At 39.4% G+C, this 256,056-nt stretch overlaps 23 protein-coding genes and 2 long non-coding RNA genes across 31 annotated transcripts; 9 read left to right on the top strand and 16 right to left on the bottom strand.

Annotated features, from left to right (window-relative positions):
* Nucleotides 1–324: 324 nt before the first annotated feature.
* On the bottom strand, nt 325–17,677 carry kmt5c (lysine methyltransferase 5C). Of its 2 annotated transcripts, none has more exons than XM_037793233.1 (9): nt 17,313–17,677; nt 15,983–16,115; nt 14,282–14,447; nt 13,966–14,075; nt 13,680–13,843; nt 11,605–11,624; nt 11,211–11,347; nt 10,904–11,064; nt 325–7,225 (listed from the first exon to the last, which is right to left on the bottom strand). In XM_037793233.1, the coding sequence occupies exons 2-9, from the start codon at nt 16,093–16,095 to the stop codon at nt 1,875–1,877; spliced, it is 6,222 nt and encodes a 2,073-aa protein (XP_037649161.1). In that variant the 5' UTR covers nt 16,096–16,115; nt 17,313–17,677; the 3' UTR covers nt 325–1,874. The 2 variants fall into 2 exon arrangements, with proteins under 2 accessions (XP_037649161.1, XP_037649159.1); XM_037793231.1 differs by having other exon boundaries at nt 10,892–11,064.
* A 4,363-nt stretch (nt 17,678–22,040) lies between these two features.
* Nucleotides 22,041–38,684, bottom strand: ppp1caa (protein phosphatase 1, catalytic subunit, alpha isozyme a). The gene is made up of 8 exons (XM_037792123.1): nt 38,521–38,684; nt 38,171–38,288; nt 28,806–28,937; nt 28,334–28,564; nt 28,136–28,240; nt 27,831–28,054; nt 26,683–26,817; nt 22,041–25,727 (listed from the first exon to the last, which is right to left on the bottom strand). Exons 2-8 carry the CDS (start codon nt 38,223–38,225, stop codon nt 25,611–25,613), a joined length of 999 nt encoding a protein of 332 aa, XP_037648051.1. The 5' UTR covers nt 38,226–38,288; nt 38,521–38,684; the 3' UTR covers nt 22,041–25,610.
* A 3,915-nt stretch (nt 38,685–42,599) lies between these two features.
* cldni (claudin i) lies at nt 42,600–46,031 on the top strand. Its single transcript, XM_037791946.1, has 3 exons — nt 42,600–42,743; nt 44,300–44,432; nt 44,738–46,031. Exons 2-3 carry the CDS (start codon nt 44,301–44,303, stop codon nt 45,236–45,238), a joined length of 633 nt encoding a protein of 210 aa, XP_037647874.1. The 5' UTR covers nt 42,600–42,743; nt 44,300; the 3' UTR covers nt 45,239–46,031.
* A 44-nt stretch (nt 46,032–46,075) lies between these two features.
* Nucleotides 46,076–55,410, bottom strand: coro1a (coronin, actin binding protein, 1A). Its single transcript, XM_037791943.1, has 11 exons — nt 55,257–55,410; nt 53,817–54,020; nt 52,143–52,265; nt 51,884–52,013; nt 50,325–50,506; nt 49,471–49,590; nt 48,224–48,328; nt 47,992–48,137; nt 47,310–47,367; nt 46,998–47,213; nt 46,076–46,412 (listed from the first exon to the last, which is right to left on the bottom strand). The coding sequence occupies exons 2-11, from the start codon at nt 54,012–54,014 to the stop codon at nt 46,320–46,322; spliced, it is 1,371 nt and encodes a 456-aa protein (XP_037647871.1). The 5' UTR covers nt 54,015–54,020; nt 55,257–55,410; the 3' UTR covers nt 46,076–46,319.
* Nucleotides 46,721–67,238, top strand: LOC119501526. Its single transcript, XR_005209848.1, has 3 exons — nt 46,721–46,845; nt 48,146–48,150; nt 66,993–67,238. It is a non-coding gene; the product is annotated as an uncharacterized LOC119501526 (long non-coding RNA).
* On the bottom strand, nt 57,005–70,001 carry paqr4a (progestin and adipoQ receptor family member IVa). Of its 2 annotated transcripts, XM_037791945.1 has the most exons (4): nt 69,882–70,001; nt 68,901–69,043; nt 63,335–63,553; nt 57,005–61,706 (listed from the first exon to the last, which is right to left on the bottom strand). In XM_037791945.1, exons 1-4 carry the CDS (start codon nt 69,911–69,913, stop codon nt 61,273–61,275), a joined length of 828 nt encoding a protein of 275 aa, XP_037647873.1. In that variant the 5' UTR covers nt 69,914–70,001; the 3' UTR covers nt 57,005–61,272. The 2 variants fall into 2 exon arrangements, with proteins under 2 accessions (XP_037647873.1, XP_037647872.1); XM_037791944.1 differs by having other exon boundaries at nt 68,901–69,992.
* Nucleotides 70,002–74,057: 4,056 nt separating this feature from the next.
* LOC119501142 (perforin-1-like) lies at nt 74,058–79,247 on the top strand. Its single transcript, XM_037791279.1, has 5 exons — nt 74,058–74,113; nt 76,774–77,349; nt 77,498–77,636; nt 77,747–77,958; nt 78,194–79,247. The coding sequence occupies exons 2-5, from the start codon at nt 76,817–76,819 to the stop codon at nt 79,071–79,073; spliced, it is 1,764 nt and encodes a 587-aa protein (XP_037647207.1). The 5' UTR covers nt 74,058–74,113; nt 76,774–76,816; the 3' UTR covers nt 79,074–79,247.
* A 2,284-nt stretch (nt 79,248–81,531) lies between these two features.
* Nucleotides 81,532–86,557, top strand: LOC119502278 (perforin-1-like). Its single transcript, XM_037793142.1, has 5 exons — nt 81,532–81,587; nt 84,253–84,828; nt 84,977–85,115; nt 85,231–85,442; nt 85,678–86,557. The coding sequence occupies exons 2-5, from the start codon at nt 84,296–84,298 to the stop codon at nt 86,555–86,557; spliced, it is 1,764 nt and encodes a 587-aa protein (XP_037649070.1). The 5' UTR covers nt 81,532–81,587; nt 84,253–84,295.
* A 1,808-nt stretch (nt 86,558–88,365) lies between these two features.
* Nucleotides 88,366–93,051, top strand: LOC119502279 (perforin-1-like). The gene is made up of 5 exons (XM_037793143.1): nt 88,366–88,486; nt 90,145–90,720; nt 90,848–90,986; nt 91,077–91,288; nt 91,401–93,051. Exons 2-5 carry the CDS (start codon nt 90,188–90,190, stop codon nt 92,278–92,280), a joined length of 1,764 nt encoding a protein of 587 aa, XP_037649071.1. The 5' UTR covers nt 88,366–88,486; nt 90,145–90,187; the 3' UTR covers nt 92,281–93,051.
* A 193-nt stretch (nt 93,052–93,244) lies between these two features.
* On the bottom strand, nt 93,245–114,080 carry LOC119502276 (glycine-rich protein DOT1). 4 transcript variants are annotated; one of them, XM_037793138.1, is made up of 28 exons: nt 113,931–114,080; nt 111,241–111,300; nt 110,902–111,044; nt 109,297–109,398; nt 107,722–107,769; nt 107,481–107,507; nt 106,491–106,550; nt 106,369–106,401; nt 105,910–105,987; nt 105,669–105,752; nt 104,948–104,977; nt 104,607–104,651; nt 104,182–104,232; nt 102,294–103,184; nt 99,735–99,797; nt 98,905–98,952; nt 98,727–98,783; nt 97,219–97,272; nt 96,714–96,749; nt 96,554–96,613; nt 96,209–96,253; nt 95,730–95,771; nt 95,472–95,531; nt 94,971–95,045; nt 94,612–94,644; nt 94,268–94,306; nt 93,720–93,776; nt 93,245–93,612 (listed from the first exon to the last, which is right to left on the bottom strand). In XM_037793138.1, the coding sequence occupies exons 4-28, from the start codon at nt 109,361–109,363 to the stop codon at nt 93,608–93,610; spliced, it is 2,088 nt and encodes a 695-aa protein (XP_037649066.1). In that variant the 5' UTR covers nt 109,364–109,398; nt 110,902–111,044; nt 111,241–111,300; nt 113,931–114,080; the 3' UTR covers nt 93,245–93,607. The 4 variants fall into 4 exon arrangements, with proteins under 4 accessions (XP_037649066.1, XP_037649068.1, XP_037649069.1 ...); XM_037793140.1 differs by lacking the exon at nt 102,294–103,184 and having other exon boundaries at nt 113,931–114,079; XM_037793141.1 differs by lacking the exons at nt 102,294–103,184; nt 104,182–104,232 and having other exon boundaries at nt 113,931–114,079.
* Nucleotides 114,081–118,820: 4,740 nt separating this feature from the next.
* LOC119501442 (cytochrome c oxidase subunit 6A, mitochondrial) lies at nt 118,821–120,167 on the top strand. The gene is made up of 4 exons (XM_037791802.1): nt 118,821–118,983; nt 119,320–119,395; nt 119,710–119,852; nt 119,940–120,167. The coding sequence occupies exons 2-4, from the start codon at nt 119,320–119,322 to the stop codon at nt 120,027–120,029; spliced, it is 309 nt and encodes a 102-aa protein (XP_037647730.1). The 5' UTR covers nt 118,821–118,983; the 3' UTR covers nt 120,030–120,167.
* Nucleotides 120,168–120,650: 483 nt separating this feature from the next.
* Nucleotides 120,651–128,438, bottom strand: armc5 (armadillo repeat containing 5). The gene is made up of 7 exons (XM_037791799.1): nt 127,200–128,438; nt 127,088–127,118; nt 126,860–126,970; nt 125,248–126,145; nt 124,217–125,016; nt 123,529–123,661; nt 120,651–122,665 (listed from the first exon to the last, which is right to left on the bottom strand). The coding sequence occupies exons 1-7, from the start codon at nt 127,596–127,598 to the stop codon at nt 121,192–121,194; spliced, it is 3,846 nt and encodes a 1,281-aa protein (XP_037647727.1). The 5' UTR covers nt 127,599–128,438; the 3' UTR covers nt 120,651–121,191.
* Nucleotides 128,439–128,502: 64 nt separating this feature from the next.
* On the top strand, nt 128,503–131,187 carry si:dkey-66i24.7. The gene is made up of 2 exons (XM_037791800.1): nt 128,503–129,056; nt 129,912–131,187. The coding sequence occupies exons 1-2, from the start codon at nt 128,969–128,971 to the stop codon at nt 130,514–130,516; spliced, it is 693 nt and encodes a 230-aa protein (XP_037647728.1). The 5' UTR covers nt 128,503–128,968; the 3' UTR covers nt 130,517–131,187.
* Nucleotides 131,188–132,989: 1,802 nt separating this feature from the next.
* On the bottom strand, nt 132,990–136,068 carry LOC119502568. The gene is made up of 3 exons (XM_037793632.1): nt 135,503–136,068; nt 134,023–134,254; nt 132,990–133,908 (listed from the first exon to the last, which is right to left on the bottom strand). Exons 1-3 carry the CDS (start codon nt 135,815–135,817, stop codon nt 133,190–133,192), a joined length of 1,266 nt encoding a protein of 421 aa, XP_037649560.1. The 5' UTR covers nt 135,818–136,068; the 3' UTR covers nt 132,990–133,189.
* A 2,119-nt stretch (nt 136,069–138,187) lies between these two features.
* Nucleotides 138,188–143,487, bottom strand: elob (elongin B). Its single transcript, XM_037791935.1, has 4 exons — nt 143,345–143,487; nt 140,835–140,969; nt 139,858–139,966; nt 138,188–139,680 (listed from the first exon to the last, which is right to left on the bottom strand). Exons 1-4 carry the CDS (start codon nt 143,345–143,347, stop codon nt 139,568–139,570), a joined length of 360 nt encoding a protein of 119 aa, XP_037647863.1. The 5' UTR covers nt 143,348–143,487; the 3' UTR covers nt 138,188–139,567.
* A 1,353-nt stretch (nt 143,488–144,840) lies between these two features.
* Nucleotides 144,841–151,544, bottom strand: zgc:153292 (uncharacterized protein LOC100003014 homolog). The gene is made up of 12 exons (XM_037791934.1): nt 151,216–151,544; nt 149,889–150,090; nt 149,665–149,697; nt 149,294–149,415; nt 148,279–148,390; nt 148,003–148,035; nt 147,867–147,899; nt 147,547–147,780; nt 146,709–146,812; nt 146,245–146,410; nt 146,092–146,150; nt 144,841–145,336 (listed from the first exon to the last, which is right to left on the bottom strand). The coding sequence occupies exons 1-11, from the start codon at nt 151,278–151,280 to the stop codon at nt 146,106–146,108; spliced, it is 1,149 nt and encodes a 382-aa protein (XP_037647862.1). The 5' UTR covers nt 151,281–151,544; the 3' UTR covers nt 144,841–145,336; nt 146,092–146,105.
* A 553-nt stretch (nt 151,545–152,097) lies between these two features.
* rusf1 (RUS family member 1) lies at nt 152,098–156,510 on the bottom strand. Its single transcript, XM_037791933.1, has 14 exons — nt 156,168–156,510; nt 155,461–155,538; nt 155,184–155,298; nt 155,050–155,095; nt 154,885–154,917; nt 154,678–154,783; nt 153,783–153,884; nt 153,607–153,677; nt 153,326–153,510; nt 152,884–152,941; nt 152,732–152,796; nt 152,509–152,631; nt 152,360–152,425; nt 152,098–152,270 (listed from the first exon to the last, which is right to left on the bottom strand). Exons 1-14 carry the CDS (start codon nt 156,315–156,317, stop codon nt 152,185–152,187), a joined length of 1,284 nt encoding a protein of 427 aa, XP_037647861.1. The 5' UTR covers nt 156,318–156,510; the 3' UTR covers nt 152,098–152,184.
* Nucleotides 156,511–163,809: 7,299 nt separating this feature from the next.
* Nucleotides 163,810–178,152, bottom strand: prr14 (proline rich 14). Its single transcript, XM_037791976.1, has 11 exons — nt 177,985–178,152; nt 176,451–176,479; nt 176,173–176,352; nt 174,108–174,270; nt 173,964–174,029; nt 172,848–172,888; nt 169,603–172,356; nt 169,380–169,521; nt 168,612–168,721; nt 167,215–167,283; nt 163,810–165,974 (listed from the first exon to the last, which is right to left on the bottom strand). Exons 3-11 carry the CDS (start codon nt 176,313–176,315, stop codon nt 165,683–165,685), a joined length of 3,780 nt encoding a protein of 1,259 aa, XP_037647904.1. The 5' UTR covers nt 176,316–176,352; nt 176,451–176,479; nt 177,985–178,152; the 3' UTR covers nt 163,810–165,682.
* A 2,713-nt stretch (nt 178,153–180,865) lies between these two features.
* cd2bp2 (CD2 (cytoplasmic tail) binding protein 2) lies at nt 180,866–185,681 on the bottom strand. Its single transcript, XM_037793307.1, has 7 exons — nt 185,507–185,681; nt 185,157–185,235; nt 183,945–184,077; nt 182,700–182,857; nt 182,030–182,615; nt 181,861–181,946; nt 180,866–181,156 (listed from the first exon to the last, which is right to left on the bottom strand). Exons 2-7 carry the CDS (start codon nt 185,229–185,231, stop codon nt 181,046–181,048), a joined length of 1,149 nt encoding a protein of 382 aa, XP_037649235.1. The 5' UTR covers nt 185,232–185,235; nt 185,507–185,681; the 3' UTR covers nt 180,866–181,045.
* A 2,615-nt stretch (nt 185,682–188,296) lies between these two features.
* Nucleotides 188,297–191,997, top strand: zgc:153733 (uncharacterized protein LOC556313 homolog). Its single transcript, XM_037793610.1, has 4 exons — nt 188,297–188,432; nt 189,173–189,261; nt 189,364–189,667; nt 190,594–191,997. Exons 2-4 carry the CDS (start codon nt 189,181–189,183, stop codon nt 191,004–191,006), a joined length of 798 nt encoding a protein of 265 aa, XP_037649538.1. The 5' UTR covers nt 188,297–188,432; nt 189,173–189,180; the 3' UTR covers nt 191,007–191,997.
* A 6,356-nt stretch (nt 191,998–198,353) lies between these two features.
* Nucleotides 198,354–203,996, top strand: mylpfa (myosin light chain, phosphorylatable, fast skeletal muscle a). The gene is made up of 7 exons (XM_037791984.1): nt 198,354–198,510; nt 199,227–199,325; nt 200,480–200,555; nt 200,665–200,769; nt 202,020–202,098; nt 202,187–202,235; nt 203,144–203,996. The coding sequence occupies exons 1-7, from the start codon at nt 198,508–198,510 to the stop codon at nt 203,243–203,245; spliced, it is 513 nt and encodes a 170-aa protein (XP_037647912.1). The 5' UTR covers nt 198,354–198,507; the 3' UTR covers nt 203,246–203,996.
* Nucleotides 199,090–202,097, bottom strand: LOC119501555. The gene is made up of 2 exons (XR_005209856.1): nt 201,998–202,097; nt 199,090–199,755 (listed from the first exon to the last, which is right to left on the bottom strand). It is a non-coding gene; the product is annotated as an uncharacterized LOC119501555 (long non-coding RNA).
* Nucleotides 203,997–205,925: 1,929 nt separating the features above from the next.
* LOC119501548 (TBC1 domain family member 10B-like) lies at nt 205,926–221,673 on the bottom strand. 2 transcript variants are annotated; one of them, XM_037791975.1, is made up of 10 exons: nt 221,447–221,673; nt 218,310–219,437; nt 216,713–216,812; nt 216,504–216,611; nt 214,344–214,450; nt 213,754–213,868; nt 211,483–211,548; nt 211,212–211,401; nt 210,494–210,648; nt 205,926–210,355 (listed from the first exon to the last, which is right to left on the bottom strand). In XM_037791975.1, the coding sequence occupies exons 2-10, from the start codon at nt 219,416–219,418 to the stop codon at nt 209,420–209,422; spliced, it is 2,886 nt and encodes a 961-aa protein (XP_037647903.1). In that variant the 5' UTR covers nt 219,419–219,437; nt 221,447–221,673; the 3' UTR covers nt 205,926–209,419. The 2 variants fall into 2 exon arrangements, with proteins under 2 accessions (XP_037647903.1, XP_037647902.1); XM_037791974.1 differs by having other exon boundaries at nt 221,153–221,673.
* Nucleotides 221,674–228,259: 6,586 nt separating this feature from the next.
* On the bottom strand, nt 228,260–234,951 carry LOC119502305 (3 beta-hydroxysteroid dehydrogenase type 7-like). Its single transcript, XM_037793187.1, has 2 exons — nt 234,817–234,951; nt 228,260–229,137 (listed from the first exon to the last, which is right to left on the bottom strand). Exon 2 carries the CDS (start codon nt 229,121–229,123, stop codon nt 228,719–228,721), a length of 405 nt encoding a protein of 134 aa, XP_037649115.1. The 5' UTR covers nt 229,124–229,137; nt 234,817–234,951; the 3' UTR covers nt 228,260–228,718.
* A 1,327-nt stretch (nt 234,952–236,278) lies between these two features.
* Nucleotides 236,279–249,668, bottom strand: LOC119502304 (3 beta-hydroxysteroid dehydrogenase type 7-like). The gene is given in 7 exon segments (XM_037793186.1): nt 236,279–236,805; nt 236,807–237,081; nt 238,254–238,416; nt 239,631–239,730; nt 241,198–241,306; nt 245,720–245,875; nt 249,391–249,668. Coding segments are annotated over 7 exon segments (1,089 nt in total). The 5' UTR covers nt 249,539–249,668; the 3' UTR covers nt 236,279–236,667.
* Between the last annotated feature and the right edge of the window lie 6,388 nt (nt 249,669–256,056).

Here is a 256,056-nt window from a genome sequence, read left to right on the forward strand (position 1 = left end):
TACGATTAGGAAGCCCAAATCTGAATACAATGACGACAAGAGTAAATTGTGTGATTATGAGGGACTCGATTAAATACTATAGAAAGGTATGTCATTAGATATGGGCAGACACATAATAATAATATAATATAAATAACATAGGAATTACATAATATGGTCCAGCCTTAGGAATGGATGTCTTCACCAATCCAATAACTGATTACATCGACGATCAATCAAATCAACAAGCTGTATAATATTGCAAAATTGTTCATTGTTACATTATGTCTGCACATTGTGTGGTCTCTTGAAATTACGCATAAAAAGAGAGTCATAGACAGAAAATACAAAAAAGAATTAAGTGTCTTTAATGATATAGGCTACATTTGTACATTTCTACAGCAGACTTTCAGCAAGACTAACTGCCAATTAGAAAAAAGACAGAAGGTTTCACCTGTAACAACTGAAACATTGGATAAGATGTCAAAGGCTGTGAAATTAAATACTTGATGTAAATATTCAGTTCAGTATTTTGTCCCGTTAAATAATAATAAAAACATTTAATAGTTTGAACAATCAATGTGAAATATAAATTACATTAAAGCACCATTTCAAGGATGAGGATATTAAAATAAATAATTGGCCTTTCCATTTCAAGACAGTACATTTTCATAGTAATGAAAGGCTATGCAGTCACACTGAACACTCCTGCCCGCTGATGTCAAATGGGTTCAACATACAGTACATCGTGACATGAAGGAAACGCTCGCGTGACTTCCACAATCTACAGCAAATAACTCTGCTAACATTTTTTATAAACACCTATAAATGTGGAACTGCATCAGCGACAACAAAACAACAGGAACTATTGCAGGTGATGCATAACTTATCCTTCTGTTCTTTCTGTTTGAAAAAGTAAAAACCGAATAAAAGGACAAAAGTGAGCTACTCTGTGAGAAAATTGTCACTTTTCTTGAGTAATATCTAAATGTTTCCAACTGGGAGAACTCCCATTACAAAGCCACTGTACTATCGATGTCTCCCACTCACTCACCCACTTAAGGACTCAAAAGAGCAGCTGTGAAAAGCTGCAGTTCATGTCACACATGTCTTCACCCAGTAGAGTTGTCCTTGAATATATATCGTTTGATTTTACTGTACATCGTTCATGCACAAGCCTTTCATTGATGCACTAATGACTAATGATCTTACTAAAATCTGCAGAGCAACAGTAGCACGATCGGCTACGACAACACACCGTACTTTGATCCCTCAAGACCTGCCTGCCAAATGCATGCACACACTCGTTCACGCACACGCACACACACACACAAAGTGAGAAAGGATCTTACTGTGAGTATAAAAAACGAGGGTGGACTGTTCCAACAGGTGCTTCAAAAAGTCACAAAAACATATCAAAGACTGAGGCACAAAGCTGCCTTTTTAAAACCAACCGATACAAGTACCAGCAACCGATGACGGCGCTCCTGTCTCTACTGCCATACGGTATAGAAAAAGTCATACAGCTATGTTACAGTAAGAGGGCTTTCAATGTTTACATGGCCTGTAAGTTCACAAATATATTTAATGCTTTGTTTTCTTTATGCATTTTTAATTTGGTATTCTCAGCAAATTGTAGTGGATATTTAATTTTCTTTAAAAATCATACAGTAGTTAAAACACGCTAATACGCCCGCTTTACATAAAACTCTGTACAAGCCATTCACACATTAACAGTCCATCAAAATAATGATTTAGAAAAGTGTCAATCAGTCAGCGGGCTTTAATTACTGGTAGACTATGAATTACAGTGTTTACAAAAACATCTTGTGGCAGATACTGTATAATCCCCGTTCCAAATGTATTGTGGGATCCAGTGACTCTGAGGGTAGAAATCAATCCGAGTACTGGAGATCTAAGTCCACTGTACCGTCCGTCACCACTAACCTCACCCTCTTGGGTTTTGTGGGACCCATAGAGTGAGACGACGTAACAGGTTGTCCATAGTGTTGTGCGCCTTGGTGTTCCCCAGGCGGGCACTGTTGCTGCATATCCTTCCTGCAATGTTCGTCCTGACCTTTGAGCCCTGAAAATCCACCCAAGGAAAAAGACGCTGGGTTGGACAGCTGGGGTCCACAGGGCTCGAGGACCAGTCGCCCTTGGGTGCCTGAAGGTTCCATCAGACAATGGTAGGTGTAATTTGTCGAGCCTAATCCTGGGTAACCCTCAGGCCCATCCCTGAGCCCCAGGGTCAATGAATGATCTCCACTGAAGTTCAGTACGTAAGGAGGACCTTGATAGCCGTAAGGGAAAGAGGCTGAGGAGGCTGAGGACTGACTCCTGTTTGCTGGTGCTGGCGTACCAGGAGGCGTACTGTGGGCCAAGTGGGGGTTGTTGTGCTGAGGCATGGGCGAAAGAGACGAGCCGAAGCTAAAATCAAAAGGGTCTTGCTGAGTGTAACATGGCTGGTGCTTGTCTGTGGTCGACGGAGTGGATTTCCTGTCTTCTGGTGAATAAGCATCAGACACTTTGCTAGGAAAGAAGAAAGGTCTTGGCAGCGCTGAAAGGTTTCTGTATGCCATGTTGGTTTCACCACTTTCATGTTTGTCAGATGGCATCTTACTTTTAATAAAAGACTGAGGTAAACAGGAGTTGGGTTTGCTGAAATGTGGGTTGGACCTGCTGGGGATGCTGGAGGAACCAAGATGGCCAACATCTTTTCCAAACCCTTGAACAGAAATGTTTCCTTTATGATGACCGTCTGTACCAACACCTAGTTTCTGACTCTGCTGGGTCTTCTCAATAGCACCTGATTTTGCACCGACAATTCTGGATGTGACGACCGGGCTGCCAGCAGCCATGGTGTCTTTACAAGGTGCACTATATAAGTTCTGACTCTGGTTGCCCCCCTGATACTTGAGCACCCTGTGAATAACCGTAGAGGTTTTCTCGTGGAATTTGAATGGATTGTCAGGTGGATTGGGATTTTTCACAGAGAAGAGTTGAGGAGGGAGGAATTTGTTGGACATTTGAGGTGGCGGGACGGATTTAGTCAAGCAACTCTGGGGCACTCCTCTGACTGTGTTTGGCTGACTACTTGGAAAAGGCTGGGATTTACTGGGAATGGTCATACGATGGAAGGGGCCCTGGGCTTTAAAGTTCGATTGGGCTTTTGATTGACTGGTGCTCGCCTTGACGTTGATGGGGGGTTGGGTTACAGTAACAGGAGCGTGAGCGTGAGGTGTAACAGACGATTGTGTTGCACCAAACACCCGAGGCTTGCTGACTGCAGGATAGGACTGATTTCTGAAGTCTTCTCTGGACAGCCTCATTCCTGGAATTTTACTTAAAATTCGATCCTTAGCGGTGAAGTCAGAGTTGCCGAGAGCTGAAAAACTGAAACTGGGGTTGGGTGGGTTTCTGCCTTTGGAGGTATCCTTCGCTTCACATTCCAGAGGAACAGCGTCGCTTTTGGAAGAAATCAGACCTGGAAAAAACTGCAGATCCTCACTGGTGAAGTTATTTCCTGGACTGGGAGGGCCAAGGTACGGCGTCTCAGTGGCCCATGTATCAGACGGGCTGTGAGAGAGGGGACTGCTGAAAGGATCTGTGGGTGGATCCAGTGAGCACAGATCTGACGGGGAAGATGGAAGTATGTTCTGTGGCTGATAATACCCCTCAAAGTTGAGACACTGAAAGTCCAGAATATCATCACAGCAGTTTGTGAAGTTGGGCTCACCGGAAAGCATGTTATCTGCAGTTGTGAATGGAGGAGACTGGGACGGGGGCTGGATGACAGAATTAGAAGCACTGGAACACGCTGTTGGCTTTTCCAACGTCTGAGATGAACACAAGCCCTCGGAGAGCCTGGAGAGACTGTTGTCAATTTGTTGGAGAGTGTGACTAAGACAAGTGGTGGGTGTTTCAACAGGCCCACACTTCCGTGGTCTCTCCATTTTGTGCCTCTGTTTCCTTCCTCCGCTGTTCATCTCTGGCCTTTCAGTGATTGCATCTGCAGCCGAGGATATCACTTCAGTTTTATTGTCGTTAAGAGGGGAAGACAGAGACAGCGGTGACAGAGACAAGGAAAATGGTGGCGGTTCTTTTTTCAGAAGGGCTGTGTTGCTGTTCTGTCTCTGCGAAGGGAACTCTTCTTTGAGCTTGCTAACATCAAAACATCCTTTCTTTTGTTTCCCTAAAATCTGACCCTTCACCTCTTTCTTAACGTTGGGCTCTACTTTCAGTTCAGTTTGTATGAGCCCCTCTTTGCTGTCCACCTCCCAAATGTCCTCCATCTTTCTGCGTAATTTAATGACTGGTAACAGAAAACCATTTGAATCCAATTCAGGCTGCAGTTGTGACTCAGTTTCAAACAAGCAGCAATTCTTTACAAAACGATCCTCAATTTTTGTTTCTTGCCCTACAGCTGACGTATCACTGTCATTTTTACCACTCTTGATTTTTTCTGGCAGCAGTTTGACTCCATCTAGAATTTCCTTATCAAGCTTCTCTTTAATTTCTACTTTGGGCGTTTCACTGGGAACACATATACTTTCAACATGTTCAGAGTCTTTGTCTGATTTTGCGTCTGCGGGAGCAGTTGTGGTCTTTCTTTCACTCAGCCTCTCGCCTCTTCTTTTCAAACGATGCAATCTGCTCTTTGACTTCTTACTAGCGTGCACATGTGCCTGAGCTGCCTCCATCTCCATGTTTAAAATGGATACAGAATCCATGATGGCTTTAAAAGGGTCGCATGTCACCAACTCGTCTCCCTTTTCCGTTTTTAATGCCATATTTTTCATTCCTGCACTTTGCATCTCCCACACTCTCCCTCTCCTCCTCTTAAAACGAATCTTTAAATCGATGCCCGGCTTTGTGTCCTCCAAATCACTTTCCTGGAGTAACGTTTCCACCTCATCTTTCTTTTGAGATTTATTTGGAGTTGGATTTTTACCACACTGCTCTTGGATTTTAGCAGGACGCTCAGCCTGTTTGTCTTCTGCAAGCTTATCACACTCTGCTGCCTGAGCCTCGTCGGTGTCATCCTCATCTGGCCTCTCCAATTTACACATTTGAACTTCCCTCAATGATTGGCTTCGCTGAACTTCATTAGGTCGGGTACGAAGCACTCGCTTTAAAGAGTTTTGTTTTATGATCCTTTGGGGGTTTAACCTCTGGACTTCTGTTCTCCTATTTCTAACTTTAACATGTCTTATCACTTTGCTACTCTCCCTTGAACATGTGACAATGCCCTGCCCCAGCTCTGAAGATGAATTTAGCTCAGTGGCTTCTTTAGAGGCTTGATCTGAAGCAGGATTCAAACCTTGTTCAGACTCTATTGCCGCAGAACTGCGAAATGTACGTTTCTTCAGAGGTATGTTGGACTGTATGTGTGCCTGTGGATTGGTATCTGGATGCAGATTAGTCGTAGCTTTTGCTGAAATTGGTGACTTATGAGGTAGTGGGTTGAGGCAGGTGGCCGGTGGGACATTATGCCTCTGTGGTGACTGAAGCTCACGCGACTCAGTCTGCACTGTAAATGGGACTTCTTTGCTCAAGTGTCCCTTGGTGCTTTGCTTAGCTTCTGCTTTTGTTTTCGCTGCTCTAGGCCTCATCGTTCGTCGTCTTATAATCCTCCCCTGCATTGAACAATAGTAGCTGCCTCCATTTATTTCTGCTTCTTCCTCCTCAGCACTTTGCAGTTCTTTAGAGGTCAAGGTAGAAAACCCTCTTCCTACAATATCTCCGTGTAATCTCTTATCTATTAAGGGTCTATCTTTTCTTAAAATATCAGATAGCAGAACCTTCGCCTGCTTTATGACAACATCATCTTCATGCCTCGTTACTGGCTGTTTCCTCACACTCGTAGCCATTTGTTCTGGTAATTTAACAACTCCCTCCTCCACTTTATTTTTAACACACTCTATGTTATTCTGTCCTCTAGCTTTTTCACTGGGCACTACTTTACATTCTGACTCTTTCACTTCTTCCTGGGTCTTGCTAGTTTTACGTTCCACAATTGCAGATGCAGCATTTCTCTTTTCTTTCTGCCCTTCAATTTTGCTTTTTACAATCTCCTGCTGCTCCTTCTGTATATCATCTTTTTCCTCTGACACTGGTTGTATTTCGATGACCTTATCTTTCCCCCCTTTCTCGCTGTGGGATAAATCACCTATAGAGTCGCTTGCTTGTAGCTTCCCTAAATTTTCTTTATCGATGGCCTTGAAAAACATTTCCCTCACCCCTCTGTTGCCTTCAGCTGTGGAGATCTCTGAACTTCCTGCCTGCCGCTGCTGAGATCGGGACATTCTTTTTTCTGACTGTACAGTCAGGGGCGCTGGTCTGGGACACTGGCTCGGCCTGGCCCTTCCTCTTAACGTTACTCCTTTACTAACTTCAGGGGGCTTTTCTGCTTCTACACTTAGTGGCACTGATAACCTTGTTAGGCTGACTGTAAGGTATTGCTTCAGTGATACTGGTGGATTGTCTCCAGCTTTCTTCGTTCCATCAGTGACTTCTAGCATGGACGACGCTCTGGTGGTCCTGTGCGCCCTTGGCTCAGCAGCTGGCTTAGGAGCCGGGTTGATGATGCAGGATTCAATGCTGCTGCAGTTGTTGCTTTGACTCTCTGTGTTTGCTTTTTCAACCTTGTCTTGTTTTATTGCACTGCAGGTGTTGTCATTTTGGACAGGGTGAATAACCGTTGTAGTGTTGGTTGTGTTACTGGACCCTGTTTGATGCGTGAGCGTAGTTTGACCCATGCTTCTTGTTCTCGAGGAGAACCTCTGGGGAACAGCCGGGCTATCCACCACTTTGACAGATTTCCCATTAAGGCCTGCGCTGCTGGCTGCAGGTCCACTTTTCTGACGAACTGACATGGAGGAATTTAGAGTGAAAGGCTTCAAGTTTACCTCACTGCTGTTATTTTCTTCACCAGTCAAATTCAGTTCACTCAGCCTGTTATCTTTTGGCTTCACTTCCTCCAGTTGTTGAAGCAAAGCCCTTTCTTTGCTTTTTGGATCCTTACACTTGAGCAAGAAATCCACTGAGTGACGCCGTACTCTGATTGTAAGGTCCCTCTGAGCAAATTGGGACAAAAGTGTCCAACACTGTTTAGAGGAGTTCAATGGGTGCTTTCCTGACCGTCTGTGCTTATCTCGTCTCCACTTCTTTGTCTGACCAAATTTTCTGTTCTTCAGTGCATTTCTCCTCATCTGCTGGGTGAAGGAATTCCTTGAGGGGATGGCTATGAAGGAAAGACAACAACAAAGAAGCAGTTTAACTTGAAGCATCTCTTGCAAATGTGTATGTTTAAGCAGTGCATTAAAATCATGTTCATTAAACAATGAAATTTCTACAGTATTCAATGATCAAAAAACTCTAATAAAGTGTTGCAGGAATGAATCCTAAAATCTGGAAATGAGTTAGCATTTTTTCACTGTGGCGGTTCCCTCGCCACAGAGCTTATTTTCTGCAATAATCCAAAACCCAACGGAAAAAAATGACATTGGCTTTATGTTTAGGGAACCAGGGTGATGCCAACTTCCTGTTTGGCCTATAGAAATATGTCATCCCTGCAGCACTCTTGACACTAACAACTTCTGTTTGATAAAAATAAATACCTAGCCATAGGTATGATTTGAGTGACAGAACCCAGAACCCCAGCAAAGATGCGACTTTGGAAAAAAAATGTGATTTAACTGACCAATTTATTAAATTGTTCTCATTAATTTTCTATCTAGTGAGCTATTTACTGCACAGCAGATGCCAAGATAGCCTGTGGTACTAGCAACGCATGTGATGATCGGAAAGGTGTGGGACAAAAGTGTTCAGGGTGTAGAAAGACGACACGTACTGTGAATTATAATGAGCCGGTTTTAGCATATTTTCTTTTTACAAGGAAGCAACCAATTATATCTATTGGCCCAAAACATATCACAGAAACAGTGGGACATATTACAAATGGTACGATTCTCACATATTTTGTGTCGCAGTGACATAAGAGCATACAGACACCCAATGTGAGTAAAAAAACAAGAGAAAACATAACAGAAACTTTCAATTATCAATTCATATACAACCTAAAGTGGCATTACAACTCCTTGCAAACTTACAGTATGTGGAGTTTGTAGCAAAGGGAATGCTGCTTCTTGCAAATAAAATGTCCAACAACCACGGGGACAGGTCTCATGCTTGAAAAGATCCACGCAATTGCTCCTCAAAAGATGCAGGGATCGCTTGCAACTAAGATGGGCTAAACCAAATCTCTTTGTATGTGGTCTCAATCGTTAATGTTTAGTGTGTTCCCTGTTTGTTTCCAAGGGAGATGTCATCAAACTATTTTATATCCTTCATGGTTACTTGGTGGTACATGGTTTTGTTTTGCTATGGTTATACACATGCTACCTATAGTGCTGAAGTTTTCTGTTGTCTTAACCAAACTAATAAAAACAAAAGAAAACAGAGGTGCTTCAGGATTATTTAACAATTAAGTAAGATATGTAAGTAAACATGTTTGAGGATTCCATGTTACATTGATTCATTATGTCATGAAGAAGCAACACAATGTGCAGAATATATTTCAAACGTGTTTTAACAGGCTGTGGATGACTACATCCAAAGTAATTACAGAGCTGTTCATCCCTCCCTATTTCCAAAACAATACATTTGGAAAAACTGAACAGCAATGTCTCTTTACAGAAATCATGACCCAGTTACTCAAGATAATCCACAGACCTTGTTGTGAGCAGTTTCATGTAGGAACTATTTTTCTTTCTACCGAACCACACCTGTCAACCGTATCACCGCGCATGGTCGAGAGGCTTGTGAAAGGACGAGATGAAACATTAATGGCATCCTCCTCGACTGAGCTGTAACGTTAGCAAGCTCAGTGGTTCTAGGTGAGCTAGCAGTATATAGTATAGATGCACGCTTCCTTCTGCGCGGTGATACTTTTGGCGGTTGTAGTTCCGTAGAGAGAAACTAGTTTCTATATGAAACTGCTCACAACAAGAGCTGTGGATTATCTTGAGTAACCGGGTCATAATTTCTGGAAAGAGACATTGCTGTTGAGTTTTTCAAATGTATTTTTTTGGCGCTTTGAGCACCACAAGCCAAGTGCCATCAAGTTCCATTATACTAGAGAGAAGGCAGACAACTATACAGTCGATATCTCCAAAACTCGGCTACTCACACCAAAACAATCTAGATTGATTAAAAGCACTACAGGTAATTTTTCAACATGAATTCTATCATTATTGACATAGAAAAAACCTGCCGTTTTGCAACGTTACTATCATCATAGCATTGCAATTTTAGTATGTGAAAAAATTATTAAAGCTGCCCTATAATTGTTTGCACACTGTCTCCATAGAAAATCAGTCAGGTGACATTTTTGGAAACAAACACAACAAAGTCAAAATAGAAAAACATTTGTACTATTAATTCCAAATCATAGTTAAAGTGTAACTTCACCCCCCGGTCTCAGCCTTACTCCATGGGGCAGGTTTATGCTCGCCGTAGTGTCCCTGCCGCGAGTGTGCGCAAGACAAAAATTACATCATCACGTATTGTACGTAAAGCACAAAGGCTCGGCAAGTTGTTGCAGCATTTGGTCGTGAACCTCTGAATTTGTATAACTAGGTGCCCGCTGTGCACGTGGGGGCTTTTCAGACATGTCACAGTAAGATAAAAGAAAATAACTTAAATTAAAAAGTAAAATAATGAATTAGAAAGACGACCAATTCGTTTTTAAATGCTTTAAAAGCAGGAGATCTCTATTTTGCCAGCCGAATAAAGTTGTTTACAGGATAATAAATCTTTTAACCTTCGTTTCATTCCAACACATTTAATACTTAAGACTCCTTTCTTTACAGGGATCGTATAAAGGCGATAAAGTATGTCCATGAATATGAGATATGAGTTTACAGTTAATTAAAATTCCTCCCCGGCACTGAGGAGTTTGGTTTATGCCCTTTTGCCGGTAACACTCGTTGACTTCTTGCTTCTTCACAGAATATTTTGTTTATGTTGTTTATATGCCTGCTGGCATTTCGGAGAATACTGCAACTAACAACGCATTGAGCATAAACGCCTTTGTGCATGCACATATTGCACGCATCATCTGTGGAGGCCCGCGCCACGGTGCCTCGCACCAGTATAAACAAAGCGTTTCGTGACATAGATTAGTCCCAACAGGTCAACTCTGTCAGGATTGGCCTTGCAAGATAAGGGCTGATTTAAAACAGTAGTTGGCGTGTTGAGCCATTTTCAACCCATGAAATGCCTATATTTATAAATTTAAAAAATGTCAATATCAACACTAGCATTGATGTGTTTCATCACAGTTCAGTCATATCATTTAATTTACAGCTCAATAAACATGTTCAAGTGTGCAGAACCTCCTAAATATTCTTAGATCTGCAAACAGAGGTCACTTAACAATCATTTTGATAATGTGAGTTATGGGTCTCATAAGGTAATAAAGCAGGCAAGTGCTGAAATTTGACTCTTACTAAGATATATTCAACATATAATAAATAGCTGGTTTTAAAACTGGAATTCCAGCCAGGTTTGTACAAATATTGAGCAGAGTGGACCTTAATGAATGAGAAGTGTTGGTTGTCCTTAAGGCTTTCAATTTGATGGTGAATTTAACAATCACTGAAGTGATGAGCAGACTGTCAGGCTTTTAGTATTATAAGCTGTTATTCTTGACATATTGCTGTATAATTGCATTGTACAGCTATTATTCCTGTTAGTTGGTTTCGAGCCACTTCTGTGGTGCTAAGAGGCTTTTAGGAAGCCAGCGATGCTAATTTTCTGTTTGAATTAGCTGACTGACAATATGTATTATGTCACTTTCATTTTAATAGTACTTAAAATGTTAATTTGAGATCATTTAAGCAGTTACCTTTAAAGATACCTGAGTGTATTCCTGGTATTGTCGGCCTCGCAGGAAAGTGACCCTTCTCTCTGTGATGACGAAGATATCTCTCTCTCAGGCGGTACTTTTGCCCCACGGGGTCCTTTGTTTCTTCACATTCAGGCTGCTTCCCTCTGTGTTTGAAGTGACCCTCTCCGTTCCTAAAGAACAGTTAAAATTACAAAATGAAATTCAAGTTAAAAAGTGTACAAGTATTTTTTTTTTTATATCAGATAAACAAAACCTTCAGTTTTCCGCAAAAACCAAGCAACAATAAAGACAATGTCTGATCAAATGATGGACACACCTCTCACAGGTGCAGCATTCACACATTTCATTGCCTTCCCCAAAAAAGCTGGCACCATAGTAACACGTGATCTCCTCCCCAGGTGAGATGGGTCGAATCGCTTCAACACATGCGATATTCTTCTCCCCGGGGACGAACTGGGCGGGTGAACAGGGGAAAGAAAAAAACAGCAAAAGACAAAGACAAAGGTTGGTTGGCCCACGGGATACATTAAAACAGAGCAGATAGAAAACAGAAGGAAAGCGTACTAATACACCAAAAATACAATTTTAAATATGTAATATTATTATTAGATTATGCAAATAGGCTGTAAGCATCTGTCAGAGTAAAACATCAATGATTTCGATTTGTCAAATCTCTTTAGTGCACGTGATAAATAAATATAGCTGTTTACCTTGCAGTTTGGTTTGCAGTCTTCAACACAGAAGGACAAACAAAGAGAAAAACACAGAGACAAAAGATTTCAAGTTATTAATTCAATCCCAGCAATGAGTAAAGGACTCGATATTTTGTTGATGAGCTACTGAATTAATTTAGCAAAAGGTTCAAAGGCTAAGATGATTAACTCTCAAACATTATTAAAAGATCTTGTCAGAGATTGCCCTCTGAGTGGACGGAAGAATTAACTCAAATTTCACGGGACCTCTCATGCACATTACAATTCAGTTCAAACACTAGGCTGACACGAGGTCTGTGAAGTGCAAACTGATTGTGTTTTCCTGTAATGACTTCTAAGGTTGACAAAATGTTCATGTAATAAAATTATGAATTTAAAAATAAAACTTTCACTTGGTCTATAAAATGTCAATAAGTAGTGAAAAATGTCACGATTTCCCACAGCTCAAGTTGACTCAATTAAATGTTTTGTTTTATTAGACAGTCCAAAACCTAAAAATATTAAATTCATTATAGGAGACTATGAAAAAATGTGAACACTTTCTGTTTATCAAATTGTTGTTGACAAATTTTCTGTTGATCAACAAATGAATTAATCAATAATTCCTTTCAGCTCTACACTGAGCCGCTGATTTGTGACAATATTTATGATGCAGATACAGTCGTGGCTACAAAAAACATTCACCACTACCCTTGAATTAATGCACATTTTCTCTGTGGTGCAAAATTAGTTTATGATAAATCTGTGTTTTAGGTTTAAACTACACAAAACAATTGTTGCTACTACTAATATGTACGAATTCATAAAAAAAAATTCATCATAAAATAAAAGCAAATTGGTGAACTGCACAAGTCTTGATTACATAAAGACAAGTTAGTTTGATGATGTAAGATAATGGCATACACATTTGAATAATTTTAGAAAATTTTCTTTTCTGGAATTTAAAACTTAAATTTCATAATTCAGTAAATTCAGTTTGAGAAATAAAAGTAATTTGCTGAGATATTAAACAAAAGCAGAACATACTGTACAAAATAGGTTGCTCATACTGAGAGGTGTAATGCTCATGAAACACGCAGACATTAAGCATCCAAGGACAAAAGGACAATTTGTCAAAGATGCAATAACTAAACAAGATGGTAGTATTTAATGTTTAGTCGGGATTATGATTAATGCAGGAACACAAGAACAGAATCACTTGTTATAGGATCAACAAATTCCTCTTTCCCAATGAGTATGCAGTGCTTACATGACATATAAAGTAGTTTTGACTATAAAATTGCAAAAATATTTAGATATACAACTGATTTCACATGAATAATATGCATTTTGTGAGAAAAGTATCATGATTGAAACTATAGGCCTTTCAGTATGTATTGTCAGCAATTAAACATTATTAGAAAACAAATTACTTAATAGTTGTGTAGTAATAAAAGACCTGCCAATCAGTTTGAGAGTGATGGCAGCTTCAAATCTTGTGTTTTGAATGTTGATATTTGGTTTTCAACCTTTGGTTGCCATTTGGATCACAGACGGTAAGTACTGTATTGTCATTTTTTTTTACATTCAAAGCTTCAATTGATGTTTTCGTATGAAGCTTTGAATGTCTGTTGTCATATTTTATGACATCACCCTTCAAAGAATAAAAGAAAAAAAGGTGTTTTGTTATCGTGGTTATATAACCATGTGGTTATATTAGATTCCACCAATGGAATCTAATTCTACAAATAGCATAATACTAATAATATTAGAGTAGCCTGATCTTTATCTGCAACTGTGCACAAATACTGGGTAAACAGAAAGCAGTTTGAATAGACATGCAAAAAAAATAAAAATCTCCATAGCATTAAAATGTTGATTTAGAATTCTAATGTCAACGTTATGAATGAAGCTTCGAACTATTCGGCACCCTACAGACTGTGCCTTTAAAAATGTAATCCTGGCAGGTGAAAATGTTCTTCTGATGAAAATCACGGGCAAGTGCTCCAATTATATATAAAAATGTTGAATTGGTAAATCTATGTTTGCGTGTATGCTGGGAAAGAATGAGTCATGAATGTAAACAAACTCACCATGGTTAATAAAAGCTGCAGGCCCGAGCCACAGCTGAGTGCAGCGCTTGCGTGTGGAATACATCACACTGAAGTCATTGACTCCTGCCCTCAGCACAGCACCATCAGCGGGGCTCAGCTCTGCTATGCAGCCCAGCAGGACCTCCACTCGCTCTCCTGCAAACCTGCGGAGCAACAATGCAAGCTTCTCATATCTACAATTTAAAAAGAAACACAGTCCAGGAAATGCAGCAGCTATTGTTCAGCTATATGCTGCCTTGACAAAATTCAATGTGTGAGTGATTACCATTGCCTCGTGGAGGTTATCTTTGCTCCATTGGTCTCTGAGGAGTATCTGTCACAGGACTCTATCTTGACACCGCTATCCAACAGGAAGGCACCGAGGTAGCGATACACCTGCAGACATCATAGATGGTTTCGATCGTGTTCTCACAGTCAAGTCACAAATTTAGGAATCAATGGTTGTTTTCTATGAACCTAACACAGAAACTAAAAGAGGGATACTTCCAAACACAAATGTTATAATACAAATTTTAATGCATCTTGTCTAATTTAATTAGTGATTATTTTTAAATGATTTGTAAGCCTAAACATCATCTTACATGTTGTCTCAGCAGTTCCTGTCGATGGCTTCCCAAAGCATCAAAGTAGTCACCAGCCGGTTCGCCCACTGTCAGCGCCTCGAACGTAGCATTGAAGTCATGCGTACGCTGAAAGCGCAACAGGGTCTCTTTGAGGTTACCCCAACGCCGGATCGCTGGTGGGGGACTAAAGAGGAGAGAAAAGCAAATGACGGCATATAAGAAGAGCAGAAACAATCACAGGACAAATTATAATCACAGTCCGTGTTAGTCTAAGGCGTGTCTTGTGAGTGTTGCTAAAATAACATAGAGTATATATTAATTGATGTGCTTGGAGAACATAAGATCACAAAAACACCAAAATCAGTCACCAGTTAAACTTACAACGGAGTAGGGCTAAATGATAATCACAATTATGTTGTTGAGATAATGATCACTAATTATTTGTGCATCTTTCCCAGTACAATTAGTTTACTTGTATTTAAGTATTCTAATTTAACAACTTTCATACTGTATTTAATAAACTTATAAATAAAAGCTGCTTCAAATAAACACATCTTTTAATAAAAATGACTAATAATCCATTATCATCATTAATATCATCAAATAGTAGATTTTTCCCTCCAGTAACATCCCACTTGCAGGTAGCCGGCAGCCACGATGCATTGGAGGCAGAATGTGTCAATAATCACGGCATGATCAAAACTTATATGATTGGTCAGACAGCTTATACTGTATGTGAATAGGGAGCGCTTAGATGAGCATCTTCTCCATTTACCCAGATGTCAAAGTTTGAAAAGCTATTACACTAAGTGTACTCCAGAGCTGAAACGAGAGGTCAATTAATTGATTTGTCGATCAACAGAAAAATAAAAGGCAACTTCTTTGATAATCGAGTAATCGTTTCAGTCATTTTTCAAGCAGAAACAGTTAAACAATTACAATGGTCGAACAAACCAAGACAATTGAAGGTGTGAAGTTTGGCTCTGTGTAGTTGTGATGGGACATTTTTTGGACCATATTGATGATTTGGAGTTGACAGTGTGCAGGAACTGTGTTGAACTGCAGATCTGTCTTTTGAACAGACACAGGACAGTAAACCGCTGCTATTTGATTCCACACACTATAATTTTCTGATTAAAGACATGTTTAATTTATGTGTCTGTATATAGACACCTTAACAACAGGTCAGGGTATCATGACATGCTCATGCATGGCCCAGTAAAAACGAAAAACAACAAATAGTCAGGATAGAAAAAAAACAATAATAATAATGTTTTAATGTGGCAAATGGAGTTTTGGTCGTACAAAACAAGACATTTGAAGATGTCAAGTTTGGCTCCGCGTAGTTGCTTTGGACATTTTTTGACCATATTGATGATTTGGAGTGGACAGTGTACGGGAACTGTGTTGAACTGCAGATCTGTCTTTTGAACAGACCGCTGCTATTTGATATTAAAGACATGTTTAATTTATGTGTCTGTGTAAAGACACCTTAAGAAGGGGTCAGGGTATCATGACATGCTCATACATGGCCCAGTAAACAAAAAAACAACAAATAGTCAGGATAGAAAAAAAATAAAATAATAATACTGTTTTGATGTGGCAACCCAAAAGAAATAATTAATTGTATGTATACACTGATGTGCTCAGATGTTAAATTAGCCTCTAGGATTTGTGACATTATTTTGAATTGAACATGTCTTTTGAGTGTCAGCTTACCTGATGTTCATTTTGTGGGTGCTGAAGCCCAGAAGAGGGTCCAGCACCAAACCGGTGGCCAGGTCATCTGTCTCACACAGCTCCTTCACACTCATTCTAGTGCATCCGTCCATTGCCTCCCACCATCAGCATGCTGCAGTCACAAAGGGGGTCAAAGTAACTGCTATGACGACAACAACAACAACAACAACAACAACAACAACAACCATAAAGAGTTGTGCACATCTCATCACAATCCAGTCGTTCAAAATGACATAACATTAGCATAACATTAGCTCCTTGCTCACTTGCATCAAACAGGATCACAACAAACAGTCATGCAATGGACTGTTTATCTGTATTATATATGTCAAAGTAACTGCTATGACAACAACAACAACAATCATCTAAGAGTTGTGCACATCCATCCAGTCGTGCAAAATGACATAACATTAGCATAGCATTAGCTCCTTGCTCACTTGGCTCACAACCCATGTCATGCAATCAACTGTTTAACTGTATTATATATGTCAAAGTAACTGCTATGACAACAACAAAAACAACAATCATCTAAGAGTTGTGCACATCTCAGCACAATCCAGTCATGCAAAATGACATAACATTAGCTCCCTTGCTCACTTGTCTCCAGCAGGCTCACAATATGTCATGCAATAAGGTGTTAATCTGTATTATACATGCTGTGTTTGCAATACCTAGTAAATGAAGCTACGTGCAGGTTAGGAATGTGATTGAGTGCAGATTAGCATAACATTAGCTGTTGCTCACTTGCCTTTAAGCAGGCTCACAACAAACAGTCATGCAATCAACTGTTTATCTGTATTATATATGTCAAAGTAACTGCTATGACAACAACAACAACAATCATCTAAGAGTTGTGCAAAATGACATTACATTAGCATAACATTAGCTCCTTGCTCACTTGTCTCCAGCAGGCTCACAATATGTCATGCAATAAGGTGTTTATCTATACTGTACATGCTGTGTTTGCAATGTGAAATGGTGCAGCTGCGTGCAGGTTAGGAATGTGATTGAGTGCAGATTAGCATAACATTAGCTGTCGCTCACTTGCATGGCTCACAACAAACACTCATGCAACTCAAGTGTTTATCTGTGTTACACATGCTATGTTTGCAATACCAAGTATATGAAGCTACGTGCAGGTTAGGAATGTGGACCGAGCTGCAGATTAGCTCCCATAGCACGTTAGCTTAGCATGGAAATATGCGGGTTATCAGCTGAGGAAGCTAACGTGATGGTAGCACTAGCAGCTAAACATGAAGCTGCCGAGCTGTGAAGCAAATGTGCTCCAAACTGTGATGCATAAACATACCTGGGAGTCTTGTGTAGGCAACGAAAGTCTCGTCAGACAGACAGGTTTATCGCAGAGATGCCTGGTTGCTATAGAGCAGAGGAAAGTTAGCCTAGCAACAACAACCACAGCTAGCTCGCTGTGCTAGCCCGGACAGCTAGCCGCGTATGAAAAATGGAGTCTCCCTCGTCACTTCAGGAATTTGTTGGTTTAGTTGACGACAGTTAATCCCACAAATTGAATTTACAAAAGGGCAGAAACACACAACCGTAAACTAGCTTTAAAGGTGGAGATGTTATGTAGCTTAGCTAACTAGCTTTTTCTGCAACAACGCTTCGTCTCTTAGTAGCAAAAGTTGATGGGCAACGTTCGGTGCAACCAAACTATCGTTTAGCCACGCCCACAAGAGACGTGATTCGCTCAGGTCAAGGTCAATTTTACAAATGAGCTCTGTGATTGGTCAGGGGTGTTTTTGTGGGCGGGGCCATTTGGGTTACTGTTGATACAGTGCACAGAGCAGAGGTGAATATTTACCTCCAGTGATATGTACCTTTCTCACACTTCACACACTAAAGAGGAGGGGTATACCACACTGGACTCACATATTATACAACACAGATATGAAGTGTCTTGAAAGCCTTTTTGTTAGTCGAATGAGAAAGTAGTTCACTCATTGCTCAACATCTTCTAGGAAAATAACAAAAAAAACATTTATGAATAAAAAATGCCAACAAAATTATTAAATTCATTATAAAAAAATTCTTCTTTTCTTGTGTTTTTGAAAAAAAAAAACATTTTCCAACAATAATGTTAAGTATTTAAAGATATGATCAATGACAGATCTGCAAAGTATGTCTCACTTTCCACTACATCCCCCAAAATAACACTAGTTGATGCTGTCTGTATACCATGTGTCATGGCATGGCATATTGGAATCGGGTTGTAAATGATATATATAAATTGGAAGAAGGTCTGGAAGCTTCCTCTTAAATACAGAGTAGTGAATGAGGTTAAAAGGAGGTGTCCTTCAAAATGATTCATAAATATTAATACTCTGCCATTCACTATTCAATTCAATTCAATTTGCTTTATTGGCATGACTGTCAGGTGAACAATATTGCCAAAGCGTCATTTCAATAATAAATTAAAATAAAAAAACAAACAAAATAAAAACAAAAACATATATATACATATATACAATTCATTAAGAAAATTACAATATATTGATATTTAAAAAGAACATGCAGGTAAATGGAAGAAAACAATAAAGAAGTAATTCATGTTTGTTGTGTCAATAAAACAAACAAACAAATAAAAAACAATTAATAACAATATATTGCAATATCAAAGGATAAATGTAAAAAAAAATAAAAAAAACATGAAGTAGAGGAGTAAATAAACGGCAGAGTGTGAGTTACATCTATTATGTGTTTTTGTTGTGGTTGTCTCTTAGGCTGTGACATGCACTGACGTATCCTGCAGCTTCTATGGCGATGACACTATTTTCTCCAAGTAGATGTTGTATTTTATTTTGGTCAAAGAGGGAATCAAAATTTACGAGTTTACATTTAATTATTGTAAATAATTCTTTCCTAATTTCTTCATATGTGCTATATTTTGGCAGGAAATGTTACTGCACTACATGCACTACATGCAGACATTTAAAAAAGATATAAAGACGAACTTCTCTTTCTGTGATGAGTATTCAGAAACAGTTTTACACATATTTTTGCAGAGACCTTTGCAGATCTGTCATTGATCATATCTTGAAATATTTAACATTATTGTGGGAAAATGTGGTATTTGTTTTATTTATTTTTTTAAACACAAGAAAAGAAGAAACATATTTTTTTATTGAATTTAATAATTATGCTGGCATTTTTTATTCATAAATGTTTTTTATTGTGGGAAAATGTGTTTTTTGTTTTTTCAAAAACACAAGAAAAGAAGCAATGAGTGAACTACTTTCTTATTCGACTAACAAAAGGCTATCACGACACTTCATATCTGTGTTGTATAATATTTTAGTCTAGTCTGATATGCCCCTGCTCTTTAGTTATTTGTATTATCCCCTGCATACTGAATCTGTATTATGCTCTTTTGTTTAATTAAAACAAAAGAGCATAGAGCCAGTACAGTGGCCTCTCTTTGTCTGCTGCAAAGCATCTAACATAATCACTTACACAAACAGATAACCAGTATAGAGTAGAGATGCTGTCACCCGGAGCACTACCACAACCTGCCTGCTACTAGAAACATATTTACCATCTGTAATGTCAAGATGTCTAAGGATGAGATTGTTAAGAACAGTTATTATTTGCATAAATGTGTAATTAGGTTACTCAATATCTTATCTTCGGTGAGGTACAGTTTAATTTTGAATGGACAATTTATAACAATTTACAGACTGTAATTAAGAATGAGCCTTAATAATAAGCCAGTTGTAATGAGGAATGCAACATGCATAGCTGAAACCAGTATTTTGTTTTTGGCCATAAAAATTGCTCACAAATGATGGATTAGAAATGCATCATTTTATGCATTTCTCAACTTCATCATAGTGTAAAATACAAGTCTGTTTACTGTGTTTGCAGACCCATAGCATTTACATAAATGACAGACTGAGTTGTTGTCTAGTATTAGTAGGCTATATTTATTAAATGGCATGTCAATCAATTTGAAAGTGATGTTCCAATCTTCTGGTCCGAGTTTGGGGTTTTATTTACATTTGGATCAATGATTGTGTGTTTAAAGGTTCAAAGTTAACGTTCAAAGACCACGTTATCTTTCCGTTTGAAATGTGCATATCTTTGATGCCTGATGCACACCTTCCTTCCTTCCTTCCTTGAATAACAAATTAACCTTTGGAATCCAGGCTGTCAAAGTCCAGGTCGATAGACCTTGACTCCTGTTTGAAAACAGACATAAAAATGGTTTCTTTAAAGAATTAGCTTTAATATGTAGCTATGTATTTACCTAAGAGACATTGTTTTGCATTACTGCCCTGAAGCCTGTCAACAGTTTCAGGATCTGTTCTTTCCTACATTTTTGCGAATCTATTTTAAGATGTACATTCATTTTACAATGAAACTATTCAAATTGCTCCACCTCCGAGGAACATTTTTACCCAGAGCTGCCAAGTAGGGAGAAGTTGGAAAAATGGAATTTCCCCAACAACTCGTCTTGAGTGTTGAAATGTATTGGAAACCAAGAAGCCCAACTGGAAAACAACCCAGAGTGGTGCTACTGCATATTTTAAAAGGCATTTAAGCTCCCACAGACAACAATCGGCAAGTGAAAAGCAAACCTCACTCTGTCATCACAAAGGCTCAACTGAGGTATTTCATGTGGCTGAGGTCACCCATCACAGATTATGGTCCAGTTTTACACAGTTATCAATGAGTCTATCCTCCACCTCCTCAGTGCAGAAGGTAATTCATTGCACCTTTCACTAGTAGGAAGTATTTTTACCTGTTCAAATATTTATATAGTCTGTTCACACAACCTAAGCTCACATGTACAGATTTTAATTTTGTTTCTCCTGTGAGAACACTGCACACACAAGACTTGGTGTTGCTGTCTGGTGAAGACTTGTCTGATTCATAAATCAACAAGAAGATTTACGAGCTGGCAGGAGGTGACTTCACTGTAGAGAAAGTCAGGCTGCACCGTCATAAATCTGCAGGAACATCACAAAGAACATGTAAATGTTGCAGGAACAGGATGTTTCCCTCCAGCAGGTGTGTCATCACAAACTGCTGCTGTTTGATGTTTTCTATGTATTTGTTACTGCTAGTGCTTTCTTTCACTATACATACTCATACATAAATATACTACAGTATATGCACTGTATTGTATTACATGCTTATGAACAAGATCTTTTTCATCCTATTTCCATTTGTAATTTTCAAACTTTATTTTGTCATATTAACATACTTAAACATAAACTTTATTAGATTTGTCATATACATACAGGTACATACATGAAATTTGACGTCTGCATTTAACTTATCCTTAGGAGCAGTGGGCTGCTGTAAAGTGCACAGGGAGAAACTTTAATTTACCTTGCGGTTAAATGACAACCCGCTACAGCTGCCCCATAACACATTAAACAGATTCAGAATTTTGCTTTTGACGGCCTGCATGAAATAAAAGATTTTCCAGAGAATTTCTGGCTGTATTTCAGTTTAAAGCAAAAATCTGTGATCTGATTTAGAGTATCTTACATGTTTTAATGCAGCTGCTTTGGTTCATTGTCTCTGAGACTTTCTTATAAGCATTCGCAGCATGTTTCACACTTTACAAGATAAGAAAAGGGGAAAAGATAAAAAACTGCAAGGACAGACACAGAGAAGGAAGCAAACCATGCTGTCAACCCCCAGCCCCATTGATAAAACAGAAGAGAAAGGAAGAGGCTGGCAACATAAAGATTGAGAAAGATTGTGTTATCTGTTTATTTCTTCTTCTTTTTTTTCATAAAACAGCCAACGCTTAACATGGTTGATTTGGTGAAGTGTCTCTGCCGCCTGAGCCAGGTGACATCTAATAAATAAATAAATAAATAAGTAAATGCACACACCCTACTGACTCATGCACAACTGTTTGACAGTAGAGGCAGATTAATTAACTCCCTTGCCAATGTATGAGCCTTTTCTAACAGCTGATGCTACTTTAACTCTTCATGTGGTTGTCAAATATTCAGATTTAATATGTCAGAAACATTTGGAAAGAAAACCAGACACAAATATACAAATTCTAAGTTTTATTTCTACCTTGTAACAGAGACAACTTGTGATTGATTTGAAAACAAATGAAATACAAATAAAAAATACTGTTAATTTCTGTTGTTTCTTTTCCTTAATTGTAATAATCTAATAATTTCTTATCTACCCAGCGACAGTGCATGGTGCAAAACATCCCTGATTGATTAAAAAATCCTAATAAGCTTGCAGTATCTAGCGTTAAATTTATCAGTAAAAACAATGTGAACAAAGAAGTAATTCTTAGAGGTAATAACAACAGTAAATATAGAGTAACAAAAATGTTATAAGCAGAGGTTTGTACAGCTGTGAAAATGGGAATGAAAGTGGTCTTTATTGGACCATTTATTCAGAAGACAGAGATCTACAAGTTCCATAATGTTTCAGCACTATAATATTATCTCTAACAGGAGCCACTTCATTGTTTTGCATTGTTGAAGACACAATCTCTCCACTGGAGATGGTTTCCACAACATCATAACTTTCTGCTATCCTCAAAGACTTTAATACCTTACATTTCTGTACAGATCTTTCTACATCAACTGTATCCACAAAAGGTGGGCCTGTCTCATTAACAAATCAAAATGACCTTCAAATCAACAGATCGCTCTGAACATTACCACGGTTCACGGTCAACTCATTTCAATATATCACCTTAAAACGGGAACAGAAACTGCAAGTCATCTGACTTGTGAATATCCTCTAATAATGGTGCTTATTGGTGTATTTGTCTTACTATATGAATGAATATAAATATGATGTCCTCATACCATTTGTTTTAGTTTAAATTTCACTTCCTGAGTTGATCTTACTGGATGTGAATTGAACATGAGAGCACACAATGAGGTCCAATGCTATTTATTATTTCACCTCTCCTACACGATATCTGATGCAGTTAGTTGCACTGTACGCAGATTGTTAGAAAGCCACGCAGGATTCTGAATAAAGCTTACTTACATTGATTTGATTTTTAAAAAACATTTATTTGCTGAGGTACCGAGTTGAAAACCTCTTGCAGGAGGGGGGCAACGATAGGGCAGGATGACAGCTGAATTCCAGCTTCCTCGCCCTCTGCTCAAGTATGTGCTCACGCTCTGCACTAGACTTGCTCAATATTTACTGCTGCCGTTGCAATCTGGAGAGCTGCATGCGGTCACATGTGTTCATACTTGGACAGAGGGCAGAGGGATGAGGACAGACAGCAGACAAATAAAACCAGACACACCAGTTATGCAATGGGGAGGGGAACTGTGTTTTGGTTATTAGAAATGGGCAGTGAGATACCCTGAAATACTGTAGAAAGAAACATTTTTCACCAGTTGCAACAGCCTGTGCTGAACTATGGGCTGTTTTCACTGGGGACACCCTGTATGCCAACTTAATGCACAACAGAAGGGATGAAGAATTTGTGACATTATGTGGTAAGAGATAGTTTAAAAAAAAAAAAAAAAAAAAAAGCCTGTATGAACAAGCAAAAAGTGCCTTTTTGAATCTGAATTCAGTCGGGGTGACTGTTGTTTTGGGGTTCACAGTTGTCACGGGATCCACTTGGATAATTTTTTGAAAATGATTTGATTCTCTCCGTCTATGGCTCTTTAATGCTTATTTAACAGAAAGCTGCTAAAAGAAAGCAACTCAGGATGATGACTGCTGTCACAAACAATGCAAGCACTTCCATATCTTTGCTAATATTTACACAGCACAATCTAAGAAGCATAGAAAATGTACTAACTGGTATACAGTGGTAGCTGTTCGCCTGGGAGTCACCTGATGTTGCAAAACTTTAAGCTAGAGTCCGTGGGAATTTGCTGTACATGATTACCGTGAGTATATTATCATGTTTACAGTAAAACAATGATTTTGTGCTCAGATTCCTCATCAAGTTTAAAAGGACTGTATGTCAGAAATGTGGTCTGTTACTTCCATCCAAACACGGTCTTTAGTGCTCATGTTCCTAGTTGCTTGCATGCAACCCTCATTCAATGTGGGTTTAGATTAAAATAAACCCACTTTGTTTTTTTTATGGCGGATTCAACTGAAGTGGTCTTAACTAGAGCACTTCGAACTGGAAAGGTCAGAGCAATGATTCACCATCTCATCTCCCTTTGATAGTTTTCACCTTTGATCACAGAAAAATATGGAAAAACCTTCAAGTCTTTTTTGTCCTCAGTAGGCATCTGGTCTTGAGTATGCTGTGTTAATGTTTAATAGAGATAAATAGTGGTGTGTATCTACTAGTGGAACATATCAACAGCACATGGTGATACTGTATTGTAAGGTGAGGATTATTGAGCGTTGTGAGGCATTGAGCAACAGAGGACATTTACTTCCTGTTCCTGTAAGTCTTCCTGCTGAAGTTCATTAACTTGTTGTACTTCACAGTCATCCAACGATCATTAGAAAAAATAGACATTTTGCATTGAAGAGCTTCCTAATTAAATATCTATTTGTTTGTGATAAAAACAGGCAACATCTGGCTGTGAGGCCAGCTTTGAGCTGTCCTCTCCTACAGTCATCTTTGGCTAAATCACACTGAAGCAACTTGTGAAATGCCCCTTTGTTTGAAGTATAAACTGGGCCAAAATGACACTTTCCAGCATCTATATTTTGTTTAGTCTCCTTCATTAGACATCTCTTCAAGCTGCTGTATTGTCAATTCAAGCTACCACACTCTAAAAGACAAGCGCAGCCACTCAGCATGGCAAAGGCTGCTGACAAACGTGACGAAGCAATGGCAAACACAAAGTGATCAGCGTGATGGCATAATTCAAATAAATGGTGTTTTTATTCATCTTCAACTTTCAGTGAACTAAAAACAAGAAAGAAATCAAACCATGTCGGTTTCATGTATCTACAAAAAAAAAGAAAGAAAACAAAGAAGCAAAACTATTTCACATCCATGACTGCGTTCTCAAATCATTGGTTTTTGAAAGGGAAGAGAAAAAAAAAAATATTATCTCATTGTGAATCCATTTCATTCAAGGATTCAGCTGCACATATATCCACCTGTGCGCCCAGTGTGTGTGGTATGTGCCGTTACCGTTTGACCGTGCAACTTGATCCCACCACCCCTCCCCACCCATCACACAGACATACACACAGACCTCTGAAACAGGATGTACAAAAGCTTGTGTTTAGCATTAAACAGTGCAGGGCCTTAACATAAACAGCTAAGGCTCCTCTTCCTCCCCCTTCTCCTCCACCCCTGCACCCAGGTTTGAAATTACATCACAGATGGGCAAGAAGCCATCTCTACAAAAAGACAGGAAAACAGAACACAGGGTACAGGTAAAAGAAAAAAAACATACATACAGAATACAGCAATTCCCTCTGTATCATTCTCACTTTTTTACACTCTCACACACAAAAAAGTGCACGCAAACAGCCAAACAAACAGTTAAAAATTGTTTTAGAGAGAAAAAACATGATTGAACCCTGGACACTTGTCTGCTTTGTAGCCATTTGGTGACGAGGGAGAAACAAGTTTGGGAGGTAGAGGAAAAAAGAGTGTTGGGCGGACAGAGGGGTGGCAGGTTGCGGGAGGGGGATCCAGCGGCTGTTATTTCTTGGCCTTGGCGGCCTTGGCTGAATTTCGCGGCGGGGTGACCGGTCTCCCAGATCCCATTCCTCCCCCTCCGCCATAAGGATACAATTTCTTATCTGCTGGCTTCAGAATCTGTGAGAGAGACAACGAAATTCTCATTTAGTTTGTTAGACATACACACTCACCTACGTAATGGTTGACAGTAGAAACCAATCTGACTTTTAGTATCTATTAGGGTTGTCAATCAATTAAAATACTTAATCCCGATTAATCGCATGATTGTCCATAGTTAATCGCGATTAACTGCAAATGAATTGCAATATTTTTATCTGTTCAAAATGTACCTTATAGGGTGATTTGTCAAGTATTTTAATACTCTTATCAACACGGGGGTGGTCAAATATGCTGCTTTATGCAAATGTATGTATATATTTATTATTGGAAATCAATTAACAACATAAAACACAGACAAATATTGTCCAGAAACCCTCACAGGTACTGCATTTAGCATAAAAAAGATGCTCAAATCATAACATGGCAAACTCAAGCCCAACAGGCAACAACAGCTGTCAGTGTGTCAGTGTGCTGACTTGACTATGTGACTTGCCCCAAACTGCATGTGATTATCATGAAGTGGGCATGTCTGTAAAGGGGAGACTTGTGGGTACCCATTTTCATTCACATATCTTGGTCAGAGGTTAAGGAACTCCTTTGTAAATGGTCGTGCCAAAATTTTGCGCAAGTTTGGAGCATTATTTAGACAAGCTAGTATGACACGGTTGCTACCAATGTATTCCTTAGATTTCTTCCAGTTTCATATGATGCCATCCTCTCTAGCTTTAAAACTGATCCGGCTACAATCTAAAAATCACAAGTTGCGTTAAAACTAATTTGTGTTAACGCATTATTATCACTTTAACAGCCCTAATATCTATATTTCATAATATAGGTAAACAAGTTTTTTTTTAAAAGGAAAAATACATTCATTAGATTTCGTTAATGATCCATACTGTATAATCTTGGTTTGACACTGATGAACAGAATACATGCAGTAGATGAAGTACAAACACGGCTCCGTTTTACACACCTGGAAGGAGCACATGAGTGTCTCATCCACACTCATCATGGCACCGGCGTTGTCGAACTCTCCGCAGTAGTTGGGAGCAGAGAATAAGGTGACGAGTTGCCTCTTTGCGAAAAACTCATAACCGTCTTCCACCACCTGAGGACAAAAATGAGACAACAACACAGACGATAAAACACAAGCCAAAAATTAACAGGTCAGTCGGTGACTCGCTTGTTGGTACCGTTTGAGTCCGGTTGGTTGAGTGAAGCAACACAGGCTCAGACTTTCAACTAAACAGGAGTACAGGAGCACTAAATGTTACTATACGTCTTGTTGACATGGATGGTAATAAAGAATATTACATATTGGCATATTTGAAGTAATCACCTGCATTTCTTGTATATTTATAGTGAAATGAATCTAAAACAATTCACATTTACATATTTTTAGCTTAAAGCATTACTTCCCACACAAAATTACCAGTTACTCGCCTCATGTTACCTTGAATTCCTGAAGAAAACTGTTTTTCTCTCATGTCTCCACAGTGAACTAAGAATCAAAAACCAGAGAAAAGTCTTGATGAATTGAAGTAAATGGGGGCTGCGTTTAAAAAAAAAATATATATATATCAAAACATCCGTTTACAAACTCTCCCACAACTCGTGCAGAATAATCCAAGTCTCATTTATCCAGTCATATGCTCACTACTTCCCAAACACATGCAACTTCAGGCAAAACACTTATGCCTAAACAGTCTCACGCTTGCTGCGCTACTCGTCCGTGTGAGTCCAAAGTGTTAAAAATAGTAAATGAGACTTGGATTATATTGCAGGAGTTGTGTGCGAGTTTGTAAACCAATGTTCGGATATGGTTTTGCTGTTGTTAAAACGCAGCCCTCGTTTACTTCTATTCAGACTTTTCTCCCTTTTTTTGAATTTTCATTCACCGAGAGGCATCAGAGAAAAAATACATTTCTTAATTAATCCAAGGTAACAGGGGGTGAGTACTTCATATAGAGAAGGTCATTTTGGGGGTATAAAGTATTCCTTTAAATATGTTGAACTGAAATAAAATCCCAACAACGGTACACCCCTATTTCTTTCAGAGGACAAATGACAACCCCAGAGCTTCAGTTGGCAGGGGCACAAGGCCTCCTGGCTAAACATTACCTGATGTGCCCTGCATATTAGGTCCATGTCGTGTTTGTGCAAAAATTTGGCCACCACATCTGCCCCGAATGTGAAGGAGACGCCACGGTCGTTTTCACCCCAGCCCAGCACATCTTTGTCTGGATCGGCCCACAGCAGGTCACACAACAGACCCTGGTCAGGCACGTCTGTGGGTCGCATTACTCTGCGGATCTGCTCCATGGACTGAAGATCAGGAGAGAGGCCTGGAGAGAGATCATACACCCATCTTAGTTTCGGTCTTATCGCTTATCATCCTCGTGACATGTTATATTAAGGATGCCTACCTCCATGACAGCAGAAGATTTTCTCATCTACAATGGCAGCCACAGGTAAACAGTTGAAGCAGTCTGTGAAGGTCTTCCACAGCTTAATGTTATACCGTCGCTTACCTACCAACAAAAGAGGAAAGGTGAGAAGTTAGTGCAACATTCAAGAGAGCAGATTTGACATTTTTCTCGGTTACAAAAGTACTCTGCACTTACACTCGTCATAAAAGCCATAGATTCGATTAATAGAGGCGCATTCGTGGTTTCCGCGCAGCAGGAAAAAATTCTCTGGATATTTGATCTTGTAGGCGAGAAGCAGGCAGATCGTCTCCAGTGACTGCTTCCCTCTGTCTACGTAGTCACCCAGGAACAGGTAGTTGCTTTCTGGGGGGAAGCCTCCATATTCAAACAGCCGGAGCAGATCATAGTACTGACCATGGACATCACCTGTAGAGGGCAGCAGAGGAGCACAATCTGAGCACCATACTCTCACTGCTACTGGGAGTAGCTGCTGATCAGCTGATACAACTAGCAATTACAGATGAGCAAACTGTCTAGTAATTCATGAACAAAACCTCAGGTAATCATCCTCTCTTGCGTCAGAGTCAGTTGTAACCTATTTATGACTTCATGGTATTTCACACTTGACGCATTATTGAAACTCACAAACCACTACATTGAAACTCACCACAGATTTTGAGGGGAGCCTCTAGTTCAAGCAGGATTGGCTGGCTCAGGAAAATTTCACGGGACTTTAGGCAAAGGCCTCGGATCTCACTCTCTGACAGCTGGACATTCTTTCCTGGTCGAGAGCCCTTGACTGAAAGAAAGGGAGGTAAAGGGACAGACGTTTAATGGGAGATACACCACAAAGACACACCTTTGCTCAGAGCTGTAAGAACGTGTGATTCAAGAAGGACATAAGGAAGAACAATGAAACGTGATCCTCAGATTTTCAGCCAGACAACTAGACTGGGAAGTAAACACCTCCCACCAGCCAAATGCTGGCAAATTCTGTTAGCGGTCTAGTCTAACAGCCACTTCAGCAGGTAACCACATTATTATTTAGAGGTTATATTATACAGTATGTGTACCCTAAGTTTTGGAAATCATAAGTTACTAAAACAAAATTCATCTTTATCAAACCACAACACAACAAGATGAGTCGGTGCACAGGGATGCAGCATCTGAGAAAACCTGATCCGTGCAAACTAGCCTGACGTTGTCAGCCTCAAAGACTCATCTTTTTGCTTAGGTGGCGGTTCAAACCAAAGCTAGGACAAAGACGTGAAACCCACTTCCTCTTCTAGGCGATTTAGCTGCTGCAAAGACGCTGCAAATACGCAAGAAGGATTCTCTTAATATGCACTGTTAAGAAACAAAGAATAACACTACTTAAAATAAAAAATAAGGCCAAGAAACAGGTTGTAACATAAAATTAAATCAAATATAAACTGTATTTATCTTGTAATAAAGAAGATTACATTCTGTTCCTGGCATCCAGCTCCTTTCACTGACGCTATCTGAAGAATTCAGCAGGTTTGTCAAGTCTCTCATTGTCATGCTTTTTCACACTTACCACACACTCTGAATGGAGCCAAACACAAATCATGATGAAGACTTGAACAAGGAACCCAGTTTATTTTCCAGACAGATGATTAGCCTTAAAATCACAAGTGTTGTCATGGCTCAAGTGCTAGAAAAGGTAGGAGTGTGATGCGAATAACAGCAACAGAAAAATACCCCTTTAAAAAAAAGAGTTGGTAGTCCCTCAGGCATTCTTAAATTATTTAATATCAAAGTATCACTACTGCTCATAATAGAGATCAAAATATTTGCACACTGACATGCCAACCGTAGGGTGCTTACGTGAGGCCATGCGACTACTTCTCAGCGACTGTGTGTCTACTGTGGCCTTATGCAAGACTGCCCCTGATGGAGTTTGGAATCTGGTTTGTTTGTATCACTGACAGAATCAATCAGACCCCCATTCCTATATGAGCTGCTTGATGCCAAAGCAGATCCCAACACAAACTGAACAATCCCACTAATGAGGAGTCTCATTCCCACCAGACAAATTCTATCACAGCATACAGAACAGGTTATGTACCTATAGAAGAGACAGACAGGAATCCAAATGTCTCAGTGACAATTACTTTTATGTTGGGTGTGAACAGAGCTCTCTCCAATATGTTTATGGGGATCGATTAATAAGCAGTTGTTGTTAGGGTTTCACCAGTTAACATACAAATAAACAGACTGCAGCTTTCACCTTTAAATGCCAAACAATTAAAGTGAAGCAGATCAAGGGTGAATAATAACAGAAGAACTAGGGAGGCCGATACTCAAATAGCTGGATTGGGTGTTGGTGACAATGGGGCCGATCTATTCAATTCAATTCTATGTTTATATACTATATACGTTATATACTGTGATTTTAATTTCTGTTTCAGTTTTGACGGATTTGTTGCAGCATTAAAAAGGTTTACACTCGAATTATAATTCCTGTTAATTTTGAAGATTTTGACTGCAAAGAGGTTGCTGATGTAAGATTTATTATTTTAATAATAAATAACAATTCAGTAAATGTATATCTGGGTATTTATTTGTTACATTTTGTTTTACAATGTTAGGAAAGCAATGTTTAAGTCAAGACTGATGTCACCTTACACATAAAAGAATAATCCCAGTCACTATTATTTATTATTTACTTAATATTTAAACACTGGTACCGGATCGATACTCGGTACCGGCTGATACCCAAAGCCCAGGTATTGTTATTGGCATCCGGACTGAAAGATGGATCGGTGCATCCCTAAGCAGAACTATAGTTATTTTCAAACCAGGGTTATTTTAATAAACTAAAACAAAAATAAGCAGTGAAAAATATTGTTAGTGAACTGAAACTAAATCAAAATGATATCCTTTAAGAAAAACTAAACTGAAAGAACATGGCTTGGTTAAAAAAAAAACTAATAAAATAAAAACTAATTGAAAATTCAAAAGTGTTATAACCTTGATTCAAACTATTTGTTTCACAACATGAATTCTGTAAGCGTACTTCCTACTACTGGCAAAGCTACACACGTATGTCTGAAATGATAGCTGCTTGGTCAATACTGAAATCACAATTACTCATGATAGTTCTCCATCCCATAAACAAGATAATCCAGTTGAACATTTACAAAAAACTACCACCACTTTCACACGGTAACTATTAAGCCCTTACTTATAAAACTTGTTTCAAATGAACCGTACTTCCTTCACAAAAAAAGTGTTTAACCTCATAAACCAACATTTAAATAAAATGACTATACTAATGCCACCAGAGCAAACAAATAAGGATTCATATCTCTATATACAACATGCCGTTTCATTAAACTTGCAGGATTGCTTTGTGGTGAAAATGCTTTTGTCTCTGATGACGACTCTGTAGCAGAGAGCCAACAATAACAGGGTGCACGATGGAAACATTTGTGACTGATCAGACGGTTTTCCACTGATTGGTCATCAAGCAGTTTCCATGTGAATACTCTCTGGATTTCATGTACCAGTGATAGTACTTCAACACAAAACGCCAATATCACAAGTGATCAGATTAACTTGTGGTATCTAAAATCATGATCTAATTTATTACAGTTATTATTAGGGCTGTCCCGAATACCATTTTCTGGGCATCAAAGCTTTGGTGAGAAATATTCGAAGGTATTCAAAGCTTCGGGACAGCGCCGTTGCTGCACTACTGTACACACACGCAACTCTACACATACACAGTGATCTGTCTGAGAATAACTAATAATTCATGTTGAATATGAATAATGTTGTGGAATTATTCTTTATTTCATGGGCTACTTTGGGTTTTATACATTATTATAACATACTTCTATGTATAAAAAATACTGATTTGGAGGTCGATTTCAATGGCAACGGTCGAAGCTTCGAAGCGTTTGGGTCAGCCCTAGTTATTATCCAATTAATGACAAAACGTCATTGAGACATAGGAGGATTAAATTACATGTAAACTATTTGGCAATCAAAATCTCACAACTTGCTGCAGGTTAACTCGATAAACTTTGATAAAATAAGAAAAATAATTGCTGTGATGATTGCCAAACTAACATGTGCTTGTATACATATGGAAACAGAGGCACAGATAATGTTTTTAGTCCAAGTGACGAACCATAACTTGAGGAAATCACAGATGTTCTTCACTCCTTGTGATTTGTTGTTACAAGCAGAGAACCTGGCACTTAATTACAGACCATCCCTCAGTAAAACAGATCCAGTTTTAATTGTGCTCGCAAAGCACTTGGAGAGGGAGGGGAAGAGCAGAAATCAACAAATGGATGCAAAATAATGGCACTATCCTGAAGCGGAAACTAAAAGCAACAGTGAAAAGTAGTTATAAATACTGCAGTGCTGCTTGTCACTTTAAACCTGGATTACAGAAGGCTAAGCCCTGACAGAGCTTACTCCAAAGTTAGCCACATAGCCAGTGGGCAACAGTGAGCTTATCATGAGGGGTACGGACAAAAGGCTTTCCACTACACTGATCAGGGGACAGAAAACAAAGAGCTGGACCAGCACAACGGAAAAGCCATTGGGGTACCAGGAGTGCTGGAATCAACAGTTGGTTTGGTCCAGCAGTCCTGACTCAGTGCTGGGTGTTCTGGTTGAGCTTATGTGATGTCATGCTCTCCGGACATGCTATTAGCAACACACACTCCCAGAATTACTTAGCCCCAGATCTACTCAAGTAATCCAATTGAAACTGCTCATTATCCAAACACATTTAATTGGTTCGGTCTCGAAACACAGTCAGCAAGCACGAGGGTTACCTTGTTGTCCCCATAGGAGACTGAGCTGCTGTGGAATGTAATTTATCAATCTTCTGATGCAGCACCTGCAGAGGCAAGTATTCTTCACTAGTCTTGAAGAGAGTAGACCCACACAACAGTAATAATAACTGCAGAGTTGTTATTCTCAGCAATAAAACCACAAATGCTGACAAAAAAGGTCAAGTGAGTTACATAAGAGGATATAAATACTGCCACTATCAGGCTTGTTTGTCTTCCCCTGCGTTTTGGCAGACAACCTTATCACGGCCCAAGTATAACAATCCATGTACAAAACACAGCACAGCAGGCAGGGTCCACAGTCAAAGTCAAACACTCAGACTCAGGAAGCACTATGACTGCACATATGCATATTTGTGAATAATCCAAATCACCTCCACCAGCTCAGCTTAGGCCGATCGTGAAGGGCCTTTATTTAAGAAGATAAATAAACAGAGGGCTACGGTCAAAGTTATTAACAGCGTTAGGCCTGGGAAAATGTTCTGTACCCAACATCCACATCCAAAATATCTTTGGATACTATGACTAACGCAATTTTTATGAATCACATTTTGTGGAAGTCATAAGACCCCTAACCAACATACGTGACGTTGCTCCTGTGAAAGTCACATAAAGTCTGTATACAGTTCCATTGGGGAAACACGTTAGTGTACGTGTGAAGCAGGCATCATTTCCGTGTCCAGAGCACTTGTCGCGCAAGGACAACTATAGAGGTCACAACCTTATTTCTTGTGCTCTTTAGATGAACTGTACAGTCGGGTCTGAAGAGATTTATGCTTCTGTTTGATGTCCTCAGGGCTGCTGTTACACAATCATCATGTGGATGTGAAGATAAAACAGTCCTGTGTTCCTTCACACACGAGCAACTCTCCAACCAAAACAAATCTGTCTCCACATATTGTATACACTGGGCATTGGAGCTACGGTTCGTGTCAGATTTGTAGAGCCAATACAGATTACAAATCACTCCTTATCTGCTTAAGGAACGTCTCATGTGTCAAGTTTCTTTTTTTGCAAAACCATTCTAGAGCACTTTTCACAACTGTAAATCATACGCACAAGATGTTTTACAGTTACAAGATAAAAAATACTTTTAGAACTATCCTAATATGTATGCGCTTACTGAAATGATATTTTGCATGGGGAGCACATAAGATGAAAAAGTAATGATGCAAGCAGTCCATATATATTGCTTCAAAAACAGCAGTGGAGAAGTCGAGAAGTCCAAGCTGCAGTTTCACACAGTATCACGGTGAGCATGTACCAATCAAAGCATCTTTGTTTGTACACCTCATTAACAAGTCACTCTGGGGAAGGCTGTGGCTGCAAACTGTAATCAGACTCAACTGCAAAACAGAAAGTACAACAACAGTCTACCCATGTAAATGAGAATCTCTGGTGGGAAATGGGGCTACAAATGGGGGTCGAAAAAAAACTATGATTACAAGACTGTTCTTACAGTAAGCCAGAGGCAAAGAATATAAACATCTACAAGTCAAAGTAATCCCTCGCTGCCATACTGCAAATAGCAATTCTCAAATCTCAAACTAATAACAGTAATTATTCAGACAGGACATTTCTCTTATTCTGAGCTGAAATACCAATCATCACCTCCTTGATGGAAAAAAAAAACAAATGCATCAATCAAAAACTATAAATCCTAAGCCAGTAATGTATGGGTGTCTTGAAAGGCGCCTATAAATAATATAAATGTATTATGAGAAGGTGTAATTTTGCTCCTTTTTCGTGCAATGTCACACTGTAACGCCACCTATTTCACCCTCGATTTGCAGACTACATGTATTATCGCTAATGAAAACAAGACATGGAAAGCTATGATTGAAAAAATTACCTCTCCAATCAAATAACGTTAGCTAAACAATCTCTAAAGAGCAGAGAAGTTGATGGGGCGACAACCTTTCATCCGAACCCGAGAGCATCTTTAAGTAGGCTACTACAAACACACCATGTCTATCTTTAACTTTAACCGATTTATCTGCTTATATAAAACACACATTCCTCTACCATCAATAATCTAAATTAAGTGCATTGCTACACAGTGAGTTTAAACCTACTTTACCAATTAAAAACTATAAATCCTAAACCAGTTATGTATGGGTGTCTTGACAGGCGCCTATAAATAAAAAATAGTATTATGAGAAGGTGTAATTTTGAGTAAAATGTGTGTGATGTTTTCGTGCCACCTATTTCACCCTTGATTTGCAGATAACACGGTAACATGTATTTATCTATAATGAAAACAGAGCAAGGATAAAAAATGACCTCTCCAATCAAATAACGTTAGCTAAACAATCTGTAAAGAGCAGAGAGGTTGATGTGGCTACAACCTTTCATCCAAAGCCTGAGAGCATCTTTAAGTAGGTTACTACAAACATACAGTGTCTATCTTTTACCTGCTTATATAAAACACACATTTGCTCTACCATCAATAATCTAAATGAAGTGCATTGCTACACAATGAGTTTAAATCATCCTTACCTTCTAAGAGACTATAAATAACTATAAATCCTAAGCCTGTAATGTATGGGTTGTCTTAAAAAGGTGCTTATGAATAAAAAAAATATATTATGAGAAGGTGAAATTTTGCGTTTGTGATGTTGCTACTTCACACTGTAACGTAAACCTATTTCATCCTCGATACAACACGGTAACATGTATTACAGAGATGGAAAGCTATGACAAAAAATGACCTCTATAATCAAATAACGTTAGCTAAACAATCAGTAAAGAGCAGAAAGGTTGATGTGGTTACAACCTTTCATGCTCGCCTGAGAGCATCTTTAAATAGGCTAACTACAAACATACCGTGTCTATCTTTAACCGATTTACCTGCTTATATAAAATTTCTCTACCATCAATAATCTAAATTAAGTACATTGCTACACAGTGAGTTTAAACCTACCTTACCAATCAAAAACTATAAATCCTAAACCAGTAATGTATGGGTGTCTTGAAAGGCGCCTATAAATAAAAAATGTATTATAAGAAGGTGTAATTTTGAGTAAAATGTGTGTTTTCATGCCACTTCACACTGTAACGCCACCTATTTCACCCTCGATTTGCAGACAACATGTATTACAGAGATGGAAAGCTATGATATAAAAATGACCTCTCCAATCACATAGCTAAACAATCTGTAAAGAGCAGAGAGGTTGATGTGAACCTTTCATCCGAGCCTGAGAGCATCTTTAAGTAGGCTACTACCATGTCTATCTTTAACTTTAACTGATTTACCTGCTTATATAAAATTTCTCTACCATCAATAATCTAAATTAAGTACATTGCTACACAGTGAGTTTAAACCTACCTTACCAATCAAAAACTATAAATCCTAAGCCAGTAATGTATGGGTGTCTTGAAAGGCGCCTATAAATAAAAAATGTATTATAAGAAGGTGTAATTTTGAGTAAAATGTGTGTGATGCTGCTCCTTTTTCGTGCCACTTCACACTGTAACGCCACCTATTTCACCCTCGATTTGCAACTGGGTAACATGTATTACAGAGATGGAAAGCTATGATATAAAAATGACCTCTCCAATCACATAGCTAAACAATCTGTAAAGAGCAGAGAGGTTGATGTGAACCTTTCATCCGAGCCTGAGAGCATCTTTAAGTAGGCTACTACCATGTCTATCTTTAACTTTAACCGATTTACCTGCTTATATAAAATTTCTCTACCATCAATAATCTAAATTAAGTACATTGCTACACAGTGAGTTTAAACCTACCTTATCAATCAAAAACTATAAATCCTAAGCCAGTAATGTATGGGTGTCTTGAAAGGCGCCTATAAATAAAAAATGTATTATAAGAAGGTGTAATTTTGAGTAAAATGTGTGTTTTCATGCCACTTCACACTGTAACGCCACCTATTTCACCCTCGATTTGCAACTGGGTAACATGTATTACAGAGATGGAAAGCTATGATATAAAAATGACCTCTCCAATCACATAGCTAAACAATCTGTAAAGAGCAGAGAGGTTGATGTGAACCTTTCATCCGAGCCTGAGAGCATCTTTAAGTAGGCTACTACCATGTCTATCTTTAACTTTAACTGATTTACCTGCTTATATAAAATTTCTCTACCATCAATAATCTAAATTAAGTACATTGCTACACAGTGAGTTTAAACCTACCTTACCAATCAAAAACTATAAATCCTAAGCCAGTAATGTATGGGTGTCTTGAAAGGCGCCTATAAATAAAAAATGTATTATAAGAAGGTGTAATTTTGAGTAAAATGTGTGTGATGCTGCTCCTTTTTCGTGCCACTTCACACTGTAACGCCACCTATTTCACCCTCGATTTGCAACTGGGTAACATGTATTACAGAGATGGAAAGCTATGATATAAAAATGACCTCTCCAATCACATAGCTAAACAATCTGTAAAGAGCAGAGAGGTTGATGTGAACCTTTCATCCGAGCCTGAGAGCATCTTTAAGTAGGCTACTACCATGTCTATCTTTAACTTTAACCGATTTACCTGCTTATATAAAATTTCTCTACCATCAATAATCTAAATTAAGTACATTGCTACACAGTGAGTTTAAACCTACCTTATCAATCAAAAACTATAAATCCTAAGCCAGTAATGTATGGGTGTCTTGAAAGGCGCCTATAAATAAAAAATGTATTATAAGAAGGTGTAATTTTGAGTAAAATGTGTGTTTTCATGCCACTTCACACTGTAACGCCACCTATTTCACCCTCGATTTGCAACTGGGTAACATGTATTACAGAGATGGAAAGCTATGATATAAAAATGACCTCTCCAATCACATAGCTAAACAATCTGTAAAGAGCAGAGAGGTTGATGTGAACCTTTCATCCGAGCCTGAGAGCATCTTTAAATAGGCTACTACCATGTCTATCTTTAACTGTAACCGATTTACCTGCTTATATAAAACACACATTTACTCTACCCATGAATAATCTCAATTAAGATAAGATAAGATAAGATATCCCTTGATTAGTCCCGCAGTGGGGACATGTGCAGAGTACAGCAGCAAAGGAGTGCAACAAACAAGATGCATCAGCTAACACAGTACAAAAAGAGCTAAACAAAATATGAACCATTTAAATAGAAGGAAGTATAAAAATAGGAGCGGTATATATACATGTATTAACAATAAACAGAATACAGTACACAGGGAGAGTTTAACCCATCCGTACCTTCCAAGAGACGCTGAATTATAGAGTCGATGTTTAATTTGTCTGGCTCCGCCATTTTCTTTATTTTCTGACGTTCTCGGGCAGTCAAGACCTTGGTCGGTTTCTCCTTTAATGCAACCTTAGATTGAACAAATCAGAGGGGGAAAAGACACGTTAATCAAGTTAATCGTAACATACGTAACAAGAGTGCATTGCACTAGCTATTAGAGCAATGTTTAGCCGAGTAAAAACAATGAATGAGCTTATGCGAGCTGAGCTAACCGAGCTAGGTTGCTAGGCAGCCGCTAGTTAAGCTACCACATATAAACTCAACGTTATCGCTGTAATATAAGTATGCAATGTCGTCTAACCTTGTTCTCGGTTTGACGGTGGTCCTCCCGGAGTGAATAAATGTGTAATATGTATCCTCCGAGGTCAATATCGGCCCCTTTCCTTCGGTTTGTCCGGGTGCCTTCACTCTTCCCCCAGGCAGGAACTTTAAAAGAGGGCCGTGTCCACCGAAGTGTCTACGGTAACGTAGGGGGCGGGATCAAACCATCAAACCGAGTACGTCACGCGTTTCTGAGACGCTGATTGGTCCAGCCTGTTATTTAGAATACGAATACTGGCATTTGATTGGCTGCCCGCTGGGTCCGTCATTTAACTGCCTCCCCTAGCCAGTTTACAACAGCATCAATGGAGAGAAGTCAGAGCTCAACCTGTGCGACACTCAGTGTTTACACATGGAACTGCAGGGTGAAACCTAAAAAACACCATCTACAGCAGCTATTCTCAACCACTGGGCCGGGGATTAACCGCTATTCTGTATTTCAGAGGTTATAGCGGGTTCACTTTTAAAGCTATGTATCACATGAAACTAGAAAACCTAAAGAATCCATCGGTACCAACCATGTCATGTTAGCTTGTCGGGTAGGAGGTTAAATAACGCTCCAAAGTTATGCAAAATTTTGGTGAGGAAAAACTGTCATGTCCATTTTCTTAAAGGGGTCCCTTGACCTCTGACCTCAATATATGTGAATGAAAATGGGTTCCCACGAGTCTCCCCTTTACAGACACATAGGTCACAGATGCAGTGACACAAAATCGAGCAATTTTTGGGAAGGTGGTCCTCGAAAAAATTGTAACAATCGGAAGTGGGCCTGGAGTTACAAAAGGTTGAGAACCCCTGATCTACAGTCTACAGCAGGACACAGAGCAACACCTGTACAGTCAAAAGGAATGTTAACATAAAAGCTCTGTCAAATCACCTTTGGGAGGCTCATAGTTTTCAGATTTAGTGAGACACAAAATAGGCTTTGCTTAAAGGGGACATATCATGCTCATTTTATTTTATTTTTTTAACTTAGTTTTTATTGCAGTTTCAGCAACTTATACAATCATCATCACATTCTTTACCAATGTATTTTCATTTTACAGCTTTCTCTTTGTTTTTACACAAAATTTCACAACTTAAAACATGGGGGGAGAGAGAAAACACAAAAATACAAAACAAGACTTCATCTTAAACTGTAATTTCAATTGAATTCAGAGAAAAAGGGAGGACACATACTTAAACAATCCAAAGAATTAAAATAAAGTAAAATAAATAAATTAATTAATTAATTAATTAACTAATCTAAATAAAAATAAATGTGGTGAAGGGTCGGAGGTCAGGGAGGGGAAGTGTCTGGAAGGGTATGTGTTGTATGGGTGTGTGTATGTGCTTAGAGAGATGACCTGGGTCAGGAAGACAAAGATACAAATATGATCCATGATATATACAAATATTCAGATCACCAATCACTAGTAGTATAATCATGGCAGGGTTCCACTATATTATGCTAATTTTAAGGTTCATGTTTGTATTTTGTGTTTCTACTAGAACATGTTTACTTGCTTTAATGTTCAAAAAACACATTATTTTCCTCAACCTGTCTGTCTAAATATACCTGTATTCATGCTCTGTCTGAAACGCTCCGTTTTAGCGCATTTCAACGGAATGGCAACGGAATTGCGTTGCTAGGAAACAGCTTTAGTCCCTGTTCACTTCCTGTCAGCTGATGTCATTCACATACACTGCAACAGGAAATAAACTGGGATACATTTAGTATGTTTACGTTTAAAACTGTGAAATGGTCTAAATATTGTAGATTTGTGACATCACAAATGGACAGAAATTCTAACGGCTTGTTTCAAATGCACAGTTTCTGAATACGGGCTGTGTGTATTTCTCTTTCTCTCTTATATTGAGTGTTTTGATACTTTCACATTATTAATATAGCACTTAAACCTGCTTTATAAAATAAAAGGCATGAAAATCTCACTTTTTACAATGTGGGACCTTTAAAATCTATAAAAAAAAACTATGGGCCATAGTTCCTGATAGAACAGATGGGGGGAAAAAACTTGCTTGTCATGTTCAGTTATGTTTAGTTCAACTGTTAAATTACAAGCACAATCATAAGACATAATGGAAAAATGGAACACCCTGATAAGCTATCTGTAGCTTGAGAATAGGGCCCCAGACACTAAGCAGGTATTTAAATATATTTTTTAGACTACTAACGCATTGTCTGGATTTGAAAAAGTGCATGTAATATATAGAAACATTTACAACCTACAAAACACCTAAGATTAACCAAAGACCCTAAATTACTACCCTAACCATAACTATTTAATGTTCATAATTTTAAAGACATTTTCCTGTACTTAGCTGGCATCACTAGGATCCTGACTAAAAGTTAACCTGTAAAGTTAAACTATAAAGTTTTGTGGGTTTGAAAGGTGACATTTGAGTTTGTGTTGATGGACCCCACCAAAGTATCTGTGGGATTGATAGTTCAATTTCAACAAAACAAGTGAATTAAATTATTTCTGGGCGTGGTACCATATCTGCTAGTCATTAAATAAATATGACAGAAAACAAGAAAGCAATGACCAATCTTACATTTGTTTTAATAAAATCTAGGTATGACTATAGGTATATTTATTCAAGTATACTTAAGTATTAATTTGAGATACCTTACTTCAGAATTTCCATGTCATGCTACTAGGGGGAAATATGATACTTTCTACTCAACTACATTCATCTGACAGCTTTTATTACAGTAACAAGCCGAGATACTTTTACAGATTAGGATTTTACATGCACACCGTATGATAAGATAATAAAATGTGAAGCCTTTTTCACTGATTAAACTACCCAAAAGTATATGAAATAGTTAAAATTATCTTCATCTCTACCAATTATAGCAGTAAAACACATGTATCAATGATAATAATTATCCAATAATGTAATATATGGTAGTATAAATATGTATGCATTATAAGTATTTTGATTTTTTATTTAATTTAATTTTGCTATAACAATTCAGTACTATTACTTCACTAACATTTTCAATGCAGGACTTTTACTTTTAATTGAGCTTACTGAGTTACTTTTACTTATCATTAAAGTAAAAATTGACTTGGTGAGCTACAAAAGTGTAGTACAAAGGAGTAGCAGAAATAGATCCTCGGTGTTGCTGAGAATATGGGATCATTATTATTATTATGAAATTACAATTAAGTACAAACCTTGTAGAACACATTACAGTTGATGTAACATCTCAAATACAGTTAATATTATGTAAAAATTAAAATACATGTGTGAGTTTGTGTTGCCTTGAATATTGTTATATAGAGAAAAAACACTCTGTGTTCCTCTCCATCACTGAAACTAAAATCTGAGTTGGTCTGTATATTATGCAAACCAAAACTACGTGTGTCACTCTGTCTGCTTGTTTCTGAATGTGTTAATAACGGCTACACTTATTGGCATCACAACATTCCTTTTATATTTCCTAATTTTCTGTCCTTCCCATGATCCATGAAACCACATTTAAAATGTTGCGTAAAACTCCAAAACCCACTCTGTCTCGATTTCCTAAATTAGCCTCCTTACATTCGTCATCACAGTTTCGACAGAGGCAAGTGTGTGTGTGTGTGTGTGTGTGTGTGTGTATGTGTGTGTGTGTGTGTGTGTGTGTGTGTGTGTGTGTGTGTGTGTGTGTGTGTGTGTGTGTGTGCGTGCGTGCGTGTGTGTGTGTGTGTGCGTGTGTGTGGGGGATGTGCAGGTATGGTAGGCGGTCTCTATTTGTTTGGACTGGAAAAAACATCGGCAGTCTTCCAGAATGACTCAATTATCCTTTTTCTGGCATCCCGTGATGGTTACAACCAAAATGAGTCAATCAGCTTGATCACTGTAGTTACAACAACTTCTATTTACTACTGATGCTGAGACATTTTAATTTCCCTGTAAGTTTATACACAGCGGTGTGCTCAGTAAGAACTCCTCTGAGGTGGAAAAAGAGAGGGAAACATATATGTATGTATGCAGGACAAGTCCAGTCTGGTTCTGAGGTCCTTCCCTCCTGTGTGCACTCCCCCGTTGGAGCACAACCCCACCCTACACCTTACATTCCTTACAAATACCCCATCTTGTCACACCGTCTCTGCACAACACTTGTACATCACAAAAGAGCATCTTCAAAAACAGGCAGGAAGAAAGGAAGAATCAATTTTCCCATCAGGTTCAGAGAACACAGAATAAAAGGTATGCATCTTTTTTATCCACTTTTTATTCAGATGGACAGCCTGAGATTTGTAAAGAGATGTGATTCTGCAAAAGCTTGAAATGAAAGAGGATGAAAGGATTAGGTAAATACCTTTTTATGGGCACCAGAAAAATCATGGAAAGTGCAATTCAACAGCTGTGAGAAATGAAAAGAACAAAAAGGTACGAAAGGCTCAGCAGCATGTTTGTAATATAACGCTCAGTAGTTTTGAGGAAATTATGATTTTCAGGAATATGAACAAAAACATCCGATTCTAAATCCACTGACCCACATTAGATGAGTTTCAGTGTTCAATCTGCTCTGAAAGTTTGTGATCTGGGTCACACACGCTTAAAAGTGAGATATTTTTGTCCTGGTCTAAATTCAGCCAGTTACCCTGTCCAACCCTGACTGGGTTATTAGCTCTCCTTTAGATTTATGGGGAAGGAAGGTTTAATGGTCATCTGAGACATCCTGTTATTGAAGTTTGCAACACAATGCAGCAAAATGAGCTCTTCTGGGTGTTTTCAGATGGTAAAAGATAGTTTGAATTGTCTGTATGGATGGAGAACAAAGGGAAGGGCTCGGCCTCATGAAAATAAGGTTATACATATACAGTATAAAAATATGTCTAAAGAGAATATTTAAGCATGTGTTTCATTTATTTAGTTTAGTTAATTCAGTTTTAGCACCTCCATTTATGGCACATTTTCTTTGAATTTTGTTTTTATTTTTCCGATATCAAAACATTCAGCATTCATTAAAATAAATCACCGGCAATCAAACTGTTAAAACATTTAATCTAAAATTAATTAAAGATCCTCGTGATTGAAAGTACTTCCTTAAACTGCATCACTTCGTGCAAAGAATTTGCATTGTTCTTCATTGTTAACCTGCCAGGTGTGGGTCCATTTTCTTTCCCTTTTTTTACTCAAACTTTAATTTTCACCTTCTATGAAGTTGAATCATAAAGTGACCCTAAAATAAATAAGTAAGGCAGATTTTGAGACGTTTTGAGGAAGTGGTTCAACCAATGCTGGGTGGAGATCCAGGAGGCCATGGCCTGTCGGGACATGCATGTGTTTTAAAATGTAGCCCGAAGCCACATAATCTTGTGAAGGCCTGTCAGAGGGGACGGGCGTTTGTCTGAGTGGGTGTTCAGCTATGTGATCACAAAACCCCCACAGATCAACAGTAACACCACAGTAACAACAGATAAATGGCTCTTACATCTTGGATCAGTGCAGGAGATTCAACAACTCCTCCTCTCAGAGGAGTTTTATTCAAATAGCACTGAAGTTAATATGACCAATGAAACAGAAATAAACAAGGTATTAAATCCTGGGAGAGACAATTAAAAAAGGCATCACCCTGTTTAGACGGTTGATACAAAGTTTTTGAGAGAAAAAGGTAATTACAAAAAAATAAACAGAAACATTAAGATTAAGCTGAAGGCTAAAGAAAATGTAAAGATTGCACAGAGTGCTGAAAAGTAGAAGCTGTAATTATCACAAACCATTCCTCTGATTCCTCTCTCCTTCTTGTTCTACTACAGGATGGGATCTGTTGGAGTCCAGATTGTGTGTGTGGGCCTCGGGCTCCTCGGCCTGATCGGGACCATCGTATGCTGCGCCATCCCGCGCTGGAAAGTGTCCGCCTTCGCAGGAGACACCATCGTGATTGCACAGGTAACGAAAAGCTTCAGCCTTTTTCAACCAACATACAGTGTAAAATAATAATGTTTGTTTTACTTTTAACTGCTGCTTTATTTAACGTAATAGAGAAGATTTTAAACCAAGTTTTCAGGGCGTTTAAACTATAACAGTGCATCATTTTTTATGAGCAGAGTAAAAAATTCAATATTTCCCTCTGAATTGAAGTTGAACTGGAAATAGCACATGTAGGCTACTGAGTTACATCCCACCACTGGGCATGAATGATGTATGAAGTAACTGACCTCTCTTTTTCTCTGTGTGTGTGTGTGTGTGAGTAGAGCACTCAGGAGGGCCTGTGGACGAACTGTGTGGTGCAGAGTACCGGCCAGCAGCAGTGCAAGAACTACGACTCCCTGCTGGTGTTGCCCTCTGACCTGCAGGCCGCCCGAGCCCTGACCATCATCAGCTGCATGCTGTGCTGCCTCAGCCTCCTCATCCTGTTCTGCGGGGCCGACTTCACCACCTGCATACAGAACGAAGACGCCAAGCCCAAGATGAGCCTGGTGGCCGGGGTGGGCATGCTGCTGTCCGGCATCTTGGTGATCATCGCCGTCAGCTGGTCTGCTCACAATACTGTGCAAAACTTCCATAACCCCCTGGTGGCTTCTTCGCTGAAGAGGGAGCTGGGAGCGAGCATCTTTTTGGGTTGGGCCGCCGGCGTGCTGCTCATTCTGGGTGGAGGTCTGCTGTGCTGCTTCAGCAGGCCCGGATCTGGCTCCGGCGGGACCGCCAAGTACTACAGCAACAGCGCCGGCGGCGCCAACAAAAACTACGTGTAGTGTCTTTATGAGAGGGGACTGGTGTTTGACAGAAAGGAGGGGAAGGGGGTTTAGTTGGTGAAAGACTGGGGAGCAACAAAGTAGATGACACCAGGGGTTGTTTTGGGAAAAACAGAAAAAATCTGTAAATACTGAATCCTGATAATAACTGTCTCTTTCATATTCATAGTTATACTGGTGATGATTTAAATCTTAACGCTGTAGTACTGTTAGGTGCTGGGTTATTCATATGCGATTTGAAAATAAATGGAAAGCAGATGTTGTAAATGACACACATTTTGTAATCTTCAAATTAAACAGTTTTAACAGATAAACTCTGATTTTGTAGCTGCAAAACTGTTACATTCTCTTTATGTTCCTTGAAATGTTTGACTTCTAAAGTGTCTTTAAAAGAACAACACAAGTTTAAAGTAAAATTCAAGATTATGAAAATGTGACAGGCATATTTGTGGGAAGAAAAATGATAATCTAAGCTTTAAACTCAACCTTTAAGTATAAAGGAGAGACACCACTAGTACCTCATATTTTACATATAATTTGGATCAACCATTCTGTCTGTATTGCATGTTTCATCACTTATATTCCATCTTTGCTGTTTTTCTATTATTATTCAGACTAGTCTTAAACCAAAAGCACCTCAGGAGGCCTCAGGAAGCATCTGTGTGCACTTGTTTTCTCTAAACCTTTACATGACATTGAAAATATTTTATACATTTCTTATCGCTCATTTTGTTTCTGTATATCATTTTGTATGATGATGAGTATAAATGATTAAAATTTGGTGTAAGTCAAATGTGTGTTTCATGTGTATTTCATTTCACAAAAAAGTCAGAACAGTATTTTGAAAATACAGAGGATTTTATTTCAAACTAAAAGCATATATTAAAATAGGAATTTTTAAAATTGATCAGACAAACCAAATAAACAAATTCAAGCTTCAATCCAAAGAAAAGTTTCATAACAACTGTAGGTTTCTATCTCTCCCTTTGTCTCACTACTATCAGATTTACAACAGCCCGTTTTTCTCTGCTCCACTGTTTCTCTCTTGACTTTTGCTTTTCATTTATTTTTCTTCTCTAGTTTAATCTTTGCTCTCCAGGTCCTTCACACGCCTGGTCAGCTCCTCTATCGCTGCGTTGAGCTCTTTCACCTCCTTTCTCAAGGACTGAACCTCCTGACAGACAGACAGACAGACAGACAGACAGATTGTGTTATGATCGAGTATGATTGATTATACATATACATTACATGTAGTATGCAGCATTCAGATTCTTTACTTCGATACCAAAGTGTAAAAATACTTGGGTACAAGCAAAAGTACTGCACCCAAAACTGTCCCAGACTTTAAAAGTACAGAAGCACTATCAGTAAAATGTATTTAAAGTATCAAAAGTTAAAACACCATCATGCATTTTATATTATTATATATGCAGTTATTTAATCATTATTAATGATTATTACATTAGTGACGCTTTGGTGTGTAAGTATAGTGTGGAGCTAGTTTTAATTACTTTATATGCAGTACTAATGCACCATATTTTATATTTAAGATGAAATTAAGTTGATCTGTAAACAAAGTAACTGGTGACTAAAGCTGTGAAATAAATGTAGTGGAGTAGAAGTATAAAGGAGCATAAAATGGAATTAAGTCCAGGTAAAATTTCTTAATTACGATACTTGAGTAAATGTACTTTACATTCCACCACTGCAACGATTGAAACAGTTATTGTAACGTGATATTTAGCTTTAAATGTCTCACCCCGCTGTTCTCCTGTTGATTCCCGGCAGAAGCACAAGTGGTCTTCAGGAGAGTCTTGTGAACTTTGAACTCCTTGGCTTTGGTGGTTGTTGCAAAGCCTTCCTTTAGAGAGATCAGAATCGGCTTGCCTTCTTTTCCTTGAAACCACTCGTCGGCTTCGACTGAAGGCTCAGGACCGACAGTGTCTGGATACAGATCCTCCTGGAACAGATCCGACTGCACAGGCACAGGAGGAAATAGTGAGTTAAAGGCACAAATGAATCTAAACCCACAAACACAAAAAGTACATATAGTGTATATTGAATATTGTACCTTGCGTGGCACCGTCATGACTATGGGCTCACATTTCCTCTCATGGAGTTTGTAGAACCTGAAGGTAGAAATATTCATATTTTAGGTTGTTGTGCCAGCCTAGCTTAAGATAATAAGCTTCCTTTGGAGGAAGTAGACACATTAACACAGATAAATATATATATAAACAAGACTAAGAGTCTACAGGCATGTTGGTAGCTCTGTGAGGCTGCACTGAGGCACAGTGCGAGCGTAGCTAGAAACACATTAGTCATTTTTCACATTATAGTCTTTCATATCCTTTATGTCTGACATTTGGGGATTTCTCTGATAAACTGAAGGATGAAGTGTTCTCACAGGACAGCAACACTATACAAACATATCATGATCTTATAGCATATGATGTAGTGATGTAGATTAAACTAGCCAACAGTATATAAAGGAGTTAAAAAAAACATCTACAGCAGTAAAATGCAACATACACATTAATGCAGCAGTAATATTAATCCAGAAACATCATATATAATAGTAAAACACTGACAGGGAACATTTTACTGCACAATGAGTACTTTTTTATACTTTAAGTACATTTATCTGATAATACTTACATACTTTTACTTACTTATTTATTTACTTTGACTTTTAATGGAGTATTCTCACAGTGTGGTATTAGTACTTTTACTGAAGTACAGAATGTCTTTACCTGGTGATTTCACACTTGTTGACCTCCAGGCCCCTCTTGGGCATGTATCCCATCCCCTTCTGGCTCTCCTTGCTGCCGTACGTGGACAGGAAGTGGACATAAGGAGCTTCATCCGTCACCTCAAAGTAACGGAAACTGCTGTCCCCCTGAGAAGAAGATGTGAGAGAGTCAGCTGTATGTGTCCGTGTGTGGGCTGGAGAGAGAGGCAGTTATTTCAACATCTAAATCTCACCTTGCCACAGAGGTAGACGATTCCAGTGTCTGGGTCAAAAAATGGCAGAAGGACGCCGCTACTGGTGTCCAGTTCCTGAAGGGTGAGCGCCTCTCCGAAGTTCTTCTGTTAGAAGAGATTCACACACAAAGAGTTTGATTATATTCAATGCAACAATCTGTATGAAAAATGCTCCTGGAGCAGACTGCAGGTAAGCCAAGGACTTATCTAACGGAGCTTGATGTGGGATATTGCAGAGCAGCACCGCCCTTAGCGCGGTAAGCTGGTAGTTGTGAAACAGCAGTGTTGTAAATACAGTAAATAACAGATTAGTAACATTTTAAAGTACCACAAAAGTTGAACTGTCAAGGTTTTCACATAATGTTTGAAATTTAAAGTACCCCTTCAATCTAAAAATATTTTATTCTTCTTTTTGTTATTTATGAGCTTTATGTGCAGGATGATGTGTGAGTTTTCACATTTATCTGCTGAAATTATGTAATTTAACAAACACATTTTTCACTTTTATAGAAAACCCATATCAGACACAAATTATTATTCAAAGCACAGTATTTTTACATGTCTTGAAACACATCTGGAGGGGATCTTGACCTATTTTCTTAAAATGAGTAATAATATAAACACACACTTTTCTGCCAAAGTTGGAATTGTTTTAGATATCAAGTCATATGAGAGAGGAAAAACAAAATGTCATGAATATCATCACTACTGCTGCGTTTTGTATTGTTCTTACCTTTATTTCATATTAATCTAACAGTTTATTTAACTACCAGTTTTATGTCAAACATTAGCACTTTGTATGAGTGGGTATGAGCATTTTAAATGGTTTTTATTTATTTTTTATGTGTGTAAAAATCTTCATTAAAAATATGGTTTTAAAAAAAAAAAGATATGAGAGTTTTTCTTTATTTTGTGCTCTTCTAACTAGTTTAAAGTGGGCAGGACCCAGCTGGAAACATGTGATGACATTTCTGGGTTGTTGCTGGTGTTGCCAGGCAACAGATGAGACCACACACACAGTCCTGATGAGTTTTTGAGTGCTAAACTTTTAATAAATAATACCTAACTTACTTGCTAACTTTTCCTGCTGTACAGCCAGTAACGAATATTTAATGTTGTAGAGAAAGATTTGAAAACATGTTTTTTAAGAATAAGAATCATGAATGTGAGTAAAGTTCAACCAGAGACAGAAGAGACTGTAAAAGACAAAAGACTTGAAGTTGAACATGGAGGTTGTTGACACTCACCGGGTCCCACAGCGCCACCTGTCTCTCACTCATGCGACTGAAGCCGGTAGTGAGGATCTTCCCGTCGGCCACGAACACAGCCCTGACCGGCCTGAAGCCCTCATGAGGCTTCTCCTTCTCCTGCAGGCAATGAGAGGCCGAGCAGTGTTAGAGCTGTTACAGACAGAGCTATGGACTTATAATAGATGATCTCAAAGAAGCATTGACTCTATTATTCATATCAGACCAGACCTACGTTCTGGGTGGACATAGAATAACTCATTATTAGTAGAAAAATAATATAATATTCATATATTTTACATAGTAAATTTTCAAATGATTTAAAACTATGAAAATATCAAAAACAATTATCTTATTCTACTTGTTAAAATAAAAACTTAAAATTATTATTATTATTATTATTATTATTATCATTATTATTATTATTATTATTATTATCATGTGCTAGAGCAAAAATCATAATAGGATAAATGAAAAACCTCACACTCAGATATTAAATATAACATTTCTAGAGTTTTGCACTGAAATTCACCAAAGAAGAAAACATTAACTTAAATCTCTCTCACATATTATAGAAACGATTAGTCAATTAACCAATTAGACAGACAATTACAGCAATTTATATTTTTTTCAAGCAAACATTTTCAGCCTCTCAAATGTGAGACATTTTAGTAAAGTGAATATCTTTAGGTGTTTGTCAGACAAAAAAAGCAATTTGATTTGGTCTCTGGTAAATTGTGATGGGTATCTTTCATTATTTTCTGACCTTTTATGGATGAAATTATTAATTAATTAATGAAATATAATTTAAGACTTCTGTAAAGCAGCAGTGTGGCTTTAAGTAAAAAACCTACGATGAGGACGGTGCCCTTGCGTGGGTCCAGCACCCGCAAGGTCTTGTCCTTGCAGGCGGTGAGAATCTTGGAGCCGTCCTGGTTCCAGCAGGCGCTGTAGATGAGGTCGGTGTGAACCGTGTCGATCCTCACCACCGCCTCCCCACGAGCCACGTTCCACAGGATCACCACGTTATCACAGCCTGCACGGACACAACAGGGACACAAGTGGTAAATGAAAAGAGGCATCACCGTGGGTTACTAGAAGGGCATACATACATACAAACATACATGTATTGCAAGTCTTTATTACTGACTGGCATGAAAGATTCAGCCTCTATGGAAAGCTTTCACATTGAGTCCCTAACCAGTCAGAGTTTCTGTATTATTTCCTGGATAAAAATCCTCTGATACACATGAATTGACATGTTTGACATTTCTAGTGTGTTTGGTGAGAGTTATCATGGCTACACAGAAAAGAAAAGAGCACCACAAATATAACCCAGAACATTATTTATTTAATCAAATACTTGATAGCGCTGGATTCACAGTTTGACCTCACCTAAAGTACCACCTTTATCCCAGACTTAAAAGCTGGATTATCAATAAATCAAAGGTTTGTACTGTGTATTAGCAGCAGTTAGAGCTGGTCGATAATTCAATTATTGTTTATCTACTATTAATATCATGATATTATCAATTTTAACCACATTGCCCAGTCCTAGTAGCTCTGAGCTGTTGGTATTGAGCAGGAGTCTGCTATCTAACACAGACAAATTGAGTGATTTAAGGAGTCCTGATAATGCCAGTGGTGGCAGAAGTACTCAGATATTTTACTTAAGTAAAAGTAGCAATACTACAGTGTAAAAATACTTTGTTACAATTAAAAGTCCTGCATTCAAAATCTTACTTAAGTAAAAGTAAAAAAGTATTAGCATCAAAATATACTTACCAAAAGTAAAAGCACACATTATGCAGAATGGGCAATTTCAAAATAATATATTCTTAACAATATATTATTATTAATTATATTTTTGGATTATAGTTATTGATGCATTGATGTGTTCAGCACTTTAATGTTGTAAATGGTAAAGGTGGAGCTCATTTTAATTGCTTTATATAATGCTGGGTAGCTTAACTTATAATATTACATCATATTTTATTAGTTAATTTATTATTATTATTATTATTATATAATCTAAATCTGCATAGTAACTAAAGCTATCCAGTAAACATAGTGGAGTAAAAAACACAATATTTGTATTTAGATGTATAAAGTAGCATAAAATTGAAATATTCAAGTAAAGTACAAGTACTAAAAATTGTACTTAAGTGCAGTACTTGAGTAAATGTACTTAGTTACATTCCATCACTGGGTAATGCTGTGAACTTAAGTAATAGAGCTGATCGGTGTTCAGAATGAACAAAGTGGAAGGCTGTGAGAACTTCCTGTTCAACACAGGCGTTTGCGTCACACTCAACAAAACATCAAAGTCATAGCACCCTGGTTCCTCTAATATACGAGCAGATGGTCAGATCATGCAAACGCAATAATAACAATGAAAGAAATTTTATAATACCTGCAGTCATCAGCACATTGTGGGCGGTGGGGTGCCAGCTCAGGATGCCGACACGTTTGGAGTGGCCGTCCAGCTTGACAACAGGTTCTGTGAGTGGCGTGATCAGCCCGCCATCCGGGATCTCCCAGATCTATTTACCAAGGAATACACACATTACCGTATAACATTACAATACAACGTCATGTCATGCTTTAGTGAAAACTGAAATGCACGAAAGATCCAACAGAAAAGGTTCTGTTTACAACCTAGTGATGCCTACCATGACGCTGCAGTCCTCAGAGCCACTGGCAATGATGTTGTCATTGTGAGGACAAAACTCGATGTCCAGGACCGGTCCCGTGTGGCCACACACAGTGGGGTAGGACATGTCGATACGTCCTGTCTGCAGAGACACAAACATCAAGAAGGATGGTGAATACTACTCTCAGAAAACTCATCCATAGTGTGAAAAGTGCTCAAGGGACTGAAGCGTTACACACAACTGTGATGGAGTAAAGTTTAGTCAAGGTGGGAGGAGGAAGTTGATAATCAGCTGTAACAAATTCCACAACTATGCCTTCAATTAGTCCTAATGTCTAGTAACTGGGTTAGAGAGCAGATCAGGGTTCCAAACTTCATGACCCAGGGCATCATGATGATTCATTTTATGTTTCACCTGTTTGAAAGAAAAATTCTGAATAGACATTTTTTCAGCATGTATCAATCACGCCTGGCTCCACTGAGTGTATTTAAGGACCTTAAAGCAAGATGAGACAAACATGATAGCACCAATATTCATTTGAAAAAAACAGGATGAGTATTTCCAAGTCTCCGCAGTACATTTCTCTGCAATTTCACGCCCACTGATCCCTTAACTAATTTTTTTCCCTTGAGAACAGTATAGTACACGAGAGACAAGACCGTGAATAATGTGGATTCGGCAGGGTTCACCAAGCTGAATTTAAGACTTCGCATAGAGAGCAAATTAATACCTTTTTCACAGACATACAGGCCTAAATAGGATAGCATGATGGAAAACTAGTTGGCCTAGAATGATTTTTTTATTATTATATCACATTTTTGTCAGTACTTCCCAGCAGTGTGTAACAATATATCCTAATGATATAATTGATTAAATTAACATGACCTGGACTCAGATGAGCAGAATAAAAGGGATGGATGGATTACAGCAATGAACAATGTCTTTCGACAGCCTGCAATCACATACAGAAACATCTTATACCTAAAATTACTTATCAAATGGGGTCTGTGACCTAATGCACATCACTCTAGGGGTCCTTGACACAAGAAAAGGTTGAGAACCACTGGCCTACAGCATACAAGAGAAGATATTGTTTTGTAAAAGAAATGTAAAACTTTTGAATGCCTTTGTTCTTTTTGAGGAAACTGAAATCAATGATTTTTAAGACTTTTCAAGACCTGCAGATACCCTATATGTATATACAATTCACAAGCCTGAGGGAACATGTAGGACATCCAAAGCAAAGCTTCACTTAGTTCACATACTTTGACAAATTCAGATGTTCAGGTGGACATCAACAAGGTTTGCAATTTTCCACTTTTTCAGGAAATGCAATAAAGGAGTTTCAAGCCACCTAACATGCTTCACAAGTGACTGCAGAATAACAGTGTTGAAGCCACATCCTGCCCTCGCTGAGCAACGAACTCCTAATATGGTGAAAACTTCTCAACAGCAGAGCGAGTGACGTGTAGAAAGACTCAAAGTCGGCATCAAACTTCCTTATTCAGCTGAATGTATGATGATGACACGGAGTATTCACGTTTTTAAATGCAAGCATGGTGTTGAAATAAAGAAACCCAATGTTCATATGAAATGATCTACACTTCCAAACATGGTATTATGAGAAGTAGAGGAACACATAGAGGCAAGCAGCACATATGTTCTTCTTGATGTGTTTCCTGTTTGACCCACCTTGCTCAGGGGCAACACCATGAAGGCTCCTCCGCCACTGGCGTCCACAATCATGGCCACAAACTTGGGGTTAACGGAGCAGAAGTTGCTGTCCCATGTCATCTGGGAGATTCGGATGTCATCGTAGCATTGGTCAGCTTTCAGACCCTGGCCAAAGACGTGACGGAACTTACTGGTCCTCACAACCTTCCTAGACATGGTGAACTGGAGAGAAAGCAAGAGTTAATATGAGGAAAGGCTCAGAATGAAATGATGTGCAGGAAGCCTGTAGTACAAATAGTCTCTAATAAACAGATCTATTACTGTGCATTTTAAAAGCACACTAAATGTCATTATTTGAATAAGACTAATCATGGCAAAGAGTTACCTGTAGTAATTAACCTTTATGTTTATGCTTGTAGATTTCATGTGGAAATAAACTAACAGACACAAAGCTGACGACACAGATGAAGAACACGACAGAGGAAAGCTACAAAAAAAAGAGGAAGCAAAAGCTTTCACAACTGCTTCCTCTAGTCTGTCTGTGACTGCTACTCTGTCCTTCTCATCTCTCTTTAATTTGGGTTTCTGTGTGTAACTTAAATAACTTAAATAATTGTGCATGCTGAAGACAATTGTACAAGAAAGCAGAATGAAGATATAATGCTATTTACTATCAGTTGAGCTGCACATGCTGTATGGCGAAGAAGGCATATTAGTTACTCAAAGTGGCAGTTACACCACATCCTTCACAGTGAGCAACAAAACCACCAACCTCTCTTTTTTGCTAAATTTCATGTTCACACTCTCGTGCTCTCATTGATTTTCCCACAGGCGTACATACTTGCAAATACATATTTTAACGAGTCACAAGTTAAATAACATACAACGAACGCATCCTTTACCAAAGCAGATTTATGTTAAACCTCAAATCCTGCATAAGTTCAGTCAATACCAGCTGCAAAATAATCAAACCTTGCACTATTTATCAACAATACCCCCAATTAAATACACTCAATATTGTGCTTTACCTCCATTTGTAGATTTTACTTCCTGAAATCTGCAGCCGCGCCTAAGCTCAGACTCACAAGAGTACAACAGCTTTGCTGCATGTGCATCACAAGACCTCTCTGCTGCTCTGCACCTAATTTAATAATCCTTTATAGAGTGAGCCGTAATTTTATCAGGAACCTAAATGCATGTCAATAATCTCTCTCTGCCGCTGCCTCTCTGTTGTGATGGAAAACATCGAATGGTACAAAGGAAACAATTCACTAAGTTGAAACAGGAGAACTCAAGCCATGAGGATAAGATGCTAGATTCAAATCAATGATCTTCTATTATCTGTATCTCTTATTTACCCATTATATAATAAATGTATTCTATTATAGATAATAAAATGATATCTTCACAGATGTTTTGTGGGTGTAAATGAACTGCAGAGAGATGTTTCAGGCCTACCTGGGAGTCTTGTGGCGGCGATTCAACTTGAGGAGTTTCGGCGGAGCATCCAACACCCTGCCGTCAGAATGAGGACTTAGAGGAGACAGTAGTTTAAAGTACATTACAAAACGACATGGAGGAAGTGAGACTTTCAAATGAACGTGGAAGTGGGAGGTGTCTAGTGTGACATTTCAGGGTTGAACAATTGAAGAAGGCAACATGAAGGGGAAGATGGTGCGTGTTTGATGAGATCTTTTGTTAGATTATATCAAGATTAAAATATTAGGACAATGCACACCAGATTTCTGAAAAGTGCAGTGATCATTAAAAGCATCATTACCAAGTCCCAGAAGCTCCAGACTAAAGTGATGCATTGAGATGCTCAGTTGAGGGCTGAAGGTGCAGTTTACACTGAAACCTGAGAGGAAACGTTTTGATGAGACAGCTGGAAAACTGTAAAAATGCTTCACGATTACTTATTCTTGATTATCTGTACTCTGATTTCAAACAAAATTATATATTGGGGGTCTATTATGGAAAAAGCAGACACTATATTTGACCTTTCTTGATTTCTCTTCAGTTTTTTACAGTATTTGTGAGGATCTACTTTAACCAATATTACACTTGTTCTAATACTGAACCCAATTTTAAAAGGTGCTCTACACGAGATTGTGAGCATTTCTATCGTCTCTGCACAACTCTCAACATGGCGACGGCTGAGCCGGCGCCTCGAACAGTGTTAACCTGTGGGGAAACGAAGGGTGGGTGCTACTGTACGCTTCTGCGACGACATTATCAGCTGTAACTGCCGTATGATAGCTGTGCAAAGTGGCGGCCGTGAGCGAGCAAGTAGGGCACGCTCACATGCATGAACATGCACTACATGCATGCATGGCCAGCCCGGCGATGGCAACAAAGTGAGGAGAAACCCGGATAACAACACACACAGAGGGAGAGTGACTTCATTCTCTGCACAGGTAGACATTACTCTTCTATATCTTTACATAACAAATAGTTGTTTGGTGCTATATAAATGCTCTGGATATCGTATAGAGCACCTTTAACTTAAAGAAGCAATCAATTTCAGGAGATCAATAAAATCCGACTGAATAAAACCGTTTTAGCCTAGTTGTAATAAACTCGGCACCATCCATCCCAATGATAGCTCTATAGGTTGACATTTTTTCGAGAATCATGTGGGATTCCCGCGGGATGGGAGTCAGTTTCACTATTCTACACGTGACTGAGACAGAACAGGAAAAAAACTCATAATAATTGCTCAGTTTTTATATATAAATATGCAGTTCTAATATGAATAAACACGGTAACGGGACGGGACAGGAGTGTTTTTGTAGGAGTGAGATGGGACGGGAGTGAAAGTCCACTCCTGTGTTAACCTCTACTCTATACTAATTAAAAAAAGAGGAGGGCCCGTTTGATTGGAATATAGCTTAACCTTTCGGTGGGAAAATCCTGCCCAAATGATCACAACCCCACCAAAAGCATTTTTACCCGTGCAATCAGATAAAAAGCTGCTCAATTGTGCAGAAAATCCCCCAGTCTGGAAACACTGCCCTAGCTAACCATTACAACTACATGCATAACATCAACCTTTAACATAATTCTAACTTCCCTGAAACAAAGTCTGGTGAGGACCAACCAAAATGTCCTCACTTTCCACTCCTTAAACTCAAATTGTTCCTCACAAACGCACATGCACATCTCAATAAAAGAAACATGAAAAGAAGAGATGGCCTGTAGGCAGCTTTAAAAATATAGACTTCAGTTTATTGCACAATCGTTGCTGGAGACTGAGGAGTGTGAGAGCCTGTCTGTTACACAGGACACTAAGGTTGGACAGATGTGTGAACTACAGCACAGGAACAAACTGTGTGTCTGCGTTCGTGCACATTAATTTGCAAGCACACAGACTGGATAATGAGGCACTCTCTGGGGATGCAGTCAGCGCCCCGTCAGTGCAAAAAGGGACAAAGCAAATTTGACAACATACAGATTTCATGCCTGTATGGGTTCTACAGGAGAGCTCATACACACATGTCAACATACATAGTCTGGAAATATAAATAAAAAGAACTGCAAACCAGCGCGGACAGCATCACAAGCTGTCAGTTATTTTCATTTGCCTGCAGTATGGCTACAGTAATGCCTGCATCAGTGCACATGAAGGTCCACTAGGTGGAGCCACACTCGCTCCGTTGTCAGTTTAAAAATGCCGTGACATTGCAGATATGAAGAGACGATAACAGACAGACCCTCCAGAAAGCTCCCTTCATTCTAAAAGAAAGGGCTTGTCTCATTATCTGTACACATAGACCAGTGTCATCATTAGGGTCCACACAATAACAGTAATCATAGTAATCAGTATATAACAATACAGGTAGTCCATTATAAACAGGTCATTAAACAGGCTATCCGGCACCTGTGTTATATTAAAAAATGAATTTTGTTTTGTTAGAGATGTGTTCATACATCATGTCTTTTTTTTTATTATTTAACATACAGACAAAAGGACAATTTTTCTGGCCAGGTTTCACTCCTGTAACATGGTTTTCAGAGAAATACTCCCTTTCCACCTTCTGTCTCCCATCTGTCCAACCTGTTACCCAGTTCATAGCATGAACAGACTGGACAAAGAGGACAGGTGGAGGTAGATGAAAGTCTCGCAGCCATGTTTCAGACAGCAGAGGTCAGGCCTTGGATGTTACAGCTACTGTTATGGCACCCTGAGAAGTGGGAGACCCAGGATGTTGGAGCGAAGCCCTCCGTTACAGCGGATCAGAGAGCTGTTTCGAACGAACGCGAATCGACTTCACTGTTACGTATCCTTCGGCTGATAATGCATAGATAGACCAGTGGTAGTCACGAGGTATTCACATGCCCGCCAATATTTAAATTCCCACGTGTCTAAAAAAAGTGGTTACATTTAAATGATCAAAAGCATTCTTAGTTAGGGTCACAAAAGGTCAAACAACTCTACATTAGCACTGAAACCAACTTCAGTATTTTTTTCTCTGTGTTGTTCACGTACATATGGACACAGCTAAGCAAACGCACGTCTTTGATATTAATCTGAAGCACCGCACCGAGCCGCGTCTGCTTCCATCGCTCATAATTTGCTTTGGCTGTGAAAGAGAGCAGCAGTTAATCCCATTTCTTCTTATCCTATATTTTCTTCCCTTAACATATTGTGTTTGTATCAAAAATGAATCAGGGTATATTGTTTGCACTGTATGTATATATAATCTACATACAGGTATTTACATTATTTATATGGACTTTAAATATGTTTCAGAATTGTAATTTACTTTAATCCAAAGCCCTTTTGAGAACGATGAACAGTGCAGTTTATTTGATAGTGAAGTAATGCCTCTGATCTGATCCGATCAATCACCGCACCCCCGCCCCCCCCCCCGCCCTCCCGTGACATGGTCTGTGGATTATCTACGGTGAACAAACGCTTAGCTAACACTATGAGACATCAGGTTTTGTTTTTAGAGCTACTTTCATGCATTTTTTCAGTTTCATTCAATGGCCAACAATACATTAGTTTCAGCTTTTACATTGTACCACGGTCATAGACGGTAATAATCATTGTGTCAGAGTGAGACTAGCAGACACAAGTATCTGACTCCTTATCGAGGAGAGGGGAGGGGTGGGGGGGACGCAGTCTGAGGCTAGCGTACGTGATTAAGACTGTGGGAAATCCTTCTTCATCTATGAGTCAGTGTTAGCACAGGAAGCAGAGCATGTGTGCTACACCTCAGACGCGGCTAATTTGGCAAGATGAAGTGGGTCTGACGGGATTGGCAACGAGTCAGTGGGCGGCTGTGACTGTTGGCATGGGGAAACAAGTGCAGTGTCATTAAGAAAGTAAAGTGTGCCTGTGGAAAAGAAATGGCACTTCAACCACTAGTCTTGAGCATGAAGGAACAGAGCAACAGTTTCTTTAACTCAAGAGTAGTGACTGAAATACCACAGAGGAACATAGTGGCAAATCAATCATGGACATTCGCACAGAACTTATACAGTACATGACAGGAGGGCACAAGGGTTCATTCCTGTTTGGTTTGGCCAGCTTGATAAAATACTACTACATTTTAAACGTCTATCCATGTTATAAAAAAGGTGCTACTCACAGAACACAAAGTCCAGCTGCAGAGCAAAAGCGCCGCATTTAAATAAGAAAGCGTAAACAATGGCAATAATGTGCAAATACAGTAAAACCATTTTCATTCAAGCCCAAGGAAAATTGACATAAATAATAAATAATATATCTTTAGAAGAAGGCTGCACAAGTTTTAAATGTCACATAACAATGTTATTTTTCTTGCTGATTATTGGGAACGTTATGTGACCGATGTTTTTCTACAACATTACTGTGTGACTGAGGAGTCAAAACTCGCTGGGAAAAAAAGTGTGTGGGGAGAATATGAGGAGCTAATCCTCTGGATTTGCACGGTTTGAATAAAACAAAAGATTTTCTCTGACCTCTAACTTGATCTGTCAGCCTGTGATCCTGCACAGCAACAACGTAAACTGTTTTAACAGCTGGCAGAAACATGATGTTACGTGCATCAGCAAATAAATACAACTGAATAAATATTACATGTTTCATTACAGTATTTGTGCATATTGTGCCAATACACAGGTCTTTTTTAACTGTAGTGTTGTAATTGTTTAGTAACTTACAATGAAGGTACCTTGAAAATTGGCAATTATAAAGTGGCAACCCCTTAACTTTCAGTGCATCTTGCTGCCACATGTACATCACAATCTAATGTACGCATGATGGCATTTCAGTGAAAAACATATTATCATCAGAGTGCTAGTTCATGTCTGCTCTGTCATTTTAAAATGCACATTAGAGGGCTTTTGTGCAGAACAAAACTCAGCACTCAGTTTATAACTTAACAATTATAAAACCTAAGGAAAAGGAAATAGTGGCGACAATCTCCGTTACAATTGGAGGTTATCATATATGTGCAAGAATAAATAACGACGACTTTGCTTTGTTCCCATCAGCAAAAGTTCGGCGAACAGTAATGCCACCGAGCAACACAGTTTGTAAACGTGTGCACTTTCTTTTTACAGTACGTCATTGGCACTGAGCTCAGGTGCAAACGAAACACATAACACTGCACAATTGATTGTAATGTGTCATCCAAGCCACCTGAAGTAAGTAATCCAACATGCCAGCACACTCAGGAATAAACCCCCTTGCCCTTCTTCACTTCCTCGTCATCTTTTGGACAAATCAGACAGACACACACATAAATAAAGAGGCAGTGGCATAAAACAGGGAAACACGGACAGAACAACCAGTCCAGTAAAACTCACTCAGTTGGACGTAGTGAAAACTCTATGGGTGCTTTGTGCAGCACTGACAGTATGTGCATGTAGTATAAAAATATAGGTGTGAGGGTGTCTGAGTGTGTGTGTGATGTGCATGAGTTGAGATATGGATGTGCTGCATAGGTAGCAACAGTGACATCTGAGAGGAATTGAGCATGTGATGTCTTTAGCCACAGACTGTCTTAGCCAACCACATCGACTAATGCTCAGGTAAAACTTCTATTATTAAGTAAAGGCTTGAAACTCAGCAGTAACCTTTTACTAGAGCCTTTACTTAAGACTTTATAGTGTTCAATACTCAGTCATGAAATTTAGTGTTTGAAATATTTCCATTTTGCTGTGTGTGTGTGTGTGTGTGTGTGTGTATGTGTCTGTATACACCTGTGTGTCCATGTTTACGGAGAGTGACAGAGTCAAAATGCTTGTGCGTGTTACTTGACATACTTTCTCTTGCATTCGCACAAAGTACCAAGATGGACGTAGATATGAACATTCGGAGTTTGAGCGCACGAGGTGAACACATGCACGGAGAACATATTGTCTCACCTCACTGCATCAGTTCCCCCTGATTCCTCCCCCCTTCCCTCTGCAGAGAACCCCCTCCCCTCAGAGGTCCTTACGTTCCATTGCTCCTTGTGAGGGGCGAGGGCTGCAGGGGGCGTCAGTCTGAGGGGCAGTTGTAGCTGTTGATCCACAGCAGGTCGTCCAGCACCCCCCAGTGCAGGTAAAGGATGGAGCCTACCACCAGTACATGCATGATCTGGTGGCTGTTGCACCAGTAGTCAAAGAGGCCCGGGCGGAAGCGCTCCGGGATGCGTGTGATGTTGATGACCCCGCCCAGCACGGCCAGCGCATCCATCATGAGGAAGTGGCGTAACGAGGTGGGGCTGCCGCCACCCAAGCCCGCCCAGCGCAGCAGGAAGAAGGAAAAGCGGAACAGCACCTGCCAGGCGAAGGAGCGCAGCCGGCGAACGCTGCTCCGAGCCGTGACGGCGCAGTAGATGGCGTGGCTGGACAGCAGGATGTAGACTAACAGGGCCACGGTGCGAATGAACGGGTAGCACAGTAGCGTGCTGTAGACAATGGGCAGTGCCCCTGAGACAAGAAAACACACAAAGGAGAGTCAGCATCGAGAAGGAGCCCGACTCAGCAGCAATGTAACGCCTGGTGCAAGCCACAGCGCACAGAGGTCAAATTGTTTGAACCTTGTGTGACACTCTGCTCTTTCAGAGTGTGGTGATCAGCATTCAGATCCTCTGCTGTTTAGTCGCTGCCTGACTGTGTTAAATGGAGCACGAGCATTCATGTGGGAGTCATGTGGAAGCTCCTCAGGAAACTAAGCTTTTTTTGGATGTGGAAGCTTTGATGAAATAAAAAAAACTTCTCACCAGCAGAAAAATGAAAATTTGCTGAAATGCGGAAAAAAAATCATCAAGTCCATGCGGAGCAGAGGACTTTATGTTTAACAAAGGAGACTTAACTTTGTAGACTGAAAAGAGTTTGGTTTTATTAGACTCATCTGGAGCTCAGACGATTAGTCAACTATTCCATCAGCCGATTGACAGACAACTAACTCAACTCATCTCAACAACTCGTTCTTAGGCAAAAATTCCAAAAATTGTCCGACTCCAGCTTCTCAAATGTGACGATAAATTGAATATCTTTGGGTTTTGGAGTGTTTTTTTGGACAAAGTGAATAATTTGAAGATGTCAACTTGGGCTCTGGGGAATTGTGACGGGTCTTTTTATTCTATTTTCTGACAATTTAAAACAAAGCGAGGGCTGGGTGATACGGCCAAAATCTTCTATCACATTATAGGTCATTTCATATCTCAATAACTATATCTATATAACGATAGAGCATGTTTTCTAGTAATTCAATAAATATGTATGAAATAACCACATGGTAAAGCCTTTTTTCGTGTGGATTAAATACAAAAGTACAGAGTATTTTCTAATTTTAAGAACCTGAGTGTAAAATGAACGCAACAATTTTAAGTGAAATTATAGAGGAAAAATAAATAAATATAGACCTAGCCTTTATCGCGATAGAAACGATATAGAAAAGTATATATGATAGACATTTTTATATCGTTTTGACGATATATATCGTCATATTAACGAGCCCTAGACAAAGAAAATAACAAATTGTTAGTTGCAGCCCGAGACCTAGGGTCTTCCTTAGGACCTCATCCTGCCAGAATAGTCTTTATGATTACCTATTCACTAAGTTTCAAAGAAAAGAAAGGCCAAATCTTCAAGCCTAGATGCTAGAGTCAAACAACACTGACATAAATAATATCAACATTTTTTGGGAGTCAGTATCTATTATATGATTCTATACAGTATTAAATTTAAACTAGGGGTGGTTAATATTGTCTCTAAGGAAAAAAAATACTAGTACAAATATTACCCTTTAAGTTGTATGTTGATATTATAAAACATAGAAATCCAGTCTCATGTCAAAATATGAATTACTACATATTGGTTTTAATAGGCTAATACAGGCAGCATGGTCAGATCAATAGTCATTTTAGAACTTGGATCATTGCTTACATTGGCCAAATGACTCAGTAGTCAAATATGTTCTGACAAGTCAGTGCTGGTGCAGCTCCAAGCAAAATATTTGCATGGTAAATCATAGAAGATCAATAAAGAAAAGTTCCACCCTCAAAGTAAATAGAGCAGCAATAACAGAAGGCCGGCTGAAGAGAAAGGCTCACCCAATGTGTTGATCATGCAGATTCCACACACGTCCAGTTTGAGGAGGGTGTGGTAGACGGGCTCGCCTCCCTCGTGGTTCATGAAGAGGTGGTAGAGCACCGAGCCCAGCTGGGGCGACAGGCAAGCCAGGAAGTGCACAACGCCCAACCATGTTACGCTGATCTGAGACCAGGGGATGTTGAGAGGCAGCAGCACCAGGAAGCAAACCAAAGGGATGCCTGGAAGGAGGAAGGGCAGAGAGACAGAGACAGTACAGGTTGTTAGAGTAGGTTTTACCTGAACTGTAATTAAAGATCCTACCAACGCTCAACACAAACAAACCTGAAACACTTTCAGGTAAAAATGAGAATACCTTTGTTGCACTCAGTGTCGTGTACTTTTTGTGCAATCATTATGCAATGTCTTCTGTTCCTAATTACATATTTTCACACTAATATTTGTAAAGCATATTTTGAAGGATTATATACTGTTAGAAGTGTTCTTCTTCTTTCTTCATCAAAGCCTGAGGTAATGTGCACACTGATAAGAAAACCACCAGTTCAAGCATGATAAAACAAAACGGAAACTTTGACAAAACCAAATCGAGGTGTCATGTTTATTGTGATGGATTATCTGGCTCAGGACTTTCAAAGACATGTTGACGTTATTTTTTAAACTGTACAAGAATGAGTGGCCGTGAAGGGCTTCCCACTGTGCTGAGTGTGTGCAGACACCAGCAAGAATAATGTGGAGCATGGCAGAAAGCTACATGATTGGCACAAACGTATCAGTACAGTGTTATCCTTTGAGGGAAAGCTAACACTAAATTCTTATTTTGATGCAGCAAAGGGCCATATCTCAAATAGCTACATAGCTCCAATGTAAGTTTCTCTATTGGGCGAGGTGTTCACTGCTATGTGAGCAAAAACCCAGACCTTGAAATTTGATCCACATATAGTTGTTACGATCATTTATCACTCTACGACACACATATTGCACTGTCTTCCCTTTTTTTTTGCTCACTCTGCCTTTCCCAATGTCAAGGCATTTGTCCCGGCCAGGTGATACTGGCAATGCCTTCTACTGTAACACATCTATTTTAAGTGTGTTATCTCTGCTCCTCCCCCCGCTCGTCCTGAGCCGACCGGCCGTACTCAGTCTCACTCAGGGTTGAATACAGTAGAGAGGACCTCCTCTGAAGGCATGAACTCGGTGAAATGTCTGAGAGCTGAGCTGCGGGCAGGATGTTTTCAGTTTATATGCAAAACAAACCGGCTCATGAAACTTAACCTGAAATGTTACAGCAAAACAACAATGTTCCACCTGAGTTAAAAACACAGCTCTGTGCATCTTTGCTTCTAAATTTGGAGAATTGGACAAAAGCTCATTGGATTAAACATCGCTGCCTTATTATAAAGTGCTACAGGAATGAGTCCTAAAACCCGGAAATGAGCTATAGCACTTCTGGTTCCCTCATCTGGAAGTCAATGTTTTTTTTGAATGTTTTTTCTTTTTTAAGATGCATAAAATAAGGTCTGTGGTAAACACAAGCTTAAGAGATTATAATGTTTTGTTCTACGACATAAAATACATCAGTAAATACTCCACTGTGGAATATTTGAGCTTTTATATGTCTTAAAAAAGGCACAGCTAACAAGTGGCTAAATGAGACTACTAAACATCATCACGCCGACTCGTCCACCTTTACAGCCTCATTGTGTATACTCGCGTTGATGTGACTGTGAAGCAGTTTTTACTTCTGACGATTGCATTCACACACTTCAAAAATCATAAAAGTGGTGTTCATTTGTGGAGATTATCTTGCTGGACAAAACTTGTAAGTAAGTATCATAAACTTGTGTTTGCCACAAAGCTTATTTTCTGCAATAATCCAAATGGCCAATGAAAAAATCCCATTGGCTTTTTGTCAAGGGAACCAGGGCGATGCTAACTTCCTGGACGGCCTGAAAAAATACGTCATCCCTAAGGCACTCTATTGGCAATGATGTTATGGGTGTGTGTGTGTGTGAGGTTACATGCTCAGCTGACGTCACTGGAGTGTAATGAACATGGATGTATAAAGAGAACTGGATACAGTGCTGGAGGCGGGGCCCCGTACATTCCTATGAAAGTTGTTCAGTGGCGCATGATGCCAAAATGGCTCGACTTCCGAGTGAAAAAGAACCCGAATCTTCCGCATCCATTCGGCCCATGGAGCGGGCGCAGTAGGGTCCGCTCGGTCACAGGGCTCGGTCACGGGGTCACAACATCAACGCTGTCGTCACGGCTTGATAACTCGGCCTCCCAGCCCTCGCTCCAGCCTCGATGTGGGTCTCATTCACATGAACGGAGGACGGGGAAATAACTCTGGATTCAGCTATTAGTGCATTTTACAACTTTCAGGACCTAATGATTTAAATAAGGGATATTTAAGTGTTCGTACTGAGGAGTTGATTCACCTCCAAAAAAAATTATCCACCGAGTTACAGATGTCTCTTTCCCAATGTAAGTCTATGGGAAAAAGTATTTTTGGGCCCAATGGCATCACGTGACAGACAGGGAGGTGGAGTACCACCTTTTGGTCACTACAGAAATTGGGATCAGCGACCGGCGCTCTTCCTGGGGGCTTGATAATGAAGACTTCCAGGGCCACTTCCCTCTTGATCACTACTGCAGTTTATTCTGTGACTGCTGGCAGGTGGAAATGAAGTGATGACCTTCATAATGAGGAAGTTGTCTCAGAAGCCTGTGAACACACTGATGATGTACTGCACTCTCTACGACTCTAGGATGTATTTTACTGTATTTTACGCTAGTAACAGGTAAAAAAAAGACCGAAAACAGAAGAACACCATGCAGATTGCTAACAAGCCGACACATCAGTCTCACCTCTGTCTGTACAGATTAACACATTACTGCAATTAATTTTGGCCTGCGCCAACCTATTAAAAGAATGGCGTATTGTTGTGTAACCATGGATCAGATGAAAAAGCCACTCCGGGCAATTCCTGTTATGTGCAGTTCAGTTGAATAGAAACATTTTTGTCAAACTTCCGCTTGTTAGCGGAGAGACAAAGCTGGCTTGAAACCTGTTTATAGTTAATGGAATTATTAATCAAAATTCACTCTTCAGTTTGGCACCATACAATATACAATTGAATGCATGGAGCAGATATCGGGCCAACACTGACTCATACAACTGGATCGGGTATCGGTGACAATGGGGCCGATCTATTCAATTCACTTCTATGTTTATATTTATATTTTCTAAGTACTATGTTTATAACTATTCAGATCTTTTACTAAAGTAAAAAATAGCAATAAAACTGTGTAAAAATACTCCATTACAAGTAAAAGTACTGCTCTCAAAATCTTATTTTAGTAAAAGTACTTGTTACGCAGACAAACAGCCCAACAGTTGTTCTTCATAATAGTGTGATTGGGAATATTTCCCACTATTCTTATGTTTCATAGACTAAAAGGCATTGATTATTCCAAAAAATATGCTGAAAATAACCGTTAGTTGCAGCCTTTCCACAGTATACACTGTTGGGTAGTTTAATCTTTAACAATGTGTAACATTTTATAAGTTGAACATGTGTTTTTTTATGTAAAATCATAATCTAAACTAGTGACTACAGCTGTCTAATACATTTAGTGGATTAAAAGTACAATTAGTTCCCTCTAAAATGTAGTGGAGTAGAAATATAAAGTAGCATAGCTACTGAAGTTAAGTGCAAGAGCCTCAAAATTGTACAGTGCATCGCCTGAGTAAATGTAATTAGTCACCAAAACCAACCTATCACTCTCAAATTAATTGTCCATGTATTAAAGGTCCCATATCGTGCTCATTTTCAGGTTCATACTTGTATTTTGTGTTTCTACTAGAACATGTTTACATGCTGTAATGTTCAAAAAACTTTATTTTCCTCACACTGTCTGCCTGAATATACCTGTATTTACCCTCTGCCTGAAAAGCTCAGTTTTAGCTCATTTCAACGGAATTGCATTGCTAGGCAACAGTTTGGGTCCATGTTTACTTCCTGTCAGCTGAGGTTATTTACATACACTGCAACAGGAAATAAACTGAGACACATTTAGAATGTTTATGTTTAAAACCGTGTAATGATCTATATATTGTATATTTGTGACATCACAAATGGCCGGAAATCCTAACAGCTTGTTTCAAACGCACAATTTCTGAATACGGACTGTGTTTATTTCTCCATATATTGAGCGTTTTAATCGTTTAACGGTATGTATATAGCACTTAAACCTGCTTTTATAATGTAAAAGACATGAAAATCTCACTTTTTACAATATGGGACCTGTAAAGGGACTGTTTGTAACTTCTTACACGTATAAATCACCCAAGTCGGTGTCCAATGTGCGCTCGCATATGCGCGCTCGTGTGTGGCTACGCTGTTCAGACAAGACTCCAACTCAAACTAAACGGAAGCACCTAAACCGCAAATTTATATCTAGTGAAGCCCGTCTTGCAAAACAGTGTTGGCCGCGGTCGGAGGACGCGGGGGAGACCGTAGCTTTGGTCTCCGGGACCGGAGTCTCTGCTGTACTCTGCTCCTCTGCCTGCTTGTCTTCACTCAGCTCGCTCCACCTCACGTGCATGCGCGCACACTACACACTGCAGAAGACTTCGTAGCTCTGAGAATATCTAGTAAATGTACAGTGGACGTTTGTGCAGAAATAAATGCTGCAGCTCCTCCAGAACAACAGAGGTATTCCATGTCTTGTGAAGTGACGGGGCTCCGTGAAGTGACACAGCGGTGTCTCCCCTGTTCCCTCCGGCCGCGGTCGGGAGGCTGAAGCAGGAAAAGCCAACACTAGGATCAGCATTGATTCATGGAGAGACCTCCGTCTGGTCAGCTAACATTACTGCCAAGCAGGTGAAATATAGAGTGATATTGTGGTTTTAGCTGACGTGTGTCGCCTCACTGTTTTGAGCAATGCTCGTTCATGTCTATTTAGAGCGTGCACAAGCGCGAGCCCGACGCTGACTTTCGTTGACTTAACGGCCACAGGTGTCGCTGTAAACAAGCCATTCTGAATCTTACAAACAGTCCCTTTAAACCTGCTTTATAATATGAAAGACTTGAAAATCGCACTTTTTACAATATGGGACCTTTAATATACCTGTCAAACACTATGCAACAAATACATATTTAGTTTTTTGTTTTTTTTAATGATTCTCTTCAATAGTTTTTAAACCTGAACAGGCTTATATTTTCAAATATTCTTAGTTGGAAAAAAAAAATGTGGTCATGTGAGCAAATCCTCTAGGCTTTAGTGCAAAGTCTGGCTTTGCATCCTTCAGCAGGTACAATATCTGTACTGTGAATTAAAGGTCCCATGCTCATTTTAATATATATACTTTCACAGTATTTATATTAGACTTTAGCCTGCTTTATAATAAAAAAAACATGAAAATCTCACTTTTTTATAATATGGGACCTTTAAGTGCAACATCTGGCTTGGCATCCTTCACCAGGTACAACATCTGTACTGTGATTAAGAAATCTCACCTGCTCACTAAGCAGCAGTTCATTGCAGGATTGTTGTACTCACCGTGAGTGTATATGTTTCCAAGTTCATTGTGCAGGTAAAACAGGCTCCTGATGCAGTCTTGCACAGAGGAGATCGGCCGGTATCCCGTCAGGACGTATTTGTTGAACTGAAGATGTGGAGGTGAACTCGCCCAGTCCAGCAGCCTGGGTCCATTCAAAAACGCCATAGCAAACAGGACCGTTAAAATGACTCCTCCGAATAAGTAAAAAACAGACTGTACACCTATATACACATTTAATAAGATTATTGCGACGAAAACCTTATGGGATACCATTGGTGTTTGTTTTAGGGGGGTTGTTCCTATAATTGTGCTGTTATAGCCTCCAATAGCTTCAAGTCTCTCACAGCAACCAACCAACCACCAACACCCCGGCAACGGTTGCTTAGCGCCGCCGCTGGTCGCTGTGAACCGCCGGTACCTGTGTGAGTGTCATCCGCAGGGCTGGAGACAGACACGGCCAGCCACATACATGATGGTGTGAGCTCAGGACGGTCATTTACATGTGGCATCTACAACAACAACATGACTGTGGAGAAGCAGCAGTAGTAGCAGACTGGTCCTCGTCATGATGGAGACACTTCCTCCTCAGTTAGTTAGCTAGATAGATAGTTAGTATTCCGGTGCGGCGGTTGGGATGCTGCTGCTGCTGCTGCTGCTGCTGCTGAGCAACGCGTCCATCCAACACCTCCAGATGATGCTAGCTTAGATCCTAGCGGTCAGATGTGAGGACTAGCAGGGTCATACCTTTACTTTAATGAGAGCAAACTGGGGTCAGATCCGTTTGGCTAGCTTTCGTAACGCTATTTTTTTTAAAAAAGATCCGTGATTGTGGAGCAGAGATTTGTGGCTAGCAAGCCGGGTGAGTCGGCTACTACCGATGATGATGTCCTGTGACTGTGACTGGAGAAGCAGCAGCAGATATCTGAGTAGGGTGGCTCCAAACACACGAGGTCCGGTCCGCAAAGCTTTCATTCACTTACTTCAACATCTGTTTTATCCATTTGTTTCCCATAATAGTGTCTGTGCTGGCTGTATTCACTTGAAATGAGGGAGTCTTCTTCTCCTGGCGGCCTTTAAGTCCCCTGCATCGCCGCTTCACACCGAACGTCAAGTTACATAGCAACAACAATGACGACACTTCCATTCACCCGATTTCAAAATAAAACAAACTGCATATATATGAACGTGCCATATTTATATACCAGCTACAACTTGCAAACATTGAAATACTTTGCTTTGAATTTATTGTCCACCTTAGTGGAAATTTGTCTTTGGCTTCTCTGTGGCTCAGAGGGTAGAGCAGGTTGTCCACCAATCGGAAGGTCGGTGGTTTGATCCCCGGCTCCTCCGGATCAAATGTCGATGTGTCCTTGAGCAAGACACTTAACCCCAAATTGCTCCCGAAGGCATAGCCATTGATGTGTGAATGAGTAATTGAGATCAGATCCGGATGGGCAAAGTTGGCACCTTAGCAGCCTCTGCTATCAGTGTATGAATGTGTGTGTAAATGCTGACATGTAGTGTAAAGCGCTTTGAGTGGTCGGAAGACTAGAAAAGCGCTATATAAATGCAAGTCCATCCATTACCATTAGTACATGAAAGATAAATTTAAACATGACATAAAATTCCAACATTTTGTAAAATAGTAAGTAGTAATAATAATACTATCTAACCCCAGGTTTTCTTAGATTAAATACAACTTTATTAGAATATGCACAATGAGAGAACAACATGCACTAAAAATAAATAAATGCATGCAGAGATCATCCAGCGGAGCAGAGGAGCAGAGTACAGCAGAGACTCTGGCCCTGGAGACCAAAGCTACGGTCTCCCCCGCATACTACGACCGCCGCCAACACTGTTTTGCAAGACGGGCTTCACTAGGTATAACTTTGTGGTTTTGGTGCTTCCGTGTAGTTTGTGTTGGAGTCTGAGTCTGAACAGCGTAGCCACAAGCGAGCGCATATGCGAGCGCGCATGTGAAACTGACCCGGTAGATTTATACGTGTAAAAAGTTACAAACAGTCCCTTTAACTGAATTTTATTTAAAGATAACATTTTATTTTGAAGGGGAACACCTTTAACTTCCGGTCTTATTCTACTTTACTGGGTGTAGTTCCATGCTGCTTGGCGGCACTTGGCTCTGTAGCATAAAATGCCAACACTGACTGAGCTACAGCTGCGTTCAATACAGCCGGAAATATTGCAGTTACCACCTGAGCTCACATGATAAACAGAAAGAACTTTTTTAAAATTATTTATCAGTTATTATTAAAGCAAAAATTAGTATTTTCCTTCTGTAGTGATATTATAATTAAGTGTCTAAAAGCCTAGATGTGTAATTTTCTGAATACTATGATTATACCAAAGAAACAAAATTATATTTATTAGTATAGGACAGGGGTCAGCAACCTTTACTATCCATTTTAGGCAAAAAAAAAAAGAAAATAAATCTGTCTGGAGCCGCAAAACATTTGAGCATTGTGATGAAGGTAGTCTAAGTCTAAGTATAGAGTATATAAGTCTAATGCAGTGAGGATCATAAAGTCATAACATAACGAGAAAAAAAGAAAATGACACGTGAAATTATTACTTTATAATATTATGACTTTATTCTCATAATATTATGACTTTATTCTCGAAATCTCAGATTTATTTTTTTCCCTCAATGTGGCCCTAATAACCCGTTGTACCGTCGTACCATAGACCTACATCAATGATAAATAAAAATGAAAATATAAACAAAAAACAGTTATTCATTTCCATTTTCAAAAAATCCACAGGGAGCCACTGGAGAGGGGCTGAAGAGAGTGGCTCCAGAGAGGCAGGTTGCTGACCCCTGGTATAGGATATGCATAAATGAGTCACTATCCAGGCAGTTTCAGTGCAGTGCTCAAATCTCATAGAAGTAACATGTTGCTTGACTTCTATATTACAACAACAACAAAAATACTGTCATTTATAGTGTCTTTATTACTGCACAAAAGCAAAAGATGCAAGTGGATTTAAAGATTTCCGAGGAGCACTTGAAGGCAGCAGGTGACGCGCTGTAATCCTCTAATAGGAGAGAAGTGTTGAAGATGTGGATGAATCACACCACCTCCACCTCTCACCCCTCTCTGCTGCCTGGACCGGACTGTATATGACATGTAGCCGCCTACAACCACACCTCTGTGGGACTGTGACGAACAAGACCCCCCTTCACGAATCTGGACAACCCACATGTCACATGTTGATTAGATGTGGTTAATATTACAATCAATTAATCCCAATTCTGCAGAAAGTGGTGGAGAGTTGTGGATAATAAAAAATATATATATATGTTTTTTTCATAATGCCTTCATATTATACATGTTTGCTCTTACAACTCAAACATATTTGTACTGCTGTCCACACTGTAGATATCTCACCTCTATTGTATTCCTATTTATTCATACTACTGGCTACTTATACCTCTGCACTATATATTTTGCCTGAGCAATAATCATTAGATTTACTTTTGTTTAGTATGTACACATAAATAATATTTTTTAATATTTTATAATCTATGAATCAGCCTATCATAATAACATCTTAAGGCTGGCTAACACCATCGTTTCTGACCCCAACCATGTTTTGAACAGTGAATATCAATTGTTACCATCAAATCGAAGATACAGGGTTCCACCATTTAATAAGGTTAGACTGAAGCACTCTTTTGTAAACCAGTCAATCCTAAAACTAAATATGGAGCCTAATCCCAGATCAAATGTACGTTGAAGGGCCCTGAATATCGTCTTCTGTGATTGTAATGTTTAAATGTACGTATCCTTGTTTCTTGTCTTTGTCCTTTCTGTGATGTTGCAAATGGAGCTGCTGTTATGCAAAACAAATCTCAGACCTGTCTGACAATAAAGTATTATCGTATCGTACTTGCTGCACATATTAGTACTGTTTTCTTACTGTATATATCATATCTACACCTTGCTTGTTTATTATTTACATTTACCTCTATACCAGTGGTTCTCAACCTGGGGGTCGGAACCCCTAAGGGGGTCGTAAGACAATTTCCAGGGGTCGCCAAATGGTTGTGGAGAGAAAAATAAAATAAAATATTAAAAACAAAATAACATATTTTAGACTGGGGAATGGTTTGTACAAGGGCTGGCTAAGTTTAAGTGATAATGCATTTACGCAAATTCGTTTTAACGCCACTGATTTCTTTAACACATTAACACAAGTTGTGTTTTTTAGGTTGTAGCAGGCTCAGTTTTAAAACTAGATTCATCATATTAAACTAGAAAACCTAAGGAATGCATTAATACCAAGCATACCATAATAGCTTGTCGCAAAGGAGGCTAAATAACGCTCCAACCTTGCGCTAAATTTTGGCGAGGAAAAAACTGGCATGGCCATTTTCAAAGGGGTCCCTTGACCTCTGACCTCAAGATCTGTGAATGAAAATGGGTTCTATCGATACCCACGAGTTTTGGGAAAGTCATAGTCAAGTCAGCACACTGACTGTTGGGCTTGAGTTTGCCATGTTATGATTTGAGCATATTTTCTATGCTAAATATAGTATCTGTGAGGGTTTCTCGACAATATTTGACGTTGTTTTGTGTTGTTAATTGATCGGTCGCGAACCGAAAAAGGTTGAAAACCACTGCTTTATACATGTGTAAAGAACTCTGTACTGCTTTATGCAAAGCTGATTAGATGCTAAACTGCATTTTATTGTCTCACTGTGCAATGACAAAGCATCTAATCTAATCTAAAAATGAACGGTTTCTTCTCCCTCAATTAGAGATATATACATTTCCCCATATTAGATTTACTTTATTTTAGAATGTATACATAAATAATATTTTTTAATATGTTATAATGGTCAGATGTGGCTATATTTTGTTTGTCTATTTTAATGTAGATTAATTTTCTTCTCAGTGTCAGTATTTGCTGCTGAAACACCCCGTTTTTCTCAAAGTGACTGACTAAAATTTGATCTCAGCGCATCATATACAACTGATGAATAGTCACCTCTCTTCTCACCTAGTAGTTTGGTCATCCTGTCAAACCATTTTCACGCTCTTCTGTTCTCTCAAAGAACCCTCCCACACCTCCACACCTCCACACCCCCATGCCACCCATGTCCTGCTTCCTTGCCTTTAAAAGCACAAAGTACTGATATAGATGCTCACAGTCCGATTCCAACATTCAGTGAACACGCAAGACAAAGGTGAGTCTATGCTGATTAGCTTGTATTGAAATACTTTCAAACTTTACTTCTGTGGGCTACTGAATATAATTATCATGATAATAATGATAATAATAGTAATAATAATAGTAATAATAATAATAATAGCACTAATAATAAAACAAATAACCTTTTTTCATATGGCAGTCTTCATGTTTGTCCCAAGCTTTAGAGATGGGTCTAAAATGACTTAAAACAGGGATCCAGAGATGGTTTCAAGATGGGGTAAACAGTGGCATGTTTAAAATTGGAAGGGGGAGATATTGGTAGACAGCGAGTAATTAATAATGGCTAAAATATCTGGACCAACCGTCTGAAATACTGCTTTTAAAAACCAAGTGGGAATAGTCGGAAGGACGGGTGCAACAGTGATGGAAAGATTTCACTGAAGTGACTGGTGTTATTCAGCAAGTGTAATTCTCAAGCTTATGAACTTGGGAACTTTTCTACATACAAGTGAGGCAGTGATATTCACCAGAAAGTGCTGGAAAATAATCATTTTTGAGAATAATTTGTCAAGCGGACAGTCTCAACATTTAATTCTACTGGAAATGTTTACCCTGTAAAATCATATTCTATACATCAGAAGGACAGATTCAGAAAACTTTTAAATAATGTTTCATTAATTATATTTTTTCACCAATTTTAAAAAGTTAGGACGAACAGTTCACTAATTATTTGACAAAAAAACGACTTGAACACTGTATTGATAAATTACAGCACCCTCGTTCTCGACCTCCCCTCCCCTGTGTCGTGCGTCGGCTCGTCCAGATGCTCCCCACATCATTTTTATGTTCATACGGTTTACACCTCTTCCTAACACACAGCGACCGAGCGAACTCTACCAAATAGAGCGCGAAAAACTGTCCAGATACTATGAACGATGTCACTATTACATAGAGAGAGTGACGTTGATTAATTGTCAGTTGTCAGCGTTGATTTTGACCAGGGAAAATTGGTTGGATGAGCGTTTTTTCAAACAAGCAACACGTCGCTCAGCCTGTTCGCTGGAGCAAGTTAAGACATCTTCATTAGGAAAAACTGAAACAATCTGATGTCCGCTCGTTCGCATTGTGTCCAGTTAGGAAGAGGTGTTATGAGGCGTGGCGCAAATATGCTGGTGCCATTCTGAGTCTCCCAGAGAACCTGATATGGAGAGGGCAGAGAAGAGTACCGGCAGCTTGTGAGAAGTTCCAGTACGCAATAAAAAGTCCCGGTACACCAAGGAGTTGAATGTAGAAGTGCGGGTACTGCGTACTGGTGAGTACCGGTCCACTTCGAGCACTGGATGGAGGTGATATTTTAAAATAGAACGGAAGCAAGCCGCAGAATCTTATTTTGTTACCTTCCCCTTTGTTTCTAGATACTCCCTGCCAGATATCATACTTGTATTTCAGTCAGGACCACTTTAGTCAAAAACACTTATCCCATTTGCAGTAATATATACATTATATTTGGCGGTATGGCTCTGTTCTGGGACCTCCCTGCCCATCCACGCGCATGCGTGGATCCACGAGCCTACGTGGTAACATGAGGCAAGGAGAGCACTCCTCCCTGCCCTTCCATGTGCAGACATGGAAAGCCAAAGGCAGGGAGAGCAGCAGCAAAGACCCCCCTGGGTGCAGAACAGAGCCGGCATCAATGACAACAGAATTGACATTGATTAAGTCATAAACAGTTAGGGGTGGGCGACATATCGAATATAGTCGATGTATCGCGGCTTGTCCCCCCGCGGTACAGAAAACGACTACATCGCGAACATCGAACACAAATTGTCATGTAATGTTTCCAAGCCATCCCTTTTTGTATGAAAGATTAAAATTGTTCCAAAGAACCACTAATGAATATCAACAGAAGGTTTTAATGCAGACATATGCTGCAGGGACTACAAGATCATAATATTAGTGTGATTGTATGCATCAAAGGGTTAAATTGAGCATTTATGAAGTACTTAGAGGATATTTGAAAATATTGCGATATATATCGTGTATTGCGATATAGCTTAAAATATCGCGATATTATCCTAGGCCATACCGCCCAGCCCTAGAAACAGTATTAAAAGGAGGTGGTGGGGTGGAGGTGGGTTGCGAGCAGCTTGTAGAGGAAGCAGCAACGGTAGGCCGGCTGAAGCAGCTTAAATAAGGCGCCCTGTATGAAATTGACCAATGAATGCATAGAGAGGAATCAGCTGATCCGTCAGCTGATGCATCAGCTGATTGGGCTGGCTTAAGATCAGCTGTTATCAGCTGATAGCCATTGTATGAGCAGAGCTTGACATCATGGCCTGCCTGAACTAACGCTACGCTCGATGACTATTTATGCAATTGTAGTACTTTAATATTTGCTTTTCAATCATTTTGTCAGAAACGTCGCAAAAAAGGGGACAGCCAAACGGCCCAGTGTTGGGAGTGCTCGTTACAACTTGTGACTGCCCAAGGTATAAGCTAAAAGGAAATGAAAGGTTGCAGAAAACATCCTGAGGGGCGTACCTGGCTCCCAGCATATTCATTTTAAGTTATTTAGCAAAATTGTTCATAACTACAGTTAGTGTGGAATTCTATACTAGTTTAGTCCGACCAGCAGCTTGTAGTGGTGAAGTAATAAACGGCTTCACATGCTCATGAATCATGTTTCTTTTTCAGGATAAACCATCAGTTTGCATCCATCATCCAACTCAACAGCAACATGTTTCTGTTGAATATTGGCATCTATGCCAGCCTCATACTGTCCCTCCCTCAGTGTACGTATCAATCCTGCACAGAGGGGACACCCAGTCAGTGCGAAGGAGCAGAGTTTGCTCCAGGTACCGATTTGGCCGGAGAAGGCTTTGATATCACCAAATTGGAGCGTAAGGGAGCCTTTGTGCTCGACATGAATCAGTGGAAACACAAGGACAAAACATGCACTCTGTGCAGCAACCCCTATCTGGAGAACAAAAAGCAAAAGCTCCCGTTGTCAGTGGTGGACTGGAGACCAAAGCAGCCCTGCAGTATGAAAGTGGCCAGTGCAGTCCACCGATCCAGTGAGTCTCTGGTCACCTCCAGCTCCTCTTCTGTGAATAACAACTGGCAGGTCAATCTAGATCTTAAAGTAGGACGTAAAGGTGCCTCACTGATGCTAGCTGGTACTCATTCTAAAATGGCTGATTACTCCATGGAAAAAACTAAGAATGACAAGTACAGCTTCACAAGCCAAAGCATGTCCTGTGAGTACTACAGGTAAGAAGACTTTTCTCTACCCACTCCCCTACACACAACGATAAATGCAATGGACAAACTGAATGAACTTTAATGCTCAAATGCTATACTGGTTGTATACCTGTTTCATATTGGTCTGTCTCTCTTTGTCTGGTCTCACTGTGAACAGCTACCGAGTGTCCAACACTCCCAAGTTGCACAGAGAATTTCAAACAGCAGTCAAACAGCTCCCCACAATCTACAGCCCTGAAAACAAGCAACGATTTTACAAACTGATTGATGACTTCGGCACCCACTACGTCACCAAGGTGAACCAAAATGATGGCAAATAAATGTCATTAACAAATTCAAGCATTACAGAAATTATAGAAAGTAATACATTTGCTTATGCGGTATGTGTTTAAATATATCTCTCCAGGTGAAGTTGGGAGGAAGTATTCAATCTGTGACCAGCGTCAGGCAGTGCCAGGCCAGCCTGCAGGGCCTCAGTGTGGAGGAGGTGAACATGTGCCTGGAAGCCGAGGCGTCGGACAGCATCAAGGCTACAATAAAAACTCAAACAAAACACTGCAAGAAGGACATCAAGAAGACAGACAGCAAGTCAGCCTTCTCCAGCCTCTTCAACGACAGGTATAGAACATCTTTGTCATACATTTTGTCACATCTTCTATTCTTTTGCACTTTTAAGTTACTATCTTATACACTGGAAATGCCAAACTGTGGTTGACTTAGATGCCAGAAATATCAGAGTTCAAAAGCTCCCTCTTAATCCAAGACCCACTTTCTGTATCTAAAAGCCGTTGGCTTCTCTAGTGTTCAAATGTATGCACTGGTTCAGTTCTTGAAGCAACTCTCTCCTCTACAGGTTCACAGAAATAAAGGGGGGCCATACCACGGAGCCAGACCTTCTCTTCTCTGCTGATAAAGATCCATCAGCCTACAAAGAATGGCTGAACACAATCCCACAGAACCCAGACATTGTCTCATATTCCCTGGACTCGCTTCACGAGTTACTGCCGACTAACACCACTGTCCGGAAGAACCTGCACTCGGCCATTAGTCATTACATCCTGGAGAAAGCCCTGTGGAAGAACTGTAGTGAGCGCTGTCAGGCCGGCCGCAAGAGCGATCCGAGGGATACCTGCGTTTGCCAATGCCACCACGACCGCGCTGTAAACCAAGACTGCTGTCCGACCCGTAAGGGCATGGCGCGGGTTATCATAACGGTACAACGGGCTGCTGGTCTTTGGGGAGACCACACTACAGCCACAGACGGCTACGTCAGGGTGTTTTTCAACATACGGAAGGAATTGCGTTCTCCTGTCATTTACAACAACAACAACCCCCACTGGGCCATGGTCATCGACCTAGGCTCCCAGGATTTGTCCTCAGGAATTAAAGTGAGATTTGAAGTGTGGGATGAAGACAACAAATGGGACGACGACCTGTTGGGAAAATGTGAGCATGTTCTGACTGCTGGAGTCAAGGAGGATCTCTGTAACATGCATCATGGCCAGCTGTTCTACAAACTGGATGTGAAATGTGCTCCGAGTCTGAGCGGAGATACATGCACGGACTATAAGGCCTCGCCTATGAGTCAAAGCCTGAAGAGGCTGTATGTGTCCCGCCATGCTCATCCTGTTCCAAAGGCCATCCTGTTAGAGATGGGTGTGTTTGTGGATGAAACAAGCTCACAGAGAAACCAGAGTCTTACTGCCGAGACTCCAGAGTTGGATGTGATATAACATGTCTGGCTTTACTGATGCTTATATCCAAGGTATTAGCAACATATTCTCACGGCAGTTCGTGAAATAGTCACAAAATGTAATCTATTTGATTTGTGTACACAGACACACTTTTTCATGACGCTCAGCACGACTTTTAATAAAAACACATTTTTTGTGCATTTACCTACAAATGTCCAGCATGTTCCGCTCCAGTCTTTTCAAAATAATACTACTTCGTTAGGTTTAGGAAAAGATCGTCTTGGTTAGGTTTAGGCAACAAAACAAATTATTTAGGTTTAGGAAAAGATCGTGATTTGGGTTTAAATAACTCCGGAAGTGCCGTAACTTAAGTACGGAAGTTACGTGACAAATCAACTTTGACTTCTGATTTCACACGGGACACAAACGCCGGTGTCCTGGGCAAAAGTCCTGTGTTTTTTGACCCACCCATCCGACCTACTCCCTACGCTGTGTTCGCCGCTCTTTATACTTCCCGGTTCACAGTTACGTGGATTACATACAAATTGATTTTGTGAGGGAAAAAAAGTGAAATTCATGTCTATGTACAAGAATCAGTACATTCAATTTTGTGACTATTTCACGAACTGCTGTGCGACTGGGCAGTTTGATACAGTTAATCTAAATTAAGCAAAAGGCACAACAGTTGGGGAAGAATTAACAAACTGTTGACAAAGTGGCTGCGACTCAATATCAGGAAAATGCCCTCTATATTTTGCGTTCAGTTTTTATTTCAGTTTAATCTACATTGAGGTCTTCTGGTAGTAAAAGTAAAATGAGATTTGTGTTTGACAAAAGACTATTGTCATTAGAGGCTAGATAGAAAAGACAGCGTCAATATTTTCATGTATCTTCATATTTGCATCAGATAGTGCTCATTAGACACTGGCCTCTTTTGTTCCTGCAGTTGTTGAAATGTGAGTTTGATTCAATGCTGCTTTTACTTTCAACCTTATCTTTGCCTTATTTTGCATTTTTAAAGCATTGTATTGTTTTTTTATGGGCATTTATAACATGTACTAGTGTGTTTCATATATTTTAATCACATTATTGCCTTGTTGATTTTTTTACATGATGTTTGACTCCCATTTCTAAAGAGAGAAGTGAAGGATAGAACAATAAAGCTTTATGTTTAGATCACACATGTAGAGTTCATTACACATGTAATGTCATCATATTAGAAATGTTTTATATATTTTACAGTCAGTTTCTCTCCTAGTTGCACTCTTTTTTTCTACATCTCATGCATTTATCAGTTTTCATTGATGTTTTTTCTTGTTATCTTATCTGTAATACCCTTTTTGGTCATTTCAAAAATGTTAATTTCTCCATCTTGGATTTACTTTTCAGTATTCTTAATAAATGGCTTTTACATATGCTAAAACGGTTCTAACTCATACTTGTATGGCTATATGTTGTTTGTGTATTTCAATTTAGACTCATTTACTTTGCTGCTGAAACAGACAGATTCTATCACGGGGCTCAGTAAAACTTTTATCCCAGTTTATCATATATAAATATTAAGTTACTTTGTGCTTTTGATGAACTTAAGATTTTGATCATTAGAGTGTGACAGTCTCCTAATCTTACTAAGTACGGCCACAGCCCACCACCACTTCAGAGAAATGATAGGTCTGTAGTATCTGGTTCGTTATTGACTGGAAAGCCAACCATACTTTCTGTTGTCACTATCCGTTTGAGTTTATCTACAGACCTCCAGCTCCTCCCTCTCAGTACTGGGGCTGCTCAACATCTATGAAACTGTCGAACCACTTCATAGTCAAGTCAGCAGACTGACTGTTGGGCTTGAGTTTGCCATGTTATGATTTTAGCATATTTTCTATGCTAAATATAGTATCTGTGAGGGTTTCTCGACAATATTTGTCGTTGTTTTGTGTTGTTAATTGATCGGTCGCGAACCGAAAAAGGTTGAAAACCACTGCTTTATACATGTGTAAAGAACTCTGTACTGCTTTATGCAAAGCTGATTAGATGCTAAACTGCATTTCATTGTCTCACTGTGCAATGACAAAGCATCTAATCTAATCTAAAAATGAACGGTTTCTTCTCCCTCAATTAGAGATACAGTATATACATTTCCCCATATTAGATTTACTTTTGTTTAGTATGTATACATAAATAATATTTTTTAATATGTTATAATGGTCAGATGTGGCTATATTTTGTTTGTCTATTTTAATGTAGATTCATTTTCTTCTCAGTGTCAGTATTTGCTGCTGAAACACCCCGTTTTTCTCAAAGTGGCAAACTAAAATTTGATCTCAGCGCATCATATACAACTGATGAATAGTCATCTCTGTTCTCACCTAGTAGTTTGGTCATCCTGTCAAACCATTTTCACGCTCTTCTGTTCTCTCAAAGAACCCTCCCACACCCCCACACCTCCACACCCCCATGCTACCCATGTCCTGCTTCCTTGCCTTTAAAAGCACAAAGTACTAATATAGATGCTCACAGTCCGATTCCAACATTCAGTGAACACGCAAGACAAAGGTGAGTCTATGCTGATTAGCTTGTATTGAAATACTCTCAAACTTTACTTCTGTGGGCTACTGAATATAATTATCATGATAATAATGATAATAATAGTAATAATAATAATAATAGCACTAATAATAAAACAAATAACCTTTTTTCATATGGCAGTCTTCATGTTTGTCCCAAGCTTTAGAGATGGGTCTAAAATGACTTAAAACAGGGATCCAGAGATGGTTTCAAGATGGGGTAAACAGTGGCGTGTTTAAAATTGGAAGGGGGAGATATTGGTAGACAGAGAGCAATTAATAATGGCTAAAATATCTGGACCAACCGTCTGAAATACTGCTTTTAAAAACCAAGTGGGAATAGTCGGAAGGACGGGTGCATGATTTTGAAAGTGCAACAGTGATGGAAAGATTTCACTGAAGTGACTGGTGTTATTCAGCAAGTGTAATTCTCAAGCTTATGAACTTGGGAACTTTTCTACATACAAGTGAGGCAGTGATATTCACCAGAAAGTGCTGGAAAATAATCATTTTTGAGAATAATTTGTCAAGCGGACAGTCTCAACATTTAATTCTACTGGAAATGTTTACCCTGTAAAATCATATTCTATACATCAGAAGGACAGATTCAGAAAACTTTTAAATAATGTTTCATTAATTATATTTTTTCACCAATTTTAAAAAGTTAGGACGAACAGTTCACTAATTATTTGACAAAAAAAACGACTTGAACACTGTATTGATAAATTACAGCACCCTCGTTCTCGACCTCCCCTCCCCTGTGTCGTGCGTCGGCTCGTCCAGATGCTCCCCACATCATTTTTATGTTCATACGGTTTACACCTCTTCCTAACACACAGCGATCGAGCGAACTCTACCAAATAGAGCGCGAAAAACTGTCCAGATACTATGAACGATGTCACTATTACATAGAGAGAGTGACGTTGATTAATTGTCAGTTGTCAGCGTTGATTTTGACCAGGGAAAATTGGTTGGATGAGCGTTTTTTCAAACAAGCGACACGTCGCTCAGCCTGTTCGCTGGAGCAAGTTAAGACATCTTCATTAGGAAAAACTGAAACAATCTGATGTCCGCTCGTTCGCATTGTGTCCAGTTAGGAAGAGGTGTTATGAGGCGTGGCGCAAATATGCTGGTGCCATTCTGAGTCTCCCAGAGAACCTGATATGGAGAGGGCAGAGAAGAGTACCGGCAGCTTGTGAGAAGTTCCAGTACGCAATAAAAAGTCCCGGTACGCCAAGGAGTTGAATGTAGAAGTGCGGGTACTGCGTACTGGTGAGTACCGGTCCACTTCGAGCACTGGATGGAGGTGATATTTTAAAATAGAACGGAAGCAAGCCGCAGAATCTTATTTTGTTACCTTCCCCTTTGTTTCTAGATACTCCCTGCCAGATTTCATACTTGTATTTCAGTCAGGACCACTTTAGTCAAAAACACTTATCCCATTTGCAGTAATATATACATTATATTTGGCGGTATGGCTCTGTTCTGGGACCTCCCTGCCCATCCACGCGCATGCGTGGATCCACGAGCCTACGTGGTAGCATGAGGCAAGGAGAGCACTCCTCCCTGCCCTTCCATGTGCAGACATGGAAAGCCAAAGGCAGGGAGAGCAGCAGCAAAGACCCCCCTGGGTGCAGAACAGAGCCGGCATCAATGACAACAGAATTGACATTGATTAAGTCATAAACAGTTAGGGGTGGGCGACATATCGAATATAGTCGATGTATCGCGGCTTGTCCCCCCGCGGTACAGAAAACGACTACATCGCGAACATCGAACACAAATTGTCATGTAATGTTTCCAAGCCATCCCTTTTTGTATGAAAGATTAAAATTGTTCCAAAGAACCACTAATGAATATCAACAGAAGGTTTTAATGCAGACATATGCTGCAGGGACTAGAAGATCATAATATTAGTGTGATTGTATGCATCAAAGGGTTAAATTGAGCATTTATGAAGTACTTAGAGGATATTTGAAAATATTGCGATATATATCGTGTATTGCGATATAGCCTAAAATATCGCGATATTATCCTAGGCCATACCGCCCAGCCCTAGAAACAGTATTAAAAGGAGGTGGTGGGGTGGAGGTGGGTTGCGAGCAGCTTGTAGAGGAAGCAGCAACGGTAGGCCGGCTGAAGCAGCTTAAATAAGGCGCCCTGTATGAAATTGACCAATGAATGCATAGAGAGGAATCAGCTGATCCGTCAGCTGATGCATCAGCTGATTGGGCTGGCTTAAGATCAGCTGTTATCAGCTGATAGCCATTGTATGAGCAGAGCTTGACATCATGGCCTGCCTGAACTAACGCTACGCTCGATGACTATTTATGCAATTGTAGTACTTTAATATTTGCTTTTCAATCATTTTGTCAGAAACGTCGCAAAAAAGGGGACGGCCAAACGGCCCAGTGTTGGGAGTGCTCGTTACAACTTGTGACTGCCCAAGGTATAAGCTAAAAGGAAACGAAAGGTTGCAGAAAACATCCTGAGGGGCGTACCTGGCTCCCAGCATATTCATTTTAAGTTATTTAGCAAAATTGTTCATAACTACAGTTAGTGTGGAATTCTATACTAGTTTAGTCCGACCAGCAGCTTGTAGTGGTGAAGTAATAAACAGCTTCACATGCTCATGAATCATGTTTCTTTTTCAGGATAAACCATCAGCTTGCATCCATCATCCAACTCAACAGCAACATGTTTCTGTTGAATATTGGCATCTATGCCAGCCTCATACTGTCCCTCCCTCAGTGTACCCATCAATCCTGCACAGAGGGGACACCCAGTCAGTGCAAAGAAGCAGAGTTTGCTCCAGGTACCGATTTGGCCGGAGAAGGCTTTGATATCACCAAATTGGAGCGTAAGGGAGCCTTTGTGATCAACATGAATCAGTGGGAACACAAGGACAAAACATGCACTCTGTGCAGCAACCCCTATCTGGAGAACAAAAAGCAAAAGCTCCCGTTGTCAGTGGTGGACTGGAGACCAAAGCAGTCCTGCAGCATGAAAGTGGCCAGTGCAGTCCACCGATCCAGTGAGTCTCTGGTCACCTCCAGCTCCTCTTCTGTGAATAACAACTGGCAGGTCAATCTAGATCTTAAAGTAGGACGTAAAGGTGCCTCACTGATGCTAGCTGGTACTCATTCTAAAATGGCTGATTACTCCATGGAAAAAACTAAGAATGACAAGTACAGCTTCACAAGCCAAAGCATGTCCTGTGAGTACTACAGGTAAGAAGACTTTTCTCTACCCACTCCCCTACACGCAACAATAAATGCAATGGACAAACTGAATGAACTTTAATGCTCAAATGCTATACTGGTTGTATACCTGTTTCATATTGGTCTATCTTTCTTTGTCTGGTCTCACTGTGAACAGCTACCGAGTGTCCAACACTCCCAAGTTGCACAGAGAATTTCAAACAGCAGTCAAACAGCTCCCCACAATCTACAGCCCTGAAAACAAGCAACGATTTTACAAACTGATTGATGACTTCGGCACCCACTACGTCACCAAGGTGAACCAAAATGATGGCAAATAAATGCAATGTCATTAACAAATTCAAGCATTACAGAAATTATAGAAAGTAATACATTTGCTTATGCGGTATGTGTTTAAATATATCTCTCCAGGTGAAGTTGGGAGGAAGTATTCAATCTGTGACCAGCGTCAGGCAGTGCCAGGCCAGCCTGCAGGGCCTCAGTGTGGAGGAGGTAAACATGTGCCTGGAAGCCGAGGCGTCGGCCAGCATCAAGGCTACAATAAAAACTCAAACAAAACACTGCAAGAAGGACATCGAGAAGACAGACAGCAAGTCAGCCTTCTCCAGCCTCTTCAACGACAGGTATAGAACATCTTTGTCATACATTTTGTCACATCTTCTATTCTTTTGCACTTTTAAGTTACTATCTTATACACTGGAAATGCCAAACTGTGGTTGACTTAGATGCCAGAAATATCAGAGTTCAAAAGCTCCCTCTTAATCCAAGACCCACTTTCTGTATCTAAAAGCCGTTGGCTTCTCTAGTGTTCAAATGTATGCACTGGTTCAGTTCTTGAAGCAACTCTCTCCTCTACAGGTTCACAGAAATAAAGGGGGGCCATACCACGGAGCCAGACCTTCTCTTCTCTGCTGATAAAGATCCATCAGCCTACAAAGAATGGCTGAACACAATCCCACAGAACCCAGACATTGTCTCATATTCCCTGGACTCGCTTCACGAGTTACTGCCGACTAACACCACTGTCCGGAAGAACCTGCGCTCGGCCATTAGTCATTACATCCTGGAGAAAGCCCTGTGGAAGAACTGTAGTGAGCGCTGTCAGGCCGGCCGCAAGAGCGATCCGAGGGATACCTGCGTTTGCCAATGCCACCACGACCGCGCTGTAAACCAAGACTGCTGTCCGACCCGTAAGGGCATGGCGCGGGTCATCATAACGGTACAACGGGCTGCTGGTCTTTGGGGAGACCACACTACAGCCACAGACGGCTACGTCAGGGTGTTTTTCAACATACGGAAGGAATTGCGTTCTCCTGTCATTTACAACAACAACAACCCCCACTGGGCCATGGTCATCGACCTAGGCTCCCAGGATTTGTCCTCAGGAATTAAAGTGAGATTTGAAGTGTGGGATGAAGACAACAGCTGGGATGACAACCTGTTGGGAAAATGTGAGCATGTTCTGACTGCTGGAGTCAAGGAGGATCTCTGTAACATGCATCATGGCCAGCTGTTCTACAAACTGGATGTGAAATGTGCTCCGAGTCTGAGCGGAGATACATGCACGGACTATAAGGCCTCGCCTATGAGTCAAAGCCTGAAGAGGCTGTATGTGTCCCGCCATGCTCATCCTGTTCCAAAGGCCATCCTGTTAGAGATGGGTGTGTTTGTGGATGAAACAAGCTCACAGAGAAACCAGAGTCTTACTGCCGAGACTCCAGAGTTGGATGTGATATAACATGTCTGGCTTTACTGATGCTTATATCCAAGGTATTAGCAACATATTCTCACGGCAGTTCGTGAAATAGTCACAAAATGTAATCTATTTGATTTGTGTACACAGACACACTTTTTCATGACGCTCAGCACGGCTTTTAATAAAAACACATTTTTTGTGCATTTACCTACGAATGTCCAGCATGTTCCGCTCCAGTCTTTTCAAAATAATACTACTTCGTTAGGTTTAGGAAAAGATCGTCTTGGTTAGGTTTAGGCAACAAAACAAATTATTTAGGTTTAGGAAAAGATCGTGATTTGGGTTTAAATAACTCCGGAAGTGCCGTAACTTAAGTACGGAAGTTACGTGACAAATCAACTTTGACTTCTGATTTCACACGGGACACAAACGCCGGTGTCCTGGGCAAAAGTCCTGTGTTTTTTGACCCACCCATCCGACCTACTCCCTACGCTGTGTTCGCCGCTCTTTATACTTCCCGGTTCCCAGTTACGTGGATTACATACAAATTGATTTTGTGAGGGAAAAAAAGTGAAATTCATGCCTATGTACAAGAATCAGTACATTCAATTTTGTGACTATTTCACGAACTGCTGTGCGACTGGGCAGTTTGATACAGTTAATCTAAATTAAGCAAAAGGCACAACAGTTGGGGAAGAATTAACAAACTGTTGACAAAGTGGCTGCGACTCAATATCAGGAAAATGCCCTCTATATTTTGCGTTCAGTTTTTATTTCAGTTTAATCTACATCGAGGTCTTCTGGTAGTAAAAGTAAAATGAGATTTGTGTTTGACAAAAGACTATTGTCATTAGAGGCTAGATAGAAAAGACAGCGTCAATATTTTCATGTATCTTCATATTTGCATCAGATAGTGCTCATTAGACACTGGCCTCTTTTGTTCCTGCAGTTGTTGAAATGTGAGTTTGATTCAATGCTGCTTTTACTTTCAACCTTATCTTTGCCTTATTTTGCATTTTTAAAGCATTGTATTGTTTCTTTATGTGCATTTATAACATGTACTAGTGTGTTTCATATATTTTAATCACATTATTGCCTTGTTGATTTTTTTACATGATGTTTGACTCCCATTTCTAAAGAGAGAAGTGAAGGATAGAACAATAAAGCTTTATGTTTAGATCACACATGTAGAGTTCATTACACATGTAATGTCATCATGTTAGAAATGTTTTATATATTTTACAGTCAGTTTCTCTCCTAGTTGCACTCTTTTTTTCTACATCTCCTCATGCATTTATCAGTTTTCATTGATGTTTTTTCTTGTTATCTTATCTGTAATACCCTTTTTGGTCATTTCAAAAATGTTAATTTCTCCATCTTGGATTTACCTTTCAGTATTCTTAATAAATGGCTTTTACATATGCTAAAACGGTTCTAACTCATACTTGTATGGCTATATGTTGTTTGTGTATTTCAATTTAGACTCATTTACTTTGCTGCTGAAACAGACAGATTCTATCACGGGGCTCGGTAAAACTTTTATCCCAGTTTATCATATATAAATATTAAGTTACTTTGTGCTTTTGATGAACTTAAGACTTTGATCATTATAGTGTGACAGTCTCCTGCTCTCACTAAGTACGGCCACAGCCCACCACCACTTCAGAGAAATGATAGGTCTGTGGTATCTGGTTCGTTATTGACTGGAAAGCCAACCATACTTTCTGTTGTCACTATCCGCTTGAGTTTATCTACAGACCTCCAGCTCCTCCCTCTCAGTACTGGGGCTGCTCAACATCTATGAAACTGTCGAACCACTTCTCCCCCCCCCCCCCGTCTCTCATAAAGACCACCGTCACCTCACCCCCTCACCACCTCCCGCCCTGCTTTTTTGACATTTAAAAGTGCAAAGCGCTGATATTCATGCTCACAGTCAGTTTCACAAGTACAGCGTGAACAGGCAAGGCGAAGGTGAGTCTAAGCTGATTCTGAAATATTCTTTCACTTTATTCGAACATATGTAACCGTCTGTGGGTTATTTAATATTGTGTTAAGTTATTAAGCATCCGGTAAACTGTTAATTGCTGGATCATTGAGTAATTCTATAGTATAGTTCAGTCCTGTCACATCTGTGAGAGTTTAAAATATTCAATGAGCTATTTTACTGTAAGACAAGTCCACTGATGTATAGAGCAACTGTTGACCAAAGCAATCGTGTGGTCGTGACAGTTGTGGAGATTCAAATGCAGTTGTAAAAACATTGGTCTTAAGAGAGGATTTTAAAAATGGCGATAGACTAGAAAGGCCTGACAGTAAGGGCTAAAATGTTCCACAGTCTGAGAGGCAACAATGGAAAATGTTTGATCACCTTTGAATTTTGACTAAGAATGTAGAATAGTAAAGAGTAACTGATCAGAACGTTTAAGAAGTCTAGAGCTGGAGTAGATGCTTAAGAGATCCGAGATATAAATTTGTGCCGATTTATACAGAGCTTAAAGGCAATAAAATAATCTTTAAATCAATTCTATATTTCATTGGTCTCTATTCTTGGTGCCAGTGAGGAAATTCTTGACAAACAGCAGGCAAGACAAGGATGACTGACTGACGCACATAAAGAAAGTTACAGCCGTTAAGATGCGGAATATGAAACATGTAAAACAGTCTCCTGATCCCTAGAAGACAGATAAGACTTTATAATCGCAAGGCGGAAAAAGCTACTACTAATGACACTGCTTGTCAAATTTTACGGTACATTCAAAAGTGACATATAGACCTTTGCATGTTGAGGGACATTTGTCTTTATCTCATTTAGCTGAAGAACATTTTTGAACGTCCAGTGCTTGACACCATTGTGGCAAATGAGAAGCAACTTAAAGGTGCCCCGCTGAGTTTTCTTGTAAAGAAACAAAAGTTATGATTACCTCACGTGTTTCTCACCAAAACGCAGTGTGCTTATCCTTGAGGTATAATAAACGGCGTTGAATGCATTTCCTTCCTCATCACATTTTCACAAATAAACTTGGGATGTCATGTTTCCTCGAAGCAAACCCAAGTGAAAGCATAATAACAGAGGTCCTAAAATAGAGCCTTGAGGTACACCACAAGAAGAAGAATCAAAGGAAAATTAAGAGTTATCACTCGTAAGTGAAACTGATCTAGAGTATTGTGCAGACGAGACTCAAACCACGAGGCCTTATCTTGTATATGAACTTTGAGACGGCCTTAAAGAACAGAATGGCAAACTTTATCAAAAGCAGCAGATGGATCAAATACAATTTAAATAACATAATTTCAACAGACATTTGTCCAAAATGTTGTTGTGGTCTACAAAGGAGAGAAGCTAAGACAGCTTTAACCAAGACCTTAGGTAAAGATAACATTTATGAGATTGTCCTTAAGTTATTAAGTACGATCAGATATAGAGTAGGGTTTTTTTTAAGAAAGATGTATCACTGTATGTTTAAAGGAGGATTGGACACAAACTAAAGAGGTGTTAATTAAGGATAAAATATTGGCCCAAAAAATGTCAAACACAGAATTACTATATGTCCAACGTCAAAGTAGTAGTGGTGCACTAACAAACTGCTTCACTTGCTCATGTTTGTTCAACTATAATGTTTCTTTTTCAGGATAAACCATCAGCTTGCATCCATCATCCGACTCAACAGCAACATGTTTCTGTTGAATATTGGCATCTATGCCAGCCTCATACTGTCCCTCCCTCAGTGTACCCATCAATCCTGCACAGAGGGGACACCCAGTCAGTGCAAAGAAGCAGAGTTTGCTCCAGGTACCAATTTGGCCGGTGAAGGCTTTGATATCACCAAAATGGAGCGTAAGGGAGCCTTTGTGCTCGACATGAATCAGTGGAAACACAAGGACAAAACATGTACCCTGTGCAGCAACCCCTATCTGGAGAACAAAAAGCAAAAGCTCCCGTTGTCAGTGGTGGACTGGAGACCAAAGCAGTCCTGCAGCATGAAAGTGGCCAGTGCAGTCCACCGATCCAGTGAGTCTCTGGTCACCTCCAGCTCCTCTTCTGTGGATAACACCTGGCAGGCCAATCTAGACGTTGATGCGGGTAAAAAAGGCGGTTCAGTAATGCTAGCTGGAGCTCATTCTAAACTGGCTGAGTACTCTATGGAAAAAACTAAGAGTGACAAGTTCAGCTTCACAAGCCAAAGCATGTCCTGTGAGTACTACAGGTAAGAAGACGAGGACTGGGATGAAACTTTTCATACTCACACACTCCCCTAGCTCTGTCAATGCATACAATAATTTTATACATCTGTTTCATATTGGTCTTTCTTTGTCTGATCTCACGGTGAACAGCTACCGAGTGTCCAGCACTGCCAAGTTGCACAGAGAATTTCGAAAAGCAGTGAAACAGCTCCCCACAATCTACAGCCCTGAAAACAAGCAACGATTTTACAAACTGATTGACAACTTCGGCACCCACTACGTCACCAAGGTGAACCAACATTATGAAAACAATTTTTAAAAATTAACAACAAAGCAGCAGATTTGCTTATGCGGTATGTGTTTAAATATATCACTCCAGGTGAAGTTGGGAGGAAGTGTTCAATCTGTGACCAGCGTCAGGCAGTGCCAGGCCAGCCTGCAGGGCCTCAGTATGGAGGAGGTGAACATGTGCCTGGAAGCCGAGGCGTCCGCCAGCATCAAGGCTACAATCAAAACTCAATCAAAACACTGCAACAAGGACATCGACAAGATGGAAGGCAAGACATCCTTCTCCAGCCTCTTCAACGACAGGTATTTTCTCAAATATTTTGTCACGTTTTCTATTTATTAACATACTTTGACTATTTTCAGCACCAAAAAAGCCAAATTGGCACAGTTCTTGAAGCAACTCTCTCCTCTACAGGTTCACAGAAATAAAGGGGGGCCATACCACAGAGCCAGACCTTCTCTTCTCTGCTGACAAAAATCCATCAGCCTACAAAGAATGGCTGAACACAATCCCACAGAACCCAGACATTGTCTCATATTCCCTGGACGCGCTTCACGAGTTACTGCCGACTAACACCGCTGTCCGGAAGAACCTGCGCTCGGCCATTAGTCATTACATCCTGGAGAAAGGCTTGTGGAAGAACTGTAGTGAGCGCTGTCAGGCCGGCATCAAGAGCGACCCGAGGGATACCTGCGTCTGCCAATGCCACAACGACCCCGGTGTTAACCAAGACTGCTGTCCGACCCGTAAGGGCATAGCGCGGGTCATCATAACTGTACAACGGGCTGCTGGTCTTTGGGGAGACCACACCACAGCCACAGACGGCTACGTCAAGGTGTCCTTTAACGGGATGATGTTCCAGCGTTCTCATGTCATTTACAACAACAACTACCCCCACTGGGCCATGGTCGTCGACCTGGGGCCACAGGATTTGTCCTCAGGAAATAAAGTGAGATTTGAAGTGTGGGATGAAGACAACAAATGGGACGACGACCTGTTGGGCGCATGTGAGCAAGTTCTGACTGCTGGAGTCAAGGAGGATCTCTGTAACCTGCAACATGGCCAGCTGTTCTACAAACTGGAGGTGAAATGTGCTCCGAGTCTGAGCGGAGATACATGCACGGACTATAAGGCCTCGCCTATGAGTCAAAGTCTGAAGAAGCTGTATGTGTCCCGCCATGCTCATCCTATTCCAAAGGCCATCCTGTTAGAGATGGGTGTCTTTGTGGATGAAACAAGCTCACAGAGAAACCAGAGTCTTACTGTCGAGACTCCAAAGTTGGATGTGATATAACATGATTGGCTTTACTGATGCTTACATTACATAGCAACATTACTCTTTTTATTAGGTGTATCGATGAGGTTAATTGAAGCAAAATGATTTATCCATAACTGACATCCCTAAATCTCTACTGATCATAAAGAATGAGAAGTCTGTTGGGGAAGAATATTTTATGTATTGACAAAAAGGCTGCAAATCAATTATGGAAAATGTTCCTAATATTTGGTATTTTCAGTTTTTGTTCAGTTTAATGTAAATTTAAGTCTGCAGTTTACAGTTTCTGTATACATGTTTGACAGAAGAGTATTGTTAAACAAAGCTCTCAGAAATCAACATCAGCAAAAGATCGAAATGACTGAAATGTATTGCTAAAATGTTTAAAATATATTCAAAATGTGAACAACAGCATAAGCAGAGATGATACTTCTATTGTTTTTATATACTGTATCTGTGTATTTGTATCATATAGTACCCATTATACTGGACTTGTCTTTCACAGCATATGCAGTAAATCATCAAAAAGTTCTTGCAGCTGTCAAAATGTGAATTTGATTCAATACAGCATTTACTTCTAAACTTATTTATACCTTATGTTTGACATGCTTTTATATAAAAAAGAATGTTTGCAGATTGTGCAATTTTTGTGTAGCATTTTAATATATATACAAACATTTATATCATGTACCAGTGTGTTTTATGTATTTTAATCACGTCATGAATTTGTGTGTTTTTATTTACATATTGTTTGTTTTTCAAGAATAAAAGCATAATATTTGAACTGCTCGTAGTATCTGATGTTTCATCTCATTACTTTTGGTTTGAGAGTTCGTGTTGCGTTTATCTTCGGCGGTGTTGCCCAATATCAGAAAGGAAGTGGTAAAACTTCCTGTGCACGGATGAGGCTTCGCTGACATTATTACACAGAACTATGCATGCAGGTAAACAATATGTAAAGGTTTTTACTTAGAAGCTTCTATTCAGCATCATTTGACATAATTTATTGGATTAAAACAGTAAAATCATCATTTTAATATGTATTTTAAAACATTGAGGCACATTTCTTGCATTTAACACAGATATTTATGTTCATCAATCACCACCAATTTTTTTTAAGTGTTGACAGAATAAGACTGGTGGGGCACTGCAGGTTTTGGAGCAACAACACAAATGTCCACTTACAGAGAAAGACAAGACAAGGAGGTTAAGAAGAATTAGGCAGAAGACAAAACAGACAACACAACAGGACAAAATAGAGTGAAACACACAAAAAGCTTTAGAAACACATTACACCGAACACATTATGGAAGAGATCCACTTGAAGAAGTCCAGGTCATTTGAATTAGCCTGGTTAAAGACAGAGACAAACAGGACAGGAATGAATCAGGAAACACTGATGGATTTGATTGGTTGATGATGTCATGCACCGATTGTAAACCTTCCTTCATTCTCACCTTTGTATCCATTTCCAAGGGCACCGTTCGCGCCGCCATATTTGCCAGCCTGGTCTCCTGTGAAAGGATCAACCAGTTCAATGTTAGAAATGTGCTCAGAAGGAAACTGCAGCAGCAAGAAAAAGAGGTTTGACAGCTAGGTTAAACCTTGCAAAATGGGCTTGGACTTGGCCAACTCACTATGCAGGCTCCATACTCTAGAGTGGAAAAATAATCCATAATGCATGCAGTTGTGCTTTTGTCGTGACAGCAGTTTAAGTAAAAGTACATGTTCAGAGCATGTAAAAAGAACAATTGTGAGTACAGAGTTCATTTTCTAAAAATAGCTATTTATTTCACTCAGGAAAATAATGTGTATGTTTGAAAGTACAGTAATATTTAGACGCATGCAAAACAGCACAATAATAAGATACGCAAGCTATTTTGTAGCACAGCTGCACACTCACAGCCATTGTAATATTATGCAAGAAGACATGACTAATAAGGTCACCAGAAACAGTGAGTGGAAGTTGATCGTAAATGAGGAAGTCTGGGGGTTTATTGCTTACCCAAGGCATCTTGAGTTGCTCCTAGCTGTGCACCGTAACCTTGTCAAACACAAGCAAAGAATTTACCTTTTTAAAACAGACAAAATACATTTATGTTATGATTTTTGGATTTCAAGAGTAGCTGGAGAAATGTGCGCAGCTGAAGGGTGTACTTAAAAATTAAAATCTCAATTATGCAAGACATACCGATACTAAAAATACTTATTACTGTCATGCTCATGCAGCCACCCCTGTGAATTGCAATGTTACGTGCTGATGTGACAAAAAACACACAGTAGGGGTCTTGTGCATTGTGTGGAAGTGTGTGTATGTTTCTTTTGGTGACAGAGTGCATGCAAATTCACCTGTTTGCTGAGCTCCATATCCTGCTGCAGCTCCTGAAACAACAACACATGTAGATATTTGGACTTAAATCGGGGAAACAATGATGAGTTAATATAATAGACAGAAATATTGTGCATATAGAGACACAAACACACTCAGCACAGCCTCATAGCACAGTCTTATATCAGATCACAAAACAACTCCTTTGCTTATTGTGTGTGTTCTTAATTAATCGGCATTGTTATCTGTTTTTTTATTATCTGTTTGACTGAAGTTTCCAACCTCAACTTCACACCTCGCTGCTTTAGACCAACGGTACTTTTTCCATCAAACAGTTTCTCACACTTACTTCCTCACACATACACTCAGTCATTCTCACCATATTTGTTGGCGGTTTTGGCACCTTCAGCCCCAAGGTTGAGCTGCTGAGCTGGATACGGGTAGCCACCATCACCTTAGGAGGTGACAAATCCGTTAAGTATTCAACTGTGCTGGTAAACATTATGGGTGATTGTAACAAAATGAGAATGATGTTTTCATTTCATTGTTGGAGTTTATTTCTTTTAATGAGGGCCCAGGTGTTGATTTAATTTTTGGTATTGTATTGTACAGCATTTTGAGGCCCTTAAAACTGAGACTGAAGACTACATCAATAAGCTAAATGATACACGTCAAAGTGTCCTGATATGCAAAAAATAACAAATGAGGTGCAGGCGAGAAAGGCGAGCCAATCAGAAATGAGTATTTTCAATGGTCATGGTAGAATTTCTTATCATGCACATAAGTTTGATATAACTTACTATGATGCGTACTGTAATACAATTGTACTGTATTTTAGATTATGGTTGCAATTGAAGTTGCAAACACATGCAGCTCTTACCCTCCAGTCCAGAAGGAATCACTGGAGCGTTACCGTAAGGAACCTGAGCAGCTCCACCTCCTGCACGGAAACAAATCAGATGGACAAACTTATTCATGTCTCTTTTCTCTATTCACCCTTTCACCCTTTCACACGCTGTAATCCAGCTCTGTGCTATCCACTAGTTCATAACTGACTCATGCATGGAAAGCCACTTCGACAGAAAGCCTGACTAATAGTGTGTCAGAAGGATGAGGTCATCGTGTCAGCGCTGCTCACCAAATTTGCCACCAGTTGAGTCGAGTCCTGCACCAAGTGCTCCTGAAAGAAGACAAGAGGGGCTTCAGTGACAAACATCACGGAAAATATATTCATACAGAGCTCTTATTGGTGAACTGTAGGAGGTTATTTCCCTCCAGCTTGATACAACATTTTCTCAAAAAGTAATAGATTTGACTGAAATGTGGTCGGCAGATATTTTTATTTTTTATATTATATTTGTGCTCTGATCTGAACCATGCTGCTATGTATTATATAATCAACTCCTAAGTTACTATGAACTTAAACTATTACAGAGCCTGCAGCTTTACGTGCTGGTTAGTGTTGGTACATATCATCTTTTCCACTAGTTTCATTTTCATTTTTTATAAATTGGATTGTGCAGCCTTACTGGAAGTCATTCACACTTCTAGTATTTCCGTGAGTTTATTCGTAAAAGTGTCAGTGCACCCAGAGGAACATACAGTGTAATCTCTTACCATACGCCCCCTGGACTTGTCCAGCGTAGCCTCCTGTACCGAGGGCTGGAAAAATCAGAAAAAAAACATGCAGGTGAGACACAGTTCATTCATTAACTGATTCACACCTTTAAATTAAACTGTGTGAAAAGCATCTACAGGAGCAGGAAGTCAGAAAACCACCAGATCGAACTGGTCAGTTTCTATAAATCAGAGACAATAGCTACACCCAGTGGATAAAACACCACACTGGACATGTGTGTTTTCTGGTCGGCCTCTTGTTATTCAGCTCTAAAATGTCGCAGGTTAAAGCATCTACGGGTTAGTGCCATCTCCTGTTATGGGTTTAGGTTATAACTGTGTTACCTTCACGCTTCCCTGCTTTGTGGTCAGCACCATCAGATAACTCTGAAGGGTAACCAAGCCCTGAAACATAGTTCTAATTAGCATCATGATTATGTCTGTGAGCTAATGACTCTTTAAGTTCTCCTTAACCTCAAGTCTTTTTTCTTTAAATGACACTCACCAGCCCCAAGACCATCGCCGTAACCATTCCCATAACCTGCCGAGAGAAGGAGCGATATGTTAACACATTTAAAACGAATATTTACCTTTTAAAAAATAATTCAAAGCAAATCTTTTCAATTATAATTGACATTTCTGACTGTATCCAGAACCAAAAGGAATGGATATCCTCAATAGAGTCCTCTCTGCATGCATGTGTGATACCTGTAGATAATGCTTTTGCACCAGAATCTCATAGAAGGAACAAAGAAAGTCACTAAACACAAAGGATCAGCCTGTCTTAGCTGAATATCATCACTCCTGTCAGTGACGGCTGAGATGCAGATTCTCTCTGACACCAAACAGAGTGAAGAGTGATCCTCAGTCATTGCAGGCAGACAATTCACGTTTCAAGGATATGGGTTTGAATTTTATATTTATATTGTCTTCTATGTTGCCTTCTGTAACTCACAGAGTGCACAATTTGACTGATAGGATTTTAATTTCTCTGATGAGATGCCACTTACCATAGCCATTGCCTGCCATGGCACCCAGGTATCCTGTTGCTCCATCACCATAGCCTGTAATAACACACAATCAAAACATATTGTATTGTACGAGACACAAACACTTCTGCATTCGTATAAAAGACATCAATATTTCATATTTTGATGCTCTGACTTCCATGCATACAGAAGAAGAGGAAAAGGCATCTAAAGGAGTACAATTTGGAGACGACTGAAATGGTTTGTGAGTGATTTTTAAAAAACACTATCAATTATTCACCAGAAAGGAAAACAAGACACTGAAGCAGCTTCTCTTGTGACCTTTAAAGAGAGGTGAAGATGAACTCAAACGCGGCTTACTTTTTTTCTAGAAAGACCCACAAGCAAATGATCGGTTTACAAGGCAAAGTAGGAGTAACAGCTGATTTTCGTCTGTGTGACACATGATCTACTGTGCGTCTGCGGCTCCACTCTGATTCTGAACATTGAGGCTACGTTCACATTACAGGGTTTAAAGCTCAATTCCAATTTTTGCCCAGATCCGATCTCTCTGCCTGGACTGTTCACATTCATGTTTGAAGTGACCCATATTTGACATCAGTGTGAACGGATCCCTGCGCGAAAAGCCTCACATGCAAACAATAACATCACACACACACGGGACTGCCGTAGGCCGCATTGTTTCAAAGATACACACTGGAGTTGTGTTGGAGTCCAGTAACTGCCAGACTACATTGATATATTGCTAAATTTAACAGATCTGAGTTCTCAGTTACACAGATGATACTCCTAAATCATAATTTATGACCTTGTATGACTCCTAAAGAAAGACGTTTCATTTCAGCTGATATTTTACTTTAACAGCTCTTTTGTGAACTAAGTTAAATAAACTAAAGTAAGATGTGAAACGTTACTGTTTGACATCCCGAAACACCGCCAGTCAGCACGTCCACGCAATTTTTATAACGTGATTTTCATTAAATCAGATTCTGCTTTGTGAAACATGATGAATTTTATTAGAAGACCTGAGTGAAATGTGAAAAGTCTGTTTGATAAGTTAATTTACATTTTAAATGACTGAGGAGGCAAATAAAGTCTTCAACTGTTTCCTACTGTCAGAGCAAAACCTCTGTTGACATATTGTTAAATTTAACGTATGGTGAGTGATCAGTGAAGTATAATGTGGAAAAACATACACGAATTTCAATATGACCGTTCTCACAGTGGTCGAACTGCCAGTGATCGGATATTTATCGGATATATGACCATATATTAAAGTGGCCCAGATCTGATTGGACAAAAATCTGATTTCTGTGTCATATGAGAACAAAACATGTTTTGCTTGTAATGTGAACGTGGCCTAAAATTCAGGTGGAGAAAAATCTGAATTCTCTTAGGTCTGTGTTTTCAGACAAGTTTCTACATTGGAATAATGTCATTAGGTTTGTGGAGGAGTGGAGAAGAGTACAAACTGAGATTGAAAAGGCTTCAAAAAGGAGACAGATAGTTAAATTATTCCACAGCCTTACCAGGTGACATCCCTGCACCACCTTGAGGATACCCCCCATGTCCAAGAGCAGCAGCAGCTGGAATATATTTGAGAGAGAAAGAGAAAAGAGTTAAGAGTTAGGACATGGCACAAAAGTAAAAAATGTGATCATAAATCCTAAATTAAACCACAGAAAGGAAAAACGAATGAACAATTACCTCCATGTTTGCCAGCTGCACCACCCAAGTATCCTCCCTGTCCCAAACCTGTAGGCAGTGAGTGGGAATCATTTATCACAGGTAGTGTAAATCTTAGGGCTGTCAAAGTTAACGCGTTTACACACATTTGTTTTAACACCACTAATTTCTTTAACAAATTAACGCAATTAATTCTTTCGGCGGTTATAGCGGGCTCAATCATGTCATACTAGCTCGTCGCAAAAGAAGTTAAATAACGCTCCAAACTTGCGCAAAATTTTGGCGAGGAAAAACTGTCAGCCATTTTCAAAGGGGTCCCTTGACCTCTGACCTCAAGATATGTGAATGAAAATTATATGGGTACCCACGAGTCTCCCCTTTACAGACATGTAAACTTATGATATTCACATGCAGTTTGGGGCAAGTCATAGTCAAGTCAGCACACTGACACACTGACAGCTGTTTCACACTGCAGTTTGCCATGTTGTGATTTGAGCATATTTTTTATGCTACATGCAGTACCTGTGAGGGTTTCTGGACAATATTTGTCATTGTGTTGTGTTGTTAACTGATTTCCAATAATAACTATATACATACATTTACATAAAGCAAGCCTATTTGTCCACTCCCATGTTGATAAGAGTATTAACTACTTGACAAATCTCCCTTTAAGGTACATTTTGAACAGATCAAAAATGTGATTAATTTGTGATTAATCGCGATTAACTATGGACAATCATGCGTTTAATCAGGATTAAATATTTTAATTGATTGACAGCCCTAGTAAATCTACATCAGCATCTCCATCTGCTTGCTAGAGCTGTTTTCTGTGTGTCAGTGTCCAACATTACCTTGCCCGTAGCCCCCGGCGCCCAGGTTTGCTCCCAGATAGTTTCCTGGTCCACCGATATAACCTGTGGAGGAAGTTAATACAAGCTCAGCAAAATTACTTGTGATCTTCTGTAGGCTGGAGAGACATGAATGCTGATGTGTTTCTTTATAAAACACTAGTGACAACATTTAAAGTTTTGATCGCTCAGTCCTGCATTTGGTTGAAAGTCAGGTTTAAATCAAAATCACATTTTAAACACAGGATAAAACTGAGACATAATATCCCGTCTCATTCACTTGTTTCCATATACAGAAGACACAGCGGCTGCTGTTATTAATGGAGTGTTGGACATGTGCAGCTGACAGCGGAACAAAAAACAAAACACACACACACAATAGATTTCAACATGTTTGCCAGGGTTGGATGGTTTTTTGCACCCTCTCCACTGGACACTTTCCTGGACTGAATCCCAAAAACCACAACACCAGATGCTGAATCTTCTTTCAGCATCTCTTTATAACATCTGTGGATCAAACTCTTATTTCTCCGTGTTTTACATACTGTCTTCTCTGTCTCTAATATCTCCCTCTTTTCCTTTCAAAACCACCTGTAAAGCACTTTGAAACGTCTGTTCTGAAAAGTGCTATATACCTAATGTGTGCTTGCTTCAAATAACAGTATGTGGCAACCTGAAACACACTAGATACATACATTACCAGAAAGACACACAAGTAGACACAGAGATGTTGATGGAGGTATTACGTTTTTACCATTGCTTACAGCAGAACTAAGAGCTACAGCATCAGGACCACTTTCTAGAAAACGGCACCAAGTGTAGGCTACCTGTTATACCTGTAGATATAGCTTAACATGCACCAACCATCATAAAATAAATACTGTGATGTGAAGATAAAGAGATTAACCAACACTGACTTTAAGAACCATGATCTAAACCTCTGTCTTGTCAAACTAGATCAGAGATTAAGAGACCATCACCTGCATCAACCATAAGTAAATATGAGCCTTTTAATGCACAGCCCAAGGTATTAACGAATACTACAAAACCCTTAACAAACAAATGTTCCAAGGACTTTGAGCTCTTGAAGAAGGATCCAACCTTTGTAACGACAGAAGACTTTCCTAATTTTAGAAAATCCTTTCAAATTAGGAGTGTATGACTGTATACCACACATGAAACTGTGCTATAAATAAGCAAAAATGCATGGCACTGCGGATATGAAAGTTTACTAAAGTATGTTTTTGATATAAATGTCTCTCAGTCAGGACTAAGTTTGATAAGCAGACAGAGATAGAGAGAATTGTCCTAAGAGACTAGCAGGTGTCCACCATTACTGCTAGCAGCTGAAGACCCTGAACTACCTGGACTGTAACACAGTGACCAAATTATTCAATAATAATCTATTTTATGTCTATATTCAGGAAGGTTTTTCAGCATGCTCAATCCTGTGATGTTACAGGCATGTCAGATTTCTGACTTTATGCCAAATAATGTTATACACACACTAGTACAGACCAGCCTGTTCTCAATCCCAGGGCGTCAAATACTGACGTTTTGTCACCCTCGGCGTGTGATACCGACGCACAAGGCACCCTTTAGCGTCTGCGTCTAAAGCAGCATAAACATGAATCCTGAAGACTACAACAATAGTTATTGACTGGCTCAGACACAGTTATCAGTTATGTGTCACTGATCACAGCTAACAAACTCTTCCAAATACAGACAAAGATAATACATACATTCTAGCTTCAAGCTGTATACTGAATACACACTGTGAAAGGGTTAAAGATGTTAGACGAAAACACGGACAACATCCAGAGCAGACAACGCCGTGGTAGCGACCTGTCAATCACAAGGTAGCCACATCCTAAAACATCCCCTGCTTTATGGTCTATCCGACTCTAAATGGGACCATAATTTACTAAATGAACATCATGCTGTATTGAAGAAAACTTGAAACTAGCGATTGAGACCATAAACTCATGTTTACAATGTTTACTGAGGTAATAAATCAAGTGAGAAGTAGGGTCATTTTCTCATAGACTTCTATACAATCAGACCTCTTTTTGCAACCAGAGGAGTCGCCCCCTGCTGGCTATTAGAAATAATGCAAATTTACGGCACTTCAGCATTGACTTCACGTCTCAGAGCCGGGAAAGACCACTGGCTGCATTTATGCTTAAATCAGATTATTACCCAATAATCCCAAAACGCAGGAAGTGACTACATGTAAAAGGGTTGATTATTAAGATAGCTGCCATCCTGCAGAAGACTCATCTCTCAGCAGTGTGGAAGAAGTCTAATAAAACAGGGCTAACACTTCAGAAGAGATAAACTTGTAGAGACTTTCCTAACACAACAGGCACCTGAAAAAGGGCGTTACTTAGTAAATTAAGAGTGAAATTCAAACAAAGGTGGGGAAACATAGAAGCAAATGAAAAATTATTTCATTTTGATAATTGATAGAAAGTGGAATTTTGGGGGAAAATAGAGAAGATCTGAAGAATGCACAAAATGATGACATTATGATGGTGTATAAAGACAAAGCTTTGCTCTTACTTGTTGCCTGGTCAGTCTGTCCTGGGATACTGAGACGTTCAGCATGGGAAAGGTGTTTTACCTTCTGACCATCAGCAGTAAAGCCTTTGGTTTTCTGCCCTTCTACTGAGGGAATGCCTAAACTTTGGGATCCACCTGCACCTGGGATCACTGGTCCATAGCTACCCCCTCTTTGTGCTTGAACATCTAGAGAACCATGACTATGATTTTCTACAGAAACGGTCCCATGGATTCTTGGCCCATTTTTGTCTTTAGCCACAAGGTCTCTGACGCCCTGCCCGTCTGCTACAGCAGGTAAATAGTCTCTGGATCCCTGACCTTGTGGAAGAGAGAATACATTGCTTCTGCCATCTTGAGTTTGTAAAAGAGGCCGTTGATAGGTTCTCTCTCCTTGTGCTTGTGGAGTTGCATGTCCAAGATGTTTGTCGTCCTTACCAACGTGACGCGGGAGCACTAAACCTTTAGTCTTCTGTGTTTCTGAGCCCAAAAGCTCATGGCGGTTGATACCTAGCACATTTGACAAATGACGAGTGGGTCCACAGTTTGGGTTTCGCTGATTTTGTTGGACAGATGAATCATAGTCTCTTGCACTCTGTACCTGAGAGGAAGCAAAACCCAGACTTCTGATGGTGTCTTCATCAAGAGGCAGTTGCTGTCTTACACCTCCAGCCGCCAGTGAGGCTCCATGGCTTGCTGTGCCCCTTCTTTCTAATAACGTAGGCTCGTAACTCTCTCTTCCGTGTGCTTGTGAAACAGCCAGACCAAGACCTTTATTCGGTTTATCAAGCGGTGTCATAGGTCCAAGTGCTCTGCTCTTTTCTCTCTTCAGATCTTGAACAGCTTGGCCCATATTGGCCATCTGAGGTCCACCCAAATCTGCTGCAGAAACACCTGGCAGAGAAATATCATCATGCATTCACGTCGTCTTGGTGGTTCAGAGACAACAGTGTTTCTTTGAGGGTCAGCAGCACACTGCAGAGGCCAGTGGCAAAAATATCTGCATTTCAATTGATGTGTGTATCAAAGCATTCAATGCAATACAACACATCATCCATAGAGTAATCAGTACTCAAATGGAGGTAACTCGAGGCCAAACGGAGACGAGACAAAATCCATTATGGTCTGAAATAAGTCCAGTTTCAAAGGACAGAATCATCACCATAATTAGGGACTGAGACAACACACAACTGAAGCCACACTTTGGAAGGACACTCACAGTGCTTCTCATTGAGTCAGAGCAATGACATCAACACATAACGCATGACATGACAACAAAATGTTGCAATCCCAAATTGTTGAAATGCCATAAAACACACCAATGTTACAGACAAGACAAAGACACCACCTGACTCATCAGTGTGTGACGAAGACAACTGATAAATAAAGCTTAGTAGAACACTGACGACGGGGCACGTAGGCAGACATCTAGGCAAGACTCTAGCAACATACAGCTTTCACAATATCAGAGTCACCTTAATCTTATTTTAAATCGAGTTGTTAGTATTTAGTTTGCATAACCTTTTTTCCAGCAGTCCCTTCAGCTCTTGTAAACCACAGCACCAAGAAGTCCACATACATCAACTCCCAGACTTTAAACTGTGGCAATAAGAGCTGGGGAACTCATGCAACATGCAACACAGATGAAACACTGACAGACAAACACAATCAGCTCTGCTGTGCACACAAAATAACAACAGAGGAGCTGCTGATGATAATAGTACAGTAGATAGATGTGATTTCATGCAAACAAGAGCCAGCATGAACTCAACGTCAGTGAATCACAAAGAAACCAGTTCCACAGGAGGTTACAGACAAATACGACACAGAGTAAAGACAGACACAGACTGACAAACACAAACACCCCAGGTTGCTGTGGTGAAGGTTTTACCAGGTTTATGTTCCTTAGCCTTCTGTCCAGTGGGATAGCCAAGTCCAATTCCTGATGATAGCAGACAGGGGAACTGTGAATGATTTCACTCAACATGCTAACTGACAGAGAGACCCGGGCCAACACTACGACCAGACAAGCCTACAGTCTTTAGGCTTGTTTGCAAAGACGAGCATCTCTGTAACGGTGGATAAAAAGGCCCTCAGTTCAGTGGAACAGGAGGACGCATGGTTATATTAAAGAAAGACGTTGGTTTTGCGAGACTACTCAGCTGCCTTTGAATGTGATAATAAACCTGATTTTATCCATAACTGACGGCATAAGTGCGTGTTTGTGTCAGGAGCGGTGGTAAATAAGAAAATACGCTCCAGCATATGAATGGAAGAAGTAATGGGTTCTGAGGTAAGACCTGATTCATCACTTACCTGGTCGGGCTCCAGGATAGCCAATACCGCCTAAAGCCCCATATCCTGGCAAGAAAACAAAAAGCCAAGTTCAGAGGACGTGGAGCGAATCTGTAACTCTGACAAGCACTCTGATTACATCACTAGTGCCCTGGTTTTTTTTCTGTGTTTTACAGACAGATAATTTATTTGCTGAGATGCAATCTGCTCCTTATATCATGTTCACAGACAATGACAGAGTGCCACTTAGTGGAGATTTATCAAACAAACAAGCAGAGGGTTTACAGAGAGTGCAATTCACTGTGTATACTCTCATTTAGGCAAACGACGCAAGGAAATCATGGTACTATATAATTACTCACCTGGCACAGTCCCAAGGCCAGCACCATAAACTGGAAAGTGACAAAAACACAAAGTTTTATTTGTTTACATTTGTCTTCATTACACAGACTGCTTCAGAGTAATGCCAATAAAAAAATCAGAATAAACTCTTGTCAGGTTTGAAAAAAGGTGATGATAAAGACACACAAACAGGAGGACATGCATACTTAAAGAAGAAATAAACTGTGACATAAGTTTCACGTCTCTCTCTCATTGGCTCAACACCTTTCATATATCTTGTTTCATTTTAGCCTCGACAGTTTTCTACCAAAATCTACATAAAACACAGAACAGATTACAGCTGCTAGAGGTGAACACATCTGATGGAGGACTACTCTGGGTTGCTTAAAGCCCAAGAAAACTTTAATTCTTAAGTATTTCTCTACAACATCAATATTCAGTATTAAATAAATGTCTGTTGAGTCACTGAATGAGGTAGCACAATGGTGATTGAGCCGATGATGAAAGCCCTTGGCCAGTAAGTGAAATCTTCTTTTTTAAGCTTACAGTGTGTTTTATAAATTTGAACATGCATGAATAAACAATTTAACTGGAGAGCTGTGCTGCTTGTGTTTTTTCTTTTTTTTTGCTTTTAAGGATCCAACACCCATCTACACATACTGGAGTTAAGCTTGCTGATTCATTTTCAATATCTTTATAAAATAACAACGTTTATATTTCCTTTATATATGTCAGTCTTACCACGTTTTCCTCCATGGCCCATGCCCATTCCCAGTCCATTTGGAAGTCCAGTCCCTAATCCCATTCCTGTACCAAGAGCGGCACCTGCAAACACAAGATATTATGTCAAAAATGTGCAATATGTCAATAAACTAGTTTCATTATCTACATGGAGCTAATCAGTAATCTGCAACAGAAGTCAAGAGAAGATAATAAAAGCAAGTTGACTGTGAGAGTCTGTAAAGTGGTTATATTGACGTACCATATCCTCCCTGATGGGCTCCATATCCACCTTGCTTCAGGCCTGCTCTACCTCCTAATCCCAGAGATCTGTAACTACCTGTGAAAACAATCAAAGGAACATATTTTACATTGTTGTTGAGCAGCGGAGTCTGCCAAAAAGTATCATCATTCAGACTTTAGATACACGGATTTCTTCTCTGCATCAGGACTGGAGGGACGGGGTTTTTTCACTTTGTAATTTACCTAAAAGGATAATAAAAAAAACTCGCACACTTTAATGGTTTAATGGTTCATTCATGAAAAAAGTCCTTTATATTTTGTATTTTGATTGAACATCCCCCTTTGCCAGTTGGCAAACCTGTCCTCTGTAAAACTTTTTAGGGGTGTAACTTTATGTTCCTGCCTTTGAGAACTGTATTTCAGGTTTACTGATGCTGCACCCTGCATTATATAAAGATTTATTCTTAAGACAACTTACCAACACCAAGCTGAGCCCCTGGATAACGGCCAACTAAGATTTAAAAAAGATAAATTACAAACATTACTTATCTGAAGTGAAAGTAATATAAAACAATGCAGAGTGCAGAAAGTGAAACGTACTTCCAGCCTTCATTGCTTTGGTGCCATATCGGCTCCCCAGTGCTCCAAGGGCACCTGCAGCTGAGGAAGAAGTACAAAAAGAAACAGTCGATGATTTTATTACACCATGTCTGTTACCTGTGTATTAGTTCTAAATTGAAGCAAAAAATATGCCTTCCCTTTACATTAATTATATAGGTTATTATATGTCATGTGTCCATCTAAAGTGATAACTACCATTTGATTTGACACTGGACATATTTTAAAATATTTCTAATACATAACTAGTTTCACATGTTACAACATACAGGTACATGTTACAGAAATCAGAATCAGAAACTCTTTATTGATCTGCGGGGTAAAATTGTGGCGTTACAGTTGCTCTTGTATAAACATAAGAAATATAAGAAAATAGAAATAAAGGAGTATGGAACATGTAAATTATGTAAATAATACTACAATATAAACAAAATATTTGTACAGAAATATAAGAACTAAAATAAAAAAATGAGAATGTAAAAAATATATACAAATATTTGCATTAAGATGTGCAATATATAACAAATAACTACAGTGCACATAAGTAAATACAGAATACTGAGAAGTAAAGTGGGATCTACTCAGTGTGTTAAATATACTGTAAATGTAAATGCCAGAATGGTATAAATAAGGAATGAATACAAGTATTTCTTGAATGTACTGTATGAATGCAGTATTACTGACAGTATTGCACAGTACCTAACGTCACAGTACATTTGTACAGTATATGATGATATGCTAACACACTACAAATAATATTATTATATGTGGACATGTACTCTTCATGTGTTCTCCTGACCTATCTGTAAACCTAAAGACCTGCACAGCTAAAAATGCACACTTAGCATCCACAAACCTATAAATCATTGAGTTACACATTTTTTTTATTAATATATATATTATAATGACACATATTTGTACTTCAGCCTTAAGTGACAGTGTTGGTTAATGCATGCTAAGAAAACCACTGACCTCCAGGTTTTACTCCAATGCCAACACCTGATGAAAAACAAAACACAGACACCAAAAAGGAGAGACACTTGAGCAAATTTATCATTGAAGAAAAAAGGAGTTAATAAATTATCTATACGTCTTGGTTTGGGTATTGTGCTAGAAGGGAGCCCGCAAACTGGGGAATCTCTTGCGAGATTGTTAGGGTTAGGCATTAGGATAGTTAAAAATGTTAAAAACATTTAAAAACTTTGTGACTTACCTCTAGCTGGCAGCACTCTCCCCCAAGATACACTTTGAGGTCTAACCCCTAAAAACACAAAAGAAACAATAATCATCATTGTTCAATTGCTGGCAAATTGTTCTTTAAATTTATAAAGACCAAAAATTATATAAAATGATTCAAGAGGATGGCAAATACAGTCAACAATAGACCAAAAGACCTGTTTGCAAAAAAATTATAATAATTTAATTAAATAGAAAATACATAAAAAAAACATTTAGGCTAAAACAAAAATGACAAACTAGATACATATTACACATATTAGTACAAGTATATGTTAAATATATGCATCCACTGTATGGAAACGATGATAATAATGCATACAATTAAGCATGCATGATGCAGTGTGAACAAACAATGTGCGCAAAATTGAAAAAAAAATTTGGAGAAAAGAATTTCTAAACGCTGGTGTGAACAGGTCTTTTACATTCATAGTTATTTGCCTTCAAAAATAATAGATTTTTGCAGCAGGAGTTATGTAAAAGTAATTCATTTATCTTTTTAGTAAAGCTACCTGTTTGCTGGTTTAATACTTTTCTATATAACTGACGTGGAGTGTCAGTAATTACATTTTTTGGATTACTTTCAGGCTTTCGCCTCCTTTAACACTATCCCCAATAAGGTACTTTAAGAGACATAAAGATGACAATACTTCAAAGCAATGAGTATAACAAATGCCACCATAGTGTCTTAATGTGAATACTGCCACCTGACCTGGCAACCCACAGGGGAGGAGAGAGGAACAGATATCCATTGATGGAAACAGAGGATGAGACTGTGTGGAGTCTGTTTGTTCTCCTCACGATTGGTCGTCAAATTTTACCTGCCTCTGCCACCTTTTCATCGCATGCTTTGATTCAAAGATATTAAACAATATAAACCACAGTGACTCACTGCTGGTGGAGCCCATGTAGTGCGGTCGTTTTAGTCTCTACCACAATCTCACAGACATGATATCTAACAAGTGAGTGAGAGTGAGTCACCGGAGATCCATCAGAGCTTTCAAGCTGACATTGTACTGCTTTTGACATATAGGCTCTTTGATAGAGTGAATCTGTCACCCAGAACAACAGCCACAACTTAGAAATACTAACTGTATAAATGCAATGAAGATTTTCTTAAAATATTACAAGTTTATGCAGAAATAACCACACTATGCTTTACATTATTTATAAAGTTAAAGTGTTGTCATTTTTGTTTAACTTCAACAAATATTTTAAATTTTCAATATTATCTTTTTTAACCTGATGATTCTCAACCAAATAAACTAAATTGAATATTATTACACGAAGGTGAATAGTATACACAATAATCTGAAAACTCCAATTAAATCAGATACATCTGATCATTTTAAGTGATTATACATAATAGTTGTACTACATGAGAGGCCAGTAGAGGAATTAATCAGGTATTAGATGTTTGAGAAATAACCAAATCTGTTAAAATAATCATCTCAAGTTTGACAAAACTGCAGGAAAATAGTTAATCAAACTGTGATGTTAGTATACAACCAGAGTTTTGTCTTTACTTGTGAAATCTCTGAGTTTTTCTTACCGCCTTGCAGAGTTAGCTGAGCCAGCCAGAGAACCAGCGAAGTCTGGAGCAGAGCTCGAACCATCATGATGGAGGAGATCGGGCACAAAAAACTGAGAAGCACTGAAGGAGAGCAGAGAGACCAAGGGATGGACAGATGAATGAATCGATGGATACTTAAAGCACGACTACCAACTGGTGTCTTATATATGGTATTCTCTCTGATACACTCCCACTGCCAGTCCTGCCCTCTGCACACACTCACTGGTGTGATTGGGCAAAGCCAAAAGGCCCATTTTGGTCCATTTCCACTCGCTGAGAATGAACACACACACACACACACACACACAAGGGAACAGAGATTTTCTCCTGCACCAGATAATTCACATATCACCTTAACCATCTATGCTCTGAATGCTGCACCCAGAATATATGAAATTAAGATTAATATGAGAGTAGATTGCATTTGAGCTCAGGGTTTATTGTAGCATCATTCACATGTTTCTGAATGTCTGTCTTTGTTTTACTGGGTGGAGATCAAATACATTCTGCCACAATAACAAGTGTAGGGAAGGAAATAGACGACAAAAACAACAAAGCAACTGGGTTAAAAAATCCCTTCAGAGGATTTAAGAGCCAGAAAGGAAATGTTTCACTGTGAAGACGCCGGCGCTAAAGAGCAAACACCCAGCGTGTCTGTCTGACTTCTCTGCCACTTGCTGCACTGTTAACAGGCTTTCAATACACGCAAAGACTCAAGGATTCAACGGTTTATTTGCCACATACACAAGTAATATGTGTGGTGAAGTGCAGTGAAATGAAAAAGAAATGTAAGGATAACACTTTTTAGTAAATTTCAAATATGCAATGTGCAGGGCAGAGCAACGGATTCAATGAGGACAATGTGCTAGATATGACAGAGGATGCACATCAGGTCAGTGGACAAAGTTCACCATCCTGTTGGCGTGAGTTATACTACCATACTATCTAGTATACCAGAAAAAGATTTAATGTGTCCCAATACATAGTGGCTATGTTCCAAATCGCATACTTTTCCTTTTTACTTTTAGTACATACTGCAGATAGAAGAGCAAGAGGGTCAAAGTTCAAGGCGGCGAAGTAGTATGTCCCAATTGTATGCATACTGCATGCAACAGAAAGTACGTACTTTGTAAGAGCAGCTGCAGTACGTACTAAAAGTAAAAAGAAAAAGTATGGGATTTGGTACATAGCCTTAGTCTCTCTGTGTGAAGCTGGTGGTCTGTGGCTTCATAATCTAACTAGCGCTGGTTCTGCACTTTTTGGTGTACAACTCCTGCACCGGATCAGCAGTATTGATCCGATGGTACGCTCTGCTGAGCGCATATGGTCTAGTGTTTCCCAAACTTTTTTTCTGGGGACACATTTTTTAAAATTGACAAACCATCGTGATCCAATTCACAAAAGGCCTTCTCTATAAATCATGAGAAGAGCGAATCTGTGCATAAATGAATGTTCCTGACTATTTTTTACACATGATAAATACTAGCTCAAAGGTGTACTGCAAATATAAAAGTTAAACAAAAGACGATGGAAGAAATTCTGCAAATTTAATTGGCGACCCTAATAAAATCTCCTCTGACCCACCTGTGGGTCCCGACCCTGTCTTTGGGAATCGCTGGTGTAGCGGAGCAGTTCCCAGACCAGTTGGTGATGCCCTCCATTAGGATGCTTTCCACAGGAGAAAGTCTTTAAAACACATGCAACAGTGTTTTCTCCATAATTGCACTCTTGTCAGGATGGAAACAGGAACAGCAGTTAGCAGCTCAATAAGGAAAGATGACATAAACACTCAGACATAAATGATCACTGAACAGCCTCACAGACATAGTCATAATGCAAACACGTTTCCTTCCCCAGTAATAAACATGAAGACAGTAGAAAAATTAGGTTTTGACAGATGTGTTGAACTCCAAACAAACTCACCTGCGTCAAAGACGGTTAAACAACAGCGCTGATTTGTTAATAGAGTAAACATTACACCTCCTATAAACAAGAAGGGGAAAAGAATGAGAGAAAGCAAACAGAAGAGAAAATATCCTGGTGAAATGTGTACACTGGAAATTGCAAATTAAACATTACATCATTTTTGTGCTTGTGTGTGTGTCTGGTGTTTTGTTAGTGAAAAACACGCAACAATAAACAAACACACACATAATACCGCTGTAGAAAAAGCCCTCAAGGCTGCCACCTCAATTAAAACACCATTTTCAAGGAGTTTTCTACAGAAGAGCTTTGTAATCTCACTTAAAACAGGCTGTCAGCTCTTTGGGGCAACATAGTGTGTAACTCCAGTCTGCTGAGACTGTGTGCAAGAAGCATTAGTCCATGGTGGCATCATGAAGGATCATCCTCATATCCTATAGTGTGGGAGGTCCCCAGCCGTTTCTTAATCTAATGTTTAAGTTTATGTCTTAACCTCAGGCACGGCAGCAATGCAAACGTCTGACTGGAGAACCACATACAATGGTTATGTTTTTGTTCGTTGTTTTTATGCCACCTGAGGAAAATTGAAGTCACAGGTGCGGACCACCTCATCATCTTCTCTGGTGGTACTGAGCATAAGACAATAACATAACCCACGTCTGACTCACGACTCCCTCAACCATGATTCACCTCTAAACATTTATCTGTCTGCATGTTTGAGTCAGATCCATAAGGAGAGGGGCAATTTTTCAAGAGGAGATGTCAAAGCTTTGAAAAGAAGAGCTGGTTGGTTGTTGCAGACAGTGTTGGCTCATTTAGCCAGAGAGCAGTATGAGAACAGGGTGTTCAGTGTCTGTGGAGACACATCTGGATGGCAGTTTCACTGTGGTCTGTCCTATTAGAAACACTGTGTGCCCAAATATATACATACAAATTACATTCTGTGTGTTTGTCTGCTGTCCTTATGTGTCCCTTGAGGTCGAAAGAGGAGAACAAATCTCCTAGGTAAGGAGAGTTGCTGGTTAAAGGTAGGCTTTTGTTTAGGAACATCAGATTTATCCAACAGGATAAAACATTTTTCTGAGGTTGGTTTTACAGAAATAACTTTATATGGTTTCATAAAGAAGACCACCTCAGTAGGCCTATGATGTTTTCATCAACTGTACCCACTCATGCCGCAATGTCACTTAAAGGGACTGTTTGTAACTTTCTAAGCCTATAAATGTACCGGGTCGGGACACATGCACGCTCGCATGTGCGCGCTCGCGTGTGGCCGGAGCCTCTCCTCCTCCGCCTGCTTGCCTTCACTCACACAGCGCGCGCATTCTCGCTGTCTCGCTCCACCTCCAGACGTCAACGCGCGCTCACTACACACTGCAGAAGAGTTAGTAGCTCTGAGAATATCTAGTGAATATACAGTGGGCGTTAAAAAAACGTTGCAGAAATAACTGCTGCAGCTCCTCCAGATCAACAGAGGTTTTCCGTGTCTTGTGAAGTGACGGGGGTCTGCAGCGAGAAACGTTAGCGTGTCCGACGGGGAAGACACCATCCGGAGGGGATAACGTTTCTCTTCCTGCTTCAGCACTGGCACCGACCCGCTTTTCCTGCTCCAGCAACACTAGGATCAGATCTAAATCATGTTCATGGAGAGACCTTCATCTGGTCAGCTAACATTACTGCCAAGCAGGTGAAATATAGAGTGATATTGTGGTTTTAGCTGACGTGTGTCGCCTCACTGTTTTGAGCGATGCTCGTTCATGTCTCTGTAGAGCGAGCCCGACGCTGACTTTCATTGACTTAACAGTCACAGGTGTCGCTGTTAACAAGCAGTTCTGAAAGTTACAAATAGTCCCTTTAATATTGTGATTCTCCTCCTGACCCCCCGTGGCCCATTTACATGTAGTGACTTACAATGGATGCTGATAGGCCTACATTTGATCAACCTTCATGTTTAAATACAATCTCTAGCAAATATGCAAATTGACTCTAGTATAGTGGTGCTACATGCTAGGCATGGAGAGTATCCCCCCGAAAGTATATATTTTGTGTAATATATTTCAGATATTTTATGCAAATCTGCATACAAGATTGTATGGTAAATCAGATTTCCACTACACAATTATCGTGGCCAAAAGAATTCCCGATAATGATATTATCGCGATATCTATAGAACATTTTGGAAAAGATAACAAATTCATCTTTAACTGTGTTTATTGTGCGTTTGTCTCTTTTTTGTCATTGAATTACACTCAAAACACGAGTGTCAGGAGGTGGAGAGTCTATAACCAGAACTGTACAGATCTGCAATAGTATCATATGTGTATTATTAACATCACTATTTTATTTTCAAATATCACGGTTATCGTCATTACCAGTATATTACAACACCCCTATGCCGAGCAGTGGATCCTGGTTTTAGAAATATAAAGGGAAGGTGTGCAGGATGAAACCTGCAGATCTATATTGTAAAAACTGTCAGTACGGGCCTTTTGTATATTGTAAAGAAAGTTTATGCTAAAGTGTAAGTTAAGAGTACTGGAGCCACCAAGTGGATGATTTTGGTCTCTGTAGTGGCCACTGATTATCTGCTATTCTGCAAGATTTAGTTATTATGCATGCTTCCTATAAAATACCCAGGGTCTCCATCATCAACAAAAGCCAGATTTATCATACAGCTCAATAACACTCACCAGTTGCTGTTAGTCCTCTGTTTAATTTTCTCTTAACATAAACCAAAATTGTTCCACAGAAAGTGCAAAACCACAAATATGGGAATAAACACAGACTGTGACATGGTCCAAATGTCTGTGCCTGACTAACAAAGCAGCAACACCTGCACCTGATGACATGAACCTCCTCAATAAAGCCTATCAATCATCTCAAAATGCACCCGGCGCCACTTAGTGGTGGGAGGTGTAAACACCAATAATCTCAGTTGAGTCTCCAGACTTGAACACTTTCATGAACAGCTTCTCATTGGTCTTGAATTTGAAGATTTTGTTTTTTTTCTTCTTAGCCTTAGCAGTTGTGTTTATTAGTGGTTTTATGCTCTTCTTCTTCCAGCTTGTAAGCCACTGCTGGCCACCTCCAGGGGGCTTAATATTAGTGTTCAGCTCCGTGTAGCGTTCACACACATTAAGGGGAGAACACAAAGACCTACAGAGTGATGGTGCTGGCTCACTCTACATCCAGGTCTTGCAGCTGAACCTGCATCTGGCTGAGCAGGTTTGTCCTCAGAGTGGAGGACAAAACAATAAAAATATGTTATTATTATTATTCAAAATATCCTCTTAGCCAGAACTTAAAATTGGCTCTTTTGTGTGAGGGAGTGTCAAGGGGTGAACTTGTGTCAGACTGTAAGTAAACATCCATATTGCAAATAATAAGACACTGAACTCTCTTTCTTCTCGTTCTGTCTGCACGGGACCTGCTGAAGTGATGGCCAGCGGATGGAAGTTTCCACTGTAGAGTAATGTCGGCGCTCACATCGCTTCAAATCACCAGCTGTCTCAGTCAGACTGGGACAATATTGATGATGGATCTGACTCCTCATGGTTTCATGTCCATAACCAGAGTTACAGGCAAGTCCCAGTCTCAATCAATCACATTAGAGACATCATTCCAGTGTATATAAGCACAGAAACTTTGCAGTATTGTGCAGTCCTACGTTGCAGAAACAAGAATTAGAGAGCAGCAAACCAGTTTAAAATCACTAGAAGTGAAAATGCAAGGCAACGGTCAGCATTAAAATACTTTTTTTCTGCCTCAATTGTATTTTCAAAACTACGCAAACTTCCTGGAATCTGCTGCATGAAAAGCATATAAAAGGTCTCCAAGTTCAACAAAGAGTTTAGATGTGAGCTGCTCTGAACTGAACGCAGGAATATGGTAGCTAAGTGTCCAGAAAAGAGAGAGAGACACATAGATTTACAAGGCAAAGATGGGACAGACTGTTACACCTGGCAGTGGCTGCTTTCACCTCCGTCCAACATCACACACACTTACTGCATTGCACACAATCCACAGTCATCTTTCACTCAGCATGAATGCACACAGACAGGGGTTGTGTGGGTGTTGAGGGATGCTGTGGAGGGTAAACTCATCTGAACTCAGTTTACAGCACCTTTACCCAGGATTTAAATCCCTTATACTGTAAATGAAGTGGTGTCAAACTGATCATAAGAGGATGCAGTCGGGAAATATAATCTGTCATACTTCTGGAAAATATATATTTTTTATTTACACATCATTATGTGTGTGCGTCTGCTGTGTTGAGTCTACAGTGTTTCCTCCGACTGCTGTGTGTGTATAAACTCCACACCCACTGATGGAAATGATGTACTTCATCAGGTTCACGTAGAAAACCTGTTGAATCGGTGGAGTCTGTATGAGGCTGTCCATCATCCTGGCAATAAAAAAGCTGCTGTGTTACAGGAGAGAAACAATTAAATAAATGTATTCATGTATTTTTATATTTTAATCTATGAGTCAAAACTATTAAATTCAAAACTAATTAAAACAAACACTTCAAAACATAAAACATCTAATTTGTCATATCTAATTGAATACTTGCTTAAAGATAAGCTACATGTTAAAGTTAAAGGTCCCACATTTTGTTCATTTTCAGCTGCATACTTGTATTTTGGGTTTCTTCTTAATGTCTTAAGTGCAAAAACCCTCTGTCTGAAATTGCAACGGAATTGCGTTGCTAGGCGACAGCTTGGGTCCATGTTTACTTCCTGTTAGCTGATTTCATTCGTATATGCCGCCTTCAAATGAAACTCATGAGCTTGTGAGCAACACGGGAAGTCGTGTACACAATATGCTTGGCGTTCAAGTGGTTAAGTCGTGAGAACACGTAATTAAGCAACGACAATATTAACATTACTGTCGCCATCTAGAAGCCACAAGCTAGCAAGTGGGTAACATAATTCAGGAAATGCAAAGGCATAATGACAGAGGAAAAGGATGAGGCTGTTGGGAATATCAACATTTTCCTCAGACCTATTATAAAATTACGAAGACAAACAATATACGACTAAAATTACAATATATCCACTTATTATGTACCGATAAATTAACTTCTACGGCCTCCAACATTTCTGACAACGTCAAAAAACACGTCACAACTCGTGAACTCTGAGCTTTCAGAAACTTTCCAATTACAAGGTCGTGAATACGACAAGAGGGGGGCGTTCACATGCACTCTTCTTGTGAACACGATAAACACGACCCCATTTGTAGGCACAGATTCACTGTAACAGGAAGTAAACGGACACATTAAGAGTGTTTATGTTTAAAACTGTGAAACAGTCTAAATATTGTTTATTTGTGACATCACAAATGCAGAAATCCTGACGGCTCATTTAAAGGCACAGTTTCTGAATACGAGCTGTGTGTAATTGAGCGGATTGAGCTTTTCAATACTTTAATAAAAATCACACTTTTTATAATATGGGACCCTTCAGTTCCACCTTATAGACTATGCATATATAATCTTAATAACATGTGTGCAGGTTGGAGTGACTGGAGTCCAGCTACACACCTGCAGACCTGCGTGTGTCTATACCTGCCAGTACACGTCTGTGCGTGGAGTCTTGAAGCTGAGATGGTGTTTAAACTATGCCCACAATAACACGAGTGCGAGACGTTCAGACTGGCTGCTTGCATGACTGGCTGACATCACTGCTGGCTCCAGCTGCTGTTTGCACTGCAGCCTGAAGCCGCCCAGACAGAGACCATAGAGGCTTCACTAATATCAAGAATTAACACTCAACGGAGAAATAATGAATTCAAACTTGAAACAGAGTCTTTGTCTGAAGATATTAAAGAAGTACTCAGATCTTTTAGTTAAGTAAAGTAGAAATACCATAATCTAAAAATACTCCATGACACGTAAGTACAAGTATCCCTTCACAGTGTTATATTATTATAGTATATTATATTATTGTTTTTATCACCATGTAAGGGCATTTTCATATTGTAGTTCGTCAATAACAATGTGGAGATACTTTATATACTACTGGGTATATTAGTAGTACAGTACTGTATCATATTATATAAGCATATTTTTAATGTAAAAAGTAACTGTCAGATTAATGTAGTGGAGTAAAAAGTACAATGTTCTCTGCCAATGTAGTGGAGTAGAAGTAGAAAATAGCATTATACAGTATAATTGAGTAAATGCACTCACATTCCACCAACGGTGATAATAAAAACCTACTTTTTATATCTCATTTCATTTTGTTTGACCTTTTGTTGTAAAATTGACTTTGCTCTCTGCTCATCATACAGACTCTGTTCTGGTAAATCAGCTAAAATCCACATGTATGACACAACTTTTATGTTAAAGGTCATACAGAGTCACCTCAGTCCAGACTGGAGAACTCTAACCGAGAGGAGGGAAGCCCACCGCAGAGGTGAACCTGTATAACACCGACAACAACAACCAAAGGAGTCTGAAGGAGCGTCTAAGGACAGTGTGCTCATAGCAACACTGCTCCATCTGGTGGACAGTCTATCTTAATGTAAACAAATTATTATTAGAACGATACATACAGTCTCTTCTACGTGTTCTTCTTTCACATAAAGGTCACACTTCTGATTACCAAACAAACACAAAGGTTGAGTGGACCAAACCAAGTGTGAAGTAATTAAAAGACTGCAACTATAGTGTATTATATATTATATATATAGTATTGTATGATTTAATATCTTGTACACATGCAAGCTTTTCCTTTTCACACTGAACTGCCAAATGAAAGCTCATGGACCTGAAACAATGTGTTTATATACTGTTTTACTTTAGATCTAGGTCTACAAATGTGCACATACAGTAATTCACATTCATTATGGCTCAGCACAGCCACTTTAAGAAAATAAATAAGATTTTCTACTGAACTTTTCATTATTTTTCTCAATATACTTACATATATTATAATGTTATGAAATATTTTATTCCTTTGTGAAGAGTGACAATAAACTTTCCTGTTAAAACAAAATATACCAAAAGAAATTGTTAACTTTAACAAGATAACAACTTGGTATATTACGTTATTATGTGTGTGAAAACTGTCAGATATTGTTACATATGACAGCCAGAGGCCTGTACACTATATTTAGAATAATAACTTTTATTGCACAGGAGGTGTAAATCCTACAGGACTTTCATCAGAGGTGAGATATGAGACTTCAGGATATCAGTGTTCATCTAATCTCGAGACAAGACTGACCAAAAAGGACTTATAATACTAGGTGATTAATAAGTTAATAAATGTAAATAAACTGGATAAACATTCTGCACCTGTAGCCCACCACTGAGCCACAGGGGCTTTCATACGGCTCTCGAACTGAAACTAAAAGTGAAGCAAACACACTGTTTATGTCCTGATAAGACTTCTCATTTAATGAGGATTATTTAGTCCTCTGTTCTTATTCCAGTCTTTGTAATGCAGACTGAATCTCCTCTGCAGCACCAACAACACACACCTCCTCCCCTAACACCCTCCTCCTCCTCCTCCTCCTCTTCCTCTTCCTCACATATCAGCTAGCCTTTGCAGTTGCCCAAATATAAACTTTAGTTTCTTGGCGCATGGACAGATTGTAATGGGGAGGAGTCTGACACAGTGAGTTCAGTTCAGGACAGACTGAAGGACAAACAAGCAGGAAGGAGTATAAAATACGACTTCGACAGAAAAACAAGAGGATAATAAAACATATTGAACACTGCCTGCCTGAAGAACAGTAAGTTTTTACTTGATTTTCTTGTATTTTGATTACAGTAGGCTTACCACCACCTCTTAATACACAGCAACAGGAGCAGGCCCAGCCTCAACTGCTTGTTGTTTGTTTGTTTTGTAGAGGGCTATATGACTTACTAATTCTGCAAATTACTGTATATATGAGAAATATATGATTTTAAATGGCTCTCTAGTTATTGTCATTATTGCAACATTGTTCTGTTGTGTGTTTTGGCTCAGTGTAAAGCTCATAAAGGCTCCTTAAATAGAAGAATAAACGTGGGTTAATAACATTAAAAATGTACTGCAGAGCTTTCTCAATCTTTCTCCACCTCTGCAGATGTCTGTGCCTCCAGTTGCTTTGGCTGCTCGACGGGTGATTGCTGCTGCGTCACATTCAAGCCATGAAGGAGGAGGTAAGTGTGTATTTACTGTCTCTCTAACAACAACAAACAAAACAGAAATGCATCAACGCCTCCAGATTCAGAGCATCTGCATGCAACCACACCTAAGAGTTGTGTACAGTTGAAGCCTTTTGTTGATCATTAACTGAAATGTCTGCAGAGCTGGCAGGCAGCCACTCACACAGACCTCTTGGCAAATGATAAGGAAATATATTTTATATTGACATGGACTCTGTATACTAGAGAGGACAGCTGCTATAATGTCATTTTTTTACCTTATTTAGTGTACTTCAGTCATGTACTTTCACTGGTTGTGTTTTCCACAGCGAGGACCTGGAAGATACTGAGCTTTGTTTTGGCCATTCCTGGTGTTGCCGTCTGCATGGTCAACGCGTACATGAAGATGCAGGCGACCTCGCATGAGCAGCCAGAATTTGTGCCATATCCTCACCTGCGTATCCGCACCAAGGTGAGTCTCAAACTGCCTGCACTGGGATTTATATAACACCACGGAATATCACTGGTTTACTTCTTACGTTTCTGTGTCTCCTTGCAGAGATTCCCCTGGGGCGATGGAAACCACTCTCTGATCCACAACGCTCACACCAACGCTCTGCCCGATGGCTACGAGGAATCCCATCACTGAGAGGATCAGTCACATTTCTCAGCTGTGTTTTGCTGCTTATTTAAAACTCCAGTCTGCAGTGTACTTGGCTTAATTATACTGACCGAGGGGCCAAGCAGCATGATGAAATAAAACCACTTCGTGCTGTATTAAAATGAGTGCCATGTGTTTTTGTTTAATTCAGAGTAGTGCTCAATTTAATCAACCCGCAAGACCTCTATCAAAATGTGTTTTTACATCTCATTATCTAGACCATGTTCTACTATTTCAAGAGTTACAGCAGAATGCACCACTATTTCATTTTATGTATAAACACCATGTTCAAATCCTGCACATACAGGCTTTAAAAGATTAAAATAAGGTTGGTGATATTATAGATTTTTCATGATTAGCATGCCAAGTTTTGGACGAGTCGATTGTTTGATTTGTAGGTGGCACTAAATGAAAAGTCATCAAGATCCATCCTCTGGAGACGGAGATGAATTTCTACCAAATTTGATGGCAGTTCAACCAATAGCTGTTTGACTCTCTGTGGTGTAATTTAAATGATATAACTGACCGATATTCCCTAAATCCACTCGTTCAGATTACTGTGGTCATACTGTATAATCACACTCCAACAACAAGAAACAGAAAGCAAAGTGATGTTCCAACAATATATTCAGTGGCATAAATTTATATGGGACAGTTTGAATCTATACACTGTATATCTACTAATCCATATTATCTCTATGTACAAAATAAACAACTGGCTTCTAGACCAACCCTGATAATTCCAGTACTTCCAGCTAAATGACATTTATCAAATGCACTGCGGACATTTTCTTAGACTTTTCTCCAAAAAAATAAAAGGGAAAAAAATAAATCACAATACAAATGTCGTTAGTAAATTATAATACATGTGTCATGCTGGGACGGGCTACAGTTTATATCAGGTACATAAAAACTAAATTGAAATTTATGCTTCCAGTTTATGAAAATAAATCAACAGTCAGTTCTGTAAGCGCTCAAGAAATTCATACAGCAGGTTGTTCAGGTAACCGTGCCGTTGTTGTAACCTGCACTTGTACTTTCCAGATAAAATTAATACAATGGCAACTTTTCTAGAAGCTTACAACAAGCCACACAGTCGTAATCTGTGCCCTCTGAGTTCATGCCACCAACTCAATATTTCCCTCCTTGCTCAGCTCAGAGCTGCTGTGGCCAGACTTAGTAGATCCTCTTTCAGAGTGTCTGTACAGTCGGCCTCTCTGGCAAGTCTGCGAAGGCAATCACCAGCGAGGGAGGAGAATGAGAAGGGCCGAGGACAGTCCTGACAGCCCAGCAGCAGAGACAGGCAGGCCCGCCCCAGTGCTGGGTAGCTGTACCGCTGGGAGAACCAGTAGACCTGGGGGAGGAGGGCAGCTAGGGGTCCACCTCGTGCACTGGCAGCTGAGGAAGAAAGCGAGTCCTGAGCTGCTGATTTCAGACGCTGTGCCGAGCTTTTCAAGTTCTTTGGTCTTAACCTCAACTCTTCTGGATCAAGTGATTTGTCCACCAATGACGCACAGCTTGATTTGGACACTGGAGTGGAACTTTTGATTGTCTTATGGTCTGAAGTTGTATTGAGTCCTCTGCTCGCCTTTTGAACTGCCCCAGCGCAAGAGGTTTTACTGTCTGTCTGGTTTGTTTTCTTCGTCTGTCCTGGTAGGTTTTCAGTTTGCACCTCAACACCAGTCAACTCTAACTCAGATGTTCGGTTAGCCAGGTTCTCCTCGGCAGACTCGATGCATTCTAGGACCATTTTAGATGCAGCCTTGTCCACTTTGGGAGCTGACGCAGCTCGACTGGTAGCCTTGGTGGAGCAGGACAGGAGAAAAGACACACAGAGATCCTCCAACTCTCTCTGCAGCTCAGTCACCAAAAACCTGCACGCTCCGATCATCATCTCGCCTAAAGCTGTTTTCTGGAAAGCGAAGTCTTCTGTTGAGTGATCCTCTGTCTCTTTTTGATAGATCCCCAGTCCATCAAGGACCAATTTATCCAAGATCTGACACTGTCCTCTCCCCTCTACTTCATCACTTTCCCTGGTCGTTTCTGTGTCCTTGCTGAGGCGACATCCATGCAGGTAATGCAGCACTGGTAGCAGCATACCTGTGCTGACATCTTTGATGCGGATGGCTTCTTCCACATTACCCTGAGCTTCTCCAAATCCACCTCTCAACAGACCCCAGAAGTATTCAGAGCCGACCTCGTCTGTCCCCTCCACCCCGGCCACGGCCTCCCTGTTGGCTCGGACCTGAGTCTCGTCGTCCAGCTGCAAGAGGAGGTCAAAGTTCGAGGCTCCATAGGGACAGGTGTCAGCCAGGCGAGGCCGTTTTGATGGAGGGGGTGAAACTTTATCAATTTTACTGACTGTCTGTTTTGTAACTTTTTTGTCAAGCTCCATTTTAATGCCACCAGTCAGGGTAGACAGGCATCCAATCAGGAGGGAGGAGAACAGCGAGTGGAGCTGAGAAGTCAGGCCTGAGAGCGGCGAATTAAACCAATCAGAAAGCAACTTCCCGCATTCAGCGGGGTGGTCTTCATCCACATCATCGTCATCGCAACCAAGTGGCTGCAGAGCCAAGAGCAGCCCACCGCTGTCCAGAAGAAGTTTCTTCAACAGGGACTTGTTGCTGTTGGAGAAAAAGAAGGTTTGTAATGTTCATATGCGGTCATTTAAAGCTGTTTCTCACCAGTGCAATGCGAAAATGAGGTGCAGGAATGCAGAAAATCTGCATTTGAATTTTCCGCTTTGACAACTGTACACACCGGGACTGGTGCGAATTACCCACGTTGCTGTGCTCCAATTTCGTCAATGAGCCCTAATACGTTTCCTCCTAAATAGTGCCGTGTCCACTCCACACAACGAAAACCTATCAAGACAGATAATGTCTAAGAAGCTAGAAATAAACTACACTACACATAAACTAATCGGACCCAAAATTTGATGCTAACGCTAGCTGTTGTGGCTAGCCCTGTTCCATGACCAACAACGTTATCAAGTGCATATCAGCTACATCGTCATCGTATCCCAGCTGCTGGGCGACCTCAAGCCATATATTGTCCTTTACTTGGTTGTTTAGGTAGTTGTCTCGCCGTTTGTCATACATTATTGGTTGTTGAGAAAGGGACAGCCCATTATTATTCCGAAACACCAACAGTCCAAAAAATTTCCCATTTGACCGAAAAAGCCATAGCCATGTGCTTCTGTTTGTGGCATGGAGAATCCATGCCACAAACAGAAGCACATGGCTAATTATTATGCAGAATGACTGCACATTTTTTTATGACATCAGTTGGAAAAAAGGATTTCTTTGGTCAAACATATGTTTCCACAGGGGAAATCAGCTGAAATTGAGGTCCGTTCATAAGAACCCACAAAAACAGTTTTCAAGACATTTTCGTGCAAATTTTTCAGATGAAAATCCATGCTTGGATTAATATGTACAGATTCTTGTGACTACTGAGCTCATATCCATATAGATCTACCACTCACCTGCTGATTAACGGCAGAGACAGCGCACAGTTCATCTTGTCGGACTCAGAGCCTGACAGCATCACATGGGCAACGACCCCAGAGCCGAATCCAGACTCACACTGGACGCGCAGGTTATTAAGAAGAGTAAAACCTGCAGAGACAGTCAGCGCACAATTATTAACTTCTGTTGTGTGAAATAAAAAAATATCCAATATTGTGTTTCATTATAGAAAAGCTGGTTTTTGAGTATTATTCATGTCAGATGTAGGAACGCACCGATCCGATACGCCACATCTGTATCAGCCCAGATACTGACTTCATTAAGAGCATTGAGGATCCCTGCTCTCACATAAAATATATTCCAATCTTCCACACAGTCAGATAAACAAGTTTTAAATTTGGGAAATAGAGAGCACTAATATCAGACCTGCAGTTGTTTATGGCCAGATACCAGTTGTTAAGCTGAGGTATCTGGACCTAGAAAGTTTGATAGGTGGCTCCCTAGTCAAAATAATTAATGATTTAAACAATAATCTACTAATAATACAAGATAAATAAAATGTGAATTATCTACACCTTTTACAAGGCGAATGAGCGATTGTAGGTTGTGCTATCATCACTATTTTAAAACAGCAACAAGGGGCAAAATAATACCTCTTAGCTGTTCTAAAGTTACTGTGTTGCAGATAAAAGATCTTTATCTTACCAAGTTGTTTAACTTTGTATTTCACTCGGTCCGTCTGCCTCTCCTCTCCCTCAAATCCTCCCCCTCTCTGGCAGAGATGGTGACGAATCAGCGCGACCGAGCCGGTTCGGACCAGCGCCTGCAGACAGTTTGGGTTGCAGCTCAGCCGGCAGAGCATACGGAAGCACCTGCTGCTGGGGTCCTGGTGCTGGGTGAGGTAGTAGAGCAAGCCGGACATGACGCCTGAGCTGATGAGAGCAGCACTTGGGTCGGTGGAGTGGGAGAAGCGCGACAGCAGTAGAAGGATGGGCGACTCGGGTGTCCAGGGTTCAGGGTGGTAGGGGTGTTGGTAGGCCGCCGTGCGGGGCACAGAGGGAGGGGTATCAAGAGTGACTTTAGTCAAACAAGCTGCTGAGTGAGTGCGCTGCCTCCTCCTGTGAGGGGATGAGAACTTTGATGGAGAGACTGGTGTTTTAGTGGGAGAGGAGATAGTGGAGGAACTGGGCTGGGTTTGGGGTGTTAGCGCACTGGATGGTTGAGGACTAGAGGGAGGCGGATCAGTGATTTTACTTGAGGATGACTGTTGGGGCTGGGCTGAAGAGGACACGGGGGAAGGCTGAGCAGCTTTTTTAGCAGTGGAGGAGGCAGTCGGGTTTGATGGAGAAGAGTGTTTAAGAGAGGAAAGGGAATCAGGGTTTGGAGAGGAGGTGTGAGGGGATGACGACGGTGGGATCTGAAGGCTCCCCCATTCCCCTTCAACACCAGAGGAATCCAGCAGGTCCCCCTCTGAAGAGATCAATCCCTCAGACACCAACCAGGACCTGAAGAGAGAGCATGGAGACAAACAATGGAAATTAGTAGAATAATAAAATAATAGCAGATGATACCATTGTGTTTTTATCAGATCTTGTAAAGTCAATGCCATCCCTCTTAGAGTTGATCAGTCAATTTAGTAGCATAAAATCAATAAATATATGTTTAAAAATAAAAAAAGAATAATAAAATAATTCACAGGGAAAAATAGATAAACCTGTGCTTTTCGTTTTCCATACCTGAGACTTAAAAAGCTTGATGAACAAAGACCTTGCTCCTTTCCAGCTTCCTCCTTCTTGCATCCCTCAGGAGGAGGAGGAAAGTCGAAGGAGTCAAAACATGAGGGGGGCAGGAGCTCAGAGGGAGACATGCTGGAGGAGATGCTCACATCCATCTTCTCAGCAGACTGCTCCTCGCCTCTGGTGAGCTCAACCAGTCGTGCAACCAGCAGAGGGACAAGCCCTAACTCCTGCAGCTGCTCCATAGCAGACTCATCGAAAACAAAGTCCACACAGGCCAGAATGGCTAGACGGGAGAGGGGGTGACTCTGATGGGCAGCCAGAAAGCCAATTAAGACCTCCAATCCACCACTCTCCTTCACCTTGGCCCGGTTCACCGCCTCCTTGCAGCACAAGCACAGCGCCTTGAGGAAGACTCCAGACTTCAGTGGGTCCCTCTTGACCTCCTCAGTGAACTTCTGAATGACCCCCAGTGACCCCACGAGAGGGCGCAGGCAGCCTTGGGAGCACATGTTGGCCAGCGTTTTCAGCGCCAGCTCCTCAAACGGTTTACCGGACTCCCCCGACGCCATGACACCAAGCTGAGCGAGGACTCCAGAGCGGGACACCTCCCTGGCACATTCAACGCCACAGCCCCGGGTCAGTTCGTGGAGGGTCCTGAGCGCCGCCCGCCTCAGCGCCTGGGGATACTCTGGAGCGAGGAGAGGGGCGAGAGAAGATAAGGTCCCCTGGGTGAGCAGCGACATGCGGTTAGAGGGCGTGTCGGAGAGGTAGAGGAGAGCCCGAGCAGCCGACTGGGCGCATTCCAGTTTAGGACAGGGCTCTTTGGGTGGAGCAGCAGTGGGGGAGGACGGGCCAGAAGACAGAGACACACACAAGAGGAGAAGAGGAACACCACCTGCAAAAAACGTAAAAAAGAGGATAGTTTTTAATCTGAGGACAAATAATACATCTCGACAAAAACATTTCACAGATCACATTAACAGTTTCTGCAAACATTTTTAAATGTGAATATATATTTCCTATTTTAGGCACAAGTCTGGACTTAAATCTAAATCAACATATTTGGACCTGTTGACATGTTTCTATACATATATTCAGTCTATCCACCGATAATGAAAGGTAATGATTAGAGCTGAAACGATACATCGATCTGGATCAATATATCAATTCAATGATCAAAATGATCCCAACATGACATCCTCAAATGTCTTCTTTTGTCCACAACTCAAAGATATTCAGTTAACTGTCATAGAGAAGTAGAGAAACCAGAAAATATATACCAAACTTTTGTTCTTAGAAAATTAACATATTATCTAAATAATTGGTGATTAATTTAATAGTTGACAACTAATCGATTAATCGTTGCAGCTCTATGAGCAATTAACCAATTGAAAGAGAATCTGTAACACAGTGTGATCTGTTCATGCTGGTATATCTTTGAGTGTAAAAGCGTAAATATCGTACCACAAATATTAATAAACCCGTCCATTAGTCCATACGTGATTATTCTTTCAAACAAAAAGGTGATCAACATTAGAACAATTACTACTATTCTGCTGCTACTGCAAAAGTATAATTTTAGTGAGACTTGCTGACATTTCAGACTCACCAGCAGAGTGGATGAGAGCAGAGCTCTCTGGATCCATGGCCAAGTTTCCCAAAGCCCGGGCTGCTCGGTTCTGGACGGTCTCCAGGGCCATATTTTCCTTCAGGATCTCCACTGAAACAGTCAAGAATTGTTTTCACCATTACATGTCATAAAAAAATTACTGCAAAAGTTTAAAAAAGTCATCATTCAAAGATTAAATCCCTCATAAGAATATAAATGACCACTTACCCACAATGTTTATTCCATCCAGCTTACGGACCTGTAGTGGAAGACATTTAAAATGTGAGCAGTTTTAATGAATAGAGCTCAATAATACCTTTCTCTATTCCTTCTATCTCACCTCTATGCGGGTCTGCAGCTCAGTGCAGCAGTTTCCCAGGATGCTCAGAGCCAGGTCCAGGGTTTTCCTGGAGCACTCTGGGTGTTTGAGCAGGTCCAGCAGGGGCCGGAGACCACCTTGAGTTCTGAATCTGGCAATGCCAGCCTTGTCCCCCTTGATGTGCTGCGTCCGGATGGCAACCAGGGCTCGCCACTGAGATGCTCTGGACCTCTTGTCCCCATCTCCTCTGCCTCCACCTGAGTCAGCCTTGCCATGCCCCTGATGTTCAGCAGCCCCTGATCCAGGTTTGGAGAGGTGAGCCAAGCACCAGGTCAAAGAGGACTCTGGTGATGATGGGTGCCCTTCTCTGGAGGGTGCACGAGATTGTTTCCAGTCACCTTGCACAGGTGATGCAGCCATTGTCCCTCTTGCCTGGCAATTATCTTCAGTTTCCTCCTCTCAGTTGAGACAGATATTATACCCACTATGGAGCATCACTGGATGCTTCCAGTGAATTACTGAGTAATTAAATAACATGTCCTTTCACTTAAATTGTTAGCTTGTTTACTCAAAAGTTAAATATGTGCTCTTAACGACTTCTTCAAAGTTTCCACAAAAAATAACATTATGGTGTAGTCAGAAAACTACAGATACCATGAAAAAGATAAAGTTGTACCACCTGACGCCGCAGTGGCTGCTGGGAGATGGAGTTCCAACAGCTTCGGTCCACTCCCTAAAAACAGGCCTACATCGTGAGTAAGGCCGAACCAGCGTTATTCTACGTGATAGACGTGTGTTGTCTCACTATAACATATTTTTACACATCAAATGGCGGATTAAAGAATCTAATTGATCAATGTTTTGTTACCACTGTGCCGAAAATTTTTGTGAAACAAAATGCAATCGCCTGTGTTAGCCGCTAACGCCATCTTTAGCCAAACAACAAAACAGGGGCGGTCGAGGGAGGGAGCAGGGAGTGAAGAGGTGGGCCGGTTACATATACGCTGGGATTTGTAGTTCTAAGATTCGATGCCGTTCACCTCCATAAATGCTTTCTTCCCTTTAAAAACTACATTTCCCGTAGCAGTGATAAAAAGAGGCTTATATTGAATAAATCGCACCGTTAAGGGATTGTAGTTCAGCTAGTACACCAGAGAACTCAAAAGCCCGTTTGTATTAACTAAAACGGACTACAAGTCCCAAGCTGCTAAGTGACGTTGTTATAGTCATCGTTTTACTGAGATGTTGTTAAATAGAAAGCTACACACACAACTAATAAAAAAATTTACTTTGAGTAATGTTTTAACATCATGGAGGTAATCGAGACAATTGTGATACAAGTAACTGAAGTCGAAACGTTTTTGTGAAACAAAATGCAATCGCCTGTGTTAGCCGCTAACTGCCATCTTTAGCCAAACATCAAAACAGGGGCGGTTGAGGGAGTGAGCAGGGAGTGAAGAGGTGGGATTTGTAGTTCTAAATTATCTTGCCTTTCACCTCCCCTAGTGCATTTCCTCCCTTTAAAAACTACATTTCCCATGGCAGTAATAAAAGAGAGGCTTATAGTGAATAATTCGCAGGCGTTAAGGGATTGTAGTTTATCTGGTACAACAGACAACTCAAAAGCCGGTTGGTTTCAACTAAAACGGACTACAAGTCCCAAACTGCTAAGTGACGTTGTTATAGTCATCGTTTTACTCGATGCGAGAAGACGCATCGGTGCCTCTGAGATGTTGTTAAATTCCACGAAAGCTAATAAAAAATCACACTTTGAGTAATGTTTTAACATCATGGAGGTAATCGAGACAATTGTGATACAAAGTACTGAAGTGGAAGGAAAGGAAACGGTCGTGTCCAGCGTGGATAAAAGCAGAGCAGGTTAGTAGCTCCTGAAGTTAAGCAGGTTTCATCCAGTCAGCGCATGAAGCGAGGAGGGCCTGATGAGTGCGCTGTCTCACTGATTACACTCATAAACCCTGACTCATATCATGTCAGATATGTGGTCTGGTAACTTATTACCTCAAATAGGTGTATCAATCAGACAACTGCAAAACTCCTGCAAACACTACAATAAATGGATAAGATGTTGAGATTGTTGAATTTTACAAGTATTTGGGTATCATAATTGACAATAAATTGACCTCTGAGAGGAACACAGACATGCTGTGTAAGAAAAGCCAGCAGCTTCTCTTTTGTTTGAGGAAGTTAGCCAAGTTCCAGGTTGAGAAATCCCCGATGACACTGTTTTATAAATCTTTTATTGAGTCAGTTTACATTTTTGCTTTTATTTGCTGGTATGCATCCCTTAACCTCAAACAGAAAAACTCATTAACAAGGGTGATAAGAATCAGCAGCAAAATCATCGACAACTCAGCAGAAATGTCTGTCTGAACTTCTCTTCCATACCCTCGGCCATTTCACTGCTCAACTCTCTAAAGTATAGGTAGTATCAGCACATCCACCCATGCCTGTTCTTCTGTTCTTGTCATTATCTTAATATTGTAACTCTTTTAATTTTTGGTACTTCAAGGTTTAACCTTTTTTCAGTGTTTTAGTATGTGGGAATGTACAGTATGTGTATATTGTCTTATTGTGATGAGATGTTGTTGTTTGATACTGCGGCAAAACCAATTTCCCCTCAGGGACAAATAAAGGTCTTGAACTTGAACTGTGTCAAATATATTTAATAAACTTAAAAAAAAAAAATTAGCAACCATTTGTTTTCCTTTCTAGAGTTTATATGGACACTGCAGGCGACATGGCACCTTGTCAACACCAGACTAGAAATGGACCAGGCTTTTGATCAGCCAGTATGCAAGAAGAAGAAACTGTGGGAGATGGTGGCGGAGAAAGTGAACGCCAAACTGAGGGAGTCAGAGGTCACCGATGTCACCGTGAAGGCGTACGAGTGTGACCTCAAGTGGAGAAACATGCTTGCCACGTACAGGAAGAACGCCGAGAGGGCCAAGAGGCTGGGGGCGGCCAGCGTCCACTGGGAGTTCTTCAAGGCCATGCACGAGGTCCTGGGTAAGAGCCGGGAGGAGATGGAAGCCCAGCAGAGGGCCAAGCTCAGCGGGACGAGAGTGGGCAAGGCCATAGCCAGCAAGAGGTTCACCCCGATCCTCCCGACACCTCCCGCGACAGCTGCTGCCTGCGCTGCCCGGCCTCCGCAGGACGTCCTACAGCTGTACATGGAGCTGCAGGAGAGGAAGATGAACATGTGGGCCCAGCAGAAAGCCCTGGAGGAGAGGAAGATAGAGGCTATTAACAACCTGGCCCAGGCCATCTCCAGCCTGGCTCAGAAGAACAGCACAGAGATGGCAAAGGATGGACATTAGACTGAACACTTTTATGATACTGCACAAGGAAAACGGTTTGTTATGAATGTTTTTAGATTGGTCATGTTTGCACATTTTTTTACTGTTACATTTTTAAGAATAGTTTGGCCAGTCTGAACTGTGTAGGGCTGAACTTGACACAGAAAATGGGACGTATGGGACACAGACTCACATATCACACCCTAGGCAGCTTTAGTTTGTACTGCAAACTGATGAGATGCCTCCTCAAAGTTTCTGTTGATGGATGTAAACATCACGTTTTTTTTGTTTTTTTTTACCAAAAGAGAAGAGTGAATTATGGATAGCAAATGTTGGAGAGTAAAAAAAACTAAAATATTACTCACAAAGATTATACACAGATATCCTACCACCACTATGCAAGAGTAGAACATGTGACAAACTGAAACAGAAATGATCACGACATGATTGTGATCATTGTTCAAGGGAAGTCACAGTTAGACTAAAACACACTTAAGTGAAAATATGTATGCTGATTCCTAAGAGGTATCAATAACAGTATTCATAGACACGCTTGTACCGTTAATGTATTACTAATATACACTCTGTTATCAGACAGTATGAATAACTTCCCCATGTATTCCAATAAACAGTCCTGCAATAAATACTACTCTGTCCACACCCAGGCGGTGGACAGAATATTAGGAACACTATCTCTTTTGACTGTTTTATTGTGAAACTTTTACTGGCTATATTGTTATTATGGTATTGTGTCCAGACTGTGTGTAGAACTATTAAATTAGTCGCCAACTGTTTTGATAATTGATTAATTGTTTAAGTAATTTTTTAAGAAAACAAAGCTTCCAGCTTCTTAAAATGTGAATATTTTCTGGTTTCTTTTTATTTCTCTATGATAGTAAACTGAATATCTTTGAGTTGTGGACAAAACAAGACATTTGAGGACGTCATCTTGAGCTTTGGGAAACACTGATCAACATTTTTCACCATTTTCTGAACCAAAAAACTCATCGATTAATCGAGAAAAAAAATCAACAGATTAATCGTCGATGAAAATAATCGTTAGTTGCAACCGTAATTGTGTCTGTCTCGACGCTGAAGACTAGCTGTTTGGACGGTTAACTTGAGTGTATTTAGAGTAATGAGACTTCACTCCTCTCCAGTGGTCACAGTGAGAAACTGCAACATTACGTTTTTGTGGCTAACGGTTTTAATATCAGTATAATCAATATTAATATCTATGTACAACTCATAATTAGTGTGATTATTACAGATAACGTAACATCAGTACTGCTTATAACGGTATTAACAGACAGTTTTTATTGGTCTGGAGATTAGTTTAACCTGGAAATGGTCATACTTCTGGTCATCACTTTCAAAATATTTTGAGTGATCAAACTGAATACAGAAAAAAATAACTATTCATTGCCCTTTCACTTACTTATTTTCTCACAATTTGTCATATGTTCCTTTCAGCATCCCATAGTTTCCACGAGCCTGGAAATGATCTCACTAATCATAAATTACAACTCTTTTCAGTGGATATTATTTACGTTCCTTACCCATATGCTTTAATATGTTATATTAAAGACACAAAGGTTTTATTGGCAGTTATGTACTTCCAATCTGATGAAGAGGAACACTAGAAATACACTGTCATTTACATAAATCTACAGTCCTAGAGTCTATTTGGTATGATTACATTTTTATTATCTATTTGTAAACGGGGTGAAACTGTTCTGCAAAAACGTAAACTCTTCCTCCAGTATCATCATTTGTCATCTCCATTATGGTAAACCACAGTATTAATTATGCATTACCAGAATTTAAGGAGGAAAACTGTTAATTGCCACAATGTAAATGCTTTAACAGCAAACATATCCCTGTTTCCTGATAGTCATTATGTTATCTGTGCAGACAGATCCAGACAGTAGAGATTCTGTTAAAATAAACCTTTATATTAAAGAACTGTTCATTTACATCTATGAACACGAGTTTCCCACCAGACATCATCACATCATTAGGGGTGTAAATCACAAGTTTCATCACGATACGTTATATTGATTTTTCGGACAACGATGGAATATGTAAGGGATAATGTATAGCATCGCCCTATCTGGGTTTATTTCACAACAATGACCCGCTAGCTGTACATTATCCTGCTTATTACACGGCTACTTACTTAAGAAATCAATAATTTGACACAAAAACGGTCTGCCAGAGTCCGACATCAGAACTGTGCCCATAGCAACGGTCTGTTATACATAGCAACGGTCTGCTATAAAGAAATAACAGACCGTAGAACGCCGTGATTGGCCAATCAGAATTGTGTATTCATAAAGCCGAGTAATAATTGCTGATATCACAAAGTCTGCCACGATACGATTTTGATTTAATCCAATTTAGTGGCCTGCGATCGATATGAGATGATATCATATGTCCATTTAACACAATCATTTTACATTCATATCAACTCACAAAAAGCAACTAAAACATAAGTTGATCATTTTAATACTGGGCTCTGTAGGAGGGAGGTGTGCTTGGACGGAAATGGTGGCACAGACCTGCCATGGGAATTTCAAAATAAAGGCGTGTCTGAAAGATGATGATGTATCGATGTTGTCACTTTGCATTGATGATATTAGTTTGTTGATCATTGAATCGATATATCGATCAGATTGATGCATCGTTACATCCCTATGTGTTTTCAGAATCAAAGTTTTTAAACAACAAATCTGAGATGGCGTCACGTCTGTGTACACCTTCGTCATCTACCTCCCCCTCTCCCTCTCGGGTTATGGCTTCCTCCTTCTCGACGTCTCCTTGAACCACTTGTCCCATGTCCAAGTACACATTGTGCAACACACAGGCGGTCAGCACAACAGCTCTGGCTCGATCATAGTTTCCGATATCCAGATACCTGAGCCTTTGAAACCTGGCTCTCAGGCTGGCGACAGCCTGATCCAGGATGTGAAAATGCTCCTCCAGCATCTTGTTGAAGAGCTCCTCCCTTGGTCCGTGACTTCCTGAGTATGGAGTTAAAATCTGAGCAGTAAGCAGGTAGCCGGCTCTGGCCACGAGGCAGCAGCCAGAGGGCATCATTTCAGGATGCTGTTTGATTTTGTCTCTCAGAGCGCCGCCTCTGTCCACGTCTGATCCTTTAGTGATGCTGCAGTGTAGGAAGCTGCCTTTACGGTCGCATATGAGCTGCAGGTTTAGCCAGGAGTCGGGATGGGCCTCCTTCTTCATCCTCTTCACCTCAGGCACAGTGCTCTCCACATCATGTTTCCCTATTGGCAGGCGGATTGGGATGCGGATATGTCCCAACACTCCCAGGACCCGAGGGACACCTTGCTGCTCCTCCTGCTCCTTCTCTGGACTGCAAAGTGGGAATAGGGCTTCTTCAGCCTCCTTGCCTGGAGAATAGAGAGGAAATGCCCCACCATTATCATTTTCAAACAGCTTTTTTTTTACACTTGAATCATTGACAACATTGTACTGATGTCCCACAAACACTAAAGTTAACCCACCGACTGGCCACCTGATTAGCCTCTCCTCCAGCGTGTTGACGCGCTCGCAGAAAGAAAAGAAGATCCTGTGAATATTTCCTTTCTCCAGGTGGAATCGGCGGGATACCGAGCGGTAGCTGACGCGCTCAGACAGCAGAGTGAGGGACAGCAGGACAGTGTGGGACAGGGACAAGCGAGCCCGTCCGGCCATTCGAGCCCTGGATTTGGTGCTTTGAAGCAGGTCTGTGATGTACTGATGGGAACAAAAAGTCAGTCAGTAAATTCAACAGGTATTTCAGGTGAAATTGATCATATGTAATCACAAACCATTCAACATTTGAGAATATCCTACAACGACGTGTTCAAGTGCACTGCGAATAAGTGACTTTATATTACCAACTTTGACAGGTTTGTAAATTTACTCACAGGGGTCAGCAACCTTTACTATCAAAAGAGCCATTTTAGGCAAATATATATAAAAAAATCTGTCTGGAGCCACAAAACATTTGAGCATTGTGATGAAGGTAACACAGTTTATAGTCTAAGTATATAGTATATAAATCGAATGCAGTGAGGGCCAAAGAGCAAATGTACTACGGAGTATTAGGACCACATTGAGGGGAAAAAACATCTGAGATTTCGAGAAAAAAGTCGTAATATTACAAGAATAAAGTCATAACTTTCCGTGGAAAAAAAAGTCGTAATATTACGAGAATAAAGTCATAACTTTACAAGAAAAAAGTCATAATATTACGAGAAATAAGTCAGAAGTTTACAAGAATAAATTCAGAATTTTTACGAGAAAAAAAGTTGTAATATTACAATAAAAAAGTCAGAAGTTTACGAGAATAAATTCTGAATTTTATGAGAATAAAAGTCGTAATATTACGAGAATAAAGTCATAAGTTTACGTGAAAAAAAAGTCGAAATATTACAATAAAAAAGTCAGAAGTTTACGAGAATAAATTCTGAATTTTATGAGAATAAAAGTCGTAATACTACGAGAATAAAGTTTAACTTTACGTGATAAAAGTCGTAATATTACAATAAAAAAGTCAGAAGTTTACGAGAATGAAGTTGGAATTTTACGAGAAAAAAAGTCGTAATATTACAAGAATAAAGTCTTACCTTACGAGAAAAAAATTGTGATATTACGAGAATAAAGTCATAACTTTACGAGAAAAAAATAACAAGTAAAATTACTACTTTATAATATTATGACTTTATTCTCATAATATTACTACCTTATTCTCGAAATCTCAGATTCATTTTATTTTCCTCAATGTGGCCCTAATACTCTTTCGTACCATAGACCTACAACAATGATAAATAAAACTGAAAATGTAAACAAAAAAACAGTTATTAATTTCCACTAATCTTTTTTAAAACATCCACAGGGAGCCACTGGAGCGGAGCTGAAGAGCCGCAGGTTGCAGACCCCTGCTTTAGTTCCAGTGACAGTCTCAGTTAGTAGGTCAGATCATCACGGACAGACTGATACCTTCACTGCAGCACCGTCAACAGTCTCCATCGGTTCTCCGGGATGTGGCTCCTCTTCCTCCGGCTGGATGCTGCTGGACGTTGTCGTCTGTAAAACTTGTGGCTGCACATTAGCTTGACTCTGCAGTAGCTGAACGTATATAGTAGGAGGAGGAGGCTGAGTGTTGAGTTTAGCTATCAGCTCAGCCTCCAGGATCTCCTCCACCGCCTGATCCAGCCGCTGCTCCAGCTCACCCGGAGACAGAGGCTGCCACTCCCGCTCCACCAGGTCCAGCACGGCTCTACCCGCCGACAACACACACTCACTGACGTCCATCTGGAGCCGGCTATGTGTTAAAGTCAGGGGTCACCAGTTCTTCATACATGGAGCACAACAGTGGAGCTAACTAGCAAAGTTATTTGTAGCTGCATAGGCAGGAATCGTTGCTAGCAAATGCTAGCCAGCTAGAGATGTGTGGGTCACGAACGAGCCGGTTTAAAGAGCCGGCTCCCGTCCGAGAGACGTTTTTTTCTTTTCTTTTTTCTTTAATTAAAGGGACTGTTTGTAACTTTAAGTGTATAAATGTACCGGGTCAGGACACATGTGCGCTCGCGTGTTGCCAGAGCCTCTCCTCCGCTGCCTGCTAGCCTTCACTGACACAGCGGACGCATTCTCGCTGTCTCGCTCCACCTCTAAACGTGAACGAGCGCTCACTCCACACTGCAGAAGAGTTTGTTTAGCTCTGAGAATATCTAGTGAATGTACAGTGGACGTTTGTGCAGAAATAAATGCTGCAGCTCCTCCAGACCAAGAGGTTTCCCGTGTCTTGTGAAGTGACGGGGCTCCGCAGCGAGAAATGTTACCGTCTCCGACCGGGTGCCGGTGTCTTCCCTGCTCTCTCCGGCTGCGGTCGGACACGATAGCGTTACTCGCTGCGGAGCCCTGCTGCTTCCCGGAGGCTAGTGCAGGAAAAAGCCAACACAGTATCAGCAGTGATTCATGGAGAGACCTTCGTCTGGTCAGCTAACATTACTGCCAAGCAGCTGAAATATAGAGTGATATTGTGGTTTTAGCTGACGTGTGTCGCCTCACTGTTTTAAGCGATGCTCGTTCATGTCTATATTTAGAACGAGCAAGCTCGAGCCCAACTATGACTTTCGTTGACTTAACGGCCACAGGTGTCGCTGTTAACAAGCATTTCTGAAAGTTACAAATAGTCCCTTTAATTCAAGGCAAAATGAGTGGATGATCTTCATCGCGCCACGGGCACACCATGCACTGACTGCGACTGAATGTTGTGGTATTGACGTCCCATCAAACGGGGAGGGGCGGGGGTGCATGGCGCGCTGACGGTCGACAGGTACAGAGCAGGAGGAAGAGGAGGAGAGAAAGAGAGAGAAGACTGGTGCGCAAATAGCAGACCACACTCAAAATACCTTTACTAGCTGCAACATTAAAGTAATGAACACAGAAAATATCCCAAAATAGCAAAAAAAATATTAGTAAAGTATCCGACAAAACTTTGTAAAATTTCAGTAAAACATCCTTAAAAAAAACATGTAAAATATCCACAAATATTTGTAGCAAATCAATTTAAAAAAAATGTTGTAAGCGTTTCGAGATAACTTATGTTATGATTTGAGGCTATATAAAAATAAATTGAATTGAATTGAAGATGAGTGACAGTCGGAAATGAAGCAGCATGTAAAATTACAATATTCTGGAAATTATAAGGTTTAGTATAATTATATTAAATAATGTAAGTGATATATGTTGAATTATAAAAAGGTAGAAGTGGTAAAATGAAGAGCCGTTTGGGAGCCGAAAGAGCCGGCTCTTCTTGGTGAGCTGAGCCAAATGGTCTGGCTCACTAAAAAGAGCCGAAATTCCCATCACTATAGCCGGCTAGCTAACGAACGCTGCCTTCAAGTGCTGTCGGAAAGTTCGAAACTTTTAGGAACGACGAGCACTACTCACTGCGTCAACGTTTGAAAAGTGGTTTTGTGAAAGATGTATTGATTTTTTTCACTATATAAATATTAAGCTTAGAGCTGAAACATTTCGTCGATTAGTTAATTACTCGACCGACAGAAAATTTGTAATTTATCGAGCAAAAGTGCCAAACATCCTCTGGTTTCCAGCATGCCAAATTGAATTTGAAAGCGTCAACTTGGGTGCTGGGATATTGTGATGGGCATTTATCACTATTTTATGACCAAATATCACTATATTTTATTGACCAAACGATTAATTAATTAATAAAACAATCAACAAATTAATCTTTAATTAATATCTTTGGTTGCAGCACATATTGCTGGCTATTTTTTACTAGTTCTCCACATATAAGCTGATAAACACTAGCAGAACAACCAGTTTTGAAAGGTCCCCACACCACAGAGATAATAAAAGCCAATAATAAAATAGGATTGGCTGCAATTATGTTTTAATTCATTGCTGCTCTCCTCATCAGTCTGCCATGAACTTCTGCGCTAGCTTGTTATTGTATATGGTAGTGACTCTTAATTAGCACTTTAAGAAAACACTAAACTCTATGAGATATCTGCTGCTGTTAACAAATGCAATGCAAAATCAATTATTATTATCAATCATTCTCCAACTGTGTCTCGAGCGTGCACAAAAATAATACAATATTGTGATAATGCATTTAACTTTGACTACATACAAAAACACCACAGTGCACAGGGGTGAAAAACAGTTGTTTTAATGTTAAATCAGTTACAAGTGCAACTTTGATCATGTCCCACTGTTTAACAGCCTCAATTTGCAAATGTTAACGTCAACAATTTCATTCAACACCCCCAGGTCGGAATATACTTTCCTGTTGTAACTAATGGAGGGTTTTAGTTTTTAAACTGTAGTTTTCTAGATCAAGAGACCCAGTGTTATACTTTAGTTTGTTTTGATGTGCAGAGGAGTTGATTTTGAATTCACCTTTAGGAAAAGAATGTGTATTAAGGTATTAATGGGGTATAATAAAACACAAGTTGCAGCATGAACTAAACCTAAATGGGCAGTGATTCTGGGACAAAGGAGAGTCAAATGTGCAGCCCACTACTCTCATCACATGACAAACTACCTGTTTAACTTAAAACGGTTTACTATAAACAATTAGCCCCACTGATTCAAGTCAAGAAGATCTCCAAGATGTCAACGGCTACAATCAAACATTGGAGAGGAGAGTTGGTTAGTCCTCACCTTTGTTAGTAAGGTAAAAAATAATCAGTAACCACTTAATCACTTTTGATTGCTGCTCTGCCTGTCGGACATTTCATTTTCAACACCAGGTCCACGCCAGCGTTACATGTGTTGTAGATACCCACGACTGAGTGCATTCAGTCTCAGTAACTTCTGTGAGCAGCTACAGTAGGAAAACTACAACTACTGATAGGTAAAGTACCAAGAAATGTTCATCTTAATGCCAGATCTCCTGCCAAAAAGTGAATCTATTTTATTTCAGATCCATATTGTTCAAAAGTTTTTGAAATACAGATAGTAACTTAGAAATTCACAAACTCCTAGCTATTGTCGCAACACATATCCAGGCCAAAGACCAAAAAACATGTTAAATCCTAGTAATAGTTTAATAAAGAAACACACAAACATAAAAGCCTAAAAATGTCACACCTTATCAACTCCCACGTTTAAGCCAGCAAAATAAAAAACACAAGTAAGGCAGCAAGAACCTTACCCCAAATAAAGACTAGAATTAATTAAATACGAGGTACAATTTTTTATGTTCAGCCGTTACCAATCCCATGGATGACTGACAGTGTCGTGACAAGTCCGTCAGGTATCTCTGAAGGGTCTTGTGTGAAATTATCAATTTATCTAGCATGCGTTCACCGATTTCAGGACAAATGAACCACTTTGAAGCACCCGCCCTCACATTTACAACAAGGGGAATCCGTGTTTGTAATTGTTTGTGCCCAGCTGAAGATCTGTTGTTGTCGGCAAGGTAAAACTCACCCGCGGAGGCATCACATCCCAAAGACTCAACCCCTCCCTCCCCCCGTGCATCCTCCCTCCGACCCCCTGTGCGTCCCTCTCGTTCCCCTGGCCCCTCCCTCACTGTACAGCCTGCTCGTTGGCTGTGCTGCCCGAGTCCTGGGGCTTCATGACGTCAGGGAGCTCTGGGGGAGTGGAGAAAGGCTCGACCCTCAGCTGCTCAAATGAATCATCTGGAAGTGACAACAGTGAAAAGACGGAGAGAGATGAAACATAACAGAGTAAATCAGAGCAGAAAATCAAAGCTACTACCGTTTAAAACAAGCTGATCAGCTCAGACTAGACTACACGACTACAACACTAACTGAAAATGGTCTAATATGGAGTTGATTCAAGGGTGAACTACTTACCACTCAGACGGAAAGCTAATCCCACCGTGGCTGGGGCCTGAGGTCGGGCTGTTTGATTTGTAAAGCCACAATTTCCAAGAGTTTGACCGTCATTTAGCATCACATCATCCTGGTGAAAAAATGTAAAGACATAAAAGTAGGAAAGAGCACATTGTTCATTCATTAAATTTTTATCTTCCACGATACACAGTGCACATTTTCAGCCTTTTAAGACTTGGTGTTCAAGGCATCTGAAGAGATTTAGGAGACCAAGTTGCCAGAGCAGTGAAATGCGTTGACGACTCATCAATTTCACACAACGCTCTCTGTTGTGAAAATGACTTGTGTTCCTCTGAGCCAGAAAGTTTGTATTCAGTGGCGGTTAAGTTTTAAGATGGAAGAATTCTCTGACTGTTGGGTAAATTAAATGATGCAGTTGGCTTTTTAACACTCAGATAGAGGTGGGTGATACGGTTTTATGTTTCAACATTAGGGCCGTCAAACGATTAAAATATTAAATCGTGATTAATCGCATGATTGTCCATAGTTAATCGTGATTAATATCAAATTAATCACATTTTTTATCTGTTCTTTGTTCTTGTTTTGTCCGTCCAAAAGTCAGAAACCTTAATATATTCAATATTATTGTAGCTTGAAAAATTACTGAAACTATTAATTTATCATCAATAGTTGCCGATTTATTTTCTGCTGACCGACTAATCTTTGCAGCTTTAAACGGTAAAGCTAATTCTTACAACATAGACAAATTAATATCGTTTCACAGTATATATTTTCATATAGCGCCCACCCTTTCACTCACCTCAATCAGACAGTGCTAAAGCATGAATGTAAATTCTAATATTGCTCTAAAGATTGCTCAGGTGGGTATGAGCAACAATAAAAACAAATCAAAAAGCTGTGGTCACCACATACCACATGGACCACATAGCTGTGTGTTCTATGTAGTCCACTAACTGGGCATTTCACTAAGAACTTACCTTGTAAAGTTTCTGATCTTCTGGTGGCCTCTTTAAAATGCCCTCTACAATGCGCTTCAGTTCATAGACTGTGGTAGACTCTTTGGCATCAGTAAAGATGGTCGTCTTGTGACGTCGGATCATTAGAAACACATCCTGAAGTGAGATCAAGTGACAGAAGACATAGTGGAAATGAGACACTGATGACTCACAAGAATTTTTACATCAGAAAAACATCATCATTGACCTTGTAAATGCTGTTTTCTCAAACAGGATGCTGTAAATCTCTGGAGGCACATTTCACCCTGAAACAACTCATTCATGTTGTGGTGTTTTAATGAAGTTCTCAAGCTAGAAAAACAACCAAGAGTTAAGTAAAATATGCTGCATCTATAATAACATACCGTTGTCTATTTCAAATTCATTAGCCCCATTAAGAAATAAAGCTCATTTGGGTGTTTAAGACAAGTAATTCATAATCAACTCATTACTGGTTGTCTGTCTCTATGATAAAACCTCCAGAAAGTGTCTGTTGCCATCAGCAGAGAGAAGCTTTAACATTTGCAAATATTAACCAATTGAAACAAAAGCAACTTATTGTTAGGGATGCACCGTTACTGTATCAGATATCAAGCAGATACTGACTCAAATAGCTGGATTGGATATCTGTGACAGTGGGGCCGATCTATTAAAATCAATTCTATGTTTATTACTATATACATTATAGACTGGCATTTTAATTGCTGTTGAGGTTTTGACCAATATGTTGCAGCATTAAAAAGGTTTACACCTGAATTGTAATTCCTGTTAATTTTGAAGATTTGTTTTATTTAAGTTGTTGGTGTACATTTTATCTTTAGAATAATAAACAACAATTCAATAAATGTATGTTATGTATCTATGTATTTATTTGTTACATGACGTTCAAGTTGGGAAAGCAATGTTTAAGTCAAGCCTGATGTTATCTTACACAAAAGAATGGTCCCAGTCACTTCCACACAGTGAGGCATACAGCTTATCAATTAAACACTGGTATCAGATCGGTACTCGGTATCGGTTGATACCCAAAGTTATCGCTATCGGCATTGACACTGAAAACGTTGGATCTGTGCATCCCTACCTATTGTGGGTGGGTTTTGATCAAAACACCTTCAGTATACTGAACCGCTGTACAAAAACATACCCAAGTAAAGCCCTGACACAAAGTTATTCATACGTTTGAATATCTCATGATCATGCAAATGAACAATATGACAGATGTAAAGTCAACTCAAACACCAAGGTAGATAAATATATAGTTTAAAAATAAAGTGCAGTGATAACCACTGCTGGCAAAAACAACTGTGTGTACTAGCCAGGTGACAGGTTATTAAATCAAATCAAACCTTTGTTACAGACTCCAGATAAAACACAATATAAAATAAATTATAAACAAAAGCCCAATGAGAATTTATGGTTTAAAAAGAATATAAATTAGTGTCCTACAAAGAGACAACTCAACCAATGTTTCCACAGCTGGAGTACTAAACTTTGTTTGATACGTCCAAGATGACAAAGTTATTACAAATAACTTTAATTATAAGATTTCTTAGAACAGTTTGTTTGCTTGTGTATACATCATGCCTATAATCATTGCCTATAAATATCTTCATCTGTCATTTGTTCTGTAATAAAAGATATTATACCTTATTACACACACTAACTCTACTGTGTCAGACTGTGTGGCACTACAGCAGTGGTGAAGCTGGCAGTGACAGTTTGGTGAGTTAGTTGATAAGCTTGTTTATATGAACAAATCAACATCTCTTCTCCATAACGTCACACCAATCTCTCTACACCGAGGCGTTTTAGGACACACGGTGCGGCAGCTGCCAGCTAGCCTTATAACGAGCTAACGTTAGCTTAGCAGATGTAGCTAGTCGTTAGCTTAGCTGATGCTACCAAGGTAGCTTCCTCTAACTATGGAAATCATGCCGCCTCTTCCAAGCTACCTCTAATTAAACACACTATGTGTTGCCTAACATTAAACATTTAACTGTTAACGCAAAGTGTTTTAAATATATATATTGTTAGATGCTAACATTAGCTACAGACAACTTCAGCTAGCTAGTTAGCTTCTCCACGGCTAGCTAGTTAGCTTCCTCACTGCTAGTTAGCCATTTCAACAAAAGCAAAGTTAGTCGGTGGAGCTGTCACTTATCCACAACACTGTGAATGTATATCCTCTTTCATGTGGACTCTTCTCTGTTAACATTGGTATCGACTCCAGCATTATAAAGCTGTATGTGTCCGGCTAGCTTGAGCTACAGTGTTGACGTGAAACCAGCCATCAGGAAGCTAACACCATGCTAGCATCGGTTAGCTAAACAAAGACCTCATCTTCTGGATGATGGTTTTGTGAGAGCAGCTCTGTTCAGCTACTGACAGCACACATATCAACACCTAGAGGGTGACTTACTGACTCCTTAAAGTCAGGTTTCACTAGTCAACAGGCCATCACATTTTGAGCTGTATCTGTTTTCCTCACTCACCATTTCTTGCGGTTGGTTGCACACAGAAAAAAAAAACGCCTCCAACCGCACAGCGACAAACTGAGAGAGATCAGAGCAGCATCAGTCAGCCTGCAGCCCCGACACCAGCCAGCAGGAGGCGCCATGAGGGTACAGGCACTTCCTTCTTCTCCTACTGTAACCGGCCGAGCAGCCATACATTTAATAATATTAAAATATATATAATAATAATAAAATATAATATATAATAATAATATATAAAATATATATATATATATAAATAATATAAATATAATATATATATATATAAATAATATATATATATATATATAAATACATTATATATATATATATATATATATATAAATAAATAATATATATATATAAATTATATATATATATATATATATAAATTATATATATATATATATATATATATATATATATGTGTAAATTAATTATATATATAAACAATAATAATTAAAATAAAAATAGTTTTATAACTATGGGAGCATTGTTGAGACTCATTCACATATCTTGAGGTCCGAGGTCAAGGGACCCCTTTGAAAATGGCCATGACAGTTTTTCCTCCCAAAAATTTAGCGCAAGTTGGGAGCGTTATTTAACCCCCTTCGTGACAAACTAGCATGACATCGTTGGTATCAATGGATTCCTTAGTTTTCTTTTAGTTTCATATGATACCAGCATCTTCACTCTAGCTTTAAAAATTGCAAAATCGAGAAATGTGTATTTCTCTTTTTTTTTGTGAAAACAGTCAGAATAAAGCTTGAATCTGAAATTCACTAATTATGATACGTGGGTTAGAGAGTACAAAATCTCAGAGTTTTACAAGCCAGTTCAATATATCAGCACAATTCAACAAAATAATGTGTTTGTTATAGTACGAGCTTCATTTTCCCTATGAACTCAGCAGTATTACATCTCTGTAGAATGAACAAACTGAACGGAGCTTCATCATCAGACCAATCATAATCATTCCTTCAACATGGTGAAACAAACAGGTGTTTCTTTTCAATGGTTGGTTCTTCTACGGTATGTGGGAGGACTTAACAGTTGTCACCGCAGTGAGTGGGACAGCTGAACTGAGAGCAGCTGAGAAAAACAAACCAAGCCAGGTGCCACAAGCTGTGAAAGATCAGGGTTTGTTTTTCCTCTTATGATGTTTATGACATTGTGGCTCGGTTGGCTGTTCAGCAGTAAATTCATATGATACAGAAAAAGATAAAAACATATAAAAACGTACACCTTTCTAAATAATAATAAAAAAAATAATTCTAAACGTACCAAAACTGTCCATTTAGGAGGTGCATTTTTAAAAAAAAAAACGTGACCCGTGAAACCAAATGCTCCTGAACTCAGCTGTTGTTTATTTGACACCTTTTAAAACAAGTTGGCAATACGTACTGCTGACAAATGCCTTCATTTGGAAAACACATTGATTATGCAGGAGTATCTTTGTAGTCTCATTTTGTATGTTGCACATATGATCAAAACAATTCTTATTTAAAGCAAGTTTATTTACATTTTTACATTTTATACAGATGAAACAACAACAATCAGGTACAAACTAATCCTGATGTAAAACATAAATAACGAAAGTCATTCTGCTACATTTTTATAGCATTTTTAAGACAATTCATTGTAGTACAATGTTAAATTCTGAATATATCGAAAAATAATATACAAGCATGAAAATGGCTTTCTACTGAGCTGACGGACAAAACCGGGTCAAAACCAAAAATTATGTTAGATTGAACGGGTTGAAAATGACATTGAGTCATTGAGGAGAGCGGAGGATGCTGTAAGAATTTGCAGGTATTTGCCATACCTGTCGACAAAGTCCTCATCCTGGTCAAATTATCAGGGTTATCATGTTTCCGCTGTGGCCATGAAGTTCTGAAGAATTCCAGCCCTTTACCATGACCAAAAAATACTCTTCCTCCTTGGTTTATTAATAAAAACAAGACCAGTTTGATTTCCACATCAATTGACCTGAAAAATAATAATACTGAGTGAGACAAGTTGTACATTAAAGTGACTTTTTTTTAAAATTCCCTAATATTCTCAAAACTTCTGATACCCTTTTACCAACAAAATTAGTACGTATATGCAGTTTTTTTTTTTTTAGCGGGAAAACCTGCTAAAAATAGGTTATAGACTCCTTTGCTATTACCAGTAGACAAGTATGCCTTTCTGGGTTATTTTTCTGATGTGTCACGTTCAACATCACAAACGCGCCAGAAAACAGGGTTAGTAAACAGGGAAAAATGTTACAGTGCTTATTTCCTTTTAATATCAATCTCTCTTAAAACTCGGTGCCGACTAATTTGGAACTATGTTTGAGTCCTGCTTGGACGGAGACGAATGGAATATGTTGCTGAAATGGCAAAGGAAGCGCCGGAAACGGGGCAGAAATGATTGTGTCCACCCAGGTGTCATGTTTCCATCACTGCCGATCAGAGCTGGAGGAGCCAATAAATACCCATGACTACTGCAGAGTCATTTGTCCCGAGAATGAATGCAGATTGTAACCGTTAGATGTTAGGGGGCTTCAGGTTTTTTGTTTTTTGTCCAGTGGAAAAGGGGCTTGAGATTGTTTTTAAATTCACTGATTATATCTTTCTGAAAAACACCTCCTGAAAATGCCTAGATTTTCCACAAAATCCATGACCAGAGAAAAATGTAGAACATTATATTAAAGTATGTACTTGCACGCAAAAACATGTATTAAAATATATTCAACTCACCAAATGAACTTCATCTATCTAACCACGAAAGCGCTTTCTCGGATCTTGGAATAAGCATACTGTGGAACAGAGAGGCAAGAACATCATCAGTCATTTTACAATATAATAAAGCAAAAGCTCGTCAAAACTCAAATGTACAAAACCTGCACTTACATCTAGTCCTCTTGGAGACTGAACAGGCTCCAGTCCCCTACAGCAGAGCACTGAGAAGGGTCTCTCCTTAGTCTTTGAATGCTCTTTGAAACACAGACTGAAAACCTTGGCAGGCAGGTAGACATCCCAGTCAGCTGCATGCTCCTCTGCTAGATCACCTACCATCCTGTAGAAAACATGCAGTCATGATGAGAACATTTTCAGTTACATGCATTACTTTTCTTTAATAGGATACACTTGTGCACTGCCGAGGAAGAGCTACAATATCAGTTTTGTACAAACACTTGACCTCTGTGCGCAATTCTTGATTTGCTATATTTTTCATATTCCTCTGCTCTGGCTAACTGGCCAACAACATGTCGATTTAGAGCTGGAAGATGCATCAATGCAATACAGATATAGTAATATGAATATAAATATTGCCTGTAACATTTTCAAAAAGGCACTGTAGGTAGTGTACAAACCTGTCGATCAGCTGCTGTGTGATCAAATCCATGGTGCCCGTCTGCTGATGATAAACAACAAGAGCGACGGTGATCTTCAGCAGATCTTTCAGTTCTCGGTTGATCTAGCATGGGGGTACAGTTACATAGTATATCTATGTGAAACAACGGCTGATTAGGACACTATTCCACCAATACTTTATTATAAAACTTAATGTATAGCTAGCTCAGTCGCTCAGTGGGATTTTATTTTGGCTCTATTTCTTCAGTCTCTCTGAAAAGCTGAAACGTTTTCCTTTCTTTCAATATTTTAAGCTACACAGCTGTCTACTATTGTACTGGATAGTCAAATCTGAGGACATTGTTATTTTAACTAAGATAAAATGGCAATTATTTTGTTAGCATTGAACAAAAGCAAATCATATGCTGCTATACATACTGTGCATGGACATTATACCATGAAGAGCTACAATATCAGTTTTGTACAAACACTTGACCTCTGTAAGCGATTCTTGATTTGCTGTATTTTTCATATTCCTCTGCTCTAGCTAGAGAACAAGGAAGTTCTGTTTTTTAGCAGCATCTAGAGGACGACAACCCCAGGCTACCCAGAGGCAGAGATTAGAAATCCAAGCTGAAACAGCAGCCTGTGGTTCTTCCTTTCTTCCAACTACGTCACTGTCACATCAAATGACGGCGCTGGATGCAGGAAGAACAGATTTTGCAGCTACAAACTCAGCTTTCTGGGTCAATATAGCACACACTGAGGAATTTATTGCTTCTATCAACTACATCAATACTGATTTTCCCTTTAAGCTCTCTATAACAATATGAGCAGTTCAATGAACAATGCACTCACTTTGTGGACGATGTCATGAGGCAGTCTGGAGAGGATTCTGAGCGGGTATCCAAAGTGGGCGATGATGTCCACGATCTGCTTCGCCACATCTGCAGGGAGGCACGACTGCATAGGCACAGCCTCCACCCACTTGGAGTAGTAGTCCGTCACAGTCAGGATGTATTTGTGTGCACTGAGTGTTTGGGGCAGCGGCCCTCTGACATCCAGACCGAGCCACTGCCACGGCTCTTTCACCTGCCATCACAACGGCAACAATGCCAGTCACTTTAGTTTGTGTTGTATATGTTGAAATACATTCAGGTAATCATATAGTAACTTACCTCTATCACCTTTTCAGGATCTTCACAGTCTGTCTGTGAACATTACAGATGAGCACTTATTAAAATACTTCATAATTAAGAAGTCAAAGTAGACAAAGACAACACACTGTAGTTTAAAACTATGAGGACTACTTACACTCAAATCATCATCTGGAGCCCACTGAATATCCTGTTGGTGCATGTGACACATAAACAAACTGACAAATTGGATATAAATATGACACAGTATGTGATAATAAACTGAATTAATGAAGGTAATCACCTAAGAACAAACAGCTTTTGATTTGCCTAATGTCATACCATAATTGTTGCTAAAAATGAACCTAAAATAAAGACATCACCAAGTTATCACATCATATCATATCACAACATGATGATTACTATAGAATAAATAATATATAATAGCACTTGCCCGTGGTGTGCAGTAATCTCCATGGAAGAAATGTGGAAACGACTCTATCTTCATCAGCCCTTCATCGACTATAATCCTCCATTTGTCATTTGACTGTTTTGGGTCTTTCTCTCTGAACATAAAACCAGAAAAAGCCAAAATATTAAAGAAGCAACCATCCAAATGGGTTTCAACTTAATACCAAACACTTAATACAGTAATTTAGGTTCAAACTGAAACTGCCTAGTGTTACTTCCTCACAGTTTCTGATGCAGGTGATCACAAAAGTGCATGAATTAATCAAAAAATCATTCAAACCTTTTATAAACGTGTAGTAAAGCATCACAATTAAGTAAAAAAATAAATGTCAAAAATGCAACACTTAATGTGAATGAAAATCACTGCGGTTCTGTTGAGGAGTGCAATCAATTCTAGAGCTGAAACGATTAATCAATTAGTCAATTAATCCTCCTCATGCATACTCTTTATACTTCCTACTGAGAACCTTTGCACATTCCCACAACTACCACTTCTAAAAATAATTAATAATGTCATTTTCCTCCTTTCTATATTTATGTTTGCTGATTTTTGTATTTATTTTTTAATTTAATTTTCTCTTACTATGTTTATGTTATGCAGAAATACACCAAAGCAAATTCCTTGTACATGGAAAACTACTTGGCAATAAACCGGATTCGGATCATACTATGTTGACAATCAATCAATAGTTTTAGTCATTTTTCAAGCAAAAATACCAAATATTCACTAGTTACAGCTGCTAAAATGTGAAGATTTGCTGCTTTTCTTTGTCTTACATGATATTAAACTGAACATATTTGGGTTTTAGACAGTTAATTACAGCTAATTAAAAGGCAACGGTTGGTAAATAAGTGGCCACTGTTCAGCATGGTCCAAGAGAGGCCAGCTTTCTACGACATCACAGAGAAACTTTATGCCAACAGAGTGGACTGGTAGTAAAGCAAGTATACAATAAAAATAGTGGAGGGTTAAGACTTCCGTGTTTATAGTAACATACCCAGCAGGCTCTTCTTCTGTCTGGCTGGGCTCTTTGTTCTGGACTCTTCTCCTTGCCGTGGCTTGAGCTGTCGTTGGAGACTGAGCTGGACTCGTCTGTGAGGCTTTAACACCTGCAGGTGGCTGGTTCACAATACAGACAAACAACACACACTGTGTTCAGAAACTTGAAAGCAATTAATACCTGACTCCATGGAGCTAAAGTGAAGTAAGGGCAGAATTTATGTTAATATCCTTGCATTTTAATCCCAATCCAAGAAAGCTACATCTGCGCAAACAATGTTCAGAGAAAATTAACCAACAAGCTTGCTAAAATGACCACAAATGACAACTGAATTTTAACAGTTAAATGTCAATAAAACATGCTCTCACCTTTAATCTCTTACTTCTTCGGTTGATGGAAGCCTACAACAGGGGGACAGTGACAGTAATTACATATCAGATCTTTATTTTAGAGAATTATCAGAATTTTAATGGAGCTGCTGACCTATTAAAGTGTTTTACTGTCTTATTCTTAAACTACTTTTCACACCCAGTGAGGCAGCTGATGTTTTATTTTTACATGATCCACTGATACTGAGTAACTAAATACAAACCTTTCTTTTCTGTGCTTTGCCAGGGGATGAAAATATGGTGGGAACGGCATCTTCTCGTAGTTTCACACATTTGCCTGTTCTGTCAATGAACTGCTCCTCGAAATGATCGATGCACAGCACGGAGAAGCGAGACGGGGTCCAGTCCTTCCACTTCATGTTCATAAGCCATTTCTTGAGCTTTCGGGGATTATACAGGGGAAACCTGTAGCAGCACACAACTCATTAAAACAGTCCTGATGTGTGCAGGAAATAATACAACACTGAACTCCATTTAAAAGTCAGTAACTTTTGTCTTTTAGTTCTCATTAGCTTCATAGTAAAACATTACTTAATGTTTTATGCATAAGGAAGCGAGTACTGTACTTCTATAAAGTTTAAACATTTTAGTTTTACAATATTTATTACTGGTGTGACGGATGCAAGCAAAATACATCCAAAACAAATCGTAAAACACTGTTGCAAAGAGATGAACATGTTTTGTAAGGTCTATCTGGATCAAAGTCTTCTTCTGTCCAATAAATCATATCTATACTCTTCTGTAAGAGGGTATAATATGTTTGAAATATATTGAAAATATTGTTTAGGTAAAGCCTTAATGCTGGCTTAAACCGACATTCACATTTGTGAAACCTTTATTCTATTTATGAAAATGCAAAAAAGGGAGATTTCACTGTTTTTTTAACACATCTAGCCCACATTGGACCAGGTCCAGATCAAAAACCACTATACCTAGACTTGTCATATCTGGACTAGACTATCACAGAGAAGCCAGAGACTCTTTAAAACACTGTTTCAAATGTGTAAAACCTTTATTCTATTTGTGAAAATGCAAAAAAAAAAAAAAAAAGGGGGAGATTTCACTACTCTTTCATACCTAGTCCACATTGGACCAGATCCAGATCATAAACCACAATATATAGACTTGTCCAATCTGGACTAGTTTATCATAGAGAAGCCATACACTATTTAAAACACAGCAGAGGTGCATTTCATTGTTTAATACTAACGTTAGCAGCATGTCTGCCTCCAGTCTCAACTGTTGCAGAAAAGCAGCAAACTGAGAAGCTGAAACTAAACAAGGTTTAACATTTTTGCTTTCATAAAAATATTATCAAAATAGTTGCCTGAATCAAGTTAGACTCATCCTGTATCCGTTTCTTATATTTGTAGTTAGATAAATCATTGAAACGAGTTAGAACAAAACTTCTCCAGGAAAAAAACAAAAGTGTTTTTAACTGATTAATGCTAATGTTTATGTTAGCTTTATGCTAGCTAGACTAACCTGCCAGCTATTCTGTGATTACTGCTGATAAATGTTAATACTCACTTAAAATACTTCACATCTGACTCGCTGGAGCTTTCACAGTTGTAGGCACATTTATATCTTCCCATTTAGTACACAATTTCGTTTCATTTGCAACCAAACAAACTGATTGTGTTTGAGCGACCAGTTATGCTAGCAATAATACAACTCAAATACTTCCGGTCAAAATTTTCAAAATAAAAACCTCCTAACATGTTTGAACATTTTTGGAGTGACAGCAAGATTAAATCTTACAATAATTGTATAGTATTGGTAGAATATATAATTATATTTTTACTTGTCTTATATCGAACCCTTTCATATTGAATAGTCAACATTATTAATTATATATTCAAGTCACTCAAGTCGCTTTTACTTCACCAACGGATGTTATTTCTTCTTTGTGGGCGTATTTAATTGCTCATAAACGCCCGGCAACTTTTAATACATCCATGCCTGCAGCGCCACCTTGTGGATAAAAGATAGAAGGACAGTCATATTTTATTTTATTTTATTTTATTTTATTTTATTTTATTTGTTTGACACATTTGTACACAGGTAAATGCAGTGTCTTTTACATTTTAAAAAATAAAAATAAAAATGTGGAGCAAGTCAATTAATTTGTTCACTGACCCTCCAACTTTGAATTTTAATATACCTGAAAAAATAAAAAATATTCCCGTAAAAATATAGATTTTTTTTCCCCCTACTTGTATCATACACAAGATTTGATATCAGAATGAAACAAACAACAGATATTTTAAAACATTACTATTTAACATTAAAGGCACAATGAGTAGGATTTTCCCCGAAAACAATGTCATACTAAAAGAATCCCTCTCAATCATCATTTATGACCCACTAGAAGTGTGTGGTGGTGTCTGTATCTGCAGAGACCCTGCCAACTTTGTATGTTGTATTTACAAACCGCAACCGACAAAGCCTGCTCATTCTGCCTTTAAAAATGCGAAATGGCTGCAGATGTCTCACAGCTCAGTTGATTTTTGTTTTCCACTCGACCCTCCACTCATCCCAGTCCAGTAAAGTTCGTTTTATGTCCCATCCTGCAGCTTCCACACCTGGAATTTATATTAGCAAAAATCATGTTTTCTATTTGTGAGATAAAGTTGGTGATTTGTAGGTTTAAACAGTCTTTGTGTGTGCTCACCTTTGAGAAATGGATTGAAAATCGTGTCCATTAACTTGTGACTCTCTTGCACCATTTCCCAGTTACCTTTAAAAACATAAAAGCGTGTAAAGGAGAGAAAACCCTTCTATTAATGTAAAGTAAAGAAATGAATGGAGGTAAAGGCTCACTTTGTGTAGGAGCTTCTCTGGAAGTTGGAGGGCTCAACTTGCTGCTGAGCCACACAGATTGGCACATGGCTCTGATTTCATCACATACTGATGCTTCTGGCCCCAAACAAACACATACGCAGCCTGAAAGGAACACAGCACAGTTAAAATAAAGCATTCAAAGTATGTTATATGGCTCTTAAAGATGTTGTTGTTCTGTGGAGGAGGATGGGATGTTACATACCATTTCGTACTCCCAATAGGTAAGGCATATTGTTTCCCTTCAAAGCCAAATTCAGTTCCTCTGGGCTACAAAATAATAAGAAAATTATTCTAAACTGTGTTGGACTTTTATTGTGTGTAATTTTTCATCATGTAAGCAAAATATTAAATTACCTTTGTACAACCTCCTGCAGCCTCACTCCAAGTTTGATTGGCACCGTTTTCGTAAACTCTGAAAAAACAGAAGAATCCATTTTTTCCAATGCACAGAATGACCATATTAATAATAATACTAATAAAATGTATTTAAATAGCACCTTTCTAAAACAAGGCTTACAAGGTGCTTTACAGGGAAAAACAACAACAAACAACAGAATCATGAAAGTGTTAATCATAAAACAATACAAATATGCAAAAAGACATAAAACACAGTAATAAAACAGAACAATTAAAACAATAAACAGCTAGACTATAAAAGTGCATTTTAAGAAGAATCTTAAATGAAGAGATAGACTTAGCCGTCCTAATATATTTATATATATTAAGATATATTCTGTCTCAACGCTGCAACAATTGCATACATAAGATAGTCAAGAAAATGTCAGTAAACCCTTACCAAAGAAAACTGGTTCTTTCTGATTGGCCTCCAGTGGACTCAGGATCCGTCTGTCTCTCAGGTACTGCTGCAGCACGATCGAAAGCCGCGCCTCATTCAAGGTTTCCATGACAACCGAGCGCACAGCCTTGTAGTTGGCGAAGAGGTGGAGGATGGTGAAGAGGAAGAAGAGGCTGAGAGTCAGGCTAAGGGGCAGAAAGACATGACAGACTCTTCAAAAAACAAGTCCCTGTGTAAGATTCTTATGGTCATTTATATAAGTTTTCTATAACAACTCTTACATTGGATTATCAGTGACGAGGGGAATGAGCATCAAACTGACCAACAGTCCGGCCAGATTCACTAAAGTCTCCTGTAGGAAATAAAAGATATGAAGATGAGACAAGCACAGTGCCCCATCTGGATATGTTTTGATAATTTTGCAGATTTCTATTAAAGGTAAAAAAAAAAATGGTACCTGACTGCCATCTTTGGCAGAAATGTCAGCCAAGTTGTCTCTGCGAGCCTGATGAACAGTCAGAGCAGCTCTGGTCGCACCGCCTGCCACTCCAACGAGGGACTGGAGGAGACAAACACACACTAATCAGCTTATATTTATCAATAAATACTAAGTAACCCTAAGTGTTTAATAGGTCAACAACAGAATATTTCGATAATCAATCAAGTTTCCCTTTCATATTACAGTTTTATAGTTTGTTGCCTGGTTCCAGAGCTGTGAATAAAAATAGTGATAATAATGAATGAATGAAGGGAAAGGAAAAAGCCATGCAGTCTGATTAAGACGCTACAAAGTTTAAAAAAACTTTTTGGACTTGTGACTGCTTCAAATGAAGCACTGTCGACTTGCAACACCTCTTCACAGGTTGCAAATGTCACCGGGTGGTGATTTTGTCTGCTCAGAATGTTTTATTTCAGACATTTTTAGAGGTCTTCGGGTGTAACATTACCCAGTAACTTGTGAGAAAAAAAAGCACTGATAGATAAATATAATATTAATTTTCTGCTTTCCGATTCTGTTCACTCACAACCTCTAAGATTTGTCTTGCAGCCCCCATGTTGGGAACCACTAGTTTAATCCTCTCTGTTTGGCCTCCGTTTTGTTACGATTGGAATTTGTCTTTAATGTAGAAATTGTGTAGGCTAGAATAATCCAAAAAATGTGTTGATAATTGGATCAAAAATAATAATAATAATTATTGACTCTGGGAACACATACAGTATGCTGTGATAAAAAGTCTAAGCTCAAGGCTCACCTTTTTAGTTAATTATTTATCTTTGGAAAAAGCAGATTAAGTGAACCTTGAGGTTTTAATTTTCATTACAGAGGACTGAACCACAGTGTTTCTTTTTACCTTGAATATCCCTGCAGTACACACAATCAGGGTGAAGCAAGCAGGAAAGAATGGAGCCGATATTTCCATGAACATGGCGATGTCGTTGAGAACATCAGCAAAAAGTCTGATAAGAAATCAAAAGAAAGAACGTCAGATGGGTAATAATGGTGATAATGAGTAGACTAACCAAGTATTTTTTATCTAGTGTATGTGCATTATGCATACCTCCATTTTTTGGCCTCAGAGTCCAGTTTACTCCTGGAACAAAGACAAAGAAACTGATCATGAAGAGGAAGTTCCATCAATGAAAGAGGAGCACAGATAAAAAGGAAAATGAAGAGCATATGTACGCTGGTGTTGCACTGGAAAAAGACCAAAATATGAGCCTACCCTTTCTGCCAAGCGAAGACGATTCTTCCCAACATGCCAGTTCCATCTGCAGAGGAAACATTAGTTTTGCAAATTGCACTCACCAACCATGCAAGAGTAATGTATATTCATGGTATATTTTAATTAGGGATCACCTCTAAGTAGCCAAGTGACTGTGGCTGCAGCTACTGTTGCCTCCTGGTTTCCAACACCGACACCTCTGAGAGAAGCCTGAGTGGCCAGAGTCCCTGACAGGGAGCTGCAGAAAGCCTGAGAGAGAGAGAGAGAGAGAGAGAGAGAGAGAGAGAGAGAGAGAGAGAGAGAGAAAGAGAGAGAGAGAGAGAGAGAGAGAGAGAGTGGAAAGTTAGTAGTAGTTAGTAGTAGTAGTTAGTAATTAGTAGCTTAGTAGTTTTGGTGCATCATTTACTGTACCTGCACAGTATCCCAAAACTGGTACTGCAGGTAATCACCACTGACGCTCTCTGGATAGCCTTGAGGCAGAAAGACACTCTGAAATAGAAAGTTAACATGTGAATCTGAGTGGATGAGCAGTCAATGTAGCTACAGTACCGTTTAAAAGTTTGGAATCAGCTGTTGTATTGACGTTTTACTTCTTTCCTTCAATTATGGCTTTTTTTAACAGAGATAAAAACTGTATAGTTCAGACACCAAATGTATTATTTACGTCACGTTTTAGCCCCAAAAGAAGAAGATTGAAATAATTTAAATTCCATCTTGTTATAGGCTGCATTACTGTGACCTTGATACTGAAACAGGAACCTGTTCCTGTTTAAATCTACACACATTTTGATGCTCAGCTTCCAGTTTCTTTTACCAATGACTGGTGATTTCTTCTGTTCTTATACAACTGTTGCTCAGAGGAGTCTTTGCCTCTTTCTGCCCTGCCCTCTTTCAGTTGTCAGTCTGGTTGAACCATTGTAAAGCATGTTGTTCTCCATGTACAAAACAAAGTGACATCTAATTGTAAAGAGGACTTTCTACAACCTAAAAGCATGAAAGACCACTCACACATATAGATTAGACTTCTCAGACATCTGACTGGACCCAGTTAAGCTTTTGTGGCAGGAGATCACAAACTTTTGAACTGTAATGTACATGGAAACGTTATAAATCCTTACTTTAAACACTCCAACAATAGAGTTTCCTCTTGATTCACCTTCACTCCCATCTCTTCTCCTCTCCATCACTGCATCCTTGGCAACATACTTCCAAGACTCTGCACTGCCATACCTCTCTGTGGCCAAAACTACACCTCTTTCTGTCTCCATTTAGGCTGCTAGGAGCAAGAAACACACTAAACTGAAAAACAGAAATATACTGAAGTCTAAAATCCGCTGGGATGTATTTAATTAAAGTCCATGTTGGTTCAGTGTGGCATGAAACTGGACACAGTCTACGTGTCGTCCTCTGCTGTAGTGTTTGCTCTGAAGCACTTCCGTGTTTACTTCCGCCCTCACAGTTTGGAGAATCCTGATTGGTGGATTTGGAGTTTAAGGCGGGGCTTCAGTCAACCAACCAATCAACAGAGAGACGCACATAGAAATAAATGTAAATGTAAAAAAAAGTATATAATAATAATAATAATAATAACAACAATAATAACAATAATAATAATAATAATAACAACAATGATAATGATAATGATAATGATAATGATAATGATAATGATAATAATAATAATAATAATAATAGTAGTAGTAATAATGATAATAATAATAATAATAATAATAATACGTATTGTTATTATTATTATTATTATTATTATTATTATTACCATTATTACACTAAATGCAACAATAGACATATATGTAATACAATCAATGAAAGTAGGAGAATTATTCCTGGAGGAAAGGCTTTTTGAAACACTTTTATAGGTACTGATCGGCAGAGGGCTACCATATAAATTCTGTATTACCAATAACTTTAAAGAGTTACAAAATTTTACACAATATATATCCAACAGATCTATATTTCTCTGAATTCTTAGATATTAAAAACAAATGTAATTTTTTTAATGATAAACCAGAATTTTTAACGCATTTATTTTACCATTGTATATGTTCAGTTACTTTTTGGACTTGAATAAATGATTACATATTGTGTAAAACTGTCATTATTATATATATATATATAAATCTCCCTCTCACCCTTGTGTTGTGGTATCTGTGTCTTCCTCAAGCTTGGGTCCTCTACCAGAGGCCTGGGAGTTTGAGGGTTCTGCGCAGTATCGTAGCTGTTCCTAGGACTGCGCTCTTCTGGACTGAGGCTTCAGATGTCGTTCCTAATCTGCTGGAGCCACTCTCCCAGTTTGGGGGTCACAGCCCCGAGTGCTCCTACTACCACGGGGAACACGTCGGCTTTGACCTCCCACATTTGTTCCAGCTGTTCTTTTAACCCTTGATACTTCTCAGCCTTTTCATGTTCCCTCTTCCTGATGTTGCTGTCAGCTGGTATCGCCACATCTTTCACCACTGCCTTCTTCTGCTGTTTGTCAACCACCACTATGTCCGGTTGGTTAGCCAGCAGCTGCTTGTCAGTCTGGAATCTGAAGTCCCACAGGACCTTAGCCCTGTTGTTCTCAACCACCTTCGGTGGTATATCCCATTGGGATTTGGGTACGTGCATCTGGTTCACGAATCTTGGACCGAGCTGTCAAACTAGGCGATCTAGTTCTAAAATTAAACGAGATTCCGCCGTGGCATCGCCCATTTCTCGCTTAAAATGTTTTCAGAAGTAGAATTTGGTGGAGTGTTTAGACGGAATAAAAGAACATTTACGAGCAGGCCGCCACGTTGTTTCCTGTTTGAAACGGCGAGCAGAAAACCAGGGACCATTAGGTGCATTCAACGATCGGGTATGTCACCACTTGAACGGCCAGTTGAGTGGAGCAGTGCGTCCACTAGTGTCCTCGCCAGACCTGATGGACATGTAGCGCTGGATTTTACATTATACATGACCACTGTGTAACAATTTAGCCACAAATTCCAAGACTGACCAAACTCGGTCCAGACGTATACTCAGTTTTGACCGAGTCTTGTTTATTATAAAGCAGGTTTAAGTACTATATAAATACTGTGATAGTATCAAAATGCTCAATTCACATGGAAATACACATAGCCCGTATTCAGAAACTGTGCCTTTAAACGAGCTGTCAGGATTTCTGTATATTTGTGATGTCACAAAACACACAGGAAGTAAACATGGACCCAAGCTGTTGCCTAGCAATGCAATTCCGTTGTAATTCGTTGAAATGCGCTAAAACAGAACGTTTCAGACAGAGGGTAAATACAGGCATATTCAGGCAGACAGTATGAGGAAAATAAAGGGAAACATTACAGCATGTAAACATGTTCTAGTAGAAACATAAAACACAAGTATGAACCTTAAAATGAGCTTCATATGGGACTTTAAAGTGATTTCCCATTGGGGAGAAATTGTTCCTGAATCTGGATGTGACAGTAAGGATGGTCCCATACCTCCTGCTGGAAGACTGGAGGTCAAAGAGATGATTGCTAACATGAGTTAAGAAGTTTGTGACCGCTTTTGAACATACTGTTGCTTGTTTGGATGCATTTAGATCAAAATCTCCACCAGTTCTCGTAACTCTCATTAATGACCAAACTTTATTATAACTTTGAAGCTGTGCTGATTTACTGATGCAAAACAAGGCCATGGATCATAACCAGAGAGGTTTGTCATGTATCTACTGTTAAAAAACACATTTTCTGAATAGAGTTTTGTACATGTGGCTCCATGGGCGTCATTTCCCTCTGTCCTACTTCCCTGAAACAGAGAGGAATGCACCTGACATGATGATTAATTATCAGTAAATGATGAAGTTGAGCCACAACGATTGGAGGAAGAGCCACAGCAGATCCCTCCCATGCTTGTTTTCACCGGTGAGGGCAGATCCAGCTGTCTATGACGGCTGGTTGAGCGTAACAGTGGGTGGCGTCACCTCTGACAAAATGCAGTCAGGTAGTCATGAATCGCTGAGTAAAGGGGGGAGTAAATGTTTGTTATCTCTGGGTGTTATCTTAACAGAGGGATGGCAGGAGACGAGCAAGAAGAGGCCTGTTCCACCCTCGAGACCCAAAAGAAGATGTTTCAAATATAAGATGCAGTGATTGAGCGATGAGCTGGAAGATAAAATCACAACCTCTGTTTATTCTTCCAGGTGCATTTAGAAAACAATGAGGCAGATTGGAATCTGTCGCTGTTTCACCCCGAGGCGAGACAAGTGCTGACACACCTTTCCCAAGTCCTCAGGAATGCTGCTCGGGAAAGAAGCGAGGGAAAGGTTGTCACACTGTGAGTAACGAAAAAGAGGGGAAGCCTGACATGCGATTACAAGGAACAGGATATGAGAAGCAAAGTGAGGAAGGGCTTGACTGTACGTGTGGGAGGACAAGAAAGGAAAGCGCCTGAACAGTAAATGGGCGTGGAAGTTTCACACAGAGTTTCAGTCCCGGCTCTCAGTCTTGTCATTCAGCAACTTATATGGCACTTAGGCAGGGACAAGCCTCCGAGCTGTTTGTCTGTTGGACTCCCTCTACGATGACAGCCGTGGTCATTGTTTGACCACGTGTGAAACCGAAACCTTCACATTTAAAAAGAAAAAGCTTCATGTGGCTCCTTAAACTGGGATTTTGTTTAAAAGACAACACACCTGCCTGCCTGCCATCTCATTAGGACTCAACTATCACTCTGAATCACACATACTGGAAAAAGTAGAAGAAATCACTGAAGGAGTGTATTCAGACTGAGGAGCAGTGATCAGGTTTGTACTTTTAAATTTAACCCTTAAATGATGTGTTTGAAGTGTATCCTCAGGTCAATTTGATATTCTTTACTCAACTTCCTTTTTTCTGCGAGGAACAGATTTAAGATTTAGTTTTTAGTTTTCACAGAACAGAAACTTTCTTACAGTCACTATAAATGATTCACAGGTCTGTGCAGCAACACAATGATGAAAGTATTATTAAACCAGTTCAACCAACTCTTGGCTTAAGCATTTTTCCCAAAGTAACAAGCATGCAGAGTATGCTGGCGTGCCACGTACAGTACAGAGATTAGATACATCTTCACTACGGCAACTTGCCAGCCAAGCGGGAGGTTTCGTCATTTTCTGAAAGTGTGATCGTACAAGTTTTTCAAGCTTTTTTTTTTTGTAGTTAACTGTTGACACTGTTGCGCCACTCAAAGGCTGCTTTCTGTTTCGTGCTGGAAATACCCAGGTCAGAGAGATTCCCATGCTGCTCCCATGAGATAATACTGTGCTGTGAAGAACATGTTTAGACTCGTAGGTGACATTAAAGGTCCCATAGCATGCTCATTTTCAGGTTCATACTTGTATTTTGTGTTTCTACTAGAACATGTTTACATGCTGTATTGTAAAAAAAACAACGTTATTTTCCTCATACTGTCGGCCTGAATATGCCTGTATTCACCCCTCTGTCTGAAACGCTCCGTTTTAGTGCATTTTGATGGTATTGCGACGAAATTGCAACATAATTGCGTTGCTAGGCAACAGCTTGGGTCCATGTGTACTTCCTGTCAGCTGATGTCATTCACATACTCTGCAACCAGGAATAAACTGGGACACATTTAGAATGTTTACGTTTAAAGTTGTGTCAAGGGTCTAAATATTGTATATTTGTGACATCACAAATGGGCAGAAATTCTGACGGCTTGTTTCAAATGCAGAGTTTCTGAATACGGGCTGTGTGTATTTCCCTGTGGAATGAGTGTTTCGATATTTTCACAGTATTTATATAGGATTTAAGCCTGCTTTATAATAAAAAAACATGAAAATCTCACTTTTTTATAATATGGGACCTTTAATATTAAATTCTTTAAACTGAGATTGTCTAAGTCGCTCAGTACTGTAGGTCAAACTACTGCAGGTAAACACATCAATCAGAATCAGAAATATGCTCTTATATTAACATAAAGGAATGTAAGAAAATAGAAATAAAGGAGTATGTAACATGTAAATAATGTACAACATGCTACAATATAAACACAATATATGTAAAGAAATATAAGCAAGTAATTAAATTAAAAATAAGAAATGAGAATATAAGAAATATGTACAAGTATTTGCATTAAGACGTGCATTATATAACATATAGCCACAGTGAAAATAAGTAAATACAAAATGCTCAGAAGGGGGATCTATTTACTGTAACTATAAATGCCAGTATAGTATACCAAATAAATAAATAAGAGTATTCCTTGGAATGTGCAGTATAAATCCAGAATTATTACAGAGTATGGCCTTATTGTTGTTAAGTTAAGTCAGTATTGTATATAGCAGCTGATGGGTGAATCCAACCTTATAAACTATTAATACAAGGTAAACACTGCATGTCACAAGGGCAACAGGTCTCTTTGTTTTTAGCATAAATCAAAGCAGCAGCCTGCAGCACAGGGCCGTCAGTAAAGGGAAGTAACAGCGTTTGTCACAAGGAGATCAAGTGCAAACCCTGTAAAAACCCCTGATATTCCCTTTGGGCCATGTTGAATTATACCTGGACTGCTTCTGGCTTTATCATTATGAGTCCCAAAAAAAAACACGTGGGCCAGGTTTAAGAGGGGGGGGAAATGTTAGTCTTATTATTAAATGACATTTAAATACGTCCATGCATATCTGTGGGAGTTTTGTTATTTTAGTGTACAGTCATAAATGCAGAGTGCATGCAGGGTTATACCAGTCTTACACAATGATATTTGGGTTTTATAATGGAAGGAGTCTCTGATATTGAAACACAACATTAAGGTTGTGTTTGTGTTGCTCTTCATTTCTTATTTATACCATTCTGGCATTTATACCTAACACACTTAATAGATCCCACTTCTCTTTACATATATTGTGTTTATATTATAGCATTATGTACATAATTTACAAGTTACGTACTCCTTTATTTCTATTTTCTTACATTTATTTATGTTTATAAAAGAGCAACTGTAATGCCCCCGCCGGGGGATCAATAAAGTATTTCTGATTTCTGATTAAATAGAGTCAGTATTCAGAATGTAAACAGGTACATAACAATAGAACAGAAAAGATCAAATACAACCCGTGTAGTCAGTGAGAATCGGTCTCATTGTGTCTGAACAATATTCTGAAAAGAAAAGGCCCAAGTGTTTCTCACGGATCTGGGGCGTCAAAGAATACAAATTTTAATTAACTAAACATTTACCTACAGGGCTTGTCTCTGTAGGTCATAAAGTGTGAAACCAGTTCCTTAAATACCCCCTAATCTTGAAAAACAAACACATCTATCAGCTGTGAACAAAGTCAAAACCACGAAGCAGCCACTCAGACAAATTCTTCTTTGCTTTTCAGTCGTTATTTGCACATAACTCACTCAAAATGTTGGTTTTAGTAATTATGACAAACCCCTTCTTCAACTCTGTTTTGCAGAAATGTCTGAACCACCTCAGACAAATGTAACGGTGGATGAAGAAGTGGTCCTTCTGGAAGACCTCAATACCGTCCCAGGGTCAGGCAACAATAATCAAGTAATCATCAGCACAGGACAGGATGATGCCTCCTGCTGCCATGACAGGAACCACAGGAAACTAGCCATCTGCAGCATCATCTGTGGGATCACCTGCATCGGAATCAAAGCTCTCATTAATTCAGTCAAGGTATTTTATCGTCCAGCTCTTTTCATTCACCTCTAAGTCAAAATGTCAAAGAGCCTAAAGCTGCACATTCCCACATACCTGCAGGCCGCTCTAAACTGCAGCAATGTGACAGAAATGTATTTACAAGGATGAGTTCATGGTGTCAGTGAACTGCACATAACACGGTCATGTTTACCACATAAACAGGCTGTGCTGCTGAAACGCAAACGGTTCACATCCACAGTGACCAAATAAGGACATATTAGTGCAACAGATCATGATATGATGTAGGGTCATGCATTATGTTGTTATCACTGGTTGTGTAATATGTGGTTGTAATGTGCTTTAGTTCATGTTGTCTGTTCCTTTATAATTATTACTATGGAAGCAGCTATATGATATGACAGTATGTCATGTGTCTGATCATGTGTGCAGCATGTGAGTCCAAGACAAATCTCCCGATGGGAACAATCAAGTGTATCGTAGTTTTACAGCAGCATAGCAGTTTTTATACATATATTTTTTAATACTGATACAGCAGTTCGGTCTGTGGGAGCCCAAACAACAATGAAGTAAAGCACAAGGGATAAATCGTGTCTTTTAAATCACAAAACCAGACTGAAATATAAACTAGATTATTGCCTATTATCAGCGGTATTAGCTTTGTTATGTATGCACGTATTACTTTTACTGATTTAACCCTTAATTCAAAATGTTGTCTTGTTACTTCAACAGGCCGAGGAGTCGACGGATTCGAGCATCGCTGCAATTTTTTCAAAACGGGCAAAGAAATTTGGCATCATGTCCATCGCGATATGGGTTTCTATTCTGGCTTTAACTCCCATACTGATGGCACTCATCTCGTATATCCTCACTTTACAAGACTGATCAGCTTATGAACTGAAGACAAGCAGTGGAGCGACTGCTTGGATGTTGATGGAGACAGACAGCGGACGATACCAAGCTGGTTATCAACTGCTAAAAGCTATGAAGATATGAACAAACTGGTTGTTACATGAAACACAAAGAGACTTTGTTGTGCTGATAAAATGACTGCTGTACCAGTTAACACATTCCTACTTCTTCTTAACCAGTTAGGTTTTTACACAAGGAACAACCACTTTACAACTTTTACATGTTTTTTTTTTATATGCTGTAATATTTATTTAACAATATATGAACATATGGACAATTCAAGATCTAAATGACAATATAAAAATCCAGCATTGACTATAGTTTGAGACGTGACGCTACATGACACATATACATTATATATTAAAGATAAGACATGCCATTCCCCAGTAATGACCCAATCCTTAATATCACACTTTACTCATTCTTAGATACTGTCTATACTTGCAGGTAGTACAAAAGTTAATAAATTACTCAATCTAAAAGTAGGAACATAAACGTGTTCATCAAGGATCGGGTCTCTACTGGGGAAAGAAATGGCAGTGCTTCACCAGAACAAGATCCTGCTCTTGTTGCCAACATTATCTCGGCACTATTGCATTGTTACCTTATTAGCTTTATTAATGTCAAATGTATCAATATGTTGTACTTTTATTCAAACATATAAACAGAAACTATTTCAGAATAAAACAAAAACATTTGTGCTCTGAGTTGCTTTAAGTATCTTGACACGCCCTCGTAAAAACGGTTACAAACACGCCTACAAAAAACACGTCTATTTAAACAGAACGTCTTACAGGTAAGGCAACCGCATAAAAATTTGGCCAAAAAGAAAAAATACTTACATAGGCAGATTATCATGAAGTTACATTTGCAATACAAATATATAGACACCACAAAACAGTCCAGAGAACCACAGGTAATAAAAAGCCAACCAGCAGTGAAATAATCTGGACGCCGTATTGTTTCTTACAACAAAAACCTCTTCAGCCAGAAAATCTATAAACACAAATAATTGAGTATTGAGAACTGAGTAAAATGATTAACATGTGCTGCTTGCAGACACACTTGACAGTACATACAATTCCTGGACAGACACTTGAAATTGGCTGCAGCGAATACAAATCTCTTGCTGGCATATTTAAAAGTAATTTTCAGCATTTAATAAAAAAAAAAATAGCTGCCTTTATGGATTAACTTGCTGCAAGGTCACAACTTTCATTTCTAGACAGCTTCACTTGTCGCTGATGGAAAGCTGCAGGGGTAAAAAAAGGACGGCAGAGGTGTGAATGACAAAAAAGCGACTTACTGTATAATGCATTTAACAACTATGGCGTTAACATGCGTCCTGAGTGATTGGATCACAAGTATGTCTGTTCACAGCTGGCATTAGAAGGCTCTCCACATGCGTCTTGAGTGACCACTTGTGATCGGATCTCACTTCCCCGCTCTATATGCAAATAAACACGTAGTAAACACATGGCTAATACAGCAGACGTTGTGACGTAATATTACATGAATGTCAGTAATAATATCCTACATATTCGTGAATTTGGGTACATTTTTTAACATCTAAATATAAGGTTATTGTACCGGCAGTCCCCGGGGACCTACGTGCCACCGACACTGACGCCTTTGCCAGACAACAGCGGAGCACAGAGCTTCAGAGAGCCGGGGATAAGAGAGAGCGGGCGGGCGTCAGCTCCATGCAAAGCAGCGAAACACAAACACATCTCCGACAGTATGATAATAACGCACTTTGCATGCCTAGTCTGTAGATATATGATCAGATCTCAATGCATCCTCAATGAGTGCATTCACATAAGTACTTAAAGCTGTCCACTTGTGATCCGATACTCAGGACGCATTTTCATACCAGTCTGAACATGGGCCAACTTCTATGAGGCGATACACTTCTGGCAGGCTACAAGTGCTACAGAACGCAATTCTTCAATAATCACTCGTCACCACAACAATCAGATTGTGCTGACAAAAAAAGAGCTGGAAGACTCACATGGGAATCTTCATGTTGGTTAGAAACAGTCTTATAAACAGATTTATCTCTTGCAGTGGTTTTTTTTTTCTGTCAACTGTCTTTCTGATCGTCTATCAACCACAGATTCAACTGGTCGAGTTTGGCACAGAGAAGCGTGTCCACGTCCTGCACGCTGAGCGGCGGCTCGTCTTTAGGGAAGCCCCCTCGTCTCGTCCTTGAAGATGAAATACCTGCCTTTCCGACGCCAACAAGTGGCTTCTTTGGTTTCCTGGCCTCGCCGGCATCCAGGAACTCCAGAAATCGTTTGAGACGTCTCAGACCAAACCAGGACTCGGAGCCATTCCGCCGATTGAGAGGCACCTCGAATATGGTCTCCAGGCGGCTGAAACCCGAGTAACAAAGTCTAATCAATGAGCGAGTTCAGGAAGTTAGGGCAGTAGAATTAAGTAGTAGTTATTGCGTTAGTACAGAACCATCAATATCAGCTGATCTAAGCAACGGCATGATCTTTCCTCTGGCGCCACCCTCTGGTCAAACTTCTCCTCACTAGCAGCAACAATCTGAGGATGTAGCTGTGTCCCAAACCCATATTACTGCACACTAATTCTCAGCAGGTTTTGAGTGTGTTGTGTGTTCACACTGGAAAAGTGACAAAATAAAGTAGACCTCAAAACACTCCTACAATGCAATGTAGGAGGAACTGCTCACAGCTGGAAAGGATTTATTATTACTTTTTATGGTGATGATGTCATAATATATGATGACAGACAGGAAATAATACAATACTTGCGCAGTTTGTCATCAAACTTTGACTTGAGAAAGTTACTGCCACAATTGCTAGATATACTGTCATTTTTTTTTTTACATTCAAAGCTTCTATTGAGGTTTTCAAATGTAAAAAAGAAAAGAAAATGACATTGCATTATTTACGTATTGCATTATTTCCTGTTAGTATAAAACGGTTAGGCACGTTGGCATCCTGTTTACTAAGTGCAAAAACGGTATACTATAAAGATATGTAGGCTGTTATGGAACTGGGACACAGCAGGTGCCTCCATCTTTCATCCATCAGACAGTTTTGTTTTGTGGTTAGTTTTGGGCGTTGCAGCATCACAGGTTTCGGCTGCAGAGTTTCTCTCAGTCTTGTCTATAACATGTTTACAGCAAGGCTTCACCCAAGCCCCTTATACAGAGACATTTTGTATTGCAATCTCATATTGCATGTTGAGTAAATTCATTATTTGTAAGTAAATTCATTATTATTAATTGAATTAATTGAAGAAAAAAACACAGTTTTATAAATGTATAAAAGTCTGACTCAATATTTGAAAGAAACAAATGGCTACGACATGTCAATTTGTCACTGCATCTTCATATGTCCAGGAGCACAGCATATAGCTATAATATATAGAGTTGGTTTTACTGTTCCAAAGTCTAAAGGGAGAAGGTGGTGAAGCTGTAATTTATGTTGTCTGGCTGTATTTGACTTGTTAACCTTTCTGAAATACCTATTGTGTGTGTGTGTGTGTGTGTGTGTGTGTGTGTGTGTGTGTGTGTGTGTGTGTGTTTTTGTGTTTATATGAATCATTTAACATGCATTTATGTTGTAATGTTGACCTTACCTTTCAGGAGGTTTGCTGAAATTCTTATTGGTGTAAATTTCTTCCAAACTAAACTCCTTCTTTTTCAGTCTGTGGTGTAACATGAGAAGAAGAAAAAACACAGCTGCAATTAGTCTGAATATTGATCGGTGTTCAATAGTCAACAGACATGTATTGACACGGACATTAGTTAACTTTCAATGGCAGTTGAAAATGTGACCCAATAGAATTTGTCCTACTTTCATACAAATGTGTTACATGTGTTTGATTTTGCTTCAAATGATCAAACATGAACTTGTATATTTATAACCAGCACAGAAGTTCTTTTACTTAAAGCTGCAGTGCGTAGAAATCCGGAAAACGCAAAATCCTGCATCCCCTCGAGCTGCTCTCTCCTCTCTCTCCTCTCTCCGCTCTCCCCTCTCTGTCCGAGGCCCCTCCCCCCACACGAGAACGGGCATATGCACGCGCTTCATACGTGCTCGCTACATCTGAGGAGGCTACCGCAGCGAGCTACACATTACCTTCTAAGGACATCAACAGTTTGGACTGTCTTTTTGAAAGTCTGTCTTTCTTCTTTTGGGTTGTTTTGAGGTGTAGGCAGTTGCTGCCAATGCTGGAATAGCAAGCTTTTCAGTAGGTTGTTCCGCCATTGACCGAGGCTTTCACTATCTGCAGAGACCAGACGTGAACGCGCATCTCCTTTTGTGGAACAGCCAATAGGAACGCTCTCTCTGAAATGCCCTGTGATTGGTCAAAGTCTGCCGTCACGGGCAAGATTTTCTAAAGCCTGTAAACAGAGCCATGAGGAGGTGCAGAGGTGTAGTTTTCTCTCAGATCACTTGAATTACAATATGCTGAAAGGTTATTATGGAATTTTTGCCAAATTATGCCAAAATATTGTTGCCTACTGCCACTTTAAAGGTTGCATCTATAAAGACCTTATAGACCTTTGTATTTGGCCCAGAGTTTGGTTATCAGACAGACAGGTTGCCTAACCTTTGAACTTCCTGTGTGTTACTATTCACCGACTAGGTAAATAATAATACTATTTCTATAGGTAATAAATAGACGACTGAAAGAAATACAGTAAGTGAGTAAGACCCTTTGGTAAATGGTGAGTGCATGAATAAAAGCAGCACATTCAGTGATTTTAGAGCTAGGCTAAGCATTTGCTGAAAACCCTCTTGGTTGCAACATGAAAACAAAGAAAATGTTTGTGAAGCATGGAGTTTGTGTAAAATTGCAGTAAAACACGAATGAAACAACACTAATGTGCGACCAGTCGCCACCTGAGCTAGCTCCATTCGCTGATGAAGGCGAACAAAGCGACTATAAGTTGAGATTCATTTGTCACACATATTGTCAGTTTCCGAGGTCTAGAGTGAACTCCCTTGCTCATGTATTTGGGTATTTACCTGATGGGTTTGGGCAGGCCCATGGGGGTCAGGTTGTTCTGAGGTTTGGGTAAAGTTTTCCGAATTCTAATAGACGACACCTTCCCTCGTTCCTCGAGCTTTTGCACCACCTGTGATGATGAACAAGAGGATTAGTGACCTAAATCATTCTGAAAGCATTACAAAATGTAGTTGTGACAAAAGTACAGTTATATAGTAATAAAAAAATACACTCAGAACATATCAGCTTTTTTTCAGATTTTCAGAGCTTTCGCGTCACAAATAAAGGTATCAACCAATGAAGTTGTGTGGAACGGGTTGTGTCGCGCCTATATTTATGAAACAACAACTAGGAGGCCCCGTAGTCCGGATCAGGATGGTAAACTTTATTACTCCTTTCAATATTGACAAAGGCAGTGTAGACCAGATCCACTGCTTAACCTTTCACAATAAAAGTCCTAGACATACTGTATAATATTCACAGGTGAGTATTTCGCTATTTCATGTCGTTTATTCGTCAAAGGCCTTTAGACTGCATTAGTGGTATCTAGGAGTACCTAATAAACTGGCAACTGGGTGTAAATCCAGACAAAGAAATTTGAGTCATAACATAAGTCATAACATAAACTAATGACAAATGGCAGTGTCATGTCTTAAACTACCAATTTTAGTATCAGAAACATTCCAAAAATGTAAAGGGATTCAGTATAAAATGATGCTCGATAATAATGTGTTATAATTACACCTTTAGTACAAGATGTCATAACACTTGTGTAAAATAATGTATACCTTGATTTCAGAATCAGACAAAGCCTTTTCTTCTCTCAGCCCCACATCTTCAAACTCCTGACTAGATGAGCTTGTGTCCTCGCCATCATCCTCCTCTTCACATTGTCGTCTTCTCTCAATCTCACAGTCCAAAGTATTCCCACTGCAAAGAAGACAAATCAGTTATTAATATCAGAATGGTATTATCATAAAACACCTTATTAGATTTATAAAAGTGTGTTACCTGCTACTATAGTCTAATGTAGCATTAGAGGAGTCAATTCTTTCGAGGAATATCAATGGGTATATCGGAGGAGAAGAAACATGACTGGAATTGCTGGGACTGGCTGCAGATCCTCGGCGTTCGACCTTCTTAGAAAGGAACGCCAGGGGGCTCGAGAGGAAACCGGAAGCCAGAGCTGTGAGGGAGATGCTGGGAGAAAGGGTGAGACTCATGGACAGGGGCTGGGAGGCTCGGTCATACGGGAGAGATCTTCTGGATGGGTACACCTCCTTACGAAGGCAGAGAGGGGCGATCTCCCTCTCCACTTCCACACTGCAGACCGTGTGTCGACGAGCCCGCCGCAGGGATTTGTGGGCATGATGGAGAGAAGGAGTGTTTGAAGACTGGTGTGGCGTGTGAATCCTGCTGTGATGGGCTGAATGCAGAGAAGAAGTCCATGGTGTGTCATGGGGACGGAAAGAGGGGATCTCTGGGCAAGAGTAGCTGCGTAACAGGCGCCTTGACAAGCCGTTTCCTGCGGAGCGTGAACTTGTTGTAGCCAAGTCTGCATCGTCCATAGTGATGGAGTTTGTCACCTCTTCACCTTTACGTGTCCTACTTTGTAAAACCCTGCATTTTCTCCTTTGGTTATCGGCTCTCCTTGGCTTAATATTAACCCTTCTTGCACTGGACCTCAGCCCAGAGACAATAACGCTGCTGTGGTTACTGGCGTCGGCGTCAGTGGAAAATACCTCATCTGACACAGAAGCAGTGCTGATGACATGCTTAACATTATGTAATTGTACATAACAGTCTGAATTAGGTCGGGAGGGTGGAGGAGCAGGTTGTTGAATACTTTCAAACGGCGTCATTTCAAAATATAAAGGGTCCATAGAGATTTTATCTTTTCCTTCTTCAGGCTGGTTTTCTTTGGCTATCAAATGAAGGTCATGGATACATTGCTTTGTCTCTTGACTCCCACCTGACGCAGATGATTTAAGAGCATCTCTAAAACCCTTTTTGGGTCTCTTAGAAGGCTTTTTGGAGCTCTCCTCTTTTTGAACTTGCTGAGATGTCTTCAAATCGGTGGGCGTGAGATCTAAATGCTCCATTGATAGAACTGGGGAGGTAGAAAACAAAGTGCTGTCCGACTCTGTAGTTGATTGGATCGGAGATTTCCGTTTTAGTGGTTTCTTGTTTATATTCCTGCGCTTGCTTGTGCTCTGGAGCGGCTTTATAGCAGGACGGGTGAGGCCTTCTGATGACAGCTCCTGCTCGGCTTGTTTCGTAGATGCGATTGCCAGATCCATACTGTTATTATCAATGTTTACATCGGATTTACAAACACCTGATCTTGTCTTCAGTCTTTTGGGATTCACCTTGCTGCTACCCTTTTCGTTGTTCTCCGACACACTACTGCTTTTATCCAGTGAGCAAACCAACATCGCATCAGAGGAACTTTCCGTCTGTGTGTTTAACACTGACTGCATTTCTTGTCCACCTTTTCCTTTCTTACTTGCTCTTGTTGAAACAGCCTGTCTTTTTGAAGCAGGCTTCAGCGTTTCTTCCTTATCTACGATGGGATTTGTCGACACAATTTCTCTTCTCGGTGGTCTCAATGTGCCACTATCCGAAGCCACATTTAATAGCTCTTGTCTTTTTGTATACCTTGTACAAGGATCTGCTGTCAATCTCTTCCTTTTTACAAAGTCTTGGACATGACAGTCCAGGTCAACCCCCCGCTTTGCTCTCCCAAGACTTGCAGCTGAATCAATTTCAGAGTTTAGCTGCTGAGCATCCAAAGAAGGCCTCAGTGTCCTTCCATTAGCACCGTCGTTTAAGTTCTTCTGGTGGCTTAGGAGAACCAAACTTTCTATTTTCCTGCCAACATCAGGCTGAGGACAGTCAGTGTCAGGCTGAGCATTACAGACGGAATCACCTTTGTTTGATTTCATGTGAGAAAACTGCTCATCACTAACCTCACACTCTTCCTTTTTGACTTCAGGTGTTGAGGTAACTTTCTTTACTCCAGATCTAGTTACTGTGCATTTCCTAGGCAGTGGTTTCAGCCGGACAGTCACTTTGTCCATAGCACCGGACATCTTTAACTTGGGTTCATGTGAGGCACTTACATCGACAGAGGGCTGTAACAGTGTGGAGGACTTGATAACTGATTCTGAGACGTCCTCAGAAACAGAGCAGGGTAAGGGACGGCATTGCAAAGGCACAGAATCAGGTGAATTTTTTTCCTTCTGAGTTATTGCACATTCATCTGCCTGATCGGAGCTGCGCGTTGGCAACTCCACATCAAACGATAATCTTTTTGAATATTTAAGAGCAACAGTTTCTTCTTGCTGATTAGCTTTAGCGTCCTGATTCCCATTCTCACTTTGTGCTTCTGGATGAAACGTATCGCTTGGCTCTGAGTGTTTAACGTCAGACGCTCCATCGGCCAGTAGCTCACACTCATCGAGTTTGTTTGGATGGTCCGTGCACGGTGGAGGACTGTTAGCTCTGAAGAGTTTAACAGGACTCATGACTATCTCTGTGAAACTGGCCATCTTCAACTTTAATGACTGAAACAAGGGGCCGATCACCCATCCCTTCGGGGGAGGCGCATTTTGAAAAGAGTGTCCAACAGCCAATTCCCTGCACGTATCCATGTCAGATCTAGTGGTGTCGAGATTCTGTGTGGCATCAACAGCCAACTGCTCAACTACATTTTCTGCAGCAGAGACATTTGGTTTCTTCTGTGGGCTTTTCTGGTCCTTTTGCCTGGAACAAAAATGGAAATCAGACTTTCAAAAACACAACTCAAAAGGCAGAAAGTGTCATTATGTCGAATAAAAACACCTACATATCATTTTCTTGTGAAAACATCAATATAAGGTGTCAATACAACATCTTGCATCTGACATCCTACCACTCTCTAGTTCTCTGTTCATTAAAACATGCCCACATCTACAATATGCCCCTTTTCCTGTGGCCTGATATTGTAGGTCATCATATGGAAAACTACTCAAACCATGCCTGCATCACAGACTGACCACAGTTACTCACAGACAGTTTCATATACACAGTTATTCCAAATTTGTAAGACCTGTTTTTTTAAACATTCTAAAATAATACAATTAAAATGTCAATGTGCATAAAAAAATGTCTGTATGAGCAGTTTTACCAGATAAATAAAAATGTCTAAGTAAACACTTCTAACTAAATGATTATCATGCATACACAAGCTGAGAAGAATTTGCTAAAACACTTACTTATTTTGGCTCTCTGCTGCAAAACTGATATCAAATCCATCCTGCAAAATAAATACATAAACAGTTTACTGTTGTTTTAAGAAAATTATGTGTTTGGCTGAGCATTGATGCCATCTAGAGCTGCAAAGATTAATCGGTTAGTTGTCAACTATTAAATTAATCGGTTTAAGTAATATTTTAAGAAAAAAATATGTCAATTCTCGGATTCCAGCTTCTTAAATTTGAATATTTTCTAGTTTTCTTTACTCCTCTATGACAGTAAACTGAATATCCTTCAGTTGTGGACAAAACAAGACATTTGAGGACGTCATCTTGGGCTTTTGGAAACACTGATCGACATCTTTCACCATTTTCTGACATTTTATAGACCAAACAACTAATCGATTAATTCAGAAAATAATCAACAGATTAATCAACAATGAAAATAATCGTTAATTGCAGCCCTAAAGCCATCCGAGTTGCTGATCCAACAAACTAATTCACCAACAAGTGAACGCTAAAATGCTGCGATTTGTAAAAAAGCATTATTAGCAGATTTTGCATTTATAAAAGAAAAAAAAAACTTTTCCAAACCTCTTTCTCTTTTGATCAAAATTAAACAAAGCACTATGCATTCATGATTACTGTGAACTTTTACATATCTAAACTGCACGCTTTTGGTCAATTTAACTAATTCCTTTCTTGCAAAAATTGCAATTTATTTGCACTAACTTCAGATTTGTAGTTTGGTAGTCATAACAGCCAATTTACTTGTTTACCTATTCAGTAATATGTGTTGATTCTGAAACACTGGTACTTGTTTACCTCTACAATTTTGCACGACAAGGGAAAGAAAAGACAATGAAGATACATTGCATCGCGTTTATGCGTTACTGGGTCACATTAAGACACTCGATTGCTTCTCTGTGTCAGACGCAGCAGACCGTGAAGGAGGATTAAAACACTCAATTAACCCTCACACCCCGTTCAATGTACAGGTCCCCAATGTTGACATACACAGCCGTACAGCACGGCTGCTGCACAAACAGATTACTGAAAGCCTTATTACATGAAAAATAGCATCAAGGGCATTCAGACAGACACAGAGAGGGTCGAGTGTGAGAAGATGTAACTGACCTCGTTTTGTTTCTCATGTACATGCGCGCCTTCAACTCTTGGCTGCCTGGACTGAGACACTTGTACCTACAAATCAGAGAGATGCATGAGAACAGTGACTCGTTTGATTATTGAAGAACAAGATTTTTTCAGTTAAACTCCTACCATGTTCGCACTCTCCCTTTGTGTCTTTGAGGGGGACGGATTCTGTCTGGATTCTGTCTGAGCTGCTCTGTCGTCTTTATTGCTCTGCTTTTTGGGAGTTTCTTCTCTGATCTCTTGAATGCGGCCACTCCTTCTGTGTCCAGAATCTCCATTTTTTGCACAGCTGTGAATCAGAAAATCAAATCAATATGCAGCATTTTTTGTTAAAATACAGTGATAAAAAAAAAAAGTTTTTCTGCATCAGAATCTGGATGTCCCAATCTGAGTCCTTTACAGATCAACATTAGGGTATCTAACACACCTAAATGACAAGGTGGAGTCACACTTTATTCTTCCCAAGCTACTAAATTCAAATACTGCAGGTACAGTATTGAAACTATAAAGTTTATGATCTTAAATTATTGATATGAAATGGAAGAAAGTTTAACTGGAAGAATGCAACTCCTGAAAGTGACGTGAAGTGATCAGCTAGCTAGAGAGTTCTTGGGAAAATAAAAACACTCGCAGTGTGCACAGTTACAGAGTGATGCTTCTTTTACCTCATGCACAACCCTTGGCTGACACCGGCTGCAGAGAGCACACAAACAGCCAAGTTTTATTTTGGTCTGCCATCAAGTTACAAACAGAATTAACGTTAAGCAGTGACAGCTGATATGACCTGCCGCCACTCCATTCGTCATTTTATCCGGCGAAAGCGACAGTCAGTGCCGGCTAAAAATGAGAAGCTGCTAGCTGAATGTTTTGTACGCTGCTCTTTGCTAATAAGAGAGAAGAGATAACAGATTAGTTACGGTCGGAGCTCAGCGAATCAGTGTGTTTTGCCAACCGGTGGTGTCAGAACAGAGTCACTCAGGGCGCAACTAAATAATTTCTCACATTCACACCCTCTGATTTTCACTTTGATATGCAGAGCACTGCTGAGCCCGGCTGTCATTAAGCAGGCTGTGTTGGTAAAGTAAGGATCAGATTTTGATCAGCTTTATTTTAGCTGATACCGATGCTTTGGAACGGCTCAGGACATCCCTAATCTGTATAAGTATTGGGCAACAAAACTGCTTAAAAATACATCCTTACTGGAGCCAATATTTAAACTTATCGAAATGCAACTTATCAAGCATAAATATGATGAATTAATTAATAATTTTGAGGACCTAATCTTCTTAAATGTGATAATTACTAGCCAACTGTGAGCTGATCATTACCATCCAACTTTCTGAGCATTTCTTTCATACGTTTTGTGCTGATTGCAGGGAACAGACTAGAGCTGGGCAATATGGCCAAAATCTTCAATCACGGTATAGGTAATTTCATATATCTCGATAACGATATATATCATGATATAGCATGTTTTCTGGTAATTCAATAAATAAATAGTCTATATGAAATCACCACATGGTAAAGCCTATTTTTGTGTCAATTAAATACTTGACAAATGAAGAATATTTTCCTCAATTTAAGAACTTAAACGCAAAATGAACAAAATACTTTTAGGTGAAATTATAGAGGAAAAAAAAAAAAAAATACCCCGATCACGATAGAACAATATAGAAAATATATACGATAAGACATTTTTATATCGTTTTGACGATATACATTGCCATATTGCCCAGCGCTAGAACAGATACACTTAAACATTTACAATAATTTTGTAAAGTATGTGTAGCTGAGGTGGGACCGTCAACATCTACATCCAAACTTCCAAACCTCCACCTGCTGTTTGACAATATTATTTAAAATAAATGTTACAGGCTTCCTACATTTCTGGTGAGATAGCTGTAAGTGACTCAAGACAGATCCTTTGTAAACAGGTGATAAGACCACAGTGTTTTGTAGACATCTGCACGATGCATAGTAGTACACCAGATAAATCCCAATAGAGAAAATACACGTTGTTAATCTCAGCACTGATGGAAATGATCATTTATCAGATAGTGGTCAAATTCCCATAGCATGTACTCCTTGTATCTGGAAGTCCTAAACCGTTCAGTCCTTAAAGGAAAGAAAGCAAGGAGGGGAAAATACATCTACAGCAAAAGAAAGAAAAAAGGTGCCGCGACAACTATACCTGGGAGTGATGGAGGAAAGGGGGAGGAGAGGTGGTGGAGGTTCACTGTGGGGAGGTGCACTACAGAAACTGTTTTGGGGAATAGCATGTTCATCCATTGGACAAACTATCTGAGGGAGCGAATCAGAGGGATAAGTCAACATCCCCTTGCTCTCTCTTTCTCTCCTTGTCTGTCCTTCTCTGTAAATAACAACAACGAAAACACAAACAGACATGCGGGAAATCATATCAGTATGAAAGTACATCAAAATAGCTCTCAAACATTAAGCTTCACTTACCTTTCTGATCTCTGGGATGGTGGTTTATTCTGGAATGAAAAATTGTAACATCTTTTAATAGTTTCTTTTTTAAATTGAACATTTTTCATCTTTGATTTAAATCCTGATTGGATTGATCCCTTCCTTGGTACTATGGCTGTCAAAGTTAACGCGATTATAACATGTTAACACAAATTTCTTTAATGCCACCAATTTCTTTAATGCAACTTGCGATTTTTAGGTTGTAGCGAGCTCAGTTTTAAAGCTAGAGTGAAGATACTATACTACTAGAAAACCTAAGGAATCAATTGGTACCAACCATGTCATACCAGCTTGTCGGGAGGGAGGTTAAATAACAAAATTTTGGTGAGGACAAACTGTCATGGCCATTTTCAAAGGGGTCCCTTGACCTCTGACCTCAAGATATGTGAATGAAAATGGATTCTATGGGTTCCCAAGGCACATTTTTCTTGGGCGCTACCCACATAAACAGCTGTGCTACTCATCCCACAAATGCATGATCCTTACAAGTTGGACATCATTGTGAAGGTAAATAAACAGGCTTTCCAACGATGTAAAATACAATGCCAATTAGCATTTTAACAACAGAGAAATAATCCACCAAACACAAGTTTCTGAACTTTTTTTTCCCAGTTTAGAAAATAAATCAAGTGTGGTGGTTATTAGCTATTGTGCAAATATTGTTGCTGGTTTTAATCTCAGTATTTAAGATTTTAAACGTTGATGTGAATCTAAAAAAACACCCTTTATAGTCAACATCTCTACAATAATTAGGTTGGTGGAGAAAACATACACTAAAAACTGATGTTGTGAATTTGAGCTTGGACCATTAATCAGAATCAGAAAGGTGTTTATTGCCAGGTGTAAGAGGTATACACTAGGAATTTTCTTTGGCTTTGTTGGTGCAAGACAAACTGTATAATAACAAAAGAATAGATAAAAACGTTAGAATAAAATAAGAATAAAAATGTACAATTTACAAAATAAGCTATAAACAAAAATACATTTTAGTTCACTTAATAGTCCGTTAGCGAAATGTTGGCTACGCCTATATTAGCTAATAACCTTGCCAACTAAGCTGATAAAAAATAAACCATATTTTATGATTCTAGCGGATTAAATATGAATTAACGTTTTTAACTGAATGAAAGCGGTGGTTGGATAAAAACTGGGCGACGTCTAAATGCTGGAATGGAAACTGTTTCATTTTCAAACTTTTATTTGTGAGGTAACGTTTGTTAACATTAAACCTCACCGTGTGTTAAACAACAGCTGTCATTAAAATAATAGTGTGCATTAAAACAAACATTAGCCACACTGTGAGCTTTATTGTAACTCCTGCATGGTTTAGCTAATATTCACCACAGTGTTGTAATATATACAGTTTCATCAGCACCGGGGATTAGACGGAGCCGGTGGAGCTGTCATCTCCTCTAACGGTCAACTGCTCTCTATGAGGAGACTACGTACATCCTGGTTCTGTAGTTTAGCTGAAGACGGTTTTTTATGGCTAAATCACAGTAAACAAACTTACCAGAAACGTGTAGCTTTGAACCGCAGGCTGGTAGTCCGACCTCACCGTAAACAAGACATGCTGGACGGACACGGCGCCCTGCAGCGACTCACTAGTAGGGATGGGTCGGTCCGGAACGAGCTGGTTCAAAAAGCCGTCTCTTTTAACTGAACGATAAGAGCCGGCTTCCGTCTGACGGTACGTGTCCACAGGCTCCGTGCTTTCCACGCTCTCCATTCATTGTCTATGTAAGCAGCCGCGCAATGTATTCTGGTAGCGTGGCGTCGCGATTGGAGAGACTAGGCGTCACGACGCCCGCTCCTTATTTGCATGAAGTTGAGGGCTCCGCTACTTTATGCAAATCACTGGCGTCCGACGCGACTTGCTACCTCTCGAAACTCCCGATAATCTTTTAAAATAAACGTTGTCGATCCAAAATAAAGACAGATTCAGCAACTGCGTGGATTATTTCTTGCCTCAAATGTTTTCAGAAACACATTTCAGTGAACTATTTTCGTGAAATAAGAGAAGAAAGTTTCCAAACGAGCCTCCATACTGGTTCCGGTTTGAAAGCTGGGAGCAGCAGCCAACGGCGGGAAAGCGTTCGTCCAATCAGGAGCCGAGTGCCTTGTTTCTAGGGACAGCCCACCAAGCGTCCAATGTTGGGAAGCGTCGCGTCCCCTTGCGATAAAAAACGCCCCTGTGGACACATACCATGAATGTTGTGTTAATTACGTCCGTGCGACCAATCAGGTGATGACAGACAAGGATCAAACCATCAAGCAGGGAGGGGCGGGGGTGCGGACGGTCTACAGGTACAGAGCAGGAGGGAGAAGAGGAGAAAAAGAGAGAGAAATGCGGTGCACGAATAGCAGACAAGATGAGTGACAGTCGGAAACGAAGCAGCATGTAAAATTATGGTATTCTGGAAATTATAAGGTTTAGTATAATTATATTGAATCATTTAAGTGATATATCTGCACACATACTAATCATAGGTCAAAACAGCTAAAGCTAAATTTGGCTGAACTATAAAAGGCAGAAGTGGTAAAATGAAGAGCCGTTTGGGAGCCAAAAGAGCCGGCTCTTCTTGGTGAGTTGAGCCAAATGATCTGGCTCACCAAAAAGAGCCGGACTTCCCTTCACTACTCGCTAGATGTGTATCCGTTTGTACGAATCCAACAGCCAGACAGACGGCTCAACCAATCACAGCGCGACTGCACTTCCGCCCGGAAAGTCTCGACCAATCACAGAAGACTTTGATTACATCGTAGGTGGAGGGACCAGCCAATAGGAGAGCGATGACAAAAGGGCTACATAAATAAGATTACAGTCTTCTCTTATGTCCTCGGGTGACCTAATATCTTTAAAGACCTACATTTTTATTAAGTAGAGGTGTTGAAATTATAGTTAATTTGAAAACATTAATTAATCACAATTAAATTATCACCAGTGAAAATGTAAGGATTTGTCACATTGATACATTAAACTCATGCAGGGATTACAGAATGGGTATAAAATAAGATAATATAAGATATTCCTTTATTAGTCCCACAGTGGGGAAATTTGCAGTGTACAGCAGCAAAGGGGATAGTGCAAAAAACAAGATGCATCATTTAACACAGTAAAAAAAAGAGCTAAACAAAGTGTAACAAATTTTATCCATTTAAATAGAAGGAAGTATAAAAATAGGAGCAGTATATACAGTATTGACAATAAACAGACTATTAACAAAATTGCACAAGTGGAAAATAATATTGCACAGTGAAAATGAAATGAAATTCCACCTGAAAATATCAGGTTATTGTCAGTTTTTGGTGTGTAAGTGGTCTACTGGGAGCAATGCTGGTTGTGGAGTCTGACAGCTGCAGGAAGGAAAGACCTGTGACAGCGCTCCTTCACACACTTTGGGTGGAGCAACCTGTCGCTGAAGGAGCTCTCCAGTCCTGAGATGGTGTCCAGTCCAGTTTATTGTTCAGGTGACCACCCAGGTACTTGTAAGATGTCACCATCTCAATGTCCATTCCCTTACAGGGCACAGAACTATAGGGGTCAAAGGGGTCGGTGGACTCCTGGGCCAGAGCCTCTGTTTGAAGTGTTAACAATTTCTTGTTGGAAAGTAAATGTACTCTAAATCTCATACAAAGAGACACAAAATGACTGCAAATGATGCAAAACAACTAAAAAAAGACTCAAAACAAGTACAAGGAGACACAAGATGGTGTGAATACACCTCCCTATTCTGAGAACATGAATTTATTCACGGCAAAAGTGCCATTCAATATTGAGGTTTGGAAAAAAAAGCTGGCTGAATTGACAAGCTAACAGTAGTATCTTTTCATCTCAACAGTAATACTAGGGCTGTCAGAGTTAACACAATAACGCTAAATCTTTTTAATAACACTAATTTCTTTAATGCATAAATGCAATAAATGCAGTACCTGTGAGGGTTTCTGGACAGTATTTGTCATAGTTCTGTGTTGTTAATTGATTTCCAGTAATAATATACATATATTTGCATAAAGCAAGCATATTTGCCTAATCCCATGTTGATAAGAGTATTAAATACTTGACAAATCTCCCTTTAAGGTTAATTTTGAATAGATAAAAAATGTGACTAATTTGCTATTAATCATGATTAATCACAGACAATCATGCGATTTATCACAATTAAATATTTTAATTGATTGACAGCCCTAGTAACTACATGCGTAAAATACTCTACAGTAACAAAATAATTAAAATAATTATATTAAATGTCAATGTCCAAATGAATGTCAAGTGGGATAACTATTTAAACTTCACTAAATGATCTAAATTAAATCAGTTCTCAATGAGCGTTAAAATGAACCCACAATGTGATTTGGTTCTAAGAAAACCAATAACAGAGACAGGAAAAACATCTGATAGCAGCACCACATACATGAGTAATTTATTTAAAAACAATGTACAGAAAACAAAGCCCCTGTTAAAATGATTTGATACCAAAGCCCTGGATGAAAAGATTGAATATAGACTTAGGGAAAACATGACTGCTGAGAGTGATCGTGATGGTTGTGAGTAATTTACTGCTGGACACAAATCATGTATACAGCTCAAAGTCTATTCTCTTGGAGTTGTAGAACTGAGCTCCCTCCTGTTCGATCCTCTTGCAGTAAACACCAGTGCTGAAATAGCCTTCATCCACCCAACCCTGGAAAACAGACATTAAGAAGATTAAAAACCCACCTGGCCAGATTGAGGTTAGGAAGAACCAGCCTGCAGCCCAATAATCTAGTAAACATAATGGGATTTACTAACGAGTTTGCAGGTACATAAGTATGCAGGAGAAAAACAAAATAATTGGGTAAATTATCTCAGCCTGCAGCTCGGTTGGGAAGGATAAAGCAAGCTAGTTATATATATTTATAACACCAAATACACATAATAACACAAACTAAATATAGCGTATACTTAAACTGATTTTTTTATGTGTCTAAAATACGTTTTTCTGCTGCCCACAGCACAATATTGCTTTGCTCCCGTGCTGGTACTCCTGTCTGTTTCTCCAAACTGGGAGTGAACTGACCGTCATCTACTGTAGGTAATACACTGACTATGGATAAGTACCTCATATAACCTCACTTCAAAACACCTGAGCTATCCCTTTAAGTTTGTGCGTGTGCTAGATTATACTTTAAAACAGACATAAACTTCTAATATGACGATAAGCATAAAAAACAGAACTGTGTCCCGATTCCATACTTGAAAACACCACAAATAAACAAAAGTGGTGTTCTAAGAATGTACTCTTTTATGGATTTATCTCAAACGGAAACCATACATTACCACTGGTACACCGCATCACCTACAAACTCAAGAACTGCTTTTTGATTTTGACTTGGTGTAAGAGAATACCTGCATCTGCTGACTGGTGAAGGGGCCGAAAACCTCTGAATCATCCTTATTTTCCCATTTGTACTCCCACATCACTTCATCGCTCACTGAGAAGAAAACAAAACTGAATTAAATAAAACAAGATATTTTGTAAGGCATTTTGTATTTTATACAAGTAACACTAAGCAACCTTTTGTGTCGTCTTCCTCATCCTTTCTGCCTGTATTCGTCTCGTCAAATTTATCTGCGAACATGTCAAGTTCATCTTCTTCTTCATCACCATCACCTCCAGGTTTCTTCTCCACAGCTGGTCGTTTGCTGCTCATGCTCTTCATCAAATAGGCCAGTTTTTCATACGTTTGCTGATAGATTTCAAACATCCCAGATCCAACCAGTCTGTCAGCCAGTGCTGTGAGCTTGTCCAGCTTTTCTGTATCCCTTTTAGCCTCCTCTGTGGGTTTACTTTCTTCCCTCAGCTTTCCCTTCTTCCGTCCTCCAAGGCCTCCTAGCCGACGGAGCGCTTTGGCAACTGTCTCCCCGGGTAGCAACAGTTCAATCACAGCTTCAGTGAGCTGGTGCTGCGTGTAGGATGCCAGCGGGTCCTCTGCAGGCTCCATATCCTCCTCTTCTTCTTCTCCTTCATCGTTTTCTTGGTTTGCCTGCTTCTCTTCTCTCTTTTTCTCTTCCTCAGCCTCATCCTCATCACCGGCTCTGCGTTTCCGTTTGGCTCCAAGACCTTTCTTCTTTTGTTTGAAAGGCTGTTCTTTCACTCTCACCTGGAAGAAATAACTTATTATTATGATTGCAAATTGCTTGAAAAGTTTTCAGACATGAAGCAAAAGTCCCTTAAAAACAATTACCCAGTCAATGTTGTCAAGCCAGTTGTCTCTAATCTGTTCTTCCTTTTTGATGAAATAGTTTCCCTCAGAGTCAAAGTATCCTTCCTGCATCTCCTCATCCAGGTTGAAAGGTGTAATAGAAACTCCCTCGTCAAAATCGATTGTTGCTCCCTCTTGGCCTGAAAACACAGTTATGATGGTCTCAGCTGACATAATTACGGCACTGGTATGTAGCAGAAATGGACAAAAATTTCCAGTGTCAAAGAATTCAGCCCCTTCTTGTTAAGAGCGACAACAATTTCTGAAACTGGTCCAATATTGAGAGAGAGCGCTGTAGACGGCAGCTGCTCACAGGTTGCAATATGGTGCTATTGGGCCAAGCTGGCACCATCATTTATGTCCACTAAAAGTGCTTTTTTTTGCCATGACATGGCTTTGATTGTTATTATAAGTGTCTGACATTATGGAAAGAGTCTCGCTCAAGGAGAAGTCTTGTTCTGAAATCTGGCGAGGTGTTGGAATAGTAGAATACATCCATGGTGGAAACGAGAGTGCCAGCCGGGCAGAGTTCGTTGTGTTGGAGTACAGAAAGCGTAGCTTAGTGATATCTAAAAGATTTTCAATGACATGGCTGAATATTTAGATGATTTCGATGTTGTGGATGAGGTCTTTGAATTCGATGGCTGCCCGTATTTATTTTAGTCAGAGTATGCGGGTATTCAGATTTCACAAAACGACTTCTCCTTGAGATTCGGACCCAATAACAAACAGACCAGATCAAGAGAAAGGAAAGAAAAATGTTTTATTTCTCTTTAGGGTCCTTTCCATAATGTTGTCAGGCACTTAAAATAACAATCTGAGCCTGTCAGTGTCAAAAACAAACACTTTTAGTGGACGTAACGTAACATTGACGCAGCTCACTTGCCCTCGCAGCTCATTTTGCGGCTGCCAGTTGCCAGTTACAGCGTTATCCTTCAATACTGGACCAATTTCAGAAATTTGTTCTCCCCATTAGTCATTTACACACCAGGTTGAAAAATACCACAGTTACTCTTTAATTCACATTCTCATTATGGTGAAAAATTGTAGATTTATACTTAGGAGGAACATACTGTATAAATATAAACTCAAAGGTGTATGTGCACTTTTGTATATTCAATAAGTGTGGCTATATATTGAGGTAATATGTCATATCGAAGTAAGTAAGACCACATCTCTGTCATCTATCACTTCAAAATTACAGTTCAGATATTAAACAAGACATACCCTCCACGTCATCACTAGCCAGAATATCATATTTTTTGGTGCTTTTTGTGTCTTCCCCTTCGTCCTCTTCATCGCTATCAAGGGAATGTTTGCCCTTAAACCTGGAGCCTGGTCCGCTCACAGCCTCACAAGTCTGGTTCAACAGAAGAGGAAAGAAGAGAAAAATATCACATTATTATGCGGACAAGTTACGAACATCATTCCTAGAAACCACACCATTTTTGATGAAAGTGCTTTTAAATTTTCGTACCCATATCTTGGTGTCAGCTACAGAGACATTTCAAAGTAGTCAAAGCATGCATGATTTTAAAAACAGAATTAAGGACTATTTGAACACTGACTGTACTCGTCCTGGTATTGACTGACACTACCAACTTGATGCAATTTGCTGTTTTGTTTTTAAGTCTGTTATTTATGCCTTTATGTGCCTCTTTGTGTGAATCTTTTATGCTGCTGTCTTGGCCAGGACCCCCCTGAAAAAGAGATTTTAAATCTCAATGGGAACATCCTGGCTAAATAAATGTTAAATAAATAATACAATTATTATTTCACATTAAATGTAATGGAGGCATCCCTTTTCTTGGTAGATGTCCTGACAACACTGTCATTGATTTAGCTCTACAACAGTCCACCTGTCTGTGTGTTCATTTAGTCTGACAGCTAAAAAGTGCACTTCAGCATGTTTCAGTCTTAACTTAAGGTTTAGGTGCACCGAAAAGCCCCTATAAAGGACAAGAAAGAAAGGTCCTGCACCTGTCTAAAGCATGCAACTACAACATTTTATAAACAGGCAAACACTGACATGATGACAAACTCCTCCTTATAGACAATTTCACTTCAAGCTGAGCTTCAGAAGTCATTAGTGCAATATGTATAGTCATCACTGGACCAAAGGAAATCCAGTGGTGACTTGGATGCTCTTTGTTATTGTCTTATAAAACGTTATTTTTCCACCTGAGACCATTTAGTTGTTAAAATTATATGGTTGCAGTGTAGAACAGTACATTTACTCAAGTACTGTATTTAAGTACAAATCTGAGGTACTGGTATTTCCATTTTATGCAACTTTCTACTTCTTCTCCACTACACCTCAGAGGTAAATATGACCCTCTTGTTTGGCTGCTCCTCCTCCAGCTCTAATGAACCATTGATCTATTAGACGTGTTGTTTGTAAACAATGCTGTGAACAGTACAGGACTACTGATCCGTTACCTTCTTGTTTGGCTGCTCCTCCTCCAGCTCTAACTCTCCGTCTCCGTCCTCAAATGTTACTTTCCTCTTCGACATGATGCTACAGAAGACAAAGCAGTGACTGTTTTACTCCTCAGACGCAGCTACAACGTCGCTGAATGTGTTTATAACACTTTAACAGAGCAGATTGTTGTAACGTTGTGAATATATGAGCTCGTGTTAGCTGTGATGCTAATAATGTTAGCCAACAACAGCAGCATGCAGAACAAGTAAAGCTATTTATCACAGTTTAAACTCAGACTAAAGGTGATATTACATTACGTTAACTACTACAGTATAAACCTATATATTAGGCTGGTGTGGAAACTTACAAACAAGCTGAAGAAACAGATGTTTATCTGTAAAAGTGTTGAAACCTGCTGAAATAATTCAAACGACGTTCGTTTTCGTTTCTTCTTCGTTCCTTTTCTTCTTCTCTTAATGTGTGTGCTGGTTGGTGAACAGCGACGCTGCGCTTCACCGCCACCACCTGGTGAGGAGGAGTACAGCCTACACTCACTTTAGTGCAGGGGTCTGCAACCTTTACTATCAAAAGAGCCTTTTTAGGCAAAACAAAATATTAAAAAATCTGTCTGGAGCCGCAAAACATTTGAGCATTGTGATGAAGGTAACACAGTTTATAGTCTAAGTATATAGTATATAAGTCTAATGCAGTGAGGGCCAAAGAGCAAATGTACGACGGAGTATTAGGGCCACATTGAGGGGAAAAACATCTGAGATTTACAGAATAAAGTCGTAATATTACGAGAAAAAAATAAAATTACACGTAAAATTAGTACTTTATAATATTATGACTTTATTCTCATAATACTACGACTTTTTTCTCTTTAACTTCTGACTTTATTCTCATAATACTATGACTTTATTCTCATAATATTATGACTTTATTCTCATAATACTATGACTTTTTTCTCTTTAACTTCTGACTTTATTCTCATAATACTATGACTTTATTCTCATAATATTATGACTTTATTCTCATAATATTACAACTTTATTCTCATAATATAACGACTTTATCCTCATAATATAACGACTTTATTCTCGTTATATTATGACTTTATTCTCATAATATAACGACTTTATTCTCGTAATATTATGACTTTATTCTCGTAATATTACGATTTTATTCTCATAATATTATGACTTTATTCTCATAATACTACGACTTTATTTTCGTAATATTATGACTTTATTCTTATAATACTACGACTTTATTCTTGTAATATTATGACTTTATTTTCGTAATCTCAGATTTATTTTTCCCCTCAATGTAGCCCTAATACTCCGTCGTACCATAGACCTACAACAATGACAAATAAAATTGAAAATGTAAACAGAAAACAGTTATTAATTTCCACTAATTTTATTAAAAATCCACAGGGAGCCACTGGAGAGGGGCTAAAGAGCCGCATGTGGCTCCGGAGCCACATTGCAGGTGGCTGACCCCTGCTTTAGAGGAAGAACTCTTGAAATAAAAAATAAAAAAAAACACACACAATAAAAAAAATACTCCTTCACAAATACAAGTCATGCATTTGTAATTTTCTTTTAATAATATTATTAAATATTATTTCAAATTATTTTATAATAAAATAAAAGAAATGTTGTAGTTCTCAGTAGTCAGGCAGCAGACTGGCCCAAAAACAGCAGAGTCTAAGGCACCATACAAAAACAGAGACATGTTTTTATTGGTATTAGCTTACATTTATTACTGTTATTCTCATTGTAATTTATTAATAAATACAAATTGTAATATTTGACTGTAGTTCTATTAATTCAGTATATTTGGAGTGGTCCTGGTTTTTAGTTCATTTCGGGAGACACTGACAGCTGATAAACCTGGTGGAAGATGTATTGAGATCTTTTATTTAAGTAAAAAAAAATACCACACTATAAAATACTCCATCACAAATACAAGAATTTGCTTGTCTGAAAATTGTAGCCTACTATCTCTGCTAGAATGTGACATACAATAAAGCTTCTGTGGTCATAACTCAAACCCAAAAGTCAAATCCCACAAGTCAAAGTTGATATTTTAAGCAAAGTTTTGGATAGTAGTTTATTTTTCATGCATATATAACACACACATACACATAAACCTGGTAGGCAGGAGCATATAGGAAAGTTAAATCATTAAAAAAAATATATTGTGTTTAAATCTCAGTCTCAGGTGGTTGTGATTTGACTCAATGTTTGATTGGTTATAGTATAAAATATTGTATAGTATAAAGATGTTTCATGTTGTGAATTTAACGCCTGATGACCAATGTAATGACTGAAATGCTGTATTTAAAATAAATAGATACTTAATGACAATCTGCAGGAATTCAACACTTTCTTTATCATGAATATCAGTTTTCGCCCTGAGGTTCGACCTTTGACCTTAAGTTGATTTTGGCTCCTGACTCAGACTGTGGAGGCGAGCTGCTGCACACAACAAAGACCCTGTAAATCTCTTCACCTCGGACTCTTTTAGAGTTTGAATTCCTTGAGGATAAAAAGGATAAGTGTGAGTCAAAAATAGAAACAACAAGCAAAGAAATGTAGCCGCACATTTTCCAGAGGCCATGTAATGCCTGTCTTTTCTTTTCATTGATACGAAACATATTCTTAATATTTAGAGATTAACAAAGAGAGACCGATTCAGGCCTGACCTTTAAAAGCAAAGAAGAGAATTTGACACACCTGATATACACACCTGTCACGATTCCTCATATCTGAAAATAAGCAGCACATCTCCCTGGAGACTCATCTACCAAGGGACATCTGCTCTACACACACCAGAGATTAAAATAAAAACTCAAAAAAGAAACACAAAAAGCAGAAGTGAGAGAGCTGAGGCAAATACATCTTCAACATCCAGCATCTCACTTCCAGGTAGCACTTCTTGTGAGCGGGCGGCTGCTCGGTTCGGCTGATCTCGGGGTGGACTCAAGCGTAGAGGAGAGAGAATATAATGTGTCAGGATTTAGTTACCAGGAAGTGGGTCGAGTTATTTATATTTCAACACTCGTCCTCTGGTACCCGAGGGAAAACCAGTGGTAGTAACCTGAAACTATAATGTTCAAACATTGTCTGCTTCTGGATGCATCGAACTGATAGAGAACAACTGGCTTCACGTTGAGGAACTCTAAGGACCGAAGAGAAGATCTGTACTATAATCATAATATAATAATGTAAATAATGTCTGTGTGGAAGTAAGGTGACCCTGTGAGGGATTCAACGCTGGCAGAGGTGAGTCTGAGTCACTGTTTTCTATTCTGTCACTGAGTCACTGTACGACAACTAAGGAAGGAGAACGGCACTTGTTTTTGTTGGTTTTAGATCAACTTTATTACTGTAATTGTCATTATAACTTATTCATAAATGCAATTTGACCGTATATTCTGTTAATTCAGTATATTTGGAGTAACAATGGTCCTAGTTTTTAGTGCATTTAGTGACACTGACAGTTGCTTTTAAACCTAAAGGATAATAATAATAATAATAATAATAATTATCTACTGAATTGAATTCAATAGCAAAGTGAAACGTTATTGTGGTTCCTTTTTAAAATCAGGTTGCTTGATGATTTCAATCAATGTTTTGCTGATAAAACTCCTGGATTCAAACATTTCTGGAACATCCTTCACCGTACATCAGTTTTCAGTATAAATACCTCATGGTGGAAGCAGTATTCATTCTTTTACTTTTACTTCCCTCTGATGAAGTATTAAGTAGCATAAAATGGAAATACTCAAGTAAAGTAGAAGTACCTCAAAACCTACATGGACTGCTGAGGATATTAAAGATCTACAAAGTTGAACTTCATGGAAAAGTGATAACTTATTGTGGTTTGTAGTTCCAGTAAAATCATGTTGCTTGATGATTTTATGTTTTGCCGATAAAAACAATGGATTTAAACATTTCTGGAACATGTTTTACTGATACATGTCATGCAGTTTTAAGTATTTTACATTCTGAATGTTCTTCAGGTGTTGTGATGAAGCTCCATCAGAAGATTTTGACCCATTACCTGTCATGCACCTCTCCGGTAGATAAAGAGGGATATCTCTATAAAAAGGTTTGGATAAACATAAAACACAACATGAAATAACTGAATCTTAAATACTGCTTTCCATAAATGTAATAATGCTGCTTTACTTTGACATCTGTCTTCATATAGAAAGAGAGGACTGCCACCTACCAGCGGCGGTGGTTCGTCCTGAAGGCCAACCTGCTCTTCTACCAGGAGCGTCCGGCTGACCGCCACCTGCTGGGGGTCATCGTGCTGGAGGGGTGTGCGGTCCGCCGCTCAGAGTCTGACGGACAGTTTGCCTTCTCTCTGGTGTTTGAGGGGCCCGGGCTGAAAACCTACAGATTTGCAGCAGGAGATGGTCAGACTCACGAGAGCTGGGTGAAAGCGTTGCTGTCAGCCAGCCACTGTTACCTCTCGCTGCTGGTCAGAGACCTGGGGAGGCAGTATGAAGGTGGGTTCGGTTTACTGGTAACAATACAACATTTATAGAGACTCAAGTTTATAGGGCTTTTGTGCTTTTATTTAAAGGGACTGTTTGTAAGAATCAGAAATGCTTGTTAACAGCGACACCTGTGGCCGTTAATTCAATGAAAGTCAGCGTTGCGCTTGCTCTACATAGACATGAACGAGCATCGCTCAAAACAGTGAGGCGACACACGTCAGCCCAAACCACAATATCACTCTATATTTCACCTGCTTGGCAGTAATGTTAGCTGACCAGACGAAGGTCTCTCCATGAATCACTGCTGATCCTAGTGTTGGCTTTTCCTGCCTCAGCCTCCCGACCGCGGTCAGAAGGAACAGGGGAGACACGGGAGTTTTGGTCGGGGACGATAACGTTTCTCGCTGCGGAGCCCCGTCACTTCACAAGACACGGGAAACCTCTGTTGGTGTGGAGGAGCTGCAGCATTTATTTCTGCACAAACGTCCACTATACATTTACTAGATATTCTCAGAGCTACTAACTCTCCTGCAGTGTGTCGTGTGCGAGCATAAACGTGAGAGTGGAGCGAAATAGCGAGAACGAGCGCGGTGTGAGAATGAAGGCAGGCAGGCAGAGGAGCAGCAGAGCAGAATACAGCAGAGACTCCGGCCATGGAGACCCTTGATTTATACGTGTAAGAAGTTACAAACAGTCCCTTTAATATCTTCTCTGTTGCTATTTTTCTTGGCTATTATTCTGGTGGACAGTTAGATGAGAAGATCAGTACAACTCTTTTACGGTAGATGAGTGTGGTATTGATCTTCTCATCCAACTCTCTGCCAGAACTTGAGCGTATTTCCCAAAATGCCAAACTATTCCATTCATACAATGGTGCTATATTATTAATAATGAGGAGCCTAAATGTTTGTTAATTTCCTGTTTTCCATCTGCAGAAGCTAAACAGCAACAAGGCTCTGGTGAGTCCCGTCACAGCTCCTCCGTCGGGGCCCTCAAACAGTCCACCTCCAGCTTCTTCTTCGCTGTTCAGGGGCCGACAGCAGCGGTGGTCAGGGAGTCGAGAAGCTTCAGCGCCGGCACCGTTTTACAAGCACCGTCTATACCCACCAAAGTGGTGGCTAAAAAGTCTCCTAAACTGTGGCCCAGGAGAAACGCTCACGTCACACCTCTTAATGGACCGGCACCTCTGTACGGTGAATGGCCTCTGGTGGGTTTTGATCCACTTGAGGACTTCAGCAAACTTCATGATTATTATGGACAGGAAGTGAAGAAAGCGAGAGAGGAGTGGCTGAGGAGTCGACGAGCAGAAGAGGAACACGTCGATGGAGATCTCATCGACCTGGGCTGAAAGAAAACCTGACAGTTAGAGACTGTATATATTCATATATGGTAGAGACCTCTAAAGAGGAAGTGAGTCGTTCATGTGTGTTAAAAAGGAACTGAACTTTAAGTGTTGTGGGTTATTTAAGAACATGTAGTTTGAGGTCCAGACACTTGTAAACCTGCTAAATGTTCCTTTTTTCATATGACGAGTTTAGATAATTTCTCTGTTAGATTTGTATTACAGAAAGTTGTAATTTTCCTGAGATGGCCTTAAAGTGTCCATGGGTTGCAACAAAGAACAGGCAGGAATCTGCACACAAATGCAGCATTTTGACTAACGTTACTAAGGTCTCTGCTCTATTAAGTGTCTAAGTAAGCTGTGACAGTGCAACAGTGAGCCAGTATACACAATAACAGGACCCTGAAACTGAAGCAGTCCCAATCATTATTGGGATTTTTGTACTGTGACATCTCATAATGTCGTCCATAAAAGCAGCATATTCCTTATTTGTTCTCATGTACGCTCTGCTAACTGGAACCTGCTGTTAACTGCATAACAGTTCCCCGAGCAGTGACTCACATGGTGCAACTAATGGGTTCATCCATGGCATAAAAAGACTGTATGAAGCAGTATAAAGCAAGAGAATTATATATTTTTCATTGCATGAAAAAATTAAAATGATCTGTCGACCTAGGTCCGATGATACACAAACAAGACTTTCATATTCTAGTTCAGTTCATAAAGGTTTAAAACGTTTAAAAAAATGTTTTTATTATTAACACTTTTCCTGCTATGACGTCAAAATGTCCTCCATGAAAAAGGCCTTTCTCTCCTTGTTTGTTCTGCTAACTGGAATCTGCACACCTGCTGCTGATCGCATTGAAGATATATGTTTACTATTTCATTTTAAATTGTAACTATCCATGGTGTAGACAGGCTGTTTGATGCAGTATTAAGCACAGAGTATTATATCTTTTTCATTGCATGAAAAATAAAATCAGTCCGTTGACTTAAATGTCTCATAATCTGTTATACACAGCCATACATTTGTGATATAAAATATGATGCTGATACACAAAATACAATGAGAAACATTGCATTTTAAATTTAAGTCCAGACTGTGAAGTTTGATGAGTGTTTGGTGAATGTTTCTGGTAGAATCACAGGGAAATGATATGGAAACTAGAAGTGCACTCGGAGAGCGCAGACCTCCGCCAAGGCAGCTCTACGTCCCGTGGCGGAGGTAATAAGCATGAGACAGATATATTTGTCTCTTTTACTGTCATAGAGAAATGGGATCTTGTGTTTGAATATTTTCCTCAAAAAGCAAAGTTGTTACTAAAAACATTAACGATGACTGTTTTATTCAAGCGTCCCAGTTAAGTTTACTGTAACCCATGACAGTATGACACTGCACCCGATTCGACTGTTGTCAGGCCATTGAATAGACTTTATCAGTCGCTATAAGCACCATAGATGTGAGTCATTAGGGGCCTACTACAGCTACTACGTTGTAAAAGTGAAAGTGAAACTTAAAAGTAACACGTTCTAACACGTTAATCTGAATGAAATGTCACATTTTGAAAACAAACAAAAAGGCTTCTTTAGGTTTAGGCAGCAAAACTACAACTTCACATCTTTAGGTTTAGACAACAAAAATACAACTTCTTTAGGTTTAGGCACTAAAACTACAACTTCTTTAGGTTTAGGCAACAAAACTACAACTTCTTTAGGTTTAGGCAAAAAAAAAAACGCTGGTTAAGTAGGGAAAAACATTGTGTTTTGGGTAAAAATATCTACGAACACAGAAAGACAACTAGAAGTACACTCGGAGAGCGTAGACCTCCGCCAATGCAGGTTTCATATACGTCACTGCCCCTTTCAGTAGTTCTTTCAGTAGAATCCTTCCCACAGTTATTTTATATTACCTTAAAGCTACTTTAAGAGGGAATTTGTGGAAAACGCAGAGAACACTGAAGCTTATGAAGTTAATTTGCTCTCCTTTAAATGGCAAAAAATAAATCATTGATCCTATGAAGCATCAGAGACACTATACAGTATGTATACTGTATATGACAGTTAGTGGAGGATGGTAACCAGCAGGGGGCGCTGCAGGCACATTGTGCTGCAGCTAAACACCTGATTTAAAGTGGAAGCAGTATGATTTAGTCAGAAACAGCAGTTATTTATAAAAGTATGCAAGAGACCAAAATAACGCAGCTGGAGTTAAAACTGACATTGAGTTATCCTCTCATTTACTTGGATCATTACAACATGTCTGACTGTAATGTCCATCAAATCCACTGAGTTAATTAAACAAAGCACCTGCTTATGAGACAAAACGTGTAAATTTAACAAGCGTTATAAATATACTCTTCATTCAGCCTCCTCCACGTTCAACGCCAGCAGACTGAAAAAAAAACAAAAGCTGACATCTGATCTATACTTCAGATTTACAGTCTGGTGATTCATGGGGCACAATGGAGTCAAATAACAAAACAGGGCAACCTGAGGCAGCTCAGACACCACAGTAAAACACTCTGTGACATGTGACATGTGACATGTGAGTTTGCTCGAGGTCGTCTTTCTCGACGAGCTGGGAGCTTCTCCACATTCCCGCCCTGCAGACAGACATACCAGTCATCTAAAAAGTGATAGATGGCCTCAGAGGAGCGTGGCGACTCGTGTCACGTTACAGCAAACGCTCCCTAGAATGCTCTCACATCTGTATGGAAACACTTCCTCACGTCAGCAGCCTGTAAACACATTGTTAATGCAGACCATTTGTGTTTTACTACTGCGTTGTTAAGTCAGTAAATGCAGCAGCTGTGAAAAGTTTGAGATGTCAAAAGTTTATTCTCAATGATAACTGTGACTCATAACGTTTAGAATTGAGTGGGACAAATCTTAATGCAATAAATGCAATATTTAAGAGTTTATAGAAAAAAGCTTTTACCCCTCTTTTTTTTACTTATTTATTTATTAATCAAGACAGATTTGAAAAACATAATCAGAAGCATTCCTTGATGACGAGACTCAGATTTCTAACTTCAAAAATGAAATCAAAAGAAGAAAATGTAGGAAGAATTAAATAAAATAGTACAAAGTGTCTTCATGTTTCATAGAACAAATTTGCGTTATGCCTAATATCATTTAGAGTTTTGGTTATTATATTAAATAAATAAATAAATAAATAAATACATTAACAATAATAACAATTGTTTTACCTGGATAACACAGTGCATACATAAAACAAATAAACAAAAACACTAGAGAAAAAAAGAAAGGTTTCATCTGATGTTTCATTATATGCCTACTGTTGCTGCTACGACCTTCTATTACAGTTTCATGTATATTACTTAAAATATCTTTACAAAACATCCATTTCATATTTCATTAATATTTATATATGTTGTTACTAGGGCTGTCATTCGATTTAATTATTGAATGAGTGAGTAATAATGATTGTCCATAGTTAATTGCAATTAATTGCACATTTTTATTTGTTCAAAATGTACCTTAAAGGGAGATTTGTCAAGTATTTAATACTTTTATCAATATGGGAGTGGGAAAATATGCTGCTTTATGCAAATGTATGTAAATATTTATTATTGGAAATCAATTAACAACACAAAACAATGACAAATATTGTCCAGAAACCCTCACAGGTACTGCATTTATTATAAAACAATATGCTCAAATCATAACAAACTGAAGCCCAACAGGCAACAGCAGCCGTCAGTGTGCTGAATTTCCCAAAACTGCATGTGATTATCATAAAGTTGACATGTCTGTAAAGGGGAGACTCGTGGGTACCCATAGAACCCATTTTCATTCACATATCTTGAGGTCAGAGGTCAAAGGAACCCCCCACCAGTTTTTCCTCAACAAAATTTAGTGTAACTTTGGAGCGTTATTTAGCCTCCTTCGCGACAAGCTAGTATGAAGTGGTTAGTACCAATGGATTCCTTAGGTTTTCTTCACTCTAGCTGTAAAACTGACCCCGCTACAACTTAAAAATCGAAAATTGCATTAATGCGTTAAAGAAATTAGTGACGTTAAAACAAAATTGTGCTAACGAGTTATTGCATTAACTTTGACAGCCCTATTCGTTAGTCAATTATCTTTACTTAATTTAAAGAGGGCCCATCTTTTCGTTCATATAAATTACTTTTTCCATTCTATATATGTCCTCTACTGTTTCCAGCCACTTGTTTACCTTTCCAACTTCTTGTTATTTGTTTGAGAGCTGCAATTCTCAGGATCCAAAAAATATATAATTCTTCCTTTTGTAGGCGTTTGGTAAAATGATAATTAGGTAATGCAATTCCCCTTCTTTCTTTCTTTTGTTTTAGGACATTATCAAATTATTAACGATATCAAGTGCCGAACATACAGAATGCAAAATGGCTGCAAGGAATCTGACAAACAGCTGAAGAAGAACAGCTGAAGGTAGCCACAATAAGCTATACATTATTATCATATTGTTATAATATAACTTATTAAGGCAGGAAACAGTCAAACCCAGCTGGTAGCAGAAAAACTCAAACATGCTTTAAAATGTCATAATCATCTCTTGATCTATGCACCTCAATAGTCACTGAACATAATGATTCATATTTCCCTTAATTTGTTTAAACCTTGAATTAAGATTTTAGAGCACTGAATCATTCATGTAAAGGAGACTAAGGAGCAGAAGCAACATTATGGCCTGTTAAAGGTCACATTCAGTTGTTTTACCCCTTAAAATTACAGCTTCCAATTAAAATGAACAGTTTAAGAGGCATTTTAAAGTTTAAATTTAAGGGGTTTTGTTTCGTATTGAATGTAAAAGATAGTCTATCAGTCTAAACCTCTTCACAGTCAGAACATGTGCCGTGTGACATATTTCACTCTTGCAACGAGGTGTTGATGATCAAGTGAACCGGGGGTCAAAGGTCAACACAAGGGGAGGTTTGACAGCCAGCGTCGGCTCTGGATGTCCCGATAAAAGATGAACAAATGTCTGTCTGATCCAAATTACCGCACGAGTGGAAACCAGTAAAGGACAGAGACATGACTCATGATTGGAAACACAAACAATCGGGACCAGAGAGCCGAGACAGCGGCCAGAAACAAAGTCCCCCAATACAGAAGAAGATTAACAAAGTAGTTAATGAAATGACAACAGATTATCTCTGAGGTAAATCTGGATATAATTCCTGAAAGAAACTAATGAAGGAAAGCAGTTTGTTCTCAGGGATCAGCGCATTGGTAGACGGTCAAGTTTATTTAGCTATTTCTGTCTGCCTCAGCTGTCCCTTTTATGCTGTTCTGGGAATGTCTGCTGCCATCGCCCCTCCAAGTAATCCTGTATATATTTAAGGGGGAGGAATGCCGGGTAGAGAGGGGTGGTCGGGGGGGTCAGGGGGCACAAACAGGTGGGAAAGTGTTCATGACCGAGGCCAAACACAAAACACACAATTGATGAAAGCGCAGCCAGAGGTTAATGGTGCTTTCACTGTCTGGCATGTTGTTGTTTATTTAACGCTGACGACAAAACTCATCCTGTCCTCAAGAAAAAACATCCAAATAAACAAAACAGGAAACAGACACAAGAAACCACATTTACATAAAACACTACTGAGTTAGAAAACATGATATGAGATGCTTTGACATTTGAGCAACTTCTGCTCATAATAAATATTTAAATATTTCCATTTTATGTGTCTTTATACTCCTACTCTCCTATTGGTCAATTGGTTAATACCAATTAGGTATATAAATGATATAAAATACAAAGCATTGTTAAAAATTGAACCAACTTTTTGGGGATTTTAATGGTTTCATTTAAATAATCTTTGAGTCCCAAAGAGGTCAAATTATTCAATGTTTCACATAAAAAAAGCAGCAATTAGAGAAAAGAAAATATTTATCTTATGACCTTTAGGAGGGTATAAAGTATTTTAAACTAGCTCTGCCTCAATCAGCTGCAACAGGAAAATTATTTTTATACAGTATCAATGTAATAATGTTGTTTATATAATGCAGAACGAGTACTTTTGTTACTTTAAGTACATTTTGCTGATCATACTGTACTTTTACTTAAGTAGGAGTTTGAATGCAGGATATTAACTTGTAGTTTAGTATTTTTATATTGTTGTACTGTTACTTTTATTTAAGATCTGAGTACTTCCTCCACGACTGCTTCTATATGTCATATCACACAATGAAATGATGAATTGATGAATTGATATTTTATTTGGAGTATCTTCTAATTTAGGGTGTATTTATTGTTATTTTATTTATTTTTATCACTATTTTACAGTTATTTATTTTATTTTATATTTATTTTTTATTATTGCTTTTTGCCTCCTGGATTTATTGTCTTTTATTTATTTATGTGTCACAATAAAAAATAATGATATTAATTGACAACAATGTTAAAGATAATGATGAATATGAGTAGTATTATTATTTTTAGTTGATTAACAGGAAGTTAAAACTTTAATAGTTAATTATAATAATAGAATCTTGAAAGGTGAGATTGGTGGGTGGAAAATGTGGTTGTTTTTTTACAACTTTTTCAAGCAGTCACAACTAAAATTATTACAATACTTTATTGTCATTAATTAATTTAATACATTATGTCAACGCCTCCAATTCATTATGAGAGAAAAGTAAAAAAAAAAAATGAGGAAAGAATATATAAAGAAGCCCAGGAAGCAATAATGCATTAGGAAAGAGTATTACAGCATGTAATACATACGTATATACACATACACTTCTGTGTGAGCAAGCATATCCAAAGATATACACTTATTTTCTATTTATACCCCAGTTATTTTAATTATTTCTTCTTCCATGTTGGTTGTTGTGTGAAGAGATATTTTGATGAGATGATATTTCAGAAAGAGACAGATGTCTCTTCAGGCTTCATGTAATAGTACTTGGTACTACTTCCATCATGACTTTTATCAGATTTGACATTAGCATCATTTAGCAGCTTAAAATAAGCGAGCCGAGCTGTGCACATACAGGGTCAAAGCTGCATCAGTAGCTGAGCGTATAGAAAGCTTGTATCTCAGTCTGTAATATAGCAATGGACATCACAAACCAAAAATAAAGTCCCTCTGCAGGCCGATGGAGGTGAACACAAGGAGGGTGGAGAGACAGAGTCTAATGGTCCAACAAGCATCTAAGTCCCGAATGTCCTTATTAGTCCACGTGGGACTGCAGACCTGCAGCACTGTCCCTCAGCTATCAGGTTTACTTAATTCCAAGACTCCTGGGTCTATTTTTGATCTCCTGTAAGGTGATACGCCGCCCCGCCATTCTGTCTCCTTCACTCTTGCCATCAGTTCATCCTTGACCATCCTCCCTCACCCTCTCTCTCTTTTTTCATCCCCATCCAAACTTGAGGCTGTGGCTAAAGTTAGATTGGCCTGCGGAGGGGTATATAAGCCCCCGGGGATGTACGACTAACGCGGCTTCACACTATCTTCTCCTCCTTGACCAGCCAAACCTCCACTCATACCGTCTCAAGATGGTGAGTACCAGGTTTCCCACATCTCTGCACTCTTCTGGTGGAAATATCAAACCAACCCCATGGATTAACTATGATTTTTGATGCATTTTTTTTGTTTTTGTCGAAGTTTGAAATAATATTAACAAAGAAAGATGGGAGCGTATGTTATCACTCCGAGTAGATGGAGTGATTTTGGATATTTTTTGTGGATTTTTGGATGATTGCAGTTCTTGGTGATGCAGTTTTAACGATGCTTGGGTACTAACGTGTTGTTAAATTCTAGTTTTACATAAAGCACTTCAGATTGCATGCCAAACTCAAACAATCTCCAGGTTTAAATTAAGGAAAAGGACCAAAAAAAACAAGCCAAATGCATCTCATATTGGTAGTCTATCTGTAACCTGGAGGTTTACGGGGTAACAACATAAATCTGAATGGTCATGACATGATTGATGGGACGAGAAAAAAGAAAAATGTTGTTCTGCCTTATCTCTAATTTTAGATTTTTGTAGTTTCACCCTTTTAGGCTTCTAACAGTTACTCAAATTAAAAAAAGAAAGAAGTTCATAGGAGATAATCCCTATTTTTGATGGATATATGCGGGTTTACATCGCTTAATCTTAAGGGGTCACAAGTCAAAAGGGTTGGGAACCACTAACTTAGTAGCATCACTGTAACTTTTAGCCAATAATGTAACTGACTTACTTGAAGATGTCACTTGTGTGTTTGTCCTCCAGTCCCCAAAGAAGGCAAAGAGGAGGCAGGCAGCAGGAGATAGCGGCTCCTCCAACGTGTTCTCCATGTTTGAGCAGAGCCAGATTCAGGAGTACAAAGAGGTGAGATTTTTCCGGCCACACAGCGACACTCCATCCCTACAGGAGCCCATTTTATCTAATGTATGAGCGTCATTCATGTCAGAAAGCATTAGTGTTACTTAGTTAATCGATGGATATATCATGTAGAGAGCCTGCTGGGATTTCAGTTCAATTTCTTGGACCAAAATTAGAGTTTGGTTATGCAGCTCTTGGATCCATTTTCAGAGCAGTTGCTGTTTTGCGTGCGCCCCCTCTTCTCCCCTGACAATTTAATAAGCACGGGAATGTCATTAGGAGGAGCTCTGAAGTTTCTGTCACCATCTGAAGCCCTCCACATTTTGTTCACCTCTGACCTCCTCCACCAGCTGTCACTCAGACGTCTTCTTAAGGCTGACGGCTGCGAGGCCGAGCAGAACTGGACCTCCGTCAACGTATTGTAGTGCGGAACAGACTGTGAGGAGAGAGAGAGAGAGAGAGAGAGAGAAAGAATTAATCTCTTTTGATTTGATGAGAAGATAAAGAGCGTGAAGGGCGTGTGTTGGAGTACAGTGAGGTCAGGGAGATGATGTTTTATAAGGATGTTCTGCCAAGAGATTGGATGATGATGGTGTCGCTGTTTTCAATGCGTTGCCAAGGGATATATGTGCTGCGAATAGAGGAAACATGCCCCCTGCGATAAGTGATACGGGCATCTTGAGTGCCACATTGGGAATGTATGACACGATGATTAGGGTTGATCTTAGCACGTCGCACAGATGGAAAGATAGCAGCCGGGGGGGATGTGTTTTGTGTCTGTCAGAGCGAGAGGAGTTCAAGTTCAAGAGGTTAAGTTTCATAGTCGTAAGTTGGACATGATGAGCAGATGAGACAGCTGTTATCTTATGATACGTTCCTAAATTAACATGTAAGAAAAGACTCGGGGTTACCTCAAGCACCCCCAGCAGCCCCTCCTCACCCCCATCAGTCAGAGAGGACTCTTCGGGTGCAGCCTTTTTATTGCACAATATCCTCTAACAACATTTTTAAAGTGTCAAAGACACTCGCCAGCTGGACCAAGTGATGACAGAGGAGTCCCTAAAAGTGTAAAGAGGCCTCACCCCGTCTGTCCACACACAGCCCATCTCCCCGTCTGTCCTAACTAAAGTAGTAAAACACACTCTGCTTCTCTTCTTTAGGCTTTCACAATCATTGACCAGAACAGAGATGGTATCATCAGCAAAGATGACCTGAGGGACGTGCTGGCTTCAATGGGTGAGCGCTGGTGGTGGTGTTGGTGGTGGTGGGATAAATCTATGTAAATCTATGTGTGGGTGACGATGTGTTTCATGGTCTAATTAGATTTTTCTTTGGGGTTTTTCAGGTCAAATTAACACGAAAGCTGAGGAGCTGGACGCCATGATCAAGGAGGCCAGCGGTCCCATCAACTTCACCGTCTTCCTCACCATGTTCGGCGAGAAGCTGAAGGGTGGGTGTCTAGTTTTGTCTCTCCCAAATTTTACATTATTTACATTATACTGAAGTTGACTAAAGCTCATTCAGTCAATCAATCAATCAATCAATCAATCAACCAATCAAACTTGATTTGTACAGCACCTTGCATACAGGTTAGTGCAGTTCAAAGTGCTTCACAGATGATTGACAAGCCGGAAATAAGACAGAGCAAGTGTGGAACGTGAAAACAACAGAAAAGAACAACAATTTGATAATTTGAGACCAATGCATGCAAGTAAAATAATAAAAAGGTAATAAAATAGAATTAAAAGCTATAATAAAAGTAGCGCTAGTAGTAAAACCATGTGAAGTAAAAATTAGATTAATAAAATAAAATAAAACAGAATAAAACTGTATAACCTAAATACAATAAAATAATTGATTAATAAAATAATAATAAATTAAGTGAATCAAATAATAACCATTCTTAATCAAAGGCTCGCAGTGCCTAGTAGTGGTAGTACATCTACTCAAGTACTGTAATTAGGTACAATTTTGTAGTACTTGTACTTGAGTATTTCCATTTTCTGCTACTTTATACTTCTACTTTACTATGTTTCAGAGGGAAATATTGTACATTTTACTGTATTACTATATTTATTTACAGTATTAGTTACTTTTAATATTTTCTATACAAAACATATGATTAGTTTAATACATATGATGCATTGCTATAGATATATAGATATAATGATCCAACAATATAATAATATAACACTGATTCGGGCTACATTTTACTCACACTGGAGTAGTTTTATTGTATGGTATTGCAACTTTTACTTGAGTTTTGAATGCTTCTTCCACCCCTTTCAGTCGGTGTAAAATAGAGCTGCAATGATTAATTGATTAGTTGTCAACTATTAAATTAATCACCAACCATTTTTCATAATTGATTAATCTGTTTGAGTAATTTTTTAAGAACAAAAATCTAAATTCTCTGATTCCAGTTTCTTAAATGTGAATATTTTCTGGTTTCTTTACTCCTCTATGACAGTAAACTGAATATCTTTGAGTTGTGGACAAAATAAGACATTTTTTTGGACGTCATCTTGGGCTTTGGGAAACACTGATCGACATTTTTCACCATTTTCTGACATTTTATAGACCAAACAACTAATCGATTATTTTGAGAAAATACTCAACAGATTAATCAACAGTGAAAATAATAGTTGGTTACAGCCCTAGTTTAAAGGTTAACTCACCTCTGTGTCTTGTCGTCACCAGGTGCTGACCCCGAGGACGTTATTGTTACCGCCTTCAAGGTCCTGGACCCCGAGGGTACTGGGGCCATCAAGAAGGAATTGTGAGCATCTAAAAAAAGAAATGATTTTAATGTTCATGTCCAAATAGGATCAATTCTAATTTTGACTCCCACAATCTGCTCTTTCCAGCCTTGAGGAGCTCCTGACCACTCAGTGCGACAGGTTCACCAAGGAGGAGGTAATATCCCAGAATACTGCATGTTTCTAGCAGACTGGTCTCATTATTCAACATATCCTCAAGTGCTAATAGTCAGACAATCATCCACCTGGAACATATAGATTTGTTTTTATAAGTTTATTTAATGGGGAACTATTATGCGTTTGTGCAAGTATGCACCTGAAAATGAGCATTATAGGTCCTCTTTAAATATATTTTACAAAAGAAAGGAAAAACATAAACAAAGCATGGGATCCAAGTGGGGTATACATTACTTGGTCAACTACCTTTATGTCCATATTGTCCTTAGACTTATCCAGATCCAGATATGATAGTGTCTATGAAAGTGTCGTCATTGTTTGCAGATAAGATAATCAACTTCCCCCATTTCCTGGGAGGGTCTTCCCCCTTATTCCATAGGGAAAATGTCAGGCCACGTTCCACATCGCATACTTTTTCTTTTTACTATTAGTACATACTGCAGCTGCCCTTACAAAGTACGTACTGTTGCATTCAGTATGCATACAATTGGGACGTACTACTTCGTCATAACATTGGGCCTTGAACTTTGACCCTTGGGCTCTCATGGCGCCTTCAAATGGTGCCTTGCATACTGTGAATGCGACCGGTTGTAGTAGGACATCCTGGTAATTTGGGCATACTGCATTTGACAAACTATGTATTGGGACATAGTAAATATTTTTCTGGCATACTATATAGTAGGGTAGTATGGGTATTGAACGCACTTTTCCATCACGTGTGTCCCCTAAACAATTTTGTAAAGTAAGCTGCCTTTAAAGCGTGAACTTTCTTTAACAGTGAGGGGATTATTTGACCAATGGACCAGTATCTCTAGAACATGCTGCATTCCTTTAAAGAATATCCGTAAGATAGTAGCGCCATGCTGACCCTCGATTTCCTCCCCTCAGATCAAGAACATGTGGTCCGCCTTCCCCCCAGATGTTGCCGGCAACGTGGACTACAAGAACATCTGCTACGTCATCACACACGGAGAGGAGAAGGAGGAGTAAAGAGAAAGCTAGAAGTCAAGAAAGACAGCAATCCCTTTGCTATTCTGCCTTCCTTCCCTGCCCTCTTCTTTCCTCCTCTTCCTCCTCGCCCACCTTCTGTGTGAACCCATGTGCTCAGCCGTTCATGGTCGAACCAAAGACTTGTCACACTGACACATGAGAGGACTGCTGCCCATGGGGTGTCTATGTTTGCTTATGGGGAATAGGGTTGATTTCCAATAAAATTATCCTGTAACATCATTTCCATCAACAAGATTTTCTCAAAAAACTTTTTTTTCTCCTTGCAACCATCTTCTGTCTTCTCACCTCTACATCTCTGTCTGCCCCGTCACCTCCACCTCTGAGGTGTTTGTGTGAATGAAAAGTGTCCCTCTGCTTCCCTCAGCATCTGAGGAGAAGACAGGTGTATTTACTACTGGGATATGAGGACTTCATTCCTGATTTTGAAGATGTCCTCCTGGGTGGAAAAGGTGAGAGGAGGGAGAGCATTTGCAGGTCAGAAAGGAAAAAGTTGCCTCCTTAAAGTGACGACAACTTTTTTCCTTGAAAAGTGTAAAAAAGAAAAAAAATACCTGAAGGAGGGGAGAGAAAGGGCCGAAAGAAAACATTCAAGTCTTCGATTTCTTTCCCTCCGCTCCTTCCTGCAACCATTAAATCATCTTTTTCTTTCCATAAGCTGGACTCTTCCTAACCTTTCCTCTGTAAAGAATAAAAGGGACAAACTGTGAATAAAATCTCCTTTTGTACAATAGTGTCTCTGTTCAGTGGCTCTGTGGGAAGAAACAAGTCTGGTGAAATAAATATAATATTTATAAGATAAGATAAGATAAGATAAGATAAGATAAGATATTCTTTTATTAGTCCCACAGTGGGGAAATTTGCAGTGTACAGCAGCAAAGGGGATAGTGCAAAAAACAAGATGCATCAGCTAAAACAGTAAAAAAAAAAGGGCTAAACAAAGTGTAACAAAATATGAACCATTGAAGGAAGTATATAGGAGCAGTATATATACAATATTGGCAATAAACAGACTATTAACAAAATTGCACAAGTGGAAAATGATATTGCAAAGTGAGAATTAAATGAATGAATGAATGAATGAATGACTGAATGAATGAATGAAATTCCACCTGAAAATATCAGGTTATTGTCAGTTTTTTGGTGTGTAAGGGGTCTACTGGGAGCAGTGCTTTTTATTATATATTTATTAGAAATGTATTTATTTATTACATATATTATATATAATATAATAAAACAAAACCCCTCATGAATATACATTTAGTGACATCTAGTGGAGCATCTTTACACCTGCATGTACTATTAGGAGCCTAAAGAGTGCTCCGGGGATGACGTCATTTTGTAGTCCAACCCGGAAGTTAGCATCGCCCTGGTTCCCTTGACAACAAGCCAATGACGTTTTTTCTGTTGGGTTTTGGATTATTGCAGAAAATAAACTCTGTGGCAAAACAAACGTTCATGATACTTACAAGTTTTGTTCAGAAAGATAATCTTCACAAATGAATCACTTTTATGGTTTTAGAAGTGTAAATCCAGTCGCTAGAAGTAAAAAGCTAACGTTAGGCTATAAACTAACGGTCGCGTGAGCGCGAGTATACACAGCGACGCTGTAACGGCTGACGTGATGACGTGATGACGTTTCTCATTTAGCCACTTGTTAGCAACCGCCTTTTTTAAGACACGTAAAAACTTTAAAATTCACAAGTGGGGTATTTACTTACGTATTTTATGTCGTAGAACACAATGTTAAAATATCTTCAGCTTGTGTTAACCACAGACCGTATTTCAGACATCTAACTAAAAACTAATTAAAAAAAAACCATTGACTTCTAGACGAGGGAACCGGAAGTGCTAAAATGCTAACTCATTTCCGGGTTTTATGACTCACTCTTTTTTGTGCTTTTCATTTTATTTGTTTATTTATTTTGCACAATTTAAGACTATACAACATAACAAAAAAAGTAAATGAATAATATAAAGTGCAGGAAGAGGCAAAAAGCCCACTGGGCTTATCTGAAGCCTCCACCTAGAGACAATATTAATATAAAGAAATAATATGACTACATAATAATGATAACAAACAATTTGGAGAAGATATATATAATAACAACAACAATAGCAATACAGTAAATATTTCAAAAAAAGATAAGTGTGTGTGTGTGTGTGTGTGTTACGTGGAAGTGTATGGTTAGTGTTTGTGAGGAGGATATTGATTTAAATATCTAAATATAAAGAGTTCTGGGCAATTGTAACCAAACAACATTTTGAGTGGGAAAAAATAAAAAACATAAAAACAGATACATGGACAACATGGGGATAAGCAATTACAAGACAGCAATTAAATGACCCTTTAAGCGACTTTTGAAACATTTCACAGATGAACAGTTTATTGATAGATGTGAAAAGGTACTCCATAATTTAGTTCCCCTAAATCTTATCGAAAAGTGACCTCTACTAATGAGGAATTTAGGAGGATGAAGATTTAGAGACTGACAGGTTGAGTAAGAATGGAACTGAGAATTTGTTTTAAAATAGGTGTTGAACTGCTCAGGAACATTCCCACCAGAAAGTAAAGCTGTAGCACCATGGATGTATGTGTAGCTCTACCAAAGAGTATAGAAGCAAAGAGACACAACTCTGGTGTTTTTTTTTTGACAACTTATTATATTTATAATATTTTTATTGTTCAACACAGGCCATTTCAGTAGAGACATTGAATATGACAATAGAATAGAAATAATTTAGTTATACTTTTGTACTGCACTTTGTAGGTGGACGTTTTACTGACGTCCAGTTGTCGCTTTCAGTCCAAAATGGCAGAAGCTTAGCTTTGCTGCTAGGTGTTGATGTTGCAATGGAACAAACTATTGGCTTTCACTTCTTGGCAATATATGTTCTTTGGCACAACTGTAAATAAATGACCACTTCTATTATAGCAGTGACAGCTGGTTAAAAATAAATGCTGGTTATTTAAATTCAGCCAAATTCATAATGTTTCCAAGAATAACAGTTGCATAAGAAGACATGTCTTAATATACACATTTCAAACACCGACAAAGACAAAAACACCATGATGATTTAATATATTATGGTTTATTACTCATCACAAATGTCATTATCATCATCAATTAAATACATCAGTTGTAGATCTGAAGGAATGAATTCAATTAGCTATATGATTTTATTTCACTTTCGCCAGAGAGAGTGACAATGTAAACTTAAAAAACACAAAAAGATGTAACGGCATGGGGGGGAGAAAAAAACAGCTGAAACGCTTCTTCAAATATTTGCATTAGTGGGTAGTCACTCCCAATCAACTGCAATCAAGAGGAACGATTGCAGGATCGATGCAGAAATGCACAAAGGACCTGACAAAAACGGATTCGTCCTCAGTATTGCAGTGCCGATTCCATAAACTAGAGAGATTATTAATTTGATCATCACGGCGGCTTAAGCCCTCTGAAATAAGAGACATCAAGACATGAGCTGTGAGGACCTATTGCTCATAAACTATTGTCGTCCACGGGCGTGAAAGTGTGCTCAGAAAAAGCACAACATCCATTTTCTCCCACGGCACCGATCAGAGGTGAAATCAGTGCTGCTGTCACCATCAACAGTCATGATGGAGGATGGTTTGCATAGATGTGTTCAGGTTATCCTCACTAACACTAATCTGTGGGAGGGAGTGATATTTCTATATTTGAATGACAGCCATGTAAAGACTTGTGAAAAACAATGAAAATGCAGGACATGTTGGCTACAATTACACGAAAGTCCCTCTAATCCTTAACTACAAAAACAGTACAGTTAAAGAGCATCAATGTTTTTTTTTGCCATCAAATGGTTTTACACTAACTACCTGGCACTATTCATCGTATACTGATGGGGTTCAGTGCAGTTTAATGTATGCATAAATATGTTAACAGTACAGAACACTGAGTGTAAATAGGTTAGGGAGTTATTAGTCATCATGAACACAACTTGGTGAGACAGACACACTCAAGATGTCGAATTAAAGAACTATTCAAAGCTCATAAATCACCTCTTAGTATATTAAACAGTACGATTAAGACCTTCAACTTCCAAACGTTCTGTCTGAATCACTTGCTGTTTGTTCTGTCGGAGGCCCATTTTTCCACTCAGTCAATTTAATACTGCACTTCAGTAGAGCTGCAACCATTAATCGATTATTAAATTAAATCGCCAGCTATTTTGATAATCGATTAATCGGTTTGAGTAATTGTTTAAGAAAAAAAAAGTAAAAATTCTCTGATTCCAGCTTCTTAAATGTGAATATTTTCTGGTTTCTTTACTTCTCTATGACAGTAAACTGAATATCTTTGAGTTGTGGACAAAACATGACATTTGAATACATCATCTCAGGCTTTGTGAAACACTTTTTTTTTTTTTTTTTTTTACCATTTTCTGATATTTTATAGACCAAACGACTAATCCAATTAATCAAGAAAATAGTTGACAGATTATTCGACAATGAAAATAATTGTTAGTTGCAGCCCTACACTTCAGTAAACTGGAGACTCGTGAACCTTTAGTTGACCAAACCAACAGTGACAGTAAACTTAAATAATAGCAAAAAGACATGCATCAAGTTTGTTGTGTAAAAGCAGAGGACTTGGCGTGCAAAGAAAAGAAATTAAACACTTAAATGATCCCCCTGCAGCTACACAGTGTGTAGTCGGCCATCGTTCCAGTCAACCAGGTGTCTTACTCACATAGAAAAATAGTCAGATCCAAAATAATAATAATAATAATTCATAATATACTATATTTGATTAAATTAACCACTTTGTACATAAATACACCAGAGCCCGAAGGTCAGAGATCAGAGGTTAATGCTACATTGGCACACCTGGCACCTCCAGTCAAGTGGCTTCCAATAGGTCCTCCAGGCAGACTTCAAACTACGACACCGGCCTGTTGAGAATCGCGTTTTCTACGTCACAACACTAACGGAGTGGTCGACTTCAGTGGTACTTTGTGACGAAATCACAAGTGCAAAAATCATCCTTCATTTTCTTTAAGATACTTGAAATCACATTCTAATGGGTTCTTCTCACCCATGCTGAAATTTGGCTAAATAAAAAATACACATGTAGGATTTTGTTTGTCAAAATAATACTAATTTTACAGATTTGGTCTGCAGGACTCGTGCACAGTCTCTGCTGGGTACTGCAGGTTTTCATGCAACCAGTTTATCAATAATGTTGCCCCTGCTTTTTTGCAAAAATCAACCTCAGACACAAGATATTGAAATAAAAACAATAAAACGCTCCCTGTGTGTTCTTTTGTCAAAACACACCTCATGATGTCTGGTTGTATTCTTAATTGTCTCTCTCTTTTCTTCTGTGTCCATTTCCCCCTTCAGATTTATTCCAGAAGAATTTGGGGAGAACCACTCGGGATTAAATGGTTTGACTTGAGAGAAAACGAACAGACTGCAAACAGGGAGGCCACACAGAGAACAGTAACACATTTCACTACACTACTAAGGCACACACTCACTCACAACATTTAACATGACAATAAATACATCCTCAACAACATTACTAGCATTTCTGCCTTCAGTGCCTGTGTTTGAGACGACTTCGAAGGGTTTTCTTTTTGTCACTTGTCAACAGACGAGAAATGACGGGGCATGTGGAGTGCTAACAGGATCCTATGTACTGTAGCTACACTTCTTATTTACATACTCTATGGCACCAGAACTACTTCTGCAAACCTTCAGTTCAACAATCCTTTGAGTCTAACCACTGTCATCAATCTGATTAAAATAATAAAAAAATGAAAACAAAAAGAATTAAAAAACTAAAAGAGATAATGACTGTAACCTGTAATAATTCACAGTCCATGCTCCAGTTGAAAAAGGAAATTTGTCCCATCTTGCTAAAACTTGGTGAAAAAGAAATCATTGAGCGAGGGGCAAAAAGCCCACCGAAGTGCTATTAAAACCATGATCCAGTTTTCTCCACCATAGTCCCGGGACTACATTACGTCTTTGAAATGATGCGTTATACAGGAAGCTATCCCATTTTTTTTTTATTAATCACTCTTTCTGTGTCTGGGGGTCTTTTGTTCCCCTGACCTCTTTTTTTGTTCAGCGTCCCTTTTCATTATCCTGGAATGACGGGGTGGAAACTAGGCCGAATCTCTCGCTGCTGCAGCTCCATTTTTGTCCTCAGCTTCTCCTCCCCCTTTGTCCTTTTTCTTCCCCCCTTTCTTCTTCTCTTTTTCTAGCCTCTCTTTCTCCTTCCTCAGCCTCTCTCTTTCAGCCTTGTCATTTTCTTTCTTTTCCTTCATTTTTTTCTTCTCGTCTTCCCTTTCCTTCTTCTTGTCTTCTTTGCTCTTCTTCTTCTTCTTCACCACCTCTTCCTCTCCGGTTGTGGCATCAGCCGCCGGCGCCACTTCTTTTTTCGAATCTGTAACTGGCGGCAGAGGTGCGTTGTTTGCCGTAGGAGACGGGAGAGTGGGAGTGATTTTCTCAGAGACGATCTTAGGGGAGGGGGATAGCATGCTGGGCGGCGGTGCTGTGCTTTGTGTTGTTGGGGCCGCAGCAGGAGGCTGGCCCTGTGCCGAGTCGACTTCTGAGGCCTGAGCAGGACCACGTGATGAGCCAGCCGCACCCGCGACTAAGGGGCTCCGAATCTGGGGTGTTGGTGCCCTCTGACCTGCCCCTGGAGGCATAGGTGGTTTATGGATGGGGCCTCGTTCTGGGCTTGATGTCATAGCAGGTCGGGACTGCTGCGTCAGGCCCTCCATCCCTGAAGGCCCCGAGAAGGAGCCCTTCTTGGTGTGGGAGTGGAAAGGAGCCTTGGACCTGCGGAAGCCAGGAAGTGAGAGGAGGCTGGAGGAGGCCCTGAGGGGTCCTGGCGGAGGGATCGAAGTACCCAAGAAAGAGAAGCTGCCGCCAGAGCTGATGGAGGCAGCGCGGCGTTTGTACTCGAAGATGGCCCTCGTACCGTGGAGGCGGCGGCCTGGCTGGTGAGTCAGCTCCCCTCTGGACTCCCTCCACTTCCTCACCTGGATGTTGCACTCCCTCTCTATGAGTGACTCCGTCACCGGGAGAATGATGATCTGGACGACACATCAGACAGGGTAGAGACAGACAGAGGAAGTGAGGATTGACTAGACTCACTACAGGACGAAGTGACTCATAACTCGTGTCGCTGAGTAAAAACAGAAGCAGGTTTTGTTTGTGTATGTGAGACCCACCTCTTGTACCAAGATGTCCTCTCTGATAGCATCAGGTGAGATGTTCCTTAGACGCTCCATGGTTTCATACATGCCCTGTAGTTCCCGAAGTTTATCCACAGAGCCGAGCATCTGTTTCAGAAGCACCAGGCCCACACGAAACACTATCTTCACCCCTACAACCAGAGACTTAGTCAGGTTTCTGTCACACTACACAGCAAAAATAAAACTGAATTTGATAAATTCTTAAAACTGACGAAAACATTTCAACTCAAGCAAGTATAAATGCAAGGGCTGTCAAAGTTAACGCAAATTTGTTTTAACGTCACTAATTTCTTTAACGCATCAACGCAACTTGTGATTTTACAGTTTTAAAGCTAGAGTGAAGTAGAACCCGGGAACTAGAAAACCTAAAGAATCCATTGGTGCCAACCATGTCAACATATTTGCCCACTCCCATGTTGATAAGAGTATTTAATACTTGACAAATCTCCCTTTAAGGTACATTTTTAACAGATAAAAAGTGGGCAATGAATTTGCGATTAATCGCGATTATCTATGGACAATCATGCAATTAATCGCGATTAAATATTTTAATCAATTGACAGCCCTAATAAATATGGATCCAATTTCTTATCAGATCATTATAATTCATCAGCAGCTTACATCAGGTAAATGTCGGTAAACAGTTCAGTTATAAACAGACAAGCTGTCTGAACCGTGTGGATATGAATGTTACCTTCACAGAAGAACATGTCCCATACGCGCAGCACACTGGCCCAGGGTAAGGTGCGTGAGAAGATGCACATGAACCACTCAGTCATGTAGAGAATCGGGTCAATCTTGAACTTCTTAAGATGGCGGTACGCCATCGGACACGTACGCCGCAGCAGGGAGAAGAAGATCTCGCCATCCAGCTGGATCGCTTCCTACAAGACAGAAATGACAAGTCAATAGAGCTGAGAAAACTGACACGAAGGTCTGGAAAAAGATTTGGTCCCTTCACTCACCAATCCAGCGCTGTAGTAGCCGGGAAGGTACTTCTCACATATCTGGACGAGGGACCAAAAAGCTTGCTGTGAAAACAGAACCAAATTATAGCAGTTAAGGTTATGAATACACTGATTGCATTAATTCCCACATTTATGTCTCCTGTCGCACCTGTTGTCAATAAGCAACCAAAACCTGCGTGCTGCGATGACGATGATGATGAAGATTCGGTAATTTAGCAGTAAAAGCCTCACTGATTAAAATCAAAACAAAGATAAATGGATTTCCAGCACCGTAGCTTTACTGCTTGATTTCTCTGTGTCATTTTGGCTGAACTTTCAACCGGATGTTGTGACGTCCTCGGACGGAAAGGGAGAAGCAAGTAAAATAGTCCGTGGACAGATGATCCTGCACTAAAATGCTTAACTTCTCCTTCATATATTAACCGCAGACCGATATTTACAGACGAAATAAAAGATATCTGCTGGCTGGGATTGGTTGTTCCTCGTCACATCCTCATCAAAAGTTATTTTTTATCTCGGGGTGCAGCCGTCACGCCCCGAAAAATAGCTGCTAGGAAACGCTTGCGCATCGCGACAACGTCACTCTCGCTTGTGAGTGTGCCTTTCCGTGCGTCTACATTGACTACAATGGATTTGAGGGCACAAAAAAGGTGGCATGTGAATGGCCCCTAAATCTTCTCATGCTTCCTTCTTCCTGTATTTGTTGTGCATAAATGATGGCGAGGCTGTTTTGTGATTTGGAGATATAAAGTGATGTATGAAAAAAAAATTATATATACACCCTTCCCGTCCTTCTGCTAAACAGAAAACGACTGCAATTGAAACTGTGACAACACTTACAGTAGATAAAGACACGCTTCGTTTGCTGCTACCAGGCGTTAACTACAGCAACTGTCCCAGCGTCATGAGAAAATAACACACACTGCTACGTGAGTATCACTACATCAGAACCAAACACCCTCACACAGACACACATTTATATATGGGCCAGTTTCAAACTGTCAGAATGCAGATTGGTCTGTGTGGTCACCTTCCTGTCAAACGTTCGGCCAATCAAAGAAACTGTAACTTGAGTCCTGTCTGTATTTGCAGGACACCTTGTTTCCGTCTGGTCAGTGAAGTTTCAGCAGTTTCACCAGTCTGCTGCTATTTTTAATTTAGCGCTTTGTTTCTCTTTCTCGCACGCCCACTCTCATTTTCTTATGAGCTCTCTTGTGATTAATGTTTCCAGTGAGGAGGGATAAACAGAAAGAAAGATCACGCTTTAAACAAAAGCATACCACGATTTATGATCCAGATACTCAAAAACAAACTGCATCTTGTGATGTCAACTCATCTTCCTGTGAGCCCACTGGTCTGGAATCAAGTTGTAAATTCTTTAGTCTCATGTAAAATCATCACAGTGGACATTTGACCTACGACACAGTCTTGGGTGATGTGTGTTGGGGTTTGGAGACATTTTGGGATCAAGTAACACAAAAGTAAATAGTAAGGTCCATTGGTGGCAACAGAAATTCAACACAACTCAATATCAGCTTGTGTATTTATGACGCTTTGTAAAGTAATTTGACATTGACTACGGTTACATGCACACTAATATTCCACTATTATTCTGAATATGACAATATTTTCAATTTGATACGGGTCATACGGGTAAACAGCATATTCAGTTTGAAAGGCCTTAAGTTAGGCCTTATTCCGACTTGAGCATTTTCAGATTAAGACATGTAGAATACTTTAATATTTTCAGGTTTTAGGAGCATTCTTTAGACATGTATGCAGCGCATTCAGAATATGCGTCTCAATTGGGGTTTTTACGGCAGTTTGCGACACACGGCCTCTTGCCTGTTTACAGCCAGCTCTGTGCGTTGTACACAAACCATCTAGCCAACAGTTTACAGAGATGCATGCCCAAAAGGAAAGCCCACATCTCTGGTCGGAAGGAGAAACATACCTTCTTTTAAACATTATGAAAGACTTGGATATAAACAGGTTTTTGGATGTGTGCAAATATCGCAACGCCGACCTTTTCAAGAAGGTGGTTGAAAGAATGAAAGAGAGAGGCTGTGTTCGCCACCGGTTACGTTAATCAGAGTATGCACGGCTGCATGTAAACGGGAATATTAGTGGAATCAAAATGTTCATTAGCCATGTAAACAGCTTAGTAGGAATAAGGGCAAAAAAAATGCATGTAAACGTAGTCAGTGATGAACCCTTTTCATTTCACCACCGAGTGAGAACCTGTACCCCGATGGCTCAGCCCCTCACCTCAGCAGGCATATGCATGAGCAGCACTGCAGCCACTGGAGCCTGGGCCTGGCAGTAGCCCTCGTCAGGCCGGTAGATGGTGTAGGCCTTCAGGATCCGGTACAGATCCTGTTGTCTGCAGGAAGGAACAAACAACTAAATCATTCGGTGGTCAAATCCACCAAAATACTTTGACTCATGAGGGGAGTAATGTAAATCAAACTAACAGTAATCTGGGTAAAACAAACTGCAGACAAAGGCCTCCGAAAACACTTCAGAATAAAAGAATCTCGACACTACATCTCAATCACTTATCCTCTAAAAGACAATCTTATTATATTGTAATATGTATTGCGATTTTCATTAATTTCCTCATTTTATACATCCTCTATTGGTATACTTCTCTGTATGACATTGTCACTTTTTGAATTCATTGTTCTACTATTTTTTATGTATTTACTTCAAATTTTCTTCTTGTATCCTGTAATCAGTTACTCCAGGATCAATTGTCTGCTAGTAGTTACATACAATTTGAGGATTGCATTCAATGTGCAGGTATTTGTCTTGTCAACTCTGATGTAAAACACACTGTGGCTGTGTTTTGTTTTTACCCGTGGCCACCGCGAGCAGCGAACATCTCATGGAAGGGGAACTGTCTGTGGAGATCCTTCTCTATAATGTCCAGCCATTTAGCTTCTCCCGGCTCTCTCTCCAGCTCCTGCAGTAAGAAAAACATTAGATACAAGTTTTAGGAAAATTCTCATTAACTCACGGCAGAGGTGTGGACTCGAGTCACATGACTTGGACTTGAGCCTTTTGACTTGAAAATACTTGATGCCTTCCCCCAAGCCCAAAGATGAAAAATATGTTATTTAAAAAGTGTGTGCACAAAGACGATCAACTTCTCAGTATCGGAGGTAACGCCAACAGCATTGGAAATAGTGGGTTTATTTACTTTTTTAAAGATCCTTTATTGATTTGTTTGGGAAGAGGTTTCACTCATGGGGGAAATAACTGAACTGAACAAACTGAATTTCTATCTTTTGTTGCTGAATCCTGAAAAGTGGATTTTTTTTTGTTTAACTCTGGACTCTTTATTTTTGGTTTGATTATCATACACTAAAAAACAGATCCACTTTGTTTGAACCAATCCAACAGCATCCAATCAAGTTGCAGGAGAAAACCATGAAGAAATGACGTTACGTTACTGAGCGCCAGTTGGTGCCAGTTACTCTGCTGTTAAAATGTCATTATATGTGGTGAAGAAAGCATTATGACTTGTTTAGGACTCGAAACTCAAAGTTTTCTGTCTCTGGCTCATGGAGTCAGTTTCTAAATTAGCCATCAAAGTGGATCAGACTGTAGAGGCCTGTATGAAACTACATTTGAGAATCTTCCTCAGACAACACAAACAATATTAAGCAGACTGTTAGGACCCAGACCCAGCCGAGGCCAGACCCCCCTCCAACGTGGACACGGAGGCAGGGCAGGCAGGATTACCGGTCCTGATAAGAGGCTTACAGTTCGCTAGGTCTGCGCTTGCGCCCCTTTAGCACCCCTGAAGCTGAAATTGGCCACAGAGTCCCATTACAATGGACCCCAGTTTGAGCCAGTTACTCAATCAAAATACTACAGCCTCTTCACTGTCCTTAAATATTCTCAACCCAGCTTTAAGCAACTTAATACAAACAGAGAGAGAGAAGTTCAAGAATTAAGAGAGCAGATTTGAAGAATAAAAGATCAAACTATATTTCCATGTAAGTGCATTTGTGGAAGACTGGCAACAAAAGCATTTTCAGGACTATGAGAATTTAGTATTAGTTATTAGTACTAGTATTGTTGAACAGTTGGAGATGTGCCTTAAGGTTCATGTAAAGTGATATCTAAGAAATGCTGGCTTCAGAGAAACCTCCCTGCTACGAGCCGTCTCGTAGACACTGTCAATCATTTACGCTCCATGGAAAACACAACTCACTCCCTTTGACTACAGAAAGACAAGAGTGAAAGATACTGAATGAAATGGGATCGTTACTCTCAGGACACTCTTTAGTGCTTTTTTTTTTAACATTCTTAATCTTCTTTTCCTTTTTGCCTTAAATACAGTGTTAATTTTGTTAACGAAAACTACGACTAAGTATGTTCGTCAACAACCTTTTTTTTTCCATGATGAGACGGCACCATTAAAACTCCGACTGTGACGCTATCAACATGTAATATTATTGATGAAAAAATACAAGACTAAAATGTAGTTTAAAAAAAAAAAACTACATTCACCGGCGCAGAGGCATATCAATAGCTAACAAAATTACTTAAAATAGATAGTAGGGGCCTGAATACATGTATAATGAACTATACCTGCCTATTTGTCTGTGTGAATTGATGACAGCATCTTAGACCTCATGTTTTTTGTTATACCCTTCAGCCTCTGTGTTAAGTCCATATCTGTCTAAAATGTCATCACATCATCATCTTATCCTATTAGACATTTGTGCGAAATTGTCAAAATTAGCATATGAATTCTTGACTTATGGCCAAAGACGCGTTTTGTGAGGTCACACTGATTCGATTTTGGTGATCAAAGGTGATCACCAAAATCTAATCAGTTCATCCTTGAGTCCTAGTCGATGTTTATTGCATATTTGAAGAAATTCTCTCAAGGTGTTCCTGAGATATCACGTTCACGAGAATGGGTCTGACGGACAACCCGAAAACAGAAGCTGGCGCTGAGGCATAAAGATGAAGTTAAAAAGACAACATGGTCACAGTGATACCTCAAATTTTCCAGGGTTGGCGTCCAGGAGCTCCTGGCTGTTGGACAGCAGCTGCCAGGCTTTGGCTCTGAGAGAAGATGGAATCCCCTTCCTGCAGCGCATCTTCACCTTTAATGCACACAAACACACAACAGGTATTAGCTCTGGCAGTACGTCAAATATAACCAAGCCAAGTATATTTAAAACACATCTGAAAGGCTGATGCATACCTTCTGGAAGCGATGCTTGACCCATTTATCCCAGTGGTGGAACATGTCAAGCCATTTTACCTCCCTCTGTCTGGCCACTTCCACTCGAAGGTCCTTTTCACTGTAATAGTGAGTAATAGAAAATGACTACATCACTGACAGAACTGGGAAGTACTCTTTTTGTTTTCACACTCTGGTAGGTTCCGACATTTGTAACTCTAAAAAGGCACAAATAAATTACCTCAGTTTTTCTCTTACATTCATTTGTACAACATTATGCTGAATTGCTCAATTGATTCAGAACATCCTTAACATTGATCAGAATGCCACTACTGATGGTAAATCAATATTTGTTTTAATTATTCAACAGAGGAAGAGCAATTAGCTTGCCAGAAAAGTAGAAGCAATTCTGACAGAAAAGAGAGGAAGAGAGCAGATGGGCGTGAGAGGTGATACCACAGAGACACACAGTCAGTACATATTGAGTCACAAAAACGCTCTCAGCATTATCTGAGTCAGACCAAGGGGAGATAAAGGATGGACGGATATGTTTAGAGCAGCAGAGAAGGAGAGGACGACAGGAAAGAGAGGTTGAGACAGAGAAAAGAGGAGGACTATCTCTTTGGGGCAGATGGATGAATCAGTGAATAAGATGTTCAGGAAAGGCAAAGTGACTGATTAAAAGGAAGATAGGCAGGATTCACATTTATCAGTGTGAACCAGTTATCTGGCCTCTAATGATGTCTCATATTGCAAATCGTGAACTGTCTGCATGGAACCTTAAAGCTGCAGTCGGTCGCTTTGAGCCAATATGATGAAAAGTTATTTTTATAAAACTGTCACTATATCCTGTAGGACTGACCCGGAAGCTTCGAAGCTTCGAAGCTTCAACCATTGCCACGGTAATCAACCTCAAATCACTATTCAAATGCTTCGTTTTTTGTTTAGTTTTTATATAAGTATGTAAGAATAATGTATAAATCCCCAAATAGCCCATGAAATAAGGAATAATCTGACAATATTATTCATTATTCATATTCAACATTAATTATTATTAGTTATTCTCAGACGGACATCGCTCTTGTGTGTAGAGGTGCGTGTGAGTACAGTACTGCGGCAGCGGCACTGTCCCGAGCACTGAAACAGGGGAGATGAAGACAGACAGAAGAACATGTCAGCCTGCTGCTGTGCCATGCCGCAAAGCTTCGAATACCTTTGAATATTTCTCACTGAAGCTTCAAAGTTAAAAAAAATGGTATTCGGGACAGCCCTAATATCCTGACAGTAGTGCATGATAGATAATCTGTGCAAATGTCTTGCAAATGCCATTAGGAGCACAGGAGGACAGAGATGAACATGATTTATTTTCCTCTGTCTCATGCACTACTACCAGGATATAGTGACAATTTTATAAAAATAACTTTTTATCATATTTTCTGAAAGTTACCAACTGCAGCTTTAAAAAAGAGAAGTGTCTTTTTTCCCCCTCCTTCAAACAGCCATACTGAATATGCGTCTCCAATTTCAGAACATCTCAGACATAATGAAATCACACAGGGATCAATATTTTGCACAGTGGACAGGAGTGTGAGTCAAACATTAATGTCATAATACTTACCCGGTGTCACTGTACTGATTCCCACCAAGGAAGCCATATTTATCAGTGCGTCTGACAGTCATGCCATTGATCTCTGAGTCTGAGCCAATAGAGCTGCCGTCCTCTCCAAGCCCAGATAGAGACTCCAACGTCCCCGACATCAGGCTGGCTGACTCCAGATAGCTGAGCGTGTCAGGGGCCGGCCGGGATCTGGGGTAGGGCAGCGGGAAGGCCGGCTCTTGAATCAGTGGGACAGTAGGGCTGTGGTGCTCGGCTCTGGTAGGGGTGTTGGGCAGCGCTGCTTTCATTGCTTCACTGTGAATGTCAGGCTTTGGGGAGAGAGGAGGAGGAGGAGGAGCAGGCTGACTTTGAAGGACTTGTGCTTGTTGAAGTGGCTGATGTTTCTCCTCTTCGACTGTTGCTGATGCTGCCGTATCAGTGGATGCTGGAGGAGCAGGCGTGGGAGTGGGAATGGGAGTGGGAGTGAGAGTGAGAGTGGGAGTGGGAGTGAGAGTGGGAGTGGGAGTGGGAGTGGGAGTGGGAGTGGGAATGGAAGCTGCAGTGATTTGGGGTTGGCCTGCTGTAAATTGACCCTCATCCATGACAGGATTTGTGTTGTGTGTGACATGCACATTGGGGTATAGATTAGGACCAGGATTGACCTCAGTAGAGGGGGATGCCGGTTGCACTTCGCTCTGAGCTGATGGCTCGCTTGACAGTGCTGTGGTCTCTGTTTCAGTATTCAAGAGCTGTGCAGCTGGTGGGTCACTGATCATCGTTTCCTGCTGAATAACATGAGCTCCAGTCTCTGCATCTTTCCCTGCTGATTCCTCTCTCTGTGGAGCAGCCTCTTGTACCAATAATGTGAGGGGGGTCTCAGCAGTGGGTTTGGGAGGAATCATGGGTGGGTGGGGAGTCATGGGTGAACCCCCTGACGGTGCTGCAGAAGTGTTTCCAGTCAACGATTTGTCATTATAGAGTGAAGACTTGGGTGTGGGCATCTCCCTGGCAGACTCTGGAGCAGGGCTGTTTGTAGCAGGGTGCACTGATGAGGATGGAGGGATGGATAGAGCTGCATGAGGATCACCCAATGCAGGGGGTGATGGGGATAGGGAGTAGAGTTCGGCCATGGTTCCACTCTGATCTCTCCTTTACAAATAGAGAGAAAATGATGAAGGTGAGTTCTCTTTTGCCAGAGAGCAGCTATCAGTTAAGTCATAAATGTTGTAATAAATAGTTAAACAATTAGTTTTATAGTGAATAGAGATGCAAATCTCCTCAGCAACAAGTCATGACCCCTGCAACTCTAAAAGTCAACACTTGATGCAAAAGATGAGTAAAGTGTCTATGAAAATCAGACTTCTAGGATTGTCTATAAAAAATAGGCACAGAGTTCCTCTTCTTAAAATTGGATCAGAGAATTTGGAGAAGCAGCTAAAGAAGTGAAATATATTTTGAAATCATGGAAATGATTGGGGAGACAGTGTGCAAAACATACACGCCTTATATACTCCAAATTCAGTCTTTAATCGGTTTCACTTGTAACTGCAAATCTGATTCGTTATGGGATTATTTCTGCAAATAATAATGTTTGCAACAAACAATAAAAGGCCAAGCTACATTTCCATTTCCTCTTTTGCTACACAGAAGCCTATATCATACAATACAATTACTTTACTACAGAATATATATATAAGCAACTTTATTTCAGAAAAGAACATAAAAGCAGCTCTCAGCAGACATCACACCAACAAAAAGCTTAAAACTAACTTCTAACATCCCACTTTAACACAATTTTAGCAGGCTAGCCAGGGTGAAAGAAAGACATTACTGTTGGTATGTTTCTTCTACAGATGTAACTGTGCACTGACATCTCAGCAGACATCACACCAACAACATCAAAAAGCTTACAACTAACTAACATCCCACTTTAACACAATTTTACTTTATCAGCAGGCTAACCAGGGTGAATGAAACACATTACTGTTGGTATGTTTCTTCTACAGATGTAACAGTGCACTGACATGTAACTAATGTTATCAACAAACCACCCTGACAACCATAGTGATCCAGTATTGTGCTGATGAAGCAGGTTCCTCCAGACAGCTAGCAGCTAATAACAGCAGCCACTTTGTTGTCATCTCCTCTCTAGAGGCCTTTATTTCAGTAAAGCACATAAAATCAGCTCTCAGCACACCAACAACATCAAAAAGCTTACAAATAACTTCTAACATCCCACTTTAACACAATTTTACTTTATCAGCAGGCTAGCCAGGGTGAAAGAAACACATTACTGTTGTTTCTTCTACAGATGTAACTAACATAAAATTACTTTCCAACAGTATATATATATATATATATATATATATATATAGGCAACTTTATTTCAGAAAATAACATAAAAGCAGCAGACATCACACCAACACAATCAAAAAAGCTTACAACTAACTTCTAACATCACACTTTTACTTCATCAGCAGGCTAGCCAGGGTGAAAGAAACACATTACTGTTGTTTCTTCTACAGATGTAACTGACATTTAACTATCAACAAACCACCCTGACAACCATAGTGATCCAGTATTGTGCTGATGAAGCAGGTTCCTCCAGACAGCTAGCAACTAATAACAGCAGCCACTTTGTTGTCATATCCTCTCTAGAGGCCTCTCTCTCTCTCTCGAAGCGACTCAACTTCCCGATTCAGCCCACAGGAGCTCTGGTTCACTAATAGCTAATAGTCAACACCCTAACCCACCCTCCCACCCTCCCTCCCTGCCTGCCAGGCCGCTGGCCGAGCAGCATCCTAGGCCTTGTCCACTCCGCTGCCCCCGGTCAACTACAACTTCAGCCCCGCTGCTCAACTCACCCGGGACCGGCGTGTCAGTGTGATCCGTCCGCCTGGAGCTTGGACAGGACAGCCAGCCAGGGGGGTTCCTATCCGTACGATCCCCCCGCCACAGCTCCGGTTCAACAACCTCCTCTCCGTGAAGTGAAAACACGACAAATGACCGACACACCGGAGAGCAGGAACCTCTGAACGGAGAGAGGACCTGGAAGAGCTGACGGAGCTAGCTAGTTGCTAAGCTACCTGCTAGCTAAGTTAGCTTGTTTTAGCCTAATGTGGCTATTAGCATTAGCATTAGCTGAATGTGTCTGTTACCTCGGTTACACATGCGGACTTGCTGCGACCATTCTCGCCAAATTCAAGCAACCTTCTTGCAAGAAATAGTTTTCATTCTGACACAAAAAATGACTTTCTTTCTTTGTTTAATTTATCCAAAACAGCAGAGCAGCAGCAGCAGAGCTACATCCAACATCCAGCACCAGCAGCCTGCAGTTCCTACTGACAGCTACGTGCGGGTTCTCGTCAATGTCGTCGGGGACGCGCACGTACCCGTAGAGGAGCCTCCCTTCCACAGCAGAGATATACTGTATGTTATTGTACACTAACAATGCATTAGGCAACAGTGGTGGGAGGTAACTGAGTATATTCACTCAAGTACTTTACTTAAGTAAACTTTTAGGTACTTGTATTTTACTTGAGTATTTCTATAATTGTGCTACTTTATACTCCACTAGCCTACATTTCAGAGGGAAATATTGTAGGCTACTTTTTACTCTACTACAGGCCTATCTGATACTTTTAGTTACTAGTTACTTTGCAGATTAAGGTTATTGATAAAAATATAATTAACAAATGAATTATGTCAGTGTTCAGAAGGATTGATTTTTTTTGGGAAAATTCTTTTTATTCCTTTTTTTCCATACATAGCATAACAAACATAACAAAACATAACACCGATGCCATATTACAAACACAAATGATATCTTACATTTAGCATTTAATATGTACATACATAAATACACACATACACATCGCCTCCCACTCCCACACAGAGACAGGTCCAGCCTTCTTCCCACCCCTAGAGGTAAATTTACAGAAAAAATAACATACAAATAATTTTTTAAATAATTTAATTAGTTAGTTCAAATTAAAAGTAATAAGTACTACAGTAGTATAGTTCATGGTGGTAAGATAGAAACCTTGAATGAATAAATTAATTAATTATTTAGGTAAATGTAGAGAAAAAAAAACAGCACGTACAAAATAATAATTAATAATTAAGTAAATACCCTAGAAAGGTTAAGAAGATTCTATAGGATTCTATATAAGTGATATATATATATAAGTGAGAAGGATTCTTTAGAAATGTTAATTACTTCATCAAAGTAATTTAACTTATTACATTTAATTACTTTTTGATTACTTACTGTTTTAAACTGGGCAATGAACCTGAAAAGTCCTAAAAACATGAACTTAACCAGGCAATGTAAACCAACAGTCCTCAACACTGAATACTGTCAAACTTTTATTGAAAGTTCTTCAATATAACTTGAATTCAGATTGGAACAGAGCAACAGAATGAATGTTATATTCTTATTTTTTACCAAAAGTAATAGATCCGGATGTGCCCCCTTTGTAATCACCAACATTTTGATTAGTAGCCTAACTGTAATTTAATTACATATTTTTTCTCAGTATCTGTAACTGATTACAATTATATTATTTTGTAATTTCATTACGTAACTCCGTTACATGTAACTACAGGAGTTACTCACTGATTAATATAGATTACACAACCTGATAGTATATACATTTGTTAATATAAACCCCACCTTTACCAGCTAAAACATTAAAGTGATGAATGAGTTTCACTTGTAACAGAATATTTCTACAGAGTTGTGTTGTTACTTTTACTTAAGTAAAAGATCTGAGTACTTCTTCCATCACTGCATATTTATATTTCCTCAGGTTTGATTTAATTTGACACATTCATTACAGTGATCAAATATGTTTATTTACAAAACACCCTCAACATACTTTTTTAAATAAGAAGTTATTAACCAGTTGAAAGTTAAGTTGGAAGGATGGATGCGTATTACAATAGTATTCCCATATTTAGCCTAATAGATGTCTTATTTCATATGGATAACTATAACATATATTTGGTAATTAATATAGTAATAATAATGGGAAAGAGTGTGTAAGTGTAAAAACAGAAAGCTTAATTATGTTGTGTTTATTAATGAAATCAAATACTTTGTCAAATCATTGAAAATTGTAAATAATAATAATAATAATAAATAAATAAACACACACATCTGTATTGTTGTTATTGTCCCAATCTTGATTTATTAATGTTCCTATAAAAATGTAAAACATAAAAATAGCCAAGGAGTTACATAAAAACGAGGGGGAAAAAGACAAACCCAAAGTTAAAACAATGATGGGAGGGGGTACATCAATACAACGTAATAATACAATTTTTAGCTGAATTATCAATCACTGGGATGTTTCACTTTACTGGTATGTTTTTGTTGCACCAGTAGATGGCGACATCCCATTTCATTACAAGCAGTGGTGATCCTTTCGTTGGATTCACACTGAGGCATGCTCACATTAACTTCAACTTTTTTTCTTCTGTTTTGGGGGAGACCATCAGAGGTTCTGTGGGGATTGTGCTTTCCTTTTCATTGTTGTGAGGATTGCCATGGTAAAAACCACAGGAATGACGGGGGCACCGGTCTGGGTATCATCGGATATTCCGTTTTTCCTTTGGAATTCAGAAAGGAAAAAACGTTTTTTTATTTTTTCGTTTTAAACCAAAAACCAGGAAACGGCCGTTTTCCCGTTTTTCGTTTCTGAATCAAAAAATGAAAAACGAACTTCTATAAAAGTGTAACATTATTTAAGCACAGGATCAAAGTAACAGTAGAAGATAAATAGGCTAAATAAATACAAAAATAAGTACATACATAGATATTTTTTTGTTTTCTTCTTTTCATTAACACATGAATGTCTTTTATCCAAAAAGTGTGTGATAAATTACAGGGAGGGTCTCTACAGATGTTATACAACAGGGAGGGTCTCTACAGATGTTATACAGAATGCTCACATAATTGACAATTTTCTCTCTCACACCCTTACTATGGGCTGTTTCTTTATGTCGGCAGGTGAGAAGCACTATGTGGCTAATCCTTTCAACACACCTGACACTTCCACCTGATCCCCTTCACTCCATTAGGAAGACTGTAGCCGAGTAGTTCTACATCATGATAATGATGATTTTTCAACCAGCGATTATGACATTAATGCCAGCTAGACAGAATAAAGCTCTGTCTGTACTGGACTGAAGGCCACTCCATCACTCTAGATACTGTAGATTTAACAGATACCTGCTGTCTTCAGACGGCTGTAAAGAGTCACCCGAGTAAAGGAAAGACTTTCAGTACAGTTCTATTGTCATGACAGACAGAGCTTTATTCTGTCTAGCTGGCATTAATGTCATAACCACTGGTTGAAAAATCAGCCTTATCATGATGTCGAACAAATTAACTAAATTACATATTATACCAAATAGACTAGAAATTATTGAAAAGCCTCATAAACCACCAAACAGAATACAGAAAGTTAGTGATTTCAGTTTTTTAGTGAACTGTTGGATTTATTATGTACAAAAGTGCTTACAATGACCTGAAATAACCTGCTTATAAGGGAAGCTGAAAACTGTTGTATTGTTTCATGATTGCTCAATAACTGTCTCTCAATTATTAACTTCTAAGGGCATAACTCAGGGTGAAGGAATGAAGGACTTGGGGCTGTTCAGTTATTGTTGCACTGTTTTGTTCCTTGAGGAGGTGATTCGGTGACTGTAGATTTCTATATAGTCACATTGTAATAATCTCCGGCAGCATTTGGAGAGGCTTTGAACTACTCAAGGGTGAGGACAGGGGGGAGGCACACGGGACTGCATGTTCTGTTCTTTTCACAAGGTCACGGGAGGATTGAGTCAGACTATTGATATTGTGTAAACCATAAAAACGCTGGATCAGGGATAGCTCGGGGTTCAGACTTCGCGAACTGACCCATGCATTGTATGTTGTCAGGGACACGTTGATTGGATCCAGAATTCTGTAAACTCTGTTATCTTACTTATGCAACATTAATTGTTCGGAATAAATTGTATTATTATGCTTTAACCCGTCTGTTTGGAAAATCTCTTTGTCACACAAGATTAACCAACACGTAACTGTGCCCTGACCTCTTCGAGGTAGAGGGCCGGTTCCTTCAGAACTCAGGCTGATTAATCCTCATATTAGACTATGATGTCTGAAGGTTGGCAAACATGCTGATCAACCATACTTATCTATCATTGACCATGTTTATTGACTTGACTTTTCATCTATAAATGCGTCAAAATTGAAAATTTGACTGAAAAGAAAATCCTTGGGGATTGAGGAGTGGTGACCTCTGACCCCTACGGTGGGTAACGTCACAGAAGGCCCACTCATAAAATGCACTGACTTCACTGGTACCGAATCTCCCTCCAAACTAAATTGTAAAGCTGACGGCCCCTCAATATGAACTGATCAATACAATCAAACTTTATTGTCCACCAGGGTGGATTTTTCTCTTCGGCTCACAAAACACAGAAAACAACAGACAGCAGTTAGTAAAAAACAGAGACAGGTTATGTTACACATTAAAAACAGTTCATGTCAGTGTCTGTGGCTCAGATCTGCTCAGTCACTGTGTTGAGTTAAGAGTATTGATGGCGGGCGCCTGGGTTAGCTCAGTTGGTAGAGCGGGCGTCCATGTATTAAGGCTTGGTCCTGACTGCGGCGGCCCGGGTTCGAATCCGGCCTGTGGCCCTTTCCGCATCCACTCTCTCTCTCCCCACTTTCAAGACTCTATCCACTGTCCTGTCAATAAAAATGGAAAAATGCTCCCAAAAAAATAACTTTAAAAAAAAAAAAAAAAGAGTATTGATGGCATTTGGGATGAAAGACTTTTTAAACACATGTTTAGTTGCCAGAGGGGCTCTATAGCGCCTCCCGACTGGCTGCAGAGAGGATGGGAGCTATCTGCAAGGATGCTCCTCGCTTTCTTCCTCGTCCTTTCTGTAAAAAGTTGAGTCAAGGGCTTTTGGGGTTTACCAACTATTTTGCCTACCATTGACACAATCCTAGACAGTTTATTCTTCTATCTACAGTGTAGGTGACCGTACCAGGCAGGAAGGTTAAAGGTTAAAATCCTCTCAACAATAGTTTTGTACACTAATTCTAAAATCTGCCAGCTGACACCGAGGCCACTAAGTTTCCTTAGAAGATAAAGTCGCTGTGAGCATCTCTTGAAGATATACTCTGTATTTTCAGAGAAGCTCACCTGGGTGTCCAGGACTGTACCGAGGTATTTAAAGTGTTCCACAGTTTCAACATGTTGGCCATCAAGTGAAACTGGCTCTGTGATCAGATGTTGTTTTGTGCAGCACATGATTAATTCTTTCTTCTCAGCCACATTGATTTCTAGCTGGCTAGTGTGACACCGTGTTTGAAGGGCTGTAGTGTGGGCCAGATAGGCAGCTTCACCTAGTGGGCCTGTTTCCTGTAAAAGGCCAACTAAGGCCATGTCATCCACATACTTAAACAGTCTAAAATGTTTCTCATTGATCATAAATTCATTAGTAAAAAGAGAGAATAGCACAGAGGAAAGAACACAGCCTTGTGGGCAGCCTGTCTGACATGTTCTCCCTGACACAGACCCTCTGATCCACACAACTAACCCTGTGTTGATGTTGAGATGAAGGAGCCTTTTCAGGAGAATATGTGTCTTCATTGAGTTAAAAGCTGAGCTAAAATTCACAAATAAAGCTCTGGCATAACCTTTAGGATGCATAAGGTGTTTTGTGGACGGTGTTAAGCAGTCAGCACAGCGTCGTCTGGGACTCTGTCGCTCTTATTTAAGCGAACTGGAGCAGATCTAGCTTAGTCACCACTGTGCTGGTCAGGTGGCTGGCAAGAACTCGTTCCATGGTTTTACACAATATGGAGGTTATTGCGATGGGCCAAAGATCATTTGGCTTACTTGCACCTGGCTTTTTTAGCACAGGCCTAATTATTGTGAATTTCCATGATTTTGGCACAGTGTAGGTGTCTAGGATATATAATTAATTAGGCTTTTTTAGGTACAGTATGTATTTATTTAGCCTATTTATCTTCTACTGTTACCTCGATCATGTGCTTAAATAATGTTACACTTTTATAATATGACCACACTATCTTCTTGGCTTTTATTTTGACATGTTTGCCTTCACTTCCTGGTCACGTGACTGCCGTTCTCCGCACTTCGATTCAGAAGAGAAAATGACAGAAAGAAACTTGAAGAAACTAAATCGGATCGTTTTTTTAATTTGTTTTTTTTCGTTTTTCGTTTGGAAACAAAAAACAAACAGAGCACCACGTGATTCCATTTTTCGTTTGTGGTTTAAAACGAAAAAACGAAAAACCCACGTGACTTCCGTTCTTCAATTCAAAACGAATAATGAGAAAAGGAATTCGCAAAAACAAACAAACGGCCCGGTTTGGGTTCGTTTTTCATTTTTTGATTCAGAAACGAAAAACGGGAAAACGGCCGTTTCCTGGTTTTTGGTTTAAAACGAAAAAATAAAAAAACGTTTTTTCCTTTCTGAATTCCAAAGGAGAAACGGAATATCCGATGATACCCAGACCGGCACCCAGGGGTGCAGGAACAATGTCAAAGTTACTCTACAAGGGAACTCCCATATATTTTGTCTTACTCATACAACTAATGCTATCCAACTGGTCGTCATAGAGTCTGATGACAAGTTTCCACAAGAGTATAGAGAAAGACTGGGCCCTTTACACTGAGCGTAAACAAACTTCATTGTCTCCATGGAAATCCAGAGGTGGAGAACTCACAGTAACCATGTGGGCATGGTAAGAAAACATATTCACACTGAAACTAAACCAGGTCTCCAGGCTGTACAAACTTTCATTATGATGTCATAATAAACTACGTAAATGACATCATTTATGGAAAGAAAAACAGAAACATGCAGCCTCTCCCTGTGATGTGAATCAAGTGCAAAAGCACGACAAGAAAATGTAGAATATTAAATAATCTTTATTAAACACTTCAAAAATGTAACAAACTAAACATGATACATTTCATCGACAATGTCATAAAAATATTCTTTAGATTATGCAACTTAAAACATTGCTATCAATAATATATATTACTGAAATACAGGTCCATATAAAGTCCAGTAAATGCTTGTAAATTGTGTTTACATTTGTCATAATTTACATAATTACAAATGCTGATGTTACAGCTCTGATGTAGAAATGTTTAATATCTGAATATTACAGCACATTCTCAACAAGAAGCACGATCCCTTGTACCAACTAAACACCAACAAAATTAATTCAATGGAATTTAATAATAAATCATAACAAGGCTATTAAAGTATGTGCTTCATCAGAATAAATTCTTTGATTGTGTTTTCTTCATGACTAAGCTAAGAACGCTAGACAAATAAAACAATGAAAAGATCTTTTTATACTGTAATAATTACAGTTTGCTTTTACTGGGGTCATCCAGAGGAAACGTGTCGACCCATTTCTGTGTGCGGGCGCGACACTGGTCCCAGTCGTACATAGGGCGGTACTGGAAGTGGCGCAGGGCTTTATCTGTGCTGACAGTGAAGGAGGTGCAAGCCACGGCGAAGGTGTAACTGTTCAGTAATGGCGTGTAGTTGTGAAAGGGGCTCAGGATCCAGCGGAGCACGTCATTGAGCATGGCCATGAACCAGAACACCGGTAAGGGTATGTAGAATTTTCTGAAGTTAAATGTGGAGAGGAACAGCATGTTGAAGTCCTTGTAGTTCTTGTAGGGTGAGTCGTCGTAGCAGAAGAAAGATTCACCTCCGACTGTCTGCGGGCGCTCTCTCAGGGTTCGGGCTGCGAGTACATGCATCCAGGCCACGTTGCCTAGAAACACAGACAAGTGGGTGAATACCACATCGAATGATTGAAGATGTACTCAAAACATTTACCTTAAAATGTACTCAAGTGCCGAAAAGGAAAAGTAGTTGTTTTACCCTTCACATGTTATTAGGAGCTGAATTCATGGCCTACACCAAATACAGTATGAGGCTGAGAGATAGAACTAAGATATAACTACTTTTAAATAAGAGGAAAAGCAGTCAGTCTGAAGAATGATTTCTGTCACGGCCAAATTATTGATGAATGAACATGTACCTGGTATATATGTAAGTTATCATTTTAGAGAAAAAAAAATCCCACAACGTTTCATGCCATCAACCAAAGTTGAATATCAAATAATAATCTCCCCTTTAAAGGGACTATTTGTAACTTTCAGAAATGCTTCTTAACAGCGACACCTGTGGCCGTGAAATCAACGAAAGTCAGCGTCGGGCTCGCGCTTGCTCGCTCTCAATATACAGTGGAGGAAATAAGTATTTGATCCCTTGCCGATTTTGTAAGTTTGCCCACTTACGAAGAAAAGAACGGTCTATAATTTTAATGGTAGGTATATTTTAACAGTGAGAGACAGAATATAAAAAAAAAATCCCGAAAATCACATCATATAAAAGTTATAAATTGATTTGTATTTTATTGTGGGAAATAAGTATTTGATCCCCTAGCAACCAACAACAATTCTGTCCCCCACAGACCGGTTAGATTAGTCCTCTCGCTTTAAGAAAGTACTCCGAATCTCAACTCGTGACCTGTATAAAAGACAACTGTCTCAACTCATTACCTGTATAAAAGACACCTGTCCACAATCAGATTCCAACCTCTCCACCATGGGCAAGACCAAAGGGCTGTCTAAGGACGTCAGGGACAAGATTGTAGACCTGCACAAGACTGGAATCGGCCACAAGACCATCAGCAAGCAGCTTTGTGAGAAGTAGACAACTGTTGGTGCCATTATTCGGAAATGGAAGAAACACAAAATGACCATCAATCGCCCTCGGTCTGGGGCTCCACGCAAGATCTCGTCTCGTGGGGTATCGATGATCATGAGAAAGGTGAGGGATCAGCCCAGAACTACACGGGAGGAACTTCTTAATGATCGCAAGACAGCTGGGACCACAATCACCAAGAAAACCATTGGTAACACACTACACCGTAACGGATTAAAATCCTGCAGCGCCCGCAATGTCCCCCTGCTCAAGAAGGAACATGTACAGGCCCGTCTGTTTGCCAGTGAACACCTGAATGATTCAGAGAAGGCTTGGGAGAAGGTGATGTGGTCAGATGAGACCAAAATCAAGCTCTCTGGCATCAACTCAACTCGCCGTGTTTGGAGGAAGAGAAATGCTGACTATAACCCCAAGAACACCATCCCCACCATCAAGCATGGAGGTGGAAACATTATGTTTTGGGGGTGTTTCTCTGCTACGGGGACAGGACGACTTCACCGCATCGAAGGGAGGATGGACGGGGCCATGTACCTTGAAATGTTGGGCGACAACCTCCTTCCCTCAGCCAGGACACTGAAAATGAGACGTGGATGGGTCTTCCAGCACGACAATGACCCAAAACATACGGCCAAGGCAGCAAAGGAGTGGCTCAAGAAGAAGCACATTAAGGTCATGGAGTGACCTAGCCAGTCTCCGGACCTTAATTCCATATCAAATCTGTGGAGGGAGCTGAAGCTTCGAGTTGCCAAGCGACAGCCTCGAAACCTTAAGGATTTGGAGATGATCTGCAAAAAGGAGTGGACCAAAATCCCCCCTGAGATGTGCGCAAACCTGGTGACCAACTACAAGAAACGTCTGACCTCTGTGCTTGCCAACAACGTTTCTCCACCAAGTACTGAGTCATGTTTTGCTAGGGGATCAAATACTTATTTCCCACAATCAAATGCAAATCAATTTTTAACTTTTATATGATGTGATTTTCTGGATTTTTTTTTTATATTCTGTCTCTCACTGTTAAAATATACCTACCATTAAAATTATAGACCGTTCTTTTCTTTGTAAGTGGGCAAACTTACAAAATCGGCAAGGGATCAAATACTTATTTCCTCCACTGTACCTGAACGAGCATCACTCAAAACAGTGAGGCGACACAAGTCAGCTAAAACCACAATATCACTCTATATTTCAGCTGCTTGGCAGTAATGTTAGCTGACCAGACGAAGGTCTCTCCATGAACATGATTTAGATCTGATCCTAGTGTTGGCTTTTGTGCAGGCTGAGGCAGCGGGGCTCTCCAGCGTGTGAGAGAGCAGAGGAGACACCGGCACCCGGTCGGTAACGAGAAGACAACGTAAATCTCTGTAGAGCTCCGTCACTTCACAAGACACGGAAAACCTCTGTTGGTCTGGAGGAGCTGCAGCAGTTATTTCTGCACAAACGTCCCCTGTACATTCACTAGATATTCTCAGAGCTAAACTAACTCTTCTGCAGTGTGTAGTGAGCGCGCGTTCACGTCTAGAGGTGGAGCGAGCTGAGCTGTCTGAGTGAAGGCGAGCAGGCAGAGGAGGAGGGTACAGCGGCTACACGCGAACGCGCATATGCGAGCGCGCATGTGTGACGACCTGCTACATTTATGCGCATACAAAGTTACAACTAAAACTTAACTAGTGAAATAAACAACTAATATTTCCCTATACATCAAAAATGTACGTAAGTAAAACACTTGAGTAAATGTGCGTAGTTGCTTCACAGCTGTGACCACAGATATCTACAGTGTCTAATAATAGTGAACATGCATCCTCAATAGCTAAGATTTATCAACTTCTTATGTTCCAGTTGTGTAACATCAGCATCTGTTAGGGTGCTGTTACTCATGCTCACATGCACTATTGCTAATTTGGTCATGAACAACAGCCGATGAACCGTGAGTGAATAACAAAAACACATCAGCACTGAAACCAGCATGTTGAGACTTGTTTAAAAATGTCATCATCACATTTATTCAATGATGTGCTCATACTGCTGTATATATTTACGTTGTGCTGATACTCTTAATAAGGTATTGTTATCACCATGGACAGATTGCCCAACTGGGCACAGGCCCAGGGACTTAACAGGTACAGGTGCCCAACAGATTAGGGGGCCGCTGAGCCAGCGCGTCTGTTTGAAGTTACAGCTAACATTTATTGTTGGGAAGTCACAAAGAGAGACGAAACTACCAAAAAGAGATGCAAAACTACCACAGAGATAAAAAACTACCACAGAGAGAGGGAATACTACCAAATAGAGACACAAAACCCCAAAAATAAATACAAAATGATCACAGAGACGTAAAATTACCAAAAAGAGACACAAAACTACAACAGAGATGAAAAAGAGAGACGTAAAATTACCAAAAAGGGACGTAAAACTACCAAAAACAGATGGAAAACTACAACAGAGATGCAAAACTACCAAAGAGAGATGCAAAACTATCACAGAGACGCAAAACTACCACAGAGAGAGGGTAAACTATCAAAGAGAGACAGAAAACTACCACAGAGATGCAAAACTACCAAAAAGAGATGGAAAACTACCAAAAAGAGACACAAAACTACTACAGAGATGGGAAAACTACCAAAAAGGGATACAAAACTATCCCACAGAGATGAAAAACTACCAAAGAGAGATGCAAAACTACCACAGAGACGCAAAACAACCAAAGAGAGATGCAAAACTACCACAGAGATGAAAAACTACCAAAGAGAGACAGGTAACTACCAAAAAGGGATGCCAAACTACCGAAAAGAGACACAACACTACCACAGAGACGCAAAACTACCAAAGAGAGATGGAAAACTACCAAAAAGAGATGCAAAACTAACAAAGAGACAAAAAACTACCACAGATATGAAAAACTACCAAAGAGAGACGGAACCCTACCAAAAAGGGACGCCAAACAACCACAACATTTCTTGTTGAGAAGTCATAGAGAGACACAAAACTACCAAAAAGAGATGCAAAACTAACACAGAGAGAGGGAATACTACCAAAAAGAGACATAAAACTACCAAAAAGAAATGCAAAATTATCACAGATATGTAAAACTACCAAAAACAGACACAAAACTACCACAGTTGCAAAACTACCAAAAAGAAATGCAAAAGTATCACAGACGTGAAACTACCAAAAAGAGACACAAAACTACCAGAGAGACGCAAAACTACCAAAGAGAGATGTAAAACTACCATAAAGAGATGCAAAACTACCACAGATATGAAAAACTACCACAGAGACGCAAAACAACCAAAGAGAGATGCAAAACTACCACAGAGATGAAAAACTACCAAAGAGAGGCGGAAAACTACCAAAAAGTGACGCCGTACTACCAAAAAGAGATGGTAAACTACCAAGAAGAGACACAAAACTACCACAGAGATGCAAAACTACCAACGAGAGTCGCAAAACTACCATAAAGAGATGCAAAACTACCACCGAGATGCAAAACTACCAAAAAGAGATGCAAAACTACCAAAGAGATGAAAAACTACAAAAGAGAGACGAAAAAACTACCAAAAAGGGAGGCCAAGCAACCAGTTACACAAAACTACCACAGAGATGCAAAACTACCAAAGAGAGACGGAAAACTACCAAAAAGTGACGCCGTACTACCAAAAAGAGATGGTAAACTACCAAGAAGAGACACAAAACTACCAAAGAGAGTCGCAAAACTACCATAAAGAGATGCAAAACTACCACAGAGATGCAAAACTACCAAAAAGAGATGCAAAACTACCAAAGAGATGAAAAACTACAAAAGAGAGATGAAAAACTACTAAAAAGGGAGGCCAAGCAACCAGTGACACAAAACTACCACAGAGATGCAAAACTACCAAAGAGAGACGGAAAACTACCAAATAGAGACAAAAAAGTACCACTAATATGCAAAACTACCAAAGTGAGATGCAAAACTAAGAAAAAGAAATCCAAAACTAACAAAGAGACGTAAACCTAACAGACGAAAAACGACCAAAGAGACACAAAAGGACCACGAAAAGACGCAAAACTACCAAAGAAATGCAAAACTACCAAAAAGGGACGCAAATCTACAGCAGAGATGCAAAACTACCGCAGAGATGCAAAAACAACCAAAAAGAGACACAAAACTACCACAGAGACATACAACTACCACAAAAAAACACAAAACAACCAAAAGAGACGCAAAACAGGGGCCCATTGTCTCATAATCTGTCCATTAACATCACAACTAAGACATATGGATTAGATTATCCCTACTGCTCATGTTCATCGTGTTGTACAATTTGTGTTTTTAGCTCATTGACTAGCAGCTGTTTAGAGAATCAGATCTTTTTTATTATTATTGTCTGGACTGGCAAAACAGCAGAATACTGTAGAATGTCTACACTGTACTGTAAAATCTACATCACTTCCTGTGAAATGCAAAGGAAGTGCATAACAACTGTACTTCTGCTTTCTGGAGTGAACATAAGTCATGCTAGGCTTTTAACTGGTTCTCCTTTGCACTTTAGCTTAGTTGCCTTTGCTTTCAGAGTTAAAAATACACCAGAGGTTTGTTAGTGTTGCTTTACTGAGATCTTCGTGTTCCCTAGAGAACATAGGCCATCGAATAAAGCCCTCCACCCTCTCCGGTCTTTTGTTTTGGTTAACTGTGACGTGTCTTTAAAGTTGTGATTATGACTCACACAAACTGTAATTTTACCTGCATAGACCCGTCCATGTTCAGAGTCTTCTGGGATCCCCCCGATGATCCAGCCTCCTGTTTTTTACCAAACTTGTAGAAGTCTTTAATTAGCTGGTGGCCCTCACCGTAGATCCCCGTCGGCCTCAGAGAACACGTGTATAAACACTTTCCACCTTTCACCTGGACAGGAGACAAAACCAGGATTCAGTTTTGGGAAATCAGACGGGAGGCATACGCATATAAAAATATAAACCCAGAGCGGTCAAAGGGTAGATGTTTGTGGATTTTGATGGTAAACAGCAGGAGTGACACCACAGCAAAGCCACAAGGGGATGGTCCAGCATTGTGTGGCAAAGTTGCTCAAGAAATTCCCTCATAATGTTTTTTTCAGGCTCTCCAGCCTCAGATTGTGTTACCCAGTCTTAACCCTTGTGCCTCACTTTAAAAAAGCTGCTCCGATGAGGAGAAGACAAAAATGTCAATGATTAGCAACAACATTGATTGTGATGCATTTTTATTTTGTGCAAGAAAACCAAGAAAATAGCATGTATTTGCCCCATAGATCAAACATGAGAAAATGGCTCAATCTGGTGAAATATTGTAAAAAAAAAAAAAATGTTGAGGCTCTAGATTGAAAGCCTGATATAATAGAATTAGGGCTGTCAAAGTTAGCGCGATAATAATGCATTAACACAAATTCGTTTTAAAGCCACAAAATTTCTTTAACACATTAACGCAATTGATATTTTGGAGGTTGTAGTGGGCTTATTCCATTGGTACCAACCATGTCATCCTAGCTTGTCACGAAGGAGGATAAATAACGCTCCAGATTTACACTAAATTGTGGCCAGGAAAAACTGGAATGACTATTTTCAAAGGGGTCCCTTGACCTCTGACCTCCAGATATGTGAATGAAAATTGGTTCTATGGGTACCCACGAGTCTCCCCTTTACAGACATGCCCACTTTATGATAATCACGTGCAGTTTGGGCAAGTCGTAGTCAAGTCAGTACACTGACACACTGACAGCTGTTGTTGCCCGATGGGCTTGAGTTTGCCATGTTATGATTTGAGCATATTTTTTTATGCTAAATGTCTCCATGGAAATCCAGAGGTGGAGAACTCACAGTAACCATGTGGGCATGGTAAGAAAACATATTCACACTGAAACTAAACCAGGTCTCCAGGCTGTACAAACTTTCATTATGATGTCATAATAAACTACGTAAATGACATCATTTATGGAAAGAAAAACAGGAAAATGCAGACTCTCCCTGTGATGTGAATGAAGTGCAAAAGCACAACAAGAAAATGTAGAATATTAAATAATCTTTATTAAAAATTTAACAAACTAAACATGATACATTTCATAGATAATATCATAAAAATATTCTTTAAATTATGCAACTTAAAACATTGCTATCAATAATATATATTACTGAAATACAGGTCCATATAAAGTCCAGTAAATGCTTGTAAATTGTGTTTACATTTGTCATAATTTACATAATTACAAATGCTGATGTTACAGCTCTGATGTAGAAATGTTTAATATCTGAATATTACAGCACATTCTCAACAAGAAGCACGATCCCTTGTACCAACTAAACACCAACAAAATTAATTCAATGGAATTTAATAATAAATCATAACAAGGCTATTAAAGTATGTGCTTCATCAGAATAAATTCTTTGATTGTGTTTTCTTCATGACTAAGCTAAGAACGCTAGACAAATAAAACAATGAAAAGATCTTTTTATACTGTGAATACAGTTTGCTTTTAATAGCTGATTATTCCTTTACGCTGTATATCCGGAGTCCTGCATGTCTACCTAGCAGCTTCTGATGCGTGTTGTAGTTGAGGTCACATCAGGAGGCTTTGGGGTCATCCACAGAGAATGTGTCGACCCATTTCTGTGTGCGGGCGCGACACTGGTCCCAGTCGTACAGAGGGCGGTACTGGAAGTGGCGCAGGGCTTTGTCTGTGCTGACAGTGAAGGAGGTGCAAAACCACGGCGAAGGTGTAACTGTTCAGCAACGGTGTGTAGTTATGAAAGGGGCTCAGTATCCAGCGGAGCACATCATTGAGCATGGCCAGGAACCACAACACCGGAAAGGGTATGCGGACTCTTCTGAAGTTAAATGTGGAGAGGAACAGCATGTTGAAGTCCTCGTAGTTCTTGTAGGGTGAGTCATCGTAGCAGAAGAAAGATTCACCTCCGACTGTCTGCGGGCGCTCTCTCAGGGCTCGGGCTGCGAGTACATGCATCCAGGCCACGTTGCCTAGAAACACAGACAAGTGGGTGAATACCACATTTAATGATGGCCAAATACAGTATGAGGCTGAGAGATAGAACTAAAATAGAACTACTTTCAATTCAGAGGAAAAGCAGTCAGTCTGAAGAATGATTTCTGTCAAGGCCAAATTATTGATGAATGAAGATGTACCTGGTATATGTAAGTTATAATTTTAGAGAAATTCTAGTTGTGTAACATCAGCATCTGTTAGGGTGCTGTTACTCATGCTCACATGCACTATTACTAATTTGGTCATGAACAACAGCCGATGAACCGTGAGTGAATAACAAAAACACATCAGCACTGAAACCAGCATGTTGAGGCTGGTTTAAAAATGGTCATCATCACATTTATTCAATGATGTACTCATACTGCTGTATATATGTATGTGGTGCTGATACTCTTAATAAGGTGTTGTTATCACCATCGACAGATTACTGAGCGGGCCAACTGGGCACAGAGCTTCTGTTTGAAGTTACTGCTGACATTTCTTGTTGGGAAGTCACAAAGAGACGCCAAACTACCAAAAAGAGACGCCAAACTACCAAAAGGAGATGCAAAACTACCACAGAGATGCAAAACTACTAAATGGAGACACAAAACTACCACAGAGAGACGGGAAAAATACCAAAAGGGACACAAAACTACCAGGGAGGTGCAAAACTACATGAACATCACAACCAAGACATATGGATTGGAGTATCCCTACTGCTCATGTTCATCATGTTGTACCATTTGTGTTTTTAGCTCATTGACTAGCAGCTGTTTAGAGAATCAGAGCTTTTTTATTATTATTGTCTTGACTGGCAAAACAGTAGAATACTGTAAAATGTCTACACTATACTGTAAAATCTACATCACTTCCTGTGAAATGCAAAGGAAGTGCATAACAACTGTACTTCTGCTTTCAGGACTGAACATAAGTCATGCTAGACTTTTAACTGGTTCTCCTTTGCACTTTAGCTTAGTTGCTTTTGCTTTCAGAGTTAAAAATACACCATAGGTTTATTAGAAGTCTTGCTTTACTGAGATCTTCGTGTTCCCTAGAGAACATAGGCCATCGAATAAAGCCCTCCACCCTCTCCGGTCTTTTGTTTTGGTTAACTGTGACGTGTCTTTAAAGTTGTGATTATGACTCACACAAACTGTAATTTTACCTGCATAGACCCGTCCATGTTCAGAGTCTTCTGGGATCCCCCCGACGATCATGCCTCCTCTATTTACACCCAACTTGTAGAAGTCTTTAATTAGCTCGTGGCCCTCGCCGTAGATCCCCGTCGGCCTCAGAGAACACGTGTATAAACACTTTCCACCCTTCACCTGGACAGGAGACAAAACCAGGATTCAGTGTTGGGAAATCAGACGGGAGGCATACGAATATAAAAATATAAACCCAGAGCCGTCAAAGGGTAGAAGTTTATGGATTTTGATGGTAAACAGCAGGAGTGACACCACAGCAAAGCCACAAGGGGATGGTCCAGCATTGTGTGGCAAAGTTGCTCAAGAAATTCATGAGAAAATGTCTCAATCTGGTGGAAAATAGTACATAGTATAGTACATAATAGTACAATTTTGAGGCTCTAGATTAAAAGCCTGATATAATAGAGTGCATGATTTTATGCTGTAATGCCTGTGGGGTCATAAATTGTGGTTTTAATGGGTTTCAATTGGGACATTTTTGTCCTTGTGTGTATTTTGGCTACACAGTTTGTTATAGACGTATTATAGGAGCTGAGGTTGAACTTCCACAGTTAAAAAAAAAAACTCAAACCTTTGCCAAAATGTATTCCACATGCGTAAACACAGCCCAAATTAAAAATTAAAAAAACTAAAATGTCCATTCTGAGATGCAAGGGTTAAGCTAAGATATAATACAGTATAAAAACCTGATATTCAGCATTATAGTACTCATTAATATTCAATAATAAACATTAATACACGTATCTGGATGCCAATGAACATTTTTTTTCTATTCTGCATCTGCAGCTTTTATGAATCCCATTACATCATTATGGTTTTATGATTATTTCAACACTATTTTGTTTTGTTTTCTCAGTGTTTACAGGTAAAATGTGCTTTTAATAACTCTGCCAATTAAACCACAACATAGATGTGTGATGGAATTTTCTATCTATTCCTCTCTCCTTGGTCGGGAGGTCAGAGTGTTTCTCAGGGTCCCTCTGTTGACATTATTGGGTTGGATTCCTGTCTAGGGGCGCCACCGTTATCTGTATAGCTGTGTCTGAAGTAGGGACCATAGAGCCAGTCGCTGGGGCAACCAGGGTCAGAGATGCCAGAGGAACCGAGTAAGTCAAAACATGATAAGGGTAAAACACTGAGCACCAGGGAGAACGGGCAGAGTTGTGAGGCCTTCATGCAGAGAGCACATCAATGGTGGAGACCTGACAATTCAACTTGATCAAGCTTCAATAAATTTCATTTGTAAGACATCAACAGCTCCGGGGCCTCATCCTTCCTGTTGACTGAGTTAACCTGAGTATCAGAAATTCCACAACAAATTGAACATAAAGTACCTTTGTGCCGTTAGCTTCCAACACGATTTTCTCGGCCTTTGCCTTGCTCTTGGGATAGGCCATAATGTGTTTCACTTTGTAAGGTGTGTCTTCATTGCCCCTGTAGAGAAAGAGTTAAACAGTCAGAGCAGAAGAAAGTATGCAGGTGGTGTTTTCTTGACCTTGCCATATGTATGAGAGGAATGTGTTTAAATACCAAATAGACAGAGAAGGAACTGGAGCAGAGCGAGGGAGAGCAGACCAATGCTCACTCTTGTGAAATAGAGAATGACAAATATTGTTCTGAGCTCCAGCTGTAGTCCTGCACTATATGTGCAAACACACACATAAACAGACACACGTGCAAACAAGCACACACATGGACAGCCAAATGTGCAAACAAACACACACCATCTGGAAGAATGTCGTGACCGATGCTCAAAGCAGATGGACGCTGGAAGTTTGCCACGGCAAGTCTTTTTGTAAATCACCTGCCTTTCTACATCTTTTACCGTTCATACACTTTTATCTTAATCCAATTACTACTAATCATGTATATTTTGATTTACCGTAATGCTAACCATCTTTCAAAGAATCTGTTGGTGTTTCCAGTCAGCAGCTGGCTCCATTGATTTTTATACAGTGTGAAAATAAAACATAAAACTTGCTAGAGACGGTAACCCATCACAGTAAGGTTCATGTATGTATCTATTTTTGTTAAACTCACTGTATTGTTGCGTGGTTAATAGATTCAAACTCAAATCAATCTGCAAACAGCATAACCATGTCATTGATTATGTTGACTTAAATCTCCACATATTGATTTTCATTATTGGAAAATATCTAAAAAAAACTATGACTGTCACAGGCTTCATTGAAGTAGGAAAAACACTCACAGAGTGCTCAACCAAGAAGGACTAGAGGATTATTTTAATAATAAAACATATATATTCTTGATCTTGCATCTGCATCCAGATCTGCAACAAAACACGTATAGTAAAAAAACAAATAATTTAAAAAACACAACGCCTGGAGACAGAATAACTGAGTGAAGTCATCATGCCGCTCTGACTCACATGAGAGTGAGCTCTCTGTTTGTCAGCTCTGTTTTCACCGTTGCACGAATGTTTTTGTTTTCTGTGCATCCTTCCACCATTACTCAGGAAAGACTGGAGACCGCAGGCCTATATTTACATATTATCATGGCAGCTGGTGAGGCATGTTTTGACTTAAAGCTGCAGACATGTTGCTTGCTGTACGGCATGTCTGACATACCAGACGGTCTCGTGCAAAACATTACGGAGGGACAGTGTGACAGTAAGATAGCGAGTGAGTCTTTAAATGCCTCTTGATTATTCAAGGAGGGTGCTGGATCATATCACGATTATATTTATTCAGAACAGGCCTACGTGTTTTCCATGGTAGTGCATTCAAGAGAGAAAAAAAGAGGAAGGATACAAGATAGTGACCGCAGACACGTAGCTACAAGAGCTAAAGCATTTCTAAAAACGAGAGTGAAAGTGCAACCATGTGTACTCGGTGAGGAAAACAAACAAGTAAACACAGAATGATGTTTTTTTAGCTTCACCTGATGAAGTCGTCTCCGTCGACGTTGGGGCCAATCACCTCCATGCTGCTGGTGTAGACCAGGCACTGGATGCCACACTCTACACAGGCCTTGATCACGTTCTCCGTCCCTGAGGAGAGAAAACGTTTTCATTAGAGAGATGGAGGATGCTGGGGTTGGATGGATCAGATTGCGTTTTATTGGGTAATCCTCCACAGCCAGAGGAATGACTCACAGTTGGGGTTTCTTCAGTGTGTCTGCAGACAGACATATTTTTTAAGTTTTAAATCACGATGAAAGTCTGGAAATCATAATTGGACACATGAGGAGAGGTTCAACAGCAAAAGAATTCAAAAGAGAGATCCAAATGTGCCTGATAGGAAGAAAACATGTTTGTCTGAAACCTGGTCTCTATTATGTAACAGTGGGACGGGCGACGGAAAGAAATATGGCCAAGTGGAGGAAATAACAACTCTCTTTATTGTGTTTAAACTTTTTATGGTCTTTCCAGTTTTCCATATTCAGATTTTTTAGCCTCAAGTTGAACTGCACAGTTATATCTGGTCCAGTTTGGCTAATATGTTTAAAGAATGATAACTCATGGTTTGCACTTGAACTTGCTATCTTGAGTGTGAAGGAAATATTATTGCAGCTACAACTTTATCTAAAATTGCAAAAACTGCGTACATTTTATATCATTGCACTCATTCTTTTAATATTAAGGTGAAGAGACGCTTAGTTGCCTAATTAATCCAGTGCCACTTCAACTATGCCTGCGCCAAAGTGGACTTTCCCAAAAGCTTAAAAACAAAATGCAGGTAGCGCAGAATAATGTTATCAGATACATGCTCAATGCTAATCTCAGCACACATACTGGACCAGTAGAGATGAAGCAAGTTGGATTATTAGCTGTTGAAGATCGAGTTAACCCATTTCATTGTGTCTGCAGCAGAGATTTTTAATTTCCTTTTGTGGAAATGTTCTCTGGGCTTGCCAAAGCACAAATGTGTCAAACAGTTGGACTGAAAAGTGAGTTTTTCTTATCATACTAGTCTTTGGGCACATGATGGGACTACAGTTTTTGCAGTAGACTCCATATTATTTTAGGAAAAAACAGTAGTCCCATGTGTCCAAATACTAGATATAGTATGTTAAGAAAATGGCTGTATCTCAGAAACTACAAGGAGCCCAATCAAGTATTTGGTATCTATGAACTCATAACAAGTTGAATATCAAAGAGATGCACGAAGTGTGCAGTGTAAACAAAAGATTTCATATGGAGAACATTTTAAAAATGTTAGCGTTTTTCCTCATTTCTAAAAAAAATCCTGACTTTGACTATAAATATAGTGATGAATTATTCTGACTGAATAAATGTGATTTTTCGTGTGATCTAAAGATTTTGAAGTTGTACTATTAGCTACTTGCCCAAAGTATGTGTGTACCAAATTTCACGACTTTTGACCAATCAGAACAAAAGTTGTGTACATTTTTCCTTATCATACCAAATATAGTCTTTCGGCAACAACTGAAACTTAATCATATGTTTCATACAGTTCATAAAAGGGCCCCAGAATATATGAACCGTCAAACTGACGTGGTTGGAAGCCAACATGACTGCAACACAAGAGTAAGCATTATGCCATGCAGTGTTTCTTGTGTTAAAAGTAAAATAACTTTTAACGAATTTCTATTTATTTTCCACTCACTAAGTTACTGTTATTATTATTATTATTATTATTATTATTATTATTATTATTATTAGTCATATTTTGTCAGTTTGTTTGGCAGTTTCTCCTTGCTATTATTTAATTTAATTTTAGTGACCGTTTTACAGACCGTTGCTATGTATAACAGACCGTTGCTATGGACGCAGTTCTGATGTCGGACTCTGGAGGACCATTTTTGTGTCAATTTATTGATTTCTTTATTTCTTTGTCATTGTTGTGAAATAAACCCATTCAGGGCGTCCTCCGCTCGGCATCAGGGTGTGGCATCACCCTGTCTGGGTTTATTTCACAACAATGAACCGCTAACTTTACATCTTCCCTTACTTATTTAATTATTTATTTAATTTTTCTTCTCTTTTCTTTGTATAAATATTGCTTTGGGATTTATGATTGTGCTGTGGCATGCACTTTGATCTTGGTCATAGGTATTAGGTAATGGAGTTATTTTGTATCTTGGAGAACAAAATGCATGTATTGTTTACCTGAGGCAATAAATAAAAAGTTAAAAATATTAAATTAAACTAAAATTCCTATACTGGAACAACCTGCAGCTGCATAAACAAAGCCAAACAAAGGCCATTTTTAAAAGAAAAGTTAAGGTGGATTTATGTGGAATGCTGATGGTGCACTTTTAAGGACCTCTTTGGAAATAGGTGTTTTTAATAAGTGCTATCCTCTGGTGTCAAGATACTCTTTTGAGTTGTTGTGCTTTTAAATTCCTATGAATGTTATTAGAAAATACACAAATGTGTGACCTTGTCTGACGTCTATCTGATTTATTTCTCCTTTTAAAGAGGGAGGGAAGTCTCCCTGATGGAAACTTTTCAATATTTGACTACTAAACAAACCAGATAAGAGTCAACAGCTGTGTTAGCGGCTCTTTGAAGTCCACCACTAAGTACAAGAATATGTTCCACCATCCAAAAGCAATGATCTGCTCAGTACAAGTGATTAGATAAAATCAAGGTACAGCAACCATCTGTCTTCAGGAGTGCCGTCTTTGAAGATCTGAGGCCACACGCTGGCTCACAAGAGGCTTAAAGGTCAGAGACTTTAACATCATCAGTAAAATAAACTGGAAACTGTCCTGCACTTGGCAATTCTTACTGGGAGGAACAGGGAGTTTTTCTCTAGGACTGAAGAACAGGGAGTTAACATGAAATCCCTTTGAGACCAACAAGGGGGGAATAATATCAAATTCTTGTAATATTTCTCACTGAAGGAATCTAGACCGAACCACCCTCACTATAAAAATCACTTGCTCGGTTCCTCGGCTTTACACAGACGGACAGACAACATTGAATCCTGCTGTTGTACATTAGTACAGTATTAAATCTTATATACGTAGCTGAGGAAGTTCTGGCAAAACATGAACAACTTCCAGACAAATATGAGTAACTCAAGCAACTGTAGGAGGTCTGTTGTACTACGAACATAAACCCAGACACTGAATAATATGTAAACCGTTTTCATCACTTGCTCCATTAATGTGAACAATATCCTCAGTCGGAATTTAGATTATATTATTTGAATCAATTAAATACCAATTTTTATTTTCATCAAAAGCATCTGAAATGCTGCTATCAACTCCCTCGCTCACGTAAAGCTCATGGCCACAGAGGTCTATGAAAGTACGCTATAGTATTTCTGGACAGATGTTTTAAAGGATAAGGTTCACGACATTTTATATTTTTCTTATTATCAACAAATCCCATGAAAATACCAAAACCAAAACAATAAATTTGTCCTACTAACAAGTATTGTCTATGTCCCCAAAGCCTGATAGATCTTATTCCTCTGTGTCACAGAGCTCCATTGTAACTCTTTGGTCATTTTTGAGGCTGTTTGTGTTGTAGTTATATTGTATTATACAGAAAGTTATTCATATTGTTTTGTTTAAGGCTGTGACATCATCATAATATAAAGTCTATGAGCTGAGCGGGGAAACACTGATTTTTTGGCGTATGCACCAGGTGAGCTATTCTCATTGGAATGAATAAAAAATCCAGTTCTTATTATACATCCATGGTCCCGATGTAGTCTTTTCTTTTTGTCTGGCACTCAGACATTATTCAGGGAAACCACCAGCTAATAAAACCTCTGCTCGTGACACACACACTCTCTCAAAGAACCCTACACCATCTCACAGACTTAACCCACAACAAGTCTTCAGCTGTATTTATGGACGCACTATTATTACCATGTTCCCAAAAAGGGAGAGGGAAATTTTGTAGGTCTGTTAGGAAAAACTCCTGGCTCACATTCAAGATAAGGCCAATATTGGTATTTTGTGCTAAAAACTGCTTATGGATTATATATAATATATTTCCTTCTTTTTTTTTTGTTGGTGTAGTCACGAGAGTTGGATTCATGTCAGGCTGAAAAAAGCCCATCATGTGACACTTAAACTCCCCCACTGAAACCCAAACTAATAGGGTTAAGCAGTTGAGAGCAGGATGACCAACCATGCATAGTCAATGGAAGGAGAAACTCTGCCACATTAGATCTTTAAAGGAACCATTCATTTACGAAATATGCAATGAAAACTAGTCCAGGTCTGAGTATGAAATGGGCAACCCGACTGTCTAACAATGGCCATATTGTCTCAATATTCAGCACAACTTAATTAAGGCCAACATTTTTTAAACCATGGGCGAAGTCACGTCCTTGAAAATCCTCCAGAACAGGAGAAGGCGTGGGTTTCCTCTGTTTTCTGGTTTCCCCACAGTAAAACATTCATAAAACTGAATCAGTCATTGATGTTTCCTCCCCGTCCCTTTTCCTTGCCATCATTCAGACCCCTGAAGTCTCACCTGTGACGTTGACAGAGACGATGAGGCTCTCTGGGACTTTGTGCCAAACGTCCACTAAGCTGGCTGTGTGGATGACGACATCGGCGCTGCGGGACGCCTCCAACACACTGCTGTAGTCTGTGATGTCTCCCTGAATGACCACCACCTTTGTTCGCTCTGAGGGAGAAACAGGAAGACATTAATTCAAAACTGTGTGGTACTGTATCTGATCCTGGATCAGGGATGATTTCCTAAGAACTCTACAAAGGCTGGGAAGAATTTAATCACTTTGTTTAGTCACAGTTTTCACTCTTCATTTGGATGGCGAGCACTTCTGTTGTGGAAACTGCTCAGACCCCCCTCATTGTCAATCTACCGAGGAAAGCCATCCATCCTCTGAATGCTCTAGGTCTCTAGTTTGTCGCTGTAAAGTTTCATGAGGCTGTGATTATCCTAGAGGTCACTAAAGGTCATTTTATACAGTGTGGTCAAGTTAAAAAAAATGGTCTCACTAAAATGAAATGTCTCCTATGGGGACTAACAACATCACACAGGAATACAGTTGGGCTCATTGGATCCACAAGAGTCTCAGCTTTACAGTGGTACCCAATTTATGCAATTCCAATACGGTTTAGAGACCCCAGTATGCAGAAATATTCAAATACACCATTTTTAGAATAGGCGAAAATAACACATTTATACTGCATGCAAAAAAACTGCATGTGATTATCATATAGTGGGCATGTCTGTAAAGGGGAGACTCGTGGGTACCCATAGAACCCATTTCATTCACATATCTTGAGGTCAGAGGTCAAGAGACTTCTTTGAAAATGGCCATGCCAGTTTTTTGCCTAACTTTGGAGCGTTATTTAGCCCCCTTCCCAACAAGCAAACTTGATGGTATAGATTCTTTAGGTTTTCTAGTTTCATATGATACCAGTAACATCACTCTAGCTCTAAAACTAAGCCTGCTACAGCCTCTGAAAAAAAGTAAAGTAATTTGCAGATTATCTACATCATCTTTCATCCTCCTTCTGTCATTATAAACGTAATTTATTGCAATTGACAAACAATTAAAGATTTAATTTGATGGTTCAGGGGGAGAAATTCCTCAGTATTTGAGGGGATAACCGCAATTCCCTCAAGCGCCTGAGGTGAAACAGTGTCTGCCTTGAGTTAATATACAGCATCCAGATCAGTCACTACTTGAAGCTGTCCACCCTCTCAGCCGAGGACCCGTTGATATCAAAGGGGAAATATAATGAAAAACTCACTTTTGCAGTGCTTGTGCTCATACATTTGGGTATCTGGAGTGTCTACCAACCCACAAACTGTGAAATAAGACAACCCAGTCAGTTTTTTGTGGGCTGACTAGATCAGAAAACGTGATTCAACAAGCCATTCAGATCTGGCTCCTCTTCCTATGTCACATGCAGGCTCATTAGAATATACCGCCCACAGCTTGAGAACTACCTTTGCAAAGGTGCACCATATTTACCATACAAAACAGAACAGACTGGGCTTTTTCAGGAGGGGGTCTTAAAGAGACAGGCGCTAAAACGGAGCATTTCAGAAAGAGGGTGAATACAGGTATCATCAGACAGACAGTATGAGAAAAATAATGTGTTTTTTGAACATTAAAGCCTGTAAACATGTTCTAGTAGAAACCCTAAATACAAGTATGAACCTGGAAATGAGCATGATATGTCCTCTTTGAAGGGGGCGTAGTTCCTTCCCTGCTTCTTAAATAAATATCATCATAAATATCATCATCTCGCCCAACTTGCCGTGGTTGAGCGCATTGCTGACAGAGATGAGGGGAAAAAAGCGTGCCGTTGTCGACTTATAAAAATGCCTTCTCACCAGGAAAACAAACACTGCTTCGGTTTTAATTAACTTGATTGAGGTTGTTTTCTTTCACAGGAAGAAAGAAGTCTGAACATGTGAGAGGCAGATAGCAAGTTAGGTCACAAGATAGAAAGTGAACCACCTCAGGTGACAACTCCTGCTTCCAGGTAAAACACAGTACCTGTGTTGTAACGCCTGGCGTTGGCGGTGTCAGTTACAGGTTGTGAAAGAGAAGCGTCAAAGAATTTATGACATCTTTATCCTGGCACAGGAAAAGTGAGGGAGTTGGCTATCCTGGATTCACATCCAAGCTGTCGTCTCTGCCGGTTGACCCAGTGACCAAACAGCATGTGAGGGAAATTATGTGTTGTTTCCATATAGAGACACAGAATCCAGCTAAACGCCCATCACCTCCTCTCATAACAGAAACCTAATGTTCTGTTATTTATCATTCATTCAGTTGACAAGTGTTTGTTACCTGCTGACTAAGATCAAATAAACTTGCCTTCATTTCAGATGGGAATAATTAACTCAATTAGTATCTACAGTAATATAATACAGCCTACGGTCAGGCTATTTATCAAAGGGAGGTTTAATCAGTAGGCCTATCACAGTAAGCCAAAGTCTCACATACTACATAGGGCTGTCCCGAATACAATTTTTTGGGCTGAGAAATAACTAAGAAAAAGCATTTGAATGCTGATTTGAAGGTCGATTTCCATAGCAACGGTCGAAGTTTCAAAGTATTCAGGTCAGCCCTACTATAGACCTTTTCAAACTACAACATAAACATTATAAATTGGCCTCTTTGTATTTCCTGCCATAGATCAAAGTGGTATTCCTTAAGATCTCAGTCCTGGTTGATTTACAATTTCTATTTGAGTGAAAACAAGTTACTATCTATCTATCTATCCATCCATCCATCCATCCATCCATCCATCCATCTATCTATCTATCTATCTATCTATCTATCTATCTATCTATTCATCTATCTATCTATCTATTCATCTATCTATCTATTTATCTATTCATCTATCTATCTATTCATCTATCTATCTATCTATCTATTCATCTATCTATCTATTTATCTATTCATCTATCTATCTATTTATCTATTCATCTATCTATCTATTCATCTATCTATCTATCCATCTATCTATCTATCTATCTATTCATCTATCTATCTATTTATCTATTCATCTATCTATCTATTCATCTATCTATCTATTTATCTATTCATCTATCTATCTATTCATCTATCTATCTCTCTATCCATCTATCTATCTATCTATCTATCTATTCATCTATCTATCTATTTATCTATTCATCTATCTATCTATTTATCTATTCATCTATCTATCTATTCATCTATCTATCTATTTATCTATTCATCTATCTATCTATTCATCTATCTATCTATCTATCTATCTATCTATCTATCTATCTATCTATTCATCTATCTATCTATCTATCTATCTATCTATCTATCTATCTATTCATCTATCTATCTATCTATCTATCTATCTATCTATCTATCTATCTATCTATCTATAATTACTGCAGTAGTTGACAGCAAGTAAATTTGAACCAAAGCTGTTGCCCTAGCAACAACATAATGTCAAAGTAAAAGAGTCTGATGTAATGAGGAACCAGGCAAATAAACACTAAATAAAATCCTAAAATTACACCACAAACAAGCAGAAATAGATACGATATGATGTTGTTAACCGTGCAGTTATAAAGCCTGAAATTAATTCAAAACAAGAGCTTGAAAGAGTGACTACGCCGAGGTAACGTTAAATTAGCAGATTCTTAAATGGAGTCTGGTGCATTAATCCTCTTACCTGTGCTGAGTTCGTTTAAACTCGAGTCTATGTGTTTGTCAAACACCCGGATCTCTGCCAGTTCATCCTCCTTCTCCAGTAAAACCCGCAGCAGATGCCTGCCGAGGAAGCCGCAGCCTCCGGTGACCAGATAAACGGGACCAGACATGCTGAGTGTGGAGCAGAGAACTGGACTGATGGTGACTGTCACTTCTCTCTGTGAGCACTGAGCTCTGCAGGCTGCAGCAGCACCAACACACCACCAGACACAGGAGGAGGAGAGCTGGGAGCTTTTTCTTTTTTTGTTAACCCTTTATTGATACACTGTAAAAAAAGAAAAAAGTGAAAAAGCCAGAAAATGTCTGTTAAAAAACGGAAAAATACTGTCCATTAATTAACATAAATAAACTGTAAAAAAAAAAAAAGTCATTATCTTTATATAATTAGCCTTTATTACTGTAATTTTACAAGAAATATTTTACTTTTAACATATATTTATTGTTAGAATAGTCATACACCGTAAATCTAAGACTATTTACATATAAATCACAAATAAAACATGTAATTTTACGTTGCAAAAGCCCAAATTTGTATTTTAGGATATATTATGTTGTTTAGTGGTGTATTGTTCATCTTTCTGGCCAATCGTAAACGACATAATCATACATTTGCAACAACTGCAGTGGAGGTTAAGGGTTGTAAATCTTTTATTTATATGTGGGGAAAAAAAGTCATATTACATCACTCTATTTCCTCATTCACCTCAAATCAAAATAAAACATAAAATAATAATAAATACAAAATTAAAAGTGGTTGATTGCAGTCTTGAAAATTCATGTAAAATTTGACTCCCTGCCAAAGCTGTCGCTGCATCGAAAAAAAATTCTTACATTAACTCTCAGAAGTTTTGCAAAAGAAATCTGTATTTATACAAGAAATATTTTTAGAATTCCATGAAATCCTTTTCTTCTAACATAAATTAATTGTTAAAATAGAGTCATAAACCTCTAAAAAACAGAATAATTATCTTTAAAAATTATCAAGAAAAGCTTAAATACAGATAATTACGATTGTGATTACAAAAAATACTGTAAATCTTAGACCATTTACATATAAATCACAAATTAAACATACAATTTTTACATTTTTTTCCTGTCATTTTGAAATACAGACAAAAAAACGTAAAATTTCTTGAAAAGAACCTGTAAAAAATATTTGTTTTTTTACAGTGTAGGCAAGGCAAGGCAAGGCAGCTTTATTTGTATAGCACATTTCAGCAACAGGACAATTCAGAGTGCTTTACATAAACATTCAAGAACATTAAGACAAAGTGCAAAAGAACATTAAGATATAATTAAAACAGTTATAAAAACATTAAAGATTAGAAAATAAAAACAAGCTAAAAATAAAAGCTAGGCATAGAAGCTAGAATAGAGTATAAAACACAAGAGTAAAAGGTCTAGTGCAGTATAAGATCATGATCTGGTTTAATAAAAGGCAGCAGGGAACAGGAAAGTTTTAAGCTTTGATTTGAAAAGAGTTGTAGCGGTCCTGCAGTTTTCTGGGAGCTTGTTCCAGATATTTGGTGCATAAAAACTGAACGCTGCTTCTGCATGTTTAGTTCTGACTCTGGGGACACTAAGCATACCTGATCCAGATGACCTGAGAGGTCTGAATGGTTCATTACATAGCAGAAGATCAGAAATGTATTTTGGCCCTAAACCATTTAGTGCTTTGTAAACCAGCAGGAGTATTTGAAATCAATTCTCTGAGAGACAGAGAGCCAGTGTAGAGACCTCAGAACAGGACTGATATAATCCACTGTCTTGGTCTTAGTGAGGACTCTAGCAGCAGCAGGTTCTGAATCAGCTGCAGGTGTCTGATCCATTTTTTAGGAAGACCAGTAAGGACGCCGTTACAGTAACCAAGTCGGCTGAAGATAAATGCATGGTCTAGTTTTTCCAAATCCTGCTGAGACATCAGTCCTCTAATTCTCTAATTCTTGCTATATTGATAGAAGGCTGTCTTTGTAATTATCTTAATGTGGATGTTAAAGCTCAGGTCAGAGTCCATGACTACACCAAGATTTCTGGCTTGGTCCGAGCTGATATAAGCAGGATGACATTTATTTTAAAGATTTACTTACTAGTTACTTTGCAGATTTAGATTATTAATACAAAATATAACACCCAGTAGTATATAGTAATTAAAATTAGCTCTGGAGGATGGAACCTGCCAAAATCAAAAATCAATCAATCAATAAATAAATTACTTGATAGATAAATAAATATGTCATTAAATGTAGCAAAAATAACATTAAAAATAAATGCAGTCATTAATTAATTAATTAATTAATTAATTAATTAATAGAATGTGATATGCATTGATATTTATCTTTTAATTTGCTTCTTTATTTTTTTCTATCGTTGTATTAATAATAACAATAATGACATATTTATTTATTTATCGAGTTATTTATTTATTTTTGATTTCTGCAGGTTTCGTCCTCCATACCACCTACAGCTGCAACATTAAAATGAACATATTAATGCATCAATAGTTAGGTTAAAATACAGTAATATTATCTTATTCTGAAATGGGCCATCCTGCACAATGAGTACATTACTTTGGGTACTTTGAGTATATTTTGATGCTAATACCTTTGTACTTTTACTTGAGTTAGACTTTGAATGCAGGACTTTTTCTTGTAACAGAGTATTTTCACACTGTGATTTGGCTACTTCTACTTAAGTAAAATATCAGAGTACGTCAATATTCAGGTTTTAACTACTTACCAAATACTATTATTTACAAATGATCAATATTGGTTAATGATATTATTTGGTAATAAGGCAGTTATAACTGTTAGTAATCCATTAATCCATTCCCATGGATTTTCTCACTTTCTAATAAATAATAAATGAGTAATTAATAAATGCTTTTAATGATGAAGTCGGCAGTTGTGAGTTGTTAATAAATGGATCCAAATTGTCTGCAGGTCACACTGGATTTTTTACAACCTGGCAACCAAAAGTCGTTGCTTGTAACTGATCTACATTAGTCATTTATATATTAATCATTAATTATAACATTAGTTAAACTTTTTCATGTTCACACGGTTGGACTCGTTTCAAAAATGGGAGCAGCTTTTTGTGTGCTGACTGAGCAGCCCTCATTGTGGTGAATGTGGGGATTTATTAATACATCCAGTGTGGTGAGGATCTAATAATAGTGGAAGTGCGCAAGAGGTTGATATGCACTTGAAACTGTATTTGCAGTGTTGTCACAGCTGAGCCCACTCCAACTGACCAAACACATGAAGCCACTGAAGTCTCCCTAAATTTTTAAATTAATTAATAATTAGTTAATTTCTAAAACATTTTTTGTTTTTTTAATCTTATGAGAACAAAGATGTTAAGTTGTGTATACCAAATATTATATTGTGGTGAGTTATCGACTTATGGTAACGAGATGTTCTCTGTTTGTCAATGATTGGCCTAATTTTCACGATGTACACTCAAAATACTTTCATAATTTGACAAATATTAACCTTGGGTTTTGAAAAAATAAATATATCCACTAGTTGGACCTAATTTACTGACTTGCATCCTGATTTAACCTCATATGAGTTAATTTTTGTCCTTTATGTGTGCCACATTCACTGTCAAGGCCATTACACACCATCATTTGGAGGTCACACATTACCCGAGGATCCCGGTCAAAGGGCAGTCTACTTGACTGTGTCATCTAATAAGGGCTTTTATCAGTTTATCAGATTTGGCAATACCTCCCTCTGGTTCAACAAAAGGCTTTATACAACCTCACATGTGCAGTAATACTCTCTCAGACCTGTAAACATACTTTGTAGTAGTAAAATCAGTGGAATTTCCCTTTTATTCATCAGATGTTTGGTGCTACTGTAAAACTTTAAAATGTTTCTTTCCCATTTCTGTGATTGTAAACTACTCTCAGGTGGGATTTCGTGGAACAATATTAAGACCATATAAGGTCACCAGGAAAAAAAACACAAAAACTACCGTTGTCGACTTCCAGGAAGAAAGATTGAACATGTGAGAGGCAGATAGCAAGTTAGTCACAACTCCTGCTTCCACGGAAAGCACAGCACACCTGTGTTCATGTGATCCAAAGGTGGCGGAGGCGTTGGTGGTGTCAGTGACAGGTTGTGAAAGAGAAGCGTCAAAGAATCTGACATCTTTTTCCTGGCACAGGAAAAGTGAGGGAGTTGGCTATCCTGGATTCACATCCAAGCTGTCATCTCTGCCGGTTGACCCAGTGACCAAACAGCATGTGAGGGAAATTATGTGTTGTTTCCATGTAGAGACACAGAATCCAGCTAAACGCCCATCACCTCCTCTCATAACAGAAACCTAATGTTCTGTTATTTATCATTCATTCAGTTGACAAGTGTTTGTTACCTACTGACTAAGATCAAATAAACTTGCCTTCATTTCAGATGGAAATAGTGAACTCAATTAGTACCTACAGTAATATAATGTAGCCTACGGTCAGGCTATTTATCAAGGGGAGGTTTATCAGTAGGCCTATCACAGTAAACCAAAGTCTCACATACCATATAGGGCTGTCCCAAATACCATTTTTTTGGGCTTAGAAGCTTCAGTGAGAAATATTCAAAGGTATTCAAAGCTTCGACAACAAACAGCGAAATCTATCTGAGATTAACTATAGAAAAAGCATTTGAATACTGATTTGAAGGTCGATTTCCATAGCAATGGTCGAAGTTTTGAAGCATTCAGGTCAGCCCTACTATAGACCTTTTCAAACTACAACATAAACATTATAAATTGTCCTTTTTGTATTTCCTGCCATAGATCAAAGTGGCATTCCTTAAGATCTCAGTCCTGGTTGATTTACAATTTCTATTTGAGTGAAAACAACTTCATTGTGCTCAGAGTTTAGCAGTCTGGAGTATTTTTTGTTAATACATGAGCATAGAAATAGAATAGAAACATTATATTTCTATGTAAATGAGCAATAGAACATTAAGACCATATAAGGTCAGTGTTGCATGTAGGTTGAGGGTAGAGTATTTGAGAATAATTGCTGTCACCCCTGCAACAATGAGGCAATAACTTTTACGATGGTTTGAATGGGACTTCACACCAACCAGAAATATCTTGCCATTTCCAGTTTCAGCCAGCCTTCTTGTGACTCAGAGGAAAACCATTACATTACATTTCCTCACAAACAAGTACAGTGCTGTAAACATTTACAGGACATGTTTTTATGGTTTTGAAGAAAACTCCCTTTCGTATTTAGCTGCATGGAATAACATGGTAGAGGACTGAGAGTAGATGTGTTTTCTGTCCCAAACCCAAAGTATACAGTATAAATGCTACCAGGACTTAAATTACACCATCTTAATCCTAATATTCCTGATGATTAAATTACAAATGCAATGAAGAAATTGGTTCTCTCTTTCATTGTATGTGGGCACGGGTGGATCAGAGGGGGCCGGCGGTGCGACCACCCCACTTGGTGCCCCCATGTTTGAACATACTGCAGCAAAAGTGCCCTCTTGGATCCACCTATGGTAGACAAAACATGAAGAAAGTGCCCTCTAGGGTGCCCTTCCAGTGGAGAAAACCAGATGCAACGAAAATGAGATGTAGTACCCTTCCTGTAGAGAAAACATGAAAAAGTACCCTCTAGGATGCCCTTCCAGGGGAGGAAACATGAAACAAGTGCCCTCTACCGTGCCCTTCAGGTAGAGAAAACGAGATTCAACGAAAATGAGATGCAGTACCCTCTAGGGTGCCCTTCCAGTAGAGAAAACAAGATGCAGTGACCTCTAGGGTGCCTTTCCAGTAGAGAAAACAAGATGCAGTGACCTCTAGGGTGCCTTTCCAGTAGAGAAAACGAGATGCAGTGACCTCTAGGGTGCCCTTCCAGTAAAGAAAACATGATGAAGGTCTCTAGGGTGCCCTACATGCTAGGAAACCTTCTGCACGCTGGAGGAGGAAGAGGAGGAGGAGAGAAGTTCTTGAGCCGATTCTAAATTGACAGAAAGCCTTCCTGTTGAAGCCAAAATGTGTTTATTACATATTCACCCTGAAGATTTTCCAATAACTATTAAGAAACACAAACTAATTAGTTTATTTCGGTTACAAGCCAGTCTTAAAATGGACAGATAGTCAGAGACCTAATTAGTCTACTCAGTGGATTAAAGAGGTGTCTTGCAGTCTGGTGTTAGAAAAACTGAATTACATTATAAGATGTCGACACCTTTCTTACATTTTATGAATGACCTGAGGTGCCTGTTATTACAAGGATTGGTGCTACCACCATCAGTCCAAGGGAGATTGTAATTTGTACAACAGCTAGAGTAATATCATTAGTAATAGGAAGAGAGAATAGGATGATGACTGAATTGCATACTTTGGATTTTTTAATTACTTCCTAATGTTTATTATCTGCAATTACTAACTTATGTTCATATTCAATTTACTGAAAATGTCGGGTTATTGGGGATTTTTCTGAGTTTGTTCTCTTTTTTAACTCACGTCACTGTCTGTATTGTGAGCTTCACCTGATCTACCTTTCCTGTCGTCATCTGGTGACTTGTGAAATTTCCTGGGCCAGATTTCAGCGCTTCCTCTTCTGTGTCACAGGAAATATCCGAGTTGCAGGTGCATTGTGGCTGATTTC

Source organism: Sebastes umbrosus, chromosome 14, assembly GCF_015220745.1.
Source record: "Sebastes umbrosus isolate fSebUmb1 chromosome 14, fSebUmb1.pri, whole genome shotgun sequence".
In the NCBI taxonomy this organism is placed as follows: domain Eukaryota; kingdom Metazoa; phylum Chordata; class Actinopteri; order Perciformes; family Sebastidae; genus Sebastes; species Sebastes umbrosus.

What these genes read in the sequence shown, in the direction of transcription:
- ppp1caa (XM_037792123.1), bottom strand. Translation starts at nt 38,225, where the DNA reads ATGGCGGAGCCAGACAAATTAAACATCGACTCTATAATTCAGCGTCTC. An exon ending in GGCTCCCCTCAAAATCTGTG is followed by an intron (nt 28,565 to 28,805) that starts GTGAGTTTCAAT and finishes TGCCCTCTACAG; the next exon opens with GTGATGTCCATGGTCAGTAC. An exon ending in CACTCATGTGCTCCTTCCAG is followed by an intron (nt 25,728 to 26,682) that starts GTGTGTAAAACG and finishes TCTCTCTCACAG; the next exon opens with ATTCTGAAGCCAGCAGATAA.
- rusf1 (XM_037791933.1), bottom strand. Translation starts at nt 156,317, where the DNA reads ATGGAGACAGAAAGAGGTGTAGTTTTGGCCACAGAGAGGTATGGCAGT. An exon ending in AGTTTTGGGATACTGTGCAG is followed by an intron (nt 155,299 to 155,460) that starts GTACAGTAAATG and finishes TCTCTCTCTCAG; the next exon opens with GCTTTCTGCAGCTCCCTGTC. An exon ending in AGTCACTTGGCTACTTAGAG is followed by an intron (nt 155,096 to 155,183) that starts GTGATCCCTAAT and finishes TTTCCTCTGCAG; the next exon opens with ATGGAACTGGCATGTTGGGA.
- LOC119502276 (XM_037793138.1), bottom strand. Translation starts at nt 109,363, where the DNA reads ATGATGGTTCGAGCTCTGCTCCAGACTTCGCTGGTTCTCTGGCTGGCT. An exon ending in TGCAGCTGGCAAACATGGAG is followed by an intron (nt 98,784 to 98,904) that starts GTAATTGTTCAT and finishes AATATATTCCAG; the next exon opens with CTGCTGCTGCTCTTGGACAT. An exon ending in CAAAACCGCCAACAAATATG is followed by an intron (nt 94,645 to 94,970) that starts GTGAGAATGACT and finishes TTGTTGTTTCAG; the next exon opens with GAGCTGCAGCAGGATATGGA.
- LOC119502305 (XM_037793187.1), bottom strand. Translation starts at nt 229,123, where the DNA reads ATGCATGTACTCGCAGCCCGAACCCTGAGAGAGCGCCCGCAGACAGTC.
- elob (XM_037791935.1), bottom strand. An exon ending in AAGATCAGAAACTTTACAAG is followed by an intron (nt 139,967 to 140,834) that starts GTAAGTTCTTAG and finishes TTTTTTCACCAG; the next exon opens with GATGATGTGATGCTAAATGA. An exon ending in ATTAGCTTTCCGTCTGAGTG is followed by an intron (nt 139,681 to 139,857) that starts GTAAGTAGTTCA and finishes TGTCACTTCCAG; the next exon opens with ATGATTCATTTGAGCAGCTG.
- zgc:153292 (XM_037791934.1), bottom strand. Translation starts at nt 151,280, where the DNA reads ATGGGAAGATATAAATGTGCCTACAACTGTGAAAGCTCCAGCGAGTCA. An exon ending in GCAAAGCACAGAAAAGAAAG is followed by an intron (nt 149,698 to 149,888) that starts GTTTGTATTTAG and finishes CCCCTGTTGTAG; the next exon opens with GCTTCCATCAACCGAAGAAG. An exon ending in GAGATTACTGCACACCACGG is followed by an intron (nt 148,036 to 148,278) that starts GCAAGTGCTATT and finishes ATGCACCAACAG; the next exon opens with GATATTCAGTGGGCTCCAGA.
- LOC119502278 (XM_037793142.1), top strand. Translation starts at nt 84,296, where the DNA reads ATGTTTCTGTTGAATATTGGCATCTATGCCAGCCTCATACTGTCCCTC. An exon ending in GCACCCACTACGTCACCAAG is followed by an intron (nt 85,116 to 85,230) that starts GTGAACCAAAAT and finishes ATATCTCTCCAG; the next exon opens with GTGAAGTTGGGAGGAAGTAT. An exon ending in TCCAGCCTCTTCAACGACAG is followed by an intron (nt 85,443 to 85,677) that starts GTATAGAACATC and finishes TCTCCTCTACAG; the next exon opens with GTTCACAGAAATAAAGGGGG.
- cldni (XM_037791946.1), top strand. Translation starts at nt 44,301, where the DNA reads ATGGGATCTGTTGGAGTCCAGATTGTGTGTGTGGGCCTCGGGCTCCTC. An exon ending in ACACCATCGTGATTGCACAG is followed by an intron (nt 44,433 to 44,737) that starts GTAACGAAAAGC and finishes GTGTGTGAGTAG; the next exon opens with AGCACTCAGGAGGGCCTGTG.
- LOC119501142 (XM_037791279.1), top strand. Translation starts at nt 76,817, where the DNA reads ATGTTTCTGTTGAATATTGGCATCTATGCCAGCCTCATACTGTCCCTC. An exon ending in GCACCCACTACGTCACCAAG is followed by an intron (nt 77,637 to 77,746) that starts GTGAACCAAAAT and finishes ATATCTCTCCAG; the next exon opens with GTGAAGTTGGGAGGAAGTAT. An exon ending in TCCAGCCTCTTCAACGACAG is followed by an intron (nt 77,959 to 78,193) that starts GTATAGAACATC and finishes TCTCCTCTACAG; the next exon opens with GTTCACAGAAATAAAGGGGG.
- si:dkey-66i24.7 (XM_037791800.1), top strand. Translation starts at nt 128,969, where the DNA reads ATGGAGGTAATCGAGACAATTGTGATACAAAGTACTGAAGTGGAAGGA. An exon ending in CGTGGATAAAAGCAGAGCAG is followed by an intron (nt 129,057 to 129,911) that starts GTTAGTAGCTCC and finishes TTTCCTTTCTAG; the next exon opens with AGTTTATATGGACACTGCAG.
- mylpfa (XM_037791984.1), top strand. An exon ending in GGACGTGCTGGCTTCAATGG is followed by an intron (nt 200,556 to 200,664) that starts GTGAGCGCTGGT and finishes GGGGTTTTTCAG; the next exon opens with GTCAAATTAACACGAAAGCT. An exon ending in GGGGCCATCAAGAAGGAATT is followed by an intron (nt 202,099 to 202,186) that starts GTGAGCATCTAA and finishes TGCTCTTTCCAG; the next exon opens with CCTTGAGGAGCTCCTGACCA.
- LOC119502568 (XM_037793632.1), bottom strand. Translation starts at nt 135,817, where the DNA reads ATGGACGTCAGTGAGTGTGTGTTGTCGGCGGGTAGAGCCGTGCTGGAC. An exon ending in TTGACGGTGCTGCAGTGAAG is followed by an intron (nt 134,255 to 135,502) that starts GTATCAGTCTGT and finishes TGTTCCCATCAG; the next exon opens with TACATCACAGACCTGCTTCA. An exon ending in GCTAATCAGGTGGCCAGTCG is followed by an intron (nt 133,909 to 134,022) that starts GTGGGTTAACTT and finishes TCTATTCTCCAG; the next exon opens with GCAAGGAGGCTGAAGAAGCC.
- paqr4a (XM_037791944.1), bottom strand. Translation starts at nt 69,174, where the DNA reads ATGGTATCCCATAAGGTTTTCGTCGCAATAATCTTATTAAATGTGTAT. An exon ending in TGGAAACATATACACTCACG is followed by an intron (nt 63,554 to 68,900) that starts GTGAGTACAACA and finishes TCCTCCTTCCAG; the next exon opens with GCATCCCTTTGGTTTGCTTC. An exon ending in CTGCATGATCAACACATTGG is followed by an intron (nt 61,707 to 63,334) that starts GTGAGCCTTTCT and finishes TTCTTGTCTCAG; the next exon opens with GGGCACTGCCCATTGTCTAC.
- LOC119501442 (XM_037791802.1), top strand. Translation starts at nt 119,320, where the DNA reads ATGTCTGTGCCTCCAGTTGCTTTGGCTGCTCGACGGGTGATTGCTGCT. An exon ending in TTCAAGCCATGAAGGAGGAG is followed by an intron (nt 119,396 to 119,709) that starts GTAAGTGTGTAT and finishes TGTTTTCCACAG; the next exon opens with CGAGGACCTGGAAGATACTG. An exon ending in ACCTGCGTATCCGCACCAAG is followed by an intron (nt 119,853 to 119,939) that starts GTGAGTCTCAAA and finishes GTCTCCTTGCAG; the next exon opens with AGATTCCCCTGGGGCGATGG.
- kmt5c (XM_037793231.1), bottom strand. Translation starts at nt 16,095, where the DNA reads ATGGACGGATGCACTAGAATGAGTGTGAAGGAGCTGTGTGAGACAGAT. An exon ending in ACCCACAAAATGAACATCAG is followed by an intron (nt 14,448 to 15,982) that starts GTAAGCTGACAC and finishes TCTCCTCTTTAG; the next exon opens with TCCCCCACCAGCGATCCGGC. An exon ending in TGCAGCTTTTATTAACCATG is followed by an intron (nt 11,625 to 13,679) that starts GTGAGTTTGTTT and finishes TCTGTGTTGAAG; the next exon opens with ACTGCAAACCAAACTGCAAG.
- armc5 (XM_037791799.1), bottom strand. Translation starts at nt 127,598, where the DNA reads ATGGCTGCATCACCTGTGCAAGGTGACTGGAAACAATCTCGTGCACCC. An exon ending in GGATGGAATAAACATTGTGG is followed by an intron (nt 126,971 to 127,087) that starts GTAAGTGGTCAT and finishes TGACTGTTTCAG; the next exon opens with TGGAGATCCTGAAGGAAAAT. An exon ending in TGCTCTCATCCACTCTGCTG is followed by an intron (nt 126,146 to 126,859) that starts GTGAGTCTGAAA and finishes CGTTTTTTGCAG; the next exon opens with GTGGTGTTCCTCTTCTCCTC.
- prr14 (XM_037791976.1), bottom strand. Translation starts at nt 176,315, where the DNA reads ATGTTGACTTATCCCTCTGATTCGCTCCCTCAGATAGTTTGTCCAATG. An exon ending in TACATGAGAAACAAAACGAG is followed by an intron (nt 172,889 to 173,963) that starts GTCAGTTACATC and finishes TTTATTTTGCAG; the next exon opens with GATGGATTTGATATCAGTTT. An exon ending in GGCCTGCCCAAACCCATCAG is followed by an intron (nt 167,284 to 168,611) that starts GTAAATACCCAA and finishes GTTACACCACAG; the next exon opens with ACTGAAAAAGAAGGAGTTTA.
- cd2bp2 (XM_037793307.1), bottom strand. Translation starts at nt 185,231, where the DNA reads ATGTCGAAGAGGAAAGTAACATTTGAGGACGGAGACGGAGAGTTAGAG. An exon ending in AGGAGCAGCCAAACAAGAAG is followed by an intron (nt 184,078 to 185,156) that starts GTAACGGATCAG and finishes CTGTTGAACCAG; the next exon opens with ACTTGTGAGGCTGTGAGCGG. An exon ending in TCACCAGTCAGCAGATGCAG is followed by an intron (nt 181,157 to 181,860) that starts GTATTCTCTTAC and finishes TCTGTTTTCCAG; the next exon opens with GGTTGGGTGGATGAAGGCTA.
- LOC119501548 (XM_037791975.1), bottom strand. Translation starts at nt 219,418, where the DNA reads ATGGCCGAACTCTACTCCCTATCCCCATCACCCCCTGCATTGGGTGAT. An exon ending in TCATGCATATGCCTGCTGAG is followed by an intron (nt 211,549 to 213,753) that starts GTGAGGGGCTGA and finishes CTGTTTTCACAG; the next exon opens with CAAGCTTTTTGGTCCCTCGT. An exon ending in GCTACTACAGCGCTGGATTG is followed by an intron (nt 211,402 to 211,482) that starts GTGAGTGAAGGG and finishes TCTGTCTTGTAG; the next exon opens with GAAGCGATCCAGCTGGATGG.
- coro1a (XM_037791943.1), bottom strand. Translation starts at nt 54,014, where the DNA reads ATGTCTAGGAAGGTTGTGAGGACCAGTAAGTTCCGTCACGTCTTTGGC. An exon ending in GCAAGGGCACCGTCCTCATC is followed by an intron (nt 49,591 to 50,324) that starts GTAGGTTTTTTA and finishes CATTGCCTGCAG; the next exon opens with GAGAAGGAGAAGCCTCATGA. An exon ending in ATCAACAGGAGAACAGCGGG is followed by an intron (nt 46,413 to 46,997) that starts GTGAGACATTTA and finishes TCTGTCTGTCAG; the next exon opens with GAGGTTCAGTCCTTGAGAAA.
- LOC119502279 (XM_037793143.1), top strand. Translation starts at nt 90,188, where the DNA reads ATGTTTCTGTTGAATATTGGCATCTATGCCAGCCTCATACTGTCCCTC. An exon ending in ATGTCCTGTGAGTACTACAG is followed by an intron (nt 90,721 to 90,847) that starts GTAAGAAGACGA and finishes CACGGTGAACAG; the next exon opens with CTACCGAGTGTCCAGCACTG. An exon ending in GCACCCACTACGTCACCAAG is followed by an intron (nt 90,987 to 91,076) that starts GTGAACCAACAT and finishes ATATCACTCCAG; the next exon opens with GTGAAGTTGGGAGGAAGTGT.
- zgc:153733 (XM_037793610.1), top strand. Translation starts at nt 189,181, where the DNA reads ATGAAGCTCCATCAGAAGATTTTGACCCATTACCTGTCATGCACCTCT. An exon ending in AGGGATATCTCTATAAAAAG is followed by an intron (nt 189,262 to 189,363) that starts GTTTGGATAAAC and finishes GTCTTCATATAG; the next exon opens with AAAGAGAGGACTGCCACCTA. An exon ending in CCTGGGGAGGCAGTATGAAG is followed by an intron (nt 189,668 to 190,593) that starts GTGGGTTCGGTT and finishes TTCCATCTGCAG; the next exon opens with AAGCTAAACAGCAACAAGGC.